Source organism: Brachypodium distachyon, chromosome 1 (assembly GCF_000005505.3).
Source record: "Brachypodium distachyon strain Bd21 chromosome 1, Brachypodium_distachyon_v3.0, whole genome shotgun sequence".
NCBI lineage: Eukaryota > Viridiplantae > Streptophyta > Magnoliopsida > Poales > Poaceae > Brachypodium > Brachypodium distachyon.
Window position 1 is genome coordinate 13,208,766 of NC_016131.3, and position 243,356 is coordinate 13,452,121.

Sequence of the window (243,356 nt, forward strand, 5' to 3'; positions counted from 1 at the left end):
GTCGGCGCGGCGCGAGAACGGCGGCGGCGCGGGCGAACTCTGGCGACGAAAACCGGCGGCGTGGGCGCGTGCGGGTGCGGGCAAACAGAGGGGAAAAGAAGGGGGAAGCCGGGGCTTTAAAGGGACGCGAGCGGCTCGGTTCGGGAAGGTCGGGAGGGGCGGATCCCGGTGATGGCGCGCGGCGGTCATGCGCGGGGACGGCGGCGCGATTTCGGGCGCCTGCCTGAGGTAGGGGACGACCCCGACAGGTTGGCCCCACCTGTCGGTGGCTCGGGCGCGCGCGAGCGGGCGGCTGGGCCGGCTGGGCTGTGGCGCGCGCGGGGGAGTTGGGCCGGTTCGGCCCAATTCGGCCGGGCCGGTCCGTTTACCCCTTTTTTTTTCTTTTAGACCTTTTCTTTTTTCTGTTTTTCTCATTTCTTTGATATCTTTTGTGTTTGAACTCCAAATTGGTCCAAACAAATTCCAGAAAATTTGTAAAATCATGTTCTACCAAGATACAACTTTTGGAAGTAGTTTCTCTTCAAAATAAACTATGTAAAAATACATTTGCCCTATAAATGCCTTTAGGGCCATATATCTATTTGAATAAAATACTTTTTCAACTCCAAATAATTAACCAAAAATTATGGGATAGCTTATATATGCATTAAACCCCTTTTATACATCAACCCCATTGGTTTGAAAATCCAAAGGTTACAGGGATGTAAACAAAATCTCTTAAAGCCTTTTGTGATTCAAAATTTGAATTCAAACATGCAATTGTGGCATGATGCTCATGGATGCAATGCACATGTAAAAGTTTGAAATTTTGGGATGTTACAATCTGTCCGCCGTCCTGCACCTTCCTCTACATGCCAACCATAAGATGAATTGGCACTTGGCAGGAGCTCGCGAATCCCAAACCAGATCATGTCCAAGCATCTCCACCTGCCCCTCGAACATGGCTAAATAAGCTGACTTTGCAGAGACTGTGCCAGTGGATGTCCATCTCCATCTGAAAGTGTCATGGCCTTCAGAAAGCTCGAAATTAGTAACATGGTCCCAAAGAAATAGCATTTCGGCGATGCCCTGCTCCGACAAGTTTGGGTTCATCCCTCTGATCCAATTCCCATTTCAATCCCCTCAGCAACAGACATGTCGAGACCGCCACTAAGCCTTGCCGCAAATAAATTTGGCGCATTGTCCTTAATGCGCTGCCCCTGGATCCATGGGTCAGTCTAGAAGAAGGAAGATTTTCTCATAAGAGTGCATCGTAGTGCCCTCTCCTGCGTCGAAAGAACCCGGGATTCCATAGCCCCATCCAATCTTTCTATTACCTCCGAGGCAATAAGGAGTTGGAGCTATATATTGCCGATGTTCTTGTCGCTCCAGCTCTTCAAATTCCTGGCGCAAACATGCAGTTTGGCAGCGCAGTGATCTATCCTTAAAGGTTCCTATTACAAATGATGCTAGTTGATTTAGTGATCTATGCATAAAGGTGCTTGTTATCACGATTTATTCTTGATGTTGCAGTTGTTCTTTTATACCTGCATGTGATGAGCATTTTGAAGCCTAAAGTAGGTATGATATTTGAAGGAGTCGAGGCAGTGGTTGGGGTTCAGAAACCGCGGCTGAGTTTGAGTCGCAATGGAATTCCATGATTACAGATTTTGGGTTGGAGGGGAACGAGTGGTTGGCTAAAAGGTTTAGAATTCAAGATAGATGGATACCGGCCTAGTTATGGATATATATCTAGCGGGCATTCTTCGAACCACTTCAAGGTTGGAAAGTGCAAATTCTCTTTTTTAACCATTTCATTCATCGAAGGCTCGCTTTCGTTGAGTTCTGGCTCAGGTTTAACGCAGCTTTAGAATGTCAGCGTCAAAAAGAGTTGATGACAGGCAACACAAGCAAACATACCACCCTGCAAATTGACGCCAGGGACAATGAAGAAACAAGGCAGTGAGGTATTCACACATGAGGTGTTTGAGAAGTTTCAGCTGCAGGTTATTGCTACTAGAGACCATTGTTGTGTTCAGAGTTTACAAAAACGTGAGGGAGTAAAAATTGTCATCCTGAGAGGTTGATATGGTAAGATTAGGAGGTCCGCTATGACCCGACAACCATGAAAGCAAATTGTTCATGCAAGTTATTTGAGTCAAACAGAATTCCATGCCGCCATATTATCCAAGTGTTGATGATTGAAAATCGAAATGAGCATCTGAGCTACTACATTATGAAAAGACGGCAGAAAAGGTGCAAAAGGTAAAAAAGAAAGCATGCCTTTGGCCCCCTTCTTTTAGGCTTCTAGACAGCTTATGGGTCCCAGGAAGCCACAAACTGAAAAGAAGGGAAAACTTCTTGGAGCTTTTTTTCCAAGCTGCAGTTTCTCGTAATGCAAATGGAGAAACTGGTCTGGGCATCTCCACCTGTGTCTTATGAAAATACCACAGGGGCACACCGAATTTATGGCTAGATTGCCACCGCCTTCATCCCCTAAAGAAAACGGTTCGCTCTCTCAGCCCCCAGACCTCACATTCCCTCGTTCCTCGTTCCAGGCAGTGCCTCCCTCCTCCACATCTCCGTATGCGCCGCCCTCCTATACATCCCCTCCATCCCTCCGTTGGCCACCCTCATCCCCATCCCCTCCACCGGCCGCCCTCCTCCCCATCACCTCCGTCCGCGACGCCCTCCCCACCCCTCCCCGGACGAGCCGCCTCCCCATCCCCACTGGATCCGACACCTGCACATCTTCCCCTCTCCCCAGAGCTCGTTGCCCGCCAGGCGTTCCTCCCTCCCCCTCCTCTTCCCATCTCCAGATGAAGTCTACAGCACGCAACCTGCAGCTAAAGCCAAGATCTCCGTCGCCATCCTCCTTCCCTCATATCCCCGCAGCCAAACTCCGCCCGGCCGACCTCCTCTGCTCGTCGTTGTTCCCATGTGTTCCTTCTGTGATTTCTGATTGATGTTGGCTTTTAGTGTTGTGTTTTATTGGCACAATTTCTGATTGTTGTTTGGTTAACCCTAAGAAACTACCAAGATTCAAGCTCAATATGTTGATGTTAATTGTTGTTTGGTTCATGGGATAATTTATGATTGTTGATTCATGGCTGTTCAGAGAATTAGATTAATAATTTTGGATGGAACAACTTTGGTAGCACCTTGGCAATGGATGAACACATCGATGGTCTTTTCTCTCTTTTCTCTGTTAGAAACTGAAATTGCAGAAGCCGAAAAGAAGGGGCTATAACAGTTTTTGGGGCTTCTCTGGGCAGCAGTTCCTGCTAGAAATTCAGTTGAAGCTGGCTTCCAGAGAAGCTCCAGCCGAAAAGAAGGGGGCCAAAGAAGGCACCATTACCGATTTCTTATTTGATCGGAAATCCATATGCCTAACATCGAATTCATTTTCTTTGTAGGGAGAGTGTTTAGGACGAAAAAGGGAATCTACCGGAAGAGAAGGCGATTGATTAACTCGATGCAGCCACGAGAAAGAAGTTTTTGAGTATACGCAATAACTAGAAGGATCTGTGCACTGCACCATTGTTTTTTGGTGTTCTCAGTACTATGCTGCCTGTTATTTTTCATTCTTTGTCTCGCTGCTGACTCCTTCGGTTTGGAGACTCCGGGGCTGTTTACTTCGCAGCCAAAACTGGCCATACCAATATTTTGGCTGGCCCGCTATATTTGGTGGTCGTTTGGATTGAGACCCAAAATTTGGCTCGCCTAGGTCAGCGGTCACGCCCGTGGAATCCCAGCGAAAGAATCGGCGAGTTTAGGGCGAGCAAAAACTTCGCCAAAGAATTGGCCGTGCCACTCGCCATCTAATCCTGGTGGGCCCCAGCCTGTTCCCTCGCCATCACCCTCTAATCTTGGTGGGCCCCAGCCAGTTCCTCAGCGGCTAATTCTCTGCCGTTAAACGAACGTAGCAGAAAAATACGGCTGCATGCATGTGTGTTCTCTTCTTTTCTTTTCTCATTCCTCTGCCTAAAGACGGCTGCATGTATGTTGCGCTAATTGAGAGGTACATCATGCTAAAAATTTCAAGGAATAATTAAAGCATCATGCTTAATTGTTTGAGTACCAAGTTGGCGGCAAACCAAATGTAGACTTGAAAAGTTTGCCAAAAAGTTGGTCATTACAATGGTTGCAATCCAAACAACATCTACTTTCCAAAAGTTTGGTCATGCCTTTGTCTTGGTCATGCCAAAATTTGCCAATTTTTTGATGGGGCTAGTTGGGGCTCAAACCAAACACACCCTTCCTTCTAGGCTAAAAGTATTTTTTAAGACATATAAAACTACATCATTTATAATTATGCCAGATCCATATACTTTTGCATATATTAGTGACCAAAGTGTTAAGATGTTGGCTGCATATATTTATGAGCCTTGTATTTTTGGAAGGAGTGTATATAACTCGATACTCCCTTGGATCCTAAATTGTTGTTGTTGTTTAGTACAAATTTGAACTAAAATAATGACAAGAATTTAGGATCGGAGGGAGTAATTATCAATTTTCATCCTTAGAAATAATGTTCCACATCAATAGTAATTGCAATGTGTCGTACCAGTGGCCCACGGGGTCCCACTGATACGGGACGCGTGGGTCGCGATTGACGAAACCCCCCCAGGTTGGCCTCCAGGGAAGGATAAACCCGGAAAGCTCACCCCCGAAGAGGCAATCATTGGTGAGGTCAAAGTCAAGAAGCAAAACAGGAGAGATACCCGCTTTGGCGGGTACCCGGGAACCTTGGTCCTGGGAAGGGAAAAGCATACCACCCCCCGCAACAGACTGGGGGCCCTCGCCGGGAAGGGTCTCCCCGCAACTCGCACCCGGGCCTACAAGTGGGGACAGCGGAACAGTGAAGACAAGACGAGACAAGGGACGCAACGCATTTAATGCACCAACAGGAGTCACATCGGCAGAGCTAGCCTTGCTCAGCAAGGCTAGAGCGGCTACCCTACAATTCTGTCGTAGCATGGAGTTTTGACACCGGGGATGCGTGAGCACTCCTTTTTAGGTTCAGCAGTGGGCTACGGGGATCGCTCCGGCGATCGCCGGCGGGGCCAATGCAAAGCGTATGGGACATGAGAACACTTTTTACCCAGGTTCGGGCCACCCTGAGGTGTAAAACCCTACGTCCTGCTTCTTAGTTCGTTATTAGCCAAAGAACTGGGGTTTACAGGTTGCCGAGAGGAGTCCCCGGGTGCTCTCTCTCTTTTTGGCTAAGTGCCGATCGCTAGCAATGAACTGAGAACTAGTCCAACCCTTTTGACCGTTGGCGGGGGTCCTCCTTTTATACCGAAGGGGATACCACAGGTGCCACGGTGCATGGGTGACAAATGGCAGACGAGGAGCTAGGGCAGCTCGGCCCCGCTACGCTGGCTTGCATGCATGAAATGTAGCCCTGTGAGTAGGGGTCTAGGCACCTAAAAACTACACTCGGGCAGTCACTGTGCACTTGACTGGACGGGGAATCCCCTTTCTGTCGGGGCATTTAATGCGACGTGTGCTTCACTTAGCCCCCCTGCTTTTCCCGTTTGTCTCCAATCTTGCTCGCATTCCTGCCTTCGGCCAGCTTTCGCCCACACCTCCCATGGCACCCCCCGCTCCCAAGAAAGGGAAAGGCTCCAAGGGGCCTGCCACCGGCAGGAGCGAGACGGCCTCCCAGAAGCACGTCTCAGATAAGGATCAGAAAAGGAGGGAGCTGAGGGCCTCGTGCGCCTTCTTCCGGCCTGGCTACAACGGCGAGGCGCTGGACAAGGTCTAGCATGCCGTCGCCTCACGCTTCAACGAGTACGGGGAGACCCTCATTTTCCCTGCCGGCGCCGACCACCAGGAAAACGACTTCTGGGTGTTCGCGCGCTTCATCCTTGCCAGGCTGGTACCCCCATTCTCCCTGTTCCTTCATGCGCTCGTGGAGGCGTACCAGCTCCGGGTGGCACAGCTCCATCCCACTCCCCTCTTTCTCCTCGCCGTCTTCCAGTTCCTCTGCGAGGCGTTCGTCGGAGTAAGGCCGTCAGTGGCGTTATTCCGGCACTACCTCTACCCCCGCATCGAGCAAGCGGAGGCGATGTCATCGGGGGTGGTGTTCCGCGCCCGCGACCGGATGAAATCAGAGTTCATCGTCCGGTTGGAGAAGAAGATAGAGAAGGAGTGGCGGGCGGACTGGTGCTGGGTTCGCGTGGAGGAACCCGAAGATTTCATCTTCATGCCCACCGAGCTGCCGGTGCCCAACGACACCTGGCGGAACCGCTACCACCGCGACGCCGAGCTCCTCCCCATCGTTGTGAAGGTCAAGGCCCTGCGGCTAGCAGGGCTCACTAATCTCGACGTGGCGCGGGCCTACATCAGCCGGCGCATCGCGCCGCTGCAGCTTCGATCCCGCCCCGCGTGGATGTACATGGGGTCCGGGGACAGGACACGCCTTCATCAAGGGAGCGTGGATCCGGAGGCCATCCAGGCGTGGGTGAAGGGGGTCACTGGCGAGGACGCCCTTGTGACGGAGCTGCCGCCGGGGGTTTTCTCCCTCCACGCCGGTGTTCCGGAGCTGCATGACATCATCGCCGCCTACCCGCCCTGCAACGAGTGGGGGCTGATGGTCGACTCCCCCGTGCGCCCCTCCTCCTGCACCCCGTCGAAAGCGGGTGCTCGAGGAGAGCGGGGAAGAGTCAGAGGTCAGTTGGCCCGACGTCCCATCCTCCGACGACGAGGCAGGCCAGGTCGCCAAGACCTGGGCGGTCATCCCCATGGCGCACGAGAATGATGAAGATGACGGCGCGCCCCTGATCTTACGAAGGTCAAGGGTGCCCACGGCGGCGGCCACCTCCGTAGTGGCCGCTGGCGCCTCGGCGACGCCCAGGGCCAAGGCAACCCCCCGGGCGCCCACGGCCCTGCCTAAGCGGGGGCTCTTTTAGGGGTTCGAGTTCAAGCTCAATCCCCCGAAGGACGGTACCTCGTCAGGAGCTGGCAAGCGGGGGAGAGCCGACTCGCCGCCCGCCACGCCGAGCAAGAGGACGTGCCTCCGGGCCGGCACGGGAGCCGGCGGCGCCGCCATTGCACCCACCGCTGACCCAACTCTAGTGGAGGAGGAGCCGGCAGCAGGTATCGATCCCCTCCTTGATCCCATGGCACACGTTAATCCCATTCCCGGCGACAGGGGCCAGAGTTGGAGGGGAGGAGGCTCCTCCCGCAAGTTCAACGGCCCCGCAAGGTACTTACTTGGAGCCCCCTTGCGTCCACTGCTGGGCAACCTACCTTTTTCCCGAACCCTAACCCCTCTCTTTGTCGCAGTCCTGACGGTGCCCGCAGTGGGGGCAGGCACCATGGTGGTTAACCTCAGCTCCGACACCGAGGACGCAGGGGCGGGGGAGGAGCCGGAAGGGGCTCCTGCGCCCAGCTCCCCTGCGGCAAACGCGACGGTGGCGGCGCCCGCTGTCGCTCCCGGGGCGCAGCCCAGCAGCGCCTCCCGGGCCGTGCAGACCGGGGTCGCAGATCCCGCGGTCACCCCGCAGGAGGCGCCTCCTGCCGGGGAAACGGCAGCTCCTCCATCTCCGTAACCCGTGGGCGCGGGTGTGAAGGAGGTTGCGGCAAGGGAGCGACAGGCTGCGCCGGAAGCGGATGACGCCCTCCCCGGCCAAACAGTGGCGGCGGGGGCCTCATCATCATCTGCAGCTGCTCTCGGGCCGGACTCCGGCGTACTTGTCGGGCTGACTTGGGACCCAATCACCTGGGACCCGAGCGTCTATGACCAAGGGCACCAGCTTCTTGACACGATCAAGGGGCAGCAGCTGGCGTTCATCACCTCCTTCAACCAGGTGAGGGAGCGCCACGAGCTCGCGAAGGGGCAACTTGGCGAGGTGCGGCAGGCCGTCGAGAGGGAGCGGTAGGAACTCTCCCGGTTGCGGAGGAAGTGCGCCTAGTCCGGCAGGCCAAGGACGAAGCCCCAGCGCCGGTCAGCCCAAAGGCGGAGCTCCACCGACAGCTGGAGGCCCAGCGCGCCGAGCACCGGCAGGCCCTGGACTCGCTGGCTGAGGTGCACGCGAAGGCCCGGAAGGAGCACGAGGAGGTGCTCACTATGGCCCAGGCTCGCCTCAACGAGAAGAGCGAGCTGGTCTGCAGCTACCTCTCCTAGCTCCAGGGGCTGCGCACAAAGGTGGAGGAGCAGGCTAAGGCGGCGGAGGATGTGGCAGCGGCGTCGGTCCGGCGGGAGAAGGAACTCAACTCCACCAAGGAGAAGAGCGCCCAGCTCGAGTCCGAGCGAGCCGCCTCCCGGGAGGAGTTTGTCAAGGCTGGCGAGGACAATGTGGCCAAGGCCAAGGAGATCGTGCGGCAGGCGGACCTCGTGCGCAAGGGCAGGCACGCCGTGACGCTAGCGCGCAGCAACCATGCCACGCTGGTGGAGCAGCGCCGGAGGGAGACCCAGAAGCTGCTCAAGATCGCCAAGGCGGTGGGCGACCTGCTGCCGCGATTCGAGCTGCAAGCCACGCAGGTGGATGGCACGGACGTCAGCACACTGATCCCATTCTTCTCCGACCTGGTGGGGAAGCTCGGGGCGCTAGACGTGTGGTTCTCCAAGTTCTGCGACCAGCAGATCGCCACGTGCGCCAGGGACATCACCGGGACGATCCTCCCCCGGGTACACCTCCATCAGCAGGACTTCCCCTTCGAGACGCTGCTGGACACCTGGTCCGACAGCGAGGACGGCCCTACCCACTGCCGGGCAGCGAGCAGGTTCGTCGACGAGGTGGTAGACCAGATGCAGACGAAGCCGGAGCCGGAGCCCCCAGCAGGAGACGCCGGCAACTAGTCGCCGCAGCTCCCTGCCGGTCCTCGTTTTACCTTTGTGTTTTTGGCCTTCAATTACTACTAGTGTGGCGCTCGGCACCGTTCAAACATTTAAAGTTCCATTAGCTCATGTAATCGCTTGCTGTTTTTAAGAATTTCGTTCTTTGATTCTACTTAGTGCTTATTTCTTGTTCCTGGGGTTGGTTCTCGGGGCGGATCTCTCGGTCCTCATGTATTATGCCTTGTGTTGCCGGACCAGGGACCTGGGACAGACCTGCAGTGCCGACCTGGGGCCAAGCGGCAGCGTCAAGCCACTCCGCCTGCGGGACAACCACCCCCAAGCGTGCGCTCCCGGGATGGACCCGCAAGCCGCACGAGGAGCGCACTCGCCCCGCAAGAGTTCTTCTAACACTCGAGCCACACGGGGGGCTCGAGCGACGCCAGCGAGCCAACGTTAAATATCGGGGAGTTCAGCATCCAGGATCGTGTACTTAGCTGTTTGTTCTTTTGCGCTCGGAATGCCTGCCAGAGGAGTGTGGCAAGGACGCTCCGGCAGTGCGCCCTTGCCCCGACCCGCTTGTTTGAGGGATGCAGTAGGAACGCTGTGGCGAGGCTGCCGCCAGCGCCATACACCGGTGGCGGCGCCCCCACAGCGTCTCTGCGGCAGCCTTCGCCTGGGAAACGCCTGTCGGAGGGGTGCGGCAACCTACCAAGCGAGGTGGCCCATGTGTCGCGCAGCGGTGGCGCCCCGGGGGCCACTGGTGCGACAAATTCATTTTATTTACTGTGTACAGTGGCCTGGGCACTGCATGTTGGAGCATGGGTCTCCGGCACCGGGGATGTTGGACACCCTCTTTTTGTTCGGTGGAGGGCGAGGAGATCGCTCTCGCGATCGCTGGCGTGATCAAAGATACAAAGTATCGACAGCTAGGTTTACCCAGGTTCGGGCCACCCGGAGGTGTAACACCCTACGTTCTGCTCTCAGTTATATTCACGAGTGAGAATGCTTTACAGATCGCCCGGGGCGTTCCTGGGTTGGCTACTTGTCCCTCTAAGGAACTCTGCTGCGGGTGAACACAATGTTGCTTACTATTGACTAAGGTTGGAACCCTTTGACCGGTGGCATTGGTCCTCCTTTTATAGCCAAGGGGATACCACAGGTGCCAAGCCATGCAGCACGACACGTTCGCGTGTCGTCGCCACACGATTTTCTCTACTGTTGATCCATGTTGGGCGTCATGCAGCGCCCAGGCCACTGTGCACGGTAAATAAAATAAATTATATGGCAGCCGCTCTAGCCACCACAGCGTCTCCACAGCAACCCTCGCCCCAGAGTAGCCTGGTGGAGGGGTGCGACAAGGACGCGATGGTCGTGCACCCGTCGGCGCCGAGCGCTGATGGCATGCACCACCATCGCGTCTCTGTGGCCTCCCTCGCCCTTGCGGCCGTCTTCTGGCTTCGCTCTGAGCTGCTCCATGGCCATTGCTCCCTTTTATAGGCAGGGCGAAGAATCTTGCCACCATGCGCGCCTAGTCGCCGCGGCACACGTGGTGCTACACCCCTTGCAGCATGGTACGGGCCCTGCCACCGCGCGTGCCAAGTCGCCGCGGCACACGTGGCGGCTCCCTCCGGCTGCAGGATCCTCGGAGTGCGCTGAGAGCCTCGAAGTGCGTTTGCTACGCACAATTGGGCACCACTAAATGACACCCCCTGTGAGCGACCCACGAGCACCACAGTGCGCACAACTCCGTCCCTGCCTACATGACAGATTCTTACCGAGCCCAGGATGCTGCAAATTTTTTCAAAATACACGAAAAAAGACGCAACACGGATAAAGCATAGGTAACCCTCCTGCCTCCAGCCCTCGGGCACAGAAGGGTCGATACCAAACTTGGGTGTGAGCACTTTTCTATCCCAGGACGCAGCTTCTGCGTGATGCGTGTTCCGAGGAGCCCGGTAACGGTACGGCCCCGTGCCGGAGCTATCCGGCATCGGGTTTTTTGTTATTGAGGCTCCGGCAGCCCCCTGCTCACAACCAAGGATGGAAAGACATTTTTGTGCACCTAAAGTAGGAGACAGAAGGAGGAGAAACATGCGAATAACCGCGGCAACGTGAAACTGAGGAGAAAAACTTATCTTTATTCACAAAAACTAGTGGTTTACAATCAGGGGTTGCCCGGCTACACTAGTTCGAGAGGTATGCTACCGGAGCATCACCGGTGGGTCAGGCTCCGCCGCTTCACGGGTAGAACTTGTGCAGGTGCTTAAGGTTCCAACTATTTTGCACCGGCAAGCCTTCTTCGGTTTCTAGCCGGACAGCCCCCGGCCTGGTCACTTGCACTACCCGGAAGGGGCCCTCCCATTTCGGAGCCAGCTTGTTCCCGGCCTTTGTTGCTTGTATTCGGCGCAGGACAAGGTCTCCGATCTTGAGCTCCCGGGGGTGGACCCACCTGTCATGGTAACGACGGAGTCCCTGCTGGTAGCGTGCAGCTCGCACAGCAACCCGGCATCGAAGTTCTTTGATGAAGTTTAGATCGTCAACCCTCTGCTTGTGTTGGCTTTTGTTGCCGTACGCGCGTACCCGAGGGGATCCATGCTTGAACTTGAGGGCAGCACTGCTTCTGCCCCATAGACAAGGGCGAAGGAGTTTCGCTCGTTGCCCGGCTAGGTGTGGTCCTGATCGACCACAGCACGGGCTGGAGTTCTTCGACCCAGTGCTTCCTGTGGCCTTTGAGCTTGTCAAAGGTTCTCGTCTTGAGCCCCCGCAACACCTCTGTGTCGGCTCGCTCCGCCTGTCCGTTGCTCCTTGGGTGAGCAACAGAAGCGAAGTGGATCTTGCTGTGCATGTCCTCGCAGAAGGCTTGGAACACGGCGCTCGTGAATTGTGTGCCATTCTCGGTGATGATGCCGTTGGGCACACCAAACCGGCACACAATGCCCTTGAAGAATTTGATGGCTGCCTGTCCGGTCACCTTCCGCACTGGCTCCACCTCCACCCACTTGGAGAATTTGTCGATGGCCACGAGCAAGTACTCGTAGCCACCAACTGCTCTCGGCAACTTGCCGACGATATCCAGCCCCCAGGCCGCGAACGGCCATGAGAATGGAATGACTTGCAGGGCCTGCGCCGGCTGGTTACTCTTCTTTGCATGGAACTGACTTGCTTCACACGTCCTGACCAATTGCTCGGCGTCGGCTAGCGCCGTAGGCCAGGAGAAGCCGTGCCGGAACGCCTTGCCGGCCAGAGCCCGGGAGGCCAGATGGTGGGAGCATGTGCCTCGGTGTATCTCCTCCAGCAACGCGCGCCCTTCGTCCTGGGGCACGCAGAGGAGCTTGACTCCGCTTACACGCCTGCGGTAGAGGTTCCTGTCCACCAAGGCGTACATCTTGGCTTGCCGGGCTACTCGCTCCACGGCAACGTCATCTTCCGGGAGGGCTTCTCCCTTCAGGTAGCGGGCGATATCCACTGCCCAAGGCGGGGTTTCCCTGCTAGCGCATGCTGCTACGTCGGCGGCATGGACCTCCGCTGCCGCGGGGTTTCCTTCGGTTCCAGGGGGGCTTCCCTGGCAGCCGGCTTGGGGGCGACTGAAGGCGCAGTTTGCTTGTGCCAAAACACCCCCGCCGGAACTTTCCGGTGCTCCACTGCCAGTTTTGACAGCTCGTCAACGGCGAAGTTATCCTTCCGCTTCACGTGCTCAAATCGCAAACCTTGAACTTGCGCTCTAGCTTGTGGACTTCATCCACATACGCTGCCATCTGCGGGCAGTCGTAGTCCTTGTTGACCTGGTTGATCACGAGTTGGGAATCCCTGCGAACAACTAGGCACTTGATATCCAGGGCGATCGCCGCTCGCAACCCGGCGAGCAACCCTTCGTACTCAGCTGTGTTGTTAGTGGAGTTGGGGAAATCAAGTTGCATGGCGAACCTTAGCTGATCTCCTGTAGGAGACTCAATGATGATCCCGGCGCCAGCTCCCTGGAGGCTGAACACGCCGTCGAAGTACAGGACCCAGTGGCCTTCGTCCAGCTTGCCCGGAAGGCTGGTCTCCGGCTCCTCTTCTTCGACGCCCGTCGAGGTCCATTCCGTGAAGAAGTCCGCCAGGGCCGCGCTCTTGATGCTCTTGGTGTTGGTGAAGTGCAAATCGAACTCTGACAGCTCCATCCTCCACTCGGCCACCCTTCCGGTGGCTTCACGGTTGGTGAGAGCTCGCTCAAGGTAGAACCCCGACACCACCGTGATGCGGTGCGCCTGGAAGTAGTGGCGCAGCTTGCGTGACGCAAGCAGAATCCCCAGCAAGATCTTTTGCACTTGCGGGTACCTTGTGCGGGTGTCGCGCAGCACCATGCTGACGAAGTACACCGGGTGCTGCACGGGCCGCTTGCGCGCTGCTGACGCTGCCGGCCCGAGGGCAGTCCCCGGGTCCGAGGCGGTTGCCGGGGGCAGTTCAGCCCCCTACCCCGCAACCTCAGCCCTCGGGGTGTTTTCCTCCCTCTCAGCAACCAACACCGAGCTGACCACTTGGTTAGTCGCCGCTAGGTAGAGTAGCAGCGGCTCACCCGGCTTGGGGCGATGAGGACGGGCGACGATTTCAGGTACTGCTTAAGATCCTGCAGAGCGGTCGAGCCGGCTGGAAGCCAGCCCGCAGCCTCAAGCGCCTCACTTGGATGCGGTGACCATGGCTTCCGCCGGCAGCGGGACGGCTGCGGCAGCCGTCCCTGCTACCCCGGCAGCTCCGCCAGTTCCCCCCGCACGAAGTGGCCCCCCGGCGAGGAGCATCTTGGCGGACAGGGTGCTCAAGCTCAATCCTCCGGGGTAAGTTCGATGTTGCTTTAACCATTTCAGTTTCCGTGAATTTTACATACTCTGTTAATTTACTTCTGCATTTCCCAGATCTTCGAGGAAAAGGGAGCAGCCCAGCACTTCGCCGGCGGCCCCGGTCAAGAAACCTCGCCCGGCATCAGGCGGGGGTCACAAGGACACCGTTGACGCGGCTGATATATCAGCGGCGGCAGCCGCTGGGATCACACAAGTCCCTGACCCAAGCTTGTAGGGTACCAGCCCAGCAGCAGGTATCTTCGGGCTTGAGTACCACTTATTCTAACTGAATTTCTCTACTACCTTCTAACGCTGAATTCCCCGCAGGACCCACGGTAGCCGGCGGCAGCATCCCGGCAATTGGCGGGGATGCGGCTGATGGAGCCGCACACCAGGCCGATGACGGGACGCGGCAAGGTACTATTTCGTTCCTTGTAGTGTTTCTTTCGTCCATCTGCATCATCTTCTAGGCTGAAGCAGGTGTTTACGTGCAGTCACCGGGGATCCCCCAACCGCGCCCGCGCCCACTGAGGTGCGGGTGATCGACCTCACCGGCGAGGCTGATGACGACGCTCCGGAGAAGGTTGCCTCCGTCGGAGCCCTTCAACAAACTGCCCTGGAGCTTACCGAGGACGCAACGGCTACCGCAAGTGATGCCACGCAGATGACGACGCCCGCGGTGGGTTACATGGAGCAGCCCCTGCCTACCGAGGCAAGCAGCGGCGCATTGGAGAAGCCCCCGAGCCCCCAGCCTGCCCCTTCGGGCGGACAAGGAGCTGCGAGACTCGGACAAGCCGGAGGCGCGTCATCGAGCCCTGACGCAGCCTCGGGGTCGCAGACGGTCACAGCGGGGTCCTCCCCCTCCGCCGGAGCCGCCTTTAGCCTGGGAGCAGGGGAGCTTGTCGGGCGATCATGGGGTCGAATCACCTTCGACTCCAGCGTGTTCCTGCAAGGGCACCAGGTAATCGACAACATCCAGCAGCAGCAGCGGATGTTCATCGACTTCCTCAGCGATGCGCAGCAGCACCATGCTCGTGTGGTGGCGGAGCTGGGCACCGCGCGCCGGGAGGCGGAGGAGCAACGCACCTGCAGCGGCTCTAGGAGGAGCTCCAGCAGGCACAGCAAGCAAGGGCGGCGCCCGTCGTGCTAGGAGTTCGGGAGGCCGAGGTCCTCCGGCAACTGTGGGATCTGCAGCAGGAGCACCAGCGGGAGCTCGAATTGCTGAAGGCCACGCACGCCAATGGTGAGGAAGAGCACCAGGCGGCCCTAGACTCGTTCCAAGAGCGTGTCCCGGAGAAGTCGGACTTGTTGTCCAACTACTCCAACTACTCCCTGGAGATCCAGCGCCGGATGCGCTATCGTACCAGTGGCCCATGGGGTCCCACTGATACAGGACGCGTGGGTCGCCAGTGATGAAGCCCCGTCAGGAAGGCCTCCCGGGAAGCGACGAGTCCGGGAAGCCTGCCTCGAGGAGACAGCACTTGGTGGAGGTGAAGCTAAGGGCAAGTACAAGAAGCCCCGGGAACCTCGGTCCCGGGAAGCTGAAGGAACGCCTCCCAGCAACTAACCAGATGCGCTAGCCGGGGAAGGGGCACCCCAGCAACCCACGCAGAACAGTGAAGACAGGACAAGACGGCGGGCGCAGTGCATTTAATGCACTGACAGGAGTCTTATCAGCAGGCCTAGTCTTCCTTAGCAAGGCTAGGGCGACTACCCTACGAACCATTTTTTCTACCGTGTACAGTGGGCCGGGCACTGCATGGCCTCCAGCATGGATGAGCAAAATTGTATTTCATATGGCCGTGACACGCGTCTAGGAAACATGTCACGCTGCATGCATAAGCACCTGTGGTATCCCCTTGTCTATAAAAGGAGGACCGATGCCACCGGTCAAAGGGTTCGACTTGGGTCACATTCCGTTCAAGTAGCCAAGCTCTTAGGGGGACAAGTACCATAGATGAGGAAACAGCCATCGCGCGCCGTCTCTGCCGAGATCTCCGCGCTCCGTCCATTCTTAGGTGGTGGTGGGCTTTCCATCTATAGAAAAAAAAAGAAGGAAAGGTAGGAAAGTATCACTAACATGATCAAATGGTCGGGTGTAAGTAGAATAAAAGGATAAAGGTAGAAGGGTGGATAAAAGACAAGAATTATAATTAAAAGTGGAATTGCAAAGACAAAATTGGATGCATGATGATATGTGCACAACAAGACAACATGATTATAGTGGTAGTTGGTATAATAAAACAAATATGCATCTGCGGTATAATAAAATAAACATGCATATGTGGTATAGGATAGTATTTGGTGTATATGTAAAATAGATCAACAAACATGTCATGCATATGTAAGATATAAATGCAATGATTTAGAAGAATAGGGATAAGGAGTAAAATAATTATAAAGATCAGATAGGGATAAGAATTTATCCTAAGGTTTGGTCTCATGGTTTAGTCTTATCCTAATCCAAGCTAGGGTCACGTTCCTACAGGAAACACATTGCTCTGATACCATCTGAAGCGTCCGCCCCCGTATACGGGTTCGATCTCTGTGCTTCAGTGCTAGTCCCTGGATCGACTCACTAGCACACACAGTTTCAAGATGTAATATCATAGAACAAAGGTCTCAATATACAACGAATCAGAATTTAAAAAGGTACTTACAACTCACATAACCTCACGGGTTAGCTGGAAAGAAAACAACTGTTTAGCAGCAGAAAAGCGAAAGATACAAGGGCACATCAACACCAAATAAGCAGAACGTACATCTTACTCGTCGTCAGAGCTTCCTGCATCATTAAACGATGCAGCCACTAGGGTCAATACATTGAATGTATTGGCAAGATTCACTAGGAGTTATATCAGACCTAACAAGTATATGCAGTATTTGGCAAGGTGGAGTTCAGGCTGTTTGTGTGGAAGCAGAACATAAATTACCCTACTACAAAGGAATGTTATAATAATGTTAACTATTGGACACGGGGTAGACACACCCATGCTCCTATTAATCTAGAGCACATTGAAGTGGATTCATCAAGTGCCCCTACCCTGTTCAAACCATTCATTTTATTTAAGAAATTGGAATGAGTGAGACTTTCCTTACAGCCCCAATATCTAGTTGCTCATGATTGTCCGTAACCGGGGACACGGCTAAGTACTTAGTTTGACACTCTCGAGAGGTTGTACACTTTACCCACAAGAAATCGACGTGTCAATCCCTTGCTGTCCTCAGGGTAGAGTAGCAACGGCATCGATTACAGAAATTTTCAGACCATAATCACCCAGACCACCTGAGGGACCTACGTTCCCACCTACACGGCTACATCTGCACAATCCCTCGGATCCAGGATCATATGTCTTACATCCATCCTGGCAGAGCCCATATTACCATGTGGTTGTACTGGAAGCTACTAAACAGGAAACTAGTCCAGTCTCTGTTACCCCAGGTGGCATTCCACATTTGCAACGCAGGCGCTCCCCGAATCCACGGGAGAGACGTCCATGGACGATCCATTCCTGAATCCACAGGAACTCGACTCAGAGGGACCCATAGAAATGGACCTGACGCCGCTAATCCTCAAAATCCTCAAAGCAGCCCACCCAGGATGGTTCATTGAATTAGTTGTTTTGCCGTACATCTAACAAAAACATTTCATATAGCCAAAGGCATAACAATATCATAATGTAGTTATCCCCCCCACGATACTACCATAGCCTAGCATTCAACTAAAAACGATGGCAATTTGGTGGCAAGGTAATGGCGAGGGTAAACTATACTACCTGTGATTTATAGCTAGCATAGAGGTACGAGTAATAGTCTTATCAATGCATCTCTACCAACAACACTAATGCATAAGTATTTTAAAACAACAATAATAATGGGATATGATCAAAGTGAACTTGCCTTGTCCAAGGTTGTGGTAGTTCTCGCACTCTTCGCAACAACAATGATTACACTCCACACAATCTAAAATAAAAGGAACACACACAATAAACACAACACTCAATACAAAATCATGCCATGATGCACATGCTACGATGATGCACAACGAAGGTTACTTCTAAAGTAAAAAGTTTCGTTTCTGTTTTGAAAAGTTTTTCAAATGATTTGGACAGATTATACACCAATAAGGAGTTAACAAATATGCATGAAACATGGATAGGGTTTAAAACAAAAGATTGTGCGGCTTTTGTAACATAGAGCAATATTTAACTTGTATGCCTTGATTATACACAAAATAATTTCTTTTCTGGTCCTAATGGACAGATAACAAGTTTAAATAATTTTAGAGCAAGATAACATGCTCAAAACTATTTTGAAACAATTCATTTGGAACTTAAACCATAAACCACAATTCTGTAAAAAGCTACTGTCTAAGTTGTTCAAAACTGAAATTAAACAGTGCCAAAATATTCTACACGTTGAGACAATTCCAGAAAGGTGTGGATCACAATTTTTGGACAACCGGTTTGAAAGATATGAGGCATTGAAATTACAGGGGCTTTTCTGCAAAATCGCATTATTTAATTCGTCCGAATTAAAAAAAAGAAATAAAATAAAAAGATTCCGCCACGTGGCAGCATGCGATTGGCCGGCACTTACGGTTCCAGCAAGCGGCGCGGATGGCCGGCGACGGCGGCGGGCGGCGCGGTCGGGTCGCGCGGGCGGCGCGGGGCGGAGGCGGGCGGCGCGGCAAGCGGGCGCGGGCTCGAGCGGCGGGAGCGCGGGCGCGGGCAGGCGGCGCGGGCGGGGCACGCGGGCGTGCGGCGAGCGGCTGGGGCGGCGCCGGAGAAGACGGCGGCGCACGGAGCACCAAATCGGAAATGGCTTGCGTCATGGCGTTCGGGACGAGGAGAGGAGATAGGCTAGGGGGTCGGCGCGGGGAATCGCGAAGAACGGTGACAACCGCAACGAACTCCGGCGAGCAATTAATCTCTAACCGGTGCGAAATTGATCGTGGGGTTTGGGGGAAGTGGTAGAGGAGTTCGGGGGCTTCGATATGACGCGCGGGGTTTCGGATTTGGTGGTTCGTGCGCGAAGAAATCGGAGGTGGAGTCGTGGGCAGTTCGCGGGCGTGCGTGGCCGGAATTCTCGGACGGAGGTTGAAGATGACGGCGGGGTCCCACCGGTCAGTGAGAGCGGGCGGGCCGGTTCCGGTGGGGCCGGTCCGGTTTGACCGGTTCGGTCCGGTTTGACCGGTTTCCTCCGGTTTTTCCTTTTCTTTTATCTATTTTCTGTTTTTGAAACTCAAAATTGACTTGAAACTCCAAATCACTTCAAATAAAATGCAACAAAATTTGTAAAATCATATTTTCATATGATCTAACTTTTGGAACAAGAATTTCCTCAAAATAAAATATTTAAAAATTCATTTGCCTATAAAATGGCTTTTAGGGCCCCTTAGGCTATCAAAACAAATTATCTTTCAAACTACTTTCAAAAGTCAACTTATGGGATAGCTCTATATATGCATTAAATACCTTTTTACCACAATACCCTCATGGGTTAAAATGCAAATACTCAAGAGCAAGATCAAAGCCCAAAATCAAATAAAAGCATTTTTGCAAAAGGGTTTTCTAGGCTAATTTTAGGGTTTTGAAAGTGATCAAATGCAAGGGTGACATGATGCTTATGATATGCAATGCATATGAAGAGTTTTGAAAATTGGGATGTTACAGATTAACACGTCAATTTCTTGTGGGTAAAGTGTACCACCTCTCGAGAGTGTCAAACTAAGTACTTAACCGTGTCCCTGGTTACGGACAATAATGAGCAACTAGATATTGGGGCTGTAAGGAAGGTCTCACTCATTCCAATTTCCTAATAAAATGAATGGATTGAACTGGGTAGGAGCTTTGATGTTTCTACTCAATGTGCCTAGGTTAATAGGAGCATGGGTGTTTCTACCCCGTGTCCAATAGACCTCAAAACAATTTGTTTAAAAATGATAGGATTGAATAATGATGCTTTTATGCAAATAGCCAAACCCCACGTAGCCAAATTATGCATGTACTTGGTAGGTCCTTTATAACTCTGGTGAACTTGCCAATACATTGAAATGTATTGACCACGTAGTGGCTGCAATTAATAATGCAGGTGGATCCGACGATGAGTGAGGTTCGTCGTTATGTTGTGGGTCATGTGCTTACATTCCAACATGCTCTCACCTTGGAGTAGTTGAGGCCCTTATGTTCTACCCTTTTTCCGCTGTAGTATTTTGAAACAATGTTGTATGATGTTGAAACAGTATTTGTTTATGCTGGCCCAAGAGGTCATGCGAGGTTATAAGTACTATTTAAATCCTGGATGATGCGATGTAATAAAGTACTTTTGACCTTTGTTTCTGTATATTTCATCCTGAAACTGTGTGTGCTAGTGAGTCGATTCAGGGACTAGCACAGCAAGCACAGAGATCGAACCCTAGTAACGGAGCGGTCGCTTCAGATGGTATCAGAGCAATGTGTTGCCTGTAAGAACGTGACCCTAGTTTGGATTAGGATAAGACAGACCAAAGACCATACCTTAGGATTATTTCTTACCCCTATCCGATCTATATATATACATTTTACTCCTTATCCCAATTCATCTGAATCTTTACATTTAATATCTTACATATGCATGACATGTTTATTGATTTATTCCACGTATACACCAAATACTATGCTTTATACCACATATGCACGTTTCTTTTATTATACCACAGATGCATATTTATTTTAGTATACCATACACCACTATAATCATGTTGCCATGTTATTCACATTTTTTTTATGCATCCAATTTTATTTTTGCATTCCCACCTTTAATAATAATGTTTATTACTTTATTCCCACTCTACTACCTTTACTTTCTTTTCTTCATACATTTGACCATTTGACCATGTCACTGATACTCCCTTATCTACCTTCATTATTTTTTCTATAGATGGGAAGCCCAACACTCTTTGGCAACGTTCCGCCGTTTACCAGAGTCTACTACCCCTTCACAGACGACGACCAGTTGTTCAGTGCCCCTTTGGCGGCAGTGTGTGCGTTCCTCGACCTGCCACCACCCAGGTTCAGAGGCCGAGTCGAGACCGCCGCACCCGAGGGATGGCAGCCATGGTGGGAGATCGAGGCGAAGATCCACGGGTGTGAGATCACGCCAGCAACGCCGGATATCACCTTCATCAGCCGCTACCCCACCTTCGAGCAAGGCCTTCAGTTCACCATGCAGTGCGCCTTCGCACAGGTGTGCCGGGACTATCGGCACGAGTTCCCCGAGGACTCCCCCTTCCTCCTCTTTGGAAGGCGGAACCATGCATGCTCGGCAGTGGCTACAACCAACGACGAGGATGCAACCCCAGTGACGACCCACTTCGAGAACATGGAGATAAACACTGTGGACTTTGACTCTTGCCTCGAGCACGAGATGACCACGGCCGACATAGCCAAGGAGCAGGTTGGTAATCTGCTAGGAGAGAAGACCCAGTGGCTGGAGGACAAGGCCGTGTTGGAGAACACTGTCCTCAACATGGGAGACGCCCTCGAGCAGCTGCAGTACGAGAGGGACCAGGCTCGCTACTACTGCGAGCAGTTCTAGGCGTTCATCGCAGCCGCAGCCACACCGGCTGCAGCACCGGCGCCCGTTCAGATTCCACCTCCGCCATAGGATCAGGAGATGGAGCCTCAGGAGGAGGAGCCCCAGGAGGTCCACGAGATGGACACCCCTGCCACCAACACCCGCTCCAAGAGGAAGGCGAATGGGACTGCACCATCAGCCACACTCCCCTAGATTTGTTGATGCCTGCCAGACTTTATCTTTTCTTTTCGTTATCAGTATTGCGAGTTAGTCATTGACCATACAATCTATGTGTATGACAATGTACGTCGATTGCTTTTTCCTCATACCATTTTCTTATGGGCAGTACCCCATCATGAATAAGTGTGATTTGCTATCTTTTTTCAAAACCTTTTCACGAATGATTGAGTGTATGATTGTTATATGCTTGAGTTACTACCTTGTTTTGGGGGTTTAGTCATCCTTAGCTCTATTCTATCTGCTTCCTCATCTATGCTACCCTAAACAGATGCCTCTGAGACGCCAGAACCCCACCAACAATGCCGAGGCTAACAATGCCGACGCAGAAGGGAATGCTGCAACCATGCAACAACTGTTGGCAGCACAGACCCAATTCTTTCAGATGATCACTCAGCAAATGGCCAACAACAACAATCAGCAGAACAACAACAACCAGCAGCACCACCCACCCCAAGTGGATATGCTGACCAGATTTCTGCGTTTGCGCCCGCCTACCTTTTCCAGCTCCACTGAGCCCATTATGGCAGACGATTGGCTTCGTTCAGTCAACAAGAATTTGGTCACCATCAACGGCACTGAGGAAGAGAAAGTGTGGTTTGCAGCTCATTTGCTAGAAGGACCCGCAGCGTCATGGTGGGAAAATTTTCAGATCACCACCCCCATCGAGGATGTCACCTGGGACATGTTCCAGGAAGCTTTCCGCACCACCCACATCTCTGCGGGAGTGCTCAGTCTGAAAAAGAAGGAGTTTCACAGACTGCGACAAGGAAGCCGCTCAGTGTCGGAATACATTGAGGTTTTCAACCAGCTGTCCCGCTACACGCCGGACGATGTGAACACCGACGCCAAGCACAGGGAGAAGTTCTTGGACGGTTTGAACGATGAGCTGTCGGTTCAACTCGCTGTTGCTTACACCCCCACTTACCAGTCCTTGATTGACAAGGCCATTATTTTGGAGAGTAATCTCACTCAGATGGAAAGCCGCAAGAAGAGACTTGACCAAGGAGGCTCTCACACTGGCCCGCACCAGAAGCAGCGCACCTCCTATGATGGAAGTAGAAGTTCCTCCTTGAGCAGGAACGGGAACCAGAACAGCCACCGCAGTGGAGGTAATGGTCACAACCACCGCCAGGGAAACCAAGGACACCACCACCAGGGTGGCTATGTGAACCGGCACCATTAGCAGCAGCATCAGTTCACTCGCCCAAGGCCCATCAATGGCAATGGCAGGAATAACGGCAATGGCCAGAACGGCAATGGTCAGAATCACAATGCCAACAAGGACATGAGCAAGGTAGAGTGCTACAAGTGTCACAAGATGGGACACTATGCCACCAACTACCCGGACAACCAGGATGGCACTGGGAACAAGCCCAACCCATTCCAGAAGGGCCACGTGAATCACGTGGATGTGGAAGAGATCACCGAGGAACCAGGTATCATAATTGGTACCTTCCACATTAATGCCTTTGAAGTACTAGTTCTATTCGACACTGGTGCATCACATTCATTCATTTCAAGAGTATTGGTAGAAAGAGGAAAATTACCCTCTGAGACCATGGGTAGACCCATGAAAGTAAACTCACCAGGTGGAACAATACTAGCAACCCGACACTGCCACCAGTTACCCCTAAGTATTGGGAGACACACTTTTCCCTCTGATCTCATAGTTATAGATTCCCGAGGACTGAACCTAATCCTGGGAATGGACTGGCCGACACGGTATGAAGGATTAGTAGACTGTGCCCAAAGGACTGTCACACTCACAACCCCAGACAAGAGACGCATCCGGTACAAGTCAACCTACGAGCTTAGGAAACCCAAGGTAAATGCTCTTAAGGGGGTTAGCATGGACGAAGTACCGATAGTGAAGGTATACCCAGACGTATTTCCAGAGGAATTACCAGGCATGCCACCAGACCATGACGTTGAGTTTCTCATCGAATTAATGTCAGGAAGTGGACCCATAGCCAAGAGACCATATAAGATGGCTGTGGATGAGTTAAAGGAATTGAAGAAGCAGCTAGCTGAACAGTTAGCGAAAGGTTTCATCCACCCTAGTTCATCACCTTGGGGAGCACCTGTCCTGTTTGTGGAAAAGAAGGACAAGAGCCAACGGATGTGCATTGACTATCGTTCACTAAATGAGGTGACGATAAAGAATATGAAGCGACCGCCCCCGTACACGGCTACCTCAGTACAATTCCTCGGGTCTAGGTTCATACAACTTACTCTTGTCTCGCCAGAGCCCATATAGCATTGTGGTTGTACTAGAAGCTTCTAAATAGGAAACTAGTCCAGTCTCAGTTACCCCAGGTGGCATTCCACATTTGCAACGTAGGCGCTCCCCGAATCCACGGGAGAGACGTCCATGGACGATCCATTCCTGAATCCACAGGAACTCGACTTAGAGGGACCCATAGAAATGGACCTGACGCCGCTAATCCTCAAGATCTTCAAAGCAGCCCACCCAGGATGGTTCATTGAATTAGTTGTTTTGCCTTATATCTAACAAAAACATTTCATATAGCCAACGCCATAACAATACCATAATGTAGTTATTTCCCCCACGATACTACCATAGCCTAGCATTCAACTACAATCGATGGCAATTTTGGTAGCAAGGTAATGGCGAGGGTAAACTATACTACCTGGGATTTATAGCTAGCATAGAGGTACGAGTAATAGTCCTATCAATGCATCTCTACCAACAACACTAATGCATAAGTATTTTTAAAACAACAATAATAATGGGATATGATCAAAGTGAACTTGCCTTGTCCAAGGTTGTGATAGTTCTCGCACTCTTCGCAACAACAAGGAATTACACTCCACACAATCTAAAAGAAAAGAAACACGCACACAATAAACACAACATTCAATGCAAAAATCATGCCATGATGCATATGCTATGATGATGCACACAAAGGTTACTTTTAGTGTAACAAGTTTTGTTTCTGTTTTGAAAAGTTTTCAAATGATTTGGACAGATTATACAATACCAAAGAGGTAATTAATATGCATGAAACAAGGATAGGGTTTAAATCAAAGATTGTGTGGTTTTTGCAACATAGAACAAGATTTAAACTTGTAAGTCATTTTTATTTACAAAAAAATTTCTTTTCTGGTCCTAATGGACAGAGAGCAAGTTTAAATAATTTTACAGCAAGATAACATCCTCAAAACTATTTTGAAACAATTCATTTGAAATTTAAACCATTTTCAACCATTCTGTAAATAGCTACTTTTTAAGTTGTTCAAAACTGAAATTAAACAGTGCCAAAATATTCTACAAGTTGTGACGATTCCAGAAAGGTGCGGAACACAATTTTTGGACAAACGGTTTGAAAGATATGATGCTTTGAAGTTGTAGGGTCTTTTCTGCAAAATTGCATTATCTAATTCGGCCGAATTAAAATAAAATAAAATAAAATAAATCTCACCACGTGGCAAAACTTGACTGGCCTGGTTCTAGGGTTCCGGCCGGCGGGCGAGCTCGCCGGACGGCGGCGGCGGCGGGCGGCGCGGGCAGGCAGTGGGTTCGCGGGCGGCGCGGGGCGCGGGAGCGCGGGGGCGCGGCAGGCGGGTTCGCGGGCAGCGCGCGGCAGTGCGCAGGCGCGGGCACGGGCGGCTCGGGGCGGCGCAGGCGGCCGGAGGCGGGGAAGACTGGCGGTGGACGGCGGTGCAAGGATGGCGCCCAACCTTGAAACCGAGCGCGTCACCGGACGCGCTAGGGAGAGAGGAGAACGGGATGGTGGCCGGAGATGGGAGAAGCTCACCGGAGCGGTGACAAAACGCGAAGAGCGGCGACGGCAGAGAGGAACTTCGGCGAGAAATTAATCTCTAACCGAAGCGCAATTGGGCGAGCGGTTTGGGGGAAGTGGTAGAGGAGTTCGAGGGCTTCGATAGGACGCACGGGGTTTCGGATTTGGTGGTTCGTGCGCGAAGAAATCGGAATGGAAACATGGGCGACTCGGAGTCGTGCGTGGCCGGGAAAATCGGACGGAGGTTGAAGAAGATGGCGGGGTCCACCGGTCAGTGGGAGTGGGCGGCTCGGCTGGGCGGAGCCGGTCCGGTTCGGCCGGTTTGACCGGTTTTCTCGGTTTTTCCTTTTCTTTTATCTATTTTCTGTTTTTGAACCTCAAAATTGATTCGGAGCTCCAAATTACTCCAAATAAAATGCAAAAAAAATTTTAAAATCATATTTTCATATGATCTAACTTTTGGAACAAGAATTTTCTCAAAATAAAATATTTAAAAATACATTTGCCTATAAAATGGCTTTTAGGGCCCTTAGGCTATCGAAACAAATTATTTTATAAAATAGTTTCAAATGTCAAATTATGGGATAGCTCTATAGATGCATTAAATCCCTTTTTACCACAATACCCTCATGGGTTAAAATTCAAATACTCAACAGCAAGATCAAAGCCCAAAATCAAATAAAAGCATTTTTGCAAAAGGGTTTTTTGGGCAAACTTTAGGGTTTTGAAAGTGATCAAATGCAAGGGTGACATGATGCTTATGATAACAATGCATATGAAGAGTTTTGAAAATTGGGATGTTACAGAATAAGTATCCTTTGCCCATAATCAATGATCTTTTCGATCAATTGAAGGGAGCTCAAGTGTTCTCAAAAATCGATCTGCGATCAGGGTATTTCCAGCTGAAGATCCGAGAGATGGATATACCCAAGACGGCATTCACCACTAGGTATGGACTGTATGACTACACCGTGATGCCTTTTGGATTGACCAATGCACCTGCATACTTCATGAACATGATGAACAAGGTGTTCATGGAATTCTTGGACAAGTTTGTCGTAGTATTCATCGATGACATATTGATCTATTCCAAGAGCAAGGAAGAGCATGAGTAGCATCTGCACATGATTTTGAAGAAGTTGAGAGAGCACCAGCTGTACGCCAAATTCAGGAAGTGTGAATTTTGGTTATCAGAAGTCAGCTTTCTTGGACATATAGTGTCAGGAGCCGGAGTAGCTGTTGACCCAGCTAAGGTTGCAGCAGTTACAGAATGGGAGGCACCGAAGAACGTCGGAGAAGTACGCAGTTTCCTTGGACTTGCTGGTTACTACCGGAGGTTCATTGAGAATTTCTCCAAAATAGCGAAACCCATGACTGAGCTCTTAAAGAAGGAGAAGAAGTTTACCTGGAATGAGAATTGGGAAGAGTGCTTCCAGGAATTGAAGAAGAGACTAGTGTCTGCGCCCATCCTTGTTTTACCTGACCTGCAGGAGGATTTTCAAGTATACGGTGACGCCTCACGTCAAGGATTGGGAGGAGTGTTGATGCAGGGAGGAAGAGTTGTAGCGTACGCTTCGCGGCAACTAAAGAGCCCCGAAGGCAACTATCCCACTCATGACTTGGAGTTAGCATCGGTAGTGCACGCCCTGAAGACTTGGAGACACTACCTGATGGGAAAATATTGTGAACTATTTACTGATCACAAGAGCCTGAAGTACATATTCACTCAGAAGGAGTTGAATCTGAGGCAGAGAAGATGGTTAGAGCTGATAAAAGATTATAATCTGAATTTGCAATACCATCCAGGCAAGGCTAACGTGGTAGCCGACGCTTTGAGCCGTAAGGGCTATTTGAATGGACTGACAGTAGGAGAATTTCCACCAGAGTTGTGCGCACAATTCAAGGACCTCAGATTGGAAATAGTATCTGAAGGTTACTTAGCCACTTTGGAAGTACAGCCCACACTGCTAGATAAGATTAGAGAAGCACAGAAGGATGACCCAGAACTCAGAAAGTTGATTTTGCAAGAAGCCCATGACTCACCGTACTCAATCCACCCTGGAAACACGAAGATGTACATGGACCTAAAAGAAACATTTTGGTGGTCCGAATTAAAGCGAGACATCGCAGAATTCATTGCCTTGTGCGATGTGTGCAGCAGGGTTAAGGCTGAACACCAGAAACCAGTACGATTGCTAAGACCGCTGCCTATACCAGACTGAAAATGGGATAAAGTAGGCATGGATTTTTTCACCGGTTTTCTAAGGACCAAATCAGGGTATGATTCTATATGGGTAGTGGTCGACCGGTTGACCAAGGTTGCCCACTTTATACCGGTAAAGACTACTTACACCAGTGCACAGTTAGCGAAATGCTACATATCCAGAATTATGTGTTTGCACGGAGTACCCAAGGAGATAGTTTCAGACAGAGGTACCCAATTTACCTCAAGATTTTGGGGACAACTACATGAGTTGTAACATCCCAAAATTTCAAATCCTTTCATATGCATTGCATCCATGAGCATCAAGCCACAATTGCATATTTGAATTCAAATTTCAATCTCAAAAGGCTTTAAAAGACTTTGTTTCAATTTAAACCCTAAGGTTTTACACCCATTTGAACTTTGGATTTTCAAACCAATAGGGTTTATTTATAAAAAGGGGTTTAATGCATATATAAGCTATCCCATGATTTTTGGATAATTATTTGGAGTTGAAAAAGTATTTTATTTAAATAGATATGTAGCCCTAAAGGCATTTATAGGGCAAATGTATTTTTACATATTTTTATTTTGAAGGGAAATCACTCCCAAAAGTTGAATCATGGTAAAGCATGATTTTACAAATTTTCTGGAATTTATTTGGACCAATTTGGAGTTCAAAATCAAAAGTTATCAAAGAAATAAGAAAAACAGAAAAAGAAAAGGCTAAAAGAGAAAAAAAAAGAAGAAGAGAAAACCGGACCGGCCCGGCCCCGTTCCGCACGCCCGAGCCGAACCGACCAGCCCGGTCCACGTGCGCGCCCGCACCGAGCCGCTGACAGGCGGGGCCCGCCTGTCAGGGTCGTCTTCCTCGTTTGGAAGGCGCCCGCGATCCCCGCGCCGCCTGCCTTCTTCGCCGCCGCGCGCCGTCTCTGCCGCAATCTCCTCTCCCGTCCTTCTTTCGGAGCCCCGAGCGCGTCCATTTAAACCCCGCGACCTCCTCTCTTCTCCCCCCTTGCTTCCCCAGTCAATTACGCGCCCGCGACACCGTGATTGCTCGCCGGAGAACGCCGCCGCCCGTCGCCGTCTCTCGCCCCGCGTCGTCACTTCGGTGAGCCATCTTCAACGCGACCGCCCTCCCTCTTCTCCTCTCCGTCTCGCGCACACCGTGATGCGCTCTTTTTGGTCAATGGCGCACCGCAGCACCTCGCCACCGGGAACCCGACGCTCGCCGGAGTCCGCCGCCCGCGCCGTCGCTGCCCGTGCCGCGCCGCCGCCGGAGAAGCTCGCCGGAACCCTAGGTGAGCCTGACCTCCCCTCGTCCGTCCAATCGAGATCAACGGTGTAGATTAGATCTATTTTTATTCACTTAACCGAACCGTTGGTGTTGGGGTTGGGGTTGGTGTTGCCAGTGTTGCTCCTAGTGTTGTGGGTTGACATCTTGCTGGAAAAGATAAGAGTCGAGAAAGAAGGGTCTATAAGAACATAACTACCCATAGATGCTTGCAGCATGAAGAAGTCAAATAAATTGACTTAAATAAACTCGACTTTATTAAACTCAATCAAACTCGAATGAATAGTTTCACGAAAAATCCTAAGTCTGCCAACCACAAAGTTTGATTGGTCAGTACTGTTTAAACCAAGAACTAGGGAAAAACTAAGCGAAAAGGGTTCTAATAAGGTAGCGTCTACTCGTCACGGTCGGTCTCAACGTCGGACTCGAAGATAACCTCCTCAGGGTCCTCCTCCTCCTCCGTCGGCTCGTCCTCGTCTCCGGAGTCGGCCATCTCGTAGTCGAACTCCTCAACCCTGATCTGCATCTCCTCCTCGTAGTCCTCGTCATTACTGAGGAATGCATCGTCCTCAGCCTGAACGTCCTCCCCGTCGTCACAGGCCTCCTCTAGTGCATCCTCCAGCTCGACAATTGTGGTCTGAAGTAGGTCCACACGGTTCTTCAGTTCCTGTATCTTGGTCTTCTTGCGCTGAGCCTTCTGCACCACCTCGTCTAACTCCTCCTGCAGGATGTAGGCTGTCTCCTGCAACTGTCCCAGCTCGTCCTTCGCGTCGTTGTTCAGAGCCTCCAATGCCTGCACCTTCTGCTGCGACTCCACGTCCTTGGCCTTTAGCAGATCGTTCTCCCGCTTGAGGGCGGCGATCTGAACATCAGCCAGGGCTAACTCCTGGTTCAGCTCATCCCGGGCGTGAAGATGCGCATCCGAGATGCTCCTGGTGACCTCCTGCTGAGCCTGGACGCTATCGAGGTAGCGCTCGAGGTCGGCGTACTGCTGGGCGCTGGGGGTGAGGCTATCGATATGGGGAAACAGACTCCCGTATCGGGTCTTCTTGCCGAAGTCCTCGTAGGCGGTGAAGACGAGCTCAGAGGCGTACTCGCCGCAGATGCGGGCAAGAGTCTCCTGCATGGCCTTTATCAGGCCAGCCTCCCAAGTGTCCGCTCCCACGGTGAAGGTGACGTCCCTGGTGATGGGGTGAACCTGGCGTCCACGGATCTTGGCGGCGACGTCGACGTGTCCTGGACGGTCCGCGCGACGGTAAGCACGAAACTCTGGTGCAGGCATGCGTAGATATGTGGTCACGTCACGCAGCTGCGCCTCAAAGGGAAGGTCGTCCTGTCCAGCCTGGTGAAACTCTCCGTTGGCAGCCATCTACACAATTTTTAACAAAGAGGGGAAAAGTCGATCAGAATCCATGTTAGATAGACAAGAATAGGAGTATAAGTATATAGGTGTATATTCTTCTTGATTTACTTAAAATAAGTCCCTATGGCTTTTCCAGTACTAGGGTCACGTCCTACAGGCAACATGCGCTCTGATACCATCTGTGGCGACCCAGACCATTAAGGTCCTGGAATCACTGTGTTTATAGTACTAGTCCCTGGATCAATGCTAGTACACACAGTTCACGATGAAATATCATAATTCATGTCTTTATTACAACGTATAAAAGATAACAATCCAGAGTATTATTACACAACGAAAGTCTAAAATATTAAATGAAGATAAATGAGCTTCCATCCACGCCACAGGCAAGTTGAATGTAGACTCGCGACCGTGCGTACCTCCTTCCTTTAATTATCACTCTCTACACATGATAGGTGCAGATAAGTACATTGAATGTACTCGCAAGTAAATACCTGTGAGGTTAGGAGAAATGCAAGTACATGCTTATTGGATAGTTCCTAAATGGCTTCTATGGTTCTTTTGCCAAAACAGCAAGTTTCATTTTGAAATACTCATAATAGCTTTTCTTTGCAAAACTCTAAATTTAGAATTTCATAGAAAATAGTTTTGAAAAGTAGATATGGTCTTTCTATGGAATCTCCACGACCTAACTATGTATTCTGGGTCAAACTGACGCTCACATAGCAACCCTTGATTTCCCTGACCCATTCTGTGGGATCCATCGAGTAGATACTCATTCTGTGAATGCTTCCATCGAGTCAAAACAGTTTTTGGTTTTTGAAAACAAAACTAGAAGACCCGTAACCAAGGGCATGGCTAATCGATTAGATTGACACTCTCGAGAGGTTTGTACACTTTACCCACCAGACACAATCAGTCCAAAGTGTTGCCTAACGACAAGCGTGTGCAACAGGTAAAGATTGTGACGAAGTCTTTCACTAGAAGCCCCCTATACTTAATCCTGGCACCGCCCGCCCCATATGAGCACATTGGCCCCTCTCCGGATGACGATACCCAAGTAAGGGTTTCCCGCTAGTTACTCGACTAAGCCAGAGCCATAATAGCAGGTGGTTGTACATGTAAGCTTTTGGGTTCCATTGGAAAAGAATTGAACTTTTAGATTCTGGACGGCGGTCCCCACCGAAAATCCTGAGCATCTGCAGAGCCGAATTGGATGCTGCCCTTGTCGACAACCAATAATGGTCTCAAACTTACCACTCCGCCCAGTTGAAAACATTTTGAGGATTTTGTTTCGAAAACATTTTTCCAAACACATACGACTCAATTCTGAGCACTTAATACTTTGAAAATAGTTTTGGGTCCCTCCCGGTACAATAATGTAGCAAGCACTTTGTAAAATCATACAAGTAATAACTTAGGGTGATTGGTGGCATGACAATAACTTATAGGCATACTACTTAGGACATAGCTAATAAATTGCAAACGCATTTTATAAATACTTCATAACAATATAAACCTACACATGCATGCCTACAACTTATAAACAAAGTAGCATATGCAAATATTATAGGATTCTAGATGATCAAAGGTATCCACTTGCCTGAGCCTGAGTTGCTGTAACGATCAAAATTTCCCTGGCACTCTTCGCACTCACACTCGGGATAATCTATCGCGAAGAACGAAAGCAACAATGAATAACTTGTTCAACAACTCCAAATTATAACTCCAATAAGAGCCGGATAAGAATTACAAAAACTTAAATTTAGAAAAGCAGCTAACAAGGCACAAGTAATGCTAATCCAACCGCAAGCACAGATCTAAGGCTAGGGACAAGATTTGGAACCAAGTGGAGACAAATGATAACCTACGAGCTGATAGCAGATAGCGAATCTAACGGGAAGGGGACTGTCGAAACACGTCTGAACTAATGGTACGGAAGGGACTGAAACTAATAACATAACTTAAGGCTTATAACACAGAAAGTTTCATCTAAAACAGAGCTACGAAACAAAAGATACAAGCCTACGAAAGTAGCTAATCAAAAACAGCATTCTGTGAATACAGTTTTCAATTATTATTCTAGTAGTGTAATCTAATTACATGTTACATGAAAAGTGTTCTGAGGTGTATAGTTTTAACCAATGTTTACATTACAGAAAGAATAAACGAAAAGGGGTTTATAGGTTTTAAACATTAAGCTCTACAAAGTGTCTAATCAATAACAGTGCTGGCTAGACTAAACCGGTGTCTTAAGTTCTTTTTAACAGGTAGCTAGTTTTGACAAACTTTTAGGTCATTATCTAAACCTACAAAAGGTGAAAAAAATAACAGGGTGTAACACAAGACCTACTCGTCATCCTACAGGAGCTCACAACCTAAACGGGTCTACAATCTACTCAACAAGAACGTCGAAAGGTATCTAATCTAAAACAGACTAACTGGGAATACCGATTTGGAACAATGATGCACTGCTGAAGATGATAGAGACGGGGCTTCTAAAGAGGTCTAATTTATAGAGCAAGATGTAAGCTACCAGATGCAAAAAGAATTTCCTAAATAGGATCTACGGAACAAAAGATACGGAGTATAGAAGTAGGCTAATCAAAATAGACTGCAGCCCGAAAACAGAGCAAGAAAGCTCACCGGAGAAGATGGAGTTCGCCGGAGTTGATAGGAGTCGGCGAAACAGAGGTTTCCGGAGGCAAGGCTGTGGTGTATGGTGTTCTAGGCGTCGATAGGGATCTAAAGGTGGTGGTGGCTCGGGCTAATTTGGGGCGAGGCGGTAGGAATTGCTCGCCGGAGTTTGCGTGGAAACGGCGACAAAACATGAAATTGGTGGCAAGGTTGACTGCGGCTTCGAGCTAGATTTCGAGAGATTGGTCTGGGCTCTCGAGGGCATCAGCTTGGGATATTTATAGGGCTCGGGGCGCTCGGGATAAGGCCGGCGGCGGGTGAGATTTGAACGGGATTCGGTTTCGCTTAAAATTCGGACGAGATAGAGTCCGGGAGGGTTTCAATCTTGTTGGGATAGATTACTTGCTGTGTGGGTCACGAATTAGTGAAGAAATCGCGGAGAAAAACGGTTCGGAGGGTGGTGTTCGAGGTGGACGGCCATGGACGCCGGTGACTCGAGCTCGAGCTCGGGCTCGGCCATGGCAGGGGCTGCGGGCGGGCGGCGGGGCGGCGGCGGCGAGGGGCGGAGCCAGGGCGGCGGGGCAGGGGCCGGCGAGCAGCAGCTGCGGCCGAGCTGGGCCTGGCCATGGACGCAGCCAGCACAGGCTGTGCCTGTGTGCGTGAGAAAGAAGAAGGAGGAAAGGAGAAAAGAAAAAAAAAAGGAAAAAGGAAAAAGGAAAAAAAAAGGATGGCCGTTGGATGGGAAATGGATGGATGAGATTAAAAGATAGCCCTTCGGTACACTTAAGTGAAAACGGATTTCACGGAAATACGCCTCCGTGTAGAGAAAACGTACTCCGTGGAATAGAAGAAAAACAAATAAAGAAATAGTTTTTCTGGGTCTCTAAATTGCCAGAAAATCAAATAAGGCAAATAAAATACCAAACGGCATCGGAAAAATTCCAGAAAATTCCTGAAATTCCAAATACCTGTTTGGACGCTAGTAAAAATAGTTTCCTCATGAAATATAATTTATAAAACTATTTTTAATGCATATGCAGCTCAAATAAATTGTAACAAATGCATATAATCACTCTTAAGGTCCAAATAAACTCCCAATTAAATTGTAAGATCATCTCCAAAATCAAATATGGTCAAAATGATATGCACGTGACATGAAAACAAGGTGATAACATCCAAATTAGAAAAATTGGGATGTTACATCATGGCATACTCTTTTCCATTTGATTGTGTTGTATGTTTATGTATGTATTGTTTGTATTTGATTTAGTTTTCTCGGAGAGCGATCTGTGTGATTGCGAAGAGTGTTGGAATACCAACTGCTATCAAGGCAAGTTCACTTTGATCATATCCTTTACTGTTGTTTTAAAATACTTATGCATTAGAGTTGTTTGTAGAAATGCATTGATAGGACTATTACTCGTACTTATGCTAGCTATGACTTGACCTATTAGTGATAGGATCACCTTTGCCATTACCCTTCCACCAATTGCCATCGTAAGTAGTTGATTTGCTACGCTATGTTAGTATACGTGGGAGGGTATCTCAATTACCATGAAAGTGTTATTATAAAGTATTTTGGAAACCTGGCAAAACCAACTTTAATGAACCGTCCTGAGTGGGCTGCTTTGAGGAAGTGGAGATGTATGCGACGTCAGGTCCATTTCTATGGGTCCATTTCTATGAGTCACACAGCATACATTCTTTGAATAAAATCAACCCAATCATGTCACATGTTTGCACCGCATCATAGCATACATTCTTTTGTCATGTTTGAATGGTGTGTTTATGTATGCATTGTTTGTATTGTTTAGTTTTCTCGGAGAGCGAGCTATGTGACTGTGAAGAGTGTCTGAATACCAATTACTATCAAGGCAAGTTCACTTTGATCATTCACCTATTATTTTATTATGCACTAGATGTTATTAGTTGCATTGTTAGGATTATTATTGTATCTATGCTATGCTATGATTCTCCTAGTAGTATAGGATACCTTTGCCGTGACCTCACCACCAATTGCCATCGTAGTAGTAAAATGCTATGTTATGATAATATACGAGGGTGGTATTATTACAATGTGATACTATTGAATTACATTATGATTTTCCTAGTGTATGGAAAAACAAGTAATTCAATGAATCGTCCTGGGTGGGCGGCTTTGAGTATTTGGATGTTGTGACGTTAGGTCCATTTCTATGGGCCCGCTGAGTCGTCTCTCCATGTGATTCGGGAGCATCCATGGTCATCTCCCCGTGCGATTCGGGGAGGGCCTGCGTCACAATGTGGGATGCTACCCGGGATAACCAGAGACTGGACTAGTTTCCTGTGTAGTAGCTTCCAGTACAACCACATGGTATTATGGGCTCTGCCAGGATGGATGTAAGAAATATGAACCTGGATCCGAGGTGACATCGGTATGTAGCAGTGTAGGTTGGAACGCGTCCCTCAGGTGGTTTGGGGGAATATGTTCTGAAAATTCCTGTAATTGATGCCGTTGCTACTCTACCCTGAGTACAGCAAGGGATTAACACGTCGATTTCTTGTGGGTAAAGTGTACCACCTCTCGAGAATGTCAAACTAAGTACTTAGGCATGTCCCCGGTTACGGACAATTATGATCAACTAGATATTGGGGCTGTAAGGAAGGTCTCACTCATCCTAATTTCCTAATAAAATGAATGGATTGAACTGGGTAGAAGCTTTGATGTTTCTACTCAATGTGCCTAGGTTAATAGGAGCATGGGTGTTTCTACCCCGTGTCCAATAGACCTCAAAACAATTTGTTTAAAAATGATAGGATTGAATAATGATGCTTTTATGCAAATAGCCAAACCCCACATAGCCAAATTATGCATGTACTTGGTAGGTCCTTTATAACTCTGGTGAACTTGCCAATACATTCAAATGTATTGACCATCTAGTGGCTGCAATTAATAATGCAGGTGGATCCGACGATGAGTGAGGTTCGTCGTTATGTTTTGGGTCATGTGCTTACATTCCAACATGCTCTCACCTTGGAGTAGTTGAGGCCCTTATGTTCTACCCTTTTTCCGCTGCAGTATTTTGAAACAATGTTTTATGATGTTAAAACAGTATTTGTTTTTGCTGGCCCAAGAGGTCATGCGAGGTTGTAAGTACTATTTAAATCCTGGATGATGAGATGTAATAAAGTACTTTTGACCTTTGTTTCTGTATATTTCATCTTGAAACTGTGTGTGCTAGTGAGTCGATCCAGGGACTAGCACAGTAAGCCCAGAGATCGAACCCTAGTAAGGGGGCGGTCGCTTCACTAAGCCCGGGAGCTCCCCGGCAACCTGTAAAAACCCATACAAGGAAATACAACTCCAAAGCAGTACGTAGGGTATTACACTTCCGGGTGGCCCGAACCTGGGTAAAACCTTGTGTCTACCGTCACGTCGGCGATCGCTTCGCCCTCCACGGAACCAAAAAGGGGGTGCTCGGCATCCCCGGTGCCAAAGACCCGTGCTCCGACATCTGGCACGCCAGGTAGGGGGGCGTGCAGAAAGCTTCGGGTGACCGCCGGCGTCATCGTCTTCAACACCGACTTCATCGTTTACGACATCTTCAACGGCTAGCTCGCTATGCCGCCCAAGAGGGCAGACGAGCCTCGGGTCGACTTGTGCGACACCCTCGCCATGCGCACTCGATCCCATGACGCCACGCGCGCATCGCAAGCACAAGGGGACCAGGGGTCCCCTCCAGGGCAGCAGCAGTCGCAGCTGCCCCCTCCGCCTCCTTGGCCGTCGGCGGACAACCGACTGAGTGAGCCTGCGGCACCTAGCGCCGGAGCCAGCCGCGCGGCGAACACTGTTGCAACCGTGGCACCCGGGGTACCACCGCTGCGCGACGCGCAGGCCCCGTTCCCGGCTTCCCGGGAAGGTCTCATCCTGGGGAGCGTCTATGAGCTCCCCGGCAAGCTACCAGCTCGAAAGGGGCTAGCGGGGCTTCGGGGAATATTCCCGCCTGGGCACCTCCCGGCAAGCTGCTTCCCGGGAGGGGGTCCCGGGTGCGTTGGGCCCGGGTGCTTCCCGGGGTCGACTTGCTAGGATTGGGGGTTCCCGGGCGCGTGCCCCCGCCTCGGGCATGGGGCCCGGGGGACAGCACCAAGCAGGCGCGTGGCGGGCACGGCACGCACGGTCCCACCAAGGCAAGGAGTAAGGCGCACGGCTCATTAAACGAGCCGACCGACGGGTTGTTACTCGTCCGATCCAAGGAACAGTGGTTGTCTAATCCTACCCTAGGGTCTTAGGCCCCTAGCAGCGGAGGTGGCACCCATGCACGCCACCAGCTCACCGGGGGGAATTGCATGCCTCCCCGTTGGACACTTGTAGCTCATGCACCGTGGCACATGTGGCATCCCCTTATGTATAAAAGGAGGACCCATGCCGACGGTGAAAGGGGTTAGTCAGTTAGTTGGTTCGGACGAAGCTTGCTCGACAGATGCTTAGTGGCTCCAGTAGGCAGCCAGCAGAGAGCGGTGAGGAGTACCTAGCCACTGAGAGAAAGCTCGGGAGCTTGCCCGGCAACTTGTAAACATTTGATTCGTAATCAATATCAGCTCAAACAGGCAGGACGTAGGGTTTTACACCTCCGGGTGGCCTGAACCTGGGTAAAAAACGTGTGTGCATCTGTTCTTGGACTAGCGCATACCCCTAGCACTTCGTCTCGCCGGCCAAGTAGGGCCTCATCGGCGGTGCCGGCGATCACCGGGTCTCCGCCCCAGATGCCCCTACCGAACCTAAAAGGGGGACGTGGCCGCACGCCCCCGGTGTCGGAGCACCGAGCGACGACATCTGGCACGCCAGGTAGGGGGTGTGGGAGCGGACAACGCCGGAGATCGCCAGTAGCAGAGTTTCCATCGGCGTCGGCTTCGCTCTTCTTCACCGACGAGTCCAGTCACCATGCCCCCCAAGCAGGCTGGTGAATCACGCATAGACCCTGGCTGAAGCCATCATCGCGCACGCGTCATGGTGCGGTACGAGCCGCAGCAGGGCACGCCGGCGCATGAGACGTGGGGCGAGGAGTTGGAAGCGTGTCTCGCCCTGGCCGCCCAGCAGCCGCAAGGCGAGGGCGCCCCGGTAGGCTCCTGCCACGGGTAGAACTCGAAGCGCGGAGACGCGCCACCCGCCTCACGACAGGGGGAGAACCCTCCCCCTCCTCAGCGAGGCCAAGGAGACGGGGGCCTGGAGGGGTCCTCGAACTCATCGCCCACCGTTCGGGGGGTTGATGCGCGTGGCATCTTGAATGCCCGCCAGCAGGAGGATCTGCACCCCGCGCTTGGAGCGCCGGCGCAGGCGCGAGGTGGAGCGCCCGCGCCCCCAGGAGCAGGAAGACGCTTCCATGGGCCCCGAGGACGGCTGCACCGCGTTCACGTGCGAGTTGCAGCGGGTGATGTGGCCCCGTAAGTTCCGAGCGCCTGCGCTCGGTACGTACGACGGGACCGCTAACCCCAAAGATTTTCTCCTGACCTACACGTTGGGCATGCATGCCATCGGCGCCGACGACAAGGTCAGGGCGAACTGGTTCCCGATGGTCCTAAAAGGATCAGCGCGAACCTGGTTGCTCAACCTGCCCTCCGGGTCCGCCGCCACTTGGGCGGACCTGCGCGAGCAGTTCGTGAGTGCGTTCTAGGGCGGCTATAAGCGCCCGGGAACCATGGCGGAGCTGCACACTATCGTGCAAAAACCGGGAGAGACGCTGCGGGCCATCGTCAACCGCTTCTCCAACCTCTCCTATTCCATTCCGGAGGCGGAGGCGGCCGCCATTATCAACACCTTCGCCATCAATGTCCGCTATGCCAAGATGCGTGAGAAGCTGAGCACGCATCGGATCCGGACGACGCAGGACTTGTACGCCTTGGCGCACAAATGCGCCATGGCCGAGGAAGGGCGCCTAGCGCCCGAGCTGGCAGCCCAGGCTGCCGCGAGCCCTGGCAAGGGCTCGCAGAAGAAGGGTTCCCGCAAGCGCAGCGGGAAACAAGTCCTCGCTGCGGACTCGGGGGCTCCTGCCGCGAGGCTCGCGAAGAAGGCCTCGCCGGGTGGAGAGTCGGGCGGGAAGCGGGGCGACGCGCCCCCCTGCCCCATCCACAGCAACTCCACCCGCGACGCGCAGAATTGCTGCGTTCTGCAGGGGATCAAGCAGCGGCGGGAGCAGCGCCACGAGGAGCGCCGCGCCACCGGCGCCTGCTTCAATTGTGGCGACATCGGGCATCTCTCCCGAGATTGCCCGAACGACCCAAGAGCGGGTCCGAGGCCGGCCGGCGGTGGTGCCGGCAGGGGTGAACCCCAAGGAGGGGGGCCGGCCAACCCCGCGTTGGGCGGGAACGCCCTCCTCGGGGACGCGACAGGGCGCGTGCTGAGGAGCAGCGCGAGTCCGACTATACTGGCAGCGACGAACCGGGCTTCCAGGAGCCTCGTGGCGTCGCCTGCATCCATGGGGGAGCTTACGCTCTCCCGTCTCACGCCGCGGTGAAGCGCCTCACCCGCGACGTGTGCGCGCTATTACCGGATGCGGAGCCGCAACAACCGCTGAGGTGGTCGGACGTGCCGGGCACCTTCAGCGCCGACGATCACCCAGCGCGACAGTTGGGTTCCGGGGTAATACCCTTCGTCGTCTCGCCGATCATTAGCAATATGACGGTGACTAAGTTGCTGGTGGATAACGGAGCGGGGCTTAACCTCCTGTCCGCCAGGCTGGTGGAAAAGCTCCAGCTGTCGATGGAGCACCTGAAGCCCACCGAACCGTTCCGGGGGGGGGAACCCCGGGATCGTGCGCCCGTTGGAACGCATCACGCTGTCGGTCACCTTCGGGTCCCGGGAAGCGTTCAGGACCGAGCACATAGTGTTCGACGTGGCGCATACCCCGTTGCCCTACAACGGGATCCTTGGTCGGCCAGCGCTGATCAAGTTTATGGCGGCTACGCATTGCGCCTATGGCGTGATGAAGATGCCGTCCGTCTATGGGGTCCTCTCCATCAGGTGCGACCTCAAAGACGTGGCTTGGTGCGTTCGCGAGGTCGTCTGGGTTGCTGTTGCAGCTGACGCCGGTGACGAGGATGTTGTCGAGGACGACGGCTTGCCGGGCAATGCCCCGGCAATGAAGAAGGCCCGCGCTACCCCGCAAGGGCTTGCTGGGGGAGGCACAGGCTCGAGCTCGCGCCCCGGCAAGAGGCAGGTGCTCCGGGAGGAGGCCGCCAAAGTGAAGAAGCTGCCCCTCCAAGCCGGCGACAAGGAGCGCACCGTTACCGTCGGTGCGAACCTGGCCGCCGAATAGGAAAGCGCCCTCGTCACCTTCCTCCGGGATAACGCCGACGTGTTCGCCTGGCAACCGTCGGACCTTCCCAGAGTCCCCAGGGAGGTGATTGAGCATCGGCTCGCGGTGCACCCGGATGCGCACCCCGTCAAGCAGAAGATCCGGCAGCAAGCACAAGAGCGGAAAGATTTCATCAAGCAAGGGGTGGGCAAGCTCAGGGCTGCCGGGGCAATCAAGAAAGTTTTGTACCCCACTTGGCTGGCTAACCCTGTAGTAGTGCCTAAAGCAGGGAATAAGCTTCGCATGTGCGTAGATTTTACGGATCTTAATCGTGCATGCCCCAAGGATCCCTTCCCTGTACCCCGTATCGACCAGATAGTTGATTCTACCGCTGGTTGTGACTTGCTGAATTTTCTGGATGCTTTCTCCGGCTACCTTCAAATCAAGATGGCGGTCGAGGATGAGGAAAAGACAGCGTTTATCACTCCGGTTGGCTGCTATTGCTATACATGCATACCTTTCGGGTTGAAGAACGTGGGCTCCACATTTGAAGCGATCCCCCTTCACCAAGGGTTCGATCTCTGTGCTTACTTGTGCTAGTCCCTGGATCGACTCACTAGCACACACAGTTCAAGATGTAATACTAAGATACAAAGGTCAAAAGTACTTTATTACATCGTATCATCCAGAACTTAAATTGTACTTACAAACTTGCATGACCTCATAGGCCAGCATAAACAAATAATGTTCAAAATCATGATAACAAAGTATCACGAAGCTGCAGCGGAAAAGTAGAGAAAAAGGGCCTCATCTACTCCCAGAGATGAGAGCATGTTGGAATGTAAGCACATGACCCAGAGAAATATCGACGAACCTCACTCTTCGTCAGTTTCACCTGCATTATTAATTGCAAGCACAACGTGGTCAATACATTTGATTGTATTGGCAAGCTCACTAGAGTTATAAAGGACCTACCAAGTACATGCATAGTTTGGTTAGGTGGGGTTTGGCTATTTTGCATAAAAGCATCATTATTCAAATCCTATCATTTTTAGACAAATAGTTTTTAGACAATCAAGCAAACATACACATACATAAAACACACCATACAAGCAAAGAATATGTATGCTATGATGCAATGCAAATCATGTGACATCAGTTTTGGTTTATTTTATTTGGGTGATCTACTGAACCAAAGCATAAAATAAATTAAGCATATGCAATTAGGGTTTTAAACGAAAAGCAAAAGCTAGGGTTTAAACCCTAAAATGAGATTTTATTTGCATCTGCAGAATAATTTAATTCAAAATATTTATTTATCTGTCCCATTGGACAGAGGACAATAAAACAAAATTTTGGGCATTGGTTTCATTCAAAAAGGACTTCTAGATAATTAGTTATGATTTAAATGGTATAAACCCTAATCTGTAATTTGAATGTGATTCAAATATTCAAATTTGAATTTGGACCATGCCAAAATATTCTACATTTCCTAAGGTTTCCAAAAAGGTGTGGATCACTAAATTTGGCCAAACAGATTTAAAGTTGTGATCATTTGAAGTTACAGGGGCCTATTTGCAAAAATGCCTTTTTTTATTTCCGGGGGATTAAAATTACATTTTTATTTTATAAAACCGGGTGCCACGTGTCGCAATCTCATTGGTGCATACCGGTTCGGTTAAATTAAAAAAATCGGGATCTAATCTAGACCGTTGATCACGATCGGACGGACGGGGACTCTCGGGCTCACCTAGGGTTCCGGCGAGGAAACTCCGGCGGCGGCGCGGCGCGGGCGGGGGCGGCGGCGGGGTCTCCGGCGAGGCTGGCGTGACGGGGAGGCGCGGGGACGGAGCGGCGCGGCACGGCGAGCTCGGGGACGCGGTCGGCGCGGGGTCGGGCGGTCGGGGGCCTCGCCGAGGTCGGAGACGAGCGGGCGGCGACGGGGGCGGCGCTACGGTGCATCAAACGACAAATCGAGCGTGTCAAAACGTGCGCACGCACGAGGGGCTCCGGAAATTTGAAGACTCGCGCGCGAGGGCTCACCGGCGGGGTCGGCGCGGCGCGAGAACAGCGGCGGCGCGGGCGAACTCCGGCGATGAAAACCGGCGGCGTGGGCGCGTGCGGGTGCGGGCAAACAGAGGGGAAAAGAAGGGGGAAGCCGGGGCTTTAAAGGGACGCGAGCCGCTCGGTTCGGGAAGGTCGGGAGGGGCGGATCTCGGTGATGGCGCGCGGCGGTCACGCGCGGGGACGGCGGCGCGATTCCGGGCGCCTGCCTGAGGTAGGGGACGACCCCGACAGGTGGGCCCCACCTGTCGGTGGCTCGGGCGCGCGCGAGCGGGCGGCTGGGTCGGCGGGGCTGTGGCGCGCGCGGGGGAGTTGGGCCGGTTCGGCCCAATTCGGCCGGGCCGGTCCGTTTACCCCTTTTTTTTTTCTTTTAGACCTTTTCTTTTTTCTGTTTTTCTCATTTCTTTGATATCTTTTGTGTTTGAACTCCAAATTGGTCAAAACAAATTCCAGAAAATTTGTAAAATCATGTTCTACCAAGATACAACTTTTGGAAGTAGTTTCTCTTCAAAATAAAATATGTAAAAATACATTTGGCCTATAAATGCCTTTAGGGCCATATATCTATTTGAATAAAATACTTTTTCAACTCCAAATAATTAACCAAAAATTTTGGGATAGCTTATATATGCATTAAACCCCTTTTATACATCAACCCCATTGGTTTGAAAATCCAAAGGTTACAGGGATGTAAACAAAATCTCTTAAAGCCTTTTGTGATTCAAAATTTGATTTCAAACATGCAATTGTGGCATGATGCTCATGGATGCAATTCACATGTAAAAGTTTGAAATTTTGGGATGTTACAACATTCCAGTGCGCCCTATGCGAATGTTTGGGACCCCAGCTAGGCCACAACACGGAGGCCTACATGGACGACATCGTCATCAAATCGATGCGGGGGGACTCGCTGGTTGATGTCCTGCGGGAGACGTTCGACAACCTCCGCAGGATCAAGCTCAAGCTGAACCCTGATAAGTGCACCTTCGGTGTCAACTCTGGGCAGCTTCTGGGTTTCTTGGTTTCACACCGAGGGATACAGGCCAACCCGACCAAAATAGAAGCCATCGAGAAGATGGAAGCCCCCCCCCCCCCCCCCGCAAGGTGAAAGATGTCCAACGCCTCAACGGCTGTGTTGCCGCTCTGGGACGTTTCATCTCCAGGCTAGGCGAGTGTGCCTTGCCTTTCTTCCGGGTAATGAAGAAGAAGGGTCCAGTCGACTGGACTCCCGAGGCCGAGGCGGCGTTCCAGGAACTCAAGCAGTACCTGAGGTCGCCGCCCATCCTCATCGCCCCCAAGCTGGGCGAGCCGTTGCTACTCTACTTAGCGGCGACTGACCAGGTGGTCAGCTCGGTGCTGATTGCCGAGAGGGAGGAAGACGTCCCGGGGACTGGGGCGGCGGGGCAAGGGGCGGGGCGGCCCCCGGCAACCGCCTCAGACCCGGGGACCGCCCCCGAGCCGGCAACCTTGGCACCACGGAAGCGGTTGGTGCAGCACCCGGTGTACTTCGTTAGTACGGTGCTACGCGACGCGCGGACAAGGTACCCGCAAGTACAGAAGCTCCTTCTGGGGATTCTCCTTGCGTCCCGCAAGCTGCGCCACTACTTCCAGGCGCACCGCGTCACAGTGGTGTCCCGGTTTTGCCTTGAGCGAGCCCTCGCCAACCGTGAAGCCACCGGGAGGGTGGCCGAATGGAGGATGGAGTTGTCGGAGTTCGACCTCCACTTCGCCAACTCCAAGAGCATTAAGAGCACGGCCCTGGCGGACTTCGTCGCGGAATAGACGTTCACGGGCGTAGAAGAAAGTGAGCCGGAGACTAGTCTGCCCGACAAGCTGGACAAGGACCACTGGGTCCTCTACTTCGACGGTGCATTCAGTCTTCAGCGAGCGGGCGCTGGGGTCGTCATCGAGTCACCAACAGGGGACCAGTTGAGGTTCGCTGTTCAACTCGACTTCGCTAAATCCACCAACAACACGGTGGAATACGAGGGCCTGCTTGCCGGGTTGCGGGCAGCGGTCGCCCTCGACATTAAGCGCCTGGTTGTTCGCGGCGATTCCCAGCTCGTGATCAACCAGGTGAACAAGGACTACGACTGCCCTCAATTGGCGTCGTACGTGGAGGAGGTCCGCAAGCTAGAACGAAAGTTCAAAGGTTTGTGCTTCGAACACATCAAGCGAAAGGATAACTTCACTGCTGACGAGCTGGCCAAGATGGCAGCAGAGCGCCGGAAGCCTCCGGCGGGGGTGTTCTGTCAGAGGCAAGTGGCTCCTTCAGTCGCCCCCCAACCGGCTGCCGGGGACGCCCCTCCGGCAACCGAAGGAACCCCTGCCGCAGATATGGCGGCATGCGTTGGCAGGGAGATTCCCCCCTGGGCGGAAGAAATCGCCCGCTATTTGAAAGGGGGGGCTCTCCCGGACGATGACGTCGCCGCGGAGCGTGTAGCGCGGCAAGCCAAGATGTATACTGTGGTAGATGGTAACATCTACCGCAGGCGTGCGAACGGTGTCAAACTCATCTGCGTGCCGCAGGAAAAAGGGTGCACACTGTTGGAAGACATACATCGAGGCACATGTTCACACCATGTGGCCTCCCGGGCTCTAGCCGGCAAGGCGTTTCGGCATGGCTTCTACTGGCCCACGGCCCTGGCCGATGCGGAGTAACTTGTGAAGACGTGCGAGGCGTGCCAGTTCCACTCAAAAAAGAGCAACCAACCGGCGCAGGCCCTGCATGTCATCCCGTCCTCATGGCCGTTCGCGGTCTGGGGGCTGGACATCGTCAGCAAGCTACCAAGGGCGGTTGGCGGTTACGAATATTTGTTCGTGGCCATCGACAAGCTCTCCAAATGGGTGGAGGTGGAACCAATGCAGAAGGTGACCGCCCAGGCGGCCATCAAGTTCTTCAAGGGCATTGTGTGCCGGTTGGGTGTTCCTAACAGCATTATCACGGACAACGGCGCGCAATTCACGAGCGCGGCGTTTCAAGCCTACTGCGAAGACATGGGCACTAAGCTGCGCTTTGCGTCCGTTGCTCACCCGAGGAGCAACGGACAGGCGGAGCGAGCCAACGCAGAGGTACTACGGGGGCTCAAGACGAGATCCTTTGACAAGCTCAAAGGCCACGTGTCGCACCGGTGGCACCCGGGGTACCACCGCTGCGTGACGCACGGGCCCCGTTCCCGGGTTCCCGGGAAGGTCTCATCCCGGGGAGCGTCTATGAGCTCCCCGGCAAGCTACCAGCCTGAAAGGGGCTAGCGGGGCTTCAGGGAATATTTCCGCCTGTGCACCTCCCGGGAAGCTGCTTCCCGGGAGGGGGTTCCCGGGCGCGTGGGGCCCGGTGGACAGCGCCACGTGGGCGCTGGACGCGCGGTCCCACCAAGGCAAGGAGTAAGGCGCACGGCTCAATAAACGAGCCGACCGACGGGTATTATCCGTCCGATCCAAGGAACAGTGGTTGTCTAATCCTACCCTAGGGTCTTAGGCCCCTAGCAGCGGAGGTGGCACCCATGCACGCCACCAGCTCACCGGGGGAGTTGCATGCCTCCCCGTTGGACACTTGTAGCTCATGCACCGTGGCACATGTGGCATCCCCTTATGTATAAAAGGAGGACCCATGCTGACGGTCAAGGGGGTTAGTCGGCTAGTCAGTTAGTTGGTTCGGCTGAAGCTCGCTCGACAGACGCCTAGTGGCTCCAGTAGGCAGCCAGCAACGAGCGGTGAGGAGTACCTAGCCACTGAGGGAAAGCCCGAGAGCTTGCCCAGCAACTTGTAAACATTTGATCCGTAATCAATATCAGCTTAGACAGGCAGGACGTAGGGTTTTACACCTCCGGGTGGCCCGAACCTAGGGAAAAAACGTGCGTGCATCTGTTCTTGGACTAGCGCGTACCCCTAGCACTTCGTCTCGCCGGCCCCGTAGGGCCTCATCGGCCTTGCCGGCGATCACCGGGGCTCCGCCCCAGACGCCCCTACCGAACCTAAAAGGGGGACGTGGCCGCATGCCCCCGGTGTCGGAGCACCGAGCGACGACACCACGGAAAGCACTAGATCGAAGAACTCCAGCCCGTGCTGTGGTCCATCCGGACCACACCTAGTCGGGCAACGGGCGAAACTCCTTTCGCCCTTGTCTAGGGGCAGAAGCGGTGCTGCCCCTCGACCTCAAGTACGGATCTCCCCGAGAACGTGCGTACGGCGACACCAGCCAACACGAGCAAAGGGTCGATGATCTAAACTTCATCGAAGAGCTTCGATGCCGGGCTGCTGTGCGAGCAGCACGCTACCAGCAGGGACTCCGTCGTTATCACGACAGACGAGTCCGTCCCCGGGGGCTCGAGAACGGAGACCTTGTCCTGCGCCGGATACAAGGAACGAAGGCCGAGAACAAGTTGACTCCGAAATGGGAGGGCCCCTTCCGGGTAGTGCAGGTGACCAGGCCGGGGGCTGTCCGCCTGGAAACCGAAGACGGCTTGCCTGTGCCCAATAGCTGTAATATTGAGCACTTGCGCAAGTTCTACCCGTGAAGCGGCGGAGCCCGACCCTCAGGTGATGCCTCCGATGCATACCTCTCGAACTAGTGTAACCGGGCAGCCCCCGCGTGTAAACCGCTGGTTAATCGTGAATAAAGATAAGTGTTTCGCCCCTGAGCTTTGGGTTTGCCTTGTTTATTCACGTGTGTTTTTTTCCCTCTTCTGTCTCCTGCTTTAAGTGCACAAAGGTGTCTTTCCATACTTGGTTGTGAGCAGGGGACTGTTGTGGCCTCAAAACATAAACCCGTTGCCAGATCGTTCTGCCACGGGACATGCCGTTGCCGGGCTTCCCGCAACGTGCATCACTGGACATGCCGTTGGCGGGCTTCCCGCAACGTGCATCACCGGGCGTGCAGTTGCCCGGCCCCCCGCAGCTTGCACCGTGCTGTCGCCGCACTTGGGAAAGGAAATGCTCATATCCAAGTTTGGCATCGATCCCTTTGTGCCCGGGGGCTGGGAGGGAGGCGGGATTTGTCTGTGTTGCTTATTTTCTCTTATTTTCGTAAGTTTCGGAAATTTTTGCAGCACCTCGCGCCTGGTAAGAGTCTAACCTGCAGGAAGGGGTGGAATCTTGTACACTGTGGTGCCCGTGAGCTGCCCGCGGGACTCACCATATACCGGTGCCTTGTGGTGCGGGAGGACCACAACACAAGGGGCTCACCGCACCCCGAGGCTTCTGGGTCGACAGGTTGCTGCCACGTGTGTTACGGTTGCCTGGTAGACATGGCAGCGAAAACTGCGCTCGTTCGAAGGAAGGGCACCACGGGTCCTGCGCGCGGTGGCAAATCCCCTCCCGCGCCTATAAAAGGCGCGCCCCAACCATGGAACGGCTCAGAGCGAAGCCGGGTTCGGGGCCGTTAAGGCGGGTGGTGCCGCGAAGGCGCGGAGGTGGTGCTTTCCGCCGGCGCCTAGCGCGGACGGGTGCGCTGCCATCGCGCCCCTGCTGCATCACCCCATCGAGCCCGCCCCGAGGGACGCCACAGAGGCACGATGGGAGTGCATCCCATCAGCGTCCTGCGCCAACGGGTGCATTACCGTTGTGCCCCTGCCGCGCTTCCTCAAGTGGGCGGCTCCTGGGCGAGGGTCGCCGCAGAGGCACTGTGGTGGTGCATCCCATTAGCGTCCGGCGCTGACGGGGTGCATTGCCGCAGTGCCCTTGTCGCCCCCCTCCATAGGACGCCTCCGCAAGGAGCAAGGGCTGCCGCGGAGACTCTATGGTAGTGCATGCCCTCCGTGCCTTGTGCCGACGGGTGCACTATCATAGAGACCCGGCCACATTCCCTTTGAGAGAGCCTTTTTCGGGCGCAGGTCGTTGCGAGGACGCTGTGATGGCCCCGATGCCGGCACTCGTCGCCCGTTCCGGCCCATCACTGCGTCCCTGCCGCGGCCCTCGAGCAGTTTTGCTCCCGGGCAACAAGGGCTGTCACATCCCTTGGGACGAGTTCCCCAGAAAAAACCAGGTCTCCCCAGTTGCGGGGGCTGTCGCTGGGAGGCTATAACTTCCTCGCCACCCATGCCCGCCGTTCGGGGTGGGGCGCAGCTGGCGGCGAGGACGTTATAGCCGTCTTGCGGCTGCTCCCGGGGCGGAGTCCTCCTAAGCCAGGGTTCCTCGCTGAAGGCCAGGGTTCCTCCCTGAAAGCCAGGGTCCGTCCCTGGAGGCGAGGGTTGCCACGTGAGCGTGGTGGTAGCATCGTCGGCGGCGGTTTCCGCGGGCGGCGATCCTGCCCCCGTGCTCCTGCCGCATCCCTCAGAGATCGTTTCCCTTGAACAGGTACCCAAGGTGGGTTCCTACCAAGGCAGTGCCCCGTCTGCACTCTACCGCCGAGCATCACGAGGCATTGGACCGAACGGAAAAGCTAAGTGTCTGAACATGAACGCTGAATTCGTTAAGAGCTGAACGAAACTGAGCACTGTCTTGCGGGGTGCGGCCCCAGATCCTGCGCGTAGCCGGAGTGTTAAAAGGGACGCTTGCGGGGGGAGTGCGCTCCCCGTGTGGCTTCGCGGGTCTGTCCCGGAGGGGCACGGCTTGGAGTAGTTACCCTACAAGTGGAGTGGCTCCCCGCTACCGCTTGGCCTCAGGTTGACACCACAGGTCCGTCCCGGGTCCCTGGTCTGGCCAAGGGTGAGGTGCGCGCGAGTTCCCCACAACACAAGGCAAAATACGCAAAGGCTAAAAGGGGCCACCCCGCTAAACAGCGTCAAGAACGATGAACTTGTCGAAAAGTTTACTTAACTAAGAGTTAACGCTGCTTCGCCAAGTGTGGTCCCGGAACCTGCGCGTGGCCGGGGTGTGAGGAGGACGCTTGCGGGGGGAGTGAGCTCCCCGTGTGGCTCCCGGGTCCGTTTCGGGAGGGCATGGCTTGGAGTAGTTACCCCGCAAGTGGAGTGGCTCGCCGCCTACCGCTTGGCCCTAGGTCGGCACCACGGGTCCATCCCGGGTCCCTGGTCTGGTCAAGGGTAGGGTGTGCGAGTCCCCGGCAACACAAGGCGTAACACGCAAAGGCTAAGGGAACCACCCCGCGAGGCAGCCTCGGGAATAAGGGACAAAAATTGAGCAAATTAACAAGCTTGATTGACTAAGTGCCGAATGATTACATGGCCTAATCAAAAGGTGATTGTTCAAACGGTGCTAAGCGCCATACTTGCAGGGAAAGCAAACAAAAGAAGGTACAGTGGAAGCAACGAGCACGGCTGGGGGCTGCGGCAACTAGTTGTCGCCGTCTTCGGCCGGGGGGTCGGCGGGGAGATCAGGCTCCGGCTTCATCTGCATCCGCTCGACGACCTCGCCCACGAACTCGCGCACTGCTTGGGTGTGCGTGGGCTCGTCCTCGTTGTCGGACCAAGTGTCCAGCAGGGACTCGAAGGGAAACTCCGGGTCCCGGAGATGAATCCGCGGGAGGTTTGTCTCGGCAACCTCCCGAGCGCAGTTGGCGACTTTGTTGGCGACATACCTGGCGATCTAGACATCGAGCGCCCCGAGCTTCCCCACCAAGTCGGAGAAGAGGGGGATCAGCGTCATGACGTCCGTGCCGTCCACCTCCGCCGCCTGCAGCTCGAACTTGGGTAGCAGATCGTGCAGCGACTGGGCGATCTTCGTCAGCTTCTCCGTCTCGAGCTGCCGCTGCCCGATCAGCGTGCCGTGATGGAGTCGGGCATCTTGCGCGGCCTTCTTAGCCTTGCTGACGCGGCCCTCCAGCTTCGCAAGCTCTGTGGCCTTGGTCGCGTTGTCCTCGCCGGCCTTGGCGAGCTCCTCCCGGACGGCGGCCAACTCGGCCTTGAGCCCGGCCGCTCTGTCTTTGGCGGAGTTGAGCTCAGCCTCGTGCCGAGCCGCCGCTCTCGCCGCATCCTCGGCAGCCTTGACCTGCACCTCCAGCATGATGCAGAGGCCTTGGATTTCGCCGCGGTAATTGGCAATTAGTTCGCTCTTCTCATCCAGCCGCGTCTGGGCCGTTGCAAGCACTTCGGCGTGCTCCTTCCGGGCCACCTCGAGGGGGGCCGCCATCGAGTCCAGCTTCCCTTGAAGCTGCGGGCGCTGGGCCTCCAGCTCCAGGTGGAGCTCGGCCTCTGAGACCATCGGCTCCCAGGCGGCCTCCAGGGCGTGCCGGGCCAGCCGCACCTCCTCTTCGGCGAGGCGCGCCTCCTCGCGCAGCCTCCTCTGCTTCGCCTGCGCCGGCGGGAGCATCCACAAGGATTGCCGCGGGCGAGCTGCCGCCCACTACAGAACGGAGGTACGTTCATGAGCCTAGCTAACAGAAATCGCAGTTGCAGAGAATTAACGAAGACATACCTGGTGCCGGCCCTGCCTCCGTTGGGGCTGAGTCGCCAAGGGACACGCCCGCGCCGCTGCGGACCCCCGCGGCAGCAGGGTCGGCGGCGCTGCCGGCGTCGGTGCGCGTCCTCTTGCTTGGTGTGCCGGGCGGGAAATTGCTCCTCGCCCTCTTGCTGGCACCCGCCGGCGAGGAGGACTTCGGGGGGTTGCACCGGAGCGCGAAACCCCGGAAGACCCCACGGGCGGGCGGTGCCGTGGGCGCCCGCGGCGTCGTCGTGACCCGGAGAACTCCGGGTGTCGACGGCAAGGCCGCCGCGGCGCCGGGAGCCAAACTCGCGGAGGCCCCCGCTACTGGGGCGAAGGCCGTTGCCGGGGCACCGGGGGCCCCCGCAGGCGCTGGCGCAGCCGGGGTACCGGCGGACACCCTGGGACCGGTTCCTGCCGCGGTGCGGGCGGCCGCCGCCAAGGCAGGGGCCGCCGCCGAGGCACCCCCGGCACCGGGTGCCGCGGCTGCCGTTGAGGTACCGACGGGCGCCCCCGAAGCGGCCGCCGCCGCCAGGGTGGGGGCCGCTGCCGGGGCAGACGTCGCCGTTGAGGAGATTTCTGCGGCCGCTGCGAACGCCCTCGATCTTCTCATGATCAAGGGCACGCTGTCGCTGCTTTTCTCGTAGTTGTCCTTCACGGCGACGACTTCCGGGGACGCAGCCACCTGGCCCGCCTCGTCGTCCAGCGACCGGAGGGAGGGCCCGCTGGGCTCGGACCCGCCCTCGCTCTCCTCGAGCACCTGCTTCCCACGGGGTGCTTGCAGGGGAGCGTGCGGGACCCAGGTGGGGGTGTCATCCATCAGCCCCCACTCATTGCAGGGCGGGAAGGCGCCGACGATGTCGCTGAGCGCCTTGACGCCGGCGTAGAGAGCAGAAACCCCCGGCGGGAACTCCGTTGATTGGAAGATCTCGCCGGAGATCCCCCTCACCCATGTCCCGAGGGCCTCCAAGTCCATGCCGTCCGCCTGGAGGCGTGTCCTGTGCCCGGAACCCGTGTAGCTGCAGGGGGGTTATGTGCCGTTGGACGAAGATGCGTGCCACGTCAACATCGGTGAGCCCCGCTAGCCGCAACGCCTTGATCTTCTCCACGATGGGGAGGAGGCCGGCGTCACGGTGGTACCTGTCCTGCCAGCCGTTCTGGGGAACCGGCAACTCCGTCAGTGACTGGATGAACTCCTGGGGGTCCTCCACCCGAACCCAGCACCAGTCGCCCCGCCACTCTTTTTCAATCTTCTTCCCCGACCGGACGATGAACACGGATTTCATCTGGTCGCGGGCGCGGAAGACCACCCCTGACGACATCGCCTTCGCGTTGTTGATGCGCGGGTAGAAGCAGTGGCGGAAGAGCCCCACCGACGGCATCACCCCCACGAACGCCTCGCAGAGGAACAGGAAGGTGGCGAGGAGGAACAACGAGGTGGGGTGGAGCTGCGCCACCCGCAACTGATAAGACTCCATTAATGCATGGAGGAACAGAGAGAAGGGTGGCACCATGCTGCAGAGGAGGAAGCGCGCGAACACCCGGAAATCGTTGTCCTGGTGCTCGGCTCCCGCCGGAAAGATCTGCGTCTCCCCGTGCTCGTTGAAGCTGGAGGCGACGGCGTGCCGGAGCTTCCCCAGCGCCTCTCCGTTATAGCCGGGGCGGAAGAAGGCGCTGTGGCGTGCATCTCCCGCCTCTTCTGGTCCTTGGCGGCGGCCGCTTTGACTGCCGCCTCGGTCTTGCTTGTCGCGGGCTTCTTCGAGGTTTGGACCTCCTTCCCCTTCCTGGTGGTGGGGGGCGCCATGGAAAGCGAGGGCGGAAGCTGGCAGGAGCGCAGGGATACGAGATGCGGAAGAGGATGGAGGCGAAGGGCAAAGATTTGTTCCCCTTTTGGCAACAGTACAGGCTTTATGACGCTCGGCCGTTTGGTAACGGCTGGTTCCGTACCCCACAGGTGCGCGGGGATAACTCCTAATCACTGGGAGTAATGTGCGGAGTGGCCTTAACTACGCTATTTAGGGGGGGGGGAGTTAGGGCGGAGATCGCGTGTCCACTGCTCCGCTTGTAACGGCGCCGTACACGGGGCAGCGAAGGGACGCGGGCCCGCGACTGATCGGGGCCCACGCGTCGGTTATGGGCGTAGCCCGGCAACCGACCAGGGGGAGACCCTTCTGGGAACAGGTGATGCCGGCGCACGCCCGGGGGCTACTGTCGCACCCGTGGCACCCGGGGTACCACCGCTGCGCAACGCGCGGGCCCCGTTCCCGGGTTCCCGGGGAGCGTCTATGAGCTCCCCGGCAAGCTACCAGCCCGAAAGGGGCTAGCGGGGCTTCGGGGAATATTCCCGCCTGGGCACCTCCCGGGAAGCTGCTTCCCGGGAGGGGGTTCCCAGGTGCGTTGGGCCCGGGTGCATCTCGAGGTCGACTTGCTAGGACTGGGGGTTCCTGGGCGCGTGCCCCCGCCTCGGGCGTGGGGCCCGGTGGACAGCGCCACGCGGGCGCGGGACGCGCGGTCCCACCAAGGCAAGGAGTAAGGCGCACGGCTCAGTAAACGAGCCGACCGACGGGTAGTTACCCGTCCGATGCCCGGAACAGTGGTTGTCTAATCCTACCCTAGGGTCTTAGGCCCCTAGCAATGGAGGTGACACCCATGCACGCCACCAGCTCACCGGGGGGAGTTGCATGCCTCCCCGTTGGACACTTGTAGCTCATGCACCGTGGCACATGTGGCATCCCCTTATGTATAAAAGGAGGACCCCTGCCGACTGTGAAAGGGGTTAGTCAGTTAGTTGGTTCGGACAAAGCTCGCTCGACAGACGCTTAGTGGCTCCAGTAGGCAGCCAGCAGAGAGCGGTGAGGAGTACCTAGCCACTGAGAGAAAGCTCGGGAGCTTGCCCGGCAACTTTTAAACATTTGATCCGTAATCAATATCAGCTCAGACAGGCAGGACGTAGGGTGTTACACCTCCGGGTGGCCCGAACCTGGGTAAAAAACGTGCGTGCATCTGTTCTTGGACTAGCGCGTACCCCTAGCTCTTCGTCTCGCCGGCCCCGTAGGGCCTCATCGGCCGTGCCGGCGATCACCGGGTCTCCGCCCCAGACGCCCCTACCGAACCTAAAAGGGGGACGTGGCCGCACGCCCCCGGTGTCGGAGCACCGAGCGATGACAACCACAACGTCGCCCGCGCCAGCCAGCGAGTCCACTCACGGGCTGAAGACGCGCAGCGACAACTGTGCCACGACCACAGTGCGTCGTGTGCAACGGAGTCTCGCCCCACACACCCGAGAGCACCGGGTGATAGGGCGGAGGATAGCCGGTCGGAGAATCAGCAGTCTCCTGCCCAGACCCCGGCGGAAGCCATCATAACTGCGCGTGTCATGGTGCGCTACGAGCCACCGCAAGGCACGCCGGCGCATGAAGCGTGGAGTGTGGAGCTCGACGCGCTCCTCGCACTCGCCGCCCAGCAGCCGCAAGGCGAGGGCGTCCCGGGCGGTTCGGGCCGGGGGCAGAACCCGGGACGCGAAGACGTGCCCCACGTCTCGGGGCACGGAGAACACCCTCCCCCACCGGGAGGGCAAGGAGGCGAGGATTCCGTGGTGTCCTCAGACTCGTCACCGACTGTTACATGGGGTGACGCGTGGGGCATCCTGAACGCCCGCTAGCAGGAAGAGGTTCGCCAGCGCTTGGACCGCCGGCGTCGGCGTGAGGCGGAACACCAGCGCCCGGAGGAGCAGGAATATGCTCCCATGGGCGCCGAGGACGGCTGCGCCGCGTTTACTCGTGAGCTGCGCCAGGTGACGTGGCCCCGCAAGTGCCGAGCGCCGAGCGCCGACGCTCGGGGCGTACGATGGGACCGTGAATAACAAGGATTTCCTGCTGACCTACACGTTGGGCATGCACGCCATTGGTGCCAACGACAAGGTCAGGGCCAACTGGTTTCCGATGGTCCTCCAGGGATCAATGAGGACCTAGTTGCTTAACCTGCCCGCCGGGTCCATAGCTTCCTGGGCTGACCTGCGCGAGCAGTTCGTGAACACGTTCCAGGGCGGCTACAAGTGCCCGGGAACCATGGCGGAACTGCACACGGTAGTGCAGAAACCGGGGGAGACGTTGCGGGACTTCACCAACAGGTTCTCCAACCTCTCCTACTCCATCCCAGAGGCTGAAGCGGCCGCCATCATCAACACGTACGCCATCAACGTCCGTGACCTGAAGATGCGTTAGAAGCTGGACACGCACCGGATTCGGACCACAAGGGATCAAGATGCTCTCGCACATAAATGCGCGATGGCCGAGCAAGGGCGCCTCGCGCCCGAGCTTGCCGCCAAAGCAGCGGCAAACCCACCGGAGGGTTCCGGGAAGAAGAGCTCCCGGAAACGCGGCAGGAAGCAAGTGCTTGCCGCAGAGCCGGGGGCTCCCCAGAGGCCCGCCAAGAAGGCGGCGTCGGCGGGGGCATCGGGTAGCAAGCCGGCATCTGCCGCGCGCTGCCCCATGCACACCAACGCCTCCCACGACGTGTAGGACTGCCGCACTCTCCAGACCATCAAGGAGAAGCGCGAGCAACGCCACGAGGAGCGCCGCGTTGCCGGGGCTTGCTTCAACTGCGGGGACATCGGGCACCTCTCCCGAGACTGCCCGAACAACCCCCGTGGCGGAGCAGGCCAGGGCACGACGGCGGCGACAAAGGAGAATCCGCGGGGGGTCACGGTCAAGCCCCGGAGGCGTGCGCGCTGGGGTAGTTAACCCGCAGGCGGAGTAACTAGCCGCTGCTGTTTGGTCCTAGGTCTGCACCGCGGGTCCGTCCCGGGTCCCTAGTCTGGCCAAGCACGTGGTTGGCGAGTCCCCGGGTACGCAAGGCTAGAACACGAGAAGGGCAGAGCCCTTCCCCGGCAGGCTAGTCTTAGGCAAAGAAGCAAAATAAAAGTGGCATTGGATATATTGAAGGTTGAGCAAAACGAGTTAATAAGTAACACTGGTGATGATAAGGGAATGCTAACATAAAAAATTCTAAGGCGCCATGCGCCACTTGCAGGAAGATAAATAAAAAGAACAACAGGCAATCACGCGGGAGGTGCTCCCAGGGCGGGTATGTCGGTGTTGGGTGCATCCTCGGCATCGAGGGCTTCTCCGGCAACCTCCTCAGCAGTGGCTTCGTCCTCATCGACCTTGCCCTGCATCCGTGCCATCATCTCGTCCACGACGCCCTGCACCGCTTCCCGGTGGGTCTTGGCTTCTTCCTCGTCCGACCAGGCGTCGAAGACCGACTCGAACGAGAAGTCAGGGTGGGCGGAGTGGACCCGGGTGAGAATTTGCCCGGCGACCTGCTCGGCCGCAAGGCCGACTTGCCGGTCCCCGAAGGCCGTCACACAGCTCTGCAGGCCACTCAGTCGGCAGACGAAGTCTGCGAAGAACGAAGTGAAGCTCCCCATGTCAGCCCCATTGAAGGAAGCCACAGGGATGTCAAATCCCTGCGGCGCCTCCACCGCCGAATCAGGCAGTTTCTTCAGCCTGGCCACCTCCCTTGTCCTGCGGGCCCGCAGCTCGGTGCATGCATCGCGAGACTCCTAGGCCTGCAGCTTGTGCTCGCGGCACTCGGACTTCAACCTGCCAATATCGGACGCCTTCTTGGTGTTGTCGTCGTCGATCAGCCAGAGTTCCTGCTGCACCGTGTCGAGCTCCCCTTGAAGGGACGAGCCGGCATCTTGGGCGGCCTTGAGCTGCCCCGCAAGCTCGCGCTCCCCGGAGCGGGCCTGGTCCTGCAGATCCTTCTCCCGGCATGTTGAGGCTTCGGCTGACGTTGCAGCCGCCGTCTCCAGCTCTCCAACCTAGCGGCGGAGGCGCTGGATCTCCAGGGAGTAGCCGGACAGCAAGTCCGTATTCTCCAAGAGACGCCCCTGGAATGAGTCCAGAGTCGCATGGTACTCCTCCTCGCTCTTGGCATGTGTGGGTTTCACCAGCCCGAGCTCCTGCTGATGCTCTTGCTGGAGTCCCATATCTGCTGGAAGACTACCGCCTCCGGCACCACTTGCACAGCAGGCGTCGCCCCAAATTGCTGCGTCTGCTGGAGCTCCTCCCGGACTTCGGTGCGCAGGCGTGGTGCTGCTGCGCGTCGTTGAAGAAATCGACAAACTTCGGCTGCTGTTGCTGGATGTTGTCGATCACTTGGTGTCCCTGCTGGAACATGCTGGGGTCGAAGGTAATCCGACCCCATCTCCGCCCTATGAGCTCCCCTGCTCCCGGGCTGAAGGCGGCTCCGGCGGAGGACCCCGCCGCGACCGTCTGTGATCCCGACGGCGCGTCAGGATTTGACAACGCGCCCTCAGTCTAGCCGAGCCCCGCTGCTCCCTGCTCGTCTGAAGGGGCGTGCTAGGGGCTCGGAGGCTTCTCCAGGGGACCGTTGCCTGCTCCGGCTGGCAGAGGCTGCTCCGTGTCACCCACCTCAGGTGGCGCCCCCTGCGTGGCGTCTTCTGCGGCAGCGGTCACGGCCCCGATGAGTGCCGTGGCCGATTGCTGAAGGGCTCTACGGAGGCAATCTCCGCCAGAGCATCGTCATCGACCAACGGGGCCCAACGGCCCTGCACGGTAACCATCCTAAGCCCCCTTATCCGCCTCTGGGCAACTTTTTGGCTTCCCGCTTCTCACACCCCTCACCGCTGCAGTCCCAAGTGCTCCCGCACTGGGAGCGGGTGTGCTGTTGTGGTTGTCCTCGACTCCGACGTCAAGGTCACGGGGGCGGCGGAGGAGCCGGAAGCGGCCCCCACGCCAAGCCCTGCTACGCCGGCTATGGTGACCGACGCCGCCGCCGGGACGGCGCCCGGCGACGCGCCCGTAGCCGCGGATGCTGCCGGCACGGATTCTCCCGCCGCCCCGTAGGGCAGCCTCAACAGCCCTGCAGTCCCCGGGCACGAGTGAGGTGGAGGTTGCCGGAGAGGAGCGACAGGACACTCCAGCACAAGCGGACGACCCCCTGCCCAGCTCTACGGTGGCGGCGGGGGCTTTGTCGTCGCCCGCTGCCTCCTTCAACACCGACCTCGGCACTCTTGTCGGGGTGGCTTGGAATCCCATCACCTGGGATCCGAGCGTCTTCGACCGAGGGCACCGGTTCCTCGACGCCGTCAAGGACCAGCAACTGGCCTTCATCACCTCCTTCAACGAGGTGAGGGAGCATCACGCAATCGCCAAGATCCAGCTTGGCGAGCTGCGGCAAGCCGTGGAACAAGAGCGGCAAGAGCTCTCCCGGCTGCGTGAGGAGACGCGCCTTGCCAGAGAGGAGGCGCACCTTGCCCGGGAGGCCCTGGAGGATGCCAGCACACCGGTCGTCCCGGAAGCAGAGCTCTACCGGCGACTGGAGGCTCAGCGCGCCGAGCTCCAGGGAGCTCTGGACTTGCTGGTGGTGGCTCAAGCGGAAACCAAGAAGGAGCACGCCAAGGTGCTCGCTGCCGCCCAGGCTCGGATTGACGAGAAGAGTGATCTGATCGCCAACTATCGCGGTGAGATCCAGGGCCTGCGCGTCAAGCTGGAGGTGCAGGTCAAGGCCACCGAAAGCACGGTGGACGCAGTGGCCCGACACGAGATCCACCTCGGCACCGCCAAGGACAGAGCGGCCCGGCTCGAGACCGAGCTGGCCACTGTCCGGGAGGAGCTCCCCAAGGCCGGCAAGGACAACGCGGCTAGGCCGCGGAGCTCGCGACGCTGGAGAGCCACCTCCGCAAGGCCAAGAAGGCCGCGCACGACGCTCGGCTCCACCACGGCACGCTGATCGGGCAGCGGCAGCTGGAGACCGAGAAGCTGCTCAAGATCGCCCAGGCGCTGCGCGACGTGCTGCCCAGGTTCGAGCTGCAGGCCGCGGCGGTGGACGGCACGGACGTCTCGATGCTGATCCCGTTCTTCTCCGACCTGGTGGGGAAGCTCGGGGCGCTCGACGTCGGGATCGCCCAGTTCAGCACCAACGAGGTCACCAACTGCGCTCGGGAGGTTGCCGGGACAATCCTTCCGAGGATACACCTCCAGGACCCGGAGTTTCCCTTCGAGACGCTGCTGGACGCCTGGTCAGACAGCGAGAACAAGCCCACCCACACTCAGGCGGTGCATGGGTTCGTCGATGAGGTGGTCGAGCGGATGCAGAGGAAGCCGGACCCTGAGCCGTCCCTAGAGCCCCCGGCGGAAGACGCCGGCAACTAGTTGCCGCAGCCTCGTGCCGGCCCTTGCTGCTTTCTTGTTTACCTTCTTTTGTTTTCGTCCTGCAAGTGTGGCGCTGCGCGCCGTTTGAACAATTACATTTTCAGTAGTTCATGTAACCGTTTGCTACTTAATTAATCAAGCTCTTTAATTCTGCTTCTGTGTCGTGCCTCGCGGGGTGGATCCCTTCGCCCTTGTGTGTCGTGTCTTGTGTTGCCGGGGACTCACGCGCCTCACTCTTGACCAGACCAAGTGTCGTCGCACGGGGCTCTGACACCGGGGGCGTGCGGGCACACCCCCTTTTAGGTTCGGCAGGGGCGTCAGGGATCGCTCCGGCGATCACCGGCGTGGCTGATGGCGTACACAAACTGCAAAGTAATGTACCCAGAATACATGCAAGCTATGGACACATGCATGCACGTTTTTACCCAGGTTCGGGCCGCCCGGAGGTGTAAAACCCTACGTCCTGCTTGTCTGAGCTTGTATTACCACAAAATCAGGTGTTTACAGGTTGTCGGGTGGATTCCCGGACACTCTCTCCCTTTCGGCTAAGTGTTCCTTGCTACTCTCTGCTATCGCTAGGAGCTAGCTGTGAGCTGATCCGACTGAGCCCGGCTCGGACTAACCAACCAAAGACCCAACGAACCAACCACCCAACCCTTGACCGTCGGCGGGGGTCCTCCTTTTATACCGAACGGGATACCACAGGTGCCACGGTGCATGCATCACAAGTGTCGAGCAGGGAGACATGGCAACTCCCCCTCGGTGCGCTGGTGGGCGTGCATGAGCGCCAACTCCGCTGTTAGGGGTCTAAAACCCTAAAGGTAGGATTGGACAGCCACTGTTCACCTGACTTAGACAGGTACGCCCCTCCTGTCGGCTCATTTCATGCGCCGTGCGCCTCACTCCTTGCCCTGGCGGGACTGCGCACTCGACGCCTAGCACGTGCCCACGTGGCGCCGCCGCTCTGCCCGCTGAGCCCCACCCTTGTGGCGGGAGCTTGTGCCCAGGAACCCCTCCTCCCGGCAAGTGGCTTCCCGGGAGGCGCCCAGGCCTGACCACATCCGGGAACCCCCTCCCGGCAAGTGGCTTCCCGGGAGGTGTCCCAGCGGGAATATTCCCCGAAGCCCCGCTAGCCCTTCCAGGCTGGTAGCTTGCCGGGCTGCTCGTGGCTGCAGCCTGGGATGAGACCCTCCCAGGAACTGGGAGACGAAGCCCACTCGTCGCGCAACGGTAGTACCCCGGGTGCCACGGGTGTGACACCAGGGACCAGAGATGGACCCGCAGTGCCGACCTAGGGCCAAGCAGTAGCGGCGAGCCACTCCACTTGCGGGGTAACTACTCCAAGCCATGCCCTCCCGGGGCGGACCCAGGAGCCGCACGGGGAGCGCACTCCACCCTCAAGCGTCCTTTTGACACCCCGGCTACACGCAGGTTCTAGGGCCACACTTAGCGAGGCAGCGTTCAGTTACGTTCAGTTCTTAAAGAGTTTATCGTTCAGGTTCAAGCACTTAGCTTTTCGTTCGGTCTCGTGCTCGGCACGCTTGCCAGAGGTGTGCGCCTGGCACGTCTCCCTTGAGAGAGCCTGCTGGAGGGATGCGGTGGGGATGCCGTGGCAGGATCGCCGCCCGCGACAAGCGCCGATGACGATGCTACCACCGCACCTCCACAACAACCCTCGCCTTTGGAAAAGCCCTTGCTTTCGGAGGAACCTGTCCCGAGGGGTGCCGCAGGGACGTCGTGACTTCCTCGCCACCACCGGCAAACGCGGGTGGCGAGGACCTCGCGACGTCCCCGCAGCAACCCTCGCTGCTTGGGGAAACTCTGCCTGAGGGACGCGGCAGGGACGCCGTGGTGGGCCGGAGCAAACGGCGGACGCCGGCACCGGCGCCCTCACCACGTCCTCGCGACGACCCTCGCCTCTGGAGGCACCCTCTGGAGAGGTGCGGCAGGGACACTACGGCAGTGCACCCGTCGGCGCTGAGCGCGGATGGCATGCACTCCCATAGTGTCTCCGAGGCAACCCTCGCTCCTTTGCGGAGATACCCTCTGGAGGGATGCGGCAAGGGCACTGCAGTAGTGCACCCGTCAGCGCTGAGCGCTGATGGAATGCACCACCCCAGTGCCTCCACCCTCACAAACTATTCAACAAACACCTTCCGTGCGTGCAACAAAACTGCCTCTTCAACCCTCGCCCCGGAGCCGCTCGCTAGAGGAGGTGGGGCAGGGGCACGGCGGCCGTGCACCCACCGGCGCCGAGCGCTAGTGAGATGCACCGCCACCGTGTCTCTGCGGCACCTCTCGGTGTGGGCTCGGTGGAGGGATGCGGCAAGGGCGCGACGGCGGTGCACCCGTCGGCGCTAGGCGCTGATGGGATACACCACCATCGCGCCTCTGCAGCACCGCCCGCCCTCTTAGCCTCTTGGCTGTGCTCAGAGCCGTCCCATGGCCAGGATTCTCCTTTTATAGGCGCGGAAGGGGGGGGGGGGCTTGCCACCACACACACCGGGTCAACGCAGTATACGTGGCGCCCCGCCCCTTGGAGTGCGGTACGGCCTTCGCCACTCCGCATGCCAAGCTGCTGTGGCACACGGGGCGGCTTCCTCCTGAATCAGGGGCCTCGAAGTGCGGCGAGTCCCTCGTGGTGCGGTCGCTCCGCACCACCAGGCGTTGCTACATGCCGCGGCCCGTGGGCGGTCCACGAGCATTACAGTGCGCAAGATTCCACCTTTACCCTGCACATTAGATTCTTACCAAGCCCGAGATGCTGCAAAAAAATTCGAAATTCACGAAAACACAGAGCAGTATGGATAATCTCCTGCCTCCCAACCCCCGGGCACGGAAGGGTCGATGCCAAACTTGGGTGTGAGCACTTTATTTCTCAGACGCAGCGACTACGTGGTGCACGTTGCGGGGAGCCCGGCAACTACACATCCCATGATGCACGTTGCGGGAAGCCCGGCAACTTCATGTCCCGTGCCGGAGCGATCCGACAACGGGTTTATGTTTCCGAGGCTCCGGCAGCCCCCTGCTCACAACCAAGTATGGAAAGACACTTCTGTGCACCCAAAGCAAGAGAAGAAGGAGGAACGTGCAAATAAGCGAGGCAACCTTAAAATTCTGGAAACAACACTTATCTTTACTCACAATAACTAGTGGTTTACACGCGGGGGCTGCCCGGCTACACTCTTTCGAGAGGTATGCAACGGCGGCATCCCCTGAGGGTCGGGCTCCGCCGCTTCATGGGTAGAACTTGTGCAAGTGCTCAATATTCCATCTATTTTGCACCGGCAAGCCTTCTTCGGTTTTCAGCCGGACAGCCCCTGGCCTAGTCACCTGCACTACCCGGAAGGGGCCCTCCCATTTTGGAGTCAACTTGTTCCCGGCCTTCGTTCCTTGTATCCGGCGCAGGACAAGGTCTCCGTTCTCGAGCCCCCGGGGTCGGACTCGCCGGTCGTGATAACGACGGAGTCCGTACTGGTAGCGTGCAACTCGCACAGTAGCCCGGCATCGAAGCTCTTCGATGAAGTTCAGATCGTCGACCCTTTGCTCGTGTTGGCTGGAGTTGCCGTACGCGCGTACTCGGAGAGATCCGTGCTTGAGCTCGAGGGGCAGCACCGCTTCTGCTCCGTAGACAGGGGCGAAAGGGGTTTCGCCCGTTGCCTGACTAGGTGTGGTCCTGATTGACCACAGCACAGGCTGGAGTTTCTTCGACCCAGTGTTTCCCGTGGCCTTTGAGCTTGTCAAAGGTTCTCGTCTTGAGCCCTCGCAGAACTTCCGCGTTGGCTCACTCTGCTTGTTCGTTACTCCTTGGGTGAGCAACGGACGCGAAGTGTATCTTGGTGCCCATGCCCTCGCAGTAGGCCTGGAACACCACGCTCGTGAATTGCATGCCGTTGTCGGTGATGATGCCGTTAGGCACACCAGCCGGCACTTGATGGCCGCCTGGGCAGTCACCTTCCGCACTGGTTCCACCTCCACCCACTTGGAGAACTTGTTGATGGCCACGAACAAGTACTCGTAGCCGCCGACCGCCCTCGGCAGCTTGCCGACGATATCCAGCCCCCAAACCGCGAATGGCCACGAGGATGGGATGACATGCAGGGCATGCGCCGGCCGGTTGCTCTTCTTCGAGGGGAACTGGCACGCCTCACACGTCTTCACCAGCTGCTCCGCGTCGGCCAGGGCCATGGGCCAGTAAAACCCGTGCCGAAACGCCTTCCTGGCCAGCGCCCGGGAGGCCACATGGTAGGAGCATGTGCCTCGATGTATCTCCTCCAACAGTGCGTGCCCTTCGTCTTGCGGTAGAAGTTCCCGTCCACCATGGCATACATTTTGGCTTGCCGGGCCACTCGCTCCGCGGCAACGTCGTCTTCCGGGAAGTCCCCTCCCTTTAGGTAGCGGGCGATTTCCACCGCCCAGGGAGGGGTCTCCCTGCCAACGCATGCCGCTATGTCATCGGCATGGACCCCTGCTGTTGCGGGGTTTCCTTTGGTTGCTGGAGGGGCTTCCCCGGCAACCGGCTTGGGGGCGACTGAAGGAGCCGCTTGCTTGTGGCAGAACACCCCCGCCGGGGGCTTCTGGCGCTGCTGCCATCTTGGACAGCTCGTCAGCCACGACGTTGTCCTTCCGCTTGACGTGCTCGAATCGCAAACCCTTGAACTTGTGTTCTAGCTTGCAGACTTCCTCCACGTACAATGCCGTCTGCGGACAGTCGTAGTCCTTGTTAACCTGGTTGATCATGAGCTGGGAGTCCCCGCGAACAACCAGGCGCTTGATGTCGAGGGCGATCGCTGCCCGCAACCCGGCGAGCAAACCCTCGTACTCTGCCGTGTTGTTGGTGGAGTTCGGGAAATCGAGTTGGACAGCGAACCTCAACTGATCCCCAGTCGGTGACTCGATGACGACTCCGGCGCCGGCTCCTGGAGACTGAACGCGCTGTCGAAGTAGAGGACCCAGTGGCCTTCGTCCAGCTTGCCTGGCAGGCTGGTCTCCGGCTCCTCCTCTCCTTTGCTCGTCGACGTCCACTCGGCGACGAAGTCCGCAAGGGCCGCACTCTTGATGCTCTTGGAGTTCGTGACGTGCAGATCGAACTCTGACAACTCCATCCTCCATTCGGCCACCCTTTCGGTGGCTTCACGGTTGGTGAGGGCTCGCTCAAGGCAGAACCCTGACACCACCTTGACGCGGTGCGCCTGGAAGTAGTGGCGCAGCTTGGGGGACGCAAGCAGAAGGAGCTTCTGCGCCTGCGGGTACCTCGTACGGGCGTCGCGCAGCACCGTGCTAACGAAGAACATTGGGTGCTGCACGAGCCGCTTGCGCGGTGCTGAAGTTGCCGGCTCGGGGGTGGTCCCCAGGTCCGAGGCGGTTGCCGGGGGCTGCGCCGCCCCCTGCCCCGCAACCTCGGTCCCCGGAACGTCTTCCTCCCTCTCGGGAACCAGCACCGAGCTGACCATCTGGTCAGCCGCTGCTAGGTAGAGTAGCAGCGGCTCGTCCGGCTTGGGGGCGACAAGGACGGGTGGCGATTTCAGGTACTGCTTGAGTTCCCGGAACGCCGCCTCGGCCTCGGGGGTCCACTCTAGCGGGCCCTTCTTCTTCATCACTTTGAAGAAAGGCAGGGCGCGTTCGCCCAGCCTTGAGATGAAACGGCCCAGCGCGGCAACGCAACTGTTGAGGCGCTGGACATTGAAGCGATCCCCCTTCACCAAGGGTTCGATCTCTGTGCTTACTGTGCTAGTCCCTGGATCGACTCGCTAGCACACACAGTTTCACGATGTAATATCAAGATACAAAGGTCAAAAGTATATTACATCGCATTGATCCAGAATTTAGTAGTAACTTACATATTGCATAACCTCTTGGGTTATCTCAAAAGAAAATAAAATCTTGCAGCGAAAGGCAGAAGATACAGGAGTCCCATAACAACTCCACAATCGAAACATGTTGGAATGTAAACTCACAACCCTAACAATTCGTACCTCACTCTTCACATGGTTCACCTGCAACATTTAAACGTTGCAGCCACTAGGGGGTCAATACATTGAATGTATTGGCAAGTTCACCAAAGGGTTATAACAGAACCTATCAAGTACATGCAGTATTTGGCAATGTGGGGTTTTGGCTATTTGCATAAAAGCATCATTGTTCAATCATATCATTTTTAAACAAATAGTTTTAATTCTATTGGACACGGGGTAGAAACACCCATGCTCCTATTAACCTAGGCACATTGAGTAGAAACATCAATGCTCCTACACAGTTCAAACCATTCATTTATTAGGAAATTGGAATGAGTGAGACCTTCCTTACAGCTCCAATATCTAGTTGCTCATAATTGTCCGTAACCGGGGACACGGCTAAGTACTTAGTTTGACACTCTCGAGAGGTGGTACACTTTACCCACAAGAAATCGACGTGTTAATCCCTTGCTGTCTTCAGGGTAGAGTAGCAACGGCATCGATTACAGGAATTTTCAGAACATATTCCCCCAAACCACCTGAGGGACGCGTTCCAACCTACACTGCTACATACCGATGTCACCTCGGATCCAGGTTCATATTTCTTACATCCATCCTAGCAGAGCCCATAATACCATGTGGTTGTACTGGAAGCTACTAAACAGGAAACTAGTCTAGTCTCTGGTTATCCCGGGTGGCATCCCGCATTGTGACGCAGGCGCTCCCCGAATCGCACGGGGAGGCGACCATGGACGCTCCCGAATCACACGGAGAGACGACTCAGCGGGCCCCATAGAAATGGACCTAACGTCACGACATCCGAAAACTCAAAGCAGCCCACCCAGGACGGTTCATTGAATTACTTGTTTTGCCATACACTAGGAAAACTATATTTGTAATTCAATAGTATCACATTGTAATAATACCACCCTCGTATATTATCATAGCATAGCATTTTACTACTACGATGGCAATTGGTGGTGAAGTCATGGCTAAGGTATCCTATACTAGTAGGATAGATCATAGCTAGCATAGATACAATAATAATCCTGACAATGCAACTAATAAAATCTAGTGCATAATAATATAATAGGTGAATGATCAAAGTGAACTTGCCTGATTAGTGTCTTTGTATTCTTCTTCTTTTCGATACTCACAGTTATCGCACTCCGTATAATCTATCGCGAAGAACGAAAAACAATAATAAATGACTATTCGAGAACTCCAAATCATAACTCCAAATATAGAACCAAAACAATACGAAGTTTAAATTAAACAGTACCTAACTACTGTTAGGCTATCCTAGGCATATATCTAAGAGGTAGGAACAAGGCTTGGGTTCTATCGGAGTTGAAACGGTGAAGTCAATGTTTGCTAACAGATACAATTTTCTAGGGGTCATGGGTTACTGTAAATTAACTTTGGAAGGTGTACAAAGTGGTCCAGAAATTAGAGTTTGGTGTACTCTAGTCACTACAGAAAGAATGAACTGGTTTGGAAATATGGATCAACATGTATGGGCTTTGGAACATTGCTAACCGATAAGATAGTGTTAACAGATACAAAGTTTGGTTGGGCATGGACTAATGTGGCTAAGTCTGGAATTTAAGTCTATAGGAACTGTTATAACTTAGATACTTTGGCTGTTTGGTAAATGGTGCTAAATGATAGAACATGGGATGAAAAGTATACTACTGTATAGTATTAAGATTGCACTTGCTAACCCAACAAGTCTCATCCCAAAAGGATTTACAGAGAAATACCTACTGGCTTGCAAAGCTGACTAGTCTGATTCTGAAAGATTAAAGATACTAACTTATACTGAAAATTTACTGGTTCTAATGGCTTCAAAAGACAGAGGGCCAATGGGATGAAATAAACTAGATCTAACAAGATTTCAATAGACACTGGTTTAACCTAAATAGGAGTTGTGAGTAAAAATATACAGGCTTACAAAACAGGCTAATCTATAACAAAGTTTCTGTAACTAAAGGCTTAGAATTGGCCAAGTGTGGGAAACTGCTGAAGGTACTGTTTTGCAACTACGATGCACTAGTGTGGATGAACTTGTAAAGGTGTTAAAATAGGTCTAGGATTTAGATTTGGATTTGATCTTGACATGACAGAAAGAATCATACAATTTGAAGTAATGGCTCAAAAGATATAGGCTTCAGAAAACAGCTAACTGATGTGACAGCGTTAACAGATACGACTTTTGATTGAAGATGCACCTCTGTAGCTGAATCCTAAGTTGTGCAAAAAGTACCCTAATGTGTAGAACAGGATCTAATTGATGAACTAAATAAGTTTTGGAACCAAACGGATCAACGGAACAATTTATATGAATTTCGAAAGGTGGCTAATCCAGAAACAGCATACTGTGAAAAGCAATTTCCAACGAAGATGCCGTACTGAAGATCATGGAGACGGGGTATAAAATCTAGTCTGGTATAGAGAGGTGGACGTGCTCTAACTACAACAGAAAGATTCGGACAAAAATGATACACTGATCAAAAGATATGGGCTTGTAAACATGGCTAATCAAAACTGCTGCGGCTGAAAAGTTGCTCACCGGAAGAGACACGGAGTTCGCCGGAGTTGAAGAAGGACGGCGATGATGTTGACCTAGGGTTCAGTGGGGCGGTGGAAGACGTCGAGGCGGACACCGTGACGCGGCTTGCGCGGTCATAGCATCTCTGGATGGCGACGGGCGGAGCTCCGGACGCGGCTTCGGCATGGGTTCAGGGACGGCGCGGCCAACGGCATCAAGAGGTTACGAAACCTTGTCACAAAGGTAGGTAAGGGTCACATGAGTCTACCTGTCAAAGGAATCGAAGAACGGAGGTTCGGGGTGATCTCACCAGCAACAATGGTGGCGGTGACCGACGGAGGAAGACGTCGACGTAGCCGGCTGTACAAAGGTTTTTAGGCCAAACTTTCTACAGGGGAAAGGGAGAGGAGAGGCAAAGGCTCAAAGTGACGCGTGTGGAATCCTTTTATAGTGGCCGAGGAGGGAGATCGGGCGTGGATGTCGACGGCCAACATTCGGGGCACCTATTTTGGAAACTGCGATAATGAGAGGAAACTTCAAATTGGTTTCCTGAATGGGTTCCCGGGATGGTGAGGATTGATGGGGTGGTTTCCTTTTGGAGAGAGACGCGCGGAAAGGAAAGAAATTGAAGAAAGAAAATATGGAAAGAAAGGATTTCTTACGTGCAGAGGAGGAGGAAGCACGAGCTGGTGCTAGTGGCTGGCTGGGGCGTTCGGTGGAGATGGGCCGGCCCAGTTGGGTCGGTCCATTCTCTCTTTTTTTTTTCTTTTTTTTTTGCATTTCTTTTTTATTTATATTTGGGAAGTCACGTTATCCCACTCTCAACGACGGAATAAATGTTGGAATAACATTTGCACACGAGGATGTCACGTTATCATCTTCTCGAATATTTGATAGTTTTCTCTCGGAAACAAAATGAACACGACCAAGCAAATATCGGGAAAAACATAAGCGAATCATTAAATATGTTTTCCAACCATATACTTAGAAAGTCATATTATTCCCTTTAACATTTAGATAAATGTTGGAGAACATTTCTGATCCATTTAAATATTCCAACGATGCTCTCAAATGGTCATGGCATCCAAATTGGAATCTTAGTGTGTTAGTAAATCCTTCAGAAAGAAGATAGGATTTACTAGATGCGAATAATAGTTCGGCTAGAATCATAATATGCAAATGGTTCCAAATAGAATACTTTGAACTTATGTAAATGTCCCAACCATGTTGTATAATTTGGATAGTCAAATTAATCCACTCTTTTGTTGATTATTCAAACATGGTGTGGAAAAATTTAAATAAGTCCTAAAAATTTCAAATTCTTCGGAAATTCACAACCAAAATATTTCCGAAGCCAATATTTTCATTAAAATAATTATTTTATTTAACATTCCAGAATTGGAAAATTCTGGGATGTTATAGACATCCTTCACCTTGCGGGGAGCCTCCATCTTCTCAATAGCTTCTATCTTCTGTGGGTTGGCTTGTATCCCCCTGCGAAACCAAGAAACCCAGAACCTGGCCCAAGTCTACACCGAAGGTGCACTTCTCATGGTTCAGCTTGAGTTTGATCCTACGGAGGTTATCAAACGTCTCCCCCAGGTCATCAATCAGCGAGTCCCTGCGCTTCGATTTGATAACGATGTCGTCCATGTAGGCCTCCACGTTTCGGCCTGACTGGGGTCCCAAACACTCGCGCAACGCGCGTTGGAATGTTGAGCCCGCGTTCTTCAACGCGAAAGGCATGCACGTGTAACAGTAGCAACCAACCGAGGTGATGAACGCCGTTTTCTCCTCGTCTTCGACCGCCATCTTAATTTGATTGTAGCTGGAAAAAGCATCTAGAAAGCTCAGCAAGTCACAACTAGCAGTGGAATCAACTATTTGATCAATACGGGGTACAAGGAAAGGATCCTTGGGACATGCACAATTTAGATCAATAAAATCTACACGTATGCGAAGCTTATTCCCCGCCTTGGGCCCTATTGCAGGGTTAGCTAACCAAGTGGGGTACAGAACTTCCCTGATAGCCTCGGCAGCCTTGAGCTTGTCCACCTCTTGCTTGATCAAATCTTTGCGCTCCTGCGCTTGCCGTCGAATCTTCTGCTTGACGGGGCGAGCGTCCGAGCGCACCACGAATCGATGCTCAATCACCTCCCTAGGGACTCCGGGAAGGTCTGACGGCTCCCAAGCGAACACGTCGGCATTCTCTCGGAGGAAAGTGATGAGGGCGCTTTCCTATTCGGTAGTAAGGTTCGCACCGACGGTGACGGTGCGCTCCCTGTTGCCAGCTTGGAGGGGCAGCTTCTTCACCTTGGCAGCCTCCTCTCGGAGCTTCTGGCCCTTGCCGGGGCACGAGCTCGAGCCTGCGCTTCCCCCGGCATGCTCTTGCGGGCCAGCACGGGCCTTCTTCGTTGCCGTGCTGTCGCCCAGCGAGCCTTCGTCTCCGGCAACGTCTTCGTCACCGGCACCGGCTTTGGCCGCGGCTCTGACGACCTCGCCAACGCACCAGGCCGTGTCCTTGAGGTCGTACCTGATGGAGAGGACTCCGTACACGGACGACATCTTCATCACGCCGTAGGCGCAATGCGTAGCTGCCATGAACTTGATCAGCGCCGGCCGACCAAGGATCCCGTTGTAGGGCAACGGGGTGTGCGCCACATCGAACACTATGTGCTCGGTCCTGAACGCTTCCCGGGACCTGAAGTGCTCGGTCCTGAACGCTTCCCGGGACCTGAAGGTCACCGGTAGCGTGATGCGCCCCACGGGGCGCACGAGCCCGGGGTTCACTCCCTGGAACGGCTCAGTGGGCTTCAGCTGCTCCACCGGCAACTGGAGTTTCTCCACCAACCTGGCAGACAGGAGGTTCAACCCTGCTCCGTTGTCCACCAGCACTTTGGTCACCGTCATGTTGCTGATGATCGGTGAGACCACGAAGGGTATGACCCCCGAACCCAGCTGCCGTGCTGGGTGTTCGTGCCGCTGCTTGATTCCCTGCAGGATGCGGCAGTCCTGCGCGTCGTGGGTGGAGTTGGCATGGATGGGGCAGCGGGGCGCGTCGCCCTGCTTGCCGCCAGACCCACCACCGAGCGAGGCCTTCTTGGCAGGCCTCGCAGCAGCAGCCCCCGACTCCACAGCGAGGACTTGCTTCCCGCTGCGCTTGCGGGAACCCTTCTTCTGCGAACCCTCTCCTGGGCTCGTGGCAGCCTTAGCGGCGAGTTTGGGCGCTAAGCGCCCTTCCTCGGCCATGGCGCACTTGTGCGCCAGGGCGTACAGGTTCTGTGTCGTCCGGACCCGATGCGTGCTCAGCGTCTCACGCATCTTGGGGTCGCGGATGTTGATGGCGAAGGTGTTGGGAATATGCCCTAGAGGCAATCATGTATGATGTAATTCCCAATGTATTCATAAATATTATTGAGTTGTCCTTGTTTGAACATCTGATATGTATCATTGAATATGTGATTTGATTGTGGAACTATGTATTCATGTTGTTCATACTAAATTGTCCTTAGTCATTGAGGTTGTGCTGGACACATAACCTAGACTAATGTGAAAGTTGGCTGATGACTCGGTTCCACTTGTCATGGGCATGGTGATGTCATTCCAGCTTACACGGACTCGGCTAAAGAGTTTAGCGAGTCGGACTGACCCATATTGAGATGCAACGAGTAGGTCGTCATTTGCATGTCTCAATCAATGTAATCCTTAGACCTGAGGTTATCGCACAATCCGAGTTGTGGATCACCAACTTAGGTTCTGTCAAACGTTGTTCCGTAACAGGGCAGTTATAAAGGCAGAGTTCGGGTTGACTGAGAATCAAGCTGTGTGATGTGGATAACCAAGATGGGATTTTGCCCCTCCGACTGGAGAGATATTCTCTGGGCCCTCTCGAGTGATATGATTCGGGAAGCATGGCCATGCGCGACTTGGTTAATTGTTAACCGGGTTGATCGACTAAGAGTTAGTCGGATGAATCGTATATCACAGATCGAGAAGAGAGTTGAACTATTAAAGGGATGACGATTAATCGCCTATAGTTCGACAAGGTATATCGTGAGGCAAAAAGGGACTAAGACGTATGTCACATTGGAAGGTACGTCGTCATGACTCGATGGTACTTGGGAGTCGGCACGTTCTGCTAGGAGCCGCTACCGATTGATCGATTGTGAGTCGGACTCCAATCGTGTCCAAGTCGCCATGAGCCTGTGGGGTCACACACTTAAGAGCGGGAGCAAGTATTTGGTCGGGTTGGACCCGAACTGGAATTGGGCTGACAATGCGAGTTGGACTCGCAGGGTGGATGGGCCACAAGGCTTGGAGCCCACTTCCACTCGATATATAAGCAGGGGCGTGGGATGCCTAAAGGGCACGGTTTTTTCCACTCTCATGCGTTGAGAACCCTAGCCCGATTCAGTTCAACCGTCGCACCGGATCTAGCAGTCCGCCGCCGGAGCTCCTCCTCGCACGTGTGGATACCGGCAGAGGTGCTGTACGTTCAGCACTTCGACGATCGCGGGATCGGATCGGCTGGATCGGATCGAGGGACTGCACTGCATCAAGGCGCCGCATCGATAATCCGCAACTGCGCGTCTAGTGGTAATCCTCGTGGCCTTCTACCTCGGCTAGATCTTGGGAGTTCGCGTAGGAAAAGTTTTTTGTTTATCTCTACGCGCCCCTTCAGAAGGTGTTGACGATGGCGGCGCCTCCGCCTTCGAGATAGAGTAGGAGAGACTGGAGAAGCGGTTGACGAAGCTCCGCAACGTCTCTCCCAGCTTCTGCACCACGGTGTGCAGCTCCGCCATGGTTCCCCGGTGCTTGTAGCCACCCTGGAACGCGCTCACAAACAGCTCGCGCAGGTGCGCCCAAGTGGCAATGGACCCGGCAGGCAGGTGGAGCAGCCAGGTTCTCGCTGATCCTTTCAGGACCATCGGGAACCAGTTAGCTCTGACCTTGTCGTCAGCGCCGATGGCGTGCATCCCCAACGTGTAGGTCGGCAGAAAATCCTTGGGATTTACGGTCCCATCATACGTACCGAGCACGGGCGCTCGGAACTTGCGGGGCCATGTCACCCACCGCAGCTCGCGTGTGAACGCGGTGCAGCCGTCCTCAGAGCCCATAGGAGTATCTTCCTGCTCCAGCGGGCGTTGGCGCTCTACCTCACGCTGACGCCGGTGCTCCAGGCACTGACGCAGATCCTCTTGCTTGCGGGCATTCAAAATGCCGCGCGCGTCACCTCGCGCGACGGTGGGTGACAGCGGGGGAGGGTTTTCCCCTTGTCGCGAGGCGCGGGGCACGTCTCCGCGCTCCGGGTTCTGCCCGTGGCCGGAGCCTGCCGGGACGCCCTCGCCCTGCGGCTGTTGGGCGGCGAGCGCGAGGAGCGCGTCCAACTCCTCGCCCCATGTCTCGTGCGCCGGCGTGCCCTGCTGTGGTTCGTATCGCACCATGACGCGCGCGGCGATGATGGCCTCCGCCGGGGTTCGTGCGGGAGGCAGCTGGTTTCCCGAGCAGCTACTCTCTGCCCTATCCCCAGACGCACCTGGGTGCGCGGGGTGCGACCCCGCCGGCGTCACCCACGACGCAGTATGCTCGTGGCGCAGCTGACGCTGCACGCCTTCGCCCCGCGATTCGACTCGCTGGCTGGTGTGGGCGGCACCACATCCGCTCGCATGGCTGGCCCCGGCATGGGGGCCGGAGGCCCCCTTAGCTGGTTATCCGCAGACGGCCGAGGAGGCGGGGGTGGCAGCTGCGATTGCTGCTCTCGTGAGGTTTCAGGATTCTCCTGAACCCGCGATGCGGGCTGCGCGTCATGCGACCGCGTGTGTGCCGCGGGGGCTTCACGCGGGTTGATCTGAGGGTCACCGGCCCGCTTGGGGGCATGGCGGTTGGCTCTGTCGTCGAGGAGGACGAGGCCGACGTTGGTGTAGATGCTGTCGCCGGCGGTCACCGGCGAGCTCTCCTCACGCGCCCCCTACCTGGCGCGCCAGATGTCGTCGCACGGGGCTCCGACATCGGGGATGCGCGGGCACCCCCTTTTTAGGTTCGGCAGTGGGCTACGGGAATCGCTCTGGAGATCGCCTGCGGGACCAATGCGTGGCATAGGAATGCACCATCAACGCAACCAAGGGCACATGCACACGCTTTTTACCCAGGTTCGGGACACCTTGCGGTGTAAAACCCTACGTCCTGCTTGTCTGAGCTTGTATTACTGTAAAATCGGTTGTTTACAGGTTGCCGGGAGAAGCCCCCGGGTGGTCTCTTTTTGGCCAAGTGCTCCTTTCTACTTCATTCTATTGCCCGTGTTGCACTACGAGTTGGCTCTGTAAACGAACCAACGAGCTAATGAAGAAAAATCCCACCAAAGACTGAACCCCTTGACCGTTGGCGGGGGTCCTCCTTTTATAGCCAAGGGGATACCACAGGTGCCACGGTGCATGGTTTACAAGTGGCGAGCAAGGAGCTTGGGCAGCTCCTCCTCGGTGCGCTGGCATGCATGCATGAGCGCCAACACCACTGCTAGGGGTCTAAGGCCTAGCAAATAGGACTGAACAGCCACTGTTCGCCTGACTAGACGGGTAACGCTCCTCCTGTCGGTTCATTAAATGCACCGTGCGCCTCACTCCTTGCCCTGGCGAAACTGCACACTGGGCGTCTGTCGTCCGCCCACATGGCGTCACTGCTCTGCTCGTTCGGCCCCGCCCTTTCGGCAGGAACCTGCGCCCGGGAACCCCTCCTCCCGGTAAGTGACTTCCTGGGAGGTGCCCAGGCGGGAATATTCCCCGAAGCCTCGCTAGCCCTTCCGGGCTGGTAGCTTGCCGGGCAGCCTGTACGTTGCCGCCCGGGGTGAGACCCTCCCGGGAACTCAGCGATGCGACCCACGCGTCGCACAGCGGTGGTACCCCGGGTGCCACTGGTGCGACACAGGCGCGAGGTCAGAGAGCTGGAGACGGCGGCTACGATGGCAGCCGGAGCCTTGGCGCGCCGGGAGAAAGAGCTGCAAGACCAAGCTCTGTCCCGAGAGGGCAAGCTTGCGGGGGAGCTCAAGGCTGCCCAGGATGCGGGCTCGTCCCTTCAGGGCGAGCTCGACATGGCGCGGCAAGAACTTCGCCTTATCGATGAGGACAACACGAAGAAGGCGTCCGAGATCGGAATGCTGAAGTTCGAATGCAGCGAGCACAAGCTACAGGCCCAGGAGGCTCGTGGTGCATGCACCGAGCTGCGGGCCTGCAGGGCGGAGGAGGTAGCCATACTGAAGAAGTTGGGGGACTCGGCGGTGGAGGCGCTGCAGGGGTTCGACATCCCGGTGACTTCCTTCGACGGGGCGAACATCGGCAGCTTCACCTCCTTCTTCGCAGATTTCGTTGGCCGGCTACACGGCCTGGAGAACTGCGTTACGACTTTCAGGGATCGGCAGGTCGGCTTCGCAGCTGAGGAAGTCGCTGGGCAAATCCTTACCCAGGTCCACTCCGCCCACCCCGACTTCTCGTTCGAGTCGGTCTTCAACGCCTGGTCAGACAAAGAAGAGGCCAAGACCCACTAGGAAGTGGTACAAGGCATCGTGGACGAGATGGTGGCATGGATGCAGAACAAGGCTGATGAAGCTGAAGCTGAAGCTGCTGACGAAGAAGCCGCCGGATGAGGCCCCGACATCGAGGAGGCACCTGGCGCCGAGACTGCTGCTCCGGGAGCACCTCATGCATAGTTATCCCGCTTGTTCCTTTTTATTTACCTTCCTGCAAGTGGCGCAAGGCGCCTTACAACTTACTTTGTGTTAGCCCCAATCATTTTAAATGTTCATCCCACGAACTTGTTCATTACACTTATGTTTCCTCCAATGTGAATTTACTTATTCTTTGCCTATAATTGGCTTGCCGGGGAGGGGCTCTGTCCTTCATGTGTTATACCTTGTGTACCCGGGGACTCGCCAACCGCGTGTCTAGCCAGACCAGGGACCCAGGACGGACCCACAGTGCCGACCTGGGGCCAGACGGTAGTGGCCGGTCACTCCACCTGCAGGTTAACTACCCCAGCACGCACCCCTCCGGGACGGACCCGCGAGTCACGTGTGGGGAGCGTCCTCCCCCCACAAGTGTCCTTCTTACACTCCGGCCACACGGGAATTGAGCTCACCCCGGTTGACCAATGCTATCAAAGGAAGAACTAAGGACTCGAGGTGAGGTACTTAGCTTTTTGTGTTCTCAGTGTTTTTGTGCACTTATTTGAGAGTCGCGGCAAGGTGAAGCGATCCTCCCCCTTACTAGGGTTCGATCTCTGTGCTTACCGTGCTAGTCCCTGGATCGACTCACTAGTACACACAGTTTCATGATGAAATATACAGAAACAAAGGTCAAAAGTACTTTATTACATCGCATCATCCAGAATTTAAATAGTACTACAACCTCGCATGACCTCTTGGGCCAGCATAAAACAAATACTGTTTCAACATCATAAAACAATGTTTCAAAATACTGCAGCGGAAAAGGGTAGAACATAAGAGCCACACTACTTCAAGGTGAGAGCATGTTGGAATGTAAGCACATGACCCACAACATAACGACGAACCTCACTCATCGTCGGATCCACCTGCATTGTTAATTGCAGCCACCACGTGGTCAATACATTTGAATGTATTGGCAAGTTCACCAGAGTTATAAAGGGACCTACCAATTACATGCATGATTTGGCTATGTGGGGTTTAGTTGTTTGCATAAAAGCATCATAGTTCAATCATATCATTTTTAAACAAATAGTTTTAAATTCTATTGGACACGGGGTAGAAACACCCATGCTCCTATTAACCTAGGCACATTGAGTAGAAACATCAATGCTCCTACCCAGTTCAATCCATTCATTTTATTAGGAAATTAGAATGAGTGAGACCTTCCTTACAGCCCCAATATCTAGTTGCTCATAATTGTCCGTAACCGGGGACACGGCTAAGTACTTAGTTTGACACTCTCGAGAGGTGGTACACTTTACCCACAAAAAATTGACGTGTTAATCCCTTGCTGTCCTCAGGGTAGAGTAGCAACGGCATCGACAACAGGAATTTTCAGAACATAATCCCCCAGACCACCTGAGGGACGCGCCCCCACCTACACTGCTACATACCGATGTCACCTCGGATCCGGGTTCATATTTCTTACATCCATCCTGTCAGAGCCCATAATACCATGTGGTTGTACTGGAAGCTACTAAACAGAAAACTAGTCCAGTCTCTGGTTACCCCGGGTGGCATCCCACATTGCGACGTAGCCGCTCCCCGAATCGCATGGGGAGACGACCATGGACGCTCCCGAATCGCACGGAGAGACGACTCAGCGGGCCCCATAGAAATGGACCTAACGTCATGACATCCAAAAACTCAAAGCAGCCCACCCTGGATGGTTTCATTGAATTACTTGTTTTGCCATACACTAGGAAAATCATATTGTAATTCAATAGTATCACATTGTAATAACACCACCCTCGTATATTCTCATAGCATAGCATTTTACTACTACGATGGCAATTGGTGGTAAAGTCATGACAAAGGGTATCCTATACTACTAGGACAGGTCATAGCTAGCATAGATACAGTAATAATCCTAACAGTGCAACTAATAAAATCTAGTGCATAATAAAATAATGGGATGATGGTCAAAGTGAACTTGCCTTGATAGTAGTTGGTATTCAAACACTCTTCGCAATCACACAGGTCGCTCTCCGAGAAAACTAATCAAATACAAACATTGCATACATAAACACACAATACAAACAAAAGACTATGTATGCCATGATGCAATGCAAAACATGTGACATGAGTGGGTTGATTTTATTCGGGTGATCTACTGGTCCAAAGTATTGATAATTAAGCACATGTAATTAGGGTTTTAAACAAATGGCAAAGGCTAGGGTTTAAACCCTAGAATAAGGTTTTATTGGCATCAGCCAAATAAATTAATTTAAAATATTTATTTCTCAATCCCATTGGACAGAGGACATTAAAATAAAATTTTGGACACTAGATTCATTCAAAAAGGTCTTCTAAATAATTAGTTATGAATTAAATAGTATAAAACCTTATTCTGTAATTTGAACGTGATTCAAATATTCCAATTTGAATTTGGACAGCGCCAAAAGATTCTACATTCCCTAAGGATTCCAAAAAGGTGTGGATCAATACATTTGGCCAAACAGATTAAAAGATATGATCATTTGAAGTTAAAGGGGCTTTTCTGCAAAAGTGCCTTTTCATTATTCCGGGGAATTAAAATTACATTTTCATTTTTATTTTACTGTGCCACGTGTCACGTTCTAATAGGCGCGTACCGGTTCGATTAAGTGACTAAAATGAGATCTAATCTGAGCCGTTGAAGATCGATGGACGGTCGGGATTGAATATGGGAGCTCACCGGCTCTAGGGTTTCGGCGAGGAGCTCCGGCGAGCGGCGGGGAGCGGCGGCGGGCGATTCCGGTGATGGGGCGGCTTGGGGAGGTCACGGGCATGCACGTCTCGTCGGGGCGGAGGCGCGGGCGGCGGCGGCGGGGCTCGGGCGCGACGGGGCCGGCGCCTAGGACGAAGGCGAGCGCGGCGGCGCGGCACGGGCTCCGGCGAAGCTTCGAGCAGCGGCGGGGGCGGCGCGCATCAGGAGATGCGCGAGAGCGAGAGGGAAACGAAGCATCAGACGGCGACGAGGATGGCTCACCGACGTGACGACGAGGGGCGAGAAACGGTGGCGGGTGGTGGCGTTCTCCGGCGAGCAATCGCGGCGGCGTAGGCGCGTGCGAGCGGGGGCGAGAAAGGGGAAAGAGAAGAGGAGGGGGAGAGCTTTATAGGGACGCGGGCTCGGAGCTTCGGGAAGGTCGGAGCAGACGAGGTGGCGGAGATTGCACGCGGCGGCATACATGGCAGGCGGCGCGGGGATCGCGGGAGCTTTCCCCGCGAGGACGAAGCCCCTGACAGGTGAGCCCCACCTGTCAGCGGGTGCGGGCGCGGGGCTGGCTTAGAGGCGAGCGCGCGCGAGAAGTTGGGCCGGTTCGGCCCAATTCGGCCGGGCCGGTCCGTTTACTCTTTTTTTTTCTTTTAGCCTTTTCTTTTTCTCCTTTTCTCATTTCTTTGATATCTTTTGATTTTGAACTCCAAATTGGTCCAAATAAATTCCAGAAAATTTGTAAAATCATGTTCTACCATGATTCAACTTTTGGGAGTAGTTTCCCCTCAAAATAAAATACATAAAAATACATTTGTCCTATAAAGGCCTTAGTGCTATATATCTATTTAAATAAAATACCTTTTCAACTCCAAATAATTATCCAAAAATTATGGGATAGCTTATACATGCATTAAACACCTTTTATAAATAAACCTTATTGGTTTGAAAATCCAAAGCTCAAATGGGTGTAAACCCTAGGGTTTAATTTGAAATAAAATCTTTTAAAACCTTTTGAGATTCAAATTTGAATTCAAATATGCAAATGTGGCATGATGCTCATGGATGCAATGCACATGAGAGAATTTGAAATTTTGGGATGTTACCCAAGGACATTGCGGCAATGCATCCTATAGCAGTATGCGCCGTGGGATGCACCACCACCGTGCCTTCGCTACGCCTCTCACCTTTGGTGTTTCCATCTCTGGTATTTTCTTCTTAGTGATGTGGCAGGGCCGCGATGGTGGGAACACCCTCGGCAACAAGCGCAGAGGGATGCACCACCATCGTCTCTCTGCGACATCACTTGCCTTCTTGCCTGTTATTGGTATCGCGCTTGCCCCAGTCTTTAAATAGCCGAAGCGCTGCCCTTGCCGCCACGCACGCGGAACCGCCAGCGGACGCGTGGAAGCACTAGCCCTGTCTCATTTTCCTGCATCAAGCCTCGAAGTAATTGCCATATATGTACAACTTACTCGCAAGACGACGACACCCGTGACCGCCTCACGAGCATCACAGTGTGCCTTCGTCCCCATATTTACCATGAATGTCAGATTCTCGCAGTGCCCAAGGTGCATAGCAATGTTATTATGAAATGCACGAAAAACAGCACAAACTGGATAACCTCCTGCCTCCCAGCCCCCGAGCACAGAAGAGTCGACTTCAGACTAGGGTGTGAGCATCTTCATACTTCCATGGTGCCTTGCTGGCATGTAGCACGTTGCGGACGGGTCTGGCAACTGCTAGGCCTTGTTCCGGGGCATCCCGGTAACGAGCTTGGTTTTCAGGGTTCCGGCAGCCCCCTGCTCATAGCCAAGCATGAAGAGACAATTATGTGCACCTTGAGCAGGAGACAGAGACTAACATTAACAGGAAACACAATACTCATTGAAACAACACCTATCTTTATTCATCTTTGTGCTAGCAGATTACAATCGGGCCTTGCCCGGCTACACTAACTTAAAGAGGCACGCTGCCGCAACGTCACCAATTGGTAAGGCGCCACCGTTTTACATGTAGAACTTACGCATGTGCTCAATATTCCAACTATTGGGCACCGGCAAGCCTTCTTCGGTTTCCAGCTGTCATCGCTCGGTGCTCCGACACCGGGGGCGTGCGGCCACGTCCCCCTTTTAGGTTCGGTAGGGGCGTCTGGGGCAGAGACCCGGTGATCGCCGGCACGGCCGATGACGCCCTACGGGGCCGGCAAGACGAAGTGCTAGGGGTGCGCGCTAATCCAAGAACAGACGCACGCACGTTTTTTACCCAGGTTCGGGCCACCCGGAGGTGTAAAACCCTACGTCCTGCCTGTCTGAGCTGATATTGATTACGGATCAAATGTTTTACAAGTTGCCGGGCGAGCTCCCGGGCTTTCTCTCAGTGGCTAGGTACTCCTCACCGCCCTCTGTTGGCTGCCCACTGGAGCCACTAAGCGTCCGTCGAGCCAGCTTTGTCCAAACCAGCTAACTGACTAACTAGTCAACAGAGAACCTAGGACCCCTTGACCGTCGGCATGGGTCCTCCTTTTATACATAAGGGGATGCCACATGTGCCACGGTGCATGAGCTACAAGCGTCCAGCGGGGAGGCATGCAACTCCCCCCGGTGAGCTGGTGGCGTGCATGGGTGCCACCTCCGCTGCTAGGGGCCTAAGACCCTAGGGTAGGATTAGACAACCACTGTTCCTTGGATCGGAAGGGTAACTACCCGTCGGTCCGCTCGTTTACTGAGCCGCGCGCCTTGCTCCTTGCCTTGGTGGGACCGCGCGTCCTGCGCCCGCCACGTGCCCGCGTGGCGCTGTCAACTGGGCCCCACCCCTGAGGCGGGGGCACGTGCCCGGGAACCCCCAGTCCCAGCAAGTAGACCCCAGAAAGCACGCGGGCCCAACGCACCCGGGAAGCAGCTTCCCGGGAGGTGCCCAGGCGGGAATATTCCCTGAAGCCCCGCTAGCCCCTTTCGGGCTGGTAGCTTGCCGGGGAGCTCATAGGCGCTCCCCGGGATGAGACCTTCCCGGGAACCGGGAAAAGGGCCCGCGCGTCGCGCAGCAGTGGTACCCCGGGAGCCACTGGTGCGACAGTCGCCCCCGGGCGTGGGCCGGCACCACATGTTCCCGGAAGGGTCTTCCCTTGGTCGGTTGCCGGGCTACGCCCTTAACCGACGCGTGGGCCCCGATCAGCCGCGGGCCCGCATCCCTTCGCTACCCCATGTAAGGCGCCGTTACAAGCGGAGCATTGGACGCGTGATCTCCGCCCTAACTCCCCCCCTAAATAGGGTAGTTAAGGCCACTCCGCGCATTATTTCCGATGATCAGGAGTTATCCCCGCGCACCCGTAGGGTACGGAACCGGTCGTTACCAACCGGCCGGGCGTCATAAAGCCTCTACTGTTGCCAAAAGGGGAAAAACACTTTGCCCTTTCGCCTCCATCCACTTTCGCATCTCGTATCCCACCACCGGGAAGGGGAAGGAGGTCCAAACCTCGAAGAAGGCTGCGACAAGCAAGACCGAGGCGGCAATCAAAGTGGCTGCCGCCAAGGACCAGAAGCGGCGGGAGATGCGCGCCACAGTCGCCTTCTTCCGCCCCGGCTACAACGGCGAAGCGCCGGGGAAGCTCCGGCACGCCGTCACCTCCAATTTCAATCAGCACGGGGAGACGCAAATCTTCCCGGCGGGCGTCGAGCACCAGGACAACGATTTCCGGGTGTTCGCGCGCTTCCTCCTCTGCGGCATGGTGCCGCCCTTCTCTCTGTTCCTCCACGCACTGATGGAGTCTTATCAGTTGCGGGTGGCGTAGCTCCACCCCACCTCGTTGTTCCTCCTCGCCACCTTCCAGTTCTTCTGCGAGGCGTTCGTGGGGGTGATGCCGTCGGTGGGGCTCTTCCGCCACTACTTCTACCCACGGATCGACAACGCGAAGGCGATGTCGTCAGGGGTGGTCTTCCGCGCCCGCGACCAGATGAAGTCCGAGTTTCATCGTCCGGTCGGGGAAGAAGATTGAAAAAGAGTGGCGGGGCGACTCGTGGTGGGTCCGGGTGGAGGACCCCCAGGAGTTCATCCAGTCACCGACAGAGTTGCCGGTACCCCAGAACGGCTGGCAGGACAGGTACCCCCGCGACGCCGACCTCCTCCCCATCGTGGAGAAGATCAAGGCGCTGCGGCTAGCGGGGCTCACCGATGTCGACGTGGCGCGCACCTTCGTCCATCGGCGCATAGCCCCGCTGCAGCTACGCTCCCGGCCCGCGTGGATGTACACGGGTTCCGGGGACAGGACACGCCTCCAGGCGGACGGCATGGATTTGGAGTCCCTCAGGACATGGGTGAGGGGGATCTCCGGCGAGATCTTCCAATCAACGGAGTTCCCGCCGGGGTTTCCGCTCTCCACGCCAGCGTCAGGGCGCTCAGCGACATCGTCGGCGCCTTCCCGCCCTGCAACGAGTGGGGGCTGATGGACGACACGCCCACCCGGGTCCCGGACGCTCCCCCGCAAGCATCCCGCGGGAAGCAGGTGCTCGAGCGCGGGAAGCAGGTGCTCGAGGAGAGCGAGGGCGGGTCCGACCCAGCTGGCCCTCCCTCGGGTCACTGGATGACGAGGCAGGCCAGGTGGCCCCGTCCCCGGAAGTCGTCGCCGTGGAGGACGATGACGAAGAAAGCAGCGACAGCGCGCCCTGGATCGTGAGAAGATCGAGGGCGTTCGCAGCGGCTGCAGCCATCTCCTCAACGGCGACGTCCGCCCCGGAAGCGGCCACCAACCTGACGGCGGCGGCCGTTTCTTGGGCGCCCATCGATACCTTGACGGCATCCGCGGCAACAGGGGCTGCGGGTGCCTCGGCGGCTGCCCCTGCCTTGGCGGCGGCCGCCCACACCGCGGCGGGAACCGGTCCTGGGGTGCCCGCTGGTACGCCGGCAGCGCCAGCGCCTGCGGGGGTCACCGGCGCCCCGGCAACGGCCTTCGCCCCGGTAGCGGGGGCCTCCGTGAGTTTGGCTCCCGGCGCCGCGGCGGCATCGCCGTCAACACCCGGAGCTCTCCGGGTTACGACAACTCCGTGGGCGCCCACGGCGCCGCCCGCTCGTGGGGTCTTCCAGGGCTTCGCGCTCCGGCGCAACCCCCCGAAGTCCTCATCGCCGGCGGGCGCCAGCAAGAGGACACGCACCGACGCTGGCGCCGCCACCGACCCCGCTGCCGCAGGGGTCCGCAGCGGCGCGGGCGTGTCCCTCGGCGACTCAGCCCCAACGGAGACAGGGCCGGCCCCGAGTATGTCCTTGTTGATTCTCTGCAACTGCAATTTCTGTTAGCTAGGCTCATGAACATACCTTCTCTTTCTGCAGTGAGCGGCAGCTCGCCCGCGGCAAGCCTCTTGGACGCTCCCGCAGGCGCAGGCGAGGTAGGGAGGCTGCCCCGGCAAGCCCGACGGCCGCAGGCATAGGTGCGCCCCTGCCAGGAACGGGCGCACCCGTGGTCGACCCCGACTCGGTCGTCGAGGCCGCGGGGGCGGAGGTGGAGGCGGAACCGGCTCTCACGTCCGACCCCGTTGCGACATACACAGCGGCAGCAGAGGATACCGCCGCCGCCGGGACGGCTCCTGGCGACGCGCCCGAAGCCGCGGACATGGTCGGCACGGGCTCACCTGTCGTCCAACAGGAGGCAACCCCCGCCGGAGGCAGGGAGCCTTCTCATATCCCGGGGTCCCTGAGCGCAGGCGCGGGGGAAGTTGCCGGGGAAGGACGGCAAAACTCCCGGGAGCAAGTTGGTGACCCCGCACCTAGCCCAACTTCGGCAGCAGGGGCTTCATCATCCTCGGAGGCTCTCCCCGGGACCGACCTCGGCACCCTCGTCGGGGTCGCTTGGAACCCCCTTACCTAGGATCCGTGCGTCTTTGAGCGGGGGCACCGGTTCCTGGACGCCGTCCGGGACCAGCAATTTGCCTTCGTCACCTCCTACAACGAGGTGAGGGAGCGCCACACCACCGCCAAGAATCAACTCGGCGAGGTGCGGGAGGCCGTGGAGAGAGAGCGGCGCGAACTCTCCCGGCTGCGCGAGGAGGCGCGCCTCGCCGAAAAGGAGGCGTGGCTGGCCCGGCAAGCCCTGGAGGCCGCTCGGGAGCCGGTAGTCCCGGAGACCGAGCTCCGTCGGCAACTGGAGGTCCAGCGTGTGGAGCTCCAAGGAAGGCTCGACACGATGGCGGCAACTCTCAAAACGGCCCGGAAGGAGCATGCCGAGGTGCTCGCGACGGCCCAGACGCGGCTAGACGAGAAGAGCGAGCTGATCGCCAATTACCGAATCAAAATCCAAGGCCTCCGCGTCCTGCTGGAGGTGCAGGTCAAGGCTGCCGAGGATGCGGCGAGAGCGGCGGTTCGGCACGAAGCCGAGCTCAACTCCGCCAAAGACAGAGCGGCCGGGCTTGAGGACGAGTTGGCCGTCGTTCGGGAAGAGCTCGCCAAGGCCGGCGTGGACAACGCAACCAAGGCCACAGAGCTTGCGAGGCGGGAGGGCCGCGTCAGTAAGGCCATGAAGGCCGCGCAAGATGCACGACTCCATCACGGCACGCTGATCGGGCAGCGGCAGCTCGAGACGGAGAAGCTGACGAAGATCGCCCGGTCGCTGCGCGACCTGCTGCCCAAGTTCGAGCTGCAGGCAGCGGAGGTGGACGGCACGGACGGCACGACGCCAGGGACGCCAGGTATGGCGCCAACGAAGTCGCCAACTGCGCTCGGGAGGTTGCCGGGACAATCCTCCCGCGGATTCATCTCCGGGACCCGGAGTTCCCCTTCGAGTCCCTGCTGGACGCTTGGTCCGACAGCGAGGACGAGCCCACGCACACCCAAGCAGTGCACGAGTTCGTCGACGAGGTCATCGAGCGGATGCAGATGAAGCCGGAGCCTGATCTCCCCGCCGACCCCCTGGCCGAAGTCGGCGACAACTAGTTGCCGCAGCCCCCAGCCGTGCGCGTTGCTTCCACTGTACTTTCTTTTGTTTGCTTCCCCTGCAAGTATGGCGCTTAGCGCCGTTTGAACAATCATGTTCCGATTAGTCCATGTAATCATTCAACACTCAGTTACTCAAGCTCTTAAAACTGCTTAATTTTTGTCCCTTATCCCCGAGGCTGCCTCGCGGGGTGGTTCCCTTAGCCTTTGCGTGTTACGCCTTGTGTTGCCGGGGACTCGCACGCCCCACCCTTGACCAGACTAGGGACCCGGGACGGACCCGTGGTGCCGACCTAGGGCCAAGCGGTTGGCGGCGAGCCACTCCGCTTGTGGGGTAACTACTCCAAGCCGTGTCCTCCCGGGACGGACCCGGGAGCCACACGGGGAGCGCACTCCCCCCGGAAGCATCCTCCTCACACCCCGGCCACGCGCAGGTTCTGGGACCACACTCGGCAAAGCAGTGTTAATTCTTAGTTGAGTAAACTTTTCGACAAGTTCGTTGTTCCTGATGCTGTCTAGCGGGGTGGCCCCTTTTAGCCTTTGCGTATTTTGCCTTGTGTTGTGGGGGACTCGCGCGCGCCTCACCCTTGACCAGACCAGGGACCCGGGACGGACCCATGGTGCCTACCTGGGGCCAAGCGGTAGCAGGGAGCCACTCCACTTGCGGGGTAACTACTCCAAGCCGTGCCCCTCCGGGACGGACCCGCGAAGCCACACGGGGAGCGCACTCCCCCCGCAAGCATCCCTTTGAACACTCCGGCTATGCGCGGGATCTAGGGCCGCATCCAGGGAGACAGTGCTCAGTTTCGTTCAGCTCTTAGTAAATTCAGTGTTCATGTTCAGACACTTAGCTTTTCCGTTCGGCCCAATGCTTCGTGACGCTCGGCGGTAGAGTGCAGCTGGGGCACCGCCTTGGTAGGGACCCTCCCAGGGTACCTGTTCAAGGGAAACAATTTCTGAGGGATGCGGCAGGAGCGCAGGGGCAAGATCGCCGCCAGCGGCAACCGCCGACGACGATGCTACCACCACGCCCATGCGGCAACCCTCGCCTTTACGGACAGACCCTGGCCTTCAGGGAGGAACCCTGGCTTAGGAGGACTCCGCCCCGGGAGAGGCCGCAAGACGGCTATAACGTCCTCGCCGCCAGCTGCGCCCCACCCTGAACGGTGGGCACGGGTGGCGAGGAAGTTATAGCCTCCCAGCGACAGCCCCCGCAACTGGGGGAACCTGGTTTTTTCTGGGGAACTCGTCCCAAGGGGTGTGACAGCCCTTGTTGCCCGGGAGCAAAACTGCTCGAGGGCTACGGCAGGGACGCGGTGATGGGCCGGAACGGGCGACGAGCGCCGGCACCAGTGCCATCACAACGTCCTCGCAACGACCCGCGCCCGAAAAGGCTCTCTCAAAGGGAATGCGGCCGGGTCTCTATGATAGTGCATCCGTCAGCACAAGGCACGGAGGGCATGCACTACCATAAAGTCTCCGCGGCAGCCCCTGCCCCTTGCGGAGGTGTCCTATGGAGGGGGGCGACAAGGGCACTGTGGCAATGCACCCCATCAGCGCCGGACGCTGATGGGATGCACCACCACAGTGCCTCTGCGGCGACCCTCGCCCAGGAGCCGCCCCCTTGAGGAAGCGCGGCAGGGGCACAACGGCAGTGCACCCGTCGGCGCAGGACACCGATGGCATGCACTACCATCGTGCCTCTGTGGCATCCCTCGGGGCGGGCTCGATGGGGTGATGCAGCAGGGGCGCGATGGCAGCGCACCCGCCCGCGCTAGCCGCCGGCGGGAAGCCCCACCTCCGCGCCTCCGTGGCACCACCCGCCTTAACGGCCCCGAACCCAGCTTCGCTCTGAGCCGTTCCATGGTTGGGGCGCACCTTTTATAGGCGCGGGAGGGGGGTTTGCCACCGCGCGTGACGGACCCGCTGTAACAGCCCAAGAGCAACTTTTACATTTAAGCCCCTGTGTGGACCTGTTTGTAATTTATTTTTGTTGCATAACATGTTACATTTGCATCCATGCCATGCCATGTCTACTTATTTGTGTCACATGAGTTTTAAACTTGCATCTCAAATTGTGGTTTGAATGCTTGTCGTGTAATTTGGCTAGAAGATTCAAATATGAATCACCCTCCTTTGAGTTTGAATTCTTTTCCCTCTATTTTTTCAAATGAGACTCAAATGGGTATGTTTCAACCTTTAACTCATTTGAATATTTTTACAAATACTACTAACATATTTGATCTCTCCTACTTCTCAGCTATTCAAAAAGGTGTTTGAAATTTGAATCCAAAAACTATTCGCAAAAACAGATAAAGGAAAGGGAGAAGAAAACCTTACCTGCTCACTTGGCCCGAGTCGGCCCAGCCGCCTCGGCCCGCCTTCCCCCCGCGCGCGTCGCAAGGCCCCGCTCGGCCCCACCGCCAGCGCACCGCCCAGCTTCCCGTTTTCCCGCGACGAAAGCGTAAACTCCAAAAGTGCGCGTTCTCTCACAAGCCTTCTTCTTCCTCTGCTTTTTCTCCGTCCCGACCGGTGAGCCCCCCGGCCACGTCCTCTTCAACAGCGACAGCCGCGCCTCCCCCCTCGCCTACATAAGCCGCGCCGCACCTCCTGCTACCCGCACCGTCTCTAGGAAACCCTAGTTAGGGTTTTCCCCCTTCCCTTCTGCACAGCGCCGTCGCCTGCTCCTTCGGCCGTCGACGCCACCGCGTCGCGCCGCCGTCTCCGGCCAAACGGTGACGCCCCGACCGCGTCACAAGCTGAGCCTCGTCGTCATCTACGCGCCCGTGCAAGAAATTGGACGGAGAGCCCCTACATCGACGCCTAGGACATCTTCCCCAATTCCGGCCGCCGCTCGTCTCCGGCCAAATTCCGGCGAAGCCATCGCCTCTTCCCTCGTCAGCTTCCTCCTGAAGATCCGGGGTGAGATTCTCTTCCTCTTGCCTCTTTCCGCGCCGATTTTCATGCACCGTGGCGTCGTAGCGCCGCCCGCATGCTCCGGCTTGTCGCCGGCAAACCTCTGCTCGTCGTCGCACCGTCGTTTAGCAAAGGACCATGTGATGGCCTTCGTGCCACCTAGGCTAGTTGTTTCCGCGCGCTTCCGTTTTTCCGAGTTAGAGTGTCCCTCCGCCGCTAGCTTGGTCGCCGGCGTCCATGCTCGCCGTGGCCGCCGCGCGTGCTCACAGGCCGCCCGCTTGGGCTGGGTTAAGTTGGTTTGCACCCTGTAGCTAGTAAGATCCGTTCCACCGCCCGCCTGGCTAGCTCCCTCGTCCGTTCGCTCGGTCAGCGCGACCCGCGTTCGAATCCCCATGGCCGCAGGGGTAAAACCCCCAAAATTTTGTGCTTGAAACCCGCCACTGACAGGTGGGCCCCTTGGACCCACCTGTCAGTCGCCTAGTGCACCGATGCGCCCGATGGACTGAGTCCATGCGCCGGTTCCGAGTGGATTTCTTTTTTGGTTTTGTTTAATTGCATAAATGAAGTTAATCTTGTTTAAATCCTAGGAGATGCATGCTATATCCAATTTGGGCAATCCATATATGTTTTGGAATCAAAAAAATGCAAGGAATTTAACTGTGCAATTAGGATTACATTTTGAGGTTTCAAATTTCAAATCTGATCCAGATTTGAACTTCAAACGTATGAACTTGTTTAGTCTCTAGTTTAAAATTGGTAACTCTTCTGTGGATAATGTAAACATCAAAGTTGATCCCTGTAACTAGTAGAACACAGTAGCATACTTGGTTAGGCCATTTGTGTATTTTAGAGCTGCTGTTTACCATGATCTAATCATCTAATGGTTAACTTTGTTGCTAAATAAAACCTTTTCATTTGCATATGGTCGCATCATGTTGTCACATGCCATCTCATGTTGTATTGTGCATTGCACCTATGAAGTGTTACTTACTCGCATATTGTATGATTTGGATCTTTATGATAGCGACTCCGTCTTACTCCGTCGACGATCTGGGCTCCTACACTTCTTCGGATCCCCTCTCTCGGTGCCCAGCGACCGAGGATCCAGGCAAGCAGCCATTCCTTAAACATGTTGTTCGTACCAATGCCTCTCTCTCATTCTTGCGTTAAGTTACGTTCTTAGTTCTTGTCACAATGCCTCTAGGATTGCATAGCTTTAGTCAGCTCTACTCAAATGCCTGTTGTCTTGTTCCTTGTCCTAATACCATGTCACATCTTGTTTTGCTCTAGTTGGTCATTAGAAGTCTTGCTTAGATTGCTCATCTAGTGTCCTTACTTGGGGTTATACAACTGCTACATCCACCTGCTACTTTTCTGTATTTAATTGCAATTATTAAACTGTGACCTGTTATTACCTGCACAAGGCAACGATGGGAGGCCGTGCTAACGCATTGGTGTTTTGTTACATTGGCGCCGACCTAAGGACTGAGTTCTCGTTTTCGCCGACCCAAGAAACTTCGCGCTAACCGCTCGTGGGAGAATATATGGGTTCCCCCTCGGCTTAGTACTCATTTCATAGCTCTTCCAGGGGCCACATAGTTCGGGCATTTCATTTGGCATATCGCATGGACACTGGTGTTGTGTTTGGAGACTTGTTGTTACTTTGCATGCATATAGGACTGCGGCACTAGTCTGGAGTGGTCATTCTGCGGACACTGAACCACTACCAGCTGTCCATGCAACTCTTGAGTCCGTACGACGCTTCGGCCGGGCTCTCGTTTCGGATTAGACTCAGTTGGGTTGGTCCCCTGGATTAGTTTTGGGGCTTGGAAACGTCGTGTCGCTCAATCCTGTCGGCACATGCTTTTGCGTGTGTTCCATGCTAGTGGCATCAAGGGTTGGATGAACATGTACGGGTAAATTGGCACACCCGGCAGGGATAAATCTTTCGGAAAGCCGTGTCCGCGGTTATGGACGACTTGGTTGGTCATTACTTGATCATAGAGAACTCATACCATTTAATTAACTTAATCCCTGAAAACTTGAGTAGTAACTAGCCTGAATCATGGATATGCTTAAAACTGCTTAAGTGTGAGTGCCTTTGGATCATTTCCTCACAAGGGGTTGAGGGGGTGATAAGAGGTTGTGTTCTGTTTGGTGTTAGTTGATAGAAGATCACCTCACTTGGTAGACGCTCCTTATCTTCTATCTAGACGATGTCATTACTATGTCTCTCCAGATACATATCGCTGCTACATAACCCACCTTTTACCCATCCTTGAGACTTGTTGCATATCTAGTTCAGATCTCCCGTAAGTCTTGCGAGTACTTTGTACTCAGTTGCTTTGCAACGTTGTTTTCCCGAGAGTTTCCGGAGGAACAGGTGAGTGGTTACTTCGTGGAGTTCGACGACTACAGCTTCGACGTTTAGCCAGAAGATTCCAGAGCAGGGTTCTGAGAACTTGTGGCGGCTCTCCTTTTCAGTTTCAGCCTCTTAGGCAATATTTGTAACTTGTCCGTACTCGGGCATAATTTGTTTCCGCTGGTGTAATGATGATTGTGGACATGTGTCCGTGATTTGTAATAACTTGGTATTTAGCTCCATGTATGAGCTTGACTTCATTCTGGTGTCTTAGAGTGATGTAATGATATCATTGTTGTTCTAACCTGCGATGAACACCTTGCGTGTATGTTGTGAAGTGTTCGTCGTAGGGAGGCACTGGGACTTGATTTCTGCGCAAGTTAGCATTTGGGGCTAGATTGCATAAATTCAGTCTCGGGGTCTCACACCCGTGCAGCACCGTGGCGCCCTTCCCTCGAACGCGGCGCAGTTTCCACCGCCATGTTTACCAGGCAACCGTGGCACACGTGGCGGCAACCTGTCAACTCAGAAGCCTCGGAGTGCGGTGAGCCCCTTGTGTTGCGGTCCTCCCGCACCACAAGGCACCGGTGTATGGTGCGACCCGTGGGCAGCTCACGAGCACCACAGTGTACAAGATTCCACCCTTTCCTGCAGGTTAGACTCTTACCAGGCCCGAGGTGCTGCAAAAAAATTCGAAACTTACGAAAATAGAAGAAAATAAGTAACACCGACAAACCCCTCCTGCCTCCCAGCCCCCGGGCACAAAGGGGCCGATGCCAAACTTGGATGTGAGCACTTCCTTTCCCAGGCACAGCGACTGCGCGGTGCAAGCTACGGGAAGCCCGGCAACTGTACGTCTAGTGATGCACGTTGCGGGAAGCCCGCCAACGGCGTGTCCAGTGATGCACGTTGCGGGAAGCCCCGCCAACAGCGTGTCCAGTGATGCACGTTGGGGGAAGCCCCGCCAACGGCGTGTCCAGTGATGCACGTTGCGGGAAGCCCGCCAACGGCATGACCCGTGCCGGAACGATCCGGCAACGGGTTTACGTTTCGAGGCCACAGCAGCCCCTGCTCACAACCAAGTATGGAAAGACACCTTTGTGCACTTAAAGCAGGAGACAAAAGAGAGAAAAACACGTGAACGAACAAGGCAAATCCAAAGCTCAGGGGCAAAACACTTATCTTTATTCACGATTAACTAGCAGTTTACACACGGGGGCTGCCCGATTACACTAGTTCGAGAGGTATGCATCGGAGGCATCACCTGAGGGTCGGGCTCCGCCGCTTCCCGGGTAGAACTTGTGCAAGTGCTCAATATTCCAGCTATTGGGCACCGGCAAGCCGTCTTCGGTTTCCAGGCGGACAGCCCCCAGCCTGGTCACCTGCACTACCCGGAAGGGGCCCTCCCATCTCGGAGTCAACGTGCTCCCGGCCTTCGTTCCTTATATCCGGCGCAGGACAAGGTCTCCGTTCTCGAGCCCCCGGGGACGGACTCGCCTGTCGTGATAACGACGGAGTCCCTACTGGTAGCACGCGGCTCGCACAGCAGCCCGGCATCGAAGCTCTTCGATGAAGTTTAGATAGTCGACCCTTTGCTCGTGTTGGCTGGTGTCGCCGTACGCGCGTACTCGGGGAGATCCGTACTTGAGCTCGAGGGGCAGCACCGCTTCTACCCCGTAGACAAGGGCGAAAGGAGTTTCGCCCGTTGCCCGACTAGGTGTGATCCGGATGGACCACAGCACGGGCTGGAGTTCTTCGATCCAGTGCTTCCCGTGGCCTTTGAGCTTGTCAAAGGTTCTCGTCTTGAGCCCCTGCAGCACCTCTGCGTTGGCTCGCTCCGCCTGTCCGTTACTCCTCGGGTGAGCAATGGACGCGAAGCGCAACTTAGTGCCCATGTCTTCGCAGTAGGCTTGAAACGCCGCGCTCGTGAATTGCGTGGCGTTGTCGGTGATGATGCTGTTAGGAACACCAACCGGCACACAATGCCCTTGAAGAACTTGATGGCCGCCTGGGCGGTCACCTTCCGCACTGGGTCCACCTCCACCCATTTGGAGAACTTGTCGATGGCAACGAACAAATATTCGTAACCGCCAACCGCCCTTGGTAGCTTGCCGACGATGTCCAGCCCCCAGACTGCGAACGGCCATGAGGACGGGATGACATGCAGGGCCTGCGCCGGTTGGTTACTCTTCTTTGCGTGGAACTGGCAAGCCTCGCACGTCTTCACAAGTCGCTCCGCATCGGCCAGGGCCGTGGGCCAGTAGAAGCCATGCCGGAACGCCTTGCCAGCTAGAGCCCGGGAGGCCACATGGTGTGAACATGTGCCTCGATGTATGTCTTTCAACAGTGCGCACCCTTTTTCCTGCGGCACGCAGATGAGTTTGACACCGTTCGCACGCCTGCGGTAGATGTTACCATCTACAATAGTGTACATCTTGGCTTGCCGCGCTACACGCTCCGCGGCGACATGATCCTCCGGGAGAGCCTCCCTTTCAAATAGCGGGCGATTTCTTCCGCCCAGGGGGGAATCGCCCTGCCAACGCATGCCGCCATATCAGCGGCATGGACCCCCGCAGCTGTAGGGGTTCCTTCGGTTGCCGGAGGGGCGTCCCCGGCAGCCGGCTGGGGGGCGACTGAAGGAGCCACTTGCTTCTGGCAGAACACCCCTACCGGAGGCTTCCGGCGCTCTGCTGCCATCTTGGCCAGCTCGTCAGCAGCGAAGTTATCCTTCCGCTTGACGTGCTCGAAGCGCAAACCTTTGAACTTTCGTTCCAGCTAGCGGACCTCCTCCACGTACGGCGCCATTTGAGGGCACTCGTAGTCCTTGTTCACCTGGTTGATCACGAGCTGGGAATCGCCGCGAACGACCAGGCGCTTAATGTCGAGGGCGACCGCTGCCCGCAACCCGGCAAGCAGGCCCTCGTACTCCGCCGTGTTGTTGGTGGAGTTAGCAAAGTCGAGTTGAACGCGCTGGCATGACGCGCGCGGCGACGATGGCTTCAGCCGAGGTTCGCACGGGGGGCAGCCGGTTCCCTGAACGGCTGCTTCCCGCCCTGGCCCCGGACGCCTCCGGATGTGCAGGGTGCGAACCCCTAGGGGTTGCCCGTGACGCGGCGTGCTCCTGGTGCCGATGCCGTGGGGCGTCCTCGGGCCACAACTCGACCCGTTGGCTGGCCCGGGCGACGCCGTGCGTGCTGGGCTGACTGCCCCCGGCACTGGGGGCAGCCGGTCCCCTTGGCCGATTGTCGGTCGACGGTCTAGGAGGCGGCGGAGGCAGCTACGTTTGCTGCACCCTCGAGGGCTCGGGGTTCTCTTGAGCCCCCGACTCGGGTCGCTCGTCGTGCAACCGCGTGTGTGCCGCTGGGGCCTCACGCGGGTCTATGCGTGAGCCACCAGCCCGCTTGGGGGCAATGGTGACTAGACTCGTCGGCGAAGAAGAGCGAAGCCGACGCTGATGGAAACTTCTACTGCCGGCGATCTCCGGCGTTGTCCACTCCCGTGCCCCCTACCTGGCGCGCCCGATGTCATCGCTCGGTGCTCCGACACCGGGGGCATGCGGCCACGTCCCCCTTTTAGGTTCTGTAGGGGCGTCTGGGGCAGAGACCCGGTGATCGCCGGCACAGCCGATCAGGCCCTACGGGGCCGGCGAGACGAAGTGCTAGGGGTGCGCGCTAGTCCAAGAACAGACGCACGCACGTTTTTTACCCAGGTTCGGGCCACCCGGAGGTGTAAAACCCTACGTCCTACCTGTCTGAGCAGATATTGATTACGGATCAAATGTTTTACAAGTTGCCGGGCGAGCTCCCTAGCTTTCTCTCAGTGGCTAGGTACTCCTCACCGCCCTCTGCTAGCTGCCCACCAGAGCCACTAAGCGTCCGTCGAGCCAGCTTCATCCAAACCAGCTAACTGACTAACTAGTCAACAGAGAACCTGGGACCCCTTGACCGTCGGCGTGGGTCCTCCTTTTATACATAAGGGGATGCCACATGTGCCACGGTGCATGAGCTACAAGTGTCCAGCGGGGAGGCATGCAACTCCCCCGGTGAGCTGGTGGCGTGCATGGGTGCCACCTCCGCTGCTAGGGGCCTAAGACCCTAGGGTAGGATTAGACAACCACTGTTCCTTGGATCGGACGGGTAACTACCCGTCGGTCGGCTCGTTTACTGAGCTGCGCGCCTTGCTCCTTGCCTTGGTGGGACCGCGCATCCCGCGCCTGCCACGCGCCCGCGTGGCGCTGTCAACTGGGCCCCACCCCCGAGGCGAGGGCACGCACCCGGGAACCCCCAGTCCCAGCAAGTCGACCCCGGGAAGCACCCGGGCCCAACGCACCCGGGACCCCCTCTCGGGAAGCCGCTTCCCAGGAGGTGCCCAGGCGGGAGTATTCCCCGAAGCCCTGCTAGCCCCTTTCGGGCTGGTAGCTTGCCGGGGAGCTCATAGGCGCTCCCCGGGATGAGACCTTCCCGGGAACCCGAGAATGGGGCCCGCGCGTCGTGCAGCGGTGGTACGCCGGGCGCCACTGGTGCGACACCACCCGGACAGCCCCCGGTCTAGTCACCTGCACTACCTAGAAAGGGCCTTCCTAGTTTGGAGTAAACTTGTTCCCGGCCTTCGTTCCTTGTATCCGACGCAGGACAAGGTCTCCAACCTCAAGCCCCTGGGGACGGACTCTTCTGTCGTGATAACGACAGAACCCCTGCTGGTAGTTTGTGGCTCGCACAGCAGCCCGGCATCGAATCTCCTCGATGAAGCTGAGGTCGTCAATCCTCTGCGCGTGTTGGTTGTGATCGCCGTACGCGCGTACCCGAGGTGACCCATGCTTGAGCTCGAGGGGCAGCACAGCTTCTACCCCGTAGACGAGGGAAAACGGAGTTTGGCACGTCGGCTGACTTGGTGTGGTCCGAATCGACCACAGCACGGGCTGGAGTTTTTCGACCCAGTGCTTCCTATGGCCCTTGAGCTTATCAAAGGTTCTCGTCTTGAGCCCCCACAGCACTTCTACGTTGGCGCGCTCCACCTGTCCATTGCTCCTTGGATGAGCGACAGAGGCAAAGTGGATCTTAGTGCCCATGTCCTCGCAATAAGCTTGGAACACCGCACTACTGAATTGTGTGCCATTGTCGGCGATGATGCTGTTAGGCACAACAAACCGGCGTGACCTTAACTTCCCTATTTAGGGGGGGGAGTTTGGGGCGGAAATCACGCGCCCGCTACTCCGTTTGTAACGGCCGTACACGGGGCAGCGAAGGGACGCGGGCTCGCGGCAGATTGGGGCCCACACGTTGGTTAAGGGCGTAGCCCGACAACTGACCAGGGGGAAGACTCTTCCGGGAACAGGTGATGCCGGCCCACGCCCGGGGGCTACTGTCGCACCAGTGGCACCCGGGGTACCACCACTGCGCGACGCGTGGGCCCCGTCTCCGAGTTCCCGGGAAGGTTTCATCCCGGGCAGCGTCTACGAGCAGCCCGGCAAGCTACCAGCCCGGAAGGGCTAGCGGGGCTTCGGGGAATATTCCCGCCTGGGCACCTCCCGGGAAGCCGCTTCCCGGGGGGAGGTTCCCAGGTGCGTTGGGCCCGGGCGCTTCCCGGGGAGCGACTTGCCGGGACAGGGGGTTCCCGGGCGCATGCCCCCGCCTTGAGCGTGGGGCCCAGTAGGCAGATCAATAGCGCCACGCGGGCGCGTGGCGGGCATGGGGTGTGCGGCCCCACCGGGGCAAGGAGTAAGGTGCACGGCTCATTAAATGAGCCGACCGACGGGGCGTTACCCGTCCGATCAAGTGAACAGTGGTTGTCCAATCCTACTCTAGGGTTTTAGACCCCTAGCGGCGGAGGTGGCATCCATGCGCGCCACCAGCTCACCGGGGGGGGGAGTTGTATGCCTCCCCGCTCGACACTTGTAGCCCATGCACCGTGGCACCTGTGGCATCCCCTTGAGTATAAAAGGAGGACCCCCGCCAACGGTCAAGGGGTTCGTTCGGTTGGAATCTCGGTTGGTTCCAGTAGACGCTAGGGTTCGGTTGAGTTCGATCAGCCCACAGTTAGCCTCTAGCATTAGCAGAGATAGTAAGGAGTACCTACCCAAAGGGAGAGAGTGTCCGGGAACTTACCCGGCAACTTGTAAACGCTTGATTCAAAACCAATATCAGCTCAGACAAGTAGGACGTAGGGTTTTACACCTCCGGGTGGCCCGAACCTGGGTAAAAACGTGCGTGTATCTGTTCCTTAATTAGCGCGCACTTCTAGTACTTCATTTCGCCGGCCCCGCAGGGCCTCATCGGCCAATCCGGCGATCGCCAGGGCAAACCCCGACGCCCCTACCGAACCTTAAAGGGGGCCGTGACCGCACGCCCCCGGTGTCGGAGCACCGTGCGACGACATCTGGCACGCCAAGTAGGGGGCACGGGAGAAGAGCCTGCCGGTGGTCACCGGCAGCATCGTTTGCATCGACGTCGGCCTCGCCTTCTTCGCTGATGAGACTAGTCGCCATGCCCCCCAAGCGGGCTGGTGATCCTCGTATAGACCCGCGTGAAGCCCCAGCGGCGCACACGCGGTCGCATGACATGTGACCCGAGTCAGAGGCTCAGGAGAACCCCGAGTCCACGAGGGTGCAGCAAACACAGCTGCCTCCCCCGCCTCCTCGGCCGGCTGCCGACCATCGGCCGAGGGGACCGGCTGCCCCCAGTGCCGGGGCCAGTCGCGCGAGCACGCACGGTGCCGCCCGCGCTGGGCAGCGGGTTGAGTAGCGGGCCGAGGATGCTCCGCGACGGCGCCACCAGGAGCATACCGCGTCGCGGGCAACCCCCGAGGCCTCGCACCCTGCGCACCCAGAGGCATTCGGGGCGAGAGCGGGAAGCAGCCGCTCGAGAAACTGGCTGCCCCCCGCACGAACCCCGGAGGAAGCCATCATCGCCGCGCCCGTCATGGTGCGGTACAAACCGCAACAAGGCATGTCGGCACACGAGACGGGGGGTGAAGAGTTAGAGGCGCTCCTCGCCCTGGCCGCCCAGCAGCCGCAAGGCGAAGGCCCCCCGGTAGGCTTCGGCCACGGGCAGAACCTGGAGCGCGGGGACGTGCCACCCGCCTCGCAACAGGGGGAGAATCCTCCCCCTCCGCAGGGAGGCCAAGGAGACGGGGGCCCGGAGGGGTCCTCGAACTCATCGCCCGCCGTTCTGGGGGGTGATGCACGTGACATCTTGAATGCCCGCCAGCAAGAGGATTTGCGCCGGCACTTGGAGCGCCGGCGCAGGCGCGAGGTAGAGCGCCAGCGCCCACAGGAGCAGGAAGACACTCCCATGGGCCCCGTGGACGGTTGCACCGCGTTCACACATGAGGTGCGGCGGGTGACGTGGCCCCGTAAGTTCCGAGCATCCGCGCTTGGTACGTACGACGGGACCGCCAACCCCAAGGATTTCCTCCTGACCTACACGTTGGGTATGCACGCCATCGGCGCCGATGACAAGGTCAGGGCCAACTGGTTCCCGATCGTCCTAAAAGGATCAGCGCGAACCTGGCTGCTCAACCTGTCCGCCGGGACCATCGCACTTGCGCGGACCTGCGCGAGCAGTTCGTGAGCACGTTCCGGGGCAGCTATAAGCGCCCGGGAACCATGGCGGAGCTGCACACTATCGTGCAGAAGCCGGGAGAGACGTTGCGGGCCTTCGTCAACCGCTTCTCCAACCTCTCCTATTCCATCCCAGAGGCGGAGGCAGCTACCATCATCAACACCTTCGCCATCAACGTCCGCGATCCCAAGATGCGCGAGAAGCTGAGCATGCATCGGATCCGGACGACGCAGACTTGTACGCCCTGGCGCACAAATGCGCCATGGCCGAGGAAGGGCGCCTAGCACCCGAGCTAGCAGCTAAGGCTGCTGCGAGCCCTGGCGAGGGTTCGCAGAAGAAGGGTTCCCGCAAGCGCAGTGGGAAGCAAGTTCTCACTGCAGACTCGGGGGCTCCTGCCGCAAGGCCTGCGAAGAAGGCCTCGCCGGGTGGCGGATCTGGCAGAAAGCAGGGCGACGTGCCCCGCTGCCCCATCCACAGCAACTCCACCCACGACACACAGAACTGCCGCGTTTTGCAGGGGATCAAGCAGCGGCGGGAGCAGCGCCATGAGGAGCGCTGCGCCTGCTTCAACTGTGGCAACATCGGGCATCTCTCCCGAAACTGCCCGAACGACCCCAGGGCGGGGCCAAGGCCTGCCGATGGCGGTGCCGGTAGGGATGAACCCCAAGGGGGGCGCAGTCAGCCCCGCGCTGGGCGGGAACGCGACAGGGCACGCGCTGAGGAGCAGCGCGAGTCCGACTGTACTGGCGGCGACGAGCCGGGCTTTCAGGAGCCTCGCGGTGTCGCCTGCATCCATGGGGGAGCTTACGCTCTCCCATCCCACGCCACGGTGAAGCGCCTCACCCGCGACGTGTGCGCGCTGTTGCCGGATGCAGAGCCGCAACAGCCGCTGAGGTGGTCGCACGTGCCGATCACCTTCAGCGCCGACGATCACCCAGCGCAGCAGTTGGGTTCGGGGGTAATACCCATCATCGTCTCGCCAATCATTAGCAACATGACGGTGACCAAGGTGCTGGTGGAAACCGGAGCGGGGCTTAACCTCCTGTCCGCCAGGCTGGTGGAAAAACTCCAGTTGCCGGTGGAGCAGCTGAAGCCCACCGACCCGTTCCGGGGGGTGAACCCTGGGATCGTGCGCCCGCTGGAACGCATCACGCTGCCGGTCACCTTCGGGTCCCGAGAAGCGTTCAGGACCGAACACATACTGTTCGACGTGGTGCATACCCCATTGCCCTACAACGGGATCCTTGGTCAGCCAGCGCTGATCAAGTTCATGGCGGCCACGCATTGTGCCTATGGCGTGATGAAGATGCCGTCTGTCTATGGAGTCCTCTCCATCAGGTGCGACCTCAAGGACACGGCCTGGTGCGTTGGCGAAGTCGTCCGGGCTACTGCCGCAGCTGACGCCGGCGACGAGGATGCTGCCGGAGATGACAGCTTGTCGGGCGATGCCCCGGCAACGAAGAAGGCCTGCGCTACCCCCGCAAGAGCTTGCCGGGGGGGGCGCAGGCTCGAGCTCGCGCCCCGGCAAGGGGCAGAAGCTCCGGGAGAAGGCTGCCAAGGTGAAGAAGCTTCCCCTCCAAGCCGGCAACAAGGAGCGCACCGTTACCGTCGGTGCAAACCTTACTGCCAAATAGGAAAGCGCCCTCATCACCTTCCTCCGGGATAATGCCGACGTGTTCGCTTTGGAACCGTCGGATCTTCCCGGTGTCCCTAGGGAGGTGATTGAGCATCGGCTCGCGATGCGCCTGGATGCGCGCCCCGTCAAGCAGAAGATTCGATGGCAAGCACAAGAGCGTAAGGATTTCATCAAGCAAGAGGTGGACAAGCTCAAGGCTGCCGGGGCGATCAGGGAAGTTCTGTACCCTACTTAGCTGGCTAACCCTGTAGTAGTGCCTAAAGCATGGAATAAACTCCGCATGTGTGTAGATTTTACTGATCTTAATCGCGCATGCCCCAAGGATCCCTTCCCTGTACCCCGTATCGATCAAATAGTTGATTCTACCACTGGTTGTGACTTGCTGAGTTTTCTGGATGCTTTCTCCGGCTACCATCAAATCAAGATGGCGGTCGAGGATGAGGAAAAGACAGCGTTCATCACCCCGGTTGGCTGTTATTGTTATACATGCATGCCTTTCGGGTTGAATAACGCGGGCTCCACATTTCAGCGTGCCCTGCGCGAATGTCTGGGGCCCAAGCTAGGCCGCAACGCGGAGACCTACATGGATGACATCATCATCAAATCGAAGCGTGAGGACTCGCTGATTGATGACCTGCGGGAGACGTTTGACAACCTCTGCAGGATCAAGCTCAAGCTGAACCCCGATAAGTGCACCTTCGGTGTCAACTCCGGGCAGCTTCTGGGTTTCTTGGTTTCACACAGGGGGATATAGGCCAACCCGAGCAGGATAGAAGCCATCGAGAAGATGGAGGCCCCCAGCAAGGTGAAGGATGTCCAGCGCCTCAACGACTGTGTTGCCGCGCTGGGACGTTTCATCTCCAGGCTGGGCAAGCGTGCCCTGCCTTTCTTCAAGGTGATGAAGAAGAAGGGTCCAGTCGACTGGACTCCTGAGGCCGAGGCAGCGTTCCGGGAACTCAAACAGTACCTGAGGTCGCCGCTCGTCCTCGTCGCCCCCAAGCCGGGCGAGCCGCTGCTACTCTACCTAGCGGCGACTGACCAGGTGGTCAGCTCGGTGCTGGTTGCCGAGAGGGAGGATGATGTCCCGGGGACTGAGGCTGCGGGGCAGGGGGCTGAGCGGCCCCCGGCAACCGCCTCAGACCCGGGGACCACCCCCGAGTCGGCAACCTCGGCACCGCGGAAGCGGTTGATGCAGCACCCGGTGTACTTCGTTAGTACGGTGTTGCACGACGCGCGGACGAAGTACCCGCAAGTACAGAAGCTCCTTCTAGGGATTCTCCTTGCGTCCCGCAAGCTGTGCCACTACTTTCAGGCGCACCGCGTCACGGTGGTGTCCGGGTTCTGCCTTGAGCAGGCCCTCACCAACCGTGAAGCCACCGGGAGGGTGGCCGAATGGAGGATGGAGTTGTCGGAGTTCGACCTCCATTTCGCCAACTCTAAAACCATTAAGAGCACGGCCTTGGCGGACTTCGTCGCGGAATGGACGTCTACGGGCGTGGAAGAGAATGAACCGGAGACCAGCCTGCCCGGCAAGCTGGACGAGGACCACTGGGTCCTCTACTTCGACGGTGCGTTCAGTCTTCAAGGAGCAGGCGCAGGAGTCGTCATCGAGTCACCGACAGGGGATCAGTTGAGGTTCGCTATCCAACTCGACTTCGCGAACTCCACCAACAACACAGCGGAATACGAGGGCCTGCTTGCCGGGTTGCGGGCGGCGGTCACCCTCGACATTAAACGCCTAGTTGTTCGCGGCGATTCCCAGCTTGTGATCAACCAGGTGAACAAAGACTACGACTGCCCGCAAATGGCGCGTACGTGGAGGAGGTCCGCAAGCTAGAACGAAAGTTCAAAGCTTTGCGCTTCGAGCACGTCAAGCGGAAAGATAACTTCGCTGCTGACAAGCTGGCCAAGATGGCAGCAGAGCGCCGGAAACCTCCGGCGGGGGTGTTCTGTCAGAAGCAAGCGGCTCCTTCAGTCATCCCCCAGCCGGCTGCCGGGGACGCCCCTCCGGCAACCGAAAGAACCCCTGCAGCAGCAGGGGTCCATGCCGCTGACATAGCGGCATGCGCTGGCAGGGAGATCCCTCTCTAGGCGGAAGAGATCGCCCACTACTTGAAAGGAGGGGCTCTCCCGGAAGATGACGTCGCCGCGGAACGAGTAGCGCGGCAAGCCAATATGTACACTATGGTGGATGGGAACCTCTACCGCAGGCGTGCGAACGGTGTCAAGTTTATCTGCGTGCCGCAGGATGAAGGGCGCGCACTGTTGGAGGACATACACCGAGGCACATGTTCACACCATGTGGCCTCCCGGGCTTTAGCCGGCAAGGCGTTTCAGCACGGCTTCTACTGGCCCACGACCCTGGCCGACGCAGAGCGGCTGGTGAGGATGTGCGAAGCGTGCCAGTTCCATTCAAAAAAGAGCAACCAGCCGGCGCATGCCCTACATGTCATCCCTTCCTCGTGGCCGTTCGCGGTCTGGGGGCTCGACATCATCGGGAAGCTACCAAGGACAGTTGGCGGTTACGAATATCTGTTCATGGCCATCAACAAGTTCTCCAAGTGGGTGGAGGTGGAACCAGTGCGGAAGCTGACCGCCCAGGCGGCCATCAAGTTCTTCAGAGGCATTGTGTGCCAGTTTGGTGTGCCTAACAGCATCATCACCGACAATGGCACACAGTTCAAGAGCGCGGCGTTTCAAGCCTATTGCAAAGACATGGGCACTAAGCTGCGTTTCGCGTTCGTTGCTCACCCGAGGAGTAACGGATAGGCGGAGCGAGCCAACACAGAGGTGCTGCAGGGGCTCAAGACGATAACCTTTGACAAGCTCAAAGGCCACGGGAAACACTGGGTCGAAGAACTCCAGCCCGTGTTGTGGTCAATCAGGACCACACCTAGTCGGGCAACGGGCGAGACTCTTTTCGCCCTTGTCTACGGGGCAGAAGCGGTGCTGCCCCTCGAGCTCAAGCACGGATCTCCATGGGTACGCGCGTACGGCGACACCAGCCAACACGAGCAAAGGGTTGACGATCTAAACTTCATCGAAGAGCTTCGATGCCGGGCTGCTGTGCGAGCCGCACGCTACCAGCAGGGACTCCGTCGTTATCACGACAGGCGAGTCCGCCCCCAGGGGCTCGAGAACGGAGACCTTGTCCTGCGGTGGATACAAGAAACGAAGGCCGGGAACAAGTTGACTCCGAAATGGTAGGGGCCCTTCCGGGTAGTGCAGGTGACCAGGCCGGGGGCTGTCCGGCTGGAAACCGAAGACGGCTTGCCGGTGCCCAATAGTTGGAATATTGAGCACTTGCGCAAGTTCTACCCGTGAAGCGGCGGAGCCTGACCCTCAGGTGATGCCGCCGATGCATACCTCTCAAACTAGTGTAGCCGGGCAGCCCCCGTGTGTAAACCACTAGTTATTGTGAATAAAGATAAGTGTTTCGCCCCTGAGCTTTGAATTTGCCTTGTTTATTCACATGTTTCTCCTTCTTCTGTCTCCTGCTTTAAGTGCACAAAAGTGTCTTTCCATACTTGGTTGTGAGCAGGGGGCTGTTGGAGCCTCCAAAACATAAACCCGTTGCCGGATCGTTTCAGCACGGGACATGCAGTTGCTGGGCTTCCCACAGCGTGCATCACTGGACATGCAGTTGCCGGGCTTGGCGCAACGTGCATCACGGGACAAGCAGTTGCCGAGCTTCCCGCCATGTGCATCACTGGACATGCAGTTGCCGGGCTTCCTGCAACGTGCATCACTGGACATGCAGTTGCCGGGCTTCCTGCAACGTGCATCACTGGACATGCAGTTGCCGGTCTTCTCGCAACGTGCATCACTGGACATGCAATTCCGAGCTTCCCGCAACGTGCATCACGGGACATGCAGTTGCCGGGCTTCCCGCAACGTGCATCACTGGACATGCAATTCCGAGCTTCCCGCAACGTGCATCACGGGACATGCAGTTGCCGGGCTTCCCGCAACGTGCATCACTGGACATGCAGTTGCCTGGCTTCCCCCAACGTGCATCACTGGACATGCAGTTGCCGGGCTCCCCGCAACATGTACCGCGCAGTCGCTGTGCCTGGGAAATGAAATGCTCACATCCAAGTTTGGCATCGACCCCTTTGTGCCCGGGGGCTAGGAGGCGGGAGGAGTTTGTCTGTGTTGCTTTGTCTATCTTCATGAATTTCGAAAAAAAATTGCAGCACCTCGGGCCTGGTAAAAAAATTGCAGCACCTCGGGTCGCGGCATGCACCGGTGCCTTGTGGTCTGGGACGACCGCAACACAAGAGACTCACCGCACTCCGAGGCTTCTGACCCGGGAGGGCGCCGCCACGTGTACCACAGTTGCTTGGCATGCATGGTGGCAGAGACTGTACCGCGTTTCGAGGGAGGGGTGCCACGGGTGCTGCGCGGGCCCGTCGCGCGCGGTGGCAAACCCCCCTCCCGCGCCTATAAAGGGCGCGCTCCAGCCACGGAACGTCTCAGAGCGAAGCCGAGTAAGGGGCCGTTAAGGCGGGCAGTGCCACGGAGGTGCGATGGTGGTGCATTCCATCAGCGCTTAGCACCGACGGGTGCCCTGCCATCGCGCCCTTGCCGCATCACCCCATCGAGCTCGCCCCGGGGGGCGTCACGGAGGCACGTGGTAGTGCATGCCATCAGCGTTCTGCGCCGACGGGTGCACTGTCGCCGTGCTCCTGCCGCGCCTCCTCAAGCGGGGGGCTCCTGGGCGAGGGTCGCCGCGGAGGCACTGTGGCGGTGCATCCCATCAGCGTCCGGCGCTGACGGGGTGCATTGCCGCAGTGCCCTTGCCGCGTCCCTCCATAAGAAACCTCCGCAAGGAGCAGGGGCTGCCGCGGAGACACTATGGTGGTGCATGCCCTCCGTGCCTTGCGCCGACGGGTGCACTATCATAGTGGCTCGGCCGCATTCCCCTTGAGAGAGCCTTATTTCGGGCGTGGGTCGTTGCGAGGACGCTATGATGGCGCCGGTGTCGGCGCCTGCCGCCCGTTCCGGCCCATCACGACGTCCCTGCCACAGCCCTCGAGCAGTTTTGCTTCCGGGCAACGAGGGCTGTTACGCCCCTCGGGACGAGTTCCCCAGGAAAACCAGGTCTCCCCAGTTGCGGGGGCCATCGCTGGGAGGCTATAACTTCCTCGCTGCGCCCACCGCTCGGGGTGGGGCGCAGCTGGCGGCGAGGACGTTATAGCCATCTTGCGACCGCTCCCAGGGTGGAGTCCTCCCAGGGCATGAGCGTGGTGGTAGCATCATCGACGACGGTTCCCGCTGGCGGCGATCCTGCCCCCGCGCTCCTGCCGCGTCCCTCAGAAATAGTTTTCCTTGAACAGGTACCCGAGGTGGGTCCCTACCAAGGCAGTGCTCCAGGTGCACTTTTCCGCCAAGCGTCACGAGGCATTGGACTGAATGGAAAAGCTAAGTGCCTGAGCAGGAACGACGAATTCGCTAAGAACTGTAATCCCCGCAACACAAGCTAAAATGCGCAAAGGCTAAAAGGGCCGCCCCGCTAGACAGCACCGGGAACAATGAACATGTCGAAAAACTTAATTAACTAAGAGTCGAACGATTACATGGCCTAATCCGAAGTATAATTGTTCAAACGGTGCTAAGCGCCACAATTGCAGGAAAAGCAAACAAAAGAAGATGCATCGGGGAGCAACAAGCACGGCTGGGGGCTGCGGCAACTAGTTGCCGCCGTCTTCCGTCGGAGGGTCGGCGGGGAGATCGGGCTCCGTCTTCATCTGCATCCGCTCAACCACCTCGTCAACAAACTCGCGCACTGTTTGGGTGTGCGTGGGCTCGTCCTCGCTGTCGGACCAAGCGTCCAGCAGGGACTTGAAGGGAAACTCCGGGTCCCAGAGATGAATCCGTGGGAGGATTGTCCCGGCAACCTCCCGAGCGCAGTTGGCGACTTCGTTGGCGCCGTACTGGGCGATCCAGACGTCGAGCACCCCAAGCTTTCCCACCAGATCGGAGAAGAAGGGGATCAGCGTCGTGACATCTGCCCCGTCCACTTCCGCCGCCTGCAGCTCGAACTTGGGCAGCAGGTCGCGTAGCGCTTGGGCGATCCTCAGCAGCTTCTCCGTCTCGATCTGCCGCTGCCCGATCAGCGTGCCGTGATGGAGTTGAGCGTCGTGCGCGGCCTTTTTAGCCTTGCGGACATTGCCTTCCATCGCCACGAGCTCCGCGGTCTTCACCGCGATCTTGTTGCCAGCCTTGGCAAGCTCCTCCCGGACGGCTGCCAGCTCGGTCTCAAGCCTGGCCGCTCTGTCCTTGGTCGAGCGGAGCTCGGTCTCATGCCGAGCCGCCGCTCCCACCGCATCTTCGGTGGCCTTGACTTGCACCTCCAGCATGACGCGAAGCCCTTGGATTTCGCCACGGTAGTTGGCGATCAGGACACTCTTCTCGTCCAGCCGGGTCTGGGCCGCCGTGACCACCTCGGCATTGTCCTTCCTGGTCGCCTCAAGGGTGGCCGCCATTGAGTCGAGCTTCCCTTGAAGCTCCGTGCGCTGGGCCTCCAGCTGCCGGTGGAGCTCGGCCTCCGGGACCACCGGCTCTCAGGCGTCCTCCAGGGCTTGCCGGGCCAGCCGTGCCTCCTCCTCTTCGAGGCGCGTCTCCTCACGCAGCCGGGACAGTTCTCGCCGCTCTCTCTCCACGGTCTCCCGCACCTCGCCAAGTTGATTCTTGGCGGCGGCGTGGTGCTCCCTCACCTCGTTGAAGGAGGTGACGAAGGCCTGCTACTGGTCCCTAACAGCTTTCAGGAACCGGTGCCCCCGCTCAAAGATGCTCGGATCCTAGGTGAGGGGGTTCCAAGCGACCCCGGTGAGGGTGCCGAGGTCCGTACCGGGGAGAGCAGCCGAGGACGATGAAGCCCAAGCTACCGATGTAGGGCTGTGCGCGGGGTCGCCAGCCTGCTCCCGGGGATCTTGCTATCCTTCCCAGGTAACTTCCCCTGCGCCTGCGCCCAGGGACCCCGGGGCTGGGGAAGCCTCCCTGCTCCCGGCGGGGGCTGTCCCCTGCTGGGCGGCAGGTGAGCCAGCGCCACTCGCGTCCGCAGCCACGGACGCGTCGCCGGGCGCCGTCGCGGCGGCGGCGTTGTCCACCGCTGCCACTGTCTCCGCCGCGGCGGGGCTTGACGTGAGAGCCGGTTCCGGCTCCACCTCCAGCCCCGCGACTTCGGCGACCGGGTCAAGATCAACCACGGTCGCGCCCGTTCCAGGTGTGGGCACACTTGTGCCTGTGATGATGACAAGCATGAGGATCGGCGAGTAATGGGGCTATCAAAAACGGACAAGGGTGACCAGGATGGTTATCTTGCGCGGCTGTCGGGCTTGCGGGGTGAGCCTCTCCTGTCTCGCCTGCACCGGCGGGAGCGTCCAAGAGGCTTGCCACGGGCGAGCTATCGCTCACTGCGAAAAGAGGTACGTTCATGAGTTTGGCTAAAAAAAATTGCAGCTGCGGAAAAGTAACGAAGACATACCGGTTGCCGGCCCTGCCTCCGTGGGGGCCGGGCCGTCAGGGGGCGCGATCGCGTCGCTGCCGACCCCTGCAGCGATGGGGTTGGCGGTGCCGCTGGCATCGGCGCGCACCCTCTTGCTGGCACCTGACGGCGAGCTGGACTTCAGGGGGTTACGCCGGAGTGCGAAGCCCCGAAAGACTCCCCGAGCGGGCGGCACCGTGGGCGCCCGCTGAGTCGTCGTGACCCGGAGAGTCCCGGGTGTCGACGGTGATGCCGCCGCGGTGCCGGGAGCCGACCTTTGGGAGGCTCCTGCTACTGGGGCAAAGGCTGTTGCCGAGACTCTGGGGGGCCCTGCGGATGCGGGCACTGCCGAAGTGCCGGCAGGCGCCCCGGGAGCGGCTGCCGCCATGGTGCTGGCGGCCGCCGCCGAGGCACCCGCGGCCCCTGTGGCCGCGGATGCCGCCGAGGTGCCGACGGGCGCCCCTGAAGCGGCCGCCGCTGCAAGGTTGGGGGCCGCTGCCGGGGTGGACGTCGCTGTCGAGGAGATGGTTGCGGCTGCTGCAAACGCCCTCGATCTCCTCTCGATCAGGGGCACGCTGTCGCTGCTTTTGTCGTCATCGTCCACGGCGACGACCTCCAGGGACGCAGCCGCCTGGCCCGCCTCGTCGTCCATCGACTGGAGGGAGGGCCAGCTTGGCTCAGATCTGCCCCCGCTCTCCTCGAGCACCTGCTTCTCGCGGGGTGCTTGCGGGGGAGCGTGCGGGACCCGGGTGGGGGGTGTTGTCCATCAACCCCCACTCGTTGCAGGGCGAGAAGGCGCCGACGATGTCGCTGAGCGCCTTGACGCCGGCGTGAAGGGTGGAAACCCCCGGCGGGAACTCCGTTGATTGGAAGGTCTCGCCGGAGATCCCCCTCACCCATGTCCTGAGGGTCTCCAAGTCCACGCCGTCCTGCTGGAGGCGTGTCCTGTCCCCGGGACCCAGGTACATCCACGCGGGCCGGGAGCGTAGCTGCAACGGGGCTATGCGCCGATGGACGAAGGTGCGTGCCACGTCCACGTCAGTGAGCCCTGCCAGCCGCAGCGCCTTGATCTTCTCCACGATGGGGAGGAGGTCGGCGTCGCGGTGGTACCTATCCTGCCAGCCGTTCTGGGGTTGCGGCAGTTTCGTCGGTGATTGGATGAACTCCTGGGGGTCCTCCACTCGGACCCAACACCAATCGCTCCGCCACTCCTTTTCGATCTTCTTCCCCGACCGGACATTGAACTCGGACTTCATCTGGTCGCGGGCGTGGAATACCACCCCCGACGACATCGCCTTCGCGTTGTCAATGCGGGGGTAGAAGTAGTGGCGGAAGAGCCCCACCGACGGCATCACCCCCACGAACGCCTCGCAGAGGAACTGGAAGGTGGCGAGGAGGAATAGCGACGTGGGGTGGACCTGCGCCACCTGCAACTGGTAAGACTCCATCAGTGCGTGGAGGATTAGTGAAAAGGGCGGCACCAGGCCGCAGAGGAGGAAGCGCGCGAACACCCGGAAGTTGTTGTCCTGGTGCTCAACGCCCGCCGGGAAGATCAGCGTCTCCCCGTACTCGTTGAAATTGGAGGCGACGACGTGCCGGAGCTTCCCCAACGCCTCGCATCTCCCGCCTCTTCTGGTCCTTGGCAGGGGCCGCCTTGGGTGCCGCCTCACTCTTGCTGACCGTGGCTTTCTTTGAAACCTGGACCTCCTTCCCCTTTCTGGTGGTGGGGGGCGCCATGGAAAGCGAGGGCGAAAGCTAGCAGGAGCACAGGGATACGAGATGCGGAAGGAGATGAAGACGAAGGCTATGGTGGCAGAGTTTTTTTCCCCTTTTGGCAACAGTACGAGCCTTATAACGCCCGGCCGTTTGGTAACGGCCAGTTCCGTACCCTACGGGTGCGCGGGGACAACTCCTAATCATTAGGAGTAATGCGCGGCGTGCCTTAACTTCCCTATTTAGGGGGGGGGAGTTTGGGGCGGAAATCACGCGCCCGCTACTCCGTTTGTAACGGCGCCGTACACGGGGCAGCGAAGGGACGCGGGCCCGCGGCAGATCGGGGCCCACACGTCGGTTAAGGGCGTAGCCCGGCAACTAACTAGGGGGGAGACTCTTCCGGGAACAGGTGATGCCGGCCCACGCCCGGGGGCTACTGTCGCACCAGTGGCACCCGGGGTACCACCGCTGCGCGACGCGTGGGCCCCGTCCCCGAGTTCCCAGGAAGGTTTCATCCCGGGCAGCGTCAACGAGCAGCCTGGCAAGCTACCAGCCCGGAAGGGCTAGCGGGGCTTCGGGGAATATTCCCACCTGGGCACCTCCCGGGAAGCCGCTTCCCGGGGGGAGGTTCCCGGGTGCGTTGGGCCCCACCGGGGCAAGGAGTAAGGCGCACGGCTCATTAAATGAGCCGACCAACGGGGCGTTACCCATCCGATCAAGTGAACAGTGGTTGTCCAATCCTACTCTAGGGTTTTAGACCCCTAGCGGCAGAGGTGGCGTCCATGCGCACCACCAGCTCAACAGGGGGGAGTTGTATGCCTCCCCCCTCGACACTTGTATCCCATGCACCATGGCACCTGTGGCATCCCCTTGAGTATAAAAAGAGGACCCCCGCCAACGGTCAAGGGGTTCGTTCGGTGGAATCTCGGTTGGTTCCAGTAGACGCTAGGGTTCGGTTGAGTTCGATCAGCCCACAATTAGCCTCTAGCATTAGCAGAGATAGTAAGGAGTACCTAGCCAAAGGGAGAGAGTGCCCGGGAACTTACCCGGCAACCTGTAAACGCTTGATTCAAAACCAATATCAGCTCAGACAAGCAGGACGTAGGGTTTTACACCTCCGGGTGGCCCGAACCTGGGTAAAAACGTGCGTGTATCTGTTCCTTAATTAGCGCGCACTTCTAGTACTTCATTTCGCCAGCCCCGCAGGGCCTCATCGGCCGAGCCGGTAATTGCCGGGGCGAACCCCGACGCCCCTACCGAACCTAAAAGGGGGCCGTGACCGCACACCCCCGGTGTCAGAGCACCGTGCGACGACACCTGAAAAGTATTTTATACTCTTCTTCTTTTATTTCTTTTTCTTTTTCTCTGAAAGTACGCTTTCTCCACGGGAAAGCGTATTCTCAGCGAAAAACGCTTTCACTTAAAATCCCTAAGGGGTATCTTCTAATCCTAGCCTTCCATCTTAGATTCGACGGATAGTTTTCTTTCTCTCTTTTCTCTCTCACTGACACGTGGGCCCCACCATCATCTTCAACCTCCGACAACCGCCGGCGCCCACGACCTCCACCGGCGCGAAATCGTCGGCCACCCCCCACACGCGCCCTCGACCCCCTTAAAGCGCCCCCGCACCCCGCTCTCGCCCGCACCCGCCCGCGCCGTGCTCTCTCCCTCTCCCCTGCGCCCAAACCGCCGCCGCCGCCCAACTCTGGCGAGCAATCGCCGAAGAACCGCTGCCTTATTCGCGTAGGCGCCGCCGCCTTCTCGATCCCCACGCCGCCTCGAACCTCGGACGCCACCGCAGCGAAGCCTTAGAGCGCCGGAGGACCCTCGACGTCGACGACCGATGCTGCCGTCGCCAGAACCACGACGCGCCGCCGCTGGAGACCACGCCGGACCTCGACGCCTGCACCGTTCGACTTCCCGCGAAGCCGCGAACCTCATCCACCTCTTCTTCGACCTTCCCAAGCCTTCCTTCTTCAATTCCATTCATCTCCAGAGAGATTTGGTTATGAACATGTCATCTTCCCTCTGCACCGAATGTTCTTCGGTTAGCCCTGTTTAGGCATCGATTGCTATCAAACCACTGATCATTATGTGCTCTAGGTTTCACCATTTTGTAGAGTGTATGATTCTCTAATTTTTATGTAGTGCTTAGCCGTAGATGGTTCATCTCGTGCACTACATCGTCATCGCAAAACTGTATTCTTAGCAGCCTCTCTGCCGAATCTCTGCCGCGGCAGGAAGTTGTAGCACCATTCTTACCGAGTAGACTAGTTCACGGTAGTTCTTATTGTTGTCCGTACCATCATTTTAGTTGATTCTTGCTGTAGTTCGAACCTTAGGTACTCGCCTACACAGTAGTTACCTAGTTGGACCATTTCAAATTTATCTTCACCAGTAGCACGACAGTAGAAGTTCGCCTCCTGTACTGTTCTGTTTTAGAGTAGCCACATTCATTTGTTCAAAGCTACTGCCTCATATCTCCATAGTTCGTGAAACCAGTGCCATTTGGAAGAGTAGATCATATTCTTGGACTCATATGTTTAGTTCCCTGTAATTGGAATAGTTTAGAACCAGTAGCTTTTCAGTAGATGTTAGTATCCATTATCTGTCAGAATCTGACTAGCCACCTTTGCAAGCCAGTAACTTTTGATCTGTTTATCCAATTGACCTGAAACCTATTGCGTTAGTTAGTACAATCTTAGTACTGTACTGTAGCAAATGTTTCATGTCATGTACTGTACTTTAGCACCTTTTACCTGTCAACCTTAGTTGCAACCTGTTAACAGTAGCAAATTACTGAATTTCAGACTTAGCCACTCTAGCCTTGGCCTTAGGTTTTAGAACTTGGTTTGTTAATACTATGGTATTACTTAGATGATGTTTAGGTTCTGTTATTGAGTGTTGGATTAAATTCATTTATTCGAAGTTCATTTGGAGTTATATTTGGACTTTGAGAGATGTTTGGAACTATGCATTTATTGTTGCTTCGTTCTTCGCGTTAGATTATTCAGACTGTGATTGCGACAAGTGCCTGGGAGTTGACGACCGCAACAACTTTTCTGATCCAGGCAAGTTACACTTATTGATCATGTAGTACCTATATTTTTGCTTATGCTATTTTGTTTACAATGTCACAGGGATGCATGTAGAGTTATTTCTTTATGAAGTATTTCTCAAATGCGTTTTCAACATGTTTAGTTATTCCTAGTAGATTGCTTATAGGATTTTATTGCCGTGTCACCAAATACCATAGGTTATGTATTTACATTTTTCCAAAGCATGCTATACTATTATAACGGGACGGGACCCAAACTATATTGAAAAGTATTAAGTGCTCTTTATGAGCGGGTATGTTTTTGGAAAAATGTTTTCGAAATAAAACCAAAATGTTTTATCTGGATGGAGTGGTATGATGGAGGCCAGTTGGCTGTCGGCAAGTGTTGTAACCCCGTAACGGGTACACGCTCAGGAGAAGGTGGGGACCACCGTCCAGAAATCCAACAGTTCAAATCTTCTCATGTACCCAAAGGCTTCTTGTGCAACCACTTGCTATTATGGGCTCTGGCTAGGTCGACTAACTAGCGGGAAACCCTTACCAGGGTATCGCCATCCGGAGAGGGGTCAATGTGCTCATATGGGGCGGGCGGTGCCAGAATTAGGTATCAGGGGGCTTCTAGTGAAAAACTTCGTCACAATCTTTACCCGTTGTGCACGCTTGTCGTCAGGCAACACTTCGGACTGATTGTGTCAAGTGGGTAAGTGTACAAACCTCTCGAGAGTGTCAATCTAATCGATTAGCCATGCCCCTAGTTACGGGCGACTTTGAGTCATTAAGTCAGCAGAAGTGGAGATCTTCAAGTTTTGTTTTCAAAAACCCCAAAATTGTTTTGACTCGATGGAAGATTCCACAGGATGAGTTAGGGAAAAGGGATGCTATGTGAGTGTCAGTTGACCCAGAGTGCATAGCTAGGTCGTGGAGTGAACATCCACAGAATGACCATACTATTGATCAAACCCTGTTTTATCAAAACTCCAGGATTAGAGATTTTTAAAGGAAAGTACTATGAGTAATTCAAAACCCCAAAAGTAGCATTTTGCAAAAACAACCCTAGTAGCCAGACTAGGAAATCCTTCATCATTTCCATGCATTCCTCCTAACCACACAGGTGTGACTTGCAAGTACATTCAATATACTAACCTGCACCTATCATGTGCAGAGAGTGATGCTTAAGAAGAAGATGCAGGGTCGCGAGCCTACACTCAACTTGCCTGTGGCGTTGATGGGACTCCCTCTTTATCAGTTTCTTTTATTTGGACTTCTGCTTGGCTTGTATTAAGTACTCTGGATTTGTATTTCGAACCGATGTAATAGACATGTGTATGGTATTTCATCAATGGAACTGTGTGTGCTAGCATTTGATCCAGGGACTAGCACAGATTACACAGAGGTCCGGATCCTTACGGGTCTGGGTCACCACAGATGGTATCAGAGCGCATGTTGCCTGTAGGTCGTGACCCTAGTACTGGAAAAGCCATAAGGACTTATTTTAAGTAAATCAAGATGAATATATACCTATATATTTATACTCCTATTCTTGTCTATCTAACATGGATTCTGATCGACTTTTCTCCTCTTTGTTAAAAATTGTGTAGATGGCTGCCAACGGAGAGTTTCACCAGGCTGGACAGGGCGACTTTCCCTTTGAGGCACAGCTGCGTGACGTGACCACGTACCTGCGCATGCCTACACCAGAGTTTCGTGCTTACCGTCGCGTGGACCGTCCAGGACACGTCGACGTCGGCGCCAAGATCCGTGGACGCCAGGTTCACCCCGTCACCAGGGACGTCACCTTCACCGTGGGAGCGGACACCTGGGAGGCTGGCCTGATAAAGGCTATGTAGGAGGCTCTTGCCCGCATCTGCGGCGAGTACGCCTCTGAGCTCGTCTTCACCGCCTACGAGGACTTCAGCAAGAAGACCCGATACGGGAGTCTGTTTCCCCGTACCGACGGCCTCACCCCCAGCGCCCAGCAGTACGACGACCTCGAGCGCTACCTCAACAGTGTCCAGAGTCAGCATGAGGTCACTAGGAGCATCTCGGATGCGCACCTCCACGCCCGGGATGAGCTGAACCGGGAGTTAGCACTGGCTGATGTTCAGATCGCCGCTCTCAAGTGGGAGAACGATCTGCTGAAGGCCAAGGACGTGGAGTCTCAGCAGAAGATTCAGGCACTGGAGGCCCTGAATAACGATGCCAAGGACGAGCTGGAGCAGCTTCAGGAGACAGCTGTCATATAGCAAGAGGAGCTAGGGGAAGCAGCAGATGAGAAGGAGGAACTAAAGAACCAGATCAATAGCTTTGAGATGGAGGTGCACCTTCTCAAGGGAACCATTTCCACCCTTAGGGAGGAGCTGGAGGAGGCACGTGACGATGGAGAGGATCTCCAGGATGAGGATGAGGCATTCTTGAGCAATGACAAAGACTACGATGGAGAGGATCTACAGTAGAAGCTGTGCCGAAACGCTTTCCCAGCTAGCGCCCTGGAGGCCACATGGCGCAAGCATGTGCCTCGATGGATATCCTCCAGCAGCGTGCGCCCTTCCTCTTGGGGCACGCAGAGGAGCATGACTCCGTTTGGACGCCTCCGGTAGAGATCCCCATCCACCAGAGCATACATATTTGCTTGTCGGGCTACTCGCTCCGCGGCAATGTCTTCTCCCGGGAGGGTTCCGTCCTTGAGGTAGCGAATGATATCCGTGGCCCAAGGTGGCGGTACCCGACTCAAGCATGCCACGAGTTCAGTAGCATGGTGCCCCGCAGCTGTGGGGTCTCCTTGAGTTGTCGGAGGGGCTTCCCCGGCAACCGACTTGGGATTGACAAAGGGCTTTGACTGCATCTGTACGAATACCCCAGGAGCCACCTTGCTGCATTCTGCTGCCCACTTGGACAGTTCATCTGCAACAAAGTTATCCTTGCGCTTCACGTGCTCAAACCGGAGCTCCTTGAACTTGGAGTCCAGCTTTCACACTTCTTCCACGTATGCTACCATCTGGGGGCAGTCGTATTCCTTGTTCACTTGATTGACCACGAGTTGAGAATCCCCGCGAACAACCAAGCGCTTGATGTCGAGGGCGATCACCGCGCGCAGCCCGGCTAGCAGTCCCTCGTACTCTGCTGTGTTGTTGGTGGAGTTGGCGAAGTCGAGCTGAATCACAAATTTGAGTTGATCTCCAGTGGGCGACTCGATCACTACTCCGGCACCGGCACCCTGCAGGCTGAAGGCGCCGTCAAAGAACATGACCCAGTACCCTTCATCTAACTTGCCGGGAAGGCTTGCTTCCGGCTCTTCTTCTTCTATTCCCGTGGACGTCCACTCCGCGATGAAGTCGGCGAGAGCGGCACTCTTGCTCTTGATATTTGCGAAACGCAGCCCGGACTCCGCTAGCTCCATCCTCCATTCGGCCACCCTCCTAGTGGCTTCACAGTTGATGAGGGCCCGCTCCAGGCAAAACCCAGACACCACCGTGATGTTGTGCGCTTGAAAGTAGTGGCACAACTTTCGTGAAGCGAGCAGGATCCCAAGCAAGAGCTTCTGGACCTGCGGGTACCGTACCAGGGCATCGCGCATCACCGTGCTGACGAAGTACACGGGTTGCTGCACTAGCCGCTTGTGGGGGACAGCCTGAGTGGGCTGACTCTCGGCTCCTGGGGCAGAGGCTGTAGCCGGGGGTTCTTCCGGGTTTCCGGGAGCCCCTTGCCCCACTGCCTCAGCCCCCAGGATTTCCTCTTCCTCTCGGCAATGAGCACAGAGCTCACCACCTGATCTGTCGCTGCTAGGTAAAGCAGCAACGGCTAGAGCGGCTTAGGGGCGACAAGGATCGGCAGCGACTTCAGGTACGGCTTCAAGTCCTGGAACGCCGCTTCTGCCTTGGGGGTCCAGTTAACTGGTCCCTTCTTCTTCATCACCTTGATGAAAGGTAAGGCTCGCTCGCCCAACCTTGAGATGAAACGCCCGAGCGCCGCAACGCAACCGTTGAGGCGCTGGACATCCCTGACCTTGCGGGGTGCCTCCATTTTCTCGATCGCTTCGATCTTCTGTGGGTTGGCCTCGATTCCCCGGTGAGATACCAAGAAGCCTAGCAAGTGCCCTGAGTCCACGCCGAACGTGCACTTCTCGAGGTTAAGCTTGAGCTTGATCCTTCGGAGATTATCGAATGTCTCCTGCAGGTCGCCAACGTGCGAGTCCCCACGCCGCGACTTGATGACGATATCGTCCATGTAGGCCTCAATATTGCGACCTAGCTGGGGTCCCAAACACTCGCGCAAAGCGCGCTGAAATGTCGAGCCCGCGTTTTTCAGCCCGAAAGGCATGCATGTATAATAGAAGCAGCCGACCGGGGTGACAAACTTTGTTTTCTCCTCATCTTCGACTGCCATCTTGATCTGATGGTAGCCGGAGAAGGCATCTAAAAAGCACAACGACTCACAACCCGCTATAGAATCTACTATTTGATCAATACGGGGTACAGGGAAGAGGTCCATAGGGCATGCACGATTAAGATCAGTAAAATATACACACATGCGCAATTTATTTCCAGCCTTAGGGACTACAACAGGATTTCCTAACCAAGTAGGGTACAACAATTCCCTGATTGCCCCGGCGTTCTCCACTTCTTGCTGGATGAAGTCCTTGTGTTCCTGTGCCTGCCGGCGAACCTTCTGCTTGAAGGGGCGCGCGTCTGGCCGCACCACCAACCGATGCTCGATCACCTCCCTGGGGAGAAGATCCGATGGCTCCCAAGCGAACACGTCAGAATTTTTCCGGAGGAGGGCGATGAGGGTGCTTTCCTATTTGTCGTCGAGACTCGCATTGATAGAAACGGTGCGCGCCTCATTGCCGGCTTGCAAGGGTACCTTCTTGACCTTGGCACCCTCCTCCTTCAGCTTCACGCCCTTGCTGCTCGCCCGCAAGTGGATCCTCGTTCCAGGCAACGTCAAAGTCGCCGGAATCAGCCACTGCGGAGGTCTTCATGACCTCGCCCACGCACCAAGCAGCGTCCTTCAGGTCGCACTTGATGGAGAGTACACCGTATGTTGACGGCATCTTCATCACGCCATAGGCGAAATGAGTCGCCGCCATGAACTTGATCAGCGTCGGCTGACCAATGATCCCGTTGTATGGCAATGAGGTGTGAGCCACGTCGAAGACGACGTGCTCAGTCCGGAACGCTTCTCGGGACCCGAAAGTCACCAGGAGCATGATTTGCCCCATGGGTTGCACGACTCCGGGGTTAATCCCCCGGAACAAGTCGGTGGGCTTCATCTGCTCCAGGGCAGCTGAAACTTCTCCACAAAGTTGGCAGACAGGAGGTTAAGGGTTGCTCCGTTGTCCACCAGAACCTTGGTCACCGTAACGTTGTTGATGATCGGTGACACTACAAGGGGCAGAACCCCTGATCCCAAGGGACGAATCAGATGATCGTCCGAGTTGAAGGTGATCGGCACATGCGGCCACCTCAACGGCTGTTGTGCCTCCACGCTGGGGTGGAGGGCGCACACCTCACGGGTAAGCCGTTCACGGCAGCGTGAGACGTGAGAGCGTATGCTCCCCATGGATGCAGGCGACGTCGCGGGGCTCCTGGAAGCCGGGCTCGTCGACGTCGTCGCTGCAGTCGTACTCGCACTGATCGGCACGAGGCTTGTCCCGTCCCCGGGGAGGCCGAGTCCTTGCCGCCACGGCCTTGACCGCGACCCTCGGGGAGTTGTTTTTCTTTTTCTTTCATCTGCTTTTGTTTTGTTTCGTGTTTTTTTAAGTTTTCTCATTTTGAGCCTTTGGTCCTTGTTTGTACTTGGGCTTCTTCTTAATGAAAATGACACTTTGCTAAGCGTGTTCGAGAAAAGAATAAGTGGACATAACCAACAGTTATTGGTATGTTAAATTAAACAACACAATGGACTAACACTAAAGAGGATATTTTTGTTCGATTCACACTTTAGCATGCAGTCCTCTAAGAGTAATCAAGCAGCCGCATGAAAATAAATACTCCCTCCGTTTCATAATTCTTGTCGAAATATTACATGTATCTAGACACTTTTTAGGAATAGATACATCCATTTTTGGACAAATTTGAGACAATAATTATGGAACGGAGGGAGTAGTTGATATCATGCGTGGAGACACTAACACATTGTTCTCACCCCTCTTCCTCTCTCTCACCCACCCACCCAACGGACGGCGCCGCCGCCAACGGCTTCCTCCGCCGTTCCCTCACCGTGGAGGAGGCTGAAGCCCTCCATGCCGCGGAGTACCAGTGCCCGCCGGACTGCCGCCTCCCCAGCAAGTGACGGCTTAGTCTCGGCGGCATCCCCACGCCGGTGTCGCGCTGGCTGAAGAGGCAGGCCGCCATCACCGAACATTGGTTTGGCGGCCTGACGGCGGAGCAACGGGCGCTGCCGGAGTGGTATCGCCACACCAGCAGCGTCTGGGCACAGTTCTTCGCCAACCCGCAGGACGTCGACATGGCCCGCTACGACCACCGCCGGCCAACCACAACGCGCAGCCCGACGGGTGTATTGGGGCCAGTCGGGGAGGACGCTGGCGGTGGTGATGGCACACATCGCCACCGGCAATGAGCCCCGCCTCAAGGCCCTGCCGCGAGCACCGGCCGGACGCCACCGGTGGCTGGCGCGATCCGATGGCTCCTCCTCGTCCTCGACAGTGCGCACGCTGCCGGCGCTTCGGGCCATGAAGGACGAGCACAGTTCCTCCTCCCCACGGCCACCTCCGCCTCGTCCGACCGAAGGAGGAGTGCGTGAACCCACCGCAGGACGAGCGCAAGACACTCATGCTCTGCCAAGCCGACGACCCGGAAGAGTTCTGGGGCCAGCAGAACTCTTCTGGGTCGTCGGCTTGGCGGAGCAGGCCAGCCCGCCTCGCCCTCAACTGGTCAGAGAAGGAGCTCCTTGTTTGGTCAGAGCGGGAGCGCAAGGAGGAGGCCGAGCGCAAGCGCCGCCGCGGCAACGTCGTCGAGCCTGCCGACGAGGAGGAATCCAGCGACGATGACTGCTGGACAGCCTCACCGACGATGACAAGTAGGCTCTTTTTTTCCTTATTTTGTATAAACTTTGCCCGAACTAGTCAAATTTCACGGTGTTTGCTAGATTTTAGCCTTTTTAAAATTTATTTTGATTGGGGCCTAAAAAACGGCTTCGCCGTAGGCCAAATGAGATGCGCGAGAGTGGAGATGCTCTTAAGCCGGAATGCTGTTAGCGTGAAGATGTTGCCTATTGATTTTGTTTAATCGGTGGAAGAAAGATAGGAGTACTCCGTAGCTAGAGATGCTCCCAAACTTTGCCGTCTCGAGAGGTTGCCTAATCTGGCACCGCGAGCTCTTTCCTAATCCAACTTAGATTCATCAGCATTGTTTGGCACTAGTGTATTTTTTAGTCATTAGTGTTTTGTTTTTCGAGGGATTTTGGTGTTCACCCAAAACTCTCAAAGACTCGAAGCACTAGTGTTATAAATCAGTAGTATGAGAGGTGTTTTTAATTGATGCAAAAATGGGGTGTTTTGTGAGAGAAACTAGAGATAATCCACTTTATTTCCTTCCTACCAAACAAATATTTGGGTTTTCTAGTGTTTTTCAATTTGAAATGAATAATCCCTAGAAAACACTTGAAAAACACTGATGCCAAACAAAACCTCAACGACAACGCTCGCCGGATCCAGGGCAAGAAGGTCCTCAACATCTTGGGCGATATGACAGACGAGGAGATCACATTCACAAACATGACCAACTACTGTATATGGGAAAGCTTGGAATTTCCCCTCCCTCGTCCCCTTCCTCTCTGATTTCTGTGATCAATGGAGAATTTGTTTTACATTACTGCTACTGTAATGGATATTATTAGTAGAATATTTTCATGTTTTTCTGTTCGCAAAGTTCTACAAACATAAATTGATACCTTGCAATTTCATTGTTTGTACACCCAAACATGAACTGGAATTGGATGTACTTAACTATCAATTGCATGCATATCCAAAACATTGGTATTGTAGACCAATTCGATTTCCACTCAGCTAATTCCTACCCGATTCAATTCCATCACTTGAATTTCCACGTCCAAACGAAGTCTTGTTTTTTTTTCCTCTATGTTTTTTAGAGCGCCTCTATGTTTTCTTGAGCAAAATTGCCGCACGGGCTAAAGATGGGCTAGACAAGAAGTTGCGGCCCTCTTAAAAAAGAAGAAGTTGTGGCCTTTGTGTGTAGGTGGGCTAAAGATGGGCTAAACAAGAAGTTGCGGCCTTTGTCTGCAGATGGGCTAAAGATGGGCGAAACAAGAAGCTCGGCCTTTTTGTCCGATGTCTGCAGATGGGCTAAAGAGTTCTTTCATCTCCTCCCTCCCTGTAATAAAGAGAAAAAACAAAAAGAGTCGGGCATGCCGCCCCTGGCCGCCGCCGACGCCTTCCTCGTTCTCGAGTTCGTCGCCGGCAATCGCCTCGTGCCTCCTCCTGCCTTTGCCGCCCTCCTCGCCTCTCTCCCATCAGTATCCCCGCACACCTCCCCGCGCCTACGCAGAGGCATCGCGCTCCGCGCCCTAGATGCCGTCTTCTCGCTCTCCGACGCCGACGCCGCCATCCTCCTCCGCAAGGCGCGGGCCGTCCTCGCCGACCCTGACCTCGCGTCCTGCTTCCCCGACCGCCTCACTCTGCCCGTCGCCCGAGATGACGAGGCTGCGGTGGTCGACCTCAAGCGCCTCGTCGATGTCGAGTGGGCGGATCTCCCTCCCTCCACCCTTGAGATTGCGGCCGACCGGATTGCTGGCGACGGAGCCCTCCATACGTGGGCCGACGCCGACCAAGACACGCGTAAAAAGCTTCGCCTGCTCGGTGAGAGCGTCGCCTTCCCTTCCTATCCAGATTTCAGAATTTCCAATTTCCAATTGATGTTTCTGTTAATGCAGTAGGGGAGTCCATGGAGCTTGACATCTTAGGCAAGCTTGGACAAGGTCCATCTAAGGTTGGTGCCGATGAAGCTGACCTTACCAGGGAAAGCGGCAAATCTGGCCATGCTCAAGAGGGTTGCAGCACTCCACATCAACAAGACCCAGCAAAAACAACAACAGATGCTCCAAAGTTGGTAACAAGTGCAACAATCAAAGGCAAAGATAAAGCTACATCTTCTTATGTAACTGGGCTGGTTGCCCCTGACAATCACAAGACCCATCCAGTAACAGGTTCTAAGCGTGGTCTTATGGAGAGGAATCGTACTGCAACTGTTTATGAGGTGATTTTACTTCATCTTTTCTTATGAACATGCGATACCGATGCGTACTAGATTTGTCTCATGTAGCCGATATAGTTAGCCGCTTCTAGCAACCTTATTAGGGAAAATCAATATTTCAGCATAAATGTAGTTGTCTTGTTTATGTTACTCTTGGTTTTCACAGCAGCAATGAGTTCTTGGTCTATTCTACTAGCATGATGTTAGGTAATATTGTTGCCCTCAACACTTTGTCGATTGTCATCAGGGGCGGAGCCAGACAAACCAAGTATTGGGTTCATTCTATTGAAACTTTTTTTCTTGAACACGACGCTGGAATATATTATTGAGTAAGGATGCAAGTACACCGACCACGAAACATACTAGAAGGATACAGAAAGCGCTGGTACAGCCCAACAACGAACAAGACCAACGAAAAAAAGAGAAAGGCAAGTAAGTCCCCGGTCTTCTTCGTCTTCCACAACCTCACAGGCCAACTGAACATGCCGCCAAAGAAACCAAAGGCAACCACCGGCAAGCCGTCAACCTGGAGCCAGTCAAGCCATCTGCACGAAGGCGTTAATGAGCCGCAATAGTCGCCTGCACAAAGCAGGACCATATGACGAAAAGGCACACGGCCGGGGGCAACCGGCCAGCCGGCAATGCTCCCCGGACTCGAATTGCTCCAGATCTGAGCCGAAGCCACAACACCCACACCGAGGTGCACAGATCCCACCACCACAGACCACAACCTCCTGCATCGATTCACGCCGAGCAACGACGTTGCTCCTGTACATCCTCCCCTCATAAACTGAAGCAAACCACGAGGAGGAGGAAAAACTCCACGATCCTGCTGATGCTGAAGGAGCTGCAGACAAACCGGGACAGGGAAAGGATCGGGAGACCTTATTCCAAAAGGCGCCGCCACCGCCGCCGTCTCGCCGACGTCCCTGGAAAACACACCCCAACAACAGGACAGGAACCAAGAACCCCCCCCCCCCCCCCCCCCAGCGAGCCTGCAGTCCAGCTCGTCTCGCGCCGCCCAGAAGGACGCCGGAGGCTGAGCGGGGCGACAAGATCGCCGTAGGGAGGAAACGGAACCATCGATCGCCTCTTTTTTGCTTCTAACTGCTCGGGAGCGATGCCTTTTATGCCATGTTTTCATTCTATTGAAACTATTGGGTTCAGATGTAGCATTAGGTATAAATTGCATGGGATTTGACCATTTTCATTGGGTTCAGATGAACCCAATGCCAACACTGCATAAATGTTTGATCACAAAGTTGAGGTACAAACTTTCAACAATCTTGAACAAAACGCCCTAGCTGGAAATGCACATGTCTGGTTGTTGATTATTGTCTTTTATTTTACGAATTTAACTATGCTAGCATGATTGTTTCAAGTTTTTTTGCTGCAGTGTAAACTGTAAAGGTAACATCTGTACAGATTATGATGGTATCTTTCTTCTCATCTTTTAAGTGTAGTGGGATGATTCGGGTGACTCTGACCATGAAAGGGTACCGCACAAGCGTCAGTTACCCACTTATAAAAAGAAACCCGAACCTTCATTTCCACACAAGTCAAGAAAGAAGTGGAGCGAGATGCAGGAAAAATCCTTGATGGAAGGGGTTGAAAAGTATTCCTTTTTAGTCTTACATTTTATAATAAATTCCTTAAATAAGCATTTGTTTCATTGCCTCCTGATGGTATTTGCTGTTTGTGTGTGATGATGCATGGAGGTATGGCAAAGGCAATTGGAAAGAAATCAAAATTGCTTACCCTGATGTGTTTGAAGATAGATCAACAGTATGTATTCTTGTTTGTGTATGTTAACTTTTGTCTGGATCATGTTTGGTTTGTGAATCTGAAGTTAAAATGATGGTTCGATGTGCAGGTCGATATGAAGGACAAGTTCAGAAATATGGAGAGGCACTGATAATGGGTCCGAACATAGAAAGGCATGCTACCTGTAGGCATTTCTCGCACCTTTAGGTGTATGTATAAGAGGGTTGTCATGCTGCAAAGGCACTAATATTGATGCTCTTTTTTCTTGTACAGGAAGATGTGAGCTAAGTTCTCTCTCTGGTAGCTATGATTTGTAATAAGTAAATGTAGCACATGTGCCTTGATTCTCACTGATGAGCCCTGGGTATGGTGCCTTGATTCTCACTGATGAGCCTTGGTTTGATGCCTTGAGCTCTTGTTCTATGTCTGCATCAGCATCAGGTGAATATTGTTAATCTCAGTGATGCAAAGTTTTAATTTTCCTTTTTCTTTTGGAGGGCAGACTTGTGCATGGGGTCAGGTGGGGTGGTGGCAGCAAAATGCACACCTTAATAAATTTGCAGATGGAGATTAGTACTAAATTTGCAGCTTGGGACTAGGGAGGGTGATCACATGAGACTTGAGAATGCATGTGATCAACATACACTTTTGTTGTCATTGTTGGTTGTACCAAACCAAGCCAAACGCGCGGTGCATCTGCATTAACGTACGTACGCACTAAGAAAAATCAATCAACATGTGTCTTTTTTTTCCTTTTGCATAGCTGTACAATTGAAGATGCTCCTGTGTCTCTTTTACATGGAAGAATGGGAAACTCATTGCTGATTATGGATTCAAGGACAAAAAGGGAAGGAAGGATGTCAATTTGATGAGACAAATCGACCATGTAGAACGTCCAGTTGCAAAAGTAAACAAAACATAACAAATGGAGCAATGTTGCACCCACTCTTTTTTTAGATTTAATTAATTTGTATTAAACAAGTGAGCAATTTGCTTCCTAACCTGCGCTTGTGTTTTGTGTTTATTATTAGCCATCATCATACCCTTGTGTTTTGTGTTTATTTTTACATGAGGACTCTGGGTGTGGGAGGACCAACTGCGGATGAAAGATAAAGCACAAGGGCTCAAGTGATAAGAGTACAGTCACTCCCTCCCTCCTTGGCTCCTTCCCCACACCACAGGCCACACATGTTGAGGGAGAGAGAGAGCGCGCTTCCAACGGAGCAGAAGAGCCTCCTCCTGCCCGTGTTAGCTCATCTAGGTTGCTTGTCTTGTCTGAAAGATCCCCCTGTCCTGCCCTGCCGAGATGGGGGGAATTCACCGCGGCGGAGACACGGACGGACTCCATTCCCAGCGGCCCAATCACCGTTTTGCCGGTACGTACTCCTTGCCCCCCCCCCCCCCCATCTATCTTACCGGCCGGTTCCCCCCTCCCCTTCAAATCTTAGGGCTCCATGCATGTCTTCTTACCCATTTATGTATGCCTAGGGTCTTAGAGACGTTTCTTTCTTGATGATTTTCTCATGGATGCTTCAATGTTGAGCTGGTTGTTATCACTACCTGGATTTCTCAAGGTTTATTTGCTTTTGGAGCGGCGACTTGGGATTCTTGTGACTGACTCTTTAGGCCCTGTTTATTTGGTCCTTTTACCAATCTCAAAATCACGGAAGATGCTTTTGGTGCTTCCAGCTGAGAAGCACAGTTTCATGTGTAAACGGGAGAAATGTTTTTGAGATTGCTAGAAGCACCACGAAAGCTGAAGCAGAAAGCCCAAACAAACAGCGACTTAGAGCCATCGACTTTACTGACTAAAAAGTTTGCTTTCCCCCTTTCTGTCTTGTTCCTTAGCCCATGTCTTATTCCTGGCCTCGATGCAATGGATTTCTTCACGATGCCGGCAGGAGACGAGAGAAAGAAAGATTCCTGCCAGCCTTGAGTTCCACACAAAACCATTTTTCCTTAAGTTAAATTGGTCTGTTCAGATGTTTCTCTTTTTTGGGGTTCCGAGCTAATACAAGCTTTGGATTCTTGTGCCCTTTCTTCTTGGTTGACCCACAAGATCACGCAAAACAAGCCTTATTTCGTGGAACATGGCGGCATTCTCAAGGTCAAAAACTGTATATTATGCTGTGGCCCACATGTTCACCAAGCACCTTGAAGCTTCATTCAGTTGACAATAAATAAATATTACCTTATTTGACTTGTTTCACTTGACATTTTAGTAGTTGGGCTAAGTTGTAAAGTTGGAGGCAGTAAAAGTAATTTTTTTGTCTGGACAGTGTGTCGGATCCAAGTTATTAATATACTATTAGTACCATGTACTATCCGTTGGATGGATAATTGGTCATACACTCATACATCTTTGCATGTTAGCTGATTCCATTCCTCTCTATTACTACCCTGCACTTCTCAGTCCTCATTTTTTGTGCTCAGTTTTATATGCTTCATGGTACCCATTATTTATCTTTACGTGCTAGGCAGGAATGGAATGAGAGACGTTGAGTTGTTCTTTTTTCGAAAAGAACCTAATACTCGTACATTTGTCCGTTAAACTGGTTGCCCCCCCCCCCCCCCCTCCCCCCCCCAACTACCACAACATCACTTTATGTGCCAACTTTCAGTTTAACATTCTCCAAATGATAAGCCCGGAGGAAGGGTGGCCTTGAGTTTCTCGTCCCTTTGCCTTAGGATTCGTTAATTCTCTTTCTTGGTGGACAGAGAAGGGTTATAACTCAGCACTCAGCAGTAGACTATCAAGACTTTCTAATTATCTTACTACTTACACTACCTACACTAAAGTAAGGTCTACTGACTCTGGAATTTAGATTGGATGGTCTGATGGGAAATTTAGGAGTTGTGGAAACGACTGAAGAGACTTTCTTTCCATACTTACAAGAGACTCCGAGTACTCAAACATTCAGGATGGCCGGTTAGCACTCATCTTTCAGAATAGTTCAGTAAAAAAGTCAAAGGGATAAATAAATTTCTATCCTCATGTTAGGGAATTAAGAAATATATATAATAGCCCTAAACCCTATGTCCCATCATTCTTTCATAGAAAGCGAGATTGTTGATACAGTGCTTGCAGAACGCCACCAGCAGATATGTTACCTTGTTACGTACAATATTAGCTTAGCAACAAAAAATATGTCAGCATGTAATGTGTGCCCTCCACTGTTTAATCAGTGCCTTGTTACATTTGTCACTCTGAAATTTCCCTGTGGAATTTATTCATCTCTATCTTAACTTTGATCCAGGTGTTGGACCCTTGATGAAACAAGGAGGTGAAGCTGGGATACTTTCCGATCCTTTGGTGAGTAGTTTAGTCTTATCTCTAAACCTGCTGGCATGATGTAGGTTAAACAAAATTCCCAAGGTACAAAAATTATATCAAATTGACTTAACTCCGGGAACCTTTTGCACAGCTTAAAGTATAAGCTGGAACTAGTTAGTAGTCCCTCCGTTCTTAAATTCTTGTCGCTGTTTTAGTTCAAATTTGTACTAAAACAGCGACAAGAATTTAGGAACGAAGGTAGTACTTTGTAATAACTAGTTTTAGCATGTCAAAAGCTCTCCAATTTCAAGTTTTTTTTTTTGCATGGCATGTTTATTAGAGAACCATTCTTTTGTACTGTAGAGATTATAATCAAATGCTTCAGAGTTTACATTTTCTGTTGCCTATCTTAGTATTGCTACTATTTTCGTATTTAAAAACTGAGCTCCATTAGGGGTTTTCGCTATTGAGTGTGCTATGTACTATATTGCATTTGAAGAGCAAACCAACAATTCTAGCTACACTGTTTTATTATTTTTTCAGTTTGGTGGGAACAGGCTTTGTTCACCGAAAAGAGCTGGTCGAGACAAAAAAAAAAAGTTAATAGATGGTGTCTCTGGAGATGTCATTGCTAGGCATACATCTCCTGGTATTTTAGGAAGGCTTATGGGCCTTGACATGATGCCTTCATCTGGAGTGCATAGCCAAAACACATGTAACGGGAACCATTCACAGGACATGTTGCCAGAAAGTTGCAGAGATGAATCGTGGAGCTGTCATGATAAATATGCTTTCGCTGGAGATGTTTCACGTAGGACAAGCACTGATGAGGTTCCAGAATTTAAAGATGTTTTTGAAGTTATGGAGACCACGAGAGTGAAGAACCAAAACCATGATACTTCTTCTCGACATGACAAGGTTAACAGTGCCGACCTTAATTTTGCAAGGCAGAAATTTATGGATGCAAAACGTCTTTCTACGGATGAATCCTTTCAGAGATCGAAGGAGTTCAATGATGCGGTTGATGCATTGGTATCAAATAAAGAACTTCTGATGGAAATTCTTCAAGAATCCACGGCAAGTGATCTGTGCGATCTCAACTGCTCTCCATCTTCTGGTCTAAACTGCATCACACTATTAAAACCATCCAGAAGAAATAAGTTCATTGATGCAGATGTTGTCTATCCACCAGAAGAGGATACTGGAAGGTGTTTTCACGCACCAAAAGAAGCAAAGCATTCTCCAAGGAACCCTTCGATCAGCTTTCCTAACCAACCTCTCAAAGAAGGCACTAGTTCTTTCAGACAAAAATTGTCTAGGTCAAGCTACAAGGAGAGGGTTGATAAACGCATTTCTCCCACTCGGATTGTTGTTTTGAAACCATGCATTGAGAAAACTCAGAACATGGAGGGAGCATTTCCACTAACTCATGACATGTTTTGCTCTAGCTACAGAAGGACCAACACATGCCTAGATGATGATGGTATTCGAAGGCCATATGCAGAAGGACGCATGCCTCAGATCTCTACAGGGTATTCTGATGTGCGATGCCATACAGGAAAGGGGTACAGAGAAATTGCTCAAGAGGTTTCAACACAAATGAAGACACCTGTCAAAGGAGGTGCAAGTGGAAAGCAGAAACTCAATCCAAATATTGGGGTGTCTAACTGGGATGATCAGGTACCTTTATTGTCATCGAATGGGCTAAAGTGTTCAGCGGCATCGCAAAGATCTTCTGGGTTATGTGAGGCTCCGGGTGCTCATCGCTTGGGGGCTTCACCAACATATTCAACTAAGACATCAATTAGGAAAGAAGCAAGGAGACGGCTCTCTGACAGATGGAAGGTAACTCACCAGTATCAACAGCCATCACAAGATGCCAATACATTCTGCACATTAGGAGACATGCTTGCTCTCTCTCACAAAGAGGCATCAAAGCGTACTTCCGGGGAAACAGCTTGTGAGCAATCGCCAAATGTGGAATTGCATAGAACTGTGATGCCAGGATCATGTGGTTATTCTCTTGGCATCGGTAGCAATGATGGTTGGAAAGATGAGGACATATGTAACTTAACAAGGTTGGAGTCTATTTTTACTTCATCCATCGATCGAGGGAGTCCAAAATTGAGCAGCAGAAAAGCAAGTTGTACGTATGACGAATATTCTATGGTCGAAAACATCATCAGAGCAGGGCCTTACTCTGAAGATTTGCATCACGACAGACCTAGGAGATCACTTGTCAGAAGCTCAACAAATCCATCTCTGGATGAAGTGGAAAGTATGGTGACCGAACATGAGATACATGTGAATTTTGAAGAACCAACTTACGCCGTTGCAGTTCCAGAGCTATCTGAAACTGGAGGGAGACTTGTACCTGCTAGAAATTCGAACTGTAGATTAGGTGCTGAACGGTATTTAGACAACAGTTCTGCAGTTCCAGAATGGCAACACGAGGCTCGGTCTTCTGCACAGAACAAGATGATGGACCAAGAGCAGACATGCACACTAGATGACCGTCTTTTTTCCAATAGTCTCAGAGATCCTGCATCTCAGGTATGTTAATCTTATGCTAGTCAAAGTTACTGCCCAACATGGTTATATCTTTCATTGCATATACTGTATTGATTGACAATCTCCCACCCTCTTTACGGTAGACTGAAGGTGTTTGGTTGGTCTACGAATTACTAATCTAGTTTACTGTTCTTTATCTTTTAAACAATGATCTACAAACTGACTGTTCTACTGCACTCAGGCTGATGAGAGTGGGCACGATCGATATGAAGATCATCAAGCTCCATCCGATCATCTGACAGAATCATTATCCGCTGGGAGCTCGAGTGAAGATGATCAACCAAGTCCAGTGTCTGTTCTTGAATCTTCCTTGGATGCAGATGACTGTTGTTCAGGAGGTTTTGAGAAAATAAGTGCAGATCTTCAAGGTAAGTGGACGAGTTGTAAATTGCCAATTCATTTTGTTCTGATTGCTGACTTTATTTATTTTGTCTGCTGCAGAGCTCAGGATGCAACTTCGACTACTCAAGATGGATGCAGCAGACAATGCAGATGAAACTGAGCTAGCTTTATCGAGTGGTGATGATACTGCCGCAAGTTGCGAACTAGTTAATGAAAGTGGGCTGCCATCCTGTACATTTTGGGATGAAGATGGAAGGGATTTTTCGTATGTGGATGACATGCTCGCTTGTCTAGGTATTCAGAGTGCTGAGCAGGTTCTTCTACTCAATGCACGCTATTTGTCTGGATCTCCTGCGTGCAGTGATGTGTATGATCATCTTGAAAAGAAGTACAGCAAGCTCATTCTGTGGCCGCAGTCTGAGAGGAGGCTCCTTTTTGATCTGACAAATGCCATCCTTGTGGATATGATTACTTGTTTGACACACTGTGGCGGTAAGGGGTTGGTGAAGAAGCGTGAGTTGAGCATGAAATGGGACAAGGAGGGGCTTGTGCAGGAGGTGTGGGAAAGAGTGTGTCGACAACGGCGAGAAACAGAATGTTTCCAGGAGGAAAGATTGATGGGTGTTGGGTGGCTGGATTGTGAGGATGTCACTGATGAGATTGCGGGAGATATCGGGAGTATGGTAGGTGAGGATCTCCTGGAAGAAGCTATAGCTGACTTGATTCCGTTGAAGGTTTTTGTGAAGGAAAAGGAAGTTATTAGTGAAAGGCAGATTATTTAGTGAGCAGTATATAATAATGGTTTACTAGTACCAACAAAGTGCTTATTTATGCCCGCTTAGGCAGTGGCTGCTGTAAGTGTAATATTCCATTTCCATCCATAGTGACTCAACCATAAAGAATGTAAAACTCTTTATATAGGATAGGGGAGCAGCCCCTTGTATTTATTTATTTACGAATGTACATTTTTCAGCATGGAACCCCTGCTATGTCGCCCTAAGAGATTTGAGTGAGAACTATTCATGGTCTAATTAGGAAATGCAGCTAAGTGTCGTGGAGACCGCATAGCGCAGTGGATTAGCGCGTCTGACTTCGGATCAGAAGGTCGTGGGTTCGACTCCCACTGTGGTCGTTTAGTTTCTATTTTTTACTTTCTCTCGTTCATTTCTTGGGTCTGGCCTGGAGGGCACCTTCTTCCTCTCCTGGAGGCTGCAGCAGAGCGAGATCCAGATCCGAGGAATCGTTCGTGGCACCGACGCCACGTTCCTTGATTCATTCCGCTTTGCACGTCCTCCTTGATTCATTCAGCTTTGCTTTTCCTAAATAAATCATACTGTATCAAATCTGCTTGCTTTGCACCTCATCAACAAAGAAAAAAGCACTTTCACGACCCATATATATTTCTCACACCTCCTCCACACATTTTTTCTTCAATTTATGTGCAAGATCTACACGATCATTTGTTCCTGCTTGTGCAACTGCCCGCACGACGCCTTGCCGGTTTCAGGGGATCCTTAGCCTCTTCACGTTTGTTGGAGCAATTGTTTGGTATTGGCAAAGAATAAGATCACTACCGGGGCAAAATATATGGACTTGCGAAGAATTGTTCCATTGTTCTGATTATTTCTCATAATCATGAGAACAATGGAACAATTCACGTATGATCACCATTTGATGCTCCGTGAACGTTTTCAACATCCGCCATGTTTTTTTTTCAAGGCCTTGGCGTGGCTCATGTCTAGGCTTTTAGCATACCCCTCACACCCTGCGCTCTCGGCAGCGACGATTGATCAATAAAAAGTTTTGTCCAAGTGAGTGGAGCATGATCATTAGATATGAAACTACGTCCTATAGTTATGACACGTGCTTACCACTCACTGTACGACACTTGAATAGATGGGTGAAATCTACAAAACTTACGTGATGAGTGGCCGCTATTGTTGTCGTATGAAAATCGTTCACGGATTGTATGTGTAGCAGTGTTTCTATGGACATGCTTGTAATTTTGTGTTTTTCATCGATGTTCCTTTTTAATGTCTTGTGTAATATCTTTCTGGGCCCGTCTTCATTCAATGTCGGCAGGGTGTCTTTTTTCAGAAAAGAAGAAATTAAACCAGAGGGGAAGAGAGACGCGTTATACTTGTCCAAAAAAAAAGAGACGCGTCGAAGATCCGAAATTCCAAATCCTCCTTTGTTCTTCTCCCCCGTTCTTCCTCTTCTCTTGCAACGCACGCCCCCCTTGTCGATTCATCGACTCCACCCAGCTTCTTCTCCAATCCAATCCCAGTCTTCTTCCCCAATCCAATCCAATTCGAAGTCTGCTCCTGCTGGTTAGTTTAGTCCAGTAGTACTAGTCTAGATGAGATGCTGCAGCGGGCGGCAAGCAACGCCTACTCATGGTGGTGGGCGAGTCACATCCGCACCACCCAGTCCAAATGGCTCGACGCGAACCTCCAAGGTAAAATCAGTAGTGTTACCATCCATCATCCGCTTCCCCATCCCCATCCCTCTCCTTTTTTTTTTTCCTTTTCGATGCATAAGATTGCAATTAATTCGCTCCAATTTTTACCGATCTGGTACCTGGTCGAGGAGGTGGAGTTAATCCTAGTTGCTCCGTGGTGCAGATATTGAAAATAGAGTCAAGATCATGCTCAAACTCCTCGGTGAGGAAGCTGATTCGTTCGGCAAGAGGGCTGAGATGTACTACCGCAGAAGGCCGGAGGTCATAAACCATGTCGAAGAAGTTTACAGGGCCTACAGGGCTCTTGTTGAACGCTATGACCATCTATCCAAGGAGCTGCATAAGGCCAACCACACCATTGCCACTGCCTGCCCAGAACAAGTGCAGTATGCATTGTTGGAAGAGGAGGATGCTAATTTCCCTAGAGCAATCATGCCAATCAACTCCCACAAAATACAAAAATCGACCGTGGAGGAGATTTTGAAGAGAAAAAGACATGGGCCATCGGGTCCAAGCAGGGAAAGGTCCGCTCCTCAAATGAGCAAAGATCACGCCGAAGGAGAGATTGGCAGGCTGCAAAAGGCTATACTTGTCATGCAGACTGAGAAGGAATTTGTTAAGAGTTCTTATGAGAGTGGAATTGCTAAGTATTGGGAGATTGAGAAGCAGATTGCAGATATGCAGGAGGAAATTTGCCACATGCAAGATGAATTTGATGCACATGCAGCCATTGAGGATGATGAAGCCCGTGCTTTGATGACCATAACAGCTCTTAGGTCCTGTCAGGGTACGGTTGCTGAGCTTGTGAAAAAGTTTGAGGAGTTAATTAGAATTGCAAAGTTGGAGTCAGAAAAAATAATGTCTCTTCGAGAAAAGTTGTATGCTATGAGAAGAAGCATTGACTCGTCTAAAGAAGAAGTTGGTGGTGCAAACATGACAGTGAACAACAGGGTTTATCCTGTTACTCAGGAAATACTTGAGTTACAGACTATATACGAGAAAATCGAGAACTTCTTTGAAAACAATTCAGAATCATCTGCAGAGGAGATGGCATACAAAGTTGATGAACTTGTTGATAAAGTTATTAACCTGGAGCTGAAGTTCCCAAAGCAATCTGCACAAATCAAGCAACTGAGAGAACAAATTGAGAACATCAAGAACAAATTAGATGATTTACAAGATGAGATGTCACTCCGTGATGATCCAAGTGACTCGAGTGAAGACCTCAAGCTAGTAGAAGATGAATTGGATAGAATCAGGGTTCTTGAAGGATCTATAATTGAGGAAGAAGTTCTTGTTAGCACAGCCTTCTCTGAAGTTTTTAGTTGCATAACTAATATCTCAAAGGCATTTGCACCTATGGTTCCTGAAGACCTACCTGGTTTGTCAGATGCAGATAGAGACATGACAACACCTTCTGAAGATATATGCATGGAGAACTTTACAAAAGAGAGCACCAAACTGAATGGAGGAGAAATCAGAGACATAGAGTCACAAACTACAGGTGATAATTTGGGCAGACACAGGCCTTGGCAAGAAGATGACTCAAAAGTTGTTGATCACAAGTCATCAGGTGGTACTGATGGCATCTATGACTCCAAGAGGGGTGACGAAGAAAATGTTCTGACGGGGCATTGCTTAATGCAAGAAGACATCAGAGGTAAAAAGTCAATGGAAGCAGGCAATCATATTGATCTGATTGTTAGTTCAGACAATGAAAATGGTCACAACAAGATATGTGAGGGCAAAACAGATAGCTCATTGGAATCATCAGGTGTTTCGGACAAAAAGGGGGGCATGGGAAATGATGGCTTTGAAGGGCAAACATTGGAAGTTGAATATCCACATAGTGCAGCCAGTCAGACTCATCTCCTTCCATCTACTCTAAACAACAAAAATGACTACACTGAAGATGGGTCATCAGTGGAAGTTGCTGAGAATTTATTTGGTGCCGAGAACGGAACCCAAGACTTGAAGATGGATGGTGATGAGAATCATGTTCCTGGTACCAGCTTGATCCAGGACGAAGGATTTGGAGTTGAAGATGGCAAATTACCAAAAATACATGGAGAGATTAGTCTAGCTGATTCTGCAAACTTACAGAATTTCTGTGAAGTTACCACTGGAAATAACACTTTGCCAGAAGCTTGTCATAGTTGCTCCGGTGATTCAGAAAAGAAACTGGATTTATGGCAGGCAGATGAAGCAAAATCAGTTGAAGAATTGCCAAAGCAGGGTGGCCAACTTATTGCTCCAGAAAATATCAAAGTTTTGAACAAAGACAACAAAGTTGAATCGTCTGAAGGAGGTCAAACTTCGTTTGATCTTTTGATTGCATACTCCTTAGAAGTGAGAGATGATACCTCTCTTTATGTAGCAGCTAGAGATTCTGAGGAAACCAGAGGAATGAATCGGCTATTATCAGAAGTACCGACAGATTCAGAAGACATGGCCAGTCACGTTTCTAATAGCCAGCTAGAAAAGAAAAACCCAAATGTTGAAGTGCTTGCGAGAGAAGCAAGTATCTCTAGCAACCATGGAAGCAGGAGTGGACATGAAAAGTCTACTTTGACCGTGCAAGAAGATGTACCCAACTGGCTTGATGGGCTTGAGGGTAGAGACACAATATTTCTAGCAGACTACACTTCAGTTCTCAGAAACTACAAAGAAACAAAGAGAAGGCTTGCTGAATTGGAAAAGAAAAACCAGGAACATCTCGAAGAGACAAAAGCAGTAATAAGGGAATTGAGGAATGCAAATTCCATGAAATATGTCGAGATTCAATCGCTCAGAGATCTAATTGACTCTTCAGAGATACCACCAAATAAGATGGGCAATGACATATCAAATCAGACTTTGGATAGAGAAATTTCAACTGTGGAGGAAACCAATTCGAGGCGCACTGCTGCACTGGAGAATGCTTCACCATTTGAAATGAAGTTCAGAACTGAAATTGATGGGTTGGTCGAGGAAAACTTGCAGTTCTTGGCAAGGTATAGCATGGCTTGCCACCAGGTGCAGCACTTCAGCAGTAGATATCAGGAACTCCAGAATGAAGTGGAGAATTCTGAACATAAGAAGGCAGGAGGAGAATCTGATGCCGTGACAGAGCCTGAACCTGCTGAGAAGAAATTGAGAGAGCTCAGGACTGAAGTGGATGTATGGTTTGAGCAGAATGCACTCCTCGATCAAGACCTGCAACTTAAAACTGTATTTCTTTGCAGACTGCAAGAGGAGATAGCTGAATCCTTGCGCTCTAGCACGGAGACTGATGGCGCTAGGTTTACACCATACGAAGCAGCCAAGTTTCAAGGGGAGGTACAGAACATGCAGCAATCTAACAAGAAAATTGAGAGCGAGTTGCTGGCAGCATTAGAGCGCATGAGGCAACTTGAAGGCAAGGTCAGTTACACCTTGCGGAAACTGCGTGAGAACTTTGAGCTTTCATCTAGGCGCTCAACCCGTCTGGAAGCAGACAGCAGCTACCAAAACCAGTTCAAGCATTTCCCCAGTAGGACAAGAGTGCCATTGCGGAATTTCCTGTTTGGCACAAAACCAAAGAAAAAGTCGCTATTTGCCTGCATCAATCCTACATACCAGAGACAGTTCAGTGATTTTTGAGGTGCACACCTTTTTTTTTTCTTGCATCATCTTACACTTATGGGGGTAACCAGGTTTGTTCGGGTTGCTGATATTTCTGTATTGCTTGCAGTGAATAGAATGCTGAAGTAAACATGTAGCAACTGAGATTTGGATCTTTTCCAGGAGGTAGAGCAGATCCATTCTTTACAACTATTATTATACTTTGAGTGGTCAAGGTTATTGGATGAGAACACAGATTTTCGTGGTTTTTTTCATAAAGAAAAACATTACCATTATACTGTATCGTTTTTAAAAGTCATTATACTATACACATCATAGCTGCTCACTATACATATAGAAGAGGTGTGTCTAGAACTCTAGATATGTTAGGGACTTGGGTTAGATTTGGGTTTATGAGAGTACAGGAGCAGGTTTTGTTGAATGAACCTGCATTTGAAAGGAGATGGCGATTCTTCTTATTTTACTCTGTAAGGTTGGTGTTCAATTCATTCATTTCACTGGATACCCAGGAGATTCATATTACATGGTGATATACATGTCTTGTTCATCTCACCAATGTATTTGCCTTTTGGCTGGTCGCATTTCTTACATTTTCTCAAGTCATCCGTGTATTTAGCCGACCACACACATCATAACCAAATTCTATTGCATTGCAGTATTTGTGCTTATCTAGGTTGCTTTTCATATCTGCTCATTTACCTATCGTCGAAAGAAAAAGAAAAGGAAAGATGCTGAAGGCTAATGACAAAACAGTCAAACAGACAGCATCTGTAGGCTGTAGCATTACACCGACTCATCTAAGATAGATACCAACATGACTGATTACAGAAACATCCCAAGATTGATCAGCACACATGACCAATTAATCATTTCTCTAATATGTCGATGCAACCGCCTTGCTATCCACAAAATTTCTCTTTCTCAAAACTCCATCCGGACTGCTGGCTCCCGCAGAGACAAAATTCAGAACTTTCCCACGTTGCTTTTTATATATGGCACCACCTCACCTGTTTTCTCTCTGATCCACACCACGGTTCCTAGCTCGGGGTGGTGTGCTGGGAGCAATCAAAAGCGAGGTGCGATGAATGCCATGCACTTCCGGATCATAAGTCTGGGAGGCAAGGTAACTCAGAGCAGTAACAACATCGCCAATTACCGGTCTCATAGTCGGCTGTTCTTGGACGCACATTGCAGCAACAGCCAGGGCCTGGTACAACCCCCTTGACGGGTACTGGCCCTTGAGTGCTGGGTCTGCCATCTGCGGGAACTTCCTCCTGTCTTTAAACAATGGTCGGGCCTGAAATTGTGCACGGACAAACATTACATCATATTGATAGCAAAATATACAATCTTCAGCAAAGCCTTTAGCTGTCTGGCGTATCATATCCTCTTGTTTCAAGTACTATTCTTTCGCTTTGTAAGGTTTTCTCCTGAACATTTTTTGTTTCGGGTGCATCCTATTCGACAGATTACAATAGTGTCTTTTGGGAAAGCAAACCTTGGCCTAACAAATCTTGCTAAAATCAATGCAGAATGATACAAGTAATTCACTTATAGTTGTTCTTTGTAACACCATAAAGGAGAAGCTAGCCTCCAAATAGCAGGGGAGAATATGTTCTTGAAGCAAAACTAGTGGAAGGCTTTTGAAGAAGTGTCTGAGAAATACATAGTCCAAAACTGGAAAAAAATAAAGAGAGGAACTGAAAATTAACCTCCTATAGTTCCCCTTCAGGTGGTAAGAAAGATTGATGCGCTAACACTCAGCTTACGCAACTTCCGAGCTAGGAGGCGATATCTGGTGATGTTTCCAGGATACATTAACAAATCAACACTCACAAGAGGTAGCAGAATTCACAATGTGATGTTCTTCAATCTTCATAGTCAAATTCTATAGTCTACCAAAATGAACAAGGAAAAAACATAGAGAAAAGTAAATCAGCAACTTACCCATGCAACAAGATTTTGCTCCCCTGCAGCTCGGGTGACGTCGATAGCTCTTCGTCCTGTGATGATTTCCAACAAAACAACACCATAGCTATAAACATCTGACTTTAGAGTCAACTGTCCAGTCATAGCATACTCAGGTGCGCAATAACCGTATGTACCCATCACTCTAGTGGAAACATGGGTTTTATCACCAACAGGGCCAAGCTTTGCCAACCCAAAGTCAGACAGCTTTGGGTGATACCCCTCTCCAAGTAAGATGTTTGAACATTTCAAGTCACGGTATATGACAGGAGGATTGGTTTTGTCATGCAAATGTTCCAATCCTTTAGCTGCACCAGCAGCTATCGTCATCCTTGTATTCCAGTCAAGACGGGTTTTATCTGGGGAAGGATCTGAGTAACATAAGATCCAGTTGTGAGCATACAAACTTGAGTCATCCAAGTAAACAGAAGTAGATATCTTTTCAGTAGCTCACCGTGAAGGTGATCTTCCAAAGAACCTAATGGCATATACTCATACACCAAAAGCCTCTGATCACCATCAGCACAATAGCCAATAAGGTTGACTAGATTTGGGTGGTGCAGCAAGCTCAGCATCAGAACTTCGACAAGAAACTCCCTGTTACCTTGCAATCCATTACGATCAAGCTGCTTTATAGCAACAACCTATGATGGTTCACCATGTTAACCCGCTTCAGGAAATATTGTGACAAATTAAGTTTTACACTATTCATGATATTGCTCAGCAGTTGAAAATAAATCAATGAAAGATCAATGACCAGAAAAGGAAAAAGAAAATGGAGAGATAAGAAGCTCACTTGGCTGACACTATCCAGGTAGCCCTTGTACACACGGCCAAAGCCACCCTCCCCTAGAAGGCAATCGGCACTGAAGTTGTTTGTGGCTGCCGCAAGCTCCCTAAAGGTGAAGATCTGCGCGGCTCCATTGCTCAAGACCATCTCTTCCTTCGGCTCTAGTGATTCCTGCCTCGATGACGACGAGCCCCCCGGTTTTGCTTTCTCTGAAGAAACATGTGCATGCGTCAAAAATGAAAAATAAACAAACAAGGAAAGCAGAATCAGCACAGCATTCTGAATTATATATAGACAGACTGACAGAGTTTAGAAGGAGCAGAACAGGTAACTTTTGGGGGAGGGGACAACACTGATAGCGCATGAACCAAGAATCGGCGGAATCGCGACAAGAAAAGCAGAATCAGTAAATTTATTCTGTGAATCGAGTAAATTTTGACAAATCCCTAGTGGTTGAAGACCACGGAACAAGAAAATCACCAGCGGCAGGAGGGATCTGAGGCTTCTCCAACGGCGGCTTCACCATCTGTGGCTTCTTCTTCTTCTTCTTCTTCTTCTTCTTCTCACCCAGGCAGGAGAAGCAGCAGTCCATGGCCCCCGTTTCAGCTTTACGAGTGCGCTGAGAGAGAGAGAGAGAGAGAGAGAGTTTTGAGAGCGTGCGCCGCGTCGCGTCCGCGTGGGGAAGAAGGCGAGGAGAGTGAACAAAAAGAAATGATTTCTTGGGGCAATCTATTTCCTCCCACCTTCCTTTGCTTCTAGAACAAAACAGGACAGCTAGTCAGTCAGAACAGAACTTCCACTTGTAAATTAAATGTACACTAGAAATTACAAAAATGACCTAGTTTGCCCAAAAGTCTATTTTACCCTCCTAAACTAGTCTAGGGTTCATATCACAACCTCTAATTTCGAGTTGGTTTAGATTACCATCCTAAATTCCTAAAATTATTCGTAATACCCACTCCATCTCTATTGACTTGTCCCTCTATTGAGTGGTTCTCTATATTTTCTTCCACTCAACGGTTTCTCTCTTCTGTACACAACCTAAACAAAATGATAAACCCCTTTAGCCTCAACCCTATTTCTACACGGCGGTAAAATCCAATAAAAACTATCGACCGTTGCATATGTAGCATTTTATACTTGTACCGTGGCATTGGTGCATGAATTTATATGCATTATTGTGCATCTTGTGTCTTATTTATTTTGTATATCTGTTTGCGGTCACGGCAATAGAACAAACATTTGTGCAAACATGTTCATTTTTCTATGCACCAAAAAAATGACCATCCATATAATTTTTTGTTATTAGGTCTTAGTGTGTGTTTCTCTTTTTTGAATGGGAATTATGGCAGGGCTAAGGACAGCCTGCACCAAATTTTGTTAAGGAAAAAAATTATTTACAAAGATAGACCAAAGTGGTTACAGGGATTGCGTGAGTTGTGACAACATAATCCCCAATGTTATTAGGGATTTGTGGTTTTCTGGCATACACCTGGAGGGTCCATAGCAACAGGTCCTATGGAGAAACACCTCTTGGTGTGGTGGTGGAGTTGTGATTGCATGACTCCACCCACCACGGTTATACTTTATGGGTTTCTTCTACAGTCTTTTCTTAAAAAAATACAGGTCCTATGAGCAGAGTTAAAAAAAAATACAGGTCCTATGAGCAGAGTGTGATCAGTTGGTACTCCTCCTCTTCACCCCAAAAGATCATCGAGTTCCTTCGCTTCCAAAGGACAGAGATAATCACACAAGATGACACCATATATCATTAGTTGAATGCTCCATATCCATGTCCTTTTCTGTAATGACCATTTTGTTTCATGACCTTGTGCATGTTATATGTTTCACAACACACATGGATCTTGCAGGATTAATGTAAACAGAAACATGCGCTGATGGATGACACAAGAGAGACTTCTTGTTTAGCCAAGAAATGAACAATTAACTGACGACAAGACAAGAGTAGAGTACAACAATACTCAAGTCATACTACTAGCTTCGAGGTTTGAGACAATACTAATCAAGCTGCATGAAGTCATTCCCATGCAAGCTACAACACACATGCTGACACAAACAGTCAAAGGAGTTGCTTCTATGTAGGAGTACTTCTATCTAGGTTGGAGTAGGTAGGAAGGTAGGAGTTGCTTCTTAGATAAACTTATTCCAGGAAATGACCAAGGACAAGAATCAACTACTAATAAGCAGTAGGAATTGTACTAGCAGTAGTAGGTAGGTGTGGCGGGGGGTTATCTCTCCGTCGCCGCCGCCACCGCCGGTTGCCGCACGAACTGCCCACGAACCCGTGGGCGCTGTTCGGCTAGCCTCTTTCTGCTCTGATACCGCACCTGCAATTGCAAAAGACCATTCATCACGAAAAAACTCCAAACAAAGCTTATACAGACATGTAATGAAGAAGAAGAAATATTGTTATTGAGTCTATCTACCTTTTTCCCGAAGTTTCGCTCTTTCCTCTTCTCTCTAAATTTGGTGACTGCAGCCACTCGAAGCTCCCGTTTCATGTACATGATGCTGCTGCTTCTTTTGTCGATGCCACCAGCCTCCACATTTACAGCGGTAGTAGAAGCTGCAACAGCAGCAGCGGTGCTTCCGTTGTTGTTGTTGTTGTTGTTGTTGTTACTGCCTGAGTTGCTACCATAGTTGGCAGCATGACCTTCAAGTGGGGCTGAAGGATCAGTTACATTGGACTGAAGACCTTCTGCAGATCCACCATTCTCTTGATCATCATGGGCTGCACGAGGAGGCTGCTTGCTCTCTGCTTCACCACCCTTGTCATCTTTCCCTGCTGTTGTTGCTGCATTCTTCTTGCCCACTCCATCTTTCCCTGCCACCGCCGGTGTCCACTGCTGCACACGGTGAAATGCTGATGTGTGTGTGCTACCATTGATAGCTGAAAACTTGTTGCTACCAGGCTTCGTCACAACGTCCTTCGTAGTGGAACCCATGTCATTGTTGTTGCTACTACCGTTTGAACCTTGCTTCATCTGAGCAGCATCTGAGCTTGACTTCACGTTGTAAGTACAGTCCGTTTTCACTGCCTCTGAGCTGTTACCATGTGGCGAGCAGCTCCCCACAAATCCTGTGCCGCCTTGATTGGAAACCGCAAATGTATTGTACCTTGCAGAAAAAAAGTAACGGTTAGCACGCAACATACTGATGATTTCATAATTTACCAAGGACACTGATATTATGTTTTGCACCTCGTGAATGCCGACAGATCCGATCGCCTTAGTACATTCCTTGGTTCCTCTTGGACTACATTTCCACCATCTCCGGTTGATCTCGGCCTCTTCAAGCTCAACTCAAGCGACGGCATAGCGTTGTCACCATCCGTATCTTTGCCTTCCGGCACTTTGGAGGAGCTATTAGAAGCATCTGTGGCTCTTGCTGCCTGCTGGGCGTCCATGTTTTTGGCCATTGAACCAATTAGGTCAGCAGCTAGAACAATTGGCTCTTCCAAATTTTCCATCATTGTCTCCTTCGAATTGTTCTGTGAGGGCGGATACTCACACCATCCATCTGTTGGTTTGATGGACCTCTCATTCGGGGAAGATTGATCATCTGCGTTCAAGTTACTGGGGGCACCTTTTTCCATGTCCTTCCCTTTGATTTCATCAGTAAAAAAATATCGAAATTTAATAAGATACAAAAACAGTGCAAGTAGATTTTTTGTTCAGCTGCACAGTCAACTGGTTGAGCATACCATACCATTATTTTCCTTTTGTTTCTTGCATTTTTTGTTGTTTGTACCTGGTAACCATCTATTGCTGCATATCTCTGACTTCGGGTGGATCACATGCGCACAAGTGCTATCAGGTGGGTCGGCTGAATGATCTGGAGACATATCCTGTGGGCTGTCAATCTCCACACCAAGCTTTGTCCATGAGCTCTGTGAGTTAAAATAGACTGATGAGAAAACAGCCAAATGCATATACTTTTAGGGCAGCTGTTTTTCAAAATGGACTGAAAGTAGCTCTGCTTTGAAATTTTACTGTGCAGCAGTTTGCTATAATTTAAGCAAAAAAGGACTGTTAGTGGAATTAATAAGAGGCACGTATTATTTTTATACTAGTTTTGTATCCTGGACAGTACTGGCTTTCTGTAAATCTGGTTAATAATTTTTTTGTATTGTCTAAACAAACTATATTGTTTTAATTATGCAAGACGTTACAGTAACTTTGCCATTTAAGTGGGAAAATAGAATCCAAGACAAAGGTATTCAACGATTGATTTTGATTTTTTTTTAATTATATGCGGCTACGGTGGAATTAGTGACAATAGAACACTGTCTAACTCTCCTGCTATAGACACAGGTTCCGAAATAATTTTATCTGCTATGCGGACAGATTGACCTCGTATGAATTGAGAGAAGCTAGGAGTTATGGACAATTCCGTTTTATCTCCAAAGTCTTTCTTATCCTAAGTTGCTAGCCACTCCTCTATTCAATCCTGAACTACAACTAGTACAGCTAAAAGTAAGATTTGAAGAAGTAAATAACATCATACTTGGGTGCCACTGCCATTATCGCTGCCATCCCTTGCATTAAGTCCCATGCTGATATCGTCGTTGCGATCATTGCTGCCACTGTTGTTATCGGATTCATTGGCACTTTTGGATTTGGTACACTTTTGCGTCTGAATGCCACTTTCACTTCCACTGCCACTGCCACTGCCACTGGACTGAGTTCCAAAACGTACAACTTTAATTTAGAGCAATCACACATGTTGAGCCAGTAATTAACTGGAAGCATGAAAGGAGAAGTGGGAAATGAAGCAGGGGTGATGGATTTGAAACGAGACATGGCATAAAGAATAGAGCAAGAGTAACTTACGCTGTGGCACCGTCTCCATACATGCTGCCAAAGGTTCTTAAGTTCGTTCTTACGTATAGGCTTGACTAAGAAGTCGACAGCACCTGTTGACAAACATTTGAAAACTGTGCCCATAGCATCGTTTGAAGACATCACTGCAGGAGAAACAATATCAGATCCAAAGAGAGCAGAAGTATGGGTGGATGGTGCAGCTAAGTAAGTAAAAGGAGAGCTGATGGTTGTTGAACTTGAGATTTGATGCAGCAATACTTACTGATGACTGGAATATCCTTGCAAACATTGTGTGCCATGATTTTTTCGAGCAGAGAAATTCCAGAGAGACCAGGCATAACAACCTCGGACAACACAAGGTCGATGTTGTCTTGCATATCTTGGAGACGTGCCCATGCTTGGTCACCATTTTCAGCAGGAATAACTAGATAGAAATGAGATGACAAGTTAGCATAGAGTAGAGTTAGAAAAGGATCAGTGTATGAGGGAGTTGGGAATTAAGACCTTGGTACATGCAGTGACGAAGCAGGGCAGTGACGATCTGCCTTGTGGAGTCATCGGTCTCGACCAGCAGGACCCTGATAATCTTCTTGTGAATGTAGTGTTCCCAGGTGCAGAGAGGCGGCTGGGCAGCATCGTCCATGATGTATATTATGTGTGAATGACTGCAGATGAAATTGGTGGTGGGTTCCAATCCAAGGAGCAGTAGCAGAAGATAATACAGTAGGCCGTGCTCAGTGGCGTCCAATGAATCCAAGACCCAGACGTAGAGCGTGCGCAGCAAATCAATCAGAAGAGGAAGAAGAAAATGTAAAAAAAAGAAAATTACTAGCAGTATGCAGTCAGTCAGTGAAGCAACTCCTTTTTTGATTGGCGGCGTGCGTGCGGAGAAGGCTAAAAAGAGTGGAGTAGCAGACAAGGGAAGAATGGAGCGATTAAATCATCTTGTCAAATTCGTTTGAGCCGACACATATTATTATATTATTATGAGTGGAGATCGCACATCATACAGTAGTACTCCATCATTTAACAGACAGAATAAGAAATGAAACGAAGCCCTGTTTTCTGTGGCGCCCTGCCCTGGCTGGATATAAACAACACAGATCCCGGACATGCATGCTTTTTTTGTGCGGGAAAAATAAGAAGGAGAAAGATAAGCACCTTCAGGAGGAGGAAGCAGAAGCGGAAGCGGAAGGAGGCATCTGAGCAAGTGAGGGTTTGGAGGATTTGAGCAACTGAGGGTTTGGAGGATTGGGGAGGAGGCGGAGGAGCTAGATATTGGGGAAGGAGATGCTGACGTGGACGAAATGAAGGTGGGGAACGGCCCTTGTGGGTCCCGAAAAGAGATCCCCTGTAAATCAAAAGCCGCGCGCTCCCAAACCCAAATCATTTGGATCTCCTCCTAAATCAAATCAAAAGCCGCCCGCGGAGTAAATCAAAAGGAAGCCACCCACGCCCACACGTGGATTTTGTAGGTCCCGTCTATCGGTCCCTGTTTTGTTTACTTGACCCACCGCACATCGACACGTCTCAATTTTAGTTTTAGTCCATGCCGCCGCCCATTGTTAAATCTCCTTTGCTTTATGTTTTACAAGCCCCGGCTTGCATCCCCGAGCTTGTACCTCAATTGTTGTATCCTGCGCGATGCGAGGACGTCCAACACACGCCCTTATGTTTTTCGCTCATCGCGCCTCTTACCCCTCCTATGTCCCTGTTCTTCGCAGGCTATCTTTCCTCGTGTTCATCCATCGTGGTTGGTGGTCGTGTTTATCTGACTAGAGGCACTTCCATTCTTCCTTCACCGACATCCATGGCTTCATCTTCTCCCACTTACTTAATTCGATGATTGTTTTCATTTTCAACCGGTGTTTAAGGGCATCCGACAAACTCTCCCCATTTGTGCATTTGGGGGTCCATAGATAAAAATGCAACCCAATGAGCACTCTCATCTTCTATATCTAAGTAGAAGAATCACACTATTTGATTTCTCACACCATGAAACATGTCACATCTTCACATCATTAATTTGTTCACACCTATTTAGTGAGAAATTCATATTTTTTGCATATGCATGCATGTTACTTTTCATTAAGCTATCCCCACCAAGTGAGGAATCTACCATATAATTTATTTTATGTTTACAATTTTGGTTAATCTTTCGTTGTTGATATTCAGCTTCACTCACATATGTTCCGCAACAACGTTTGGGGTATTATCTAGTTTGTTAAAAAGGTGTCTCCATTTATGCAAAAATTGTCCGTCTAGCCCGCATGTCAAAGACCGATGAAAAGAACATGATATTTCTTTCGTCCTCATTTGTCCAAACAACCTTCAAATAGACAAATGGGAATGACAGATGTGAACTCAATGGCCTGGCACCTTTGCTTCAGGCAACCTCCAAGGTGCTTATGTCAGTTGGTGGACCTAGTCATCGGTAGAGAAAGTCCTCGAACCCACGTGCCATGACCCCAACCAAACGGCACTTTGGAATGTCCTCTCCTGCGAAAATGTGCCACACGTCTTTCCTCGGCGGGCATGATGTGCTATTTGCATTTCACATTTTTATTTTTATTCGGCTTCCTCTATACTGTAGCATCTATCTAGCTTGGATACATTACATAATACCATGGCCTTCATTTCAAACAAAATTCCTTAATTTTTCATACAGAAAAAATCCAAAGAGGTCATGCGAACAAAGTAATGATGGTCATATATAGTGGGATTATATCTAAAACTGTTTGTAATCTGGATGCATGCACGTGACAAAGCGGAATCAGTTGAAAATGACAAGTTGTTTCTTTATGGCCCAACCAGAGCCACTAGATTGTGCGTGTTCCTGGATCACAAGCCTGCAAGCTAAGGCCGACACATCATCCACCCGAATCTGTTCTCTTTCCCTTTAGTGCCATATCATCGCTTCATCTGCATAAGCAACATTTTCGACTGATCCATCGTGCTTGTTTTATTATCAGAGACATTCTATCTGTCGATCTGTGTGCATCGCTGCAACCAATTTACCTTTATTACAGGGACTCAACCTGCAGAATTTCCCTACATTTAATTTCGGACCAAACATATTGCTGGTAATTTTGTTGTCAAATTAGCACCTCAGCACTTATTTTCTTTTCCTCCCCGAGGGAGGGAGCTAGTAGCTGGTAAGAGAAGAATAATTCTTTCATATATACCTTCTCTATTATTGTTGCCCACATATTATATATTCTTCCTCGTCACAGACAAAGATACACATGCCTAAAGAGCCAACCACAGTTGAGATAGATCTATACTCCGAGATGTGATGCATACCACTGCTCTCTCTGCATCTTCTCTTCTATTATAGCAGCTAATACGACACACTTTACCACACACTTTCTGCATGCCAGCCAGAGCCAGAGCCAGACCTACTTATTCCGTCCAATATAAGATGTCTTGAATCTTCAAAATTTAGATGTATCTAGACATGACTTAGTGTATAGATGCCTTCAAATTTGGTCAAAGTTAAGACATCCTTTGCTGGATTTATGTTATAAACGCATTCAAATTTGGTCAAAGTTGAGACATCTTTTGTTGGACAGAAAGAATGTCTAACTTTAGCACAAATCTAGGTTTTAAGAAATAAAGCCAAAGCAGTCACACTAAATCGCCATGGTCTACTGCTTGCATCACTAAGTACTTCCATCAGTTGCCGCATAAAAATGCTCTGAAATTGAAAGCCATGTGATTACATAAGAAAGAAAAAAAAACTGATATAAAGTGGGCATACGCAGAGCTCAGCAACATGATCCATGTGATTACATTAAGATAAGACCAGCTGAATGGAGTGGAATTTGGTGAAGAAGGTTTGATGGAAGAAGAGAAGAGAAGACTCGTGGCCAGTTGAATGCCAGTTGGGTTCATTATATTCTGCCGGCATCATCTTGTCTTTGCTTTCACTTATCCTTTGCTGGGTGTGGCTGAGAGCTAGAGAGCTGGAGCTGTGCCTTTTTACTTTGCATCTTTCTTTTGCTTTCCCCTTGTGTGGTTTCTGCTGAATCCTTTTCCTCCTCGGATGATTCTTCTTCATGCCTTTTCCTCAGCTTGGTTCATGTGCCACCAGACATCCTGAGGACAATGTTTTCTCATCCAGTTTTCTCAATTTTATTTTCACAATAATAAAGCAGCAAGCACACACGCCTTATTCATCCTCTGTTTTCTTCTTTCCTTTGAAGAAGAGAAGAGGGGTCTGACATTTCTGAACTTTTTCTTCTGGATCTCTACTGTTTCTTAAAAACCTTACTTTCCTGATTTTATTCGCTTAAGTTGACGACGTACAAAGGGCTTTGGCGGGGCGGCGTTGGAAAAAGAGCAATAATACAAAGTAGCGAGGTCTTTTATCTGACAGCAAACGAGCTGCGGAAGAAAATATGCCATCTCTCTCTCTCTCCCCATTAACAAGAGGTTGCCAAAATTTGTTGTCCGGGCAAGATCATCAAAATCCACAGTAATGCCAGTCACATTACAAACCTGGACTTAAATTCTTGAGTAAATATCATAAAACACCAACCATTATGACCCCGTTAGATTTTCACTCTGAGCGCGTGGGGGATCTGGAAGGAGAGAAACTCTTCAATTTTTGAGGGCACCACCCCCACCAAAAACTCCTGGCTGCAAAGATTGAAAGCTGACTTAGAGCTTCTTCAGTACAGATTAGTAAAGGACTCACAAAAAAAAACTCAACTTAAGTGCATTTTAGCTTCCTTGTAATTTTTCTTTTATGAGGTACTTTGAGCCCTCTTTTCTCCCTCCGGAGCTGTACATATGTAACTATAACTCTGCTTTACTTTTAATACAAATGTAGTAGGAGCCTCTCCTGCTGTTTTTCCGGTTAAAAAAAAGATATGACCCCATTCATCACTTTAGCACATCTTTTGGGTTTTGTTTAACTACTGTATGGGCCACTTGTGAAATATCAGGTTTAATCGCTCTTACTAACATTTGTGATTGGGGCCATGAGTAAGTGTTGCCGGAAAAGCATCAAAAATATGGCAAGCATGAAGATTGCCGCCCCTCAAATATTAGTCAAGATGAGTTGAAATTTTAATTGTACAATAAGTAGAACATCATTTGAAATTATCTGGAACTTCATAATTTAAGGCTAAAATTTGAATATATTGACGCTTTGCTTGTCCAAGCAACATTGACATATGGACCCAAACAGTAAAAAAATGCGGTTATTTGCGAGCAAGCTGATTTTTGGGCTATTAGATACAACTATAAATAGAGTCAAGGTTATGTGTTTTCTTACAAAAGTTGTGGCAGGGTAAAGTTAGAATTGTTGTTGTTGTAGTTGTTCCGAGAAAATTATACTGTTTTTTTTTCTGCATAAGAGAATAATGGTGGACTCGCTTAATTTTGTGGGCCATTGAGTGTGGTGACAGTTAAGTGGACTCGACTTCTTTTTTTAGGAAACAAAGTGAAAGATCGGTATGGTCGACTAGAGGAGGGGGGGTGAATAGGCGATTAACAATTTTACTTTTTCTTTTCACTTTTAAGGATACAAGCATCAATACATGGGTTCACTAAAACGTCTAAATGATGAACACCCTAGTATGATGCAATAGCCGAAGCACGAGCACAAGCAATAGATAATCAATTGAAACTTGCTTGATAGCCGAAGCACAAGATAAACAATTAAGCTTTGCAAGTAAGTAAAGGGGCAAGAATGATACCACACGGGGAGACGAAGATTTCACCGGAGTTCCACCTATTGGGGTCGGTGTACGTCTCCGTTTGGAGGAGTAATCTACCACAAAGGTAGAGGCGCCACAAAGACTCACTCTATTCTTCAACTCACCACACCACAAAGGTGGGATGAACTCTCACAACACCATAAAGGTGAGGTGAGTTCCACTAAGTGGCTTCCTTGAGAGCGAATGCCAACCCTTACAAACTTGACCAAGGCTCTCTCCACAACTTAATTGGAAGCTCCCAATCCGAGGAGAAGGGCACGTCTCCACAACTTAATTGGAGGCTCCTTCCCGAATCCACAAGCACCACCTCACAAGATTAGTGGCCTTGAGGAGACACCTTCCGGCTAGGGATCCCAAAATCTCAAGAGTAACAAAATCCACAAAGGAAACAAGGGAAATCAACTTTTTGCTTTGGTGAAACCCTAGATCTAGATCTCCTCCTCCAATCCTCAAAGAATCAACAAGGGGGAGCTCTATGGAGGGAGATATAGCACTTTGAAGCTTTAGAAATGGTGTGGAGAGAGTTGGGCTTCGGATAAGTTCATCCCGAGGTAGGGGATGACTACTTATGGGGGTCCCAAAATCTAACCGTTATGCACTAAGTCTGTCAGGGGAGGAAGTTCCGGTCATACACCAAAAGTTCCGGTACCCCTCGGAACTTCCGCCCTTGTTCTGGTCCAACCTCCGTCAAACACAAATGAATTCCAGTAGCATCAGGGAGGTAGGCCGGACGTTGGGTGGAAGTTCCGCCCTACCGGAGGTAGGCCGGAAGTTCTGGGCCTGGAACAGAGCTGGCAACACAGTTAGACTTTGGGTGGCTCTCTCTCGCACGGGTAGGCTTTATGTGGGTGCAAATATGGTAATTTGTGTACGTGAAGTTGATTCACCCATTACCTTCCCATGTGGACTCCCTCTTAATAGTACGGAGTTCCTACGACTCAATATAAATAAAAAGCCGCTAAACACCGCTACGCTTCTTTCCTTTTTGAGGGCAACGGACCGTCTTGTGCCATATGATCTCAAATCTGGAACACTCGAGCACACGGTTAGTCCACGAGTCATGTTGTCATTAACACCAAAACACTTAGGGATCGAAATGCCCTTTCACACAGTACAAACGCAGATGCTCACAACACATGCATGCCCACTCACCCCTATGAACGCACGCATCCACACACACAACCTCCGAAATACTGGGTTGGCCGATCATTGTGAAATCATATGTGATGTGTAACATTGGCAAGTGTTTTAGATGAAACATTGATGTGGATACTTTGGATAATATGGATAAGTGATGACATGTATCTTGTTTGGACTTAGTGCTTTGCTAGTGGTGTGCTGATCCATTAGTTTTTTATGTGAAAACATGGCGTGAGTTGTGTGAAACTTACCCTAAGTCAAGTCGTGGACTTGTGCTCATACTGGTTATTTGTGTGTTCGCTTTCAGGTGTTGCCGGAGCTAGAAGAACGTGGTCGATGACGGGATCGAGAGACGAAGCTTGGGAGAAGCTGAGGTCGAGGATCAAGGTCATGCGGGACGTTCGTGCGAAGGAACAATGGAAGTGAAGGTTACGATGATCCGGGAGGGCACCGGTTTGTCGTATGTTGTTTATACCGGAGATGTACGGTATTGGAGATATTCGATACGTGATGGTCGAGTTTTGAAGACATCACAAGAAGAGTTGATGGCATGAAGTGACATCGAGGTGAAGATATGTAGGTCCAGCCGTGGCTGGATGAGAGCTGTTTAAAGATTAAACAGTAGCGTCATCAAGATGGCGTCGGATGGAAAAGTGGTCCACATGAAAGTTGTGAGTGTCGTCAAGACGAACAACTTTGCTTTTGGAGTCATCTCAATCCGAGATCGTATGCGGACCCCACGGGCAAAATACTGACCGGGACAGAGGAGTCCGTGTTGGATTCGGATTCGGTTTAGGGTTACGAATTTTCCCTTATAAATAGAGGGCATCCTAGCTAGGGTTTTAGTAAGGACGTGAGGGAACTCAAAGCTTCGGATCTAGATCAATTCTTGAAGATTTCTTGGATGCATGGTTGCATCTTTTGTAATCGATCGACATCGTTGCAATAAAGAGATTCATTGGCGGTGTCATCTCTGTTTTTCTCGGATCTTCGTGAAATCTTCGTGCTAGATCTTTCTAATACTTTGGTGCAGGTTCATCACAAGTTCATAATACTTTGCTGCAGGTTTATCACGAGATCAAGAGAAGATTGCAATTAATTCATCTTTCTTGTTATTCCTCGAAATTAGTTTTAGATTAATCCTCGTAACTTTCTGTCAGCTGTTACTATTTTAATCATATCTTTTTATTGGTAAGTCCGATTGAGCTGATTCTTGTTGCGTTGGTTATATAATTTTAATACCTTTCTTTTCCATACTCATACGTATTTTTTGGTTCATCCAATCAAAAGTTACGGCTGTTTTACTATCACGGACAGAAAGGTGATTTAGGGTTTGAACTTTCGGGAAAAGTTTTAATTTGCTTCCGCGCAATCATTCACCCCCCCTCTGATTGCCTATCTCGATCTCACAATCATCTTGAACTTGACGAAGTCAACACAGGCGTCTCGTAGTTGACGGGTACGTCGTACGCACACTACCCCCATGAGCACCTCCGAAAGACTGGACTGGCCGATCATTTTGAACTTGACAAAGTCACCACAGGCGCCTCGTAGTTGACAGGTACGTCACTCCCACAGAAAGCACAACACCGGTTAAACCCTGGAATAAATCCAGGAAATGCGTCACAAACACGCACGCACAGTCACCCTATGAACGCACACACGCACACCCTATCCTTATGAGCACCTACGAAAGGCTGGGCCGGCCGATCATCTTGAGCTTGACGCCACATGTGCCTCGTAGTTGACGGATACGTCACTCCCACTGAAGCACAACACCGGTTAAACCTTAGAATAAATCCAGAAAATGCGAGCACCCATGCCAAATCTGGGACTTGAAACTGGGTGGGCTGATTTCACCACAAGGAACCAACCACCTGACCTAGCTAGGATCAGTTCGCAAGTGGACTCGACTTCTTTGGACTACAGGGATTAGAAAACTTAGGAACATGAAAAACATAGGATTGGTATGCCATGTACATTGAATTTCTATAGGATTTGAAAACACAATTTTTTTAGAAGTGGGCAGTGATGTCTTTGGACGGTGCGGAAGAAATGAACATATGGATTTTATAGGAACCAGAGAGATGTAGATATAGGACATTGACTTCTCAAAGAAAAAAAAAGAGTGTTGAGCTCATGTTAGATTTCTATAGAATTTAGGCCAAAGGAACGAATTTCATAAGATTTTGCCAACTCCATTCCGATGATCGAAATGATTCTTTTAGGATAAATGGTAAGGACATAATCCTTCAAAATTCTTTTAAAAAGGAGTTCCTTATGTGCCACTAATGTGGCGAGGGTTAGAGCATCTTCAGCCGTGACCCTTAAAACATGGCTCCTATTTATTGTTTAGGAACTTCTCCTTAAAAAATTTAGCCCCTATTTCAACTCAATCTTCAGCAGTAGCCCCTAAATATCAGCCCCTATTTTGTTTTGTTATTACACTGACTAGTGGGACCCACATGTCAGTTGGCCATTTCTGTTTTTTTCTCCTCTCATCTTCTTCCTTCGGTCTCCCCATTTTCCCCACAACTCTCAGAGGAGATGGGGCGCTGTCGGCGGGGGGAGGCGGAGGAGGAAGAGGCGCATGTGCGCCGTCGAGGCCATCGTTTCTGCCCGCCGAGGACATAGCGCGTCGCCGTGACGTCGCTGTAGCGGGGCCGTGCGGCGACTAGGGATGGCACGGCGGGGCGCGGGGCGAGGCGGTGGCTAAGGCGAGGCCAGCCGGGCGGCGCAGGGCGGCAAGGACGAGGCCAGAGGGGCGGCAAGGGCGGGGCCAGCGACCGATAGGGGCGGCGTGGCGGCCGTCGGGAGGCCAGCGACGGCGAGGGTCAGGGGCAGCAGCGAGCGGGTGTCGGGGGCAGCGGAGCGCGGTGGCGGGCTGGCCGGAGGAGGCGCGGGTCGGCGACGAGGTCCGCGGTCGGAGGCGGCGGCCGAAGACGGAGAGAGCTGGCCAGAGGCGGACGTCGCATGGGAGAGGAGGGAACAGGGGCCTCCCTGGGAACGAGGGCTTGGGGTGTAGATCCAGGGGCCTTTCTATTTTAGGAACTTTAGCAGGGGCCCTGCTGCTGAAAATGCTCTTATGGCCGATCTTCTGAAACCTTTACTTTTAAAACCCCTAAACTATAGTGAAATTTTGGGCCTAGTCTAATGATACAAGAACAAAATTTCATCTTATAATAATCGTTGGAGCCCAGCCCAATCTGGAAGGAGGCTTGCGGCCCATCCAATTAGGGCGCAGTAGCATCATCACGATCAACGTAAGCCCCAAGACAAAAATGAAAAATCAATCCCCATTCCATGGCTCTCTTCTTCTTCTTCTTCTTCTTCCTCCTCCTCTCGTCGTCCTCACCAGTCCACCTCCACTAGCACACAACCTCCGCCGGCCATATGGAGCTCTCCAGGATGCGTACCTTGGAGAGGCGCATCCTCCGGCCTCTCCTCCTCCTCCCCGCGCGCTCCAGGACCTTCCAAACCCTCGCCCGCTCCCCTCCTCCCCGCATCCCCTCTCTCCTCCTCCTACTCCGCACGCGCCACCTCCCTCCTCCACGTAGCGCCTCTCTCCCGCTGCTCCGCTCCTTCGCCTCTGTCTCCCCGGGAAGGGACCTCCGCTGCAACGACGACGGCCTCCCGCCTGCGCCTCTCCCGCCGCCGCCGCCCGAGGAGCTTGCCTCCGACGACGACGCCTACTACCAGGAGCAGCTGCTCGAGTACGCCCAGGAGGACCAGACCCGCCTCGTCCCCGTCAAGGCCTACTTCCCCTGCACCAGGTTTTAACTCACAACACGCTCCATACTTACCGGGATTCGGGTCTCATCTCATGGGCCTTTCCTTTTACAGCATCAACCTCAAGAGCCTCCAGTCGCAGAATTCCTTCAATGTCATCCCACCCACATCACGTGCCACCAACTATGTCGTCCTCAGATACTATGATGTCAAGGGAGACCCGGAGGTGAGCTGTATCCCCGTCCCACCTGCTTACAATTTCTAACTTCATACACAATATGGACACCTAAATTAAAATGATCTATTAGTATATTTTTGGACTTGTGGATCTGCAAACTTGATTATCTGCTCACTGGATATTTCGGCTAGGTACATTTGTATTTCTCGGACTTGTGATGGCTGTCTTATTTATTCATTCATAAGATATGAGAGACGGCCTCATTATTTTCTCTTTTGGAATCATGAAAAACTGTTGCAAGCTGATTGTAGCACCAGAGTTAGTTATTGTGTGATTGCACCATCCATACTGGTGATGTTTATCGTTCTTAAATTAAACGTGTTCATAAGGATCTAATAGAGACTTACCGAGTTACTGGGCTGTGCCACCTGCTATTTTTAGGGTTTTAAGACTGGTGTCATAGACGAGAGCCATTGCCACTATATGGTGGTTTTCCAATATGGGTCCATTGTGCTGTTCAACGTTTCTGATCATGAAGCAGATGGATACCTAAAAATTGTTGAGAGGCATGCTTCAGGGTTACTTCCAGAGATGAGAAAAGATGGTAAACCCTGCTCACTTTTGGACAATAATGTGTTTCCTGAGTTGCCATAGTTCCTCAATCTTTGCCTGATTTGATTGTTACCGTTTTGTCCACATATGAATGCTACATTGATAATGAATAATGAGACTATCAAATCCTCGTTCCTGCGAAATGGTGACACAATCTTAAGAGGCCTGCATAGAAAGATATTCTAAAGTCTCTATAACCATGCCATTTCCTCTTAGTTGAAGCGGCTACTGGAGTTCTACAATCTTGTCCTGCTTTGTAAATAATCTCTCTGGCTTTTAATTTGGTTATTTGCAGTCCGTATAAAATGGTCCCACATTTTGTTGGATATTTTGTGACAATAAGAATAGCTGATTTATGAGGAGCTTTGTCCTTTGCTGTATTTCTCAAGAGCAAATAGCATATGCTGTAGGAGCTGCATGCTTAGCAACTAAATGAACCTAACTGCATGATATGTATGTATCCTTGTGAGTTGTAACTGCTGTTGTAGTAATCTGGTCCTTAGCATTTCGTAGGACTCAACCTTGAAATTTTCAACTGTAGATTATGCTGTCGTTGAGAAGCCTACCTTGGAGACGTGGATGGAGGGGGGACTTGACTTTATTATACTTAAGGACCTGAGTATCGATGGTATTCGTACAATTGGAAGTGTCCTTGGTCAGAGTATTGCTCTTGACTATTATATCCGACAAGTACGTCCTAGTTAGTTTTATTATACATATGGTTATGGAACTTGGAAATATCTATTTAACTATCCTCATTGATAGGTGGATGGAATGGTAGCTGAGTTCACGGATATAAATCGTGGAATGGAAAAAACTGGTACCTTCACTATGGAGAGGAAAAAGCTTTTCCAGTTGGTAGGAAAGGCTAACTCTAACTTGGCAGATGTCATTCTTAAGCTTGGACTTTTTGAGAGGTAATAATAGCTTCATACTGAGAGCTAAGCATGCAAATTTCATGTATTTCAAAGTGTGTGGTTTTCATTCCAGAACGTGCATTAGTATGTAACTATTGGACTTATCTTTTATGTAGTTTCCAAGTTCTGGGATATAATCAAACTAGATAGTAATTTTTGTTGTTCCGTTCCCCATATTAAATGCAATGGTTTTCTTTCATGGTATTTATTATTGCATGTGTTTTCACCACCTTGTATTCCTTGTCCTGTCAGACAATTGGTTGTTTCATCCACTAGTCAATCTTGTACAGTTGCTGTCGTAAATCTTATGCTTAATTTGATCATATCTGAGATAAGCTTTTGCTTTGTTTCCAATTTATTAGTTGTGCGTAATGCTGACGGTGTGTCAAAAGCTGATGCAATACGATTGATCTTGTGTTGTTGCATACTCATTGTCTAAACTGAATGTCATGTTGCAGTCCAAGTGTTACATGAATGTCTGGCAATACTTTTTTTTTGGTAATTAAAAGTTCCTTGGCGGAATGTCTAAACCCTTGAGTTATTATTTTTTTGGCATTCTGCATTTCAATTCTTTAAGTTATGCAGGCAAAGTCACACATCCTGGTAATTAAGATATTTTGAATGCCCGTTAGTCTTATTTCTTTGCGAGCACAGGCGTGCCGAAAGCATACCTCTTCTTGCTTTTTATGCATGTGTGTTCAATGTGAAAAGCTAAAGGGGTTTCGCGTTGTAAGTATGAACTTGCAGGGCTTATGTCTTTCCTCTTCTTGCTTTTAGTGCATGTGTGTTTGATGTGAAAAGCTAAAGGGGTTTTGCGTTGTAAGTATGAACTTGCAGGTCTTATGTCTTTGTCATCCTTGTGTCCATGATTCAGAAAAAAAATCTTCCTGTGTTGTCAAAATGAACCCTATGCTTATACACATGTGCAAGCATGCTTATAAGTTTGTGTATTCCAGGTCAGACATAGCTTGGAAGAATGCAAACTATGCTCAGATTTGGGAATTCCTTCGAGACGAATACGAGTTAACTCAAAGATTTGGAAATCTTGATTTTAAGTTGAAGTTTGTTGAGGTAAGGAGTCATGCTGTGATGTAGAACATCTGGTGGTTTACATGCTTGTATGCACAACACAGGGTTGAGTGGGTTTTTTTTTTTCTTCCATTGAACATTTCTGATAGTTGTAAATTTTGCAGCACAACATCCGGTTTCTCCAGGAGATCCTTCAGAACAGGAAGTCAGATTTTCTGGAATGGTTGATCATCATCTTGATTAGTGTGGAGATCTTGATATCTGTTTATAACATTGTTCATGAGCAAATGTAGGTAAACATGAGAGGAGGCAGAGTCAAGTCAGTGAGTAGCACGAATGGATAGTGAAATTTTCGGTAGGATTCCTTGTAAAGAATGCTTGGATCCGATTCTACATGCACCGATAAATCATCTCATAGTTTTAGGCTGTCCTGATTCGCCATCCATGTTTGTTGTTCAGCGCATGCCAGTCGTGTTGGCTAACAAACAAATAGAGTAGCAGTGAAATGCGGGTGAAAGTGAAGGCGCACCTAGTAGTGAACGGAAATTGAATGAACAGGACGCTACGGGGACGGAGAATTGCCGGGGATGGCGATGGGACCAATTTTGATCTAATTTTCGTCGCAATCGGCCAGTATAAACTTTAATTGCTATGAGAAATGCAACATTGATAGCACAGTAGTAGTATTATCTCGTGACATGGGTGATTAGCACTAGTAAAGCATATCCATTGGCCGCTTGTTGGATTTCATAAGGTAGCCGGCCAGGCCAGACAGATGCATGCGGCCTCTCTCTTGACATTGTGTTTGCTAGTCGTTGTTGTCCACTCCCTCCCTCCTCCGTCCCTTCCAAATAGGCTCCGCTCTGACTGCCGCACCCACGACCAACCCACGTAGATAGATAGAAATAGAAAATCGGTAGAACTATTCGGATCTGGGCCAATCACCGCTCGCCACGTGCTACCTTCTCCGCTGGAATCTGCCGTGTTCACACCCTCCCCAATTACCCAAAACACCCCCACACGGCTCTCCACCACACGATATCCAGATCCAGCGGTCACGCTCTCCCAACTAGAAGCGTCCGGTTCCGGTTATATATGAACGCTCTTGTTCCTGTCTTTCTCTCCGCCCACATTCAATTCAATTCCCCATCGCGCAGCCATGGCCGCCAAGTGCTACCCAACAGTCACCGATGAGTACCAGACGGCCGTCGCCAAGGCCAAGCGCAAGCTCCGCGGCCTCATCGCCGAGAAGAACTGCGCCCCTCTCATGCTGCGCCTCGCGTGCGTATATCTTCTCTCTTCTCTTCCGACCTCGCTAGACTAGAGTTGCTAGATCTGACCATTCTCTCTCTGCAGGTGGCACTCGGCGGGGACCTTCGACGTCGCCACCAAGACCGGCGGCCCCTTCGGAACCATCAAGTGCCCCGCGGAGCTCGCGCACGGCGCCAACGCGGGCCTCGACATCGCCGTCAGGCTACTCGAGCCCATCAAGGACCAATTCCCCATCCTCTCCTACGCCGACTTCTACCAGGTCAGCGATCCCATCCTCTCCTACGCCGAGATCTGGAATTTGTTCTACTTTTCTTAAATTTATTTTTTGCCTTTTATGCTCTGTGGCAGCTCGCTGGAGTCGTGGCCGTCGAGGTGACCGGCGGACCTGAGGTTCCATTCCACCCGGGCAGACAGGTGACCATACTTTTCAATTTCCCTGCCCAACTGCGATTTCTCTACAGGGCCCGCTGTTTCGTTACTTTTACCTGCCGCGACCTAAGATAGTAGTGCCAACCATTTCTCTATCGTGTATCATCATCATCATCATCATCATCATCATTATCTTTATCTTTAGAAACCATTTGGCATTGGTAGTTGGCCCAGAAGAAATTATTTTAGGATGTTCTGATGGATAGATGCAAGACAATTAGTATGTTGTGATGGATTGGTGCAAGATGATTGTTGTCGCATCTGTCGATGTGCGATTATTTGTTATTTTATACATGATGCCAAGTTTGTTGCCATCTTCTGTCTATTTTCTTGTTTCTCAGGATCAGATTTATCTTCTTTTGTTCCATTCCACATTTGACTCTGATCTCTTAAGCTATAACTATCACAATAAATAAGATGGTATCTCATAAAGTTTCTGGTACACATGTGTTAGGTGTGGTAATGAGAGTTTAGAGGTGTTGTTGTTCTCTTCAAGTAAATCTGATTATTATGTCCTACTGGGGGTATAAATCATGTATGGCATGCATATCCTAACAACTACATTACATAGGAATATACCTTCTTATTGATGTCTTATGGTTTAGGTAAACAGCGTCAGTTTAGGGCTGGAAGTTCGCTTTCCCTTCACATTATATCTTGCGTTTGTTGATCTATCTTCTGTGCACATTGTTTCTTATGCAACATTGTATTCATTTCTTTAGTTGCTCTGCACCCAAGTGTCACGCGATAATTGTGCTCCAACTTGCCAATTGATCCCTATTTCTTCTTCTGTATAGATGTGAGAACATTGTTTATCTCTTCATATCCTTTGGTTAAACTATATATTTCTGTAGGTCACTCTTCTTTCTAGTAAGTAGCTACTGGTTGGGCATAATAATCAATATGATAGCTACGTGAAGGAACATGTACTGTTGTGTGTGATTGTGATTGAGTTAGAATCTGCATGTCTTCGTATTCTCATGATCCTTTCTAAAATATATTTTCATGCAAAATGACTCAGTAGCACCAGTTTTCTTTCCCTGTGTGGGTGTATCCATGCAGTGTTAGTCATGGAGTTTTACGATGTGTTGTCTTTGTTTGTAGGACAAGCCTGAGCCTCCTCCAGAAGGCCGCCTTCCTGATGCCACCCAAGGTACAACCGTGAAAACATGTCTTATTGCTTTGTTAATTTTGGTACTGTACCATTTATGCAAGGGTGGAATGCTTTTAAGAATGTTATAAAATATCATCGTTTAGCATTTCGCAGTGTTACGCAGTGGTGACATTTCTACGTTATGGTGGGCATAGTTTATTACAGAACACTCTCTACTTTCTTGAGGCTAATTATTTCATTTCTTTATATTGCAAATCCAATACCAAAATGTTTGGCCGCTTCTGGGAGCTTTGTGTAACCTCCAAAATTCTAAAATTTTCCGAGCAGTATCTCTGAATATATGGCTAGGCTGACATGTTGATATTACTATTGTGTCAGGCTCTGACCACCTCAGGCAGGTATTTTCCACTCAGATGGGTTTGAGCGACCAGGACATTGTTGCGCTTTCTGGTGGTCACACCCTGGTTGGTCCAATTGTGCAATTAGCATATTTGTGTCATGCTTGTTTGTAGGCTTGAAGAGTCCTGCTTATGCAGCTTCAATTATCATGTGCAGGGAAGGTGCCACAAGGAAAGATCTGGCTTTGAGGGAGCGTGGACTGCCAACCCTTTGATCTTTGACAACTCGTACTTCAAGTAAGAGTGATATCTGCTTTTTGAAAGCATGCGGCCTGTTTATTTGTATAAGAGTCCAAGCTGCCTCCGTGTTTTTTCCTGTTCATGATGTTCTTTTTTCCTCAACCGAAAGTTTATATATCTTGACAGGGAGCTCCTGAGTGGCGAGAAGGAAGGCCTTCTTCAGTTGCCGACTGACAAAACCCTCCTGTCCGACCCGGCCTTCCGCCCACTCGTGGATAAATATGCTGCGGTACACCCTTGATCCTGGTTTCTTGTGTAGTTCTAGTTCACTGTTGGGTGGCTACCCCACCAATCCAGTACTGTATAAGCTTATCTGAGACATTTGATGCTGGTTAATGTTGCAGGATGAGGATGCTTTCTTTGCTGACTATGCTGAGGCACACCTGAAGCTCTCTGAGTTGGGGTAAGTAACACGATCATCGTTCTCGTTGATGCATCATTGAAATGACTTGCTAGCGCAACATTGTCAGAAAGTAGACCCCCTTGTTGATTGTTTCCAGATTTGGCGGGTACTTCGAAGGTTGTTGCTGATTCTGGTTTGGTGCATGAAGTTGGTATGAAGGCGAAGAAGAAGAATAAAATTGTGGGCCTGAGGCCATGTGATGTGTTGTTTGGATTTGGTTAGATGGACGTTGGAATTCCATTGTGTTGCTTGCTTGACATCTATGAGCATATTGTTGGAGGGACGATGGAAATGTTATGTAACTTACCTGTTCCCTCCGTCTAAGATGAACCGGAAATTTGTTTACCCTCTGTCGGCTGGGTTCATTTCTGGAACCAAATTTCACTGTTTTAATTATTTTGTCTTGGTGTCAGCTTGTTTGTTCACGACCATTCGTGCATCTTTTTTTGTTTCTTGTCAAATAGTTTTTACACTTATAAAGATTTTACACTCACAAAGATTTGAGTTTACATTTGTAAAGATCTGAGTTGGTGGTCGCGAGTTCATTCTAACAAGACAACTACTTAAGGCTATAGGAATCATCTAATTGTGACTCATTTTATACGTATCATGATCTTTTGACTATGGTTGATTGGTTTTCATGACTTTCAAGAGTAATTGTATTTTTCAAAAATAATATTTTGACATAATTTTTATTTATCATAAATTTTAAAAATACGAGAGACATATTTAAACAACTCATGTATAACACAAATTCTTAATTTCGTAGCAGAGCACGGACATTTAAACGATAGAAGGGTGTTGGCTTTTTACCAACCATTTTAGTGGGGTTGGATTCTGTCTAAAGCCAAAAGACTTTGTGCATATCGTAACTAAGCTTGGCATGGGTGATTTGTGGGGTGATTGTGTCTCCGCATTAAGGATCAAATGCCTGATAGCAACTTGGTCATCTCAAGGTGGGGGTGTTTTTTCCGTAGAAAAAGAAAACATCCAGCTTCCCTTGAGCCACGATGGCACATTTGTATGAGAATTTAAGATGCAAAGAAAAAGGTCAAAGGAAAAGAAAAAGAAAAGAAAATGAATGGGCAGTTGGTCTCCCTCTCCTCCCGTACAACTAGTCTACTTGGTTTGTTTAAGGGAAGGGAAGGGAAGCCGCCGCCCGGCTTCTCCGTCACCAACCACCACGGCTCCAGGGCCAGGCTCCAGCAGCAGCATGGCTTCTTCCTCCTCGCTTCGGATCCCCACACCAACCCACCACCCCGCCGCCGCCTATGCCTCCGTACGCGTCCGCCGCGCCGCCCTCTCCATCTCCGCCTCGGCCACCAATGGCTCCACCGGCGTTCCCGTCCCCGTGCCGCGCGATCCGGCCATCGCCCTGCCTCGTAAGCCATCTTCCTACCCTTTTCCCTGGACAATTTCTATTTCTATTTGTATGGTGCTCTCTTCGCTTCACTTCGCTTCGCTTTTGTATTTATCTAGCTTGTGTCTGTGTGTTTGCTCGTGAATTCAGGGCCACTTACGAGCGCGGATCTGATGGGGGAAGCCAGCGGAGATGGACTCAAGGTCGCATACCAGGTCTGCTCCTTCTTCTTCTTCTTCCTCCGATGTCTATGTTGATCAACTTGTTGTTGATGACAACAACAATGCAACTCAACTTTTAGGGGTGCCCGGGAGCCTACAGCGAGGCGGCTGCTAAGAAGGCCTACCCGAGTTGCCAGACCGTGCCCTGTGAGTACTTCGAGACCGCCTTTCAGGTACCATCCTCCTCCGTATCCTTGCCTTTCAGTCATCGCCCAGGCCCAGCTGATATGATATCATCTCCTCTGCCTGTCCAACAGGCTGTTGAAAATTGGGTAGCTGATCGCGCAGTTTTGCCGCTAGAGAATTCATTGGGTGGTAGCATACATCGGAACTACGACCTTCTGCTCCGCCATAGGCTGCACATTGTTGGCGAGGTACGACTCGCCGTTCGCCATTGCTTGTTGGCCAATCGCGGTGTCAAGGTTGAAAACTTGCGGAGTGCAATGAGCCATCCTCAAGTAAGTTCCCTTAGTCTGCCCAGCTGTTTTATATACCATGTCTCATATAACTTTTTTTAAAATTTCTCTTTCTTCTCTTCATTAATTTTTTTAGGCTCTCGCACAATGTGAACAAACGCTCACAATGTTAGGCATTGATCATAGAGAAGCTGTTGATGATACAGCAGGCGCAGCCAAGGTAAGACCCTGTTTTCCTATTACAGTATTATTTTTCCTGGCACACTGACTAGCATGATTTCTACACTATTTGGTTATCAAAGTTTGTTTCGTATTTCACAACTTCAAGTGATTCATCAAGTTAACTCTATTGTCACTAATCAAAGTAATGTGTCTTTTAGCATATTGCTGAACAAAATCTCCAAGACACCGCTGCTGTCGCTAGTTCATTGGCTGCTCAACTTTATGGGCTGGATATTCTTGCAGAAAATATCCAGGTACAACACATCCCTTCATTCTAAAATTGTGAGAGATTATCTTCTCTACTTATTCTTTGAACAGTGACTCACCTCCTCATGTAGGATGACACAGATAATGTAACCCGTTTTATGATGCTGGCTCGGGAACCCATTATTCCTCGCACTGATAAGCCATTCAAGGTGCGAGATGCACTGAATCTTCCTATCGCCCTATCCTTTCTCAGTACAAGTTAATAAAAATGTTGCTCTACCATCATATGATCCCCAGACTAGCATTGTATTCTCTCTGGAAGAAGGACCTGGACAACTCTTTAAGGCACTTGCAGTATTTGCTCTGAGAAAAATCAACCTCACCAAGGTATCTTCAACAATGTCACGCTCTTAGTATTTATTTAGCGCACGTGTTTTATGGACAACTGGTATGTCCTGCATCTGATTTTATATGGTGTGCAGATGGAAAGTCGTCCACACAAGAAAAGGCCTCTGCGTATAGCTGATGAAAATTGTTCCACGCCGCTGAAGTAAGTACAAAATTGTCATTCCTTCAGTGTCCAGTTTGAGTTAAATGGAAACTGTATATATGGCACCATTTCTCACACTGTTGAGACAGGCACTTCGACTACCTTTTCTATGTAGATTTTGAGGCGTCAATGGCTGATCCAAATGCTCAAAATGCTCTCAGTAACTTGAAGGTATGGTGTTCTTGGTTAGTAGTACAGTCTGGTGATGAGGGAGCCGTGGCTCAATTTGTTTCCGCGTTTGGTTTTTGCAGCAGGAGTTTGCCACCTTTTTAAGAGTTCTAGGGAGCTATCCTACTGATGTTAGTGAAGCATGAATTGCCAGGCGCCTGCTTCAAAGTACGTGCTTTTTTTGTGAGTAAACAAAAAAACATTATCATCCCTTGGTTGTCGATATTTGGCTTTGGAAGAGAAACCCTTTTTGCCGGTCACAATGAAGAGATCCACTTGGCCATTTTGTAACTTCATAATTCATTTATATCCAAACTAAATCTTTCTGAGGGGTACTTCTCCAGATGTTTATTGTCTCTCCGTGTATGAAAGAGAATGCTTGATTTTTTTTTTCCTGACAATTCGTAACATGATAGGCTTGTATTATAGCGATAGATATCGTGTTGAAGAATAGTCTTGGTTGTTTTTGCCTGGCTTGATAGTGACAATGATAGTTTGAACTCTCGAGAATTATGTGTGAGGTTGCTATAATGCCTGTATTATTTGCAATGTTTATTAGTGGGGCTGGGTTTGCTAACATACGTGTGTGGTCTGGGTTGGGTATTTGCGTAGCATTTGTGAGCTACACAATCGATCTAGTATATATTTTACTTTTGGCTTTCTGGTAGATGAGATCATTGAGAAATCAAAACAAAAACAGGCACGGAGTATCTGGAATTCTGGATACATTGGCCTCTGTCCTAACCAATGGGTGATTTTGTGAATGACATGTGCACCTTAGATTTCTTCATACGGAGTAAAAGATTATTTCTCACTTGACGTCTGTTTGGATCTACTTGAGGTAGGATCTGAATGAGTGACGAACTGCGTAATCTGACTGATGGTCTTGTTTGCGTGGGCAACACTCGAATACTCCTTTTCACAATATAAGATGTAATATTTGGTTTTAATAAGAAAAGACTTTGAACAAGCAAGCCTCCATCAAGGATGAAATTCAAGGCTCCCATCCACCGCACCCGAAGAACCAATCTACGAGGGATCTGGGAAGAAGAGGAGTGGCTCTGCCAGCGCCTCCGCCACGCTTTCCATGGCCCTCTTCTTCCACCACTTTGTAACTTCCTTGTATATTTAGCATCGTCGTCAACACAAGATATAAATAGTGCTCAAGTTACTGATGATTGCTTTAACAGCAGGCAGAAACTTGCATGTCGAAATAATAGTCCCTCAATTCTAGCATTCCCTTACCAGGTCTATATTAGGAACCACACAACTCATCTGCACCTTTAAAATAGAACAATCCCTCCGAATTTATCAGATGATGCAATTGAACCTGGACCAGCCACAAAGCCTCCTATTCTATCAACAAAGACAACACTATAGTCACCAACAAAAAACATCAAATTGGTCATACTGCCATGTCAACAAATCTGTTTGACACTAATGAGCAGATATAAACGGCAAAACATGATCCATAGACTTTCCACTTACACAACAGTGCATGTAGTTGATAAAAATAAAATAATAAAATAACACCTAGCTTCTCCAAGGGCAATTAGGGAAAGGCTATGGAGAACTCAACATGGGGACAACTGGGATGCAAAGCACTAAAAAAATAGATATGACACTTAATACCGGATGGCACGTAAGATATGCATAAAAAATAATTCAGATTTAGCTCAATGAAAGAGCTATCATGAATTATTCTTGTCTAGATTAAAACTAATGATCAAAACATTAGTTTACATGCTACACATATTATTCTTGAAACAAGAACTATTTAAATTAAAACACTTCTTGAGAGAACTACTAAAATAGAAGGCACTGCATCATACGAGAAAATTGAAGTGGACTAGGGCCTAAAATTAGAAATACAAGCTAAGAGAACAACATATCATAAAGATCCACAACTGTGCAATGATTTCTAGACAATACAAAGCGATAAGTCGATAAAAGACAACAAGGAGAGGCATCAGGCGGAGATCATCTACCATCTATTACATTAATTTAAACTACCTCTGAGGCTCTGGCCCCAAGTACACAAGCAGTACTCTGAATGCATGAAACTAGAGAGAACCTAAAACTTTTCTCACCCAACTGACCAGCCCAATAACTCACATGGCCTGGGCAGTGAGTCTCCTAGATCTAAGTCGATGACACAAACTTATGTTCCATTGCTCCAGTCTTCATATTGCATTTCCCTGTATTCATAATGTGTAATGTTGATAAAAGGTACACTAAGCTGGCAGGAGCAAATGAATCAGGAAGTATATAATTGAAAATGCACGTTATGTGTACCTCTAAGGGATCCGAGGAGCCTAAGTTATTTAACTTCACCATCTGCCAATTTTGCATCTGGAGAATCTGCAGCAGCCTCGTCCTGTGGAACCACCTCTTCCTTCATCTTCTTAATGCCACTCCTATTCTGAGACACACGCTTCCTTTTGCGGCCTTCATAATCACTTGATGTGTCTCCATCATCAAAATCACTGATGATAATGTCACACCAGTATGAATCTTCCGCCTTTCTAGCTGAGTAGATACTGCCTGCGGACTTCCTCCTGCCCCTCTGGCCATCCGCCACATCCAACTGCTCTTCCTCAATGTCACACTCTGCCTTGGTAAAACTTCCAACGGACTTTTTCCTACCCTTCTTGCCACCCAATGCCTGCAACAGCTCTTTATCATCACAAGAAGTCGGCACTTCTGAGTCCTTGTGCTTTGAAAAGAAGCTAAAAATCAGGTGCACCGAGTCATAACCGTTGAAGTTGAATGGATCAGCGGCAACCGATGTAAGCTGCAGCAACAATTCAGCGGCCGATGGATACTCTATTTTCTCTTCCATCTCTTCATCCTTCACCTGCGGAGCCCTTACAGCATCTGTTTTCCTAGGCCTCCCTCGCGGCCTCCCCCGCGGTGCGCCACTGCTGCCCCTGCCCCTTGAGGCCCTCTTGCGCTCCATATCTACATCGGTGTCAGAGTCGGTGGCACCCTTCTTGCGTGGGTCCCAGTCCTCATCGGAGTCCTGCTGCTGGACCTCCTCCTTCCTCTTCCTACCGCGCCTGGGCGGGGTGGACGAGTTGCAGTTACCCTCTCTTGCACCCTTGCTAACCCCATCCATGGGGGAATGAGTAGCCAAAGCTTCTTCGTTGGGTATGCCGAGCTCCAGGACGAACTCAGGGGGGTCAGGAAAACCCCTGAACTTATCAAAGGCTCGGAGATGCGCCTCGGTGATGGCAGCCTGTACCCGGTTGCTGAAGCTGGAGCGATCGGCGGCCAAATCCTTGAGCGAGGAGATGAAATCGGGCGGGACAAAGGGGCGCCTGACGGAGGTGGGGGAGTCGGCGGCGGTGAGGGCGGCCTGGACGCGGCGGGAGAACTCATGGAGGGAGGCGTCGACGGCGGCGTCGAAATCTTCGGCCTCACCATCGTAGAGCTCCCCGACGGGGAAGTAGGCCTGGTAGGGGCGGACCTCTGCAGCGTCGCACCAGGCTAGGGCCTTGTCGCCGAAAAAGGAAACGAGGAGCTGGGTGCCGGCGGCGGCGACGGAGAGGACCTCGCCTGGCCAGGCCGGGTGGGTGAGCTTCTTGCCCCAGACCATGTCTTTGGGGGCGAAGGGGGATGGATCCGTGGTGGGAGATGATGTGGTGGGAGGAGGCCGAGGCGGAGGCGGAGGCGGAGGCGGAGGGTTCTTGCGGGGACGGCCGCGGCCGCGCTTGGGAGGGGCTAGGGTTTGGGGGTCGGCGGCGGTGTTGAGGTCGATGTGCTCGGACATGGTGATTTCCTCTTCCCTTCCCTTGTTCTGCTGGTTTAGGGCTTCTTCCTCGGCTTCTCCCGTCCCCGTCCCTTTGTGAGTGCGATTTGGACTCATGGGCCGGGTTGCCTTGGCTTCCGGTCCCTTCCTTGTCTGTCTCTTCTTCATCTTCCTCTTGCGCCAAATCAAATCCAGATTATCTTTTTGTGTTTTTAACTTCAAATTCCAATAATCGATCCATTCCTACTTGGCAGAGAGTGAGATTTAACCTACGAGTTACATACTTCGTGCCCCACCTACTGTATTTGTTGGCACATATGCAACTATTTCTTGCACAAAGCTAGGAGCCAATGTTTTGTTGCTATCGTAACCTACAAGCTTTCTTTATTGTCCATGTCGTCTCACCTCATCCGTTGAAAGGAAAACCTTGCAGCTGTATGGGTTTTGATGAATGATGACAACATGATTGAGGAACTAATGAGTTACACGAAGTGTTTCAGGTTTTAGTTCCTCAGAAAAGTTGGTCTAACCAGCATCGATGACCCCTAAAATTGAAGTACAAGTACTGGCTTGAAGTACGAAGAACTCAGTGAAAAACGGTGAAAAACATGAAGCGTAGCATTCTTCATAGGTCTTTCCGTAGTTGTTTTCTTCACTTGAGTATAGGAACGCCGTACTATTAAGGGGGGTTTGAAGTGTGGAGCTGGTTCAGGTGAAACCTATTCTTCATGTTCAGCTTAGGCGAAAACCATTTTCTGTGTGAGTGTTTTTCGTCGGAGTGAAGAATGAAGCATTTCAGGCTTCACAGAAACTTCCACGTGAAGTCTTCACTCTGATTTCAAATGTGTTTGAAAATCTGTCGTTTTCGTGCTTGACCACTTAATCTAACCGTTGCGAGGCAAAGTGATAAAGTGTGAGCTGGAGTCTCAGGGATCACTTTATCCAACAGGTCACAACGGCTAGATCAGCCGTGGCCAAGGCTATATAAGACGACCCACCCCGAAGGAGTTCGGTGGTGAACCCCAGTGAGTTGTTTTGAAGAACACCTGATAAAACCCTTAGAACTGAACTGAGCGTGAAGAATGAGATCCCCGCTCTAGCCGAGCACTTGAAACTTGTTACTCTTGGTGATTGGCTTCACCTAGACGGCTAGGAGTCAGTGTTGAAGAGCAATCGAAGATTGTGATTTGCTATCAACCAGTCTGTGAAGGTCCGGAGATCACCTCAAGATCTGCCACGAGGAACTGGGCGAGACTTTGGTCTTAACTCAAGAGGATTGGGTGGGCTTGTGTGTCCACGAGTCTTGTGTGACTCAGCCCCCTCAACGGAGACGTAGGATTGTGCCAACAATCTGAACTTTAGAAAACAAATCCCTGTCTCTTCAGTCCTGGTGATTTCGTTCCTCAACTTTTACTCTCTGTTGAACTATAACTGATTCATTGTGTTTTGTCTTCATTGCTGCTGCTATAAACTTGTTCATCTTTCTTCTTTCCGCTGCAACTCTAAAATTGCTAAGTGTAATCCCTGTTGTTGAAGTACTGTGACTGTCCTCAGTCTTCGGTCTTCATTTTGAAGAAAGTTTTAAACTGGTCACATTCACCCTCTTCTGTGACATACTCGATCTTTCAGTCTCTCTTACGTTCTGTCCCCCATCGACCCCTCCACTCCTCGATCTGCCGGCAGCGTCATGTATTTGTCGGCGCGGATCGACCAACCCCTCCTATAAGCCCGAGAGAGAGTGAGGAGCCCGTCACCCGTATGCGGCCGACCTATCTTTCGCTGCGAGCCGGTTCAATCCCCTTCCTCCTCAATTTGGCGGCAACATCATGTCATATGCACTACATCTTGATCAAACCCTCTCATGAGAGAGAGGGATGAGCCCATGATCCATCCATGTCCTAGGTTGTTGCATCTCAATCAAGCCCTTCTCTAGCCTCGGGAATCACGTGTATGTGTCCTTTGCCACCCCCTTAGATGGTAGCCAGTTCAATCCTGAGAAAAAAAAGCAGGCCCAAGGTATACTCCGGTACGTCTCGTACATGTATGCATACGCACGTATCTTAAGAAAAAAGATACATATATACACGTATATTTAGATGATTTGTAGTGAGTGCAACGACGCATCTATAATGTTTGTTAATTGATGAGACTGAGATGTGGCGGGGTGATGAACTAATTTATGAGTTCAAAATGGATGGAAGAGCGCGTTGCGCTTGATTGACATTAATAAAAAGCTACTAGTAGCAGTAAGATGCTGCGGTGGGACACGAGTCTGTGAACCCGGGCAGCGCGCACATGTACATGTCCGCCTGGCTGCTGCATATATGTCTGTCTCACTGTCTGTGTAGATGAGCAGCATCCCGAACCCGAACCCAAACCCAAAGGAAGTCAGTCGTATATAAGCTGGCTTCGGCCGAACCCAGGCAGGCACCCAGCAATAGCAGAGCATAGACCCAAGAAAGGATCACACTTTGGAGTTTGGAGTGATGGCGCCGTCGCCCAAGAAAGAGAAAGAGAAAGAGAAAGAGAAAGAGAAGGAGAAAGCTTGGGCGCGGGGAAAGGGGATAAGGCGGCGGCCCCTGCTGCTGAGGAGAGCGATGCTGCATTCCTCTGCCTGCTTCTTCACCGGCGTCCTCATCGGGGGATTCATCAGCACCCCGCCTTCAGATCACGTCCTGCCCCACTACAACAAGTATTGGGACTGGGACTGGAGCTGGAACTGGAACTGGACGAGCAGCGCTGCGGCCGACGTCGTGGCCGCCATGATCAACAACCACACCAACAACTATTTCCTGCCACGGCAGCAACCAGCGAAGCAGCAGCCGCCGATGATAACGAGCAATCTGGTGGTGGTGATGACTTGCACGGAGTTGTGGGAGCCGGAGCGTCGCGCGGCGGGGCTGAGCCGCACGGCGCATGCGCTGCGGCTGGTGCCCCCGCCGCTGCTGTGGCTGGTGGTGGAGCCGTCCAGGGAGGCGCTGCCCACGGCCCGGCTGCTCCGAGGCGCCGGCGTCGTGTACCGGCACCTGACATACAAGGACAACTTCACGGATGGTGTCCTGGAGCGGCATCACCAGAGGAACGTGGCGCTGGGGCACGTCGAGCAGCATCGCCTCGACGGGGTGCTGCTCTTCGCCGGCCTTGACCATGTCTATGACCACCGCTTGTTCCAACACCTCAGGGAAATCAGGTACGTTCTACCTAGCTCTATTGGCTCTCTCTTTAACTGCCACTCTGCCGGTCGAATATATTGCTGACAGAGGTAATGTTAATTTGCCGGTTCCGTCGTGTCGTGTCGTGTCGGTGTCGGTGGGAAATACTACTGCTAGAGAGTGGAGACTGGACAGTACGTAGGCCATATATGCAATGGTCATGTTGAAATGATGCGGCTACATAGCTAGATGGAATGCATCCGTGGTCGTCGAGTGTCGGCAATATAATGCACGTACAGCTAGCTGAAACACTAGCTAGCGTACCCATGGATGCATGGATGATTGGTGCTTGAATTGAATCCATCTTAGTACGTACTAGTTCCTTGATTGCTGTTGCTGACACGTGCTATGTATGTACGTGCAGGACGTTTGGTGTGTGGTCAGTGGCGACACTCGTAGGAGGAGCAACAGCGGAAATGGAAGGGCCAGTCTGCGCACGGTGGGCGGTCACCGGCACCCGTTCCCGTTCAAACAAGCACCCAAACATGTTCGCCTTCCGCAGCACCATGCTGTGGGATCCCACCAGATGGGACCGATTCCCCATCAACCAGCCAGACGCCTCACAGGTCCGTTTTTTCTTTAATTTCTTTGCACTGCGTAGCGGATCCATCCAAATCATTCATATAACTATGCAGATCCACAGAGCATCTTCTTTAATAAAAACCAAAAAGACACAAGCACGGACAGACAGAGCACTAGCAGACAACCATTAAACATGCACGCGCCTATGCAGGAGGCAAGTATCTCTAGTCAAAGCAAATCAAGGAGCCACACTTAATTAGTAGGGTGCTCCTCCTTAATTTGCATTGCGTTGCATGCAGCTTTTCCTCCATCAATCAATCACCGTCCATCCATAATCAGGGGACCCCCGCTTGTCCTCCTACTGTTGTACTCCGGAATTAACGAGACAGGACATGCTCAAAGCCAGCCGTAATTCAGGCCACCCACGCACTGCACTATCTTAACTAATTTGTCCTATAAACTGTCCTACGCAATTGTAGCTTGAGCTATCGATCCAGATTAATAACTAGCACGTACACTAGGTGTATCAGTACTACCAGTGTCGATCGTTTTCAATTTAAGTGGCCTGCTAGCAAGCTGTTAACAAATGATGTATATACGCAGGATTCGTTCAAGTTTATGCAACGACTGGTTGCGGAGGAGTACAACAAGTCGAGGGGAATGCCCGATCCGGATTGCTCGGAAATCATGGTGTGGCGTGGAGATCAGCTCATCTAGCCTAGCCTAGCTCTATCCAAATCACTGCTACTCCAAGGTTCTGCCTGCTGGAATCAAATCGGCCGGCCCTGGAAGATCATATCATCCCCCAGTCCATTAGCTTTGCCTTAACTACCATACGTGGGCGTCACCATTCACCAAAAGCATATGTACCCCCCGGGCGGCCTACCACCTACTATCCTCTCACCACTCAGTTGCAGTTTTTACGTGATATATTTGTTAGTACGTCGATACTTCGTCAAATTGTAATATTTAGTTAATAATATCGATATAGCGATGCAAAATACAAGTGCTACTTCCAACTCTAGTGTTTTCATGGGTTACAACACATTTTTTTTTGTTCCCGGCCGATTTTGAGTTACCGTGACCCCAGGTACACGTTTTCGGTCAGCTTCGGACAGATGTAGAAAATTCACCGTTTTGCCTTTTCGTGAGCTAGAACACAGGTTTTTTTGGATTCTCAGCTGATTTTGAGGTACCTTGACCCCGGGTACACGTTTTTGGACAGCTTTGGGCCGGTGCAGCAAATTTGCCGTTTTTACCGTATTCGTGGGCTATCAGCCCCGTGCTGCCCCACTCGTTTCGGAAGACGGCGGGACCAACTTCGTCGAAGGTGGAAGATTTCACCGAAAGAAGCGCTGATTGCTCGCTTATGACGGGTGATTTTTAGAAAAACCTCCGCGGGCCCACTTTTCGCAATCCAGGTTCCCTGGGGTTAGTCTCGTCATTCTGCGGCCGTGGGAAAAAACCTAACTCGATTCCATGCCTGGAAGGCAAAGTTGTCAGTGCTTTGCTTTAACCTTGAAATCTGCTTCGTCGATTCCTAGAATCGTGGCGATCAAGGCACCCGAAAGGATAGGGTAGACGACGTGCTTCGGACGTGCACCGTCGGAACTGTCCACCCTAACTTCCTATGTGTCAGCCCCGTGCTACCCCACTCGTTTCGAAAGACGGCAGGACCAACTTCGTCGAAGGTGCAAGATTTCACCGAAAGAAGCGATGATTGCTCGCTTATGATGGGTGATTTTTAGAAAAACCTCCTCGGGCCCACTTTTCGCAATCCAGGTTCCCTGGGGTTAGTCTTGTCATTCTGCGGCCGTGGGAAAAACCTAACTTGATTCCATGCCTGGAAGGCAAAGTTGTCAGTGCTTTGCTTTCACCTTAAAATCTGCTTCGTCGGTTCCTAGAATCGCGGCAATCAAGACACCTGAACGGATGGGGTAGACGACGTGCTTCGGACATGCGCCGTCGGAACTGTCCACCCTAACTTCCTATGTGTCAGCCCCGTGCTACGCCACTCGTTTCGGAAGACGGCGGGACCATCTTCGTCGAAGGTGGAAGATTTCACCGAAAGAAGCGCTGATTGCTCGCTTATGATGGGTGATTTTTAGAAAAACCTCCGAGGGCCCACTTTTCGCAATCCAGGTTCCCCAGGGTTAGTCTTGTCATTCTGCGGCCGTGGGAAAAACCTAACTTGATTCCATGCCTGGAAGGCAAAGTTGTCAGTGCTTTGCTTTCACCTTAAAATCTGCTTCGTCGGTTCCTAGAATCGCGGCAATCAAGACACCTGAACGGATGGGGTAGACGACGTGCTTCGGACATGCGCCGTCGGAACTGTCCACCCTAACTTCCTATGTGTCAGCCTCGTGCTACGCCACTCGTTTCGGAAGACGGCGGGACCATCTTCGTCGAAGGTGGAAGATTTCACCGAAAGAAGCGTTGATTGCTCGCTTATAATGGGTGATTTTTAGAAAAACCTCCGAGGGCCCACTTTTTGCAATCCAGGTTCCCCAGGGTTAGTCTTGTCATTCTGCGGCCGTGGGAAAAAACCTAGCTCGATTCCATGCCTGGAAGGCAAAGTTGTCAGTGCTTTGCTTTCCCCTTGAAATCTACTTCGTCGGTTCCTAGAATCGCGGCAATCAAGGCATCTGAACGGATGGGGTAGACGACGTGCTTCGGACGTGCACACATTTTTTGGGTTCCTGGCCGATTTTGAGGTACCCTGACCCCGGGTAGACGTTTTTGGACGGTTTCGGGCCGTTTTTGTGGGTTACAGCACACGTTTTTTTTTTTGGGTTCCAAGCCGATTTCACGATACCTTGACCCCGGATACACGTTTTCAGGCGGTTTCAGGCCGATGCAGAAAATTCACCATTTTGGCTGTTTCCGTGGGCTTAGCACACGTTTTTTAAGTTCCCAACCAATTTCACGGTACCTTGACCCCGGATACACATTTTCGAGCGGTTTCGAACCAGTGCAGAAAATTCACCATTTTCGTGGTTATAGAACACATTTTTTGGGTTCCCGGGCGATGTCACAATACCTTGACCCCGTGTACACGGTTTCAGGCCGTTTCGGGCCGGTGCAGAAAATTCACTGTTCTGACCATTTACATGGCTATAGCACATGTTTTTGGGGTTCCCGGCTGATTTTGTGTTACCGTGACCCCGCCTACACGTTTTCCGGCCGTTTCGGTCCGGTGCAGAAACTTCACCATTTCCGTGGGCTATAGCACACGTTTCTTGTTCCTGGCCGATTTCACGATACGTTGACCCCGGGTACACGTTTTCAGGCGGTTTCGTGGGCTACACGTTTTTGGGTTTTCGTGGGCTATAGCACGTGTTTTTTGGGTTCCCTGTGATTTCACGATACCTTGACCAGGGGTACATTGTTTCGGGCCGGTGCAGAAAGTTCACCGTTTTGACTGTTTTCATGTGCTAACACACGTTTTTTCGGTTCCTGGCTGACTTCACGATACAGTGAACCCGGGTACACGATTTCGGCCACTTTCAGGCCGGTGCAAAAAATTCACCGTTTTAGCCGTTTTAGTGGGCACACGTTTTTTGGGTTCCCGGACAATTTCACGATACCCTGACCCCGGGTATACGTTTTCGGGCAGTTTCGGGCCAGTGCAGAAAATTCACCGTTTTCACCATTTTCGTGGGCTTTTGGGTTCCCAACCGATTTCACGATACCGTGACCACGGATACACGTTTTCGGTGAAGAAAATTCACCGCTTTGGCCGTGTTCGTGGGCTATAAAACACATTTTTTGGGTTCCCGGACAATTTCACGATACCGTCATGCCAGGTACACGTTTTTGAGCAGTTTCGGGCTAGTGCAGAAAATTCTCCGTTTGGCCGTTTTAGTGGGCTATAACACACGTTATTTGGGCTCCTTGACAATTTCACGATACCGTGACTCCGGGTACACATTTTCGTGCAGTTTCGGGCAGTGCAGAAAATTCACCGTTTTGCCCGTTTACGTGGGCTACCACCGGTTTTGAGATACCGTGACCCCGCCAATTGATTTAGAGCTTTTGCCAAAACTTGCTGAGTGAACATTGTCCTTTGCTCAAAGCAAGCAGCACATGCATCCAAAACCTGGGTCCTGCAAAACGAAGTCCATACTTTTATAGATTAGAAAAATTCAGGCAGGATAAAATCCAATCTTGTAAATGTCAGCAAGAACTTGAAGTTTAACTCGGGTACAGAGAAAGTTCTTTATGGAGGAAATCAGATCTTGAGATGGCACTGCTCCATCAGTGGGAGTTTGTAAAACCTGCATGGCAATGCAATATCTTGGATTATACAAATGAATTTAAATGAAAGAAATTCACTGATCAAGACATATTTTCCTGAACCTTCTTTCACATACACGTGAAAGTAGAACTTTGATCAATAAGAGACAACATTTATTAAAGAAGCAAAAAACAGAGTACAACTTGCACCTGCCTGAGGAGGTCCCGACTGTCAGCTGGTGGATCTGAGATGATCCCAAGAAGATCAGGAGAGGATCTTATCGTGCGAATCAGAATAGGTACTTGTCTGTGAACTGCCAGGAAAACATACATTTATAGTTCAATCACAGACTGCTTTCTGATTTTTGGCTTAAAACTTTGGTTGGGCTTAAAACTTGTCTGTGTTCTTTTGGAGCAAAGTCAAAAGCACATATTTAGGTGCTTTTGTGGCTTATAAGCCAAAAGTCAAACCAAACAGGGCCTGAAACAATTATCTGGTCTATTGGCAAATCAGAAAGTGTAGGATGCAAGACCTGTTTGGCCCCCTGTGGTAAACTACCATATATTGCAAATACACACCGGAGAAGGGAATGCTTCTGGCAGTAAGATACAATCCACATTCTGTTAATAGAATTCACATAATCAGAGAAAGGGTTGTAGAGCAGTAACCAATAACTTTGGTGCACAAAGCAAAATAGAGTGACATCGAAGTTTGAGCTTCTGCTACTGAAGCTTAATTTTCTAAACCACCATCCTTCAGAAAACATAAAGTCAAGCAAATCAGAAAAGATGGGTTATACTGCTTGGAGAGGAACCGAAAACATAAAATGGAAGTCTATGCTGCTAAGAGCATGTTCCAAACCTATACAGCAGTGCATTTCTTATCTTCCTTTTCTGTTTTCAACAGTTTTTTTAGATTAGTTATTCACTTCAAGATTAAATTCAAGGCAATCCGATTTAAGAATCATCTAAAACCGTGGTTAGTTCAAAATTGTAGCAGAGGAATTTGTGAAAGAAATTAGAGGAAGAACCATACCTCGTGAACTTCAGATGTAGCCATTTCAGCAGCTTTGGCAGATTCAGTAGCTGGAATCACTTCCAGCACTGAATCAAAATTTTCATTTGCAAAATCTTCAATCCTTTTAGAAATGATTGCCATGGGAAATAGCTTATTTGCTACCTGTTGAACACCAAATGACAAATCCAGTGAACAAAAATCACATGCGTGCATCTTTCTTACAAGCAGGAAGAATTATGGGCCAAACGTATTGCCATCATGCGAACCTCATCTAGACGATTGATTGAACTCTAAGAAACACAGCTACTTAGTGACATAAAAAAGAAACAGGAAACAGCACTACAGATAATACTTCCAGCAGAAAAGTTGTAATAGACCATAAAAACAAACCACAAAGGATAGCCATTGTGGAAGTATTACTGCTGTAATTACATCTTCAGAGTTCATCCTAAAGCTCATGTAAGTGAATGGAGAATAGAAATGACCAACCAGTACTTGTACTTTATGTATTGAAACACCCTCAAAAGAAGTAGGCAATTGATTTAGTGCTTCACAATTGTACCAAGAAATGCAAAATAAAATAAAGCTGCAATTCATGACAAGTTTGCTTTCTTTTGTGCTCTACCACCAAATCAGAAGTCAAAACAGATTACTCTCACACTGGCAGATGTCCTAGGCATGGTATTGTCAGTTTGCAACTAATGAAATAAATAGTATCAGATATATATCATGGTGTCCGTACAGCACCTGCAGAGCAATCTTCAGACATATGTCCCGGTTGGAAGGTTATAACATGATAAGGTTCCAGACAAGAATTCCTACAGGATTTCAAAACACAAGAATATTGGTAGAGTTGTCTTCGGATGGTGAAAAATGAACGTAGGAATTTTACAAGAACTGGTACAATGCCTGTGCGAGGTTGCAACGGAACAATAAAATTAAGCATATATAAACATGGTAAAAGTATCATTATTGTTCGAAAACATCTCGGTCGCTGAAGGGAAAAGCTGAGTTGGAACTTTGGAGGGAGAAAACCGAGCTCGCTGAAGGGCTACAAGACTGCTACATCCGAATTCGCACAGGGAGAACGTAAGTAGTATTCGACACATCACACGACATTATAAATAAGGGGACAACCCGGTTCACAGTCAAGGGCGGAGGACTCGGTAGGGCAAGGTAGGGCGGCCTTGATTTTTGCCTCAGTCACGAATTGGGGAAGATTAAGGAGATGAAGCGGGGATCTGTTGGTGGGGTGATGGGAGGAGAAACGGTCGGGAACGAGAGAATTGAAGCGGGGATAGATGCCTGCGGTGGAGGCGCTCGCGCGAGGAGGAAGACGAGCGATCGATGGAGCGAGGGGGCTGGGGCGCTCGGCAGCGGGACGGGTGGCGGCGCTCGCTCGAGGAGGAAGACGAGCGACGGGGTTGGGGCGCTCGCGCGAGGAGGAATACGAGCGACGGAGCGACGGGGTTGGGGCGCTCGGCAGCGGGATGGATGGCGGCGCTCGGTCGAGGAGGAAGACGAGCGACGGAGTTCGACCGTTGGGAGCGAGATGGGCCAGGGCCCAGGAAGGGAAGGTCGGCAAGGAAGAAAAATGAGATATAAATGCTACGTAAAAAAATATATTTTTGGATCTACTAGCTGAAATGCCCGTGAAAAGTGTGTTGAAACGGGACAACAAAATAAAATGATATATTCTCGACGACCCATATTACTTGTCGAAATGTTACGTGTATCTAGACGCAAACATAGATACATCCATATTTTGATAAATTTGAGACTAATGATATGGGTCAGAGGAAGTAGCACAAAATATGGCACGAAGTGTCAGCGACGCATGACATCACCTCTTCCTTTCTCGATCCTCGTCCGTGCGTTGCCACGGCCTTTAAAGTACACCACATATTATTCCATATTAATGCATTGGAGACACAAGTTTTTTCTAGATTAATTTATGACCTGCTCTTAAGTTATGCCCAATAATGTTAAAAAACATAGCTACTGCACAACACTGATATATAGTGTCTTCAAGCAAACCTCTGTATCTCAAAAATCTGCAAAACCGATAGAAGGGTGCTCTATTCAACCAGAACATATTCTTACAAGTTGTGCATCCCTCCAAAATTTGTTCAAATAATCCATTCTCATCATATCCCGCTGGTCAATTGGCGCATACCTTCTTGCTCTTTTTTTCCTTTTTCTGGACTGAACAACAACAGCAGCCCATATAACCAACTTTGTGTGATTGGCCATGTACAACGGAGGACAAACAATGCTCAATCAATCACCATCTCTGAGCTCTCAGCACAAACACACAGCATGCACATGATAGCAAGAAGGCAAAAAAAGAAAAATAGAGCTGCAATCAAGGCAATGAATTAAATTAGATCCAGAATACATATCCACATTGTTCATGTCCGGAATCATGCCAATTTTACGACTGAATGAACCCATTTAATTGTGATATGGCTTTTGTTTGCTACAAGAAATCATTGAAGTTAAATTTTGCACTCATAATCTTGTTCTGTAGTTCTTGACGCATCTACTTGCACTAGTATGTTTCATCATATAAATATCACATTACTGTTAAATGAAAGACACGAGGACTTTTCATAAGAAGCTACTTACCACTTGTTGTGCTTGCTCAACAAAAGAAAGTACATCTCCCATTCCCAAGATAAGCTGGGCCATACGATCTCTGATCCTCAACACGTTCTCCCTCGCCCGACAACTTGATGAGCTTTCCAGACACCCGCAGAGTTCGACAATTGTAACATATCATATATATCATACTAACAGAAAGAACAAAAGACAAAAATTGCTATTGTAGCCATGACACACATAAACACTGATGGTTTTTCTGCTATACTGTAAATTTTTTGAAGAAAAAACTATACTGTCAAAAAGATGCAACCCCTGAGAATAAGTAGAATGAAGTCATGCCATATGAAACCTCTCCATGAATTATATTATTTTCCATGAATTTGTGATGATGACTGAACTTCGAAATTTTTGAATTAGATCGGGCTACTTTGAAATCGGATGGTGTTTTTCGCAGCAGTCCAAGGGGTTGGTTCACTTTTGGTCATGCTACCTTTGCTTTGCTCTTCTTTTTCGGACACATTTGGCGTGGCGCTAGAACCTTGTTCCGAGATGTTTTTGCTGGTATTGATCCGGATTTGGATGCTCAAGTGGAGCCTTTTTCCAGCAGACGAGGAATCCAGAAAAGGTCGCAACAATTATAGTGCCTTTTATGCAGTACCATAAATCAGTAGTTCTCTAGACAAAGCCAAGAATTTCTATTTGGACGAAGCAATACCAATGGAAGCATTTTCAATCAACCAAACATGGAAATTAAACCTGATCGAGCCATTGCATGTCTTCATTGCACAAACAAAATCAATTTAAAGGGCATACTAGAAACCTGATCCCAATTAATTTCATGAACAGCCATGAGAAGGAACCTGCATAGGAAAGAAGTAGATTGATGTATACTGGAATGTCAGTTACTCAACTCAATCGTACAAATTTGAAGGGCATGAAACGATATCATAATCACCCTTACCTCTTTTTTTTGGAAGAAGCAGAGCACGGTTCCTCAGCCGCCACCTCCTGCAGTTCGTCGCCGCCCGCGGTCCCCTGGCTTCGCGCCTCGCAGTCCGCAGCCTCCGCCGCGGGCCGTCCCCAGCCGCCGTCAATCGGGAGATGGGGTGGTAGACCGGGAGGGAGGAGGCATCAGGGTGAGAGGGAGTCGGAGATGTGAGAGGAGGGGAAGGAGGGAGGGGGGCGGCATTTTTTTGTCGTGCGTGCGGGTTGACGAGGGTCGCGGGCGAAGGGAGCTTGACGAACCACGAAAACGCGTGGTGAAGGGAACGATCCGTATTTTTTAGATAGATATAGATAAGTCGTCTGATTTTTATGAAAAATGCACTACCTCCGAATAAAAACAAGTGTAATGTTGTACTAACTTATTAGTACAAAGCTATAATAAATATGAGACACTTGTTATGACTCGAAAGGAGTATTAGTTCTAAGTTGACGAATCAGATCCGTTGGATTAAAATCTGTGGCCATCTTCGCTCTCTCCTCTTCCACATGATATGGTTGGGTTAAGATTCGACGGTCGAGTGCGTCAATTGATCTCTAACTAAAAACCAGTCATGTTTGTTTCTTGGTGTCAAAGAAAGAAAAAAGAATTTGCTTTTCGTTTGAAATTTTTGTCTATTTTCTGACTCTTAACCATGATTCATTGAGTTTTTTTGACTCCCTTACAATTAGAATTTTGTCATTATTCGTTTGTAAATTTTGTCTATTTTGGTACAAAATCACCGAGAAACCATGCGTCGTCGTCTTCCTTTTCTTTTCCTTCTTCTTCCTACTCCGGGACGACACTAATGATCGAAAACAAGAGGATGCATAATTTATTCGGATTCCCTCTTTGGCGCCCAACCGCGCCGCGCGGTTAGTTTTATCTGCAAAAAATCCATCATGGGCCCCACCTCTTTCTTATCTCACGTCTCCATCTCTCCCGATTTCTCTCCTTCCCAGTTTCCTTGGTCATCTCTCCTGAGTCCCGATTCTCTCCCTTCCCAGCGATTGCTTCCCTCCCCTTCCTCCCGAGCGGCGCAGGCGAGAGCGGGAGCCGGTGACGCCACGGCCGGCCGTGGCAGAGCTAGAGACAACGACGACGCGGCCGGCGGCGGAGGCGAGCAGGTGATGGTGGATTAGAGCCGACCTCGACGACCCTAACTTAGGGTTGTGGGCGGGGGGTCGCCGGCGTCGGAGAAGACCTACAATTTCCGGGCGTAGGGGGATGGCCAGGGCGGCGGATGGAGCATGGCGGGCGGCGAGGCGTCGCGGGTGGCGGGAGACAACGGGCCGGTTGGGCCGGCGGGTCGACGGCGGCGGCACTCCTCCTTCCTTGAGTTGGTCGGAATCCTCATGTATATTCACCTGGTCGAAAATCGTCCACCCAACTAGCTCTGCCCTAATTTATTGGCATTCAACAAACTTTATGGCCGATATATAGTTGTTTCAGTTACTGCTCCACTTGACTGCGTTGCTCAAGTAACCGCAAATGTACTACCGGGGTGACCCAAACAAAAATGGAGCACGTACGTACGTCCCATTCGGTCAACCACCACCTCCATTCACCACCATGCCTCTGCTGGAGTACTACAAGACACCTCCAATTGAACTGGATTGGAACTAGTCCACTCCACTGGCTAGTGCTGCACTAGCGTAGAGATCGAACAAGGATGAGGACGAGCTCAAGCCTAGCCTAGCAATGTCGTCGATCGTCTTCCCCGATGCTCCTTCTCCTCCTGTGCTGCTTCACCGCTGCTGCTGTGCATGCCCGAGGGCGGAGCAGATCGACGTGAGGGAGCAGGTGGAGACGCTGTACGAGGAGCACGGCAACACGGCCGTGTCCTGGCTCAGGGCCCTCTTACACGACTGCGACGCCACCGCCGCGCGCCGGCCTCTCGATCGCCGAGGAGCTTCGGCATGAGGAACTTCAAGTACGTCGACGCCATCAAGTCCGTCTCCTGCGCCGACATCCTCGCCCTCGCCGCCAGGGACGGTGAGGACGGGGCGGAGGGACGGCACCGAGGCGGAGCAATTCATCCCCAACCATATATAATGACACCGTGTCGGCCGTGCTGGCACGGTTTGGGCGCGCATTCCGTTGGCCGGGTTCATTGCTTCAACCTGATCGTGGCACGGCTCTACCCGGAGGTGGACGACGACACCATGGAGCCGGCATACGGGACCTACCTACGAGGCTCATGACACGGAACGACCGTGACACGCCCATGGTGCTTGACAACATGGACCCCCGCACATCGCCGTTCGTCAAGAAGATGGCCGCCGACAACACATACTTCCATGAGCGTTTCGCAGCCGGCCGATCAACATGTCCGAGAACAACCCACTTACCGGCGACGAGGGAGAGATCAGGAAGGATTGCAAGTTCATCAACCGTTAATGCATAATTAAGGTAATTAATATGTATGTATGTATTTCCAATGCAGCTATCTTAAATCCTACTCCCCCTGTTCTTGTCGAAATATTACATGTATCTAGACACTTTGTAGGAATAAATACATCCATTTTTGCGCAAATTTGAGAAAAGAATTATGTAACAGAGGTAGCACTTACCATACACATTAAATACATATTCAGATACATCTTTACTTATGATATGTATTTTTCTTTTGAGGGGACTTGTGGTTTGTGTTTTAGAGTTGTCTACTATCTAAATAATTTCATTTTTAATACTCTCTCCGATCCATATTATTTGTCGAAATATTACATGTATCTAGACGCTTTTTGAACATAAATACATCCACATTGGGGCACATTTTACACAAGTAATATGGGTCAGAGGGAGTATGTTTTTTGAAATGGAAGTTATGGATTTTCCTAGGTTCAACGAGAAAAGCCCGTATTTAGATTTAAAAACGCATCTTTTTTATTCGACAAGATGCTAAATCTATTTTTTTTTTGCTTAGTTGCCAGATATACGGTGCAAGGCGAGCCATTGGGATTGTCCTATATGCTGGCGCAATGATTCATTCACAGGAAACGAAGGGACCATCAGACTATTGGCTTCGCTGTTTGCATTACTATCCCAATAATTGAACAGAAATTGATCATGTGTTATTATTAACCAGGTCGAGTGGAAAATAGGTTTCGAAACGGATAAGTAGAAATTCTTTCTTAATTTATATTTTTCAGAAATTATTGCGTATTTATTTTTTAGAGGAACACATGGAATCATGTTATCAGTGAACAAAACAAACGTTTACATAGCACGTATTTCTCGTGAAAAGAAGAAAATAATAATTAGGAAAAAGAAGAAGTATGCTGGTATTTTTTTTTACCAGTGAAGAAGTATGCTGGTATGTCGTACTCCCTGCCCTGGTGATCTGAAAGTTGTTCTAGCAATAGAACCCAACGGATGCTCGGATTGGAAGCCTTCTTTCCTTTCACTCGATCAGATTTTCAGATTGGAAACTATACTGTAAGTTAGCCTGGGCCTGGCCCGGCCCGGTCCACTGGGAGGGGAAAAAAACTAAAGAGACTGTACTACTGTGTCCCTAATTCTTTTCGTAGCCGTGTCTGAAGATATTAGTACTATTTGCAAAAAAGCGAAGGTGCTGGCATAATTATGGGGTCCAACTAATTACGTGTTGTGTGGCCGCAAAAGAATGGCACACGATGCGTTGCTCTCTTGCTTGCATTGTTCCATCATTTTTTTTTCTGCCACCATGGAATGGATAGCGACCTCAAAAAGCTACAGCTGGACTAATTTGCTTACATTCTGACTTTATTTCATCCGCCCATAGCACATCTCGTTGTCTGAATCTCTATCCTATCTCCATTAATAATAATTTAGAGAAATAGTGATGGTGAAAATGGGAACCCACAGGGACACATGTCCCATGGCCAAACCACACATGTTTTAGCCGGTGGTCTTATTATTATTATCCTGTTCAGAGTGTTTGACCTGCATGTTGGACTAGATAGTACCACCAGATGTCAGGCAAGTATGAGACATCCATATCACCAGAACAAGATCTGATAAAAAAAAGTTATCTTGAAAAATTTCACTGTAAATTTATCTTTCAGGAAATGCATGAGTATATGGCATGTTGAAAAAAAAAGAAAAAGGGTTAATTGAATGTTGGTTTTTATGGCAGTACTCCACTAGGAGTATTATGTTTGAAACTAAAAAGGCTAAAAAGAAAGAAAAAGTTTAATGGAATGCAGTTGAGTTAACTGACTCATGTCATTCGTGTGCCGACAGTTGAGGTTACCAAGTCTGTCTGAGTCGAGTCGTCTTTCTTTTGCTTTTCCTTGCTTCGTCTTCGTCTTCGTCTTCCTCCCGACGTCTCACTCTCCCTCTCCCTTAAGTACAACCCAACCAACCACCTAGCTTCCAATCCTCGCTCGCCAGGCACCAAGGCCATGGGCACGTACAAGTGCTGCTTCTGCTTCAGGCGCCGCTACCGCTGGACGGACGCGCCGCCGCCGGACGACGTGCGCTCCCTCTTCGCCCACCACTCCGGCGGTGCCGCCACCATGGGCGCCGACGGCCTCCGCCGCTACCTCGAGTCCAAGGGCACCGGCGCCGAAGACGACAATTCTGAGGCCGCCGCCGACCGGCTCCTCGACCAGATCCGCCACGGGCAGCGGGGCGCGCGCATCCCGCGGGTGGGGCGGCCGCTCATCGCCCTCGAAGAATTCCACCGCTTCCTCTTCTCCGACGACCTCAACCCGCCCATCCGCCGCCCGCAGGTGCACCACGACATGACCGCGCCGCTCTCCCACTACTTCATCTACACGGGCCACAACTCCTACCTCACCGGCAACCAGCTCAGCAGCGACTGCAGCGACATCCCCATCATCAAGGCGCTGCAGAAGGGCGTCAGGGTCATCGAGCTCGACATGTGGCCCAATTCCACCAGGGACGACATCAACATCCTCCATGGCAGGTCAGGCTGGCTTTTTTACTATTCTCATCCATGTCCATCCAATTCCTGCGAATCTTTGTCTCCCTTGATACATGCAATTTGAGAAAAATCCAAAAGAAAAGAAAAATCTCTCCTGGTTACAGTTGCCTATATGAACACATACAATGAGTAGAGAGACAAATTCTAGCTAGATACCATCCATGCATAGGAGCCTTCGCTCCTCTGGAAGTTCATATTTATTCCTCTTTGGTAACACTGCCAATAATAAGGAGAGCTTCTGTGGTTTACACTATCTTACGAATCAATAATTCTGAATATATAGGACATTGACCACTCCGGTCTCACTGTTGAAATGCTTGAGATCCATCAAAGAGTATGCTTTCGTCGTGTCTTCCTATCCTGTCATCATAACACTCGAAGACCATCTCCCACCTGATCTCCAGGACAAAGTTGCCAAGGTACCTCTCTGCTGAATTTCTCATATCTCCATCCAGACATCCAGTTGTTGCACTTGTCTAACAGGCGCTTCTGATTATTATTTTCCCCTAGATGGTCCTTGAAGTGTTTGCGAGCATACTGTACTACCCTGACACAGAACATATCAAAGAACTCCCTTCACCTGAAGACCTCAAAGGCCGTGTCCTCCTTTCGACAAAGCCCCCGAAGGAGTACCTCGAAGCAAAGGCTGGTGGTACCATCAAAGACGGTGATGCGGATCCCAATCTTGGCAAAGGAGCTGGCGAAGATGCCGCTTGGGGGAAGGAAGTCCCAGATTTTAAGACTGAAATTCAATCTGCCAAAGTACTAGTTCCAATTTCTCCTACTCCTCCATCCCAAAATAGGTGACGTGAATTTGTATAAGAATTTATACAAATCCACGTCACTTATTTTGGGACGGAGGGGGTACATTTTTGCTCCTTATCTTTAGCAAGATTTTACACGCACACTTGTTTTTGCAATATCAGCAGGAAGATGATGTGTCAGAGCATCACAGGGATGACGACGACGAAGACGACGATGATGATGAGGAGGAACAGAAAATGCAACAGCATCTAGCTCCTCAGTATAAACACCTTATTACTATAAAAGCAGGAAAACCAAAGGGTACTACGGCCGATGCCTTAAGGTGCGATCCAGACAGAGTTAGGCGACTCAGTTTGAGCGAGCAAGAACTTGCAAAAGCGGTAGTTCATCATGGCACTGAAATTGTGAGGTATACATCATGTAATAACAAAATGAAGCTGCTCTCATTATTAAAACTTCCTTTCCTTCCATCTTCAATAACTAGAGATTCTCTTTTGTTTACTCTTACCAAAGTGCACAATCTTTTTGTTCCAAACAGGTTCACACAGAGGAACCTACTGAGGATATACCCAAAGGGAACTAGGGTCACTTCATCCAACTATAATCCATTTCTTGGTTGGGTGCACGGTGCTCAGATGGTTGCCTTCAATATGCAGGTGTATTTCTGTTTCTGAGCAACTGATCCCAGCATCTGTATGCTCCAAATACCTAATTAAGTAAACTGAGTTTGGGGTCCAATTTGATAGTTGCGGTCACATTTCAGGTTTCATATGAAAAGGCAGAAATACAAATGGGCATAATGAGCACTTTATAAATTTGAACCACCTGGAGTTTGTTACTGCAATGTAATGTTAGCCGGTCATATACAACTGCATGATATCTCTTGCAGGGATATGGAAGAGCCCTTTGGTTAATGCATGGATTCTACAAAGCCAATGGTGGCTGTGGATATGTGAAGAAACCGGATTTCCTGATGCAATCTGACGTTTTCGATCCAAAAAAACGCCAACCTGTTAAGAAAACCTTAAAGGTACTTCTTTAACTCGGGTTTGTATCACTAGAGATTCAGAGATAGATGACCTGCTACTTTTCAGGTGAAAATATACATGGGCGATGGTTGGCGGATGGACTTCAAGCATACACATTTTGATCAGTATTCTCCTCCGGATTTTTATGCACGGGTATGCAAAAATAAAATAATAGGAGAATAACCAACGAAAACTCAAGACATATTGGAATAACCAAAACCAAAATACCATAGTGCCATTCCTTAGGAACGTTGAGCAAAATGCCGTAGCGTGTGTAATACCACTAAACTGAAGCTTGGTACTGATGAACTGACAGGTTGGGATAGCTGGAGTTCCAGCAGATTCGGTGATGAAGAAGACCAGGACAATAGAGGACAACTGGGTGCCTGTGTGGGAAGAGGAGTTCGCCTTCGATCTGACGGTCCCGGAGATCGCGTTGCTCCGAGTGGAGGTACACGAGTATGACATGTCCGAGAAGGACGACTTTGGCGGGCAGACTGTTCTGCCGGTGTCAGAGCTGCAGCCTGGGATCCGGGCAGTGGCACTCTTCGACCGCAAGGGGAACAAGTTCAACAACGTCAAGCTCCTCATGCGCTTTGAGTTTGTTTGATGAGATTTGGCTTTTAGAGACGACGATCATGCGGCGGCCCAGTGTTCTGTTATGTGCATTCTTATTGTGTACATATATTTTCAGTGTGAATATGCATGTACTACCAATGTATTTGTCAGCTTGTACATAAGACTCTGTTTGCAATAATTTATTGTGTTGTGAGAGCAATAAAAACTGATTTGCAAGTGTGGAAAAGAAAGAAGGATTAAGTTGGTCAAAGTTTGTTCAGTCTCCAAGTACATTTATTTCATTTTATAGTGCTGTGCTCAGACAAGATTTTTTTTCTCTTTGGACCGCCCATTATTCCAAGCCTATATGTCTGCGGCATTCGACAACTATGTATGTAAGTAAATTATCATTTTCATCAACCTGAGATCATTCCAACACCGAGTGAATGTTTCACAACGAAAGTGTAAAATACTCCTACATAATAAACCATTACAAAGTTTCTGCAAACAAATAATCAAAAAAGGTGTTACATTCTCCCTTTAGCTGTCACATGTCATAAGATCAAACAGCGTGTGAATGCTTACTTCGTCAAATTCCTGCAAAGCTGGTCTATAAGACAGAGATGTAGGGATAAATAAATAGCAGGGCTCAACAACAACTCTCTCCTATCACTATCTAATTTTGAAGGTAATGTTTTGTACAATGCGATGCCCAATCGTGCAGAAACTAATGGTATCTTTATCACATTCATTTCGTAGTGCCATCTTCCCCGCTCGATAAATACACTGGTTCTTCCCTCGCTACGCAATGCCTCCACTCCAGCAGTATAAAGAAATGCAATGAAATATACCAAACAGCACAGATCTTGGATGATATCTATCACATCATTGAGGACATACGGAAGCACAAACTGCAAGAGAACAGCACATTTATTTGGTAAAAAAACGAACGAACATCACAGATGATTGGAAAAAAAAACCATAGAACAAATTAGTAAGAGGCATTTACCAGGGGTTTAACTGACAGCAGAGGATTCCTGAGTTACTTCTGTTGTAGTATCTGCAGCAGAACTACTAGTTTCCGCTGCTTGGTTTTGGCTGCTTTGTGCTTCAGGTGCAGGTTCTGGTTGTGGATCTTCAGCAAGACCCAAAACCACCAAGCTAGACCTGCCACAAAAAGGCACAAGCTCTGATCAGATCCAACACCACGCATTTCAAATGGAGCACTTTGGCTGGTACAGATAGAGTGAATCAACACAGATAGAGTGAATCAACAAACCTCGGAAGAGTTGATCGCACATTTGGTTGGCTGGCATGTTCAACCAAGGGTGCCTTCAGTACAGGATTCTTATTCAAGGCGTTTTCAAGTTGTGGAGCTGGTAACTGATAAACCGAGTGCCATGTTATGGAAAATCTCGATATATGATGAAGAAAAATTGTAATCAGAATAAAGATGAAATTTTCTACAGGGTCAAGGGAAAAAAAATAGAACTGCAGTTGAAACTTCAAAGTTTGTTTACCCTGTCACTGTTTATAGAACTATTAGATCCAAAATAGCTGTCCGTGACCTCATGAAAACTCGCTAAAAAACTAGCATATGATGTAAAAAAAATACTCCCTCCGTCCCATATTAAGTGAGTCAAATTTGCACAAATATGGATGTATCTATACACAAAATGTGTCTAGATACATGTAATAGAATGTCACTTATTATGGGACGGAGGGAGTAGCAGCCGCTGTTTTGTTGTCTGGCGTATACTTTTTGCCCATCTATGAAGTAATTAGGAAAAGCACTTCCCATTCATGGCAAAATAAATAAAAAACAACTACCAGACGACTTTCATGCTAACGGAGAATAGATAAATCTAACCAGATAAGCAGAAGTGAACAAACCTGCAGCAGCACCCCATACGATTGAGGTTTTGTCAGGATAGCACACTTCAGGAATCCTACCCATAACTTAGGATATTTCCAAATCTGCCACGTCAAAATAACCGTTGAAGTTTTAGATAAATGAAAAGGCATTGCAGCTGATTTCCAGTTAAAAAAAAGTGAGAACCTGCTTGCTAACAAGGCGTGACATGATCTCCATCACAAAATCCACCTGAAAGGAAGTCTCACTATCAGATCATAACACGAGAAACAAATCAACAAAACTGAGGACAGTTCACTTGATCATGATAATTTATAATTACTGAAGTTCCACCTGACCGATTCAACAAGATTCGTACTACCACCTTGATAGCAACTAAAATCCTGGATCCTTGGTGGTCTTAGGGACATTACATACTAATTAACAGGTTACAACATCAGCAATAAATTCTAGCTTCGGAAATGTGCAACTCTTAATGATGTGTGTTTTGTAGTACCATCAAGATCCTGGATATATCAGCAAACGTCTCAACAAGATTGCCACACCAAGATCATACATTTCATGTCAGCAAGCGCCTCACAAACTAGATTAGAGCATGAGGTATAAGAGCCATAGCCCATGCGATGGGGTTACACAATTAACTCACCAGTGCAGGAAAGGCACCTATTGCTTGCATAACTGTTCGCATGAACAGCAAAGGAAGAGGAATCTGTTCAACCTGTGGAAGCACAAAGCGTTTAAGCAAAGAGCCAGCAGATCATCATATTATAAGGCAAATATAACAGAAAACATTATAATAGCCAGAAACAGATACCAATTGATTTAGAGCTTTTGCCAAAACTTGCTGAGTGAATATTGTCCTTTGCTCGAAGCAAGCAGCACATGCATCCATAACCTACAGTAAGTTAGTATAAATTATCGCTTATTAGTGTACTGAGAACTAAGTCGCCAAGTGTTGTGCAGCGTACGAAATGGAAAACTAACAGACCTTTTTCAGTGGTATGCCTTCCTTTTCAGGATCTATTACATGGATGGCAATCAAAATTTCTGATGGGTCAAGAGAAGGACCATGTTGTGGTGATCCCTGCAATAGGTAGCAAGTTATCTGCATGAATAGCACGCACGAGCTAGAAAACACGTATAATTAATATGAAAACTGAAAAATAATCAATTTAGAATTAGAAGCCCTAAACCCTAAAGCCTAAGAAAGCCTTGAAGGTGTGAAGTTTTACACAAAGTGTGCAACAAACACCTCAGCCCAGATATGAACTGAAACTGTACTTTATTTCCAAATCCCAATTAATGAACCAATAAATGTTTCAAATCTTAGCTAAGTTATTAACTAACCTGCACATAGTAGAGAAAAACTAACCTGCAGGATTCGAGAAAGGGCAACTTGAAACTTATCCATAGGAAGATTAACAATATTGGAAAACACAGACATGACCTGGAACAAAAGTACAACGAAGAATAACTAACATGAAACAATAGACGAAATATGAGCGATACCTCGGCAGCATCGTCTCGACAACAATGCTTAGAGTTCATATTGCTCGATTAATGCACCAAGTCAGTTACTGTCAACTGTCATGTTTCATAACCACTGGTTCTGACAAAACTCCAATACCTAGGCTGTCCCCCTTCTCCCCAAAGTCTGGAACATGACCTTTCTTTCCAAATATTAACCACTGCCCACAGGGTGCTGTGAACTTAATTTGAACTGAATACAGCTTGAGCAGCTCAGCTACCATGTGCTGGGCCATTTAATGCAAATGATTAGCGCTTAGCCACTATTACATGCTCATTAGGAGTAGGGATGCAGGCGGGATCCCACTTAAATGACTTGCTAATTCAAAAAATGCTTAAATTGACTTCTGGATTTGGAGCTTTACTTACAAGTGGGACGTAAGTGGGATCCTACTTGCATCCCTAATTAGGAGACTGCGAAAGATGTACACATTAAGTCTAACCACCATATATATATTCTAGAGTACGATAAAGCTAGCTATACAATAATATATTATGCATTCTGCCAGTTATTTATCCTAAACATTCTAAGAGTGGAGGAAACAAAAACCTCGTCTTTTGTCAGATGTGCCATGACTGAAAAAAGGAACTCGGCGTCCTGCAAAATGAAGTCGGTACTTTATAAATTAGAATAATTCAGGCAGGATAAAATCCATCTTGTAAATGTCAGCAAGAACTTGAAGTTTAACTCAGGTACAGAGAAAGAGACAACCTTCGTTTTTGAATATAAGTTCTTTATGGAGGAAATCAGATCTTGAGATGGCACTGCTCCATCAGTGAGAGTTTGTAAAACCTGCATGGCAATGCATATACAAATGATTCAAATGAAAGAAATTCACTGATCAAGACATATGTTCCCGAACCCTCTTTCCCATACATGTGAAAGTAGAACTTTCATCAATAGAGAATAATATATATTAAAGAGGCAAAAAAAAAGTACAACTTGCACCTGCATGAGGAGGTCCCGACTGTCAGCTGGTGGATCTGAGATGATCCCAAGAAGATCAGGAGAGGACCTTATCGTGCGAATCAGAATAGGTACTTGTCTGTGAACTGCCTGGAAAACATACATTTATGGTACAATTACAGACTGAAATGATTATCTGGTCTATTGGCAAGTCAGATAGTGTAGGATGCAAGACCTGTTTGGCACTCTGTGGTAAACTACCATATATCGCAAATACACGCCGAAGAAGGGAATGCTTCTGGCAGTAAGATACAATCCACGTTCTGTTAATAAAATTCACATAATCAGATAAAGGATTGTAGAGCAGTGACCACTAACCTTGGTGCACAAAGCAAAGTAGAGTGACATCAAAGTTTGAGCTTCTGCTACTGAAGCTGAATTTTCTAAACCACCATCCTTCAGAAAACATAAAGTTAATCAAATCAGAAAAGACAGGTTATACTGCTTGGAGAGGAACAGAAAAATAATAATATGAAATTCCATGCTGCTAAGAGCATGTAACAAGCCAATATACAGCAGCGCGTTTATTATTTTTATTTTCTGTTTATCAACAGTTCTTTTGAGATGACTTCATGATGAAATCAAGGCAATCCGATTTAGAATCATCTAAAGCCATGGTTGGTTCAAAATAGTAGCAGAGGATTTGAAAGAAATTAGAGCATGAACCATACCTCGTGAACTTCAGATGTAGCCATTTCAGCAGCTGATGCAGATTCAGTAGCTGGAATCACTTCCAGGACTGAATCAAGTTTTTCATTTGCAAAATCTTCAATCCTTTTAGAAATGCTTGCCATGGGAAATAGCTTATTTGCTACCTGTTCAACACCAAATGACAAATCTAGTGAACAAAAATCACATAAGTGCATCTTTCTTACAAGCAGGAAGGATCAAGGGATTACCAAACGTATTGCCTTCATGCGAACCTCATCTAGACGATTGATTGAACTCTGTAAGAAACACTGCTACTTAGTGACATAAAAAAGAAACAGGGAATAGCACTATAGATAATACTTCAAGCAGAGTTGTAATAGACCATAAAAACAAACCACAAAGGATAGCCATTGTGGAAGTATTACCACTGTTATTACATCTTCAGAGTTCATTCTAAAGCTCATGTAAGTGAATGGAGAATAGAAATGACCAACCAGTGCTTGTACTTTATGTACTTAAACACCCTCAAAAGAAGCAGGTAACTGATTTAGTGCTTCACAATTCTACCAACAAATGCGAAAGTAAAATAAAGCAGCAATTCATGACAAGTTTGCTTTCTTTTGTGCTCTACCACCAAATCAGAAGTCAAAACAGATAACTCCCACGTCACCACTGGCAGATGTACCAGGCATGCTATTGCCAGTTTGCAACTAATCAAACATACAATATATATATATATATATATATATATATATATATATATATATATATATAGATACATATATATATATATATATATATGTATATATATATAGATACATATATATATATATACTGGTTTCCGTATAGCACCTGCAGAGCAATCTCCAGACATCTGTCCCGGTTGGAAGGTCTTAACATGATAAGGTTCCAGACAGCACTTAGACCCTGAGTTACCCTATCACCACTCTGAAGATCCTTGTCCTGCTTCTCGTTGTTTCCAGGAGAACATAAACTCTCCAGAAGCTTTAATACACCGTCTGATAAATATGGCATCTCACAAAGCAATTTGCCAAGTGATTTGTCTGAAGCCGGAAACATATCACGAAGATTTTCAGCCTACACGAAATGAGATATGGTTGGCCGTGATACAAGAAAAAGGTAGCTGCAACAAAGTTACCAAAGTTGAAAGGAGACATACTACTGTCAGAACAAATGATTCGTAAACTGATGTTGCTGTTCTAGATGAAAGAAAGTCCTGATCCTGTTCTGCCTCACGATATAACCTGTTCAGAATGCAGAGTGTCAACTCATGTCCCTGCTTAAGGAAAGATGAGTTAGAAATCATTTGGAACAATCATACTGAGTGAAACAACGTACGTAACAACAGAAACAATTTTGCACTAAACACAAGCTGGTTAAACATTGTCATATAAAGATATAGTGATCATCTCTACATATAAGCTTGCTACATGAAATCACTGAACATGTACATAATAGGCCAACAGTAGATATGCCATATATGAACAAGAATCGTGACGTGCTCTCACTGATTCAATCACCATGTCGCTAGTTGAACCACATATCATCGACAGCACAAATCTATGAAGTATAAACTATTGCAAGTGATGGAGAAAGAAATTGTTTTCTTATGGTAGTGGTGGTTTTGAGGGTTTGTTTTCTTGTATTGAAATTATCATGGTGTTTGTTAGGTCTGATCCTCAGATGTCAGACAGGTTATCCATTGGCTCCTATGATATAGGAACTCTATGCAAGTGCTTAGCAAGAATAAACTTAGTTGGGTACATAAATCAGGTGAGTCAACAAATTTCCCTCCTTAATTCAGACACCTAAGCGACTAAGCTCTGATTTGAGATTTTTCAGGTTAAATCACTTGCCATCAAAGTTCTGTCCTTATTCATAACTAAATAGCTAAGAGAACTCTTACAGGAACTACTTATATGATTTTGACATTTTGTACATCTTACCTCATTATTTACATAGTCAGATAGCACATGCTTCTGGAGAAGCTCCCATGGGTCCAACTCCAAAGGAAACTGCATCAGAAAGTAACATGGAGCAACAATAGTATGTCAATAAGATGGTATACAATAAACAAAAGCAGAACTGACACTTCAGTGTTTCTGAGAGAAACTGACTTTAACAAAAGTTCAAGCCAAAGAGTGGTATTTGACAGGACGAATGGTGATCAGTACCTCGACACCCAGGTGAGACAGCAGAGGAAGACGTGTGTTTGAACCACTAGATTCTTCTTGCTTATCTCTCTCAAGAATACGCAGAAATGCTTCTTTTTGAAGGAGATCTTTAGCTTCATCAGTTAGATCGATATTAGTCACAACCAACTTTGGAAGAACATGCTGTGAAGTAAGTGAATTCAAGGATGAAAACTGCGATTGGCTTCCTTCAATAGTAGAAGAGGTTGGACTGCGAGTTTCTGAAGATTGAGCCAAACTAACACCAACAGACGAATTATCAGCAGGCAGTGAACTGATAAAGCTGCCAGAATGTTCTTGGGTTCCCTGAGGTTCTGTTGAAGCATGAGAAGTTTCAGATGATTCCTGAATCTCAATCGATAACCCAGTGGCATCTGCACTGGGTACTTTAGCCTCTACTATTTCCATATCTAATGGAACTGCTGAACTATCACTGTTCTCTTCCTTGGGTGGATTTGTTGCAGTAGGAACAGCAGAACTGGCAATAACTGGTGCGACGTCACCAGCAGAAGATGTCACCAGAGTAGAATCGTTAACTGGAGGCACTTCATCTTGATCGGCTTCTTTTATTGTCTGAAATAAAAAGTTCAATAAACAAAAAAGAAACGAGAAAATGCAAACAACAGAATAAGCAGATGAGTAGCTACTAACCTTCAATAGAGATTCCAACAGAGGAAAGCGACCTGAAATAGGATTCGAACTCTGAGACGACTGGCTGGTTGAAGGAGGCTGTTGTTTATCTACTTCAGGACGAGAAACTGGCAGATGTTGCATGTTAACCATTACCACCTCTGCTAATAAGTCCGCAGCGATACTGGATGACAGGATTTGTAGTGATCCAGCAGCTCTGTCGCCTTGCGCAGCTAATGCAGCAAACATGCTAATTAATTGATATACAGCTTCAGAATTCCCAGTTCTTGCAGGGGCAGGCGGATTAGACGATGAATCAATGGAGGCTACCTCGATATTCCTCGCTTCTTCACTATGTTCTTCAGCATCATGTGATTGTCTAACTCTTTTACTAGAATGACCATCATCCTCTAGAATATTATTCATGTCATCAGCCAGACTTCGCTTGTTACTGTTGTCAGTGCTTGTCTCCTGTCAAGGAAATATGATCATTTGAAACACTTATTTTACATAGATTGGAGCAATATTTAAGGGGACAAGAGTTAAGGAGGTTGGAAAATTTCCTACTTTTATTGCATTTTTTATATTATTCTTCTTTAAGAAGAGTGTGACAAAAGAGATGGAACTTGGATATAGATGTACATACTGTCAGAGGCAATGATTCTGCTTTGTTTGATGTCTCCTCAACACTCCTTCCAGCATTTGCATTATGTTCTATTGAATCCCCCTGATTAATAATATTTTGAGCTTCTAACAGGCGAGCTCGCCACTGCAGAATGAAAACCTCAAATTAGTAATAATGCACCTAATCCACAAAATGAATACATAAGCATGAAATGAGGCATTTCAGATGTGCCACTGAGAAGAAAAGTATATCAAGTAAAGTATGTTGACAAAACAAGATATTATGTACATAGCATCTTGCAATTTACTGCTAAAAGCTAAAAGAAATACCGGCTCAGCACTTGAATGTGTACATTTCAGACATGCATCAAAGGCACTCTTCAAAGCATGGAATGCACCCGGAACTTGCACTTTAATGATGGCATTTGTTGGGTCCAACGAAAGTAAAACTGGCAGTATACGTCCATAAAATGAAGGCCTTCTTTGAGCAATAGCCGAGAGACTGGGAGAAGTTTGTGTTAGACAATGAAGGAAACATAGTGATAGAACATAAACAGATGGTGATTTAACTAGGGAGGAAAGCACATACTAGATAAACATGAAAAATAAGTCTGAATTATTTCTATTAACAGAAGGAATGAATGCATGACACAGCATTGTCTTTCAGGAAATTTATTTGCGCCACAGATGGTACAGACTATACATAATTGAATACAAGTGAATGGGACTAACCTACTAACAAAGACAATGATCATCGACGTGCTGAGTGAACTTATTTTAGGAGACTTAAGCTGTTCTAGCAACTGTCCCAGGCTCTGGCTGGCTTCCATGGCTAGATCACCGACATTAAGCAAAGGGTGACCTCCCCTTAACCATGCTATGTTGAATCCCATATCTACAAATGATTGACAAAATTTAAACAGGCTATTTGGATAAAATTAGAATATAACATTTGTTCTACCTTCTGTAGCTTGGTTTGGTGGATCTGATGTGATATTGGGATCTGGGGTGTGCATAAGAACTGTTTTTTCAACAAACTTAATAGCCAGCAACCTGACTCCTTCATTGCTGGTAGACTGACAGGGAGATAACACAGATGTAAGAAACTGAAAGCCAAAAGGATGAAATTAACTGGTTATGAATAGGATAATGTATTACCTGAAATGCCAGGAGCGACACCGCTGATTTAAGCTTGAGCATCCACTCCCATGACAGTTTGAGTGAATCATCAATCCCACCGCTTGAGAACAAACCCTGGATTCAAAACCCACAAATAGAAACATTAGCCAAAGCATACACACGCGCAACTCCAAAAGGCAATGTTGGTATTACCTGGATAACTAGCTGCTGCAGCACTTTGGCAAATAAGTTTGTTCCTGTTTTAACAGCCTGTCTCGCAACTGCCGGTGTCTCGTCATCCAGAAGATCCAGCAGATAAGGCATCATATCTGGTATATACACCATCTTCTTTGACCCAACCTCACCAATCATCCTATTTCGGGGGGGCAAGTTGAAATGCACATAAAGCAAGGTAGAAAATACGAGTAAATGTCAGTACTCTGCAACGCATTTTGCGTAATTCACACATCTGGGTATAGAACAGAACTCCACTCCCGAGAAGACACCAAATCCTTCCACCCACCCTAAAACCCTTGAGCTACAGTACTCCGTTTGCTACAAACTCGAAGCGAATTGGCAAGCTACAAATCGAACCGGAGAAGAGAAGAAGGACCACTCACTCGGCTACGACCTTGCGCACGGGGCTGGCCTCGTCGGAGCGGAGGTCGGCGAGGCGGGCGACGAGCTCCTGGAGCGGCACCCTGCGGAGCTCGCGCAGCTGCCGAAGGCGAGGCCCCATCTCCCCAGCAGCCGGCTGAGTGCGGCCTTGCGGGAGGAAGGCTCGCGGCGCGGCGGCGACCGCCATCGGAACCCTAGCTCCGGGCCGGCGATCCCCGGCGACGCGCGTGCTCGAGTGAGTAGTTTCTTCCTTCTCTTCAAAATAAATAAAATAAATTCTCTTCTTCTTCTTAATGGGGTCGGGCCTTGAGCTCGAAGCCCCTTTAAATTAATCCTATGAAAGTTAGAGAGTATCCGTTAAGTGGGCCTGAATACCTATGACTGTGGGCCTAGGCCCAGCAGGTAATGACTCTTCTCCAGGCCTGTTGATATGTTCATAATTTTCCTTGTCTTCTTCAGAGAGAAAAAATTGTTCTAGTTTTTGGCATACTATTAACCGAATTTCCCTTTAACCGTTGATTCATTTTGTCCTGTTATCTTTGAAAACATGGACAAAATCAAGAGTTCCAGGAATATCCAATAAATGCATGTAGTTTGCTTTTAGGCACAAGGGACCTCCTAGTTCAGAATTTTTGCTCAATGAGAATGAACCACAGAATCAAACAAGCATGTGGGCGGCGGACAAAGAACCAACACTGGATCCGTTTTTCTCTTCCTTTTTGGAAAGAAAGCAAACACTGTATTCTAAAGAGTGAGACAACACTGACGATTAGGACAGACAGAGAGACAGCCATTCATGACAGCGACCGCTCCTTAATGCAAAGATATGCAGTAACTCATCCATGTGGAGTTTAAGACTTTAAGTTGAGATCTTTTCACTGAAGTATATATGTATGTATGCAATAAAACACTGATGTATGCTTGTATAGCAGTACAGTATCAAAACACTCTCATCAGCCCAAGTCTTCTCCATCTCTGAGCTTGCTGTGGCTCTCTACCTTGTCCAAAGAATCGCTTGTTCCTTACAAGTGCATGAATGTAATCTACTCTAACATGGTCCCAACCCTATTTTTACAACCAAAAATCCATAATGCTCCGCAGCAATAGTTCATCATCTGCTTCGCCTCATGTCACAGACTTGCCAATGCGACACAACATACTGGTCCAGTGATAACGAGCAGCATTCACCCCCACAAAGAAGAGTATGCGTGATTGGTGCTGTCAGTCAGACGTGTGTGCACCACCAGCGACTTTCGGGTCAGTTTGGTAGTAGATTATGTCTCCGGTATCGCTAACGTAGTGGTCGCGCTTCAAGCTCCGTGCCAGTGCGCCAAACAGGTGGAACGGGAACGGACCGGACTTGTCCGGCTCCCTGTAGTATTTCCCCAGCACTGGCTTCGCTGCCTCAGTCTGCAAGGCAAGACGACCAACACCAGCGGTTGGTTTAGGTCAGGTTCCTGCCAAGATAACGAGACAACGGGGAATACCGAGGGATCTCAATCCTTACCGCCTCTACTAGATGGTAATGTGGGATCTGTGGGAAAAGATGGTGAATCACGTGAGTGCCGATGTCATGGTGGACGTTGTTGAGCCACCCGTAGTCCCTGTCAAGCGTTGTCAGGCCTCCACGCAGATAGCTCCATTCCTAGTTCACATAGAGAAATGCCATAATATAGACAGTATCTCTGTGATTTCATACAGGAGAAATAATCTTTGAAGTGTTAAATCAGTGACAATCATGAATACAAAGTATTTGGCAATCTGAAAGTGGTATTCCCCAAGGGAGATAACGGAAAAGGGTGCCTTTTTCACACGAAAGCGTTTTACTTTCATTGGCTACCACACACAGAAAGGATGGACTGTGAAAGCCAACTTGCATTGTGGTTGTGGACCACAGTTTGTGATTTCTGTGGTACATGTGCCATGATTTTCCAAATGTCATGGCAGGCTGAAAGAAGTGGCATGCGATATGTGATGTTGGACAAGTCAGTAGTAATTTTTCTACTGTTGAAGCTCACGTGAATGTGTCACCTCCAGCTCCTTTTTATCAATGATAGTCTAAAAGGGCTAAGCGTTAAAGATGATAATACCACAGTTTGTTTTTTCCTCTGGGCTGTGAGCCTGTGACTAATTATGAGTCTGTGAAGTGTCGAGAGCTAACTTCAATTAGGGATTGTAAGGCTCTTGCTTAGTCCAAGCGAGGTAAAACTGTACTACATTATAAATTTTTAAGTGAAGAAACAAGTAATGCACTAACTAGTCTCTGCCCGTTCAGTAATCTAGCCCACAGTTCCAGAAATTTTAGCTCTGTTAAGTTTACCTTTCCACGGTACCAGGGAAGCTTGTCGTTGTGGCCATGATGGTGCAGGTAGGTGACAAAGTCCAGCCACATAACAAAAATCTGCAGCAGAATTCAGCAAAGAAACCTCATAAGATGCCGACAACCACACCACAGGGAACAACCCCATCCACCTATCCACAAAAATCAGACTTTTTCCGCAAATTGAGGCTGCAAATGCAACAGGAACAGGTATCACTCGTTACATACCCAGTAGGGGACAGCATAGAGCTTGAGAATCTGAAGAGGCCCCATCACAACGGTGAGCCCAGCAAGGAGGCCAGCCATGGCAAGCCAGCACGTTGTGGACGTCAGCACATCCTTCTTCTCGTTGGGCTGGAACAAATCGCTGCTCGGGTGGAAATGCGAGCCAGACTTCCCTGGACTCCTCGACCACTGGACAGGTTGAACACGAACGATAAAGTCAGTAATCACATTAGGAGACATCATGAGCAAAGTAATCAGCAAAAGTAAGTAGGATCTCTGATCATTTGGGCTCCCACTCACCAAGTAGAAGGGGTACGCGAGCATCGGGAACGGTAATGCGAACCGAAGCTTCCGGGTGGAACTGTCCAGGCTCCTGTACAGCTTCTCAGGGAGCTGCCATTTGCAAAACAATTGAATTAGTTCAAGATGCCATATATGATATATATCGTGGTTTATGGAAGGTTAATCAAATGCATCAAGAACATAATCAAAGCATGCAAGCAGTAACAACTTGGAATGTAATAACCCATATACGTACCGGATGCCACGATTCGTCCTTGTCGACGTGGCCGTGGTTCTGGTGGTGCGTCCTGTGGCTAATCCTCCTGCAGTTGTATTCAAAATTAAGGATACGTGTGTTTACTGACACCAACAAGGATAGAACTGTAAACTGGAACAAGAGGAGGATGCTGACAGTCACGATGCATACCAGCCGTGGTAAGGGACGAGGATGGAGGAGTGGAGTATGTGGCCGACGACGCTGTTGAGCTTGGCGTTGTTGGAGAAGCTCCCGTGGCCGCTTCATCAGAGAAATGACCATGGCACGGACGGAGGGAGATTGTGAGCTTTGGATTGGAGGATAGAAGAAAAAAGAATGGGGTATGCAGCAGGCAGGCAATAGTTACCAGTCGTGGCCGAGGACGAAGAGGGCCCAGAACATGGTGCCCTGGGCAGCCCAGTAGACGGGCCAGGCGAGCCATGAGCCGAGGCGGGACGCGGCGGCGGCGAGGGCGAGCACGACGACGACGTCGCGCAGGACGTAGGCCATGGAGCGCCAGGGGTCCTTGACCCAGCAGTGCTTGGGGATGGCGGCGCGGATCTCCGCCAGCCCGAACGGCGGCGGCGCCCCGGGGTCGAAGCGCGCGGCGGGCTCGTCCTGGCCCTCGGCGGCGGTGGCGAGGCGGGTGGGCGCAGCGACGGCGACGCGGAGGGAGAGGGCGCGGCGGGACTGGGAGAGCGAGGCGGCGGAGAGGGTGGTAGGAGGCGGGGGAAGCGTAATGGCGCGGCGGGGGAGGAGCGGGAGGGGCTTGAGGCCGCAGCAGCATTGCGGGAGGAGCAGGCGAGCCATTGGGAGCTGCCTGTTGCTAGCTGCTGCTTCTCCTTCGCCGGCGGGAGGAGATAGAGTTGTTGTATTGGGTCGAGGTCGAGGGACGGGTGGCCATAGATGGTTTGGTGGGCCGGGCTAACACAAGCCAGGTGGGCCTCAAAATCCCATGAGCATGAACCAAACACGACGGCATCTATGCACTGTGTGGCTCACAACACATGCTACTACTTGGGAGTACTTGTTCTGTTGTTGAGTAATTAGCATGCAATCCAATAGCAGCAGCAGAAGGCAGGACCAGAGAGAAAGGTACATCAATGTTTGTAGAATGGACCAAACATGGACGCCATTCATTTGGTTAACAAAACAACAAAGCAGCCTTTAAAAAAAAAAGTACCCCCACACATGAAGAAATTTGACAAGCACACAGTTGTATATGATAACAAAACCAAAATTAACAGTCTCTCAAACTGCACTTTCCTGTTTTCCCATGTAAGCGCTTCACTTTATTGTCAGTTTATCTTTTACAGGTCAAGAAAGAATGACAGGTTCCACCCTAGCGGTCACCTTTTGTTTGGGAGATACACATATAATTGATTACATGGTGGTATACAACAGAAAACTAAGCTAATGCAAATCCAACAAAGCAAGTAATGATACTAGCGGCAAAGGTAAAACAATCACCCTCACAAGTTGTTACCATAAAAAAAAGGTGGCATATATACACAGAACAAGATGATGGAGCAGAACGAGGGTGGAGTCATGCCACGGTAAATAACAACCTGGGCATCTCTCAAGTCCCCAGTGTTTGTTGGACCTACTTTGTGTATACGATGCAGCCACATACAGAACCACATGGCTATAGTTTCCACCACTTCTTCTGCTCCATTGTCTTCGCCAGCTCCTGGGCGAGCGAGGCAAAATTCTCGGCATTGTCTTGAAGCTCCGCGGTTCGTTGGCTTATCCTCTGGTACAAAAGGGGAGTTAGCTATTCTGAGTGTTCTTAATAAGAAGGAACAATTGCAACAATAATAAAAGACAGTAAAACAGGGTGTTAGCCAGGGGCTTGGTACAAAACCCAGCATTTCACCTCGAGTTTCTCCTGCCGCTGCATGAGCTTATCCTTCGCATGAGCAGCAGCAGCTGCTGCATCCTGCAAAAGGTAATTCTAGGTTTAGCAGAGGTAAACGGGGAGAACATGACAGGTCATAATGATTGTGGAATTACCCCGCCAAACTTATATTTGGTAAGAATTTCTTGGGTACTTCTCATTCTTGGTTTCTCGGCATCACTTGATCCTTCAAACAATTTCGCTCTCTCATCCTCTACTGCATGAGTGAGACCAAATATATAAACATGCATAGTTGAACAGTTTCGCTCTATCATCCTCTAAAAAATATATGGCCAACCTGTTATTTTCTTATTCACGTGAGATGTGGAGGATGATGCGGGTGGAGGGGCTAGGGGTACTTCATCATCAATATCTATGTCATCTGCATTGAAATACTTTTTGGATAAATAGGCAGTACTTCAGGTAAATTCTTTTATAGAAACAGGGAGGGAGAATGAGACCAATTGACAGTTCTTCTTCTATTGGATCATTTAATTGTTCAACAGATGATTCTTTCAAAAAAATTGACTCCAACAGTTCGCTTTGGGTTTGTGCAGTGAAACTTCTTTTCAGGTTTGCATTTTCATCCGCTTTGCCTTTTAATCCTTTAATAATGCCACCGAGAACTCCTGCTGCTGGATTCTGCACCAGAAGTTTCATGCTAAGCCAAAATGTACAGGTAGCATATAAGTGGAGAGGATCAGACAACGCCTGACCTGCTTTCTTTTCTGGTCTGTTGAGATGCTAATAGCTGCTTCAGCTGCTGCTGCAAGTACTTTATCATGAAGGCATGGCAAAGATTCCGGAATCCTATAATGATTATAACTATCAGGTATCAGTGCAATACCACTGGGTCAGGCATCAGAACAATGGCTCCTTAAGCCAAATAAAACCCAATTGAGACGGAACTACACCCATGTGGGAAACAAGCCAGAAAAATTGAGTACCTGAAATCATTCTCTGAGGCTACTAGAGAGATGATAGCAAACTCAGATCCATTTAACTGTGGCAGGGGACATATTAGAAAACTGAGGGAGGTGTTATTACAACAGTCAATATTAAATCTAATGGAACCAAAGAGCAGATCTGAATTTACTGATAGCGATGAAACAAAGCTCGGCACCTTCAACTGTACTCGCGACAATAAAAACATTTCGCTAATTTTAGAAACCACTACTATGGCTATTTGTGGAGAAATAAGCTGAGGTAACCTGAATATTGATGTGGCAACAACAATAAAGAAAATAAAACAAAATTGTACTTAGATATAATGTTTCTTTTCCTCTATCTATTCAAGATACCGAGACGCAAAGCTTTTGTGTTTTCTTGGAAAAAAAATAGAGATAATGTGCTGCTAAGTTCAGTGGTCAACTAAAAGCTTTAGACAAAGTTACAAAGGAAAAGCAAATCAATTTACCAGAGCAATTTGTCCATTTGAGGAGCTCATGGATTTATCCATGCCTGTCTTGTAACTCCACCTTAATACCTGCATCAAGGAGCTCTCTGCAAGAATCTCCATCTCGGGCAAAGATCTGACATAAAGAAAATGTGTTATGGTCTGAGCAAACTTCTTTAGGACATCCTCCATTAATTAAGTTGGTAATCTAAGTTTTGACAAGCATGTCAGAAAACAAGAAACAAGAAGATATCCGTGGAAACTTGCAGTAAGATCAAATGCAAGGAAACTGACCCTGCATTTACTTTGTCACAAGTATCATACAAATTTAATTCATATGATCCTAACATGTAATGTTAAAGGCAATATGACAAACACAAAAACACCTTCATTAAAAAATGATCTAGAATGACAAGGAAAGAAGCATAATAAAAATCATAACTACCTTAACTCTACCAAGCCTGTTTGATAAGCTAAAATCAATGCACAGGCTTTATCATCCATATTCTTCAAAATTGCTGACCAGCAGCACTTGTTTGCAAGCTTGGTTTTACGTATATGCTTGTTGCTTCCCTGATGGTAAAAGAACATCACCAGTAAGCTTTAAAAGATTGAAATTTCTAAAAAGTAGTTAACATATGCTAAGTATGCACCTGAAGCAATGATGTCAGAGAAAATGAAAGAACCACATCCTCAAAGGAGACCAAAAGAAGCGGGTCTGAATCACCACTGTGTGAATGTTGAGAAGCATTTTTCTGGGTTTTTTCAGCTCCTTGTGCTTGTTTCTGGTCGAGATCATTCTTTTCTTTTCCTGTCTCGCTTTGACATGGCAATTTGTCTTCTGATAATTGAGTTTGACCCTCATCTGAAGCTTCATCTAGACAAAAAACTTACGACAATTACTCATTGCTCTAAGGGGGGTTAGAAGTTAACGAACTGAATAGTAATCACTTGCCTATGACATACATGGAAATTGCAGACAATTGTTTCTGGTCTAACATATGTGAATTTATTATGAGACCACTTGTGCTGTCAACTACAGTAATACGTGCATCCTTAGTCAAGGAAAGTAGAATATCTGTGGGAGAATTTGCACTTTTAGCAATCTCTTTCTGTGACAGGCCCACTTTTGCAGCAGATGTGCCAACGCTGTAAGTGCTTAGTGAAATCACAGGAGAATTTGTTCCTGATGCGCAATCAACGGAGAACATAATTGATAGCTGACTTGCATCAAACATTGCCACCTTTAAGAAGACAAGCCAAAACATATTAATTAGCTAACAACATAGTTTCAAGTAAATAATTTACTTTCAGAGACCTTAAGGAAAATATGTCTTACAAAAACAAGTATAATATACCTGGCCATTTTGATATCCTACTACTAGGGCCTCTCTGGAAGCTGTAAATCTGAGAGATCGCACAGGGGAATTTGATGCCATAAAGGCAACATAACAATGGAATCCTCTCCCATGATGAACAGCATGAACTGAAAGAAAATCACCAGAAACAAAGGTTAAGGAGAATTAAATGAACCACATACCACATAATAAGAAGGCTTATAAATGCCCTGCTGAGATCCTCTACACCGAAAAATGAAAACGAACATGAGCAAGCCCAATCAATTTACGAGCAAGCTTTTCTCTGTTCAGCTTCATGAATAAATGTGCAGAAAAAAGCTATGATCTTGAATTTCGTCTACTATGTATCTCATTTGCCAAAGAAGCAAGCAAAATTGATGCAGCCTTGACTTAATAAGGATCTGGCAGCAAAATATGCACATGGAAAATATATCTTGCACAAAAAGAACACTTGGAAATATGTCTTCTCATGAAATGGCGCTTATACGTTTATCTTCCTATCAAGCAGACATGGATTGTGAGTGAACCAGATGACGAACCGTTAACAGGGCAGCAACCGCACTTTTACCAGAATACAGTACTCAGATATAATGGCCGATACTGACATTATAATGATTTACGCTCAAAAAAATTTATTTTCTCCGCATATAGCTTGTGTGGGAGTATGGGGCAGATGATATTGCTTGCTGCCTCGCTGCCTCATATTGCCATCTCTCAAAATGGCTACCAAGAGAGAGACTATGATGATCAAAGGAAACTGGAAGCCCAGGAGGCAACATCATGGAACCCCTCCAATCGTTGTACTATGGGCAAGCTTGCTGGTGCCTCATATTTCGACTGACCTAAGGATCTACCAGTTTTTTCGAAATTGAACTTTATTTGCATTAATAAGTTCAATGCAAAGTTTACCTTCCTGCTTAGATTCACTCACAAAGTGAACACTGGAATCCCCGGTGTGCTCATAAAGTTTATACATGCAGACCTACAGCATTACAAATATAGCATATAAGGGACTAAGATAGTACTCCCTCCGTGCCATAAAGGTTGGCACGAATTTGAACTAGCTCTAGTTCAAAACCGTGCCGATCTTTATGGAACGGAGGGAGTATTGATTATCAAAAAAGCTGTTAACAACCAGCAAATTGGACTGATCCATATATTTAACAGTGCAAACTAACCAGACCACTTGTTGTGCCAACAGCGAAAGTCATGTTTAATGAACAAAAAGCCAGTGATGATACAGAAGCATTTGCTCCATCCAAAATAACATCAGACACCTGCAGCCAAGATAGTTTGAATCTTCTAGTGTTGATCTAGTAGTGACCAATCAACAAGTGATGACACATTAGAAGCTACCTTTGGGTCCAAGACAAACATTGGCATCAAAATGGGAAATGTTGCATCCCATATTCTCACAGAACCATCTTGATAGCCTGCAACATATAGTCTTTCAACCGTGTGATCTTCCTTGAGTGAAATTTCACTAGGAACCCCACCAGTCAAAGGCCACTTCATATTTCCTGATATTGGAGGTCCGGCATTTTGCCTAGCACAAAATTTCTACCGAAAGGACATGAAAATAAGATCCGACAGAAGTGTCTGGTTAAGTCTACATAGAGAAAAATATTGAGAGTCCATACAAAACTGTACCTTCAATGAAATACTTGGAAGTTTCTTCCCAGTTAATGAATACAGATCTGTGATGGTTATGGTGGGATCAATTGTAGGAACTGCAACAGGAAATTTCTGTGCCTCAGGTCCAGCATATCCCTCTTCTGATTTCCGTGCAGAAAATAGAGCACCACCATCATAGAAATTCAATTGTCCAGGATTTGTCAAAATAAAAAGTGCAGACGTTCGTATTTTATCAGGAACCCCAGTATCTGGAATAAGGATCATATCAGCAAAGGATCCATCAAGTTTGAGGTCCATCCGCGACGTGCACCTTACAGACTCTAATCCATTAGATGATTCCAGGCTAAGAACCTACAGGAAAATACATTTTTCTTTATGGAACAAGGTAAGGTTTTCCACAGACCATCGCTGAATGCAATACAACATATATGATTTCTATGCTCCCAAAAGTAACTTTGCTAATATCAATATATTCTTGGAGCAAAAGCTAGATACAAAATATAATTTATTCGTAGAACAAAGTTAGACATATATTTCCTCACACTCGAACAAAAAATATCTACCAAGTTGTTCACATCTCTAAAACTGATTGCCTCTAGGCCATAAATTCCATGTCCATATTTGCTATGCCCTGAGATACTTTTCCTTCTCGCAGGAAATTATCTCGGGTGAGCATGTTTGTTCTAACCTGAGTAAACCATGTAGCCATGTGAATTAGTTTCGTGGCTCTAAATTAACATATCAGGTGGACAGATGGCCTGAATTTTATGTATGAGTTAGAAATAGATTGTCGCAAGTTAGTAAAGAAGCAAACAGCTACACTTGAGTTCATTTCACGATGTATCAGTTGCATGCACGCCTAGAAGATGTCATTAGGTAAAACAAAATAGACGAGAATGAAACAAGAAACAAACCGTCAGAACTTCTTCAGACCCCATATCATCGCCACCATATACAAAAAGATGCCCTCCTTTAGTAGTATCTTTTGCTGACCCAGCAGACCAGTGCAACACAATAACAGGAAGCCTACGACTCCCAGACGCCAGCTGCAGCTTAACAACATTAGATGAGATATCAGTTTGTTTGCCTTGCCTAGAGGATACTGTAGTCACATCCCATAGAAGTATGTCTCCAGTTATATAGCCAACAGCAACAGTGGAGCCCCCTCTTGATGCCCAGCAAAGAGAGCAAATTTCTCTCTCTTCTTCATTCTCGTCAACATTATCTATATGTTCTTCACTGGCACTCATTTGAGCGCCAGTGACTTGACCCTTCATGTGTAAGTCCCCGTAACCTCGGACAGCAATTGCACAGTCCTCTGGTACATCCCAAAGAACTAACAATCCTTTCTCATATGCAATTAGCACCCTGAGACATATCAAAGCCATTATTCAGTTGTTTTAGATTGCATGTTTGACCACCCTAATATCACGTAACATCAGCAAAGCATACTAATGAAAAAAGGCTAAATAGTTAGTGGTTATGACCCAAAAAAAAAACTATAAGCTACATTTCATGAAGTCCTTACCTGGTGCCTAAAGTGTCAGGTTGAGGGAGTATTCCCACGATAGGCTGAGTATCGAGCAAGGAAACACCGGCTGCTTCTGTGAAGAAATTGAACCATCAAATTTATGTTTAAGCCTCAAAACAGTATACGATAGCAACAAATATGATGAGTTGGTTCACTGAATCAATTTGGAAGTCCAGAGAGGAAAGGTGTCAAGAACTGATTATTGGAGAAGATGAGCCCAGTTGGAGTGGGTAAGATAACAACTACTGGTAATCCAAATAAAAGAACACCACGGAACTGGAAATATCTATAATAGAAACACCAGTGCACAAGTCCACTAAATAGTTCAGAAGTCAGATTAACTCGAGTCATTTACTTATGTAGTTGTGTGAAATATCAAATATTTATGTGGAAGACTCAAAGTTCAGAGTAATATATTATGATTTTCATTGCTCAGAGTTGTGGTTTTTTCACAACTTTAACTTCATGCTGCTGCAATATGAACATGAACTTTGATACACAAATGGAAATATGGTACTCCCTCCGACTCATATTACTTGTCTCAAATTTGCCCAAATATGGATGTATCTATGTTTAAAAAGCGTCTAGATACATGTAATATTTCGACAAGTAATATGGGCCGGAGGGAGTATTTAACATCTGCCGAGGAAGACACATAAAAACAATGGTATACCAGCTAAGGAATGTATAGTAACATTGTAAGGCATCTTTAGAAGCTTCCCGTCATCTACATCATACTTCAATACAGAAAGCAGGCCATTCTCATCTCCAACGTACCTGAATACAACGGAGAAATTTAAGATATGAAGAAAAAGGTTAGAAACTGCTCAAAATATCAGAAACGGACTATTTAAACAATGGCACAATAAATTTTCATATCCATAGCTCACATCAGAAAGGTCCCCTCTATGACTGCAAAAGCAGTTATGTTGACGTCCCACTGGGAAGAATAAAATAGTTGCCTGAATTCAAGATTCCATACCTACAGGAGTAAAAGGAAAGACATATTATACGCAAACTTGTAAAACATGATAAGTGTAAACCATTATTATACTGTACAAATCAGGAGAAAGTAAAGGAAACTTCATACGGTTAGATCATGTTATTTGATCAAAGGTACATGCAAATATTGCCAGCACTAGTCCACTGACATAAAAAGATTTGTAAAAAAAGAACGATCAAATATGCGAAAAGAAAAGAAGTTGATAGTCTTCTTGAAAAGAAACTGAAGGACTAACAAAGTCTGGGTTTAAGAACTGAAATATAAGGAACAAGATTAGTTTCCAAATGCATGCTTTATCATAAGAAAGTGCAAATGCATGCTATTTTGTTCTGACGTCCTTCTGCAAAGACTGAACAATTAGCAATTTTTGTGTACTTGATGTGTTCCTGCCCCATACAGGTAGGTAATTATAGGTACCCCACCCTTCAAAATCAGCAAGGGGCAGTGCTTAGCTTGATCCCTTTCCATGATATTTCAGGATTCAGATTGATTAATTATCTGATATTTTTCTGTGAGTTCATACTCTCATAAGAATTAGTATCAGTACCTAACGGTACTTTAGGCGCTATCAAAGAGAGGCATGAGGTCCTGAGGGGACACCAGCAATTTTCCCCGAATAAATAAATATCATGCATTATGGCATGCTAGAATGCTTTCAGTTCGTGTTTGAACAATATATAATATGGAAAGTTGGAGTGTGAACCAGTCGATGAGAGTTAGCGTGTTGTAGGCCTTATTTCTTCTAAATATAAGATTAGTGGTAGTCTCTAAAGTAAAGGGGACAAAAAGATAACAAAAATGGATAACAATATCAAACAAAGGTTTCTCTCTCAGTGCCATACCTGGATTTCGTTCTCATTCGAAACTGCAACTAGAAGTCCCTGGTTTTGTATAAACTGCAACACGCAGCAATTTTCATTACTCCCTTATCATACTAGCAATCAGATTCGTGGCTTTAGAGACTTAAGATAGGCAAGAACCAAGTAGCTAGTTATTAGTCGAAAATGCAGAAGTAGCTTCTAGTGAAAATTGGGTAAAATTGCTTGAGAGGTATATGCAAACATTGGTATGACAGGTATCGGACAGGCAGTGAAAACATAGAATGTACTCCAGGCAAGTTATTACATGGAAGGAACTCCAAGGCTTCTACTGTCTAGAATTCCAGTCTAACTTAAAATTGACTTTGCTAGTTAAAAAAATAGCCATCGACCCAAACCAAACCCTAAAGGAAAACATAACTTGACATTTTCAACACTGAGCTTATTATTCTAGATGCGGATGGTGAAAGCGCAGAACCGTTCGCCGGGTAAGGCCGATCACACGACAAATTTATCTTGCTTGGAGAAATGATCCAATCATTCGATGAAGTGGCGAACCTGCAGATACTTGTATGGCAGGCTGTTTGGTGATATGAGAATGCCCTCGATATTATCGCCTCCAATGATTTTGATCCTGCCATCCCTGCAGTTTAATTAAAATGCAGTCAGCATGTATCCAACAAGAGAAGGAACTGTGACATGGGCACAGCAGCAGAGCCGCAAATGAATGAGTCCAGAGAATGCGATCAAGGGCTTGGAGGACGGCAACTAACAGCGTTCCGACGGCGAGAAGCCGCTGCACGGGGTCAAACGCCATGACCGAGGCGGCGTACGGGACACCGTAGTGAAGCGCGATCTGCGCGTCCATCTGAGGCACAGCGCCAGCAGCTCCTCCACCTCCTCCTCCCTGCAGCATCAGGGGAAGAAAACAGAATCACGAACCTCTACGGGTTGAGAAGGATGATCTGATCCGGTTCACACGCACGGAGACGAGATGATTCCTCCTCCAAAACCAAATCTGAAGCTCACCAAACCAAGCGGGAGAGACAGAGGGGGGGAAGGAAGCAGGCGGGACCTGGTGGTGGTGCAGCAGCGCCTTCTTTAAGAGGCGCTTCCCAAACATACCGGCGGCGACCGGTTGCTTCTACTTCTCCTTCTGATGCCTTGGTTCCGACGGCGACGGGCGACGACGGCGAGGACTGACTGACCGATTCCTTTGGAAAGCGGGTAGAGTAGAGCACTGGACTAGGCAAACACGGCCCAGCTCAACCATGTAACGAACGAACTGGGCCTCCGTCCGCGCGGCCCATGAATGATTCTGGCCCATCCAAACGAGGAGGGAGATTTCCTTTCCTGTTTTTCCTGTCCGAGTCGGATTCGAAGGCGATCTGGAGTTCTCTTAATTATACATAGTACCGGCCGCCATCCCAAGGAGATACGAGTTGATCCCCTTCCCCGCAATCCAAACCGACTTGTACTGCTACTACTACCCGCCGCCGGAGCTGGAGAAGAAAGCAAGAGAGTCGTTGAAAGATCGAGAAGATCTTCCTCGACAGCGTCTTGTGATCGTCTAGATGGATGCCATCGGGGAGTACATCGAGTTCATGGCGAGCGGAGGGAAGGGGCTCCGGCGCCGGGGGAGCTGCGGAGGAAGGCCAAGGAGCAGCTGCTGTCGTGCGGGTGGAGCCTCTGGACCGCGATCAAGTACAACGGCCGGGCGGAGCTCCGGTACAGGGCGCCCCACGGCGCCTCCTCCGCCTCCCTCATCGTCGCCTGCAAGAAACACCACCAGGACATCACCGCCCCTGCTGCTCCTCCTGCTTCTTCTTCTTCTAGGAGTAGCACGAGGAGGAGGACAGCACCACCATTGATAAATCCCCCTTCCCCTTCTCCTCCTTCTTCTTCTTCTTCCGACGAAGAGAACAAGAAGAGGACAGTACGTACCGCCGCCAGCTCCAAGAGAAGCACCAGGGCGACCGGAAATGGCAGCAGCGATCTGGAGGAAGAGGAGGTCGACAATGAAGAGGAGGAGGAGGAGTCTTGTGTGGCCGCCGACCCGTCATATGCCGCCCCCGGTGAATGCACGACGAGATCCAAGAAGAGGAGGAGAGTGTCTGCCATCAGCGCCGGCGACGCTGCCCTCAAGAAGAAGAAGAAAGCGTCGGCGGCATCTGCGTCTCTGGCTAAGGCAACGGGGCGTGTTCTGCGACCAAGGCTCAAGGACGGGGGAGACAAGAAGAAGACCGAGGCGGTGGCGTCGTGCCAACCGAGCCGCGGAAGAACGATCCTGGCGGTGCTCATGGACAAGACCATCCTGAAGCCAACGGATAAGCTCATCACCTGCCGGCGAACGAGGGACGGGCCTCCACTCAAGAGCGGCGTCATGGCTGGAGATGGAATCATGTGTACCTGCGGCTGCCGCAGAGCCTTCTCCGTGGCAGACTTCAATGTCCACGCCATCCGCAACAGCCGGAGCAGCAGCAACAGGACATCGCCACCGTCAGCTCGCCTATTCCTCAAGGACGGCAGGTCACTGTTGGAGTGCCTGGTCCAGCTGATGAGGATGACACGGCGCAGCGACGGCGCTGAGGGGCCGCCGGTAGTGAGAGTGAAGAAGCAGATGAAATGGTCGTCGGAGCTGCAGGTGGAGGACGGCGACTGGGTGTGCTCCGTCTGCGCAGACGGGGTGAGATGCTGCTCTGCGACTGCTGCCCCTCGGCATTCCACCATGCCTGCATCGGCCTGGATGCCACCCCTCCGGGCGAATGGTTCTGCCCGCCCTGCCGGTGCACCATCTGCGACTCCGGCCACTTCGACAACAACCATGACCATGGATTCACTGACAAGACTGTGATCCTCTGCGACCAATGCGAATTAGAATGTAAGTTCAGAATCTACTACAGTACTTGATTCCATCTCAAATTCAAATTGCTCAGAATTCTACTACTGCTACTACTCAAACTATATCTATGATCAGAGGCTAACCCTGCACTCTACATTTGTTTCAACAGATCATGTCGGTTGCGTCAAGAACAGAGGAGGTGATCATCAGCTTGAGTGCTGCCCAGAAGTGCCTTGGCTCTGCAGCCAAGAGTGCTCAGAGATATCCCAACATCTGCAAGGACTCGTTGGCAAATCAATCCCTACTTCAGAGGAAGGCTTGTCATTCACGGTCCTAAGATCACCAAAACACCCCGAGGAGGAAGATGATGCCATGGCGGCCGAAGAGCACGGGAAGCTGTGCATGGCGTTCGACGTGCTGCACGAGTGCTTCGTCACCCTCGTCGAGCCGCACACGCAGAGCGACCTCAGCCAAGACATCGTCTTCAACAGAGAGTAATGATCAGCCTTTTCTTCTACAACATAGATCTGGCCTGATCTGCCTGGCCAACAAGAATGTCTTGCTAACAGTTGTTGGACGATGGTAAACTGCAGATCATGGCTGAGACGGCTTTATTTCCGGGGATTCTACATCATAGGTCTCGAGAAAGGCGGCGAGCTGATAACCGTGGGTACACTGAGGTACGCACTTGATCATCTTCTCATACAGTACTACTAACTGAATTTTTTGGCCTTGCAAATGCTGATAGAACATCTTCTTCACCCCTTGTTGGTGGTGCTCTTTCAGAGTGTATGGGAAGAAAGTTGCAGAACTGCCGCTTGTCGGGACCCGATTCACGCATCGCCGGCAAGGGATGTGCCACCTCCTGATGAACCAGCTGGAAATGGTATGTGCATTGCGCAAAGTAAGATCTATCATTTCTCTTGGTCAATCACTGAGCTAAAGCATACTGATGGGGTGAACTGTTGGTGTGCACACAGTTGCTCGGCGAGTGGGGAGTGGAGAGGCTTGTGCTGCCGGCAGTGCCTGAGCTTCTGCAAACATGGACTGGATCCTTCGGTTTCCAGGTTATGACCCAATCTCAGAAGCTGGACATTGCACAGCACACTATCATGTGCTTTCAGGGAACCACGATGTGCCACAAGTTCATCACCAACACAGCGGCTCCTCAAAGAAGAAACATCCTTCTTCCTGTAGAAATCAAGTAGACAAGTTCAGAATTGAGATGGCAATATTGAGCCTTCATTGGTTTCTGCTCATCTTTGTCACGGCTAAACTAGAAAATATGGTTGTACATTTCTGTGCTCACTCGGTCCTAATCTCGACCACCAGTCTCCCCTTTGTGTTTTCTAGTATGTTTAGCTGTGTGCCAGACCAAATTAAATCGCACATTCACTTCCCCCTCTATAGGATTGTACAATATTATATGCATGATGTAAAATGTCAATGGAAAGAAAAAGTCAGTTTTTCTCCCTTGACTATTGAAGTGATTTTTTTTGGAGCACAACCATTTCAAATTTCTGAAGGTAATTCAAGCACTGAAGATAAGTTGTTCCATCCCTATGATGACGAATAACAAACAAAGAATAAAAAAACGCAAGGGATTGAGCTATGCTCATGAAAGCTATTCGTCAGCTATCCGGTCATCCAGCAGCAGATAGAGGTGCTTCTTCTTGGGCGCAGGCAGCGACCTCTGGCCGGCCCCCGCCCTGTTGCTGTCCGTGAGACATTGCTCGCTGCCTGTTCAATCAATCAATCAATCTGCAAGCCCTGATAGGGTTCAGTTCTCGCTATTCCAAGGTTGGGCGGGCAATACAGATGAGACAGGCTGACTGACTGACTGACGGCGATTGTTTGTGGACGCGAGCGGGGACGATGATCCGGGGAACGGCTTGTCGGGGACGAGAACCGGGATCTCTAATCAGGCAAATGCAGTTGAGAATCGATCCTCTGTAGCTACTACTAGTCGTGCGAAATCCGAGACCGCAAGGGTACCTGGCAGTCGAATCCGGGTTGCAGCACCCCTGTCCGGCGGCACGGAGGCGGGGAAGAGATGGGGACGCCGCTCTTGCTCTTCTCTCGGGCAGGCAGGCGGGCCGGCGTCGCGTCTCCTCCCTCTCGTCGTCACAGCATCGCGGCCGCCGCCGTCGCCTCTCTGCCTGCTCGGCTTTGTTTCTCTGAGAGAGAGTGTGTGTTTCGTGCGGGCTGGGCTGGGCTGGTCTGGGCCTCGTGCGAGCATGGACCTGATCCCGTGGCCCAGACGTGAAGCAAAAATGGGCCGGTAGTCACGGCCCAGTCCTGCCCACACGCCAAAAGACGAACGAACGAACCAAAAAAAAACCGGCCGGACATCGACTCGGATTCCAGGTACGCTCTATAAACACGATCGAGGCCCGCCGGAGGGATTTCACTTCATCATTGCCACAGATCCAAGAAAGAGATCGATCCATGCCGAAGCGTCGTCGTCAGGAACCAGACAACGGCGGCGGCGCCAAAATGTCGCGGCTCTCGGAGAAGAAGAAGAAGAAGAAGAAGAAGAACCTGTACGTGGTGCTGGACGACTGGAACAAGGGCTACAGCATGTACAAGATCGACGCCGACGACTTGCACGGAACGACCCAGGCCGATGGCTGCTTCCCTTGGCCCGCCGCCCTCCGGCTAGCGGCGCCGGCGCCTGGTCGCGCCATGGACAGCAAGATCTTCATCTTCACCAGCCCACGCTGCGGCCACACGCCCGCCTTCGTCTACGACGCCGGCACAAGCGCGCTCACCTTGGGTCCTCCCCTTCCGGCTCCGTTGGTCGGTTGCTTCCACATCTCCGTCGCCACCGCCGACAACGTGCTCTACGGAATGTCGCCTTACCAAATGAACCAGCACCACTCCTTCGAGGCCATGTCCAGAACGCCGCCGCCGCCGTCGGCCATGGAGGAGGACGAGGACCAGACACCGCCATGGTCCTGGTCCTGGAAACCCGTACCCTCGCTGCCGCCGTTCGGCGCGGACGACACGGTCACCGCCTACGCGCTGCACCCGGACGTCTTCATGTCCGCCCACAGCCACCGGTGCCCGCGCCTCCCCACCGGCACCGTCTCCTTCAACACCGAGCATCATCAATGGAGGTGGCATGGGGAATAGGCGCTGCCATTCCAAGGCCGAGGCCACTACGCGGCCGACCTCGACGCCTGGGTCGGCGTCCGTGACGACGGCCGCGTCTGCGCCTGCCAAGTCGTCTCCCGCACCGGCCCCGCCACACGCGAGCCGCCGGAGTGGAAGACGGTCAAGGACGAAAAGCTCTTCTCCAACGAGGTGCCGGCCGAGAGGCGCATGATGGTGTCAAGGCCAACTCTCGCCTACATGGGTGACGACGCCGCCACATTTTGCCTCGCCGAGTTTGTGGTGCGCCGGGGAGTGGATTTGAAGCACGCGGTTGGCGACGCCGATGGGTGTTTGCTCCGTATGAGTACATTCCGCCTTAGGTATGATCACAAGGGAGAGCTGCACACCGCGGGACTCCGCACCAGCTCTTTTCTAGTGTCTAAGCATCTCTGGACAGTATCTCCTCTCGTGTTCTGGATGTAATTTGGTTCGTGAGTGCTCGATCTTATGTGTCAGCTGGTTAATCTGGATGGGAATTAACAAGCGCTAGCTCTTGTACTTTTGCTCCTTGCAGTTGAGAATAAACTGGAGTTAATTGCACACGAGCCGCCTTAATTTGCATCGAGAAGAAACTAGAATTCTTTGTTACAAGATAATGAAATTATATTTATGAATACACAAAACAGTAATGGTTAAAGAACCTACTTTTAGTAGTTGCTGGAGAACTGACGAGGTTCTTCAGCTGAGAATAGCTTCTTCAGTTCAGTTGTAGCAGAAATTAGAAAAAGGTCAGCCGAGCAACTAAAATTGTATACAATTAGCACTAGATATCCTGTATCAGACGCACAAGCACTACGCTTTCATGCAGGCCAAAATGAAAAGTCGATCTGACTAGCTCAACAACAGCAGCGGCAACAACCACCCTACCTGCAGCGGTACTGTTTCAAACATTGCATGTCAGGGCACCATCATCCATCAATCCAATTCAAACAGAGAAGAGAAATCACCATGCATGTGGCTGTCTGTGCACCTGATTACTTGCATATATCACTGACGACTCCGGCCGGATTTTGCATGACCACAACGGACCGTTGATGGTAGCTGCTCAAGAATGCAAAACAGCATTCTGCCCCAACGATGTTGGCATGTCGTCATGCAAATCCAAGATTAATACTAACTAATATTCATTGTACATCCTTCATAATATTATTAATATTATTATTATTATTATTATTATTATTATTATTATTATTATTATTATTATTATTATTATAATACTTGAGCTGGCTGCTAATCCAGAAAGTCACGCATGCGACTGACCAATACATCACCGGTTGATCGTCATCACTCCCTTGACAAGAAAACCGTTCCGGCATTTCTGTGTACCTCTTGGATAAATGAATCAAAAGTGGAGTTGTTGCTATAAGTTCAATCTTTACTCTTTCTTGCTTAAATAGTTTGAAATAACCTACTAAGTGGAGTATATGGTTATAATGTTTAATATGGAAAGGGTGATTCAGTTTTGACCCTCTAACCGTTCGACATTATCTTTGGTCATCTTCGGCACACTTGTACCTCTTTCTCCACCGACCGTCGATATGTCTCCCCACCACCGTTCAAGTCTTCATCGCCGCTATCGCATGTATTGCCAAATCTTACGTCTTGTCAATTCTGCTCAACAATCATCCAACATTGCTCGCTACCGGCTCGTCTCGCCTCATCCTCCATCGTCAAGGCAGTTCATGTCCTGTTAAGTGTGGAGGACACCGTTCGCCAACATGACATCCAACGAGCGATCGTCGCCAGCATAACATCCAAGGGTGATCGTTCATTGCATAAATAGAGACGCGGACGTTCATTGATTAGATTTTTCTTTTTAAATCCCTTTGACCATTCATCCAAAAGGAAAGAACGGGGAGGAAGGACGTTTCGTTAGCTTTAATGGAGTAGGAAACAAGCTTTGGAAATAGTTCACTATACGATCCCTACATAGCCCATAATTCCGTATTGACCCCCTTCCATTCTTCCTTCCTTCTTCCCCTTTCCGCACGAAGCAGAGGCAGAGCAGAGAAGGGAGAGGGAAGGACCGTCGTCGCCGTAGTCCAAACGCGGGCGCCCGCCAGCGGAGAAGAGATCCCCAATTGAAATTGACACATCGGGCACAAGCTTCTTCTTCTTCTTCTCCGGACACGCTGCCTGCCTGGCGGCGGCGGCGGGGGCTGGTGATGCAGCAGCGGCGGAAGTCGCCGTTCGCGGCGGCGCCAGCGGCCGCGAAGCAGGAGGAGGCGGCGCCAGCGCGCAGGCCCGGCGCGCGGCTGTCGCTGGCGGGCCTCCTCGTCTCCATCTTCCTCGTCGCGGCCTTCCTCTACCACGAGGACTCGGTCGTCAAGCCCCAACCCCTCGCCATCGCCGGGGCCGAGCGCGCCAGGTCTTCCCCCGACCTCCGCCTCCTCCAGGAGGCCGCCCTGCCCCACCACGAGGCCGCCGTCAACTCCCACTCCCACTCCCAGCCCCAGCAAGACGACGAGGAGCAGCACCACCGCGTCGATGCCGATGCCCAGCCGGGGAAGAAGAAGAAGAAGGAGCCGGCAGCGAACAAGCAGCAGCAAGCCGAGCCGGCCGTCCTCCTCGACGCGCCGCCCAAGCCGAGCGGCAACATCAGCGGCAGGGCGGCGGTGGAGGTTCCGTGGGCGCCGGAGCCGGCGGCGTGCGACCTGTACCGCGGGTGGTGGACCTACGACGCCGAGGGGGAGCAAGCGCCGCTGTACCATGAATCCGAGTGCGAGTTCCTGACGGAGCAGGTCACCTGCATGCGCAACGGCCGCCGCGACGACTCGTACCAGCGCTGGCGGTGGCAGCCCTCCTCCTGCGACCTCCCAAGGTCTTTGAATCGAATCGAAGCGCGAATTTATTCGAAATCGGATCTCAAAATTCTGAAGAAGAAAGGATTTCTTCGTGGATTCCTTGCAGGTTCGACGCGCGGGCGCTGCTGGAGCGGCTGCGGGGGAAGCGGCTGATGTTCGTGGGGGACTCGCTGAACCGGAACCAGTGGGAGTCCATGGTGTGCCTGGTTTCGTCGGCGATCCCGTCCAGGGAGCACAAGACGCTGGCCAAGTTCGTCGGCCCCGGCGGCGCGCTCAACGTCTTCACGGCCACCGAGTACAACGCCACCGTGGAGTTCTACTGGGCGCCATTCCTCGTCCAGTCCAACTCCGACGACCCGCAGGTGCACAGCGTCGTCGACCGCGTCATCGCCTGGCGCTCCATCGCCAAGCACGCCCGCCATTGGAGGGGCGCCCACTTCCTCGTCTTCAACACCTACATCTGGTGGCTCAACACATTCGAGATGAAAGTCCTGTCAGTAGCAACATTCATCACTCATCTTCCCCATGATTCATCTTAGTGAATGAGTGACTGACGAATGATTTCAATCTTGGGATTGCAGCAAGAACCCGAGGGTGTCGCCGAGCAAGTACTCGCTGGTGGACAGGCCGGTGGCGTACAGGGAAGTGCTCAAGACGTGGGCAAAGTGGGTGGACAGGCACATCGACCCAAAGAAAACCATGGTCTTCTTCATGGGGATGTCTCCAAATCACATCGCGTAAGTCAAACCCACCTCCCCATCTAGTATCAAATTCCCAATTGGCACTTCGCATTTGCATTGCATTTCCCAGCCATTTCCTTTGCAACTTCTTTCTTGGTTGCTTGTGTCACGGGGTTGAACGAATCCAACAAAGAAAGAAAGGATTCTCGAACACAGGGGCTTGGTTGGTTGGTTGATTGACCGTGAGTGAAATGTAAATCAATTAGTAGTCCACATCTTACTTACTCTCACTAGGTAGGTTGACACGTGCTTTCTCACTAGGTAACCACACTGCTCCAGACCAAGAAACTGGCAGGAGAAGCACAAAATCCAAATTAGTTTAGTTTTCTCCCGTAGATCGTGGTAAGAGCACATGGACATGGGCAATCTTATTACCTACTTATTGAATTAGTCGTGTCCCAGGAACAAAGTTACTCAGCTGACTTGTATGCGGTGCGAAGGAACTTATTAGCTCACTGTCTGACTCTTGAGCTGAGGCCACACCCGGCTCACTTGATTATTCCTTCCCAGAGACCCAGATTAAGGGTTCAGACTGAAGATGACTTATTCTATGTTGATCTGTTTCATCAGGAAGAGTAGTAGTAACAGAGAACAATTGAACTAGAGATGCACAGACAGCATGTGATGGGCAGAGAGGGATGGGCACAAACAGAAACAGAAACAGAGTGTCCTTGTTAATGGAAGCATCGATCTGCATACAAGTGTAGTGTAGGAGTACTAGTAGACAGTAGTACTATAATTCGTGTGCACATGATTATGTAGGAGTGTATGGGAAGGAAAGGGACTAGTACGACTAGTATTAGTAGAGATATTTAAGAGATATGCATGCATCTCCATTAAAGTCCCTAGCACCTAATGGCACCATTGCGAAGAACCTGGTAGCAAGGGTCCGTCCAATTGCCCTTTCGCAGTCACCCCAATTGTCGCTTTCCTCATTGATGGATCAACCGAGGTAAGCCACGTTCTAAAACAGCCGAGTAGTTGTTGTTCTCCAAAGGGGAACTGATAATCCATTATTAGCGAAAGAGAAACAACACAACTCTAATGTAGATAGATGCAGGTATCCCTCCAGCCGCATATTTATGCTCATAAACAAAACTAGCAGTGCGCTGTTAACCAAGCCCGGCTTGTAATCTAGCTAGTGTTGTATCTTCCTTTTATTCTCCTCTGATCATCATTCTCCTATGCCTTGTTCATTTTGGGTGGCAAATGGCAACTGCTGCTTTAAAAAACCATATCTGTAGTTGTACTCAAAAAAGGATTCGACAGCCACACAATTCCAGAGTCCATCAAAGCAAAACGCAAGCAAGCATGAGGAGAGCATGTGTTTTGTGCAAGCCCGTGAAGCAATGATGGTGACAAAATGCTATAGTAGTAAACTAAAGCGGCGTCACATTCATTCATGACATCTGGATCTGCTGCCCGGCCGCTAGCTATACAACAGAAGAACATAACAGCCGCCGCTTTCCCATGCTCTGCCCATCCAGCTACTAACTCCCATGCATGAAGAGACCGAGATCGAGATCGTGTCATCATCCAGAGTCTGCATGTCTCCTAGCTGTAGCTGGCAGTGGCTGCAACTGCAGGCTCATAAAAATGCATTTTGATCTAGTCTGATGTGATGATCCATGTATGCATTGCATATGCAGGCCGGACACGTGGGGAGGGCAGCCGGGAGCGGTCAAGTGCGCGATGGAGACGGAGCCGATCATGAACCGGACTTGGGTGAACATCGGCACGGACTGGCGGCTGCACGGGGTGGCGCAGGGCGTGTTGGGATCCATGCGCCGCGTCCCCGTGCACCTGGTGGACATCACGGCGCTGTCCGAGTTCCGCAAGGACGCGCACACCTCCGTCCACACGCTGCGGCAAGGGAAGCTCCTGACAAGGGAGCAGCAGGCCGACCCCAGGGCATACGCCGACTGCATCCACTGGTGCCTCCCCGGATTGCCAGACACCTGGAACCACTTCCTTTACGCCCGCATCATCGCCGATTCCCGTTCTTCTTCTTCCACTACGCCTGCTTCTTCGCTTGACATCAGTGCTACTAGTTCGTAGCATATATAGTTGCTGCTGTTAGCCTACTTCTTACTCACTGGTTTCTTCTTCTTGCTATTTCTTTGTTTGTTTGTTCGTGGAATCGATCAATCAATCTGTGAGTAATTCTTTTTGTAGAAGGTTGATTAGACTCAGAAACAAACACACGTTGTTGGCTGTGGGCTGTGGCTGGGGATGATGATGATGGAGAGAGTGAGTACATGATGGTGGTCATAATGATGGAGTGGGTGCTAAACTGGCTTGGTGGTCATCGTTACAGAGTACATGAAAAGGGCAACATACAGAGAAACAAGTACGCAGGGGAACCTCACTTTCTCAAGCGAGTGTCAGTTAGTCCCCATCATGAATATACGCAATCATCATCGTTTCCCAAAGAGCTAAAACATCATCGTACTGCTGCTACTTCCCTTGAGCTTGAGGCAGCATGGCAAACCCTTGCATTGTGGCCCATTCCCCAAACCACTGGGACACCACTTAACATTAGTGAGATCTGATACTGGGAGTGGGAGGGCACAACTTGCATCACTCCAAAGATCCTCATAATTTGATTATTTATTGCAGGGGACCATTCGAGGTGGTTATGTTAAGCCTCCTGCAGCTTTACGCTTGCAGGCTCGGCGTGGCACAAACTCTACACCACGTGCTACATACGTAATAATAACACTATTATTATTCTGATAATACGATAGAACTAATAAAATACTACAATGTAGTAGTATAGCAGCAAAAACATAAATAACTTCCATGTCATGGAAGATCTGGATAGAAGCCAGCGTTCATTTCAATTTTAAGCGGGGTCTTTAATGTATGAGGTCAGCATCCCAACAACACATGTAATGTGTATTTCATCAAAATCATACAACGTTCATCGATCCCATACTTATAATTTGCCTATACAAGTAACAACTATAAGAGACTCATCGAAAAGCAGTCCAGTCCTTTTCTTCTCTCTTACAGGCCGCATAGGCTTGCTTCTCCTCTGTAAGGCAGAAAAAAAATGTGATGGGATGGGATGCAATGCCGGAACGCCAACGTGCCAGCCTATCAAAGGATACAAGGGCTTTGGAAATTGTTGCAAAATCTTCATCTATCGGTTTCTTCTGGTATTTTAACATTCCCTAAATGTATTAGCTCCATTTCTTCTTTCCAAATCTGTGGGTCCAAGCAGAAATTAAATTCTTATCAACGGAACAGACCCAATTTGCAAGAGAACAGATACCGCAAGAATAAAGGTGAGAGAGTGAAGCACATACAGTGTGTCGGAATTCAATCCTTATGTGAGGAACATTTGTCTGGTGGATGTCATTGCCGTCGGGACCTCTTCTATAGTAGTTCCTACCAATCCAGTGAGACTAGAGCAAAAAAGAGAAGAAGCAAAGAGATGCCAATGCTTAGCAAGAGTCCGTGACTTGGGGTATTTACTTAACAGAAAATGGAGTTGCCAAATGGGTGAGCAATACATACCTTCAGCCTATGCGAGAAACCAGACTGGTAAACAGAATTCCTAGCTATTTCACACAGGTCACATGAACTAAGCTTCCACAGCTGCCACGGGTAACAGTCAATCAATATTAAGCACATCTAACTGGGCACGAGACAAATCACATGGCTAGAGGGAGTGAGGGAGATTACCGAGGCAGCAACACTGTATTCTTCAACCAAAGGTTCTTTTGTTAAGTGAATTTGCAAAGGGTCATCAGTTGAGAGAGAAACATTAAGGCCCCTTAGGAAAAATGTTGGGAAAGGGTTCCGGTGATAGTCAATAAACAATGAGTTGTTGCTCAATGGAGACATTGCAAGACCAATCTGATTGCAGGCAGAGAGGAGATGGTTAGTTCCTTTCAAAGAAACTCCAGTCAGAAACACAGGAAATACCGCTGCTCACCTGAGCAAGATAATACAAGTACTGGAGTACAGGGGATTTCTTTAGATTCACCCCATGAGCAATATTGTGAGAAGTGAGAAATGCTGCAGCAAGATGGTCAATGTCGCCAGCCTGAAGACAAGAATTATTAGGACAAAATGTTCAGTTTAAATGTGGAAATGTCATACATCATGCACATACCTCCCCACAGTGTGGACGAAGTTTGATTGTTGTCATGCCCTTGGAGTCACGAAGCTACACAGTGAAAAAAACACAAATCAACCAACACAGCATAATTATGATGCAGGAGAATCAAAACAGGAAACTACATTTTTTTAATGGAAAAGCAGCAGTTTAAAAGGCTTCCAAAAAAGTGTTTTCTCTTTATAACTTTTCATTAACCTTTACACACTGAGATCTGGACAGAAAATGGTGTTACCTTGTTCAGTGTATACAGGTTAGCATAACAATAGTAGACATAATATGCATATGCTGGATTGAAAACATTAGTCCATTGCTCAGGTGTCGGCATGTGTTTTGTTGGGCGCCTTTCTGGTTTGCTTTCATCATCCACCAAATCCAACCCAACAACCTGAAGAAAATAGTATAAGAAAAAAAAATGATGGCTAGAAAAAACTTGGTGCAGGAAAATAATGTGAATGGTCCATCAAAAATAAGATTGCAAACATCAGACATGGTGAATGCACTAATTTACTAATGGGAGGAGCTTGGAGGGGGCCTCTTAGCGCAGGCGAATGGAAAGCATTCTCCTGACCGCCAGTTTTTGCACTGTAGGCCAGTAACTTTCTCATGATGACTCTCACTGCCTCTACTAAAGCGGAGAACGTGAAAAAAGGGGCAAAAAAATTCTTATTGGTTTTTCTAGTCCATACAATTGCAAGTTGACTAGACAAACCACAACTACATAAGGCAGAAGCAGACTAGTAACAAATGCTTAAAGTATTTCCACTAACCTGTTCTAAGAAAACATGCAGCTGAGGATGTGAAGCAGGATCAACAGTTACTTCAAAAAGAGGAAGAAAGATATTGTCAAGGAGATTCTGGAATGAATTAATGGTGCCCATTTCCCTGTATACATTGTATATCCGAGGAATCTGCAGAGAAAGTAAAACAATGCTTCAGTACAGCTACTCCGGTAAAGAGAAAGTTAGTGGTTTGAATATTGGATACGGTAAGAACAAAACATAAGGCTAGAAAAACTGAACATGGCAATTGAATGGATCACCTGAATTAACCAAACGACGTTATCGCTGTACAATTCGTTGTTAACTATCCAACTTGCCATCTGATCCCACTCGCTTTTCTTTCTCCCGTAAATAGATATCCGATACTCGGCCATCTGATTTAGAATAGGATTCATTAGCCAGAGCCATATAGTAAAAGAAAAACAACTGCAAAATCAATATAAACACAGTGCTCATACATGAGTAGCCAATAAGTGCCCCATTAAAAATCATAAACATGAACAGATCTAGTTCCATCACTCCAGAAAATCATTAACGGAAGAAAAAAGAACCTGATATTTGCTTGCTTCAAGGTCAGCAAACACTTCTTTAGTTAACTCAGCAAGGAAGCGACCTAGTAAGATGACAGTGTAGTGTATTAACGAAATTGTGCATGTACATGCTATCTTGATGATGATTCTAGTGTGGCATATAAGTACAGTTGTGTAACAGCTCAAACAAGAAGATGACAGTAAGAAAGAACGAATTGTATCGATCAAGTGTGATGTGTTTAGGCAATAATACAAAAGGAATGTGCACCTTGAATAAGGTTGTCCTGCTTAAGAAAGATCTCCCTCAGGCGAGACTGGCCACACGGGTTATATTTCAGATTGAACTTGTCAAAACGGTGAAATGTACTCTTATCTGCATGCACGTCTAAGAGATCAACATTGAGGTCATACCTAGCAGAGAGGCAAACAGGTTACTTACAACATTTGGAATCAAAAGATAAATAACAGCACCATCACGTTTAGGATTTCAGTTACCCGGTCAAGTCCAAACTCTCGAAAACCTCCTTAAGAGTCAAATAGGTCCCATCTCTAAAAATTACAACCTACATGAATACAATTTTGGAATGAAATCAATATTGGAACATTTTAATCTCAATTCATTGCTATATACTCCACAGGTCCACATGAGACAATAGCAATTTAGAAATAAGTGGTACCTCATCAGGTTCTTTCCTCAACTTCGACTTAATAAACCTCAGAAGATGCTTTTGGTTCATGCATGCCGAGTGATGAACATGAGTATCAACTTTCCTGACATTGTAGAAGTCCCGATGAGGTGCAGCTTTCTGAGCAAGCAGCTCTCTATCCGCATTGACCATCAGATGAAGATTAAATTTCTGCAAAATCGATAAGAATGAAAACAGAAGTCGATGTTCGTGTCAAGAAAACAAAACAGAACTCATTGTATAGAATTAAAAAAATCACATGCATGCACAATTATCATGTTTCCAGTTAGATTTACTAATCAACCTAGCTTCACAGGCCAGTTTGGAACATATGCAACATATGAAAGCAAACATGGTAGCACGTGCAATGAAAAGAGAGATAATGAGCCCTAGACACAGCGGGGGATTCTTTTCTTTACTAAGTGTTTGCGTCTATATTTCAAATGTATGTCCACCTGGACCACTGTAAGCTTCCATGGGACACATGACAAGGCTTGGCACATCCCTGTCGCCAGGTTCTCGGTGCATATATTTATGCATACCGGGCAACCAATTGAAAGAACAAAATCTGAAAAGAATTACTTGCTCTAGAAGATTTAAACGGTGATGACACACGGTTCGGATATCTCCAGCAGCCAATACACGAAGTATATAGTGCATATCAGTAAAAAAGGTAGTTGCGTCAGCAACAGGATATAATCTTTCTTTAGCTGCAATAACAAAGAAACAAAGTGGTGAGCTACATGCCTCAAACTGAGAAAACTACTAGCGGCAGAAACTAGAAATGAAATGATTTGCTACTTACAATCTTTATTGGGGTATAGATGAACAACGCCATCAACCATTTCAAAATGATGCTGAAAGAGGATAGAACAGTATTTAGGAAAAAGGAAAGCAGATATATGTGTTGCCGGTCGCTACGCACATACTACAGAAATGCACTTACTTCAGTTTTAGTCTGATGTTCGTAATTGAACGGATTCGGGTTAGGTTTGGGGGTACTGGGATCAGTTATGATTTCCTTCTCCCATGGAGCAACTTCTTCTCTGAATATGTATTTCTCTCGTAGCTCAAGACATTTCTGAAGAACTTTGTATGCTTCAGCTTCGTCATGAGAAGGAGTCTCTGAGGCAAAAACAAGAATAAGTACAAGTGTGAAAACATTTCAGAGAAGAACACTATTCATAGATAAATGGAGAGAGAGCATACCAACAGCTGTAATATTGATCCTGCTGAAAGTTTCATGTTCAGGTTCCTTTCTCAGTATATCAGCAGCTACTGGATTGAGCTGGACCCCATGCAGACTGCCGGTTGCACTGTGAGATCTAATCATGTTTGATGATGGTACTGGTTTTATGTCCCCATTCTGAGTGGCTTTATCAGGAATGGGGTCTGATCCCTGTGCAATGGGGAAAAAAATCATGTTAGTCTATCAAGTACAAACATTTGTGAAGACCCTTTTACCAATCAGATTGTTTCCCATTAAAAATTTAGATAGTAATACAACAGATCCACAAAAGTAAGCAAAAGCTATTGCTTAAGTGTGTGTGCATCTTAGACTTACATTAGCTCCATTTGTGCCCAAGTAAACAGCATCATTCTTGGAATCCTGGACAAGTTCAGCATCCTCATCTGAATCTTCGATGCTCTCGAACGCACTGACAGTAGGAACAGAGGATTTCGGTGTGGTAGGTCTAACCAGAGACCCGATTCTTTTGTTCGATGCTGGCGAAATAGTCGGCTTGCCTGGTTGGTAAAGAAGGACCAGCATTAGCATCAAATGAACTTGCACACATCATAACCGATGCAAACATGCTTTCTAGTGCTCAGGCTGCATGAAAAACCATGTCACTTCTCACTCTCAGTACTGCATCCTGTTTTCTACTGGTATTTCCCCTGCATCCCCGTTAAACTTTGGTGCACTGCTACACAGAAATATGAGCCTATAAGAGACTCATATGTAAGTTAATAGGAAGCTAGATAACACTGCCCAGATGCATAGTTTGGAACATTTCGGGTTTAGGCGGCGGGCAGCGCCCTTGTCCGCATCGCTAAAATTCACCACCACTGACTAACCAACTGTATTGCACTGGACAAATCAGACGAAGGGGCGGTTTCACAGGCGGGCGCCGATCAAATCACATGACATCGCTTTGTGGGGCGAATCAGAGAGAGTGGGAAGGGGGCCGTACGTACCCTCTCGGCCGGTGTGGAGCGGCGGGAGGCCCGGCGGGATGGGCAGGAAGCGGCGATCGTGGTCCCTGGCGGGCGGGGAGTCGTCCTCGTCCGCTTCCGCCTGGTCCAAATCGCTGTCGTCCTCGTCGGGGAGCAGGTGGGCGCGGAGGTGGTGGCCGCGGCGGCGGCGGTTGTGGTCGCGCTGGTCGAGGGAGCGGGCGAAGCGGAGGAGCTGGTCGAGCGTCTTGCGGTGCATGTAGTAGGCGGAGGCGGCGGCGAAGGAGGCCCCCACGAGCGCCGCCACGGCCAGGTGGAGCGCGTAGGCGGAGGACTCCATGGCCGCCGGTAGCGCCGCTGGGGTTTGGCTTGGGGAGATTGATGTGAGTCTGAGAGTTGAGGGCGGCGGCGGCGGCGGGTGCGCGCTTATATGCGGGACTACGCGACTGACCTGTGGGGCCCTGGCCACTCCGCCAATCACTGACTGGTGGGGCAGGTCATTCCGTGCTCACAGACGGGTGGGGCCTGGTCACTCCCCATTGGGGGGAATATCTGTGTGCACATTCCTCTAGCCTATGGGGGGTGTACTATACCAAAGGAATATGTCCATCAATTACATTCTTCTTTTGTTCCTTTTATTATTATACCTGCATTTACGAACAAATTGGAGCATTTTACACAGCTCTGTGTATTAGTATATGCCTGTTTTAGGGGATATATTAGTATATGCCTTTTGTGTGACTTGTTGACGGTTGAGGGTTGCGAGCAACTAAATAGCATTAGGATTTTTATTTTATATAAAAATTACTCCTAGAAAACAATCAATTGGTAGTGAAGGTCCGATCCGACGTATTTGAAATGTGCCACTTTATATTCATTTTTATCACCCTCTGATTTGATACAAATCATTGAGATTAAAATGAATATGGTTATATGATTTAAGGTCATTTATAACTAATTAGTACGGAGTGGTAACATTTTTCTAAACGTGTTATTTTATGACCATAGCAACATATAGATATTGCGCTAGTTAAAAGCTAGAGAAATGTAAAGAATCATCATTATCAGCATTGCTTGGGGAAAAAAAGACGCTGGTATATACCCACTCCACTTGTCCTACGAGGAGATAGTCGATCAGTGCAATCACACTCACTGGATCATATTCGAGTCCTATTTGAATTTGGTAGCTACATGTATGCTTGTTTTGTTCTACTAGCAGAAATTTGGTGCGAATTACGTGTGTCCAAGTGGTACCAAAATAAGGCTGAGGGACAATCGATGGATGGAGACGCGTTATACATGTCTGGTACCGTTTAACTATTTTCAGTAAGGAAAAAGGAGGCAAGAATGCAAACTAAATGGCACAGCTCTACTATAGAAAATGGGAAGGCTCTAGATGCGAACTAAATGGATGGTGACAAGGAGGAAAAAAGGAGGCAATCATGCAAACAAAATGACAAGACTGTAGAAAATGGGAAAGGCTTTTAGTCTACTAGCTAGTAGAGTTTTCAGTTGAGAGGCGGAAGAGCCTTTGGGATCGTCGTTGTCGGGTGAATTATTGGGGAATTTTGTTCACGAAAGGAAAAATCAAACAAATTGATGATACTACCAGTATACATGTGAATTCCGAAACGAAAGAGAGGGAGAGAGAGAAAAGAAGGTGATGAGTAGCATCAGAAGCGAACGAGCCCATTAAGGGCTTGTTTAATTTTCCTGAGGCGGCTAGGACTATTGTTCCTCCTCATGGAGCAAATCGTCTTCACAAAGATGAGGTCAAATCGCTGGCGAGTTGCCACGTATAGTAATAATTGAACGGACAAGTACTACTGAGCGTGTAGTGTTGACCGTTCAAAACCTTGGAACCTTAATCAGCCAATGACATTCGAGTTGCACGACGTCGATAGGTCTAGCTTAATTAGCTCTATATATACTGTACACACAAGTGATGTCACGTTAATTAGCACTTGCTCTTTTTTTCTTCTTTCGTCCGGTAGCATAATAATAGATAACAATAAAGCCAATTGGTGCGTGCGTGTTGATCGAGGGAGGGAGGGAGGGAGGGAGGACGTTGAGAGAGGCAGCTTCTGGGCAGCTTCGCCGCTCGAATCGTGTCGTCTTCCTGCCGCTGCTTTGTAATGGCCGACACGTCGCTTCATGGATGGAGATGCCTTTTGCTTAACTTGACTAATCATCACGGGACGGCCTGTAGTACTCCAACACAAGAAGAGAGCGCACTTGAGAGAGAGGTGATATTATGATACGGGTGCGCGCGTGGCAGCAGCGTATGGGAGATTGCCTGCTGGTGCAACTACTAGAAGACCTGCTTTACAACCAATCCGGAGTCCGGACTATAGTGCTTAATTGTTGTGTCTGTGTCAGTTGGCTGGATAATTAATCAAAGGAGGAGCCTCGATTTCTCACTTGATCGATGAGCGCGTATGGGGTCCATGTTTGACCGCTGAATCAGTAGGCGCCCAGTCGCCATCCCTCCTGTCCGTCATCATGCCGCCCGCCGCGCGACTACAAATTGAACCCCATGGAGCAGAGCAGAGCAGCACAAGGAAGCAAGGAGGGAGCCGAGTTGAGCAAAGCAAGCAGCTCCGGAATTAGCTCACTGCACTGCAGTCTGCAGACTCACTGGAGCAAAGCAACACTCTCTCAATCGTCAGTAGCTAAAGCTAGCTGCCTAGCAGAGCAGAGTGAGTGATCTCTGGTCTTCTCCCTCGACCAGCAACAACGCAGGCCAAGCTAACTCAGCATGGCTTGCACCGTGGCACCGCCGGGGTCGCCGGTCTTCTCCCCGTCATCCCGGCCCGCCGCCCCTGCACACGTCTCCTTCAAGCAGCAGCAGCAGCCCGCGCCGCCGGAGGGCTCGCCGCTCCGCCTCATCGCCCTCCGCGCCGCCAAGCTGCGCATCCGCCCCGCCGACCCGCCTCTCCTCGTCGTCCCAGCCGCTTCGCACGCACCCTCTTCTTCTTCCTCCAACGCCAAGCGCCGCCGCCCGCCGCCGCTCCTCGTCCCAGCCACGGCCCCGACACCATTAGATGCCGTTGCTGCTGCTCGTGGGATGGAACCGGAGGTGGCGGAGGACTCAGGGGAGGGCTTCGCGGCCTACTGCAGGCGCGGGAAAGGCCGGAACCGCCTCGAGATGGAGGACCGCCACGCCGCCACCGTCGCCCTAGGAGGCGACCCCGACGCCGCGCTCTTCGCCGTCTTCGACGGCCACGGCGGGAAGTCCGCCGCCGAGTTCGCCGCCAACAACATGCCCCGCATCATCGCCAACGAGCTCCTCCACGCAAGCAAAAGCTCGGAGGCCGTCGAGGCCGCGGTGAGGCGCGCGTACCTCCGCACGGACAAGGAGTTCTCCTCCTCCGCCGCCGCGGCAAACGGAGGCGGCGCGTGCTGCGTGACGGCGCTGCTGCTCCGCGACCGCCGCCAGCTCGTCGTGTCCGGCGCCGGGGACTGCCGCGCCGTGCTGGGCCGCGGAAGGTCGCCCGCCCTCGCGCTGACCACGGACCACCGGGCGTCGCGGCGGGAGGAGCGGGAGCGGATCGAGGCGCTCCCCGGCGGGCTGGTGCTGCGGGACAGCCGCGGGACGTGGCGGGTGCGGGGGTCGCTGGCGGTCACGAGGGGCATCGGCGACGCGCACCTCAAGCCATGGGTGCTGCCGGACCCGGAGACGACGTCCGTGGACCTTGGAGACGACGACTGCGAGCTGCTCGTGCTCGCCTCCGACGGGCTCTGGGACAAGGTGGGCAACCAGGAGGCCGTTGATGCTTGCTCCAGTGGCCTGCCGCCCTCCGTTGCTTGCCGCCGGCTCGTGGACATGGCGGTGGCCAGAGGATCCACGGACGATATCAGCGTCCTCGTCGTCCACCTCAAACGCCTTCTTCTCCACCCATGACAATTAGATTGATTAACACACAAAAGGATGATTAGCGGCATCTGTAAACGTGTCACAAGATTGTAGATAATAGATAAGATATAAGAGCTTCCTCTTTTTTTTTTTTTGCTCCGTCCGGCTGCTTAAAGATAAACGCAATTAGCGGTAAAAATAACAATCTTCAGTTCATACAATACATGCCTGGATCCAAGGAGAATGGTCCAAAAACCTTGATCAACAAACATTGTCAGGTTCCAATGTGTACAACTGTGCTCCATAAAGCACAAGGGAAACAAAGATTTATGTTTCGTAGTGAGAGAATTTTTTTTTTTGCTCATCCGGCTGCTCGTCTATTAAAGATTCAGGCAATTATCTGTAATGGCAATCATCAGTTCGTAAAACAAACTTTTCTGCTTCGTAACAATTCATTCTCACAGTTTTTGTTTATAGTTGAACAACTATTACAATCTCCACCTCTGATAATCTCTGCCAGTGAAAAGTCAGCCACCTGGGAACTACGGACTCAAAACTTGTGCAAACCTCAAGACTGAATCATGGCCAAATCTGGCTCCCAGCAGAAAACCAAAAATATTGCAGATATTGCCCCCAATAATATCCTTCAAAACTACAACCTCTACCTCACAAAAAACTTGCAAGAATATGACCTTCAATCATAACCCAGGGGAACTAATGGCCCCTCCCTATTCACACCTCAGTTCCCTACTCTCTGCACCAGCAGCATCGACAACTGATGATGCCGTGTTTGTCTTCGACAGTAGATGGAGTATATCACAGGACCAAAGAAAGCAGCTCATCATCAAAATGGCAGCACCTGAAACGGAGAAGGAAAACGATATTAATCCATCGAAGCATGCAGCTTTATTGATCGTGTGTTCAGCTAAGTTTACATGGTGTCTTGTGTTGGGATCACCATGCACTCCATGCAATGGTGGCTTGTGACGCGCCGTCTCTTCTTCTTCAATGTATCCACAACAAAGATCAAAGTATCAATCAGGAGCTATTCACATCTCATGCCTTGTTCAGGGCCTGCTGCAGCTGAGCAAATGCTGCTGGATGGATCCTGCTGATGGCGGCGTTGAAAGCTGCGTCCCCGTGGAGAGCTGCACATGCTTTTAAGTTCTCTCTTACCACGTCCTCTAGAGAAGCTTGTTTGATTGGATCTGAATCCTTTGCCTGGTCAAGAGGATTGCCAGAATAAGTGCCTAATAATAATCCAATGTTTGGAAAATTTAAGTAAAGAAAAAACACAACTTACTTGTCTTTTTCTCAAGAATTTGCTAGGGTAACCTGAATTATCGCTGCCAAGCCAGGAAGAGCTCGTAATATCGCCACTGCAGAAAGATTATTGTGCTAGAATTATGCATAGAAATGATAGAGGCCTTAAATACTTAATGAGACAAAATCAATAGTCCAAGTCATATCAATACAACACCTAGAATCATCCTCGGTCTTTACTTCACGGCCCCCAATTATAACAGTAGTGCAGACACTGCACACAATCATATGAATGATGAATACCAAACTACCAACCAAACCAGTCTTGATGTTTCAGTTATCATCTCCAGAAATGCATTACCTTAAGATATCATCAAGTTTGTCGATGACTTGAGGTACCTGCAAGGTCAAAACTACAGAAAGAGCCATTGCAAACTCCTTCTGCTGTACAACATTCGCATCATCTACCTGTCCAATGAAATAGAGCTTGTTAAACAGCAACACATAAACCACTGCGCTCTTCAAGAATTTACAAGTCCATGCCAACGTCTAATGCATGTTAAGATTATTAAACTAAGGCTGATATTGAACATAGAACACTTGTAAACACAATCTGGGCACATTCACACAACAACAGATGCAAAGTTTCTTTGATAATGCAAGTGTATTCACAATATCTCCTGGTACAGGTTGAGAGCTGAACAAAGAACAAATTTCCTTATTTAGATATATTCACAGCATATTTTGGTGAACACGTGTCTAAATCAAATGGTGGCAGAAAAAGAGGGTACATCATTTTCCACTAGAACTATGCAAAAAACATTAATTAATTGACACATGTGTCTTAGTCCAATAAATAGGGAAATGCTGAATCATTGTACCTTGTCAATCCACACATCAACCAAAGAAAGTAGAAGATTGTTCTTTACAGATATCCCTGATTGTTGAATGTTTGCCAAAAGGGCAGGCTCTGATAATAACTGCCCAGAAAAGTTTGTATTCATCACCAAAAGCCTAGCAAGAATTGCTCCGGAGGATGCACGGACAGTTGTCCTAGAAGGATTATGCTCATCATCTCGACTCAAAGATATGAAGATAAGTTTCTAGAGGTTGGCATGAATGAACAAGTCAGAATGATGGAATGAAAAAGGACAGAAAGGAGTGCAAGTCAATTGAGCATCCAAGACCCTGAAACCAACCACAGAAGTACCTGAAGAGCGCTGGATATCAACACTGGAGCTTCCTGAGGAAAGAGCTGCACCCAAAAGCTCCAGTTAGATTGATACAAAAATACGAGAAAAAGAGAGAGTAACATGTCAAAATAAAACAGAAACAATCAGTTACAGTTCCATTACACAGTATCACGAATTCACGATCTAATTTCCTCAGATAAAATGGCAAGGAATTAGTCCGCAGAGCATTTACTCCTTAACCCTGATGATACATATTCAGGGAGAACAGTCTCCCTGCCCCTGCTTCCCAGTAGTTTAAAAAATTAGGTTCAATCTCCCTGCCTCCCAGTAGTAAAAAAATTAGGTTCAGTCTCCCTGCTTCCCAGGAGTAAAAACATTAGGTTCAGTCTCCCTGCTTCCCAGTAGTAAAAAAAAAAGTTCCCTAACATTACGCTAACAAAAATTTTGCCCAGATGATAGTCAGCATTGATTAAATGATTCATAGATAGCAACATAAAGTAAAGTTCTGCAGAAAGTCAAGTTGCTTCAGAAACGGAAAATTAATAATAACCTGAACAAGAAGATCGATGACCGGAAGTGTGGTGAGAAGTCCCTTGTCATTTACATTTCCAACAATAGTATCAAAAATGTTTGCCAAACTTGTGCCATGGCTTTTCAAAAATTCTGATCCACCAAAAATTGTGTAATCCTCAACTATGTTGACTGCAACCTAAATCATTCAGAAGTCTTTCAACAGGTCAAGAAAATAAAATCCTCCAAATCCTTAAACATGGCAAGTAGTATAAGAAAACAACCCAAATGACGCAGAGTACATTTAATTCGTTCTGATACCTACATTCTAAATCAGACTGAACTTATGAAAATACTCATTACTCATTCCAGCACAAAAAAAGTGTCATCCTGGAAGGCGAACTATTTCAACTTCAACAGTATCATTATGAATATCTGGATCAAACATACAGAGATTAGAGAAGTGGTTTTGTCTTGGAAAATGCTTTCTTGATAGTATAATCTTTTACATGCAAATATCACGATAGAAACTAGAGCTCAAAGTTATTTTTGGAGTGCATGTGCATCAATGCCTAGAAGGACACTTATATGTAACCAGAGATCAATCCTGTTTGTTTTGCGGGGTGGACGGGTGTGTATGCTAACCTCCAGATGGTCGAAGCTTCTATTAACGATGCCCACAAGATAAGGGAACAAATCCAGCAGTTGAGGGACAATGGATGGGGCATTTGAGAGGGTTGCTTCCCACAACTGCATTATGAATCTCAATGTTAGATAATTTGCACACATGCACTATGCATGTGTGTGAGCTTGGTTAAGAACTACTTACAAGTACACTGTCCTCGAGAAGATTAAGAGCGTCAGGGCCATCTACATTTATACCACTTTGCAGTATAGGAATAAGCATGTTATAAGAAAGAGGCGACTGGTATCCAAGAGAAGAAACAAAAGTTCTAAGTGCTGCAAGCAGTTGAATCTGTAGCAAGCTTTCACCCGCAGATTCTTCCCAGATCTGAAAGAACACTCAAATTAGAATAACTAATCAATTTACATCTGCAGCACAAATAAAAATCTGCATAAATTATTGAATAGGCTGACAAACTCACTCGCTAACTAGGAAAACAGAAGAACAGGCATTGGCTTGCTTACTAGCTGGTCTAGATGCTATCTTGACACTACAGACATTCTAATAAAATAGACAGTAATGTTCTTAAGATCATTGGATGAGGAGGTCCAAATAAACAAAGTTAGCATTCAAAGTTGAAATGTGTATAAACTGAAGAAATGTTATTGCCTGAAACGGCTAATTTATCTCTGTTCTAATGTAGCATTCTGAAAATGGTGCATTGTGAGGCATATAAAACTCACAGACAGCTCAGCTCACAACATAAGTATGCCCTTGTTATTGGTCGAGTACAGCCAACAGGAAATGGGATTTCTATCAGATATTCAGACCAAAATGCTTGAGCTATACCTTCTGAAAAAATTGTGATAACTGACTTGCAAAAGGAATAACCTTGTCGCCGACATGTTCAAGAAGAACTGAGATGAAATTTAGAACTTGCACCTACAAAGAAACAAAAGGAAAACCTTAAGGTGGACATACCTTTTACCAGGCATGGGATTGACTGGTAACTTAAGATGAGGTTCAAAATGGTACAGTGGGTCAGTGACTTATTTAGGGCTCTCAGATAAACGGAAGCTGAAGGAAACAAATGATGTACTAAGGAAATCCAAACCTTTGAATCAAATTCTTGGACATCTTCTGTCAACTTGAAACACATTGTCCAACATGTAGGAAGACATTCAAACAAATCAAGTTCCGAAAAGCTAGACTCTTGAAAAAGATAGCACAGAGAAGAGCATGCTGCCAGCTGAAAGAAGAACGGCGTGAGCAAGTTATTATTAAACACATTAGATGAATATATGGAAATGACTCACAATTAAGGAATCATAAACACAAAACATACCCTGACAGCAATGTCATTATCCTGCAGCAATGCAACCAAAGCATGGTAGACCAATTTTCTTGTGTCACCCTTGATCTGCAAAGCTACAATTATCAGAAGCTGGAGATGTAGGGAATCTACAGATCATCAAGAAATAAAACTGCGAGATCAATATTTAGCTTTTCTAAGATAATGATAAAGAAAAGAACCTCGGAAATCCATTGCCCAAGTAGCAATGCAACTTTTCGACGAATGATACGCATATTGGGATGGCCATTTGAAATTTCGATAGATAGAGATCCATGAAACCTGTTGGAATGAGAAAAAACTAAGGAAAAGCGAAGTATGATTTACTCTAGCTACTGATTTTGAAATAATGCTTAGTTGTCCCTCTAAAAGGAAATAAATGTATAGTCCTTACTGCATAAGAACATAAAAATGTAACATCCAGTAGCATTTGCAAACAGCTATATAAAGACTGGTCACATTTTCACTAAATAATTTACACCATACAAAGATTGGCACTGACTGGCTAAATGCACCAGTCACATCCAACCTTTTTGCAAGTCAATACAGAAATATCATTGCTCTTCAACTTACCATTCATTAAAACTGAGGTAATTTGATAGTTCGTAATAAACATGCCCAGCTGCTGTATAAGCAGCATCCTTTAAAAGCATTCCAGCTGAAACATCTGTTTCTAGTGGTGGAGAAACAGACATGGCTTCCCGAAGAACAGAAACAACAACTGGAGCTAGTAGCTGAGAGAACATATGATCATATGAGCATTCCAACATTGAACATAGACTCACATGTCACAGCATAAAGAATGTATGGGCACACCTCTCGATAGTTCTCAAAGATGACAATGAAGAGGGCTTCAGCACATGGCCGTTGTTTCTCCGTCCACTGGACTAAATTTTGCTCATGATGAAAGGACTCAGGATTCTCTGACCATTCCTCCAAATCTTTTGCTGTGTAAATAAAGTACCTGGACAAGAAGTGTAAGTTCCTGATTCCTAGAAAGTCTAGCAAAGTCCAAAACAAATATATGAACGCATAGATACTAGAAAATAATTCTCCACTCTCAGGAATCTGTGTGTACATGTATGTGCATAAATACTGAGAGTTATGCTATGCTTTCTGTGCAGAAATAAAGTGATCTCTGCAACTCACAATGGCAATTCTATGTACCATTACATGTTTATAGAAATCTAAAGGCTAACTAGTAGCAGAAAAGGCATTTTCATGTCATTTGTTACATGAACAACTGTCATAAGACAGTTACTTCAGCAGCGGGTCAACAGATCAAGAAAGTTTTATATGCTTTACTTATCTGCGATACTAAAACATAAGACCAATTGCTCCTGGCTAATCTTCTATTTTTGTAATTCTTCAACGCAAAGGTTCATCAAAAGGATATTGATTCTTTTTCCTACAGAATATCAATACTACATGGTGGCCAAAAGATGTCCTTATCCAGCATCAATGCATCTGTTATATCCTAACTTACACAACCTTGAGCTATTGATGCTTGCCAAAAAATCATTCTAGTAATATTGCAGCAGTTCAGTGGCTTTGCACAAAAGATAACAGAAGTATGCAATTTCTATGCAATCAGAATATTACCTCCTTATTAAAACGTTACACAGCAACACAACTCGATCACCAGGCAAAACAACCTTCAGCATGTCACTAGCCACTGCCCCAAAGTTTTTCTTCCTTTGCTCCAGGCTTAAAGGTTGTGCACTTTCGTGGATCACGCGGCCTGTGGGACTTGGTTTGTATTCTTTGCACTCCAATACTGATTTAACCAAAACCATGCATTGTATAAGAAACTCCTCAAAGGATGTGCCAGCCTGTTCAGGATTTGTGATCATATTCAAACAGAAGTCAACTGTGGAAGGAAGCACAGTTTGGTGTACGAAAGAATATGGATGTCTGCCTTGTAAGGTAACAAGGACTTTCATCAACTTAGTGCATGTCCTTTTTGCGAATTCCCATAGTTTAGCTTGCTTGTCTTTAAAGGACGAGTCTATCAAGCACAAAAAAAAGGAATAAATTAATTGAGATAAGTGAACGGAATAAATCAGAACGCCATGCTTGACAGGTCAGAAAAACAGTAACACCAGAAAAAAATTCATACGAAGATTTAACTTGACAAGCTGATATAAACAGGGCATTTATATAAATACTATTATGTTGTTCTCCAAGCTTTCTGAATAGAAGGAGTATAATTCAATCGCAGTTTCAGTTTCTTGCTAGGAGATTTACTGATCAGGTCAAATATTAAGGCAGGAACACAAGAAGATATCCTCGTACATTAGCAATTAATGTAACTTGCAATGGATCGCTATTAGGTAAAGTCAGAGCAGTTTCTTTCAATTAGCTTAAGACTACTAAGGAAGAGAGCATAATTCAGTCGAGACTACAAGATAAAAGGTAACTTACAATAAGGAAGAATTGATTGAATGGCAGTCAAAACTGTTGGAGACACTTCCCTGACCTGCCAGACTTCCTGCAAATTACAATAGCTACTCACGACTGTTGTTTTTCGGAACAGCTGATGAAGATCATAAAGCAGTACAACTATGAGCAACAAAATAACAGCAACTCTAACTACCTGCGCTGTAGTTGAATCACTTGCATAACCTGAAAAAATTAGTTGCCGGATGATCTTTAGACAAAGCAACCAACGGTCGCATATCAAAATAAGATCGTTTGACTGCTCCAAAATGGAATCTATGTCATTCCTCTGTGAGAGCATGGAAAGATTTTGCAATATGGTTTGCACGTCGCTCTTCCAAAGGTTCCAGGTATACTCAAACAAGTGGCTAGTAATCTGCATAAGACAAGAAATGTATTAGTACATAATACTCAGCAGAATTTCTTGATTATGGTCAGTAACATTTGCAACATATGCAAACAAACCAAGTTGCACGAATTCATGCTTTAATAAAAAATGGTAAGAGAAATGCTATGATCGATTGATAAGAAATGGTAAGAGAAATGCTATGATCAACATGTTTCTTGATCAGCTCGAGAACAATTTCACACTAAAGCCAAATCTAAAAGAAATTGTGGAGTTGATACACATCCGATAAACTGGGGGTAGAAAATCAAACACAGGTGCATCCGAGTAGTGATGACTGTTATAGATGAACAAGTAGTTTTACCTCAGCATAATTCCTTTGATCAACAGCGAGCCGTTTAGTTGAAAGCTCCTTTAAAGTTCGAAATAAGACCATAAATACACGGTGTGAAGCAAGAACATCAGCTGATTGCAGTTGTTGTGCCAATGTAGAGAAAAGGTCCCGCCTGAATTACATGATTGTGAGCAACAACTCAACCCATGTGGAAGACAAGAGTTGCGATGAAGATAGTTACCACTCTTTGGGGTAATCCAAACGTGCAATCTTGGAGATTAGTACGGCTAGCTGAAGTGCAATCTACAATTACAATATTTGCATCAGTACATGTGCTATGTGTTTTAGATCATAAGATTGCACACATGTGTTATATCTAGTCTGCACCTGGTTATTCTCCTCCCGTATGTTTAGCAAGAGATTTTTACGAAGGTGGTCCTTCTCCTCGTTGCTAATTCCACTACAACAGATAATTCAAAATGGTAAGTGCGATGTCAAAGTTTGCTAAGTTGACAAGTAATTATGTTGCAGACAGTTGCAAATTAAATTACCAAAATAAATGTCACGGGCGAAATTCTACTTCAGAAGTACAGGGTTAGGAACTTAGGATAATAAACAGATCTAGAGGAGTATTTAATCCACGCAGAGATGATCAAGAATGCATTTGATATTGCAGTGGATCAGCAATTGTTCTGTCCTGTTGGAGACAATCAGCTATTGTTCTATGGTATAATTTAGGATGTTCAATAACTAATGAAAGAGTAATGAGCATCCAAGCAATACAATTATTCTAGCTACCAACATGAACAATAAGAATACTTGCAAAAAAAACATTAACAATAAGAAGCTTGGGCAGAGCCACAGTGAATATGATAGCACGCACATTGTCATTACTGTCAGTACAAACGCTAGGAAACATCACTCATGGATGCATAATATATCAATGGAACTGAAGGGACGCTCACTAGGAATCCCGGCGAGCACGCCAATAACGGTTGATGCTGTTCTTGAAGTAAACCGTGGCGAGCAGACGCACGTCCTCGCGGCAGGACAAGCCCCTCGCGGAGATGATCTCCTGCAGAAGCACCAGATCAGGACCGTCAGACGGAGTACAACGCGCCTAATCGCCCCCATGTAGATCGGGCACGCCTCGGAGGCGAGAGAGGCAGAAGCCTAAGAGGGCAGCCCCCGGCGAGGCGAATGGGGAGGGAGGGCGGGGGGTGGAATGGCTTACGAGGAGGCAGGAGCAGAACCCGGGGCGGGCCTCGCACTGCGCGAGAGCCGCCTCCGCCGGCCGCCGCGTCGCCTCGTCGGCGCTGAGCGAGTTGACGAGGACCGTGTACATGGCCGGCACGTCGCCGGCGGAGAGAGCCATGCTGTGTCCTGCAACGAAGGCGGTCACGGGCGCGGCGGCGGCGGTGATATAGGGCGGCGGCGGCAGCGCGGTGAGGAATGATCGGAGAGGGAGGTCGCAGGGGGGTTTCAGGAAGAGGAAGGAAGAAAAGCTGCGAGAGAAAGCGGAGATCCCTAGCTGGAAACTTGGTCCCGTCTGCTTTGCTGTAATACGTGTGCCCGTGTTAACGTTTTCACCACGGGGATACGCCTTCATGGCTTCCCGCGTATTATAGCACGTGTTGCTTTGTTGAAGATCTTTTCTTTCTTTCTTTGGCTCGTGAGAAAATATGCAAAAGAAAATTGATGTTGCATAACTAGACCAACTTAGATAAGCATTGTACATATCGAATCGACGAAATACACAATGTATTTGTCCTATACATGTCGCCATGATCAGTAGATGGTCTTGCACTAGTATGCATGAATGTCTGGAGATACAAATGCATGAGAAGAAGTGATCTTCCAACAAATATGCTCGCAGCCCAACAAATGTTTGCGGATAGTAATGTTTTGATCGATCTTACAAATTAACCCCTGCAGGGCCTCCTTCTTTTCGGTTTTTAGGATGGACTTCTTCGAGAAGCTGCTCTCACCCAGCTTCCTAGAGAAGCCGCCTATGAAATTTTGTGGGAGAGAGCAGCTTCTCCGAGAAGCCTGTCCTGGAAGCCAAAAAAAAAGGAGGTATATATGCATGATGCTGGGTGGAGTTTCTCGTTTCCAATCGCTACGTGCAACCGAGGAAGACATCATATTAATTACTTCTCCTTGAAATCCTAGATATAGCCCATGGCGAGGTTTTTGCTAAAAAAAAGGGCCCATGCGTGAAATTTGTGTTTATGTTCCTAAAAGAAAAGAAGATATGGAATCCGGGTTCGTTTTTTCTTTAGTGGAGGTTGGCATGCAGTTGATAATGGCCGGACCATTGTTAAAATTCATGCATATTTTTTGTCATTCCTGATTTTGCTACATATTTTAAAATTGATGTCAACAAAAATTTGTTGGCTTTGCTATCAGGACGTGCATGAAACCATTGCCATGCCATTGACCCGGTAACTCTGAGTCAAGAGAGAGACATTAGTCGTCTGTATTTGAGTTTTTCCAAGGAAAGCCTTCATGGCTGTTTTCTTGATCGATAAAGAGACTTACATCGTCAACAAGCATAAAATTAGGCGGGTCCGCAAACGAAACAACACATTGAGAACCAACTGCCTGACCAGCTAGCTAAAGTGTGAGCTACCAAATTACTCTCCTAGGACAATGATCAAAAACTAACAAAGCCAAATCCTCTAACAAGAAAAAACATATTCTTCAAAGGTCGCCGCAGCAGGACCAATGGAATTGCCACCATCGAGCATCGTATGCACCAACTCCATGCAGTCGCTATTAATCTTCGGTCTATCACAGCCCACCTGGTCAGCAAGCAAAAGCCCATTCACAAGAGTTTTTGTTTATACAGTTGAGCGAGAGATGAAAATAAATGCTTTACATAGCAATTAATATGATTACATGATAAATGTCAAAAAAATATGATTACATGATTTATTATATACTCTAGTCCGTAGTAATTATTGTATTTCGTTTTAATTGTAAATATAGCACTTTTAAGTTTTAAATTGAAAGCACGGTGAAGACAGTGTAACAAAGCATCGGTGCAACCCGAGTCAAATTTGCAAAAAGGCGGCGGTGGAGTAAAAAAAATTACAGACACACATATTTCACAAGCTAGTTCTTTAATTAATTTTTACGGTGCAAGGTTGGACTTAAACCAGTACTATAATAATCCCAGAGTGTATCCATCGATCGGAGCATATATACTAGTATCTTGGAAGACAGCTAGCCGTCAGGAGAGATATATCGGAGCCAGAGAGAGAGAGAGGAAGAACCAGAAAACGAGACGATCGCGACCTCCCTCCACTCCTCCCCTCCGACGAGGGCCTCCATCCCCATCCCCATCCCCCTCCCCCTCCCCCTCCCCTTCCCCCTCCATGGCGGCGCCAGATTTCATGGTGTACTGGTGTGACACTTGCTTCAAACCAGGGTGGTATTGGCATTCCTTTACCCAGCACCACATGAGCGACCCCTACTGCATCTCCAGGATGAGAACTATGGCGGCGGCGGCGCGTGAGCGGCGGGCGGCGGAGGCGGGGAGCTCCGGCGTGACCGCGTGAGAAGGCCAAGGGAAAGGGTAAGAAGGGCAAGGCCAAGGCGAAGAACTAGCGGCCGCCAGTCAAGCGCCTACCGGACAAGACGACACGAGTTTTGACAAGTTCGCCTCTAGTTAGCCTTTAGATTCGATCGCATACGGATTTGGTATTCCCGGATGATTACTTGTTCCCTGTCGATCGGTTTCCGCAACATTACGCGGCGGTACATGCTATCGATTCCATCAACATGAGATGCTCTGCTAGATGCTTATAGATTCAGCTGCTTATTGATCCCGTCCCTAGATCCTTGTTAATCAGTCCCATCATGAGATGCTTAATGATCTAGTCCTGATTTGCTTAGTGAATACGTCATGAGCTGCTTATTGATTACGGTGCTTGCTGGTTCAATTCCAACTCGATCTGATTTATGATATTCTTCGCTGGGGAATGTTTGATTGATGCGCCTGTCAATTTGTGATCTGGAACATCAGTTCTGCTTATTACTGGTCATAAATACTGTGTTCATTTGGGTTTCCCTTGCTGTGAAAGATGAAGTGCAGTTATCTTGGGTCGTCAGATTAGACACCTGTTGGTAAATACCGTGTGCAATTTCCATGTTCTTTGCTGTGAAAATGAAGTGTGGTTAGCTTGGGTCGTCAGGTTATTCTTTCATGTTCTTTGCTGAGTAAATGCAATGCTGTCAACTACTGTGCGCATTTTATTCTTTCATGTTCTTTGCTGTGAAAATGAAGTGTTAGCTTGGTGGTCAGATTAGATGCCTGCTGTGAACTACGTTGTGCTTTTCTTTGGTGTTCTTTGCTGTGAAAATGAACTAGTTGGCCTATTGTTAAATACTGTTTCGTTTTTGTGTTCTTTCCTGTGAGGATTAAGCGTGTTTGGCTTGGTTTAGTAGATGCCTGCTTTCAAAATCATTTGTGCATATTGCGGTAGATTGAAATCTTTGATTCGCAGTACAGCACAAGCATTCGCCTAATAATCTGTAGAAATGGGAGTATAGGGCACATTTTGAATTTAGCTACCTTACAATTGCACTTCACAGTTGGCATCCAGTTTAGGAGAATAGTCTAATCATCTACTCTCTCCGTTCCGGTTTATGGGCCCCACGCATACCTAGGTTGGAGATTTAACTAATGTAACATGAGTTTTATATCAAAAAAATTATATCACTAGAAACTTCAAATGTTCTATTTTCTAATGGTATAATTTTTATGATATAAAAATCATGTTAAATTAGTTAAACCAATTACCTAGAGATGCGTTGGGGCCTCATATACCAGAA

The 243,356-nt window shown here is 50.1% G+C and overlaps 19 protein-coding genes, 1 long non-coding RNA gene, 1 other non-coding gene and 1 pseudogene across 42 annotated transcripts; 13 read left to right on the forward strand and 9 right to left on the reverse strand.

The window, feature by feature from the left end:
* Positions 1 to 119,375: 119,375 nt before the first annotated feature.
* On the forward strand, positions 119,376 to 123,053 carry LOC100834855. Of its 5 annotated transcripts, none has more exons than XR_002962394.1 (7): positions 119,380 to 119,871; positions 119,946 to 120,268; positions 121,729 to 121,880; positions 121,984 to 122,050; positions 122,139 to 122,213; positions 122,303 to 122,393; positions 122,532 to 123,053. XR_002962394.1 is itself a non-coding variant. In XM_010235178.3 (6 exons), exons 1-5 carry the CDS (start codon positions 119,421 to 119,423, stop codon positions 122,178 to 122,180), a joined length of 1,035 nt encoding a protein of 344 aa, XP_010233480.1. In that variant the 5' UTR covers positions 119,380 to 119,420; the 3' UTR covers positions 122,181 to 122,213; positions 122,303 to 122,484. The 5 variants fall into 5 exon arrangements, 2 of the variants coding, with proteins under 2 accessions (XP_010233480.1, XP_003559737.1); XR_001405046.2 differs by having other exon boundaries at positions 122,139 to 122,202; positions 122,532 to 123,032; XR_001405047.2 differs by lacking the exon at positions 122,532 to 123,053 and having other exon boundaries at positions 119,376 to 119,871; positions 121,724 to 121,880; positions 122,303 to 122,484.
* LOC100837147 lies at positions 122,331 to 129,235 on the forward strand. The gene is made up of 6 exons (XM_010235169.3): positions 122,331 to 122,735; positions 122,835 to 123,405; positions 125,287 to 125,342; positions 125,847 to 127,856; positions 128,056 to 128,242; positions 128,316 to 129,235. The coding sequence occupies exons 2-6, from the start codon at positions 123,336 to 123,338 to the stop codon at positions 128,996 to 128,998; spliced, it is 3,006 nt and encodes a 1,001-aa protein (XP_010233471.1). The 5' UTR covers positions 122,331 to 122,735; positions 122,835 to 123,335; the 3' UTR covers positions 128,999 to 129,235.
* A 39-nt stretch (positions 129,236 to 129,274) lies between these two features.
* Positions 129,275 to 129,348, forward strand: TRNAR-UCG. Its single transcript has one exon. It is a non-coding gene; the product is annotated as a tRNA-Arg (tRNA).
* Positions 129,349 to 130,332: 984 nt separating this feature from the next.
* On the forward strand, positions 130,333 to 134,782 carry LOC100837756 (protein NETWORKED 2D). Its single transcript, XM_003562343.4, has 3 exons — positions 130,333 to 130,674; positions 130,841 to 134,299; positions 134,390 to 134,782. The coding sequence occupies exons 1-2, from the start codon at positions 130,581 to 130,583 to the stop codon at positions 134,296 to 134,298; spliced, it is 3,552 nt and encodes a 1,183-aa protein (XP_003562391.1). The 5' UTR covers positions 130,333 to 130,580; the 3' UTR covers position 134,299; positions 134,390 to 134,782.
* Positions 134,783 to 134,909: 127 nt separating this feature from the next.
* LOC100838062 (probable serine/threonine-protein kinase PBL7) lies at positions 134,910 to 137,774 on the reverse strand. Of its 3 annotated transcripts, none has more exons than XM_024457762.1 (6): positions 137,519 to 137,661; positions 137,343 to 137,390; positions 137,045 to 137,247; positions 136,703 to 136,892; positions 136,228 to 136,619; positions 134,910 to 135,577 (listed from the first exon to the last, which is right to left on the reverse strand). In XM_024457762.1, the coding sequence occupies exons 3-6, from the start codon at positions 137,183 to 137,185 to the stop codon at positions 135,284 to 135,286; spliced, it is 1,017 nt and encodes a 338-aa protein (XP_024313530.1). In that variant the 5' UTR covers positions 137,186 to 137,247; positions 137,343 to 137,390; positions 137,519 to 137,661; the 3' UTR covers positions 134,910 to 135,283. The 3 variants fall into 3 exon arrangements, with proteins under 3 accessions (XP_024313530.1, XP_010233499.1, XP_014751915.1); XM_014896429.2 differs by lacking the exon at positions 137,343 to 137,390 and having other exon boundaries at positions 134,992 to 135,335; positions 135,437 to 135,577; positions 137,519 to 137,774; XM_010235197.3 differs by lacking the exon at positions 137,343 to 137,390 and having other exon boundaries at positions 137,519 to 137,774.
* A 1,160-nt stretch (positions 137,775 to 138,934) lies between these two features.
* On the reverse strand, positions 138,935 to 143,200 carry LOC100838360 (two-component response regulator-like PRR37). 5 transcript variants are annotated; one of them, XM_010235206.3, is made up of 9 exons: positions 143,044 to 143,200; positions 142,387 to 142,547; positions 142,145 to 142,306; positions 141,892 to 142,025; positions 141,566 to 141,739; positions 140,810 to 140,948; positions 140,260 to 140,662; positions 139,486 to 140,176; positions 138,935 to 139,386 (listed from the first exon to the last, which is right to left on the reverse strand). In XM_010235206.3, the coding sequence occupies exons 2-9, from the start codon at positions 142,523 to 142,525 to the stop codon at positions 139,288 to 139,290; spliced, it is 1,941 nt and encodes a 646-aa protein (XP_010233508.1). In that variant the 5' UTR covers positions 142,526 to 142,547; positions 143,044 to 143,200; the 3' UTR covers positions 138,935 to 139,287. The 5 variants fall into 5 exon arrangements, with proteins under 5 accessions (XP_010233508.1, XP_014751913.1, XP_003562393.1 ...); XM_014896427.2 differs by having other exon boundaries at positions 140,260 to 140,674; XM_003562345.4 differs by having other exon boundaries at positions 140,768 to 140,948.
* An 8,827-nt stretch (positions 143,201 to 152,027) lies between these two features.
* Positions 152,028 to 155,644, forward strand: LOC100838661. Its single transcript, XM_003562346.4, has 7 exons — positions 152,028 to 152,521; positions 152,592 to 152,703; positions 153,097 to 153,259; positions 153,809 to 153,957; positions 154,033 to 154,184; positions 155,141 to 155,255; positions 155,378 to 155,644. Exons 1-7 carry the CDS (start codon positions 152,142 to 152,144, stop codon positions 155,504 to 155,506), a joined length of 1,200 nt encoding a protein of 399 aa, XP_003562394.1. The 5' UTR covers positions 152,028 to 152,141; the 3' UTR covers positions 155,507 to 155,644.
* A 666-nt stretch (positions 155,645 to 156,310) lies between these two features.
* On the forward strand, positions 156,311 to 159,481 carry LOC100838967 (L-ascorbate peroxidase 2, cytosolic). Of its 2 annotated transcripts, none has more exons than XM_010235217.3 (9): positions 156,311 to 156,494; positions 156,570 to 156,744; positions 156,834 to 156,899; positions 158,019 to 158,067; positions 158,407 to 158,492; positions 158,584 to 158,663; positions 158,793 to 158,895; positions 159,011 to 159,069; positions 159,144 to 159,481. In XM_010235217.3, exons 1-9 carry the CDS (start codon positions 156,373 to 156,375, stop codon positions 159,154 to 159,156), a joined length of 753 nt encoding a protein of 250 aa, XP_010233519.1. In that variant the 5' UTR covers positions 156,311 to 156,372; the 3' UTR covers positions 159,157 to 159,481. The 2 variants fall into 2 exon arrangements, with proteins under 2 accessions (XP_010233519.1, XP_003562395.1); XM_003562347.4 differs by having other exon boundaries at positions 156,313 to 156,494; positions 159,167 to 159,481.
* A 682-nt stretch (positions 159,482 to 160,163) lies between these two features.
* Positions 160,164 to 162,755, forward strand: LOC100835471 (arogenate dehydratase/prephenate dehydratase 2, chloroplastic). Of its 2 annotated transcripts, none has more exons than XM_003559691.4 (11): positions 160,164 to 160,451; positions 160,580 to 160,644; positions 160,731 to 160,823; positions 160,908 to 161,108; positions 161,203 to 161,286; positions 161,447 to 161,542; positions 161,627 to 161,704; positions 161,793 to 161,882; positions 161,978 to 162,045; positions 162,135 to 162,216; positions 162,300 to 162,755. In XM_003559691.4, exons 1-11 carry the CDS (start codon positions 160,283 to 160,285, stop codon positions 162,357 to 162,359), a joined length of 1,086 nt encoding a protein of 361 aa, XP_003559739.1. In that variant the 5' UTR covers positions 160,164 to 160,282; the 3' UTR covers positions 162,360 to 162,755. The 2 variants fall into 2 exon arrangements, with proteins under 2 accessions (XP_003559739.1, XP_010233523.1); XM_010235221.3 differs by having other exon boundaries at positions 160,169 to 160,451; positions 162,297 to 162,755.
* A 1,297-nt stretch (positions 162,756 to 164,052) lies between these two features.
* On the reverse strand, positions 164,053 to 166,077 carry LOC100839978. The gene is made up of 2 exons (XM_003562351.4): positions 164,509 to 166,077; positions 164,053 to 164,411 (listed from the first exon to the last, which is right to left on the reverse strand). Exon 1 carries the CDS (start codon positions 165,983 to 165,985, stop codon positions 164,534 to 164,536), a length of 1,452 nt encoding a protein of 483 aa, XP_003562399.3. The 5' UTR covers positions 165,986 to 166,077; the 3' UTR covers positions 164,053 to 164,411; positions 164,509 to 164,533.
* Positions 166,078 to 168,308: 2,231 nt separating this feature from the next.
* LOC100836086 (probable glucuronosyltransferase Os07g0694400) lies at positions 168,309 to 170,738 on the forward strand. Its single transcript, XM_003559693.4, has 3 exons — positions 168,309 to 169,154; positions 169,541 to 169,742; positions 170,302 to 170,738. The coding sequence occupies exons 1-3, from the start codon at positions 168,451 to 168,453 to the stop codon at positions 170,413 to 170,415; spliced, it is 1,020 nt and encodes a 339-aa protein (XP_003559741.1). The 5' UTR covers positions 168,309 to 168,450; the 3' UTR covers positions 170,416 to 170,738.
* A 2,556-nt stretch (positions 170,739 to 173,294) lies between these two features.
* LOC106865789 lies at positions 173,295 to 176,521 on the reverse strand. 2 transcript variants are annotated; one of them, XR_001405120.2, is made up of 6 exons: positions 175,700 to 176,521; positions 174,971 to 175,114; positions 174,468 to 174,555; positions 174,145 to 174,248; positions 173,906 to 173,975; positions 173,295 to 173,804 (listed from the first exon to the last, which is right to left on the reverse strand). It is a non-coding gene; the product is annotated as an uncharacterized LOC106865789 (long non-coding RNA). The 2 variants fall into 2 exon arrangements; XR_002962108.1 differs by having other exon boundaries at positions 173,296 to 173,804; positions 173,898 to 173,975.
* A 1,446-nt stretch (positions 176,522 to 177,967) lies between these two features.
* On the reverse strand, positions 177,968 to 196,306 carry LOC100836703 (symplekin). Of its 2 annotated transcripts, none has more exons than XM_024456751.1 (28): positions 196,044 to 196,306; positions 195,637 to 195,796; positions 195,463 to 195,558; positions 195,266 to 195,380; positions 195,037 to 195,199; positions 194,635 to 194,806; positions 194,327 to 194,449; positions 193,702 to 194,151; positions 193,033 to 193,623; positions 192,805 to 192,873; positions 192,018 to 192,134; positions 191,690 to 191,935; positions 191,086 to 191,133; positions 190,858 to 191,001; positions 190,505 to 190,582; positions 190,362 to 190,424; positions 190,169 to 190,276; positions 189,932 to 190,012; positions 189,770 to 189,817; positions 189,065 to 189,139; positions 188,681 to 188,776; positions 188,507 to 188,587; positions 188,339 to 188,410; positions 187,879 to 187,923; positions 187,713 to 187,796; positions 187,099 to 187,202; positions 182,888 to 182,891; positions 177,968 to 178,114 (listed from the first exon to the last, which is right to left on the reverse strand). In XM_024456751.1, exons 1-27 carry the CDS (start codon positions 196,226 to 196,228, stop codon positions 182,888 to 182,890), a joined length of 3,618 nt encoding a protein of 1,205 aa, XP_024312519.1. In that variant the 5' UTR covers positions 196,229 to 196,306; the 3' UTR covers positions 177,968 to 178,114. The 2 variants fall into 2 exon arrangements, with proteins under 2 accessions (XP_024312519.1, XP_003559743.1); XM_003559695.4 differs by lacking the exons at positions 177,968 to 178,114; positions 182,888 to 182,891 and adding exons at positions 186,263 to 186,730; positions 186,829 to 186,986 and having other exon boundaries at positions 196,044 to 196,304.
* LOC106865468 lies at positions 180,113 to 180,938 on the forward strand (annotated as a pseudogene).
* On the forward strand, positions 182,875 to 186,090 carry LOC100839274 (phosphoinositide phospholipase C 2). Of its 2 annotated transcripts, none has more exons than XM_003562348.4 (8): positions 182,875 to 183,450; positions 183,752 to 183,887; positions 183,979 to 184,230; positions 184,398 to 184,642; positions 184,772 to 184,889; positions 185,123 to 185,263; positions 185,328 to 185,414; positions 185,578 to 186,070. In XM_003562348.4, the coding sequence occupies exons 1-8, from the start codon at positions 182,924 to 182,926 to the stop codon at positions 185,869 to 185,871; spliced, it is 1,800 nt and encodes a 599-aa protein (XP_003562396.1). In that variant the 5' UTR covers positions 182,875 to 182,923; the 3' UTR covers positions 185,872 to 186,070. The 2 variants fall into 2 exon arrangements, with proteins under 2 accessions (XP_003562396.1, XP_010233537.1); XM_010235235.3 differs by having other exon boundaries at positions 182,876 to 183,450; positions 184,395 to 184,642; positions 185,578 to 186,090.
* A 585-nt stretch (positions 196,307 to 196,891) lies between the features above and the next one.
* Positions 196,892 to 199,993, reverse strand: LOC100840287 (omega-3 fatty acid desaturase, chloroplastic). The gene is made up of 8 exons (XM_003562352.4): positions 199,492 to 199,993; positions 199,296 to 199,385; positions 199,125 to 199,191; positions 198,887 to 198,979; positions 198,590 to 198,775; positions 198,362 to 198,442; positions 197,549 to 197,686; positions 196,892 to 197,451 (listed from the first exon to the last, which is right to left on the reverse strand). Exons 1-8 carry the CDS (start codon positions 199,932 to 199,934, stop codon positions 197,263 to 197,265), a joined length of 1,287 nt encoding a protein of 428 aa, XP_003562400.1. The 5' UTR covers positions 199,935 to 199,993; the 3' UTR covers positions 196,892 to 197,262.
* Positions 199,994 to 200,364: 371 nt separating this feature from the next.
* Positions 200,365 to 209,997, reverse strand: LOC100837017. Of its 7 annotated transcripts, none has more exons than XM_003559696.4 (24): positions 209,838 to 209,997; positions 209,536 to 209,669; positions 209,321 to 209,405; positions 208,787 to 208,840; positions 207,832 to 207,923; positions 207,615 to 207,718; positions 206,939 to 207,014; positions 206,325 to 206,778; positions 205,426 to 205,761; positions 205,132 to 205,335; positions 204,954 to 205,052; positions 204,685 to 204,757; positions 203,776 to 203,903; positions 203,373 to 203,661; positions 203,071 to 203,294; positions 202,863 to 202,990; positions 202,439 to 202,553; positions 201,969 to 202,024; positions 201,738 to 201,831; positions 201,483 to 201,663; positions 201,320 to 201,403; positions 201,138 to 201,238; positions 201,001 to 201,063; positions 200,365 to 200,877 (listed from the first exon to the last, which is right to left on the reverse strand). In XM_003559696.4, the coding sequence occupies exons 1-24, from the start codon at positions 209,883 to 209,885 to the stop codon at positions 200,770 to 200,772; spliced, it is 3,330 nt and encodes a 1,109-aa protein (XP_003559744.1). In that variant the 5' UTR covers positions 209,886 to 209,997; the 3' UTR covers positions 200,365 to 200,769. The 7 variants fall into 7 exon arrangements, with proteins under 7 accessions (XP_003559744.1, XP_014752984.1, XP_014752985.1 ...); XM_014897498.2 differs by having other exon boundaries at positions 206,939 to 207,011; positions 209,748 to 209,972; XM_014897499.2 differs by having other exon boundaries at positions 201,138 to 201,235; positions 209,748 to 209,972.
* Positions 209,998 to 210,060: 63 nt separating this feature from the next.
* LOC112269770 (increased DNA methylation 1-like) lies at positions 210,061 to 212,761 on the forward strand (the record flags this gene model as incomplete). Its single annotated transcript, XM_024456852.1, is given in 6 exon segments — positions 210,061 to 211,443; positions 211,446 to 211,643; positions 211,774 to 212,098; positions 212,198 to 212,284; positions 212,391 to 212,490; positions 212,585 to 212,761. Coding segments are annotated over 6 exon segments (2,256 nt in total), but the record flags the coding sequence as incomplete, so codon positions are not given.
* Positions 212,762 to 216,675: 3,914 nt separating this feature from the next.
* On the forward strand, positions 216,676 to 220,581 carry LOC100837935 (protein trichome birefringence-like 28). Its single transcript, XM_010235272.3, has 4 exons — positions 216,676 to 217,581; positions 217,671 to 218,057; positions 218,146 to 218,301; positions 219,954 to 220,581. Exons 1-4 carry the CDS (start codon positions 216,926 to 216,928, stop codon positions 220,360 to 220,362), a joined length of 1,608 nt encoding a protein of 535 aa, XP_010233574.1. The 5' UTR covers positions 216,676 to 216,925; the 3' UTR covers positions 220,363 to 220,581.
* Positions 220,582 to 221,094: 513 nt separating this feature from the next.
* LOC100840891 (probable AMP deaminase) lies at positions 221,095 to 227,004 on the reverse strand. Its single transcript, XM_003562354.4, has 19 exons — positions 226,625 to 227,004; positions 225,993 to 226,174; positions 225,638 to 225,827; positions 225,375 to 225,553; positions 225,234 to 225,285; positions 225,011 to 225,138; positions 224,420 to 224,599; positions 224,238 to 224,305; positions 224,011 to 224,153; positions 223,764 to 223,825; positions 223,473 to 223,586; positions 223,201 to 223,341; positions 222,666 to 222,818; positions 222,428 to 222,481; positions 222,248 to 222,358; positions 221,995 to 222,168; positions 221,827 to 221,907; positions 221,616 to 221,714; positions 221,095 to 221,514 (listed from the first exon to the last, which is right to left on the reverse strand). Exons 1-19 carry the CDS (start codon positions 226,938 to 226,940, stop codon positions 221,446 to 221,448), a joined length of 2,496 nt encoding a protein of 831 aa, XP_003562402.1. The 5' UTR covers positions 226,941 to 227,004; the 3' UTR covers positions 221,095 to 221,445.
* A 1,838-nt stretch (positions 227,005 to 228,842) lies between these two features.
* Positions 228,843 to 230,610, forward strand: LOC100841199 (probable protein phosphatase 2C 32). The gene has a single exon (XM_003562355.4). The coding sequence runs from the start codon at positions 229,359 to 229,361 to the stop codon at positions 230,502 to 230,504; it is 1,146 nt and encodes a 381-aa protein (XP_003562403.1). The 5' UTR covers positions 228,843 to 229,358; the 3' UTR covers positions 230,505 to 230,610.
* Positions 230,611 to 230,875: 265 nt separating this feature from the next.
* LOC100840594 (importin-11) lies at positions 230,876 to 240,022 on the reverse strand. Its single transcript, XM_003562353.4, has 24 exons — positions 239,752 to 240,022; positions 239,483 to 239,592; positions 238,905 to 238,977; positions 238,759 to 238,820; positions 238,548 to 238,689; positions 237,995 to 238,213; positions 237,823 to 237,889; positions 237,001 to 237,406; positions 236,215 to 236,362; positions 235,972 to 236,132; positions 235,581 to 235,680; positions 235,393 to 235,467; positions 235,162 to 235,296; positions 234,897 to 234,989; positions 234,252 to 234,434; positions 234,068 to 234,172; positions 233,463 to 233,621; positions 232,930 to 232,974; positions 232,601 to 232,822; positions 232,081 to 232,187; positions 231,937 to 231,993; positions 231,760 to 231,835; positions 231,392 to 231,677; positions 230,876 to 231,315 (listed from the first exon to the last, which is right to left on the reverse strand). The coding sequence occupies exons 1-23, from the start codon at positions 239,890 to 239,892 to the stop codon at positions 231,513 to 231,515; spliced, it is 3,051 nt and encodes a 1,016-aa protein (XP_003562401.1). The 5' UTR covers positions 239,893 to 240,022; the 3' UTR covers positions 230,876 to 231,315; positions 231,392 to 231,512.
* Positions 240,023 to 243,356: the final 3,334 nt, after the last annotated feature.

Bases quoted from the DNA above. Each gene is read 5' to 3' on its own strand.
- LOC100834855 (XM_010235178.3), top strand. From the start codon at position 119,421: ATGCCGCCCCTGGCCGCCGCCGACGCCTTCCTCGTTCTCGAGTTCGTC. The intron at 119,872-119,945 runs GTGAGAGCGTCG...CTGTTAATGCAG, and splicing joins TAAAAAGCTTCGCCTGCTCG to TAGGGGAGTCCATGGAGCTT. The intron at 120,269-121,728 runs GTGATTTTACTT...TTTTAAGTGTAG, and splicing joins GTACTGCAACTGTTTATGAG to TGGGATGATTCGGGTGACTC.
- LOC100837147 (XM_010235169.3), top strand. From the start codon at position 123,336: ATGGGGGGAATTCACCGCGGCGGAGACACGGACGGACTCCATTCCCAG. The intron at 123,406-125,286 runs GTACGTACTCCT...ACTTTGATCCAG, and splicing joins GCCCAATCACCGTTTTGCCG to GTGTTGGACCCTTGATGAAA. The intron at 127,857-128,055 runs GTATGTTAATCT...TACTGCACTCAG, and splicing joins TCAGAGATCCTGCATCTCAG to GCTGATGAGAGTGGGCACGA.
- LOC100837756 (XM_003562343.4), top strand. From the start codon at position 130,581: ATGCTGCAGCGGGCGGCAAGCAACGCCTACTCATGGTGGTGGGCGAGT. The intron at 130,675-130,840 runs GTAAAATCAGTA...TCCGTGGTGCAG, and splicing joins GCTCGACGCGAACCTCCAAG to ATATTGAAAATAGAGTCAAG.
- LOC100838062 (XM_010235197.3), bottom strand. From the start codon at position 137,630: ATGGACTGCTGCTTCTCCTGCCTGGGTGAGAAGAAGAAGAAGAAGAAG. The intron at 137,248-137,518 runs GTGATTTTCTTG...ATGTTTCTTCAG, and splicing joins TCAGATCCCTCCTGCCGCTG to AGAAAGCAAAACCGGGGGGC. The intron at 136,893-137,044 runs GTGAGCTTCTTA...GAACCATCATAG, and splicing joins ACCTGGATAGTGTCAGCCAA to GTTGTTGCTATAAAGCAGCT.
- LOC100838360 (XM_014896425.2), bottom strand. From the start codon at position 142,525: ATGGACGATGCTGCCCAGCCGCCTCTCTGCACCTGGGAACACTACATT. The intron at 141,740-141,891 runs GTAAGTTACTCT...TTTGGAACTCAG, and splicing joins TATGGAGACGGTGCCACAGC to TCCAGTGGCAGTGGCAGTGG. The intron at 139,387-139,485 runs GTAGATAGACTC...TTGCAATTGCAG, and splicing joins AGCGAAACTTCGGGAAAAAG to GTGCGGTATCAGAGCAGAAA.
- LOC100838661 (XM_003562346.4), top strand. From the start codon at position 152,142: ATGGAGCTCTCCAGGATGCGTACCTTGGAGAGGCGCATCCTCCGGCCT. The intron at 152,522-152,591 runs GTTTTAACTCAC...TTCCTTTTACAG, and splicing joins GCCTACTTCCCCTGCACCAG to CATCAACCTCAAGAGCCTCC. The intron at 155,256-155,377 runs GTAAGGAGTCAT...TAAATTTTGCAG, and splicing joins TTAAGTTGAAGTTTGTTGAG to CACAACATCCGGTTTCTCCA.
- LOC100838967 (XM_003562347.4), top strand. From the start codon at position 156,373: ATGGCCGCCAAGTGCTACCCAACAGTCACCGATGAGTACCAGACGGCC. The intron at 156,495-156,569 runs GTGCGTATATCT...CTCTCTCTGCAG, and splicing joins CCTCTCATGCTGCGCCTCGC to GTGGCACTCGGCGGGGACCT. The intron at 156,900-158,018 runs GTGACCATACTT...CTTTGTTTGTAG, and splicing joins CATTCCACCCGGGCAGACAG to GACAAGCCTGAGCCTCCTCC.
- LOC100835471 (XM_010235221.3), top strand. From the start codon at position 160,283: ATGGCTTCTTCCTCCTCGCTTCGGATCCCCACACCAACCCACCACCCC. The intron at 160,452-160,579 runs GTAAGCCATCTT...TCGTGAATTCAG, and splicing joins TCCGGCCATCGCCCTGCCTC to GGCCACTTACGAGCGCGGAT. The intron at 161,883-161,977 runs GTATCTTCAACA...TATGGTGTGCAG, and splicing joins GAAAAATCAACCTCACCAAG to ATGGAAAGTCGTCCACACAA.
- LOC100839978 (XM_003562351.4), bottom strand. From the start codon at position 165,985: ATGTCCGAGCACATCGACCTCAACACCGCCGCCGACCCCCAAACCCTA.
- LOC100836086 (XM_003559693.4), top strand. From the start codon at position 168,451: ATGGCGCCGTCGCCCAAGAAAGAGAAAGAGAAAGAGAAAGAGAAAGAG. The intron at 169,155-169,540 runs GTACGTTCTACC...ATGTACGTGCAG, and splicing joins CAACACCTCAGGGAAATCAG to GACGTTTGGTGTGTGGTCAG. The intron at 169,743-170,301 runs GTCCGTTTTTTC...GTATATACGCAG, and splicing joins ACCAGCCAGACGCCTCACAG to GATTCGTTCAAGTTTATGCA.
- LOC100839274 (XM_010235235.3), top strand. From the start codon at position 182,924: ATGGGCACGTACAAGTGCTGCTTCTGCTTCAGGCGCCGCTACCGCTGG. The intron at 183,451-183,751 runs GTCAGGCTGGCT...CTGAATATATAG, and splicing joins ATCAACATCCTCCATGGCAG to GACATTGACCACTCCGGTCT. The intron at 184,643-184,771 runs GTATACATCATG...TGTTCCAAACAG, and splicing joins CATGGCACTGAAATTGTGAG to GTTCACACAGAGGAACCTAC.
- LOC100836703 (XM_003559695.4), bottom strand. From the start codon at position 196,228: ATGGCGGTCGCCGCCGCGCCGCGAGCCTTCCTCCCGCAAGGCCGCACT. The intron at 191,134-191,689 runs GTGCTATACGGA...TGTTTCTTACAG, and splicing joins GTCTGGAGATTGCTCTGCAG to AGTTCAATCAATCGTCTAGA. The intron at 190,425-190,504 runs GTTAGTGGTCAC...TCTTACTGCCAG, and splicing joins ACTTTGCTTTGTGCACCAAG to AAGCATTCCCTTCTTCGGCG.
- LOC100840287 (XM_003562352.4), bottom strand. From the start codon at position 199,934: ATGGCTCGCCTGCTCCTCCCGCAATGCTGCTGCGGCCTCAAGCCCCTC. The intron at 199,192-199,295 runs GTATGCATCGTG...ATACAACTGCAG, and splicing joins CTCGTCCCTTACCACGGCTG to GAGGATTAGCCACAGGACGC. The intron at 198,776-198,886 runs GTGAGTGGGAGC...CAACCTGTCCAG, and splicing joins TCGCGTACCCCTTCTACTTG to TGGTCGAGGAGTCCAGGGAA.
- LOC100837017 (XM_014897497.2), bottom strand. From the start codon at position 209,885: ATGTTTGGGAAGCGCCTCTTAAAGAAGGCGCTGCTGCACCACCACCAG. The intron at 204,758-204,953 runs GTTAGTTTGCAC...GTAATGCTGTAG, and splicing joins TTGGCACAACAAGTGGTCTG to GTCTGCATGTATAAACTTTA. The intron at 201,664-201,737 runs GTCAGGCGTTGT...CTTCTGGTGCAG, and splicing joins CAGACCAGAAAAGAAAGCAG to AATCCAGCAGCAGGAGTTCT.
- LOC100837935 (XM_010235272.3), top strand. From the start codon at position 216,926: ATGCAGCAGCGGCGGAAGTCGCCGTTCGCGGCGGCGCCAGCGGCCGCG. The intron at 218,058-218,145 runs GTCAGTAGCAAC...TTGGGATTGCAG, and splicing joins ACATTCGAGATGAAAGTCCT to CAAGAACCCGAGGGTGTCGC. The intron at 218,302-219,953 runs GTAAGTCAAACC...TTGCATATGCAG, and splicing joins ATGTCTCCAAATCACATCGC to GCCGGACACGTGGGGAGGGC.
- LOC100840891 (XM_003562354.4), bottom strand. From the start codon at position 226,940: ATGGAGTCCTCCGCCTACGCGCTCCACCTGGCCGTGGCGGCGCTCGTG. The intron at 225,554-225,637 runs GTATGCTCTCTC...TTTTTGCCTCAG, and splicing joins GATCAATATTACAGCTGTTG to AGACTCCTTCTCATGACGAA. The intron at 223,587-223,763 runs GTTCTTTTTTCT...ATTCTAAATCAG, and splicing joins TTGAAGCAAGCAAATATCAG to ATGGCCGAGTATCGGATATC.
- LOC100841199 (XM_003562355.4), top strand. From the start codon at position 229,359: ATGGCTTGCACCGTGGCACCGCCGGGGTCGCCGGTCTTCTCCCCGTCA.
- LOC100840594 (XM_003562353.4), bottom strand. From the start codon at position 239,892: ATGGCTCTCTCCGCCGGCGACGTGCCGGCCATGTACACGGTCCTCGTC. The intron at 235,681-235,971 runs GTAAGTTGAAGA...TCATTCCAACAG, and splicing joins TACCTCAGTTTTAATGAATG to GTTTCATGGATCTCTATCTA. The intron at 233,622-234,067 runs GTTAGCATACAC...TGAATGATTTAG, and splicing joins GAAGCTTCGACCATCTGGAG to GTTGCAGTCAACATAGTTGA.